The 288,358-nt window shown below is 42.3% G+C and overlaps 1 protein-coding gene across 1 annotated transcript; it reads right to left on the minus strand.

Annotated features, from left to right (window-relative positions):
• Positions 1-238: 238 nt before the first annotated feature.
• plxna2 (plexin A2) lies at positions 239-149,870 on the minus strand. The gene is given in 32 exon segments (XM_051949196.1): positions 239-4,878; positions 7,611-7,761; positions 8,066-8,278; positions 8,433-8,602; positions 8,771-8,961; positions 11,495-11,594; positions 17,116-17,219; positions 19,100-19,259; positions 20,034-20,180; positions 20,380-20,446; positions 28,967-29,235; positions 30,366-30,508; positions 32,078-32,312; positions 32,867-33,010; positions 33,470-33,709; positions 40,547-40,640; positions 42,540-42,707; positions 44,208-44,344; positions 46,384-46,501; positions 50,443-50,593; positions 57,207-57,410; positions 57,709-57,805; positions 58,886-59,086; positions 60,251-60,365; positions 62,476-62,572; positions 64,721-64,874; positions 67,467-67,590; positions 76,496-76,596; positions 100,233-100,367; positions 141,913-142,095; positions 148,542-149,371; positions 149,374-149,870. Coding segments are annotated over 32 exon segments (5,703 nt in total). The 5' UTR covers positions 149,738-149,870; the 3' UTR covers positions 239-4,782.
• Between the last annotated feature and the right edge of the window lie 138,488 nt (positions 149,871-288,358).

Below are 288,358 nucleotides of genomic sequence, written 5' to 3' on the forward strand. Positions count from 1 at the left end.
ACAATAAGAGTGTAATATTAATCGTAAAGTTAATGTTAATTCCACCACAGGAGAAACTTGATGTTACTTGTAATTAGATGAAAAAGGTACGTGCACGTATTGGTTTCAGTAAATAAGCTGGAAAATATCGACAAATTGGTATAAATCTATCCAATATCATGCATCCCCAGTCTGTTATTCCTATTTCTTCTCCCCAAAATACAACAACAACAACAAAAAAACGACATGAATACAGATGTTGGTTCTATGCAATTTTTAACCAGCAAAGTTTATTTATATATAACAACAGTACAAAGTGAATCCTTGGCTTGCAAAATAGGTGTGCTTCATATTTACAATAGGTACACAATAATATATTATCATAACAAAATCAAAGCAAATAAAAAACAAGAGAACAACCTTTTTAAATACTTTAAGTTTCTTACAATTTTCACAACACTTTTATAAAACAAGAAGAACAGACAGCCATTATTATTATTATCATCATCATCGTCGTCGTCGTCGTTGCCAATAATTACTATTTTACAGAACTCCAGTGTCTACAAAGGGTTTGTTTACAATGTGTGTAAAATGGAAGGATACTCGTTTTATACTTGGTGATATTCTGACTTGAGAGTAATACATTGATCTGGATTTCATTTCTTCTGTACGATGCCAAAAAGCAAACCAAAAAAAAAAAAAAAGCGAATTAAATGCTTTGTTTTGTAGAAGGAATGACACGTGCCAGTCAAAACCACAACACCATCTCTTCGGCAACACATTTCACCAAGAGCAAGGAAGTGCACAAAGCATCCTCAATTAGTCATCAGCTTCATCTGAAATGAGGTTGTGTTTCTGAGCATCTCTCCATATCTCACACAACTGGCAGTCAAATGGGATTCTGCGCTGCAGAAAGAGTAAACAAACGTTCCTCTTCTCAGTTCAAACTGAATTAAAAAGGTTCCCAGAAAAACGAGTGTGCGGCATGGAAACAAGCTATTATTTAGTAACAAAAGAAAAAAAAATCTCTTTCACAAAGAAAAGGTGCATTCAGCTGTGATTTAAGACATTTACAAATGGAAGAATTTGCTGTTGGACTAATGATGGCGTGGGTCGATATGGAATAACCAGGCAGAACCAAAGCATGAATTAAAATGCATGCAAAAATCTCACACAAGACAAAAAAAGAAACATCCTGATATAAATGAGCTCTGAGAGAAAAATCAAAGCCGTTCTCCACCAATTTGTGTGCCTGATTTCGTTCATCACAATTCTGTATACAGGGGAGCTCATCTAAGAGTTGGAAGGACTCTAAGAAACATACATTTCATTCCTCGGAGAAGGAAAAGGCATTTAGGTCCTGTTAAAATGTTAAAAAGCATTACTCCATACAAGCAATGTGAGGTATGAGGAGGATACAATTCTATTCGCTGAAACTGGGAAGACACCTTAATCAAAAGGAAGAAGCTTTATGTTTTGTGTATGTACTGTATAAGTGCGCCATTGTGTACCTATAGATGTTTATTAGAAGTTTAAGGAGCAAGAAGGTATGGAAGAGCATTGCATTCACAAAGGACAAAAAAAAAGAAGCTAGGAGACCTTGTTGTATCTCAGATTCTACCACCTTATAGGGATAAGAAACAGTTACAAGAGTCTCATATTTACAAGAAAACTATCTCGTGATTGAGGATAGACCTTATAATTATATGATTAGATTCTCATAGCTTCAACAACGCTGAAAAAACATGTTTACAAAATCTGGATCCCATTATTATGACAAATCATAGAATTATGAGATAACAGTCTCTTAATTATGAGACAGGAATTTGCAGAAGTACTGCCAGATTTTGTGCTACTGTTTTCTTTAATTGGGTACTTAATTTTTAATAAAACTTTGGCTTGAATGTCACTGTGTGCGATGCACAGAGGAAAAGGTGTAAGACAACGATAGTATATCAGATGAGAAGGACAGGTGCATCAAATCTGAGCAAACACAATTTTAGATTCAGTGTGACAAACTCTTTCCAAGGCTATAATTATGTCTGATGCCCACTGCAAATAAATGTTCATAAATCCGCTCGTAAACCATTAAAAAAAGCTTCAGAACTCAATGAGATAGTGAGTCATAATTATGAGATAAGGTCTCCAATTTTATTTTCTTTTGTGTGAGCAATGCGCCTCTGCACGAAGGTGCTTTTTCAGACGAGGGAACAAATTACTACTCCTCTTTCCCACTCCTGCCCCCACTGGCCAGGCACAGTAACAGCGTGTCAATCATCACCTCATCCTACATTTCTCCTTGCCTGTTAGTTTGATGTTTTTTCTTTCCATCTCCTGATCACACTGTGCACACAACTGACTCAGATCAAAGAGCAGCTTCAAAGCTGGGGCAGGAAACTAGAGCTAAAGGGGTTCTCTCTCTTTCTACCTCTCCAACGCTCCTCATTTCTCGACACTTCTCTTCAAACAGCTCAGGCGAGCCGAGTGCTGCGCTAGGCAACGTCTGCCAGAGCCAGGCCACGTCTGCCAGAGCCAGGCCGTACCCTCCTCACCTTTCCTTTCACTTTATCTCGCTAAGACAGTTCTCAGCTGAGTGCTAGGGCCAGGTATCACTAAATAAAAATAATAATAAAAAAAAAACTCACTGGGCTCTGGAGCACTAAAAAGGACGGTGCCCTACTCAAGGACTAATAAGATCAGGAACACTAAGCAGGCGGGTATCTAAGGCCACAGAGAAAAGAAGCACCTTTCACCCACCTTTATCATGCTCTCAACACACAAAATTGCAGTATACTGTACAAACCTTTAATACTACCTATTTTCAAGTACTTGATGTAAACAACAAGCAAACATATGGTATATTTTGGAAGAAAATGAAATCATCTATCCAGAGGATGGAATCTACAGTTTGTTGTCATCCAGCTAAAGTCTGGCAGGTTACATCAGCCTTTAGCTTCTGACTGTTTGGTTTAAGTCAGGAGACGCATCCACAGAACATAAAACATACGTGCTTTTTTAAAAACATGTTCTTCTCTCCTGCTTATGTTTCGTACCTTTCATGAGTTTCTACTCAGCATTCCAGTTATACGAGCTAGGACTTTAACACTCCAGTATGAGAGCTTTGCTTCCTGTGTAAAGCATTAACCGATTTTGACACATTTAGTGAACAATTTGAAACACCAGGATCTTTTGGCACTTGGTCAAACTAGGCCCATGAGGACTTCTTATCATCTGTGAGAAGACATAGGTGGTGGTTGGTTAAGATCTTCCATCAAGTTAACACCTCAACTAGCCAACTAAAGCGGGCATGACTCATTGGCACTTGATAAAAATCAAAGATGGACCCTTCAACACTTTTGATGTGTGACTGCAGGCATGCAAAGTACACATAAAGTTGGTCAAGTTCCCGAAAAGATACAAATAGTGGACATATCATGGAAGTTTTAGCGTACAAAAACCACCTGGTCTCTACTAACTGCTACTGTAGCTGGACATACTGTACTTTAGAAGCTGCAGAGTTACAGTAGTGACAGCAACAATTCAAGAACTCTCCTCTAGCAGAATGTGATTTTGGCTAAGTAATGTTTGGGAAGCAGTTGGCTGGACCGAAGCCAGCATGGACAGAATGGAGTTCTTCACATGACGAGCTACTGCAAATATCTGTGAGGCTCAGTTCAACTGAGCCGGGTTTTGCTGCAAAACTCAAACAGACAAACAAACATACAAAAAAAAATGTAAAAAAACATTTTGTACATTCACATACACCGATTGGCAAGTATCGACCGGTACATACACAGATGACTTAACTGCCGAAGAAAGCCTTTGACACCAGAGTAATGCTGATCTGAGGTCATCTCCTAAATACACTATAGACGTCATCTCCATCATCCTCAGTTTAGGTGCAAGCATGCTGGCTGAACTGTGACCACCCCAAGTGGAGCTCCTTTGACTCTTAGATGATGAGCACAAGTTCCATGATTTCCTGTACACTTCTGATTAAATAAAGAGTCGAGGCTTTGCCTGTGAAGCATCAGTCTGAGGAGGGAAGGAGTGAGAGAAGACATGGACCATGGCCTGTTTTGTTACCACGCGACCCTGATGTAGTATTACACTTTTTATATCTTTATACAATGACACTTTTGGGATCCTAGGTGGATATTTTTAAACTGCAACTGATAATATTCAAATGTACAAAGTACAAAAATAAAATCTGAGAAATCTGAATGCAATCTCAGCTGTCCAACACGAGATCTGCTCCTCTGCTTCTCGCTTTTTTTTCTCTCTCTCTTTCCATTTCACACTCAGATGTGAGTTCTGACTTAGCAGAGAATAAATCTGTTTCTCCATTTGCACTCACACTCTTGCAGGAGTCTTTCTCAATATGACACAAACGCACACTCAAGCACACACACACACACAACACATAATTTCCTGTCAAACAGAGAAAATGTCCCTTGAGAAAAAGGAAAAATAACAAAACAGAAAATAAATACAAGCCATGTTGTTGCTTTCTCTGCTCATGTCCCTTTACTTATGCTGTTTTCAGCTCCAGCTGCAGGGCCTCTGTGTCAGTCTGTGGGCCCCTAGCTGGCACCGTCATGGAAGGAGGTGGGAGAATCACAAACTAAAGCAGTTGTATGTCTGTCCGGCTGTAGATGCAGAGGTCCCAGGTCTGGTTCGTGGTTGCAGCTCCCACGATGAGAGGTAAGTAATGCGAGACCCTTTTTTCAGGGAGGTCCTTCAGAGACTGTGGTCCTCTCTCTCTTTCTCTCTCTCTCTTTCTCTCATACAGTCGAGTCACCCTCAGCTCTCGAGGGACATGGCAGAGATGAGCTGCTCCACCTTGTAGGCCAACCTCTGCTTCCTCGCCTGTTCATCGTGCTCCAGGGCCGTTGTGATCTATACAGGACGCACACACAAAAAAGCGGACAATAGCAGCCATGAAGTGTGATTTCATACTTGCTACTGATCATTCCATATGGACAATACATAAAAGAACAGAGTTACATCACTGTCTCTGACAATATTGAGACATATCTGTGGATTAGCTTTTTCCGTTTTATCTTCTGAGCCCCGTCTTTTAAATTTGGCATTTGTCAAGATGGGTTCAAAAGGCATTCAGACAAGCTCTCCTCATCGTTCTCTCATCTGGTGTCTGCCTTGTCAGAATGAATCTGTGTCAGAGTGACACCAACATACATAGCACGGGCCTTTCATATGAACGTAAAACTGCAGAACCACTACAATAAGGGAAACACATTTATCAACACGGATGCCTGCATCTAAATGCTGCGGTGCATCTCAACACACGGTCTCTGGTTCGTTACCGTCTGTTTGCTACTGTAGATGACACTGCAGTGCTTAATAATTGACAATTCAAACAAAATAATTCATTGACTCATCTTATGCAATATGCAATTTAAACTATTCTGAGGTAAGAGGTAAATAAGGAATGAATATGGGAGAAAAAGAGTCAACCATGATGTACCATTTATCCATGTCAACTCTCATTTGAGATCACAAAAGAAAAAGTAGCTTTCCTTCGCCCAGTCATTGTTTTTGGCCACTTACTCATATTAAGGCTCACTCAAAACCTAGTACTGCTTGTCTACATCATACAAGCAGCACATAAGCATATAGTAACAAGATCTGATGTATTAAATACATGCTTTGTCTGATTATTTTTCTAATTCTCAAGTAACTCATAGCTCCAAAAACTGTTTATTTTTATGTTTTTCGTTCACACTATAGAATCTATTAAGCATCCAGTGATCTTAATGCCATTTTGGTACCAAAGTCAAGATGATGTCCTCACTCCACCACCTTTCCAGTAAAGGTTGCCTGAAAAACATATCAGCACCATTGTTTTTTTCACATAGCATGGCAGACCTTTATTTGCTGCCTGCTTTGCTGCAGAACACAGTATCTGTCTGCCCACCTACCATCTTCCACTCATCTGCTTAAGTGCTCTTAAAAGCTGGCAGCTACAGGCATAACGTTTCCTCCTCCTCATTGGACCCCGATAGCAATCTATTATTAATCTGCAGCCCTGTATGCAGGTGCAGCTCCCACTGCCGTCTCCCAAATCCATTTAAGTAGGCTGCTGCTCTGGCCTGGTTAGCCTGACACACAGGCCTTTGTGAAGGGGCTGAGTAAGAATGAACAACCGCTAATGGTGCAAGATGAGTTTTTACGCGCCGCACTCGACCAGATACGGCAGGAGTGATGGCGTACATGTGCAGAGTGCATGTGTGCAAAGTGAATGTGTTTGCATATGTCTCCATGCATGCGTGCGTCAGACGACGACAACTGCAGAGCCAGCAAAAGCGAGCGGATGAGATTCATGGAGAGCAAAGGGGAAGCTGACTGGATAATGGGCAAAAAGAGAAAGGACGTACAGGAAAGAGGGCGAGAGACGAGAAGAACCAGAGAGAGAAAGAGAGAGAGAGAGATACTCTGGTCCAACATAAAGGTCAGGATAAAGCTTCCCAGAGGAGGAGCTGACATTAGAACCAGAATGTCTCCATAAATGCTCTCTTTCTTCCCTCCCTTCCTCCCTTCTTTTTTATGCCTCCTGTGATCTGAGAGTGTGTGTGTATTGCCTATGATTCTGCTCATGAGAGCCCTATATAACAGATAGCCCACTCTAACTCAGCACAGGCGAAAAGGACAGCGCAGCATGCTGAGAGCTTGTAGACATCCACTTTCTTCTCTGCAGATCAGACACACTGCCTTGTTAAGCTCAGGTCTCACTAGACCTCTGGGCTTTGGGGAAGTCTACTGAAGACTCTGAGCTGACCTCACTAACCTTTGCCAGTTTATGAACAGTGGAGCACCAAGGGCAAGATATACGTACTTCTAAAGTGTGGGGCAAATTTGAGGCACGCCTTTTCATTCAAATTACGCACGCAATCTGCCCGTAATTAGCGGCTGATTTGCGAAGGCAGCCGCTCATTATGCAATCAGCGCCTGGGACTGCCCTGCAGGTAGAATCTGCAAGTGAAGGAGCTCAGTATGAGGTTCAGAGGAGGGATTAGAAATTATACTGCACAGAAATACTTAGTAATGAGGTGAGACCATTCCAAAATATTTAATAAGGCTGCAGTTCAACTCCAACTGGGAAAAAATAATAATACAATAGGTTGTACATATCATAAAATCTAGCTGAAGGAAGTTATACAATTAAAGAAATAGAAATAAACACAAAAGGGAGCGAATGAGAGGAACAGAGAGAAAGAGAAATAAATCGGTATTGTTTATATGGCTGGTATTTTCTTTCTTTCTCTCTTTTAGTTGTGTCTTTGATTCCTTTACCTAGTTGCAGCTACTAAAATGCTCCCATGTTTCTTTTCCATCACTAACTTTATTTCAATACACCTGCGCTATTTGTGAAAGCTTAGGACTTTTTTCTTTGTACAAAACTGCAGAATTTGAAATCAACAACACTTATTTCACTTGCTTCTGCTGTTTCTGGGATGCTCCTACAAATGTACATCAATCTGACACATGGATTTCTCTTCAAATGTCAAGAAAACTGTGATTGATTAAAGAAACAACAACAATACAAACACAAAAATTCCAGACACATAATGCATAACCATGTCAGGATTCTGTGTGCGGGTATCACTAACCTCCTCACTGTATTTGCTGACATAAGAGTAGATCTCATTGAGAGCGCTGAGCATGTTGAACTCTGTGGAGTGGAGTCTGGCCTGTTCTGCCAAATAGGCATTCATGTCCTGGTCACTAATGGCTGGCAGCCGGTTGATGTCAGCGTAGTACCTGGGCATGCAGACAAGAGGCAACACTTGGCATCACTTTCAGAGACTCACTGAGTCAATGTAACAGTTTAACTGAGGACTACATTCTTTTATAGTCACATTTCTGAGCTATAATATCACTTTCACGAACAATGGATGCCTGCTAACACAAAATGCTTTTACAGACTCTCGCTGGGAAGTGTGTGAAAGAGAATTATGAATCAATTTTCTAAAAGATCTTTTTTTATTGTAAGAGGATACACACAAAAAAAGGATGTCAAAGAGGGGATTAGGACGGTGTGTAAAGTGTGCACATCAGCTCCTACCTCTCTACCCAGCTCTTATAATTGGGGATATCTTTCGCATAGAGCAGCTTATTTGACGGGGAATCTTTGCCCAGGCGATGCTCTGAAGTGGAGCAGGAATCCATAAAGGTCTGAGCTACTACAGACAGACAGGCGTCCGTGATGCTGCTCTTATGGATGTCAAACACAAACTGCGGGTTCTTGATCACGTTCACCCAGAAACGCAGTGGAAGGCTGGAAGACAAAGAGAATGAGGAAAAGACAGAAAGAGGTTATTGGCCATGGCCAGTGATTTCTCTGAGATGAAACGAGATTCCTTTATTTCACCAGACCAAGAACAGCTGCAGTGTATAGACCTATCATATGAGATATTACTTTAATGTCTTACCAATTGCTTTTCCATGTGTGACGTACGTCTGTGTCATGAATGCCATGTTTATCCGCCTGCTCATCCAGGAAGTCAAACATGTATTTGATGGCCAAGGGAAGAGTACTCCCTCGGTGGACCGTACTAAACAACGTCTCAAATAGATCGTCGACAAATTTTTGTAGTGTACCCTGGTAGGAGAATGAGAGTACACTGAGATTAGCTATGCACGGGCAACAAGAGAAAACACTCGACCCAAAAACACAGCTTTGGTGCAGTAATATCGTAAAAAATGTAAGATAACTGAACAGAGCACGTGCTAATGCCTAAATGTACGGACACTTAAGACGATGATTTACCTTGGTAGCCAGCAGCCGGGTCAGGTAAATCTCAGACACCATCTTGCTACCGCGATCTCCCTCCTTTTGGTCTCCGTGTTCGTGGTTTTTCACCAGGTGCCAAACTTTCACACCACTTTCTAGATCTGGAGTGATCATGGGAGCGCGCGAACGGAGGCTGTCTGGACTCCCTGTGTAGCGGAATGAAGAGTCTGTCCAGGAAGGAGAGGCAGAATTATCAGTGAGCCTAAATGAATGTGATTACAAAAGCTTCCCTTAGGTGCAGCATCGTGTAAATTTAGCATGCGCTTATACCCAGTGTACACAGTACACTCACACGGGCAAACACACAGGCCCTCTCTCGTTTCCATCTCCTCTTTGTAACTCATTACAAAGCTGCTCCTCCTGCTCTGAGCCCTGCTGTAGAGAAATTTTCAGTAATGGATCATTTTTTTAGAACTGAGAAGAAATCAAAGGGAGGTGAAGCTGTGTTCTCTGGCATTGCACTGATTAAAAGTAGCCCTCTTGAAACTGGAATCCTTTCCTGACACAAGATGGGTGGAAACAGGCTTCCGACACTTTTTACTTTTTCCCTCTCTGTCATGAATTATTTGATAATTATTTGCTTTTTTTAAAAATCTCGCTCATCATTCATCCTCTCTTTCTTATATAATCCCTGTCTCATGGTTGTGCCTGGCTCCACTTAAAAGAGCTCATAATTGGCTCTTCGCTGTTGTGACAGCGCCACGTTGAAAACATCCCTGTCACACTCTAATCAATGCATCAAAAGATCCCTAATTTGTTAAGCACTGTAGCCACCATCCCTCATCCATACATGTCACTCGTCGCTGCACTTCTCGCTCTTCACTCACTCACTGGTTTCCCTAATTAGTCAGCATCTCCTCATGGCAGCTGGCTCCTGGGAGATTCAGGATCCAAGGATCCCAATGAGGATCTCTCTCACCTGGCTTCAAAGGCCGAGCCGAACAACAAAGCATTTGCTGCCAATAAAGCCACTTATACCTTTCAAATAAGACCAAACTGCACCTCTGGAGGGGCCACTGGGGACAGGAAGGGTTGAATATATGCGCCTGTGTGCAGGGTGGATTGAGATCCCAAATCCCATCTTAATCCAGTCACTGGTTTTTCCTGCTCTACTAGTCCCTCGTTCCCTCCATCCTCTCTGCACCTCCAGCCTTTCCCTAATCCCCCCTAACACTAAGCAGCAACCCACAGTCCTTCCCTCTTTTTTGCCGCAGTCCCCAGCTCCTGGACACAACCAGTCGGTGGGGGAGTGTGTTCAGGCTGATTTTAAAGCTAGAGGGGGGTGCCGGTGGTGTAAATTGAGTCAAGATGCTAAGTGTTGAACATGAAATTGGTATGAATCCATCAGCAGGTGTCGAGGTGCAGCTGTGCCTGCTGTGCCAGCCCATGATTGATGAGGGCTAGGCTCATGCCAGCAGAGGCTCTGCTTTCTATGCCATGCACATCCAATTCCAGCGCCTGAGCACCCACAAGAAAGTAAGAGAACACATCCTCTGCAGAGCAATTTAATTACTATTAACTCCATAGTTTCAAATCACCGAAAAGCTGCCAAAGGAAGAGTTCAAATTTGGATTTACTTAGAAAATAGCCCCGTAATACAAAGAAAGCTTCTCATCCTTTCTTGTGCTGGTAGTTATACTTGTTTATGTTACTTTGGTCATCCATCATCTTGCCGTCTCTCCTTGCAACCTTTATGATGTTCTGTTTAAAAGAAAGCAATGACTGAGTGCTCAGCAATCTTCTAAAAGGTCACCATAGATAATCTTGATCAGTTCTGTTGAAAATGCCACTCCACTTTATTATAAGTACATACACTGAAGATAAAGGTCTTCTTTTTGACAGAGCCGACTATCCACAGGTACCCGCGGTTCCCAACAGTTGTAAATAAGCATAATTGCTTGGAGGGATAAGTATGCTGTTAGCTCTTTCTCTGTGTTAGGCGGTTTAAAGGCAGCGTTCACCTTCTCTCCCCGATCCTGATAATTGGCCATGCTCACTTATCTTTTTCTGTTTGTGTGAAGTATCATTCACACAGAATAATTAGCAATCACAAGTTGCCTGGTGCTGCTCTGTGTGTCTGGCATAGGACCAAATTTGGCACCCAGCAGCACAAACTACAAGCGCATCTGACGACAGTGTGTGCATGTGTGTGTGGGCTCTGCATGCACTGTGTGTGCACGTGTGGGCGCAAGTATGCACGCAGCCAGCAGCCCGAAGTGTCCCGCACAGAATGCGACTTATTATAAAAATATTATGGCCCTAAAAACAAACGCTGACTATATCTCTCATCCTCCACTTCTTCTTCTTCTTTTTTTTTTGCATCTGTTTCTCTCTCTCAGTTCTTTCCTCTCTTGTGCCATTCAATTGAGTTTGGACCTGAACTGGAAGGCAAACTGCATCACACAAAGTAGGAAAGAGAAAAAAAGGCTGTGAAAAAAACTCCTTCCACAGCAGAAATAAAGAAGGAGAAAACCATTGCTTTGGCGAGAGTGGATTTGTCTTTTTCATATTTGAAACATCTCATATAAAAATCACTTTGATGTGTGTGTGTGGCAACAAGATCTACACAGAATTAACCATTGAATAAGCCTGCAATTACATCTATAATTGCCTGATATGTATGCTGTATGGCATTTTGCAATCAGTGTACTCAAAGCCACAACATGGGTGTATAAAGAGCAATATGGGCCACAGACTCACCATATCTGCTGATGGAGGTGCGCGATATGCTGGCTGAGGAGGGGATGTTGTACGATGAGGTCTGTTTGGGCACCAAAGCCACCACGCAGCGATCTGACACCTGTGTGAAGAGGCACATATTACACAAATTTAGGCATCCTAATGTTTTGGACAATTTTATGGCTCCTTTACTGGTCGCAGAAGTAATGTTTCAGCATTTAAAGAAGTGTTTATCTCTCACCATCACAAACTACCAGATGTATTTATGTATTACATGCTCGTCTCTCAAATATTTTATACCAAGGAAGAGACCACATGAGGCCCTGAGTGAATACTCCCATGAGTAAAACATATCTAAAACCCCTGCATCCCTTCCCCTCATATCTGAGCTCCCTGCTGTTTCCTACCACAGCCCTGTGGCTTTTTTTTTTTTTTCTTTCTTTTACAGCAGAGCAGAGTGCTGTGGCTGCATGATGGCTGTACTCAACATGACTGTCATTGTCATCTCCTTCACAAACCTCAGAGACATGATGTACGCTTTGGAACTGGGATAAGATGTTAAGAGAGAGAGACAGAGACTAGAATGCTGAATGTCTCATCCTGTGTACACTTCACAACCTGAAAAAAAATGGGGTACGCAGGTATAATAATAGCAATAGAGCAGCATGGAGTCAGAGTCGAAGTGAAAGACAAAGAAAAGGGGCTGAGTAAAAGATGTTGTGTCATGAATAAGAGACAGACACTGAGGTTTATCACTTTCTCTCTCTGTGGTTGATATTTACAAAGGGCTCTTGGCCCTGTATGTTCTGCTGAAGTCATTACAGTTAAGCTGGGAAAAACTGATGCAACCAAGATGAGAACGGACATCCTGAAATTTAGCTTGATAAGACGCATCCTAACACAGATCTTTCATTAATTTAACAGTGGTATTAATGAATCATGAAATGGCAATTTAATTACAATATATCTTTTAAATGCTACCACTGTTGGTTCGCCCAGACATCCCTACAAAACGGCAAACAAAACTTGCAGTTCTTTTCTGAAAACAACAAACAGCTTGTTGGCTGGCATTTACAGCTCACCCTGAGGTGGGATTTCTTTTTCAGACCCGGCAAAGAAAAACTGATGAGCCTCCAGTGGAGAAATGAACAAAAGGCAAATGCCAGGCTCCAAAAGGAATACCTCAAAGAATCTATAGAAAAACAGAAAATTCTTCTTCTCTTTTCTTTTAGCAGGCACAGGCTCTTTTCTATCCCTTACTAGAGAATAAGCCACTGGATGCCAGGATGGGCATTTACTGAGTTTGTCCTTGTTCTCGAGAGCCAACCTCATCTCATCCTCCCTGATTCTTGTCCTCACTCTATTCTCTCGCTCTTTACAAACTAATCTCAGCTGTGGTATTAGTTTGAGTTGCCGTCTAGCCGCAACTGGCTGTACTGGAGAGACCCTTGAAGCTGGGGATGAAATTGGGAGAAATACTCTTAAAGACGCAGCTCATGCCTCTTTGAAGCAAATGAAAAATGTTGCTCCTAACCCCCACCTATGACCAGCATCTCTGACCTCTCCTCTCACCTCACCTCTTTCTCATTTGTCTCTGCTTTCCTCGACCTAATTTTTATGGCCTCTCCATCTTATAGCCTCCACTTGGCTGACGATGCATGAACCAACTCTAATACACCAACAGCGTGGACTTCCGTGAAGTTTCCACCGCTATTCCTGTGATACATTTTCTCTTGGGAGCATGAAATAGCTTCTCAGGCCCCCTTCCCTTTACGTCTCCCTCCATCTCTCTCTCTCTCTCTCTCTCCCTCTTTCTCTCTGCTCTTTATGGCTGACAGAGAGGCTAGAGCAGAGATGGGTCCTTGTGATAGTAGTAAATGATTGAAGGCGTGCAGATTCGCCCTTCAGGGATAATCCAGTGTGGGGCTGATAGTGGGCAGGTGTGATAAGGGCTGTGGGCCCCGCCTGTGATAAGACCTTCCATTAGGAGGAGCAGGCTTGACCAGACGGAAGAGTGTGGCCATCCTCTATCTCTCTTTTCTCAGCGCCTCCCCACACAACCCGCTGCTCTGGTCCGAACCCGTTTCCCCTTGGTGTCCCATCTCTCATGGACTCATGCCCTCAGATCATGATGCTTATCAAACCTCCTGAGTCTGTCCAGTAGTTTGGAAACACACAATCTGTGCATAAGTGCAATTTTCGTCAGAAACAACGAAATGCAAAATGGACCATGACACATCAATACAATGCTCTTGGGCATCACAGGGGATCTTTTGAAGACTGTAACACCAACTTGCTGGATTTTATAAAGGAATTAAGGAGGATTTGAATCAGTGAAATGAATCATTGTGAATTCTTACAAATATTATGACTGTGACCGTTGGAGATATGACTCAGGTTGCAGCAGCAGTGCAGGATTAATCAAATATGCTTTTTTATTTTAATGCTATCCACTGTACATTTGCACAGACAATATTCTTCCTGTTGCTAGACTTCATATTCTACTAGATGCATATGTAGATTTACAGTGGAAACCAGTGAGTCAAGACAGCCACAGGATTAGATTAATGAACACACAGCAGTGGCGTAGTATCCTTTGTGTCTGAGGTTGTTGAAAACATCCCAAAATGTCACAAGTGTTGCCTGCAAGGTGGGTAACAGGATCCAGCTGGCACACTCTCCTGGTGTGGTCATCAGAGTCTGCTCTCCCTGTTCCTTCATCGCAAAGAGGACACACAGAGGTCACCAGCCAGGGGAGGAAAGTTTCCAAACTGACTTCACTTTTGGCTTCGATGCCTGATGATTACCGTCACTTAGCTGCATTTTATAAATAATATTCCAGAAGAGACACACACACAGCTCATGTGCCCCCTCAGATGTAAGCATACAAATACTAGCATACTGGGAAGGCCAACTCTAATTTGATTTAGTCAAACATTATGTGTGAGAGTCTGTTTGTTTTTTTAAATCAATTTTAAAAAAACCCAAACCTACTAATATACGAACATCCTATTCACAACAATTGTTAACGCAGTCTGTCCAGATCTTAAATCTGTGGGCCTTCTTGGGATCACTGCTTACTGCCCAGACACTATCCAGCAGCCCTGCTAATACTAACATGTCTCAAAATGACACAGACAGAGGGGGAAGTGGAGAAGAAAGAAAGTGCGATGAAAAGCTTTGCTTTGACAGGGAAGAAGATTAATCAACAAAGAAAGATCCAAATCAGCAATCAGCCAAAAACTCTCCAATCTCATAAATCTTTTATCTCAGCTCCTGTGTTTATCTAAGTATAAGCATGCGCAATGAGGGTATATCCTGCATGTGTGTACACACTGAGCCTGATTCTATACTCTTCTATCTTGATCTATGCAAGAAACAGAATTAAAAAATTCAGAAACAGAAAGGAAGTGGTGGGAGGAGGGGAGTTTAGTCCCCTGACTATGAATGCAAAGGTGGTGAATAAAGATTCTGAACTCATTTTCAATGTGTGCATTTATGTTTTTAATTTTAGTGTAGTGGGGAGCTAGAAAGGTGTGAATTTCCATATCCAGGTTGTGTAAACCATTATTTCCCATGTGGCAGGGTAAATAGCCAATGGGGTTTCTTGGGTTGCTGTGAGCCCTATGAATTTTAATACCTGTGTCTAGTCCCTGTGTCTCTGCAAAGGGAGAATTAGCAAATACTCAAGGTGATGCTCAGACTCGCTCTGCATATTGCAGATCCCTTTTCACTCTTTCCTCTTTACCCCTTCCCCATTTTTTTTCCTTCAAGCTTTTCCCTCACTCAGGGGCCTAATGAGCTGCGCTTCCTTGTTATGCTATGCTAGCCAGATGTGTTGTCACAGCTGCCAATGCCGTGCCACGGTGTGTGACACAAATCCACACAAGCTCACACATAGGGGCCACTGCCAGCTCGTCAAAACTGTAATGATGCAAAAAGTGTCTGTGTTGTTCCATCCTGCTCTGATCTCTCCCACCACCAACTGCCCCGTTCCATCACACTCTTTCTCCCTCACTTGAAGCACAGCTTGCCGGTATGTCCTCTGAAGTTCCACATTGTTGGGCTCACGTTCTATGCAGGGACCCTCAGATCCACGATCAATAGCATTCCACAGGTCTGCTATTGAGCGAATGAATCAGTGAAGTGGCTACACGCATGTTGTTGCCTGAACTGTAACGTCTCCCTTGGCTAACGAAGGCAAACAGACTGTGGTGCAAAAAATTGTAAAGAAAAAAAAAACATCAACAGAAGAGCCCATTGTGGTGCGGAAGCACACATACTGAACTGCTTCATCTAGAATCAAAGTAATACAGAGACCAAGAAGTGATGCTCAGAGCAAGAGAGAGAGAAAAAAAACAGGAGAAAGAAAAAGATGAAGACAAAAGAAGAATTCTTATTGCCCATGAGTGGGTGAGAAGAGGGGAAATGGGTGAGGAACAAAATGTAAACAGAGCAGAAATGTCCAAAATAAAAAGTGCGAGAGTGAAGAGAAAGGTGAGAACAGAAAGGAGGGGGACAAGGGAGGAAAGACAAAGGGGAAACAAGCTGCATGGTGCCAAGTCCTGTGTGAAGGACACTGTGATGTGTCCCTTCTTCTAATGACTCCTACATCTGTTAAATTATTCTGCTTGTTCTTCTGGGGTAGGAGTTCAGGATGACCCCCTGTTGTGAGGGCTTGAGCCTTGCCACCTCACCCCAATTTTCTGCATCCAGATGGAGCTGCATCTCTTGATCTCCAGCTCCAGCCAAAGCTGCATCTCAACCCCAGCCCTCTGCTCTTAAAGCAGGTAGCCCAGAATCAAACCTCATGCAGTCTTTAAGCAGATGGTCCCCCTTGGCTGACTAATGAGAGCTGGCTGCATATGCATTGCAAAAGATTCATGGCCTGTGGAGATGGCTGTTTTCTCAGTCTCCCTTGCCTGTTTCTTTCTTTATTCCGTATATCCCTCTTTAGAATTTCTCTCTGGCTTCCACTTACTGGCTCCTTTTTTCTTCATTTACAACTTCAACAGCCATAAATTTGCTTGAAAAATGCCGATCTACTCTTGTCCTCACGTTCCCTCCTCTGTAGCGCTCTGCTTTTCTCTCTGTTGAACAGGGGGCAACAGGTGAATTAAAACTGTGGAGTGTGAATGAGGGTTCTACATGTGAGGAGATGGAAGCAGGCAGTCACAGCGGGACTAATTGTTGCCGATGCAGAAGTCAACGGGCCAGAGAGAGAGAGAGAGAAAAGGAGGAAGAAGGAGAGGGAGAGAGAGAAGGAGAGAGGGAGAGAGATGCCGTCCTCCTGATTGGAGCAGCTTCATCTCTCCGGGGATGGAGGGAGAAGTGTTGGCTGAGATGCTGAGAGTTCATCTCTCCTGCCACCTGTACAGTAATTGTCCTCTATTCTGTGAGTCACTTGGATTACACCAGGCATGGGCATGCAAATGAGGAGCTGAAAATTGGCTGCCTAAAAGTCAAGAGCAGGAAACATCAAAGTTTGCCAAGGTATGTGGTACAATTACCATAATAAAAGCCACAGCAGAAAACTGAACTGAAATGAGAGTTTTCTTGGTTAAAAAAAAAAAAAAAACTGCAGTTGGAGAATTAATTAAGGAAAACATTACACTAAAATGTTTGTGTGTGTGTGTGTTTACCTGGTAATGCATGAGAGTGTTGAGCCTCTTCCAGTCGTTTTCGATCTTAGTGGTGATGTCTTCATCCTGCAGCACCACACGAGCCATTCGCCCCTGACGCCACTCTGACAACACAAACGCACACAATAAACCATAAACAACAGCCTCCTGCAATGACTATCATATGTACTGATTTCTCTGTAGAGGTTTGATGCCATGTATTAAACAAACGCATATAGCAAATGCACTTTTATCGCTCCTTTTAATCACAGTTTGGTTCTACGAACCATTTTCTCATTCACACATAAATTTTGGCAGAGGCGCCATGCAAGGAGCAACTTGGGGTTCAGTAACTTGACCATGGACACTTCGGCACACAGAAGGTCTGAGATATCGACCACTAAAGCATGTCTTCAATGAACACACTGGTTATTGGTTTTTGCAACGCCTTCAGAACCAGCTACCTTGCAGAAATAACTGAATTCTTACAACACAAACCAAACTGTCTCAAACCCCAGTGGAATGCCACCTTACAAGGCTCACGAAGACAGCCCTCCACACTCATAAAATGAATAGATATCAGCAGCTGGTGCTCTTGTACGGCTCTCGGCATGTGTACTCATCTCCCAGACTTGGATTGACACGCATCTTAATTAAACATTACACACGAACAATTGCCAGATGTATATGCAGGAAGCCTGCGCGCTTTAATTGTTACTTGTGTCACATACGCAGCAGTTGGCCCATCAGGGTCAGAAAGAAAAGAGAAGTGGAGCAGACAAGACAGGATAAAAGAGCAAGCTATGAGAAAATCACCTCTTTTAAATGTGAAAAAAAAGGGAAGCAGGGGTAGAGATTATAAGCAGTGCTGGTGGAGGGCCGGGGCTGATGGGTCATCGTGGGCTAATGAAATGATAATAAGGATGCTGACAGGGAAGTGGATAATAGCCATTGTGGGCCTCATGCTGGGAGTGATCATTGATTTTCTCCTTGTTGACTGGGTTTTATTACTTTTTGCATCTGCCAGGTGACCACATGATATGCACAAACCCATCCAACCTCACTCAGAAAAAAATGAGAAAAACACAGAAGCTGTGACACATGCACTAGTCTTGCACGGCCAGACCATTCTGCAGGACAGAATGAGCATCCTCACGGGACAAAAATGCTTTGTCTTGTTTGACAACTAGCAGAGATGCAAACTGCACGGTTCAAATTAGCCGCAAAACATCAAATTTCCAGTGTGGTAAGTTGGTGGCTTAGTGGTTGTTGTTTCATAACATAGCAAGCAGAAGCGGAGTAGAGAGCTGTGCAAAAAGGGTGATCAATGGCATGCTTATACCTGCAATCTACATCCGGTAAGTCAGACTACACTTGTACGTATACAGACTTGCAGACACTCTCACGCCGATGCAATTATTGCAAGTGGGGAGACAGTAGATGGACGGACATATTGTAAGGGGATAGATGTCATGCTGATTTGCAGCAGGCAGAGGGGGGCTTTTGTTCTCTTCGCCTATCTGAAGTGAGAGAAAATTAGAGGAAAGGGGGAAATGGGAGGTAAGGTATGGGCAGGCGAGGATTGAAGTGGCAGACTGCGTGGGAGGGGAGCTTGGCATGAGGCTGGTGGGCCAGTCTGTCAGCTCTTACCTACGTCAGACGCAAAAACGCACACATAAAGACAAGCCCACTTTTCTATCTTGATCTACTGTGTCTCATTGGCACTACCAGGCAGTGAAAGCAGCCAGACGGAGGGATGCGCCACACACTGTCAGTCAGATTGATAGAAGGCCTGGCAGCAGCACACTGAGTCCGGTTCGCTGGCTGGGCTGCCGGAACACAGCTTTTATCACACTAATGCACTGATAATCTGTACACATGGCTAGGTTTTCTCTCACTGATACATTAATCTGTGGGTGTGAAGGACTTTACACCTGCCAGCTGCATCTGCGAGTGTCTGGATTGTGTGTGTTTGTGTGTGCGTGAGTGTGTGTTTATGTCATACCGAGGTCCATGTCGACGGCGCGTGGCCGCTGAGAATAGGGCATGTTCTTGTAAACAGCGTCGAGAATCTTCTCCTTCACTTGGGTGATGGTGTCACAGTTCAGCACCTTGACCGGGATCTCTGGGCTGTTTTCATTGTCCGGGTTCACACAGTTTAGGATCTGGAGTGTGAAGATGGGGAGAAGAGGAGAGGAAGGAGAAAGAGTGAAATATCGCAGAAGGAAATGAGGGAGTGGAGGAAGAAGCTTGTGGAGTCCTGTTACTGCATGGACCTGGGTCCAGCTTGAGGCTTTGCCCTCATTAGAGTCTCCTTGGAGCATGGCAGGAGCTTTGAGAAACCATTTCCGCTCTTGCTGGCATCCTGAAATCTAATTTCACACCTTCGGCGGGACACCAATTTCCAGCTCTGCCGGGGTATTAGCACGTAATGAGCCAAATTCCCAGTCAGAGCAATCAGAGCATTGTCATGTCACATGCTGGCAGTGTGAGTCCTGCTTGCTCTGTGTGCGGAGAGGGGTTTGTTTGGTGTGCTCCTATCTCCACGGCCACCTACCCTGATGTTGGACCAACACTGGAGCCTGTGGGATCATTAGGTAATTTTCCTCCCATAATGGAAGAAAGAAACCCAACGCAGCACTCACAGCTATGCCATCTTGAAATTGGTTTACGATGAAAAAATAAGAAAGGAAAGTTAAGAAACTCTGTGTGCATGTTGTAATTTTCTCTGTTCTACTATTTTATAAAGTGCCTGTGTGTGTGTGTGTGTGTGTGTGTGTGTGTGTGTGTGTGTGTGTGTGTGTGTGTGTGTGTGTGTGTGTGTGTGTGTGTCTCAGCTTGGCAGCGCTTTAACTGAAGGGCAGCCATTTTGAGTCAACCTGTGTATGACTTCGAGCCTATTTGCAAGCTTCTTGTGTGCCTGGCGGAGTGTGACGTACCAGGGTTTTGTACTCGATCTGCTGGCGGATGAGCTTGTCTTCACTCAGGGAGTAACGGGCCTCTCCGGTGATGGCGTCGATGGGCCCCTTTTCCATCTGCTGCTTGATGGCGCAGTACAGCATGAACAGAGGCTCCCCAGCACACTCCTGCGAACACACAGACAAACCCACAGACTCACACATGAGAGAGCATCACAGCACAAACAAAAAAAAACCCCAACAGACTGAGAACAAGCCCACATACTGTCAAGTCACACTTTTAATTTAGAAACTTCTTAAGACACAAAAGACGCGTTTATTTTTGCAAACACACACTCGCACCGCATGTGTTGCTTGGTGCACTAACCTTGAGGAATTTGTGAAGGAGGAAGGCGAACCAGTTCGTGAGCATCTTCTCTGCAACCGACTCAGTTCTGAAATTACATTAAAAAAACAGGAGGGGAAAAAAGTCATTTTATGTTTTCTCTTGATAGTCCGCAACATTTATATAATAAGACTGTTCCATATTTCATGAGGCTATTGGAATGACTTCAGGGAGGTTATCTTGACATCCTGGGGGTGTGCACTCTGCGTTTGGTTTTGCTTGTGTAGCGCCTGCAACACCGTGGTCACAGTGAGTGAACAGAGCGAAGAGGGGGCATCTGTGTGTGCACGGCTCGCACATGTGTGTGTGATTGAGTATGCATGGACGTCGGTGTGAGCAAACGTGTGTGCGTGGTTGATTATTCACGTGTGGTTCAACACCGCGGGACATCAGCAGCTGTGACAAGCCTCAGCTGTTGAGAGAGACGAGTGCTGTCACAGCCAGGTAACGCCTGATCACAGCCAAAACGATCTCCTCTCCTCTCATTTCCCCTCCTCTTCCCCCTCGCTTCCCCCACCGCCTTTCCCTTCCCAGTCAATCGCACACGGAGGTGCAGCTTGCTGCTGGGCTTGATTGGGCATGAAAAAACACAAGTGTGCAATGACCTCTCGACTATTTCTACCGCAGAGCGCATGAGAGGCCTGTGTGCGCCTCTTTCATGATTTCTGCTCGCGTCTCTCTCAGAATGCCAGACAAGCATCCTCCGTCTGCCTCATTAGCACCATCATGGAACACTAGAAAAAACAGAAGTTAAGCTTCAAAAAAACAAAAAAAAACACATAATACCAAACAGCCAGGTGGGAATGGTTAACGAGCAGGAGGCATAGATGAAAGGGTTAGTGCTGTGCGGACAAGCACCTGAGGTGAATAGCAAAAACAAGCCTCTGCCTCATCTGGTGAAAACGCTTCTGCTTTGCTCTTCTCGGTTTAACTGCTGCACGAGCCTGTACGTGTGGACTTAAATTAAAAATGCTACCTGAAAAACACCAATTCCAAGCTGCTTTGGATCAGAAAATGGGTTTCTTACCAGCTAGTTTCTCACCCACAACATGATTACTCTCGCCAGCTCTTACATAGCCGCTCTACACATTAATCATAACTTAACACACCACGGTAAAGTGCTCCATAGTCTGCACTGCTGTTTGCAAGAGTGTGACAGCTTGTGATTGTCACCTGGCCGTCAGTGATCACCACTTGTGTACGAGCGCTGCCGATTTAATGGCAATGCATTGAAAAAAATGACCCTCTTAATGTAGCAGGAAATTACTGTGATTACTCTGGTGGATATGATGAAGGGGCCGTACAACACACTGTGCTGAACCGAGGATTAGCAGGAATCGAAGCAGCCAGGTATTAAAGACAAGCTGGAAGGCTTCCGTCTCTTCAATAGGGCTCCGGATGATTATACCTATTCAGGCTCTGAATGGACCTGAAGGGAGATTATGACTATTATGGAGATAATTGTGTTAAGTCGTGTTTGAGGGCTATAAGCAAGAGCGTAGGACTGAAGCAGAAGTCCCAGAAGGATTGTTTGAGCCAGGGAGGTTACAACAGCTAACATTTTAGTCACTGAGACAAGAAAAAGTGCCAGTCATTCTTCCTATCTCATTAAAATGAGATAGTGTGAAGCGTCTCTCTCTTTCTCTTCCCCCCCACTTGCAGGTAGAGAACTTTCCTGCAGCTGCAGGACAGTGGAGCAGAGGTTCTATTTTGTTTTGAATGATGTGCGGCTGAGTTGTGAAGTTGTCTCCCACGCCTGGAGGCTATTCCCCAGCGAACGAGACTGCTGGCCAGTCTATTGGCAGCTCGTTGAGAGGATGGAGAGCTGGGTGACAGCCTATTTCAAGTGTGATGTGCCAGCAGGGAGGAGAAGCATGTAGATTAGCTCACCCAGTTTCAGCTCCAGGATGAGAGAGTAAACACTGCTGAAAAGCTGAAAGCTGCGAAAGTGCACGCTCCTGTACATGTATACGTGAGTGACTGCATCCTCTTTGGTGGCACAGACACAGACTCAGTGCTTCTCTCCTCTTTGTTATTCCGACATATATATAAATACACAGGTGAGGGTATACATACATAATAAAAGAAAGACACACATACAGTATTCACAAGCTCAACATTGCAATGCTGCACAGTAAAAAGTCTTCCTTTGAAAACATAATAAGCAGTCACGAGAGCCTGGGGCTGTATTTTCACGCTGAATAAACCTAAATATATTGTGGATTTTTTTTGGACAATACCCCAAATCCCTCTGTAATTGCCCTTCTTCCTCTACAAGAATTCACCATTCTTCACCCCCCCTCCATGCTTACCATGTGCCCCTCCCTGCTGTATGAGACTTGAGTGTGTTAGAAGTTAATGGAACCTATTAAGCATTTTAATAAGCTCAGCAAGTCCCGAAGAAGGAAGTCAAATAAAGCCTTTTGTGCGGGGGCTGCGCTGACTCCCCCTTAATATCTCTCCTCTTGAATGTCAGGAAGGAGGGAGGAATTCTTTGTTCTCCTCCTTCTCCTTTCCTTCTTGTCCTCCTCCTCATCTGCCTCCTCTTCCGTCTTTCTATTAATTGAGTTTCATTAATGAACATCAGGATTTCATTATCCCACATAGCGTTTGAGAGGAGCCCCATCGCTGGTCTCCTAATGGCAGCTCGGGTGGAGCGGTGGAGGGGGTGGAGGCTATATTAGCAGCCAGTGGAATGTCTTTCAATGAAACTAATGCCAAACACAATACTCGCTCTCTTAATAATGCTGTACTCCATTGCTCTGCATGGGCGGAAATCTCATTACAAAAACGCTGAGGAGAAAAATAATACAAGATTGAAAAGTCTCAAGGTGATAGAAGCAATGTTCTGTGATTCCATTAAAAGAACATTATAAAGAAGAGAAAAGAAACTGGGTGAAGTGAGTGGCTGTGGCAAAACTTAAAAAGGAGACAGAGAAAACGGCGAATAGATTTAAACAAAAAAAAAGAAGTGGCTAATCTGGGATGTTTTGATGGGGGTCATCTAACACCACAAGAGTGTGAGTAATAATGGACGGGCGGAAGGAGAGGCCAATGACAACAGACATGATGAGAGAGGGAGGCCTGGGATGAGCACTGGAGAGGCAGAGCACGGAGAGAGAGTGAATGCAAGAACATGTTTTACTAATGGCGCTGAATACAGTCCAAACATTATGGGGTGCTGCATCAATTCCACTTAGCGCGCTGAAGAGTGAGGAAATCAAACACAGAGCTTAGATATTGCTTTCAAAAAGCTTTTAGGGAGAATGAAAGTGTCTGCAAGCTAAAAAACTTCCCCTATCAAGACAAAGAAACCAGAAGGCATCTGAAATCTTTAAATACCAAAGAGACGAGAGATTCTCTGAAAAACATGCCTCAGAGGAGCACAAGTGCACCCTTCAATCATGATTCCAGGAAGATGAACTGACTGGGGATATTATATCCCTGTTACATAAATGCAAGATAATGCACATGCTACAATTTGTTTTCACTGGTCCGTTATGATGGCTGGTAAAATGGGATGCAGCACTGAGCTGAGCCTAATAGGAAAAAGAGCATGCAGGGCATAATGTCTGGTATGAGTTGTGTGGTACAGTAGAACATTTACAAATTACCCTTTGGCACTGAAACACATCTAACCAACCATCATACTCAACCACTGACATGAGCCATGTTGTATTCTTTGTAACTATTACGCAAATAGCTTCTTCCTCAAATAAACGGCAATGATTTGTTTTCCGTCCCGCTTCCTCTGCCAAGAGGCTTGTCATATGCATTCATTTTAGCTCAGCGATATACTGCTTCAGCCCATCCAACTTCTTAAAGCAACGGAGCAGAAAGTTGCAATTAATTAAATATTCATGATGCATTTTTGTTATGTATTTACTGATTTGCTGTGAGCATGCTAGGTGCTATAAAATCAAAACTAACGTCAGCAAATGCATCTGTCAGATCTCAGCCCACTTAACGTGACTGAAGAAGAGGGATGTTGTTTTAACGGCAATTTTATTTAACTTACTTGTAGCCCTGCAGACTACTCAAGAGAGCCTCTTTCCTCATTGATTTTTTTTATCAAAAATCACATCAGATTTATCAAAAATTATTATGGTTATATCTATAGTTAGAACTTTGTAGTAAGAATAAATGTAGTGACTGTAGACGGATATCAATTAATTTAATATTATGACTCTCAATAAAGTACAGATAGTGCATCAGCAATTAAATGCTCAAATATGAAAAACGCACTATCAGAAGATTATCTGTCCATGTGAGAGGCAGAGAATGTGTGAGAGGAATGCAGAAAAAAAGGTAGATCGGAGGCAGAGCTGCTGAGAGCCAAGCAGAGATGCAGAGTTAATGTTAATCAGAGGGAGAGTCTACATGCAGCATCTTTAACGTGCTGCCCACGTAACTTGGAAATTAATCTGTGGAAAGCATTTAGAACCTCCATTTAATCTGCTGAATTAATATGTTTATTAGTTGTCTAACTGTTGAATCCCGCGCGTCCTCCTCCTCATTTTTCCTCTCATCTTCCCTCCTGTCCTCCCCTCTCTCTTGTGTGCGGTGGCGAGTGATGGCGTTGCACTCCATCTTCTCGCCACAAAGAAAGGGGCTCAATAATTAAGTCTCTGCCTTTGCTGGAGAAGTAACATAACTCTGCTGCTGTGGCATAGCCTCCCTATGCGTCTTGTGCACATACTGTATTCATGCTCTCTTACAGTGTACATATACACTACAGTGTTTTAGCACTCAGACTCTGAATATATCTGATTGTACAACTTTAAATGTACCCCGCAGAGTTTGCATTGTTAATTAAAACGCCTTAGTTGCTGTCTTGTGTCAGTTCTTCTATTAAATTGTCTGTCAATCAACAGCAGACAATAATCCTTTGTTTTTCACTCGTTTGTTTACAGTTAAGCCCTTTTCAGACATGCAGTTCTTTACAATAATCTGATGGCAACAGAATGTCCCAGCTTCACATCTGAATGAGCATTCTGCTCACTTTTCTGTAAAAGTTGCAATCTTGCTCGGTCAGATCTGGCAACTTTTACATATCGCTTTCATCACTTTGAACTGCATGCCATCACATTAACAGACAGACACGCACAAGCAACGCACTTACAGTTGCGTGAAACGATTTTGGGGAAATATGTTTCCACATTTCAGCACGCAGTTTGCTGCCAAAATCCAAAAACAGATTTTCTCAATCACTTTGCATTACAATTTCACATCTGTTGAAGACACTAAAATGTCCATAGAAATGAAACTTGAAACTTCACTGCCATAAAGACAGAACATGTCAAATTCATGTGACTCACCAATAAGGAATGCAATGTAGGTATTCGTTCAACATTAACATTCGCTGAAACTCATTTGTTGCTTACGTCTGTTCTGTAGGAGTCTTTTCCCTTAATTTATAAAATACCTTCAGTATCAGAAAGCAGCAGCATCCATATGCATTTATGCAACTACAATAACAGCAGTAACTTCATTATTTATATAATTAAAAATGACTTGGAGGCAGCATAGGTCGGGATCTAAAAATAAATGACAATGCGTACGTTTCGCTTCAGACAGCATACCAGAATTTTAAGTGTTTACGAAACCAAAAATAATCTAGATTAGTTAGTTACTTGCCCATCTTGATATGCTGTTATTAGTTTTGATTTAGTCTTTTGCTCATCAGTGCATTATTATTCATTACACATCACTTGATTTGCCATTCTCTTTTGTATGTATGGCAAATATTGCATGCACACTGCAGCTCTCTCTATCACGTCATGTGGCTACGTTTGAAAAAAGACATAAGGAAGATTAATGTAAGAGTAACCTTCCTGTGTCTGGAAAACCAGCCATGTTACACATTCAGATATGACGTGTCTTTAAAGGATAAATCTGGTGATATTCTGCATGTTTCTTCCCAGAAAAAGGTCAAAACCAACAAATACATTTCCCTGGTTTGGAAAAGCTTTATACCCTTAAGTGCTATAGAGCCACATAGCAAAAATATATAAAACACACACACAGGCACACACAAATGAACCACAATCTTGCATGAGGTGACATGTGCCATCATTGTGATGAACGTGGTCACAGTAATGTCTTTAGAGTGGCTGCTCCTGCACACTGTGCTGCTGCACCAAAACTATGCTTTATTTCATCTTCTAAAAATGAAAGAAATGATCTGCAACCTATTTTTAGACACAACTTTTGTAACAAATGGCTTTGGGGCCAGGAGTGACAGACTACAGAGCTCGGAACGTACTGAGAGACAGGCTACCGCTGTGTTGGTTTTGGTCTTCATGGCTGTAGGTACCATAAATATGCATATAGACTATAAGCAACCATATTCTTTAATAATGTAGATACACTGTGCATATTAAACTTTGATTACTGTTGCCAGTCACATGGGATGAGGCTAACCTCCTAAAGGACATGATAGATAGAACTATTTTTGTATCTTTGTTTGTAATGTTTCTGTGATTATGGGTTGAGCATGCTAGCCTGTGGACGTGTTCCCCTCTGGAGGAAAGTATTCAATGGCAGCTGAGCGGGAAAAGCGTGTCTTGGGATGCACTTTCAACCTACTGTAATATAAATGGGAAAAGGACGTGGGCTGGCTGACCCGCAGGTCCTTCCTCTATGTTGGCACTCTTAGGTTGCCATGTAAACTTAAACCTACAACTGAAAGTTCACCAATATTTTATTGAGAACAACATTCAGAGTGGCCGCTGCTTCTATTTATGCACGCAGACCACTGGGCTCCAGTTTAGCCTGCACAGCTGTATTCATAGCTTCAGTATACTAGTGGAATACATCCTAACCTAACACACACAGACGCATCGCAAAAAGCACAGAGATTTATTTACAAGCTGCTAATTTATTGCAACCAGAAAACAGAAAGGGGTCCTAGCCGAAATAATAGCAAGTATTTCAGTACGTTGTTATATCCAATAAGAGACTGAGGAGAGCAAAGACAAAGGACAACCTCACACTATGGTCCTGCACAAACATAAATACTGCTTAGAGACATGTTCAGCTTGACTATCATCACAGTTGTGTGTGCGTGTGTTACTGAGTGAGTGAGCGTGAGTCAGCTCGCTGGCTTGGCTGTCGGCTTTTCTCTAAATAGGCGATGAAGGCGACAACAACAGCAAAGAGCCATGTCAAATCGATAATCCCTTAAATTCTTCACAAAAATAGGGAGTGAAATGTAAAAACTATAGGACATTTAGCCCTCCAGGCACTAGCGGTGGGACCTGAGGATTATGCATCCCTGTGTTCCTAATAAGAGAGGATAATGAAAACGTAGAGGCGATGTGGGACCCGGCTGTCATGTGAAATAACAGCTTAATCCAGGTCCATTTGATGCTGCGCCGCTTTAGTCCACTCCTCTGTCTGTAAGTGTGGTCTTTTCTGTCTGGCAGTTATTTACTCGGACTATTAATGCGGGTTTTTCAAACAGAGACACTACAAGGGAACATTAACATCCAAATGAAGCTGTTGTTTGAAAGTATTGCAGCTGCCTGCTCTCACCGTCTCAGCTTATTTGTCTTGTAAACATATTCAAAATCATGCACAGAGCTGTCAGACTTTCAAAGGACTGCGCACATGCACTTTGAGAAAACTATTGTTAGCCAGTCCTTTAACCGGTTTTTGTACCCACCAGTGTCACCAGCAGCAGCAGCTGAGGACACTTGGGCAAGGACTTAGTAGGTGTTCAAAGTTTAAACACATCATCCCAAATCCCCAGAAAAACAATGTACACTGGATACACACAGAGGGAAAAAAGTTAAGTTGAACCACTTCTGAATGTTTTATAAGGAGCCTGAGCCCGGAGGATAAGTGAGACTGACATTGGCATTAAGAAAGAGCAGTGGGAGAGAATGTGGAATTATGCAGGGAATTCAGATGTTTCTACTGATGTGAATAGTGCATGCCGTTTACCTCATGTACTGTAGCACTCATTGCAAGACTTGTTCTGTAAAGCGTCTGCATGCAAGCAGGGGGAGTGGGAAAAGTCACGACGCATTCACCCATCACAGAAAGGGCTTTAAATCAATCCCCATCCATCTGCCTATATGCAACAACATCCTGCTGCAGCGCTGGACTTCATATGTTTTTAAATGATGAATGTGTTTTCAGTACCAACATAATTATCTTCAAAGAGCAGCATCACATGTAAATATACACAGTACTGCTGTGCATTCTGTTAGACTGATTAATTAAATGAAACATCAGAAACATTCCTGAAAAACAAACTTATTTCTAAGGATTAAGGCATTTTCTCTATATGATTGTGTTTAATATTAAAGAAGCGTTTTGCTGGTTTATATTAGTCTATGCTCATTTAATTGTCTTCAATCGTTCTCACAACTTAAAAGCCAATTAAGCGTATTAACAAAACTAATTTGTTAATGGTAAATTTTTGTTTGTTGACTTTCTTGTATGCGCCTTTGGATGTGATATTTAATGTAAATATATTTCACAAAGTGCAATAACATTCACATTAGTAGAAAACAACTGAAGATAGCTCTTACTTCACTGAAGGACATTATCGTAATGTTACCTGCGCAGCAGCAGTTTGGGGTGGTTCTTGCTCTCCAGGTTGCGGTCAATCAGGTCCGACAGCAGGTGTTTAAGGACATCAGTGGCGTACTCCAGTCGCCCCTGCAGGGCAGTCATGATAAGTGAGGCCACGTTGCCACGGTCCCTCATGGAGAAAGAGCGCTGCATTTCTAGTGTTCGGATGAAGGTGAGCAGGAACACTTTGTTGTTGATGAGCTGGCCAAACAGCTTCAGGGCCTTCTCCACATTCTGCTGGCCATTACCTGACACCTGGGCAGAAGAGAGAGGAAGAACAATGTGCGTGTTCAGGCTAATGAGGATCCAGCGCTAATTTGTCCGGTAATAATTTGAATAATAATGAGCTGAGTTGTTTCTTGAAAAGGTTTGTTGCTCTTCAACTTTCACTGTGACCTTGTCTCCCACAAAATAAAGATTTTTCCACAGGCACCGAAACCCTCACTCATGTTTCACTTCAGGCACACAGAAGCTCCCACTCATGATGAGTAACTGAGAAGATCTTAATCAATTATTGACCCAAAAAGCATTGTACTCCGAGTTAGCCGCCATTTCACTTTCAAGACAAATGTCAAATAACTTTCCAGGGTAAGACGATCCAAGTAACACGACTCACTTTGTGTTTGTTTGAGTGCTGTTTTTCCAAAGTGTGGATAACTAATTTAGCTCTTTTTGGCAAGAAAGCCTGTCATAGATAAAGTCAAGGTTATGCAACTTTCTAAGAAGGGAATTCACTTCTTAGAAGGCTGTCATTGATCTCTAGCATGCATGTCTAGTCTTATCTGAACTAGCACCAATCTAATTAACCAAACCTGGTAAAACAGCTTCATCCTACCTCCCATCTTAATCCCTGATAGTTTCATCCTCTGGACACCGCTGTCTGGATTCCACATGAAATAAACTCATTCCCCTGCACTTGTCTGGCCTCACGAAGAGGAGCAAAAAGTGTTAACAAGCCATTTTTTTTCCCCCTATGGAGGAACCCCAAGACCTGCCTGAGGATTTGGAATTACTCACTTCATTACCCCTCATACTGCAGCCACTGGTGGATGAAATAGCCATGTGCTGGGACCCTGTTTTCCATGAGGGAGCTTGCATGTGAGGTGTTTATATGTGTGTGTATGCTACCCAGCATGACCGACTATGTATGAAAGTCAGACCAGACTGTACTGTAGTAAGGGTAAGTGGCACCCTGGCATCCTTTCCCCCTCGAGCAATTCCTTGTGTGTGGAGGTTACCCTACATTGGGAGATGGTATGGACAGACACACTCTTCAGCTCTGTTTTTCTCAACCTCGGTTTGACTTTTGTTTGCCTTCTCTTAAGGAATCCTCTTTTTATATTCACTTTCTTTGCCTCTCTTTTTTGCATTCTGTCTCAAGTTACCTCCAGTTCTCTGAGGACGGGATGATCCTCTATGCCAGGGAAGAGGACCCTCATGGCGTACGTCCTGTAGTCCAGATGGGGGATACCGGCCCTGTCGAGGTCGCTGGTCAGTTCATTGATGTCAGTCTGCAACTCGGCAAAAGCTGCGAGAAAAAAAAAAACAGACAGGACAGAGAAATCGGTTAGAGGGCATACTTGAGAAATGCATCATAAAAAAAAATCCTTAATCCCCCAAGGACCAAATAAGTGACTTCCTCTTATCTTCATAGTGTTTACTGCCGTTATGATGAAGATGACAGACGGCTCAAGATAGCCTTCATGTCAGAGAAACTCAATATTTCACAACTCTCTCTTAAAAATACGCAGCTCTCTCTCACACACACACATCCACCTCCTTTTCTCACTCATTTTTATCTACCAGCCAGTAAATTGGCTGGAGCAAAGGCCCCAAAGAGTGTGTCATCTCAGTGTGAGGCTGCAGGTGAGCACTAGTTAATTGGCTCCATCCTGACTGACTCTCGTTCAGGCCCATGGCTCTGTTGCTCTGCTTTGGCGCCCTTGGGGAGGCTCCCTGTCTGCAGCCTATCACAGGAGCAGCAGCAGTCCCCTAACACCGTCCTCAAAACCCCGCCATGTCCAACCAGTCTTAGCCCTCACCTCCTGGCCCCCACAGCCCCCTGCGACTCATGGCTTTACACACCAGCACATGGGCTCACAGTGTATATACCCATAAGGAGGAACCCAGGTACCTTCCTAAATCCAACCCGCAGGGCAGCACTCTCCCGGCCACTGCTAATGGTGAAAACATTAATCTTTTCCTTTCCCAAGGCTGCCAGCGTGATTCCCCCCGTTTGCTTACTCTGTCTATCTGCCTGTCTGTCTGTAATTTCACCATTGTTTGCTGCAGTAGGATGTTTTATTTTTGAAGGCATAATAACACCAGGGGAGCCTATAAGAAGCAGCTGGAGGGGATAAGTAATAAGGTCCTCTCCGGCTGATGAAATCCCTGAACACTGTCAAAACACAAACTCACTTCTGCTGTCTCAGTGATTGGCTATAACGACCCCGATGATGACATCAGGGGCCAATCAGCAGTGTTTAGTTGAAAGCATGGACATGGAACTGAACGTTGCAACACTGAGCGGATGTTTTAAGTGGTAGCTGCAGGTTAGCTTGAGGTTAAATATTGTCCCCATCGACTGGGTAGAATGTCAAAGGTCAGATTAACTGCTGTGCCTTCTCTGTACCCGGAATCACAAGGGAGAAAGGAGTGCGTTTCCAAGCATTGTGACATTAACAATTTGTAAAAACACTTAAGGGCGGTTATCGCCCCAGGGCACTCTTACATTGAAAGACATCATTACAATTGTACAGAGACACACCTTGTATGAAAAACACTGAATTTAAGACGTAAATAAAATGTAATGTGGCTCAGCTGAGTCAGGATGGCTCACTGACCCATATTTGGAGAACATTTCACTGAATTATTAAATGTACACAGACCACCAATAATGTACTTACTGTAATATGTACACAAACACATGCTTGTTACATGACTACAGTCTCCTCATGCATTCACCAGACCAATCCAGTGATAGAGAAGCCTCTCGAATTATTGGAAGTAAATGGATAATCTGAGCAGAGTGGACCCATAATCGCCCTCGCTCGAAGATCTGCAGTTTAGCAGTCAGGCCTACATTTCTGACACCAACCTTCTTTGCACTCTAGGGCAACTCGTGACTCCAGGTTGTCCATTTGCATCTGCAAGCGCTTCAGGGTAAGGTCATTCTCACGTGACTTTCGCTTGTAGGCGATGAGGACGAGGATGACGATGATGAGGAGAAGACCTCCACCTGCTGCGATGCTGACAATGGCAGGGAGGGTCAGCAGGCTGTCAGACATGATGTGCACCACACCCGGGGAGACGTGAAGGCCGCCCACTTGAACCTGCCAAGAAATGCACACAATGTGTAGCATGAGAAGTTATTTACTTGACTTGTCTCGACAGCTCAGTGTATCTCAGGGATCCTCAAAGGTATAAGACTGAACCTGAATTCTAGCATGTTTCAGCAAAATTCGATGGTTGATTTTGAGATCTGTAAAAATGATAATCGGTACACAGCAAAGCCTCACCAAAGTCCCATAAATACTGCCGAAATATCATCTACTGAAAGAGATACCGAGTGCAAACTCATGGCCACCTATGTGGTGATGTTGAGAGGGAAGGAGTCCAGGGCTTGCACTCAATAAGCGAGCAGGCAACTAAAAATAATTGCAGTGAATTCTGGCAGAACCTTTTGACAGCTAGAGCATGCTCATGTTGCTCTTCCTTTGACCCCTTTCCTTCAGCTGAATGAACAATGATGAGAGCGCAGATAATAGAGTTTAGAGGCCAACTATTATGAAGAGGAAATCGCAAATCCAGGGATAGATGGAAAGTAAGTGAGAAAGACAGTTAGGAACAATAACAGACGCTCAAACAGCAGCAGATGGGTACTGACCATGACTTTGTATTGTCCAGTGAGGTTGGGTGGCTCGCACAGCAGCTGGCTCTCAGACACAGTGACAGAGCAGGGAGTCTCTCCTATCAGCACCGTGTAGTTAAGCTTCACCCCTCCTGATGCCGGGGGAACCAGGTTTCTGCCCTGTGGGCATCCAGCGATGAACAGAAGGGTGTGAAATTAGGAGATAAATTCAGACGCTCAAACATACCGCTCAATGAAAAACAGACACTTAAAAATGCAATGCAAGACAATATGCTACCTAGATATACTGTAAATTACATCCCTAGGTTTGGACACAGCTGCCACCAAATATGATTCTATACTAAGATGAGGAGGGTGATATATTCACGGTGGTGATAAGTGGGAACAGCTGGTAATCAGGAGAAAATAATATAATATCTCTCTCATTGAATCTGCTATTTACAAGAACTCTTACAATGACAGAAAAACATCACAGAAATAAGCTGGGAAAAGGTTTTCTACCCTACAAATAGCCCTCCACACTTCATTTAGAGGCCGAGGTGATCACTATCCTTCAATGCCAAGTGGTAGGACCATGTTCTGCAGGTTTACTTGCATACTAATCTGTATTTTCTGTACCTTGAGAATGATAGGTGATCCTGGTTTTTGCTCAAGGACACCATTAGTGCTGAGCGGCTCAAAGTAAGGGTTCGGGTAGTAGAGGAGGTTGGTGTTGTTGTAGACCAGCAGTGCCTGGACGTTGTTGAAGATGAACCCAAACTCATCCGCATGCTTCACCGTGTCCAAACCTGGAAGGTACTCTGCCATCAGGGAGGGAGCCAAGCAGCTCATACTGGTGGTGTTCAATACTTTGCACACCTAGGGAGAAGGAACAAGCACAGGAGGAAAAAATGTTTGGGTGAAAATCCATGTTTTGTGATGCACCGGGGAATGTGTTGCACTGAAACAGTCTACAATTCATGCTATGATAGCTTGAGCATCTTGAAACGAAACAAGAAATGCAGCTCAGTCAGCCAGGATGAACTTCGACAGCTCCGTACAGCTAAGATTTTTCTTTTTCTCTGGCTTCAAAATAAGACACTGAGTTTCAAGCAGATCCTTTGTAAATTCCTCTGTTTGTTATAACCTAAACCGTGATCTTAAGTGAAACACATTGGTATCAACATGAACCCTGCGGCGAGCTCACCAACCAAATAATTGACACATAAAATCCCAATTCTTTTCGAAGAAAAGGATTTATTTTCTGTCATTAAATCCATCTTTATTGTAGAGGAGGCCTCTATAAAATTGAAAATAAATTGCTGTGACTGGCTCACTGAAAAACACTGGAGGACAACAACCACAAAGGATGGAGGCATTGCTCCTCTGTCTCCTCTGGTAGAGGTTGAGCTATGGCTCTTTTATTACTTCTCTCCAGTTTGCCCTGATGAGAGACCTGTCTTCCATCCATCCTGCCTGGCTCAGCTCTAGAGGAAAGAGGAGAGAGGATTGATTGCTGCACAGCACTCTGCTCAGAGAGGTTTTTATCTTCTTTCACTCCCTCCCAGCTCTCTCTCAGGGGAAGAAACTTAATTAGAGGTAAATATCATCAAAGGTGGTGAACGCTAGCAACTACCACGCCTTCTACCTGTTGTCTGCTGCGCCGGTGAAAGCCAGGGAGATCAATCCAAACTCATTCTGTGTAGTGTACGCCAATTGGATTTTACCAGTGTGGTGCACGGCGAGTTGCAGGAGCATGATTGTAGAGGTGGAAGAAAGGACTGGAATCTTTACTTAGTTTGTTCTAAGATATAGACTATAGACTGTTTCCACCATGCAGGGCACTGACTCTTAATTCAGTTCTGATTTAAGAACTTGTGATTGTTGTCTTCTCAATTAATGGCCTATTTAAAGTGAGATAATGCCGTTATCTTCTTGAAGCCAAGGGTGACATTTTTGAATGTCTTGTTTTGTTTACAGTTTGAATCAAAGATATTTGGGTTACAGTGATTTAAAACAGAAAAAACAGCAAATCCTCACTATTTGGAAAGCTGAAGCAAAAAATGTTTTGTTCTTTTGCCTGAGAAAAGACTTAATGATTGTCAATCAATGTTACATCACTCAACTAAATGATTAAATGACTTAACTGCGCTTATTGGTGAAAGCAACTGTCTCAGCAACATATACAACATTACAGCTTTACCAGTCTGTAGCTAACTAAATTACAGGCTCTGGATGCTCAGAAGCAGCTTTTCTTGGTCTTCATATTTTCCTTTAGAGTTCCAACTTTACAAACTTCAGTAACAGTGCATGACGAGAGCGAGAAGATAAGCTCTTATATAGATAACACAACCAGATAAGATGCCTGACATACTTTCACCAAGTTTAGGTTCTTTGAAATCACATTAACAACTGAAAAGTTATGAGAAGATCAGAGTTAATTACATTTGTACAGAAGCATGTATCATGTACACAGTACCATGCACTGATGCCACTTTACAGTGAACCAGATGTAACCAATAAAATTGTTCCAGACCCACAAAAAGCTGTATATATTTACAGTGCCTTAAAAAGCAACCCTTCTTGAAGTGTTCCCTTTTAATTGCTTTTCAACAATAATTCTTGGTCAATATAATTTGCCTTTTTTTGTCAGTTAAGTAATGTCAATTTATTAAAAATATAAAATGCTAAACAAATACATAAGTATTTGCTCCCTTTAAAGTAACCCAACACTGGAGCAGCCAATTGATGCTTCACACTAAGAGTCACAAGCTTCAGCAGCTGAGATGGAAGAAGCTATGCATACCACATCTGTTGTCTGTTCTTCATCAGTTAAAGTTTAATGGGAGAGTGGCAAAGATAAAGCCACTGTTGGAAAAAAAAGGTCACAAGAAATATAGAGCAAAGTTCACCAGAGCTGATGCAGAAGACTCTTCAGTCAGCTGGAAGAAGGTTCTTTGGTCTGAAGTAACTAAAACCGAGCTTTTTTGGTCATCAGACTAAATATTAAGTTTGGCACCAAACGCCGCACACCACCACAAACACGCCATCCTCATCATGAAGCATGGTGGTGGAAGCATCATAGTGTGGGGGTGCTTCTCTGAAGCAGGCAATGGAGTGTAAACTAAATGCAGCAAAGTATAGGTACAAACTGAAGGACAACCTGATACAATCTGCATTATAACCACAACTTAAGAAAAGATTTGTTTTCCAGCAAATCAATGACAACAGGGCGAATGTTCTGGAGGGGCTGAGCCCAAATTTCAATCCAATTGAGAATTTGTGGCTGGACTTGAAAAGGGGTATTTACCCACATTTCCAATGGAATCTATCATTTTAGCAAAGAGGAGTGGGATAAAATAACAGTGTACAGATGTGCAAGGCCGATGGAGACCAATCCACACAGGCTCGATGCAACAACTGCAACCAAAGGTGCACCTATCAAACTTGAAGGGGGTGAATACTTATGCAAGCATTTATTTAACATTTTGCATTTTTAATTTCACCAAAATCGGTTTTCACTTTGCCATAATATTGTTATTTTCTTTAAAGTGGAAACTTTCTCAGGGAGGTGAAGACTGTATAATGAGCTAACTGGTAGGACAATGTGTGATAACAGCGCTGTTCAAATTGCAACAATGACTCACTACCGTGTAGAAAGATTGCAGCTGATTGTAAATAAATATTCTTCTGTTTTTCATATTGTAAATGCACCATCATGGAATAGATCTTTTAAGTAAATGCTTTCCATTCATATAGCATAATTTGCGAACTGCATACAGTGATTTCCATGTGCCTATTCTGGTTGTTGTTGCTGTCAAGTGTCTAAGCCCATATGGTCGTAGCTCCGCGTGGCACAGGGCACTCAAACAGGACTAATGATCAGTATATGGGTACTAAAGGTTTGATGGATAAAACAGTTCAAGCCAAGTTTGATATGGGCTGTTTTCTTACTGTTGGCATGGTGACATGTTATATAGACAGGCCCAGATGCTCCGGCAGCATCCTCGGGACTGTCACGTTGGAACAGCAATGCATTTGCAAGTCAACTAAAGCTCTGACTACCATCTGCTCTGCCGGAGATGGATACTGTAGGGGTTTTTTTTCTGCACTGTCCTCACTTCCTCTCTTCTCTCCCTCTCTCCCTGTCTCTCTGTCTTAAATAAATCCTTTCTTTTGCTGAATGCTGTCAGGACAGAAAACTGCTGCTATCATGTGGGATGTTTTTCAGGCTGTGTGGCAGTGAGCGAAAACGTGGGCAAATCCAAAGCAATGAGTGAGTAAATAGAGATGGGTAAATGGGGCATTGTAGGATTTGATAAAGAAAGTGGGATATTTGGGTTTCTCTCTGGGTGGAGCAGTAATGGCTCTGTTTCAAAACAGCGCAACACCTCTGCATGACTTCTGCGTTTCAACAGATAGATATTAAGTATGTTTTATTAGTGTATAGAGCATTCTGTTTACACTACAGAAGGATTACTGGATTTCCAAATACTCTACTGAATTACATGATTATTTTCTGCCCCTCCGTCTACTTCTCTGCAGAATGCAACAATATGCGGTCATGTACATGTACGTGTGCGGATTCCAAACAACCCCATGTATTTTCACTCTATCTCCATCATGTCAAAATTAAAAACAAAAGAGTATATTGTCAAATGCAGAGTATGCAATAGTACATCTTTTCCTTTAGGCTATGTGGCGAAAGAAGCTACACATTGTACAGCATTGATAAAGTGAATTGAGGTCAACAGAAAGAGAAAATAATTGGAATCTTGGCCTCATCTGTCTTCTTTCTCCAGTGTTGGATAGAGCCAGGGTGTTTTAAGGCAGTAACACTCCAACCCCTCTGGCTGAATACATTACCATGATCTACTGTGCGGCTACAGCCCACTCAATCATTCAAAGGTCTCTGGCCAGAGTAGCGGTGAGAGAGACTGAGGGAGAGAGTGAGCCGATAAGATGGACTAGCTATGGAGAGGTGCGTAGGAAAAATGTGAGGGGTTCACAGAGTCAAAGGTCATCTGGAGGCTACCATTTGATAGCTAGTCACTGACTGCTCTGCTGTTCCTATACTTGGTTACTCCTACACTGTGTCTATTTTCCTGCCCGCCTGCTGTTCCAACCAAATGCTAATACTGGCATTAAGTCTAACTTCAGCTCTGATCCATCCATCCATCCAAGTTCTGCGTGGTATTTGAGCTAGTGTAGAGCCAGAGCTGGGAGTTTAATGTTACTCTCAGATGTGAGTTTCTATGAAAGGGGGAAAAGCTATTTCTTTTAGACGATAAGGGTGTGACAAATTGCAAATATCATCAATAACCACTGCTTCATGTGCTGACAAGAGGCGTTTTGTCTTTTAAAATTAATAACAGCATGAAAAAGAAAAGATGTCACAGAAGAACAGCACGAGCCCTCCAGGCTGTGGACTCTCAAGATGCCATGATCAATCAATGAACCACTCATGACATTGAAAACTGATGAGGGGAGATTTATGGCGCATTTGTACAGCTTTGAATACAAAAAACATTGCAAGCATGCAAATTGTAAGTTTTGAGCACCCATTATCATTTCTTATGGCATTGATTGGCACTCTCCCATAGTGATCAGACAGCCTGATTGGACTAGAAGTGATAGGTACACCCATGCTCAACACAGTCTATGATCAGCAGCGGTTGTAAATGCACCCAATGTGCCAAGCCTGACACTCAGTCCAGGCATCTTAAGTGTGGCAAATGTGGTAGATGAAATCTTTCTGGGACAGGGAAATGTTCTGGGGCTGCAAAATAACCCTTTTAGCTTTAATCAAGATCATGATAAATGTTTCAATTGTGAATCCGGTGACAGATACAGAGCATTTCACAAAGAAAATTGTCTTTTTTTCTCTCTCCTGGCTTCTTTGTGAATCTGTGCAAGTGACACAAGGGAGGGAGAGAAGAGAAGCAATTTAGTGGGAGACAGGTGATCATTTGAAGGCTGGCTGACAGACAGCAGCTCTTATTGCTATAGGCTGCTCTGCTGTTTGCCTTCCTCCAGTGACAAAAAGGGAAAGGAGTAGAGGGGGCTGCAGGGTGGGATGAAGGATGGGTAATTGTAACCTTAGCATTTAATAGAAATTCATTCTCTGTGGCTGTGGGGGCAATCAAGACGGTGACACAGTCGTCTTTTGCAAGGCGCTAGGTGGGGAGTTGGAGACAAGGCAGGGTGGAGATGAACAACTCTCTTTCAAAGCGTCGGAAGCTGACAAATCAGACAGCACAGCACCCACACAAGTCAAATCCCATTTCGCCAGGTCTCTCTCTCTCTCCCTTTCTCTCATCAACTGTTCCTTTCTCTTCTTTAAATTTGAAACAGAACGGCTCCGTCTTCTGCTTGTAATTACGACTTTCATGACTCATAATGGTTTTTTAGGGAAATGGTGCTTTTAAATGGGGAAACACTGTTGCACAAACCCCCCAGGCAGAGTTATGATTTATATTAAGAAAACATTCCCTAAGCTAAACAGACACCTAAGGCCAATTTTAGACTACCAACATCAGGGATAGAAAGGTAGAGATGCAGAGAGAGAGAGAGAGGAGGCATGTTGGGACAACTCTGTGTAGAATTCTGCACACGAGGCATCGTTTTGATGATGTTGTGTTGTATGCATGCCTGTGTGTACACCAACATGTTCTGAAATTCTATAAATAATGCATGACATTTAGGTAGCTATATGCTGGAGTTTGAGACCGCTTCCAGTATGTTTCTCAATTTTCTATGCTACTACAGACACGTCTATGTAGCAAGTGAACTCATATGGTTCACAATTGGAAGTCAGGTTGTGTTTTTTCTGAGATCATGTTGTGTTAGTGCAGTGTGTGTGTGTGTGTGTGTGTGTGTGTGTGTGTATGCTGAAAACATCTTACACAAGATGCTCAGATATCAACGAGACACACAGAACTGGTTGCGTAGCACTTTTTGCGGCTGATCTAATTTCCCATCGTCCTCGCTCTTCATCCGTCATACTCCCCTTTAGTCCATTCGTCTGCCCTCCCCACACCTTACCCCAGACCACATGGAGGAAATCCCATCCTCTTAATTAAACAAAGACCCTCAGGACAGGGGCTCAAATGTAATTTGTAACGATTTCCTGCAGCCAAGACTTTGATTATACAAGGGCTCTTTATGCTGACCAAAGACTTCTGACTGCAGTTAATCTTCCGTTGAAAGCCATTAGTAGTCTCCTTGCCCTCCAATCATGCACACCTCCAACATTCTCCCCACTGTCCCGCCTACGGCCCTCCCCAAGTTCGACTGTCTTCCATCTATCTCCGTCGGCGCAGAAATATGTGTATATAGCTTGAAAATCTTTCCTCAAACAAGTGAAAATGTTGTTCAGGAGTCAGGAGGCTCATGTAAATAAAACACAGCCTTAGTAGGTGGGAGTTGGAATGCGAGGAAAATTTAGAGTAAACTCTTCATTAACTGCTCTCTGCCAGCTGTATTATTTACACACTCGATGGTCAAGCAGACAGGGTTCAAGCACAAGTCAGAGAAGCATCGAGAGCTGGAGGGGCTGTGAAGAGATGGCACTTTTTTACCCAAGCTCAACATCACTTAGCTTACTTGTAGCGTGTCAAGCTGGACCTACCGGTAGTTAGTGTGGATTATTCCAGATGTGTATGTATTCATGTGCAACTGAACTCATAGAGCGCGGTGAAGTATAGTGGTTCTTACATTGACAGACTCTCGGCCAGCGTATTTCACCCGGATCCTGGGCTCTTGAACCACATCCAGATTGGTTCCTGTCACCATCAGAGGCGTATGACCGCTGTGGGGAAAAGACAAGCAAGCAGAATTTATTTTACAAATTTGAATAATCATGTTTGTCAAATGCCTTCTTTTCATTGGAGAGAAGACAACAAAGAAAAAAAGTCATCCAAAGGCGATTGTCTGCGAAACTTTCTAACCCCCGATGTACTTCTTCAAAATGTTCACCATCAGTTGAAAACAAACGCATCAAATCAAACTGCGTGCTCAGTTTCTTCTGGGAGGTAATAGCCTCTGGAGTGGAGGATGATTAGAGATGCATTTTAAGTGATTTCACTTGTGTTTTAAATACCAAGACAGCTCAGGCTTATTTAGGATGCGGTGGTGGTCCTGGTCCTCGGGACACAGCAGCACAAACAAAGCACACAAACAAAGCATGCAAACAAAGCAGGAGGAAAACTGCTGGATGTCCATCTCTTTCTGCAGCTGGTTGCAGTTGTTGAGGATTTGTTTGTGTTGCTGAAGCTCTCTGTGTGGCACACGGAATAAAGAATCAGGAGCTGTTGCAGGATTTAGGTAGATGCTCTCAGGCTAGACTCAATGTACTGTATCACTATGGATAGATTATAAGGTGTTGTAGACAGATTCTGTGCCATCTATAGGCTCAATAAATTAGACACTCAGCTAGCCTGTCTCTCTGTAGAGGGCATTGTTGTTGCACTGTGTTGATTGAAAGAGAAATACTTGGATATTCAGTTTATTCTCTCTTCATATAAACAAAGAGTACATAAAAAAAGCAAAAACAGATGACATGGTGTCCTTCCCTATCTGTGTCTCCCTTCATTTCTCCCCTCTATTCCCTTTGCTCCATCATGTTTTTGCTGCAGCCTACCCTGCACTCCATCTCTAAGCCCATGCCATCTGTTGTGGACTCACACCTCTGATAGCACGTTGTTTTGGTAAGCCACCATTTAATCTTCATCCCTCTCTTCCTTTTAATTAGTGGTGTACAGTGTACGTGTATCTATCTGCCAACGATGCTCAACAGATGGATCAACGCTGCATTCGATCGGAGAATTGCGGTCTCAACAGTGTCCATCATCCCCAATCTGTGAGCTGTGGCTGTTCTATCAGATCCAGACTAATTGAAAGAGAACTGAACAGCAATTGAAAGTGCAACATTGACTCATGTCTGTTTGTTGTCGCTGGCCTGGACTGGTTGACTGTAAAGCTCAGGATGAGGCTTGTCTGGGTGTCAGAATGCTGTGACTTAGTCTGTCTGCTAAGGGCCAGTGATGATCAGGCAGCTTTGTCATACACATAGTGAAAAATCAATTCTGGATCAAAACTTGGAGTGTTCAAAAATTTAAAAAAAAAGTTTTCAAGCAGTCTTCAGAGTCTGATGCGAATAATGTTTATTCAATACAGAGGCTGTAAGAACAAACATGAGCAAAATCTTGAGATTTTAGTTGACTACATAAAGCGCTACATCATCTCTTATTCCTATAAAAAATTCCCTCTAACACACTTCTTCTGTTCTGGAAAGCCACAACCCATCGTCTGAAAACCCAATCAGACTACACATGAAGTAATCGTATCAAAAGTTAGACCACCTCCTCTTTTTTATTTCTGCTAGGTTGGCATTATTTCTCCTTGGCTCAGTGTGCCCTAGGTTTCAACTCACGAGAGCAGACATATAGAGGGCATGAACTTCCTGATCCATGCCTTATATGGGCTCCACAGGCTTCAGTCGGGTTGCTGCTTTCCACAGGATTATTTAGTGTACTCTTAACTTCAGTTGACATATTAGGTCTTCCGATCTAATCTTTGTTAGCTCTTAAATTTGCTTCACACATCCTATTTGTCTAATTTGATTATTTGTTCAATCTTGAAATGCCACAACAAGAAGCTCAAGGTTTGCTGATGAGGATGAGGTTCAATTAACAGAAGATGTGGCTACCTAGCGATGCTCCAGTCAGGTTCGATGCGCTGGACAGTAGGATCTTCTATGTACTCGAAGGTGAGGCTCTCCCTGATTTGGGCGTGATCCACGCTCACGCTGATCTGAACTGGGCCGACCCCAGACACAGAAGGGGCAGAGTAGCACACTATCTCCGTCATTGTCCGTCTGCAAGTGAAGAAGATTGACATAAATCTGAATGAACATGGAAGAAAAGGCATCAGAAGCTACGTGAGTGAAGAAAACAGATGCATGTTTTGAAAGATCAAAATAAAGATACTGTTTTGAATGCAAGACGATAATGATTCTGGAACACAGCAAAAACCACCACCTACAGCAACAGATTGCATTGTACAGTTTGTTCTACCTGCACTGTAATCATCCGACCCAGAACACAGCATAAACACAGGTGCAGATGGTGCGCACAAACTAATAGGACCTCCACCACTTGTATGAGCTTTCACAGTGTGCTTTCTCCTCCCTCTACAAGACTCCATGATCTACCTGCACACGCCCCGAATTTGTCCCAATTCATTAGCTGAGGAGAGTTCGCAGCAGAACAGCCGGCCGTCCTCCTCTTCCTCCCATGCCAGGAGTACAGCGGAGAAGCGCAAACTAGCAATTACCCCCATATCTCATTAAAGCTGGCTTGGCTTCTCAACCTTACAACATTACAGTCAGACTACTGTGACAGGGCTTAAAATAGGTGCCTTCAGGAGTGGAAAGTACAGAGAGGACATGTGGGAGCAACTAAGAGACAGAGGGGGGGATGGGTGGAGAGAGACGGAAGCAAGCCGCCAGAGTGAGAGAATAAAAATTAGGGGTTTGTGGGGGGGTGGGGGCCGGGGTAGAATAGATAAACAGAGATGGAAGGAGAATCAGATGCATGGGACTGAATGAAGAGGAAGAAAGGTTTTTCTTGAAGCCATTGTTCTGAGGTTTGATGCAGCAGGTCATCAAAACCTTATTAAGATTTACACAAGTTTCTGATAGAGGGAGAAAGAGAGGTTTTCCCTTGGGGGACTTCGCAGTAATATCAAGGGGGAAAAAAAAGAGAAAGCGATGAAATATAGCAGCTCATTTAATGGGAATAATGCACATCATCTCTAGAACAAGAACTCTGTGGGGCTTTGTTTTTCATTTGCTCACAGCATGTCATATATCTAACAACATCTGACAGTGATGTATGCTGAAGGGCCAGGAGTTAAAGAAACTCTCAGTCAAACCATTTTTAAACTATCAGTATATATTAAAGGCTTAAATGTAGATGCTGCAAAATTAAAATGCAAAAAGAATTGAATACATATAAAAAAAGTGCAAGCATGACAGAAAAAGGCATGGATCGTGAATTCTTTCAATTGATTTTAGACTTTTTACTTGATGTAGGTGACAACTGTCAGCATTCGTATTGAGTAGATTAGTTTAAATCCTTAATATATATCTTATATTATAATGCTGAAACTGTATAACTCTGCATTTCATTTGCACTGCATTGAAAGTGTACACTCCCACCTCATCACAATGCGCAAGTACATAAAAAAAACATTCCGTTTGAATAATGTGTGTTAAACAGAAACCTGATAATTCAGGCTGTCGTAGCACATTAAATTACTTTTGCTTATAACAGAATGTCTACATTATAAATGAATGCAAAGAGGAAAGCCTCACCCAAAGAACTCGCATGTCTGATTCCCAAACTGAACGTTGACGCTGCTGCCGGCACCGAGGTTTTCTCCCATTATGGTTACTTTGGTGCCACCAGACTCAGGACCTCTGCTCGGGGAAAGACCTGTGACTGTTGGAGTCTACAAAAAAAGACAGATGCAGAGATGAGGTGAGACAGACTGTGAGTGTGGTATAAAAAGAAAAGGAAGGAATAGAAGGAAAAGTAAATGCAAGAGATCAAAAGGCAAACTAAAAGATGTATATTTTCCACAGTAAACGGGGAAACACGTCTGCGATAACGCCTGAAAATTTCACGTATCATCACAGATCCCCAGCAAACTACAGTTGTTCGCATTGCCAGGCCGATGGCTGCAGAGTACAGTGCTGGTGGGAGAAAAGAGGATCTCTCAGAGCCCCGAGAGATCCTACTACTGCATGTTGTGCATTGCTGGTTTGTGTTTGAGTGAAGCTTTTTAAAGACAGTCTGAAAATAACTAGTGTTTACAGCGGCAGGCAACTAGGCTGCCGTCACACAGACAGATGGAGAAATATCCAAGTAGACGGCCCGTCATATGGAGAAACACACATGCAGAACTGCACACACACACACACCTCTATCTGCACGACTATAAAACAACAATTTAAAAACAGCTAATAACACAAATATGATGCCACTTAAGCTGCCCCTTTGCCTACATGGTCACATAGGGAGCAGGTTGTGTTGGGAAACTGAAGAACGCTTCTGTGTTTGTGTATCCTTTTTTTAGGTGGCCTGCAATCCAGGGGAACTGCAAGTGGTGCCAATTCTAGGCTCTGTGAAGTAATCTCCGAGGAATTCCACGGCTTCCCAGAGTAGCGGTTGTATCATTGGTGAGAAAAAGTAGATGAGGACATACTACAGAGCCAAGAGCATCACGCTGACAAAACTCAAAAGCGCCAGCTAGGTGTGACTTCCAGCATGCAAGATAAAGCAGGTACTATGAAAACAGGAGTAGTAATTAGTGACTGCTGTTAATTGTTCAGGGAGTGCTAACAGTGAAGATGTGAGAAAGCGCAAATAGGAAAGTAGATTATCTATCAGCTACAGGTTGGCAAGACGGTTGATGACAGAGACAAGGAAATATGTGTGGGATAATGAGTGCATTATTTTTACCTCCATTTTAGCAAGTTGTTTCTTCATTTGCCTTTCTGTCTTTCAGTCTCATGATCACGTGCTCTAAAAATGGCCTTCCTGTCCAAATGAACTGCATTTTCAATTACAATTTGAAAGAAACATAGTTTTGCCACCAATTCTATGTTACGGTTGATGGTGGCCAAATACAGAAGTTTCCAACGGACGACTGATGTCCTCGAGTCACGTGGCAGCATTATTTTTGGATTTCAGTTATGTTTCGCTTGCTGTTTTAGTTAGTTTTAGTAAAGCTGACCAAGATATAAAGTTTTGGGTGCACCGTTCCAAAAAATGTTTGAAGCTTCTTCTCCATTCTTTGGGTCACCAGGCCGACACCTCCTCCCAGTCTAATCTGTGATTGGTTGGTCGAAAAAGAGTGGAAAACAATACTGCAAATAATGGAGATACCTTGATCAGAAATCTATTTATGATACGTCGCAAAAAAAAAGTAATCTGGGAAAAAAACACAAACATAGCTGGGCATTTTAGTGGTATAGAAACCTAATTTGTGAGAGGAAATGTCTCTTCTCTTATAACCCTGCCTGACTGTTCTATCATATTTTAATCTACCTTAAATTGTTCAACACTTATTATTGTACCAAAATACAGCCACAAGAAAAACTCACATAAAATCAGCATATAAAGTAATACGAACTTCATGACCTTATGATAATTAAAAGACAAACAGCATCTACAACCAGAGTCCTGCAAAGATCACTAATGCAGACCCCTTCAAATGTTAGGAAGAATATTATGTCTAAAACACCAATTAAGCATGTGTAGAGCTGCCTCATTGCGCTGTTGGTAGGCATGGCAACGCGAACATCATTATGTGTCCTTGGGCCCATGAACAATTAATTCACAAGAACAAATCATTTTTTATTCAACTATCTATAGGTTTCCTGTTGTACGCAGGTCTTTTGTTTGCCTTATATTGACTACAGGGTGTATTATAAAATGTTGTTTCATATCAGAAAACACAACAATGTGGTGTAATTGCAGCCATACCACAAAGGAGTACAGCTGTGAGGAGCGAGCTCTGAGTTCTGGTCTGCACTCGCCAACACACAGCTGGACCGGACCAGGTCTGCTGTCTGCAAGAGCTGCATCCATCTCACATACTATCCTGCAAAAGACAGAAATGAGTCAGTTATAGTCAGTGTGTTTAAAAAAAAAAAAAAGGAAAATAATTAAAAAATTAAAGTCTAATCACTGAAAAGATAATTACTTGAAGCTGTTTGTAAAATGCCATCATGGACAAGAGATAATTCTTTCTTTCTTCAACATAACTTCCAACTCAGAAGTTATCGTCACGTTTGAATGCTTGAGTGAAGTTGTGGAAAAGTAATCAAAACACTTCTCAGCTTGATATTGATTTATCCTCCACTCTAATTGCAATCTTCTTTTGTTGTTTCACTCATTTCATTACGGGACACATCCAGACATCGACCAGAACCCCCTCGATGACAGTCTTTAAATGAGTCTAATGCTCCTCCTCCCTTGGCACTCCAGCACTCCCAACCTGAGTGTAGTAAATTTCCCACCAACAACCCGGGCCCCCGACAGCGCTGGTGCTGTGCCAGTGCGGCAAGTCTGATGTAATTCATGCGGCACGATCAATATCGTTCTATCATACCATGTGATCAGGTGTCACCCAGCTCTGCAGGTGACTAGATCAAATGACATAATAAAATGAGAACGCCTATTGATCGCCGGTGCCAGGCGAGTGCAATAAAGTACAAGAAGCAATCACAGCGCGGAGAGTGAGACAGAATATGAGGCAGATGGCAGGGGCAGGTAGGAGTGGAGCTGATGAAGCAAAGCAGATGTATTGTTTCTCCAGCGCTGATCATCTGAATTACAACAAATGACTCTGGGAGGTTTGTTGGATGAACTATGTGGTAGAGAGTAGCTAAAGGAGGGTTTACTCAATGACAGAGGTGATGCTATCCTCTCACTCGGCCTCAGAGAAACAGAAATTCACTTTTGCCTGGGGACCAGACAGCCTTTATATTGTGTATTACAAATACACATAAAGTCAGTCTGGAACTGCTCCATTGAACCAAATCTAGCCCAGAGGCGGGACTACCGATCACAGCTTGAATTGAAGAGAGCCAATCAGCGTAACACATGTGTGATGCAATCACTAAGCGACCTAACAATTGCCTTTCCGCCATGATGTTTTGTAGTTTTAACAGCTTCCTTCGCCGTACAGGGGTCCTGAGGAAATCTAAGCTCTCCCTTTCAACAGTGGAGGGCAGCATTACGCATTCTATCGTACAGCCTGCCGGAATTAAAAATATATCCTTTTTAAAAAGAAAAGCTTTAAGAGCTGCTTCTTGTTGAGGTTTTAAGGACAAATTCAGCCCGTGCAAAAAAGAGGAAAGCGCACGAGAGAAACCTCGCTCTGTTGCGGTCGCATCATTAACTCCCGCCTCTGGTGCTCTGATTGGTTCGGTCTGATCTGCTCGGAGCTTGAAAACCTGTCAAAATGTGTCAATGGAGGAGGGCTAGACCGTATTCCCGTATATCCCTTATAACGGGAATACAGTCTAGCTAAGCCAGGCTAGATTCACTTCACTTGAAGGCCTGCTGCCCTTTGTGAAGCTGCAGATTTATGGAAATATGTTTGGCTTTTCAAAACTGAACCTTCAATTGGATCTTAGATAGCAGATCTCTGTAGAAAACCCTACCCACCTGCTCTTCTGTAAAATCTGAGGGTAACTTTTAAGCTGAATTCTTACTAATGAGGACTCAATTTGGCAGCGGGATAGAAAAATGCAGCAGTATCAATGCTTGGGAAAAATGCACTTTCTGACTGCTGAAAAACGCAAAAGTTGAGACTTTTCTTCAAAGCGGGAGTGGTTTTCACACATTCCTCTGAAGTACTAACATAAAAGACACATAAATATGTATTTTTTTTCCCTTTTCTGTCCGGTCCAGTCCATCATAGGAGGCCCGGTGACTGAATTAAGATTGGAAACAAACACCAACAGTAAGATAAGGACACGCACGCAATGAACCAATATGACCTCGAGGTGTGAAATAAAATTCCAGCTCTGAACACCATCATGGAAACTCCTCCAAAGTTAGACGAAAGAGGTCATAGGTTAGTTTTTTAATTTTGCTCAGTCGATTTTTTTTCTTATGCCACATAAATGGATTTCCGAGCTTGTCCCCAATTGGATTAAAGTGCTGTCAGATCAGTGTGCTGCTGACAAATTGTCCCCTACAGCCAAGTGGCACAGAGTGAATTTTAATTACAACTGCCCAGTACAGGGCTAGAAGACTTACTGTATGGCATTTGCACTACACATCAGCTGATGTTATATCTATAGCCCTTTACCACAGAATCATTCTGATACGGGCATCAAAATAACCTGTAGGGTAGTAGCAATAGGGCAAGCATGTGTATGTGACATAGACATTGTAAGTGCAGCATTAGACTAAAAGTGTGTGAGTTACAGTAATGGTGCAATGCTTAGCTGTTCTCTTTCCGAGGGCAGAAGTAGGCCAAAGAAAGAATTAGGGTTAAAGGCTCCTCTGAGAGCCATGACTGTGATAGCCTGTGTGTGTGCATGTGTGTCATCTATGACTTAGTGCCACCGCTTTACATTTTAAATTTAAAGTCTTAAAGTCAGTGAAGAGAGAATTTTAAACTACCTGCAAGAAAGGCCAATTATTCTGAGCTTTGCCCTAACTAAAAAAAAAAAAAAAAAAAGCTCTAAAAGTATTGCTATAATATTTCTAGGGAGGGCGGTGGTTCTCAGTAATGAGTTTGCAATGGCGTAGTTGTAATACTTTTTTTTCCTCATAATGTATTGATTTTCCAAGGTTTAATTATTAACCTATTGTAGCTGGATAATGAGTATTTTTGCGCCTTCTGTACAGCATCCTTCAAAAACTCTAATAGGATTAGTTTTTGTATAGAATTGCATTTCCTCCTCCAACAAAGCCCAATACCCAAAGGCAATCCAACCTCATCTCAGTCCCAATATGTTAATATAAGGTTCGTGTAAATGAACGCGGTATGTGTACATCCTTGTCTATCTCGGATGAGGCCCGCACCACCTGAGGAGGGTAAACAGCCACCAGGCATTGAGGTTTCTAAGTCTACACACATCTGCATGTCTAGCCCGAGGAGGGGGTAGATGGGCGAGTTGTGAAGCATGGGCCACGTTTCATTAGTTCAGGGTGAGTGGGGCAGACTTTACCGTGATGTACACACAGCATGGGACAATTAGGGAGGTAAACACAAGTAAACACACACAGCTGTTATGGGATTGTTGCTGACTAGATGAGCTGCAGAGAGAGAACTGGGCTAGTGTGCTGCAGGGGGAGAACAGCAATGTCAGGACCAGGCTGTCTGGACCTGCTCCAGTCTTCATTAAAGCAGGGATGGTGGGGAGGGCAACGTTTTGTCGCAATACACATATCCTGATTAGAGTTTCTTAGCTGTGTTATGTCTTGTAAATATACAAACCCCAGGCTTGATGCACAGTAGTACTAACAATGGATTTAGTTCATTGCTACGTATTATGGAATTACGCACAGTTTAATGCTCCAGAAATAAGAAGACGTGTGAAATCAACCATCACATCAATAAATGAGCCATTAATTTGTAAAGTAACTGAAGAAATTCTTCAGTCATTACTCTAAAATGTGGTCATTTATTGTCACAATAACAGAATTTTCTTGGATATCTTCTTTTTATTCAGCACAGCACTAGTCAGATTGACAGGCGCTAACTGGTTAATTCTGGTAGCTTGTCAAGACACTCGTTCACCAAGTCCTGCAAATCTCTTTTACTATTAAAATAACAAGGATGACATAACATTCTATAATAGAATTTCCTAAATGAGTTCAAAAATTATTAATTTATATATTTCTGTGCAAATCATCTAATTATATCATATGGCGCACTCCTATCAGGACAGCTGCCCAAGAAATTAGTTGTTTGCTAATTGGAATGTTTGGCTCATGCAACACTGAGAACAATGTTTAAGGAAGTTTGAAATCACCAAGTTAACACTAATAATAATCATTTATCTTGTTTGCATGACTTACTGTTCAGCGATGATGTAGCCATCCTCTACAGGCGTACACCTCACCCCTGCCACCTCCACGTTGCCCACCATATCAGAGAAAGCCAGACCGAGGTTGGTGCCGTGGATGGTCACCCGAGTGCCTCCCTCTGGGGGTCCAGCTACAGGGTCACCTGCAGGGTTGAAAAAGTCAGGGAGAAGGTTGATGCGCCCGTTCTTATAGAAACTTATAAATGAGCACAGGTTTCTGTAGATGCTCAAGGGTAAATATGCTCTTTTGGTCCAGGTGGCTGTAAAAGCAATTAAGAACACTCCCCGCTCCTGCACCCGCAGAATGTCAGAGCATGCCATGAGTCACTGTGCCAAGAGCATGTTCTAATCACAACTGCAGCTACCGGCACATGCTTCGTAGCTCTTTCTGTCTAAATATGATATTACATCCACACACACACACACACACAATCACATGTGAAGACGACACATTTAACCGTCTTTTCTCTTCAACGATTGCCTACTCTTGGACTGTGCAATCAGTAAATCCAATAAAAGGAAGTTCACAATAAAAATAAGAGGGATTATTACGTCTGGATAGCCGCCTGCTCAGAATCTGCTGCTGTTGCCATGGATGGTAAATCTAACAAGGGGCTGCATTAATACTTAGTGGAGACCACCTACTCATAAATGCAATATGGCTGCCCAGCATGACCTTGGCACAGGGTGGCACAGCGCCTTCTGTGCTGCAGAGCCCTGTTGAGGATCCAACCTGGCCATTATCCAGCCCTTTAAACAAGAGAGGAGAAGACAAGGAGGAGGAAACCGGAGGGAGAAAAAAGGAGCAGGAAGATAAAGAAAGATCAAGAGGGCGGACAGTACTGTTTGTTGGACAGGGAGGCAAAAGGAAATAGGTGGACTACGAAAGAGGAGGGCAGCAGGGAGGAGGTGACTGTCACTTTGCAGTGTGGAGCTGCTAGTGCTATGTAAACAATCAATATGCTATTACTGGCCATGCAAGCAGAAGGGGGGAAACAAAGCAACAGTCAGTTGTACCCGCTCACCGAGCTGTAAAGTGCCACGTGACGGCGACCCTTTAAGAGGTGCCGTACACCCTCCCTCGCTACCCCCGACTCCCACCAGGGCATTGCAGCTTCCCTGTGGGATGCCGGCATTGTAATCTAGATTCAGTGGACATTAATTGCTCTGGATGTAAAGTAAGTGTGTCACTGCACCGCCTGAGGGGTCTGAATACATGAATCTTTAGCACTGCTTGGGCATGCAGGGTAATATAGAGAGGGGGAAACATAATGGCTAAATATATCCATGTCAGGCGATGGCAGCAGCTATTCGAGAAGACTTAGTGATGGTTACATAAGCAATGCAAGGGCCTGAGAGAGAACAAGAGAGAGAAAAGGAAGGGAAGAGAGGGAGAGGGAGAAATAGAGAGCATGCAAAAAGAGAAGGGGACTGACAGTAAGAAGAGGAGTAAAAAGAAAATGGAATGAGCAGCGAGGGGAAAGTGGATGCCACTCTGTTCAGCCCCATCAGCCAAGATGGGTGACAGGTGAGGCAGGGATGGTGACAGGACAGCAGTGCTGTATCACAGATGGGCATGCTAAAAGCTTGGAGACCTCCTCCTTCTACCCTTGGGGCTGAAATGGAGCCTTTCCAATGGTGACCAAGCACAGGAAGACAGTCTAATCCATGCATGAAACCCATTTGACTGAGCTCCCCATTGGCAGATAGAGCCTTGATTCAACAGATCACAGAAAAATCGCCACTTCAAAGACGCACACCGCCGATGTCTCCAGCTGCGAGGCGTGAGAGAAGTGCTGCTCTTTGTCTCTGTGTCTGTACTTCTTACACACATACAAAGGGGCTAAAGCTAATGTGGATCCTCTTTGTGCACGGGCTGTGCTTTGATTGCCCTAAATGGATTCTAATGACCTTTACAGAGTGACCGTCATCACATAGTGTCACATACTGTAGATGATCTTTAGAAAGGCAGAATTTGTCTTCATATATGACTGAAAAATAGTCTGTTTGCATTTCTTTTTCTTCTTTTGCTTTATGTCTTTCATCATCTCGTCTCCCTCAGGCCGGATGACACATCTTCCTCCTCTAAGCACCAGCTTTCTTGTTTGTTTTTACCATTCAGTTTGTCTTTCATGGGGAAGAGGATGCCTCATTGGTCATGCACGCACACCCTGCTGTCCTTCCTCCCCCTTCTCCCACCCAGTGCCGCCATGCCATGCTCCCTGTGTAATCCCTTTAGCGGCAGTGCTGCTTGCTGCCCGCCTGGCATTGTCACACTGTCAATAGAGGGTAATTCCCAGCAAACAGCCAGTCAACTTGCACGCCGCTCTCCCTGTTCCCACTCGTGCACTCTCTCGAGCATAATCTATCTCTCTCCAGCTCAGGGGATCAGAGTATTGCCCACTTGCCACTACTTCCTGAGACATTCCCTCGGATTTGACTACAACCGTACAGTAGCAAGAGCCATGCAGCAGAAACACGAAACAGGGGATGGGGTGAAAGAGAGACATTCTAATTGACAAAAAAAGGAACTTGCAAAACATAAAGGTTGTCTTGTGAGTGAACGATCTGTTATTTTGAGGAAAATACCAACTATGCCGATGGAGAGAATGGCCTTCAGCGCAAACAACCTGGAGTTGTCTGTCAGCGTGGTGTTGACATATTCAGCTGAAGTAATGGTGGGGAAAGATGTGCTGATGCAGCCAAGGCTAAACTCATACAGCAGAGAGCAACACACCGACCCAGCTGCCTTCAGGCTATGCAAGCCTAGCATGTCGCTGTAACTACAGCAGCTGACCGAGCCCAAAGGAACTCTGCAAGGCAATTCAGCAATAACGATATTTAATTACCCCATCTACCATTAAAATACACAATATCAGCAATTCTACAGTATATTCTTCACCATCAGTCTTTAACATTGTCTACAGATTTATTACACCAGGATTTTATCTCCTTGGAGCTCCAGGGAGATTCTCCCACCCGACCCAACAGTTGACGTATTTCCATCATGGCAGTATATTTGCTTTTGACATGAAATAACCCTTGATACAATTTAGAAGCTTGCAGCTAATCTCTTTGTCTTTGGACTCTGCTCAGACTAATTCGAGGCTGTCACATTTAATTGTGAGTAGCATTTAATGGGCTTGATAAAACCCCACTGATCACTTGTACCCGAACAAACTACATCCTAAATACTTTATGGGGCCTTAAATGTCTTGTAGTCAGCCACGAGATATGGCCTGTGATGAAAAGGAGCTTTTAGTGCGTAAAAAGGAGAAAACAAGAGACAAGAGGATCAGATAAGAGGTGTATTTGTAAATGAGGTTTTATCCGCGACTATACTGATGGGAGTTTTAACCTATTGTAGGGTTTGCGTGCGGATGTGTGGGCCGAACACTTGTTTCACCGTGTAATATTTGTTCTTCAGCTAGAGATTAATGAAGGGTAGTGCCCATACAGTACAGAAGCACTCTCAGCAGTGAGGAGAGTTCAGTTGCAATCTGATTCTGACTGACAGACCCATTATCCCTGTGGTGTTCAAAATATCAACAATCAACAAGCGTGCATACACTCGGTGAGCAACACAGAGAAAGAGAGGAATCCCATGTTTATCTTCCTTCCCTAAAGTTTATTTTCACTGTCACTGGGAGGCAAGGGAGCCTCTGCACTATACTGTAAACTCATACAGAAGCCACGGCCAAAGCCTATTGAGGAGACGCCTTTCATATGCCCATCCAACTCCCAGCTTCATTTGATGTTGTTCCCTCTGCTGTTAGCAGGGGCTTACATCTCTTCAATATTAATGGCCCATGGTGGGAGGCACCGTGGCACTTAATAGAAGCATTAATTATTCAAAAGGCCTATCTTGTGGTAGGCACATCTACTAATGTGCTAGTATGTATACAAATCAGCTCATGATGGGGGCTTTGGTGCATACAATCAAAACCAAATTTATTAATAAATTCAGCCCACCAGGGGGATGTCTGCTTCTTAAAGAAACTGTAATCACTGAGAGACGAGGGGGGTAGGGCGGAGCACAAACGAACGCCGACTCCGCTGCCAACAAAGAGGAGAATAGGTGTGTCGGTGTGTATCTGGAAGCACATGCTCACGGAGAATTGGTTTTGCCACCTCCAGACGTAAACAGATCAGAGTGCTGATAGACCACAGGTGACCCCACTACCCCTCTTTTATACTTCCCACCCCTTCATGGCTCAATTTCCCTGCTTTATCTTCTGTTCTTTCACACTCATAAACCCTTAGTACGTTCACAGTTTTAACGTCACCCATCTCCTGTACTTAAAGGAGAGACTGACCCTGTAATATGTTGTTAGTTGCTGCTGATTGAGGCCCTGTTTGAAGAATAATAATTACATTTACACTTCAATCTGCTTCAAAAGTAGTGTTTGATGTTTTGTAATTCTTAAATGCCTTTTGACATTGTCACTGCAGCACTTCATCAATCTTTAGATGGCGTGCTGCGTATGAAGCCAACATCTAAAGGTCAGAAAACAGCATCTTATTGAGATCACATGGAGAAATTAGTATCTCTTTGCCCTTGATGTGTAATGGATTTCTGAATGACTGTTGACATTGAGAGCGTCCATAAGCTCCTATGTGATTCCTGCAAACTGACAAGTAAATGGGATGTTCACTGCAGATATTTGAGATACAGTTTTAAGAAAATGTTTACTGGTATTGTAAACATTTTCTGGAAATATCTTAAGGTGATATCTCTTCAGCTCAAACAGGCTGTAATCAATACACCACTGGACAACAGATGGATACAACAAATCAAAGGTTTAAAAGTAAGTTTAAGCCGTGTTTTCTTTTCATTGCTTATCTAATATTTCTGATGTACCTTTCAATATGATTTATAGGTAAACCATGAACATTTTCCTAACTTTGGAAGCTTTTAACATTTAGCATTTCCCGCTCAAGAAAAAACCCTCAAATACTGTATAGTTGATGTTAACATTGAAGGATTTTCATGAATATTTGTAAGTACTTTTTGTCATGCAGCTCTCTCAGAGTGACAGACGAAGGTGTTGAGACCACATACCATCATCATAACACTCATGAAAACAGAGAGCTGAATGAGGTATGTCCCTGTGGGTGGCTATGAGCATGCGCCATAGAATGACAAACTGAAGGCATAATGGACATAATAACCAGGATGAGTCAGAGGTAGTGATACACAGGGAGGAAAAATGAGTGGGGGTTAGAAGACAGAAAAAGAGACAGAAATAGATAGAGAGAGAAAGAATGGAGGAACTGAATTAAAAAAAGAAACAGGGAAGGGCTTCTTTCCTTGCTTGTCTCTTTTCCTGGGTTATCTGAGTGTAGTATAGCGAATCAATTTACCAAGTTGTTAACTTTAGTTTTTAATTGGCTCGAGTACGATGTGAGTATGTGGTGGAGGAATGAGAAGTCAAATGGATCAATGTGGAGGCAGAGAGGTCTGCTGGGTTAACCACAATGCACTGGTGTGTTACCAAGCCTAATTAAATAATATGTCCCTCCTGGGCTGACTCCTGTATGACAGCAAACCCACCAGGCTGGAGGAGAAGGCAGCCTGAGCAAGCAAAGGCCCACTTATGGAAAACAAATACAGACTTCCAGGTCATGACCCTTGTGCTGCTGATGCAGAAGATATCAAGCTACTATGTGGGGTTTTTGCTACACTGGTAAGGCTGAGAGAGTGAGGGGGGAAAAAAACAAAAGCTGCAGCACACATTCATTTGCTTGTTAGCTGCATGAATAGCTAAAGATATGTAAGACAACTAACTGTAGGCTAGCTGTATTAGAAACTGCGAGTTATTCAAAGCTTGCTTGTGAAGCTCACTTTTTAACATTGGTTGGTGCCAAAGTTACTTTCAAAGGGATGGAATAACCTTGTATGAAGACAAAAATACATTAAAATCTATGAGCAGGCATCTGTGCAAACTGCGCAAAGAGAAGGCAGATGTCAAAAGACAGCCCCTTTAAAATTGAATACCTCTGCCCCCGTGTGTGCATGTGTGCGTGTGCCCTTGGATAAGTCCTAAGGAGAAAAGAACCCTCACATGAATGAGCACCCGTGAGCATAACACATACAGTCATTCAGGTACATCAGCAATCGTACAAAAAATAAGCAAGGTCTACATCTTTTTTCTTAATTAGAGAAAAGACACAGAAAGGAATAGACCAGATAAAAGGCTGCAAGAAAGACACCAAATGCTGAAAGCAGGCATTAGTTGGGGTAAGCACCCCAGGGAGCTTTGTGGAAGGTTTAATCTCATTTCTCCTGGATCCAGAAAAAAAAGCGAGTAGAGTAGAGAAGCTACTTCTCATGCAATGCCTCTCAAATCAGACATTTTACTGTCAAGAGTGCTACCCATCTCTTAAGAACTCTGCTGTTATCAGCTCAACTTTTGCATAAATGTTTAAAAAAAAGAGCGGGCATGCCAGAATCAAGTGTAGTCTGGGCGTACTGCACTTTACTGGTCATGACGTGCTTTGGAGGATACAAAGAAGGGCTTTAACTATGTAACAGCATTGCCGCTGTCACCAATGGCAGTGTCTCATCAAGCTGTTACAAGCTGTTAGGGCTGTTAACTAGAATTTGAAATGCAGTCCAGCAGTATGAGCTGAGTGCCTCGCGATCTTCTGCGGAGAACTGTGACGAGATTGAAAACACATTCTGCAACGGTGGCTGATTATTGCACATTGATCTACGTGGGCAGGTGGAAAGGACGGACAGGGGATTATGGGTACTGACCTCAGTGATGCGTGGGTTGGTACATTTCACATTCTTGCTGGACAGGTTAAGCCAGCGGGTGGTGTAAGGGTTGATGGGGGGACAGTGGTGCCGCAGCGTGCACCTTCCTTCTCCACTGCACCAGCCACACTGGAACTTCCGCTCTGCCTTCAGACACATGCCGCAGCTGTCCCGCTGGGCTGCACACTTGTACAAGTGCACTGTGGGATGAAGAACGCAGTGCAGTGAACACAGAGCAACTGAGCATTTTTTTTTTTTAAGGGAAACTGACAGTGGGTCTGCTCAGTTGAAGTATCTCTTTTTTGATGTGTTAACAAATGTCTTAAGATACCGTACACATGTGATTTACAAACAACATCAGGAAATACACACATACTGTCTTGTGCTGTGGTCAGAAAAGATACATTCGAGCACAGCGAGAGATCACGGAAATGATGGAGAGCTTGTCCATCTTCATCCTGTTTGCTAGCACATGTTGACAGCATCTTCCGTTCTTACCTTGAATATTCTCGGGGTTATCAATAATGAAGTTGCCATTCCACACCACTGAGAAATCCACAGGCAGCTCACTGATTTTCATCCCCTCGTACAAATACTAGAGGCGAACGGACAGCGGGGGGAAATAAGAGACGGAGATGGAGATGAAGGTGGAAAAGAGACAAAAAAAGAAGGATTTCAATGAGAGGTCTGAGAATTTCAATCCCCATGAGTCTTGGTAGATGCAGCACTATGTCCTTCCAATGTTACCCCAAACTTACATCATCTCAGTATCTGAGAGCTGACAAAGTGAAAACCCACAAGAAATGGGACAGCTGGGCAGAAGATTGAGCCTCCCTTCTGGCCTTTATAGGTTCTGTCCTTAACTGCCTCCTGTGCCCTTAATGCCAGCCTGACTTTCATTGTGCATGTGTGTGTGACAGAAAGAGAGAGAGAGGAGAGTAAAATGTGTATGTCTGTGCTTCCTCTGGGAATATATACTGCAGGAGTCAGAACGTGCTTGACTGGAGGGCAGAGCCATGCTGCAGTCATCTCCAGTGTAATTACCTGGGTTAAAACTACTATATCTCCACTGAATAAATGGCACACATACACAGACGTAAACACACTATGTGGCAAAATGATCTGGCACCCATTTTGTACAGAGAGTAATATAACCAATGCAATTACCTATTTGTGTGTACTCTGCATGATGTGCACCCAAATAAATAGTTTAAAAAAAAACCCCACAAAATCATGCATGACCAGTTTTACTCATCTTAGCTCAGTTTGGATAAGTTTCACCCTCGTTTCAGTCAACTGCACATTATGGGGTAATGATGTGTGTTCACTAATTGCTTTAGGATTTGAAACTCTAGTAAAATCAGATTTCATAGAAAATGAGCTAAATGTAAGATTCATATAGTCCCATCACTGATGATTAAATAAAGTTTTTCATTGATATATATTACCAGTTGTGATTCATGTTTATGCCTTGAAAGCAAAGCTGTGCTGTCCAGAGATGTATTCATGTCGCATATCAATTTAACTATATGTAGAGATCTAAGGAGAAGCTCCTCGTTGCTTGGAGCTTGTTTCCTGTAATAAGGGGAATTCTGAAAATGATAACACACAGAAAGCAGAAAAGGGGAAAAAGCAGCCTGAAATAAGCAGCCAGTAGCTGAAACCTGCAACCTACCGAGCTGTTCTGGCATTGTACGCTGGAGCTGTTGAAGCGGAGGGCGGTGACTCTGTGGCTGACTCCCTGGATGTGGAGGACACACTCATAGCCCCGCTGGCCAGATTGAGGCTGTGGCAGGTTCTTGGCCTTCAGGGTTATAGGCTTCACCTCACCTGCTGGGATCAGAATCTCCTCAGAACGCACCAGCTGGGGGCAGTCCTGGAGGGAACAAGCGCAGGCCAGAGAGCACAAGAGTGTCAATAAAAAAAGAAAAAAAAATGAGAATGGTGCATTTTGTCGTTTAGGTCACGAGCAAGATGAGAGGAGTCACAATTCCACAGGAGAGGGATGAATAGAAGATGTAAAAAACACAGTAAGATGAAGTAGAAATCCATTCCGAGTTAGAATTTAAAAGTGACTAATTTGACCTTTGAAAGCGTCTGAGCTGATACTGGAGTGTTGAAGGACACATTATCAAGACAGGAATTGTACAACTGCTCAGTGAGAATGGTATTAGTGCTTAGTGATTTACAGTACAATTCAGCAATTAGAGGTCAATTCTGTCCGCAGTATGATGTTGAAGAAACATTCGCGCGATCAAGATCAAAATCACAGCTTTTAACACTAAAGCTGTGACCTTTAGCTTTGCACATCCTTCGAACTAGAGTCCTCTTAGATCATATAGATTCAACTACGGCTTTAGAATGGGATCAGCTGTGTTAAACAGCTGCTATTTCTGCCAGGCAGAAAGAAGCTGGCCTCTATTCATAACACTGCCACAGATTAAAGCATCTGATCTAATTAATACAACTGAGAGACTCACACAGCAAAATACATAAGAGCTGAAACGCTGCTAGAGGGGTGTCCACTGTGACGTCGGCAGGAGATCCATATACAATGTAGCTTAACACCCAAGAGAGCAGTTACCAATGCACATCTTGCTCCTCTGCCAATGGGTTTAGATCAGTAAAAACAAATATTTAACAGCATCCACAAGCAGATAATAAAGTAGTGCATGTAGACATAACATATGCGCACACGCATATTTGAAGCAGTTTGTTCCCATCTCAAATGATTGACATGGTCAGAGTGATCTTATGTCATTGTTGAGACATGCTAAGCTCAACAACTGCAGGGATAATAGACTGTTAATTGCTGCTGCAGAGAACAAGAGCTCTGAATGAGAAGCACCATTTCGGAAATAGAAGAGCTTAGATGGCTGTCTTTCTGAAGACATGCCCCGAGGCTGACACAAAGCTGGAACACAGAGCAAGATGCAGGCAGAAGGAAACTGAGAGAAGAAATGCGCATGAGAGAGGGAGAAAGAGGACGACAGAGGAGACGATAGGTTAACTCATACATGCACGTGTGTGTTCCACCAACCTCAGAAGCGTTGACTCGTCCCTCCTGGAAGGAACAGCTGGAGGGGTCATGGGTGCACAAGTTGCGGTATTTGCACCAGTGGCAGCGGAAGGCGCTGTTCACACATGACAGACACCTGCAAACACACACGTGCACACACACTGAGTGAGGGATTCTGGGAAAAAATTAAAAAAATAAATCGGCGCAGTCAAGGAGGGACAGCGAGTGAGCCAAAGTTGGGGAAATGCCACATAGGAAATGAGTTCAGATCCCAAGTGGGCACCTGCTGTTGTCGTGCCCTTGTGGTTGGCACGGTACCTAATAGCTGCTGGGCCAAGTTCTCCCTGCATACATTTTCGACTGCCATACATTAATACCGTGTGTCAAGTGTGAACGGGAGGTGGAATATTAACCCCTGCAACCACAATCAGATGGAGAAAGAGTGAGAGAGAGAGGGGGAGAGAGAGGGCTGAGTAATGAGGACAAATAAGACACTGGCACAGCTTGATCCTGCAATTACCATTAGCCCTGAATTGTTAAAGTGTTGCTGTAATTACTAGCTTTTAGGTGTGTGCGTGTTTGCATGTGAGCACTTTTGCATGTATAATATGCAAGTGTGTGCGCGCTTGTGTCATTATAAGGATACATATTGTACAGCCAGTGACTAAAGCCAATTTCAGGGTCTTTGCTACTGTAGAAGTTTCAGCGCAATGATGCAAAAATACTCCATTGCAAATCCTGCATTCATAAAGAACCCACCTCTCTATGTGCCATCATTATTAGTCACATTATTGGATTGTTATTACTAATGTATTAATGCACGAGCCGCATTTTAACATCATGAGTTGATAATGTGGAGCTACAGTTCATCTTACTTTACTGTAAAACCACACATATTATATTAGATGGTCACTGCAGGATTTTACAATGATTTACTTCATGTAATCCAAAAAGTAGGGATATCTCATGATCATTATATTCTATGTATATTAATTGCATTACAGTACTTAAGCGAATGCACTTTCCTTTACGGTGCATGTTATACGGGTGAATGGATGCGAGATGAGCAAATACAAGAAAGGACAAGACAATGGGAGGAAGTGCAAATATGGCGCTACGAGTACTGTTACTCTCTGCATGTTGCCATAGCAAAGAGCACTCACATTTAATTGATTGTGATGGAATTTACTGCACTATGTATTCAAGAACAGTTGTTCAGAGAGCGCGCGTTAGTCTCAGCTGGCCCTCCTCCCTTCCCTCTGTCTGAGATAAGGTGCACACTTGCTGATTGTGAAATATTCATTGGTGCAAAAGCATGGTCGGTATATCTGGAAAGCACACTAATTAAAAAAATATGGCTGATTTACCTTCAGGCAAACTAAGTGTACAGTTTGTGTGCGAGAGTGTGCTGGAACTGGCATCGGAGCATGCAAGGAAGAGTGTATGCCCTTTTCAAGCGTGCGCATTTTTCTTTGTGTGTTTGAGGGCGCGCGTGCGCGTGCAAGCATGTTTGTCGTTGCCGATTAACTGAGCTGATGTGAGAGCTGGTAATTGCATCCTGTGCTACTCAGACAGGGTTCTCAGACAGCAGACAGCCATATGAAGCTGGGGAAGAAGAGAGAGAAATTGCCACCTTTCATGTGGAAAGGAGACAGTGGCTAAAACATTTTGTTTTGATGTCGAGGGGGTAGTCAAAGGATAATGTGACACGCTATGATTCCTGCACCCCCGCTAGTATCGCTGCTGTAATACCCTGATTCTGCTGCTCTCCACTCAGTGATACTCCCGAGTCAGCGAGGCCTTTGGATCTCGCACAAACAGAATCTGCCACAGTGGAATGAGGCGAGCAATTGCACAGGCGACGCACACACGCCGAGATCTCCAATCCAGGGATTCAGTTCAACATCACTCAATCAGGGACAGACATGGCATGAAAATGGGCATGAAATCCCTACTGAAGACCTGCTCAGCAGAAAGGATAGTGTGTTGTAGTGCAGCATGTTGGAGGATAAGGCTTCATTAGCACAACAGCACAGAAATGTCCTGTTGTGGGGCACAGGAAGCAGCCAGATCAGATTGCATTAGTTTTTACAGAGGATATTTTTAGGGGGACTGGGGCAGGCTAAGGTTAAGGACAAATTGTAACTAATTCCCAGAGCATTGATTCAGCGGTATTGGACAGCAGGTTTTGGGCACTGTTTCTGTAAAGGAAGAGAGAAAGAATGGATTCAGAGAGTGATACTCACAGTTGGTGGACGCTGCAGTTGTAAAACTTGACCTCTGTGCTGATGAGCATCTGACCAGTCTCCTTAGAATTGAGCCTGAGCTCAACGCCTGACCAGTCTGAAAGAGAAGAGACAGGAGATCAACACTTATTGAGCACCTGAATTCCAACCTAATGAACATGTAAAATCTTTAAATTATTTTGCATAGCTGTGATCAGCAGACTTAATTAAATCTTATGCTCATTAGTTTCCACAGTATGTCTCAATCCATGGTTCTTGGCACAGACTTACACAGGGTATTTAGAAAGGCAGGATTTCTTGTGAGAAGTTGCGTATACGTATATATATATATTCAAGTTGAAGGAACACTACTTGTGAATATATACAGTATATGTAAATGAAGTGTGCAAATCTCACTCTCTCACAGAATGATTTCATCAGACGGAAGTTTGTTTACCTGCGTTTCGCCGAACAAAGCTGTGACTGTGCAAAAACAGCCTCTTATCTCTCCCCATGAGAATACAGACTCCTAAATATGTGCGTGTGCGTGTTTGTACATGTGCATGTGCAGAGCAGCCTGAATTTTCAGATGACATTCAGTGTGTAGGCGGCTTGACTGACCCTCAGCGCTCTGTTCTCTCCACAGCACCTGTTGGGAATCAGGGTTTGTTGCACACGAGTCTGTGCAGCAGGCTCACAACACACTTCTACGACTGCACATTTGTCTCACAGGATCTGAAAAAGCAGTGCAGAGGTCCTGTCCACACACAACCTCCTCTAGGATCTTTTTCCTTGGTGGGAAAGAGTGCCGTCTATTTTCTTTAATGAGTTAAGTGTCCTCGCAGTTTCATCCTTAACTCTCCTTCCGCCCCCTCGCAGAATTTCGTTTTAATTTCTCCTCCATCATTTTATTCTCCTCTATTATCTCCCGCTCTTCTCCACGTTTCATCTAATTTCCTGCTCTCCCCTCCTCCTCCTCCTCCCATCTTCTTCTCTTCTTCCCTCTTTTCTCCTCGGGTCATCGGCACTGCATGATCTGTGTTGATGTGCAACAGATAGAAAAGCTTGCTAGGGGGACCGGCGATGGAGGAGAAGGATAGCAGGGAGGTCAGGAGGCCCCGGGGGAATGAATGTGAAGTAAAACAGGTGGATGGATAGCTAGATGGATGGAGGGAGGGCTTACAGGGAGGATTGGCTGACATTTACCTGGGGGAGAACATTCATATTAGGGCCTGATGCACCACTCCTCATGGGAGCTCTGGGCAAACAGGGCTGTCATTTACTCACAGGGAGTAGGATTACCAAACCCCCAAAACACACAGTGATTTCCACACGCTGCACATGATATATTATTCAGGGTGTTTAGTTTTGACACCCTGCAGCCATCTTGGCTTGCAAACAAGAGGCATTTATTGTCAAACAACAGATGTTAATATTCATAATGGTATATATGTTTGCAAATAAATGGATGCCAGAACCGCTGTGATGTATTTATTTTGTATATTTACCATGCTGGAGGAATGCCTGAAAGGTCACGAGATTTCTATGAATAGTATAATAGAGGTGATTAGCATATCTTTATTCGTGGACCTAAAAGCTGTCTTTGTGTCTGTACACCTCAGATAGCTCTGTGTTACATCCTTGATTTTGTGAGTTGAGGTAAAAATTGTTGATTGGCTCTTTTGACCTCTGCTGGAATAAAATTCCTTACTATCAGGAAATAGAATGATTGCTTGTTATATGCTTGTGATTTGCATATTTATCACGTAAGCAAAGGACCAGCTGTCTGTGTCTCAGCTATGCTAAGACAGAAATCACTGTCATCCCCTCTAATTGCCCCCTGGCTGATTGAACTTGCATGTCAGATCGTCTCCTATTATCCGAATCAGAGGGAAGTAATTTAGTGCGCTGCAGCTGGACCACGGGCCAGAGAACCTCCGTCTGAACCTCCATCGCATCTAATGTGGCCCAGGCTTGTGTGTAGCACACTTCACAACAAGACAATTCATCTTGAATCAGTGGGTGCTTGTTATGTAGACGGCCACTGGTTAAACTAGCTTTGGATCGCTAAAGATGTTTCAGTGAGTCTCCAGTTGGCTCAGTCCGGCATAAACAACAGGGAGTGGCAAATCGAAGTCCAACAGTAATGCTGTCTAGATGTGTAAAAAGTCTTGTCTAATTGCCGTGAGCTGACTACACACATACAAACCACTCATTGTCTTGCAGTGAATACATTGGAACAACAGTGTCTGTTTGCTGTATGTACCTTGGTCAGTGGGGATGAGGGGGACATCCTTGGCAGCAGGAGACACGCAGAGTATCTGATTGCCATTGACCTGCCCTTCCACCTCCGTCAAGTTGCCAAAGGAGCAGGTGATGCCTGCAGAAAGGTCTGGAACATCGCTCACCTTCACCAGAAGCTGCATACGGAGGAAGCGCAAGACAAAGGTTTTGATAAATGCTTGCTGTGAAGAACATTTTCAGCATCAATCCGAATGGGAAAATTTCAAATTTGTCAGATGTGAAATGTTCCTACGCTACTCGATGCAACAGGCTGATGTGCGATGTGTCATATTAGGAAAGAAACTTGTGAAAATTGTATTGCACTACGCTAACGGACATTAATACTTGCATCTTTGGTAAAGAGAGACACGACAGGCTGTGAAGAAATTGTGAAAAAACACAGTGGCTTGAACACAGCAGTGTAATAAGCTCCAAACAGAATGCAAAAAGAACACACTGCTGTTGGCAAAGCTGAGCATCCACTTTGCCAAGAATTGTTTCTGCGCCATAAAAACCGGCATAATATGGGAAATAAGACTGTATTTAGATCTTAATCTTCCATTTGTCCATAGAAGATATTATTCCAGAAGCAGAGACAGAAATTGTGATCCATTCTGTGGTCAATACACTCAGCTGCATGAAGAAAACTGACAACAACAACAAAAAACAGCCAAAAAGCAAATATTATTTGTTCTTTCCTCTTTCACTAGAACTCACAAGGAGAGACAGATACAGGAAAGAGTAGCAACAAAAACTACACACATAGACGCATACAATGGAGTATGCGGAGTACATATGCGATAGAGCACGCACATGCAGATGCACATAAAGGCGTTTGAAGTCCTTCTCTGGAGAGCAGTGACACTGGGGCGAGAGCGTTCAGCTGCTCTGCCTATAAATAAATGTATTCTGCACAGGGTGTGTGATCTGGCTCTCCAGCCAAGAGAGGCAGTCTGGATAATTATCACCATGGCATTTCACAGCCTTGTTCCATTAGCTGTTATTTTTGGGCCATACCGTTTGAAGTTTCTCTTTGTTTTATCTGCCTCTCACTAAACACCGCAGGGCTACTGGGACAGGCGAGGCAGCTGAGCAGCTTAACTGTAGGTCTTTCAAGATCTGCTGACTGTTTCAGTAGCTGACTATACACTGCCTCCCTCGTTAGCTGGCTTACGTTGGTACCCATTGAGAGGACGGATGATTTCTTCCTCTCCCCCCCCCCCCTTCTGCTGAGGACCTCTCGTCTTCCCCCTGTTTTACTTTCACCGTGTTTGTGTTGCCTCACTCGGAGGTGGCAGAGAGATCCTTGATTACAGCAATCACAGCAATCAATGTCTTTTGTTCAATGCAGAATTCCCTGAGTAACCTCTCACATTAATTAGCTCTCATCATTCTCAAACACACATATACAGATAAACACTCAAAATTTGCTCGCATTCTCACACACACAAACTTAGACACAGCAAGACCGCTACAAAAAAATAAGCCTATCTCTGAGTTGTACATTTTTGCTCTTTTGGTTCCTCTGCCTTCCCAGATGATGATGGTGGTGGGTGTTTTAGTAGCTTGGCAGCAACCAACCTAATTGGTGGCAGATTTTTAGTAAAGCTAATTTCATTGACTTCTCTATCCGTCTACTATCTGTCTAGGTGCCCACACGAAGAAGACGCGTTGTCATGGAGATGGCTGTCTGAACCTGCCAGGTCTGTGTGAACGTTTTGTGAATGGCTCGGTGAGATGACCCTGTTGCTGATACGGACGAAAGAAACACGGTAACGTGCTGCTAGCATGTAACGCAACAGCTTCTAGCAAAGTGGACAACAGAGTAAAGGTCTGCTGAGGAGGCGATATCAGTGTGGGGTGAGGTACTGCCAGAGCGATTGGCACATTAAGCAGAATTTTTTGTGCCTAACAAAAATACATGGAAAAAGTCTGTGCAGCCTATTAGTCCATTTGCTGTTGGGAATTTTGAAGAGGTCTGGAGATGTCTGCTGTAGAGACATCTCAGAAGAGCCTAGTACCACTTGGGTTGTTACTTGGATTAAAGCGTTGAGAAATCATGTGAAAATCTGTAACACAGAAAGTCTTGGCAGAATGTTTCATATTTTAGTCCAAATAAGCTGCTTTTGAGCAGTACAGAAGGACAACAAAAAAAAAATCTTGTGGTGCCTGTAAGTAGATCGATATAAATCTGACATCTTATACTAATCTGAATAGATTGTTTGCTTATGTGGATGAAATGACCCCTCATCAGAGAGGGTGTCTAAAGCCAAAGTAGGTGTCAGTGAGTGCAGATGTACAGCTATCACCAGAACTTGGACAGACGAAGCCTTTCACTGATGATCTCTGCCTGTTTTGACTCAGTCCATGTGGAAATACTGTACTGTACTCGGCTGCACTCGGACAACTTTAACACCCACACACCCACCCACACAAACACGTCTTGGCACACATATTGACTGCTCTGTAACAAGTGAGCATATGCATGCTGAAACGCCCACGTGAAGCTCTCACGAAGCTTCCCATCTAATGTTTATGCATCACCCACAATCAGGACTAGGTGAACTGCTATGTGGGATCATTTAAAATGCTCTGCCTCTGGTACGTGGGTAGAAAATATGTAGATAGGAGCTAATTTTTCATTGTCGAGTTGCAAGCGGTGGATGGGATTGGGGGTATTTTGTGTACTGTGTGTAGGGATATGCGTGTGTCTGCGTGTGTGAACTTACAGGTACACTGGGTTCTGACACTGCAATGCTGTCTGGGTACACGGTGGCCTTCACACACTGGTTGAGAGAGGCGGCGAAACGGTACGGCTCATCTGCACGCTCACAACGATTCCTCTGGGAGCATCTGAACAGAGAAGAGGATAAGGGGACAGAGATAGGAGGGAGTTACTGATATTTGCTTTTCAAACATGTTAGTTACATTAGGAAAAAAAGTTATGAATGAATACATGGAAGGGACAAAAAGGTGCTGTCAAAGTTTCAATAAAACAAAAAACACAGACAATGAAAAATAAAAGGAAGGTATGATAACAATGGCAACAACAGTGATAGAAATTAATGCGGATGTTACATTAAATATTACAATAAAAACACTGTTTGACAGTTTAAGTTGGAAGTGAGGAAGACAAATGGTGACAGAAATTAAAACTCTATCCAAAAAAGAGAAGGAAGGGGATAGAAAAAGGAGGATTAAATGTCAAAAGCACGAACAGTAAACATTGTCTGAGAAATTGAAAATCAAACAGTGTTGTAGTTGGAATAACAAATATCCAGCAGCAGTGCTGTAGGGAGGAAATAACACTGTCACTGTCTCCTCAACATGATGTTATTAGCTCATGTTTGTGACAGGAATGACTACCCATGTCTGAATGCTGTAGTTTATAAGACACTGTGTGGGCATTTATAATTAAAAGAAATGCATGCCATGCACTGTTTGACTTCAGGTCTGGCCAACAACAGTTTGAAAATGACAACAGATGCTGCTTTGGGCTTCTTATTCTGTATTTGTCATGTAGATTTGTTTATTTGGTGTTGATCAGGAATGTGGATGTGAAATGCTCTAGAGTCTGACTGCAAGTCATGTTGTTGTTACCAGACTGCTTTTTTTCCTCCCTCTCTCGCTTTGCAAAACAGATGGCATATTGAAATATAATTTGAAACGTTTTTGCTATTTTGTTGGATTGCTTAAAAACATCACTTACATCTGTTTGCATTCCTCCTCCCCCCAAAAAATAAATAACCAATAAAACACTGCAGAATCAAGTCGAAGGGCACAGCGGTAGAGCCACTTCCACTAGTGGGTAATTTAGCATGAACAAACTATGAAGCCACAGTACAAAGCGCTACACACCCATATTATATCCTTCAATCACCGCAGATGTAACTAGTGCAAATTACAAGGCGCTTACTCATAAGAGATCTTAATGGTCAGGCAGTGTATCGAGTACAACGCGGCACCGCCACATCCCTCATTAAAACTCGACCGCCTCCCACTTCTTATTAGAGCTGTGTGTTCCCTCCACCCCATTACTGAAAAGGTTCTCCATCCTCATCCAACCAGCAGTCTCAGTGTCTGGCTAACTGGCTGACTGGTCACAGCAGCTCTAATTGGACTCTGATGGGTCAGCCGCTGTCCGTGGTGCTGATGTGCCACTACAAGCTCTGCCTATCCTCCGCTGGCTGCTCAATGAGTGTGTGTGTGTGTGGCGGTGTGTGTTAGGGCCCATATCATGCTTCTTAACCACATACTCTCACATATACTGACGCTAAGCTACATCTTCATCCACAGCCTCTGTGTGTAATTATGTTGTCAGAAGTTCAAGCCATATCCAGCAGACTCACATGAACAAGAACAAGCACACACACACACACACACACACACACACACACACACACACACACACACACACACACACACACACACACACACACACACACACACACACACACTCTCATATTCAGAGTACTCTCTAGGGATTTTAGAGAGCAGAAAAGTGTAGAATTAGTGTAGTAGTGTGAATCTTCCACTGGGAAATGGAGCGCCACATCAGCAGGATTTTTCTTCCCCCCCTAAAATGATTACCTGGTTTTTGCCTTTACTACTTTGGTAACTGTATTTCTTCACTTTAAATGTGGCATTTTTGATTCTCATACCTCTTTATGCTATACATTTACCTTCATCACTACGAAATCTGCCACATTTTCTCTCCCTCCACTACCTGTGCACATCTCTCCCCTTTGTCTCACTTTGTCACAAGTTGAAATTAGCACACCTTTCTTAGGCAAGGTGTTACCCTGTCTGCAATTTGGTGCTTCTTTTACATCCACAATGGCAGCCGAAAATGATACTTAATGTGCTTTCAGGTGTGGGCTGCGGCACAATGTTTTATGCATGTCTCCGAGCTGTATGGGTAGAGATGCAAAAACCTGGGCAGTCATTAACTGACAAAAAGCTCTGCATTGATTTTCCTCGGCGTGATTTTTAAAAAAAAATAAAATTCATTTCGGTGGGGTGAAGTAAGATGAGAGCACGGCAAGGGGGTGAAGCAGCGGGGGTGGAAGGCATGCAGGATGGTTGCTGTTGCCATGGTTTCGGGAGATGGCCATTATCTCTGTGTAGTTAGAAGCTGACCCCTTGCCTCTCTCATTAGCTGAAGTACATGCCACTGAGTGTTGACTACAGTCCTGCCTTCCTCATATTCCCCCTCCTGACCCCTCCTCTGTGGACCCCCCTTGTCCCCATGTCTAGCCATAGCATGTCACTCAGTGGCCCCATCACTCTCTTCCACACGAGTGTGTGTGTGTGTGTGTGTGTGTGTGTGTGTGTGTGTGTGTGTGTGTGTGTGTGTGTGTGTGTGTGTGTGTGTGTGTGTGTGTGTGTGTGTGTGTGTGTGCATACCTCCATGTACGTACAAATGGACAGTACAAATACATGCAGTAATTTCAGTCCATCTCCTGTAATAAGCTCCTCATAACAATTTTTTTCCTTCCGCAGAAGCTCGAGGCAGTCGACCCGGGTGTTATTCTCTCAAAGCCCTGTCCATGGTGCTGAAGTAGCTGCTTGCACCTCCATTATTACTGCTCTCTGGCATCTACAACTCCTCTGCAGTACGAAAGCAGTTCAGAGCCATGTAAGGTGAGCTGCTACACGAAAAAACACACACACATAAAAAACAAAGTCGAGCATATTGTTTACTCCTGTGGCAATTTGTGTGGGCTGCACTGTTGCAGCTGGAAGGTGTACATGAAGCCTAGACATGATCTGTTTAATCTAACTCTGTAACCTATATAAAATGTACGGTGTAGTTTGTAATGTTGTGTGTCTGCAGAAATGCTTTCCACAGTAAGGACGGGTGAGGGTAGCAGAGGCCAGACAGTGGGGTCCATTCCACCGCTGCCTGTGTCTTATTCTATTGCCCTTGACAGGAAATTACACCGTCGTCTCGTCTCGGCCGAGGTTTGATTGACACGCAGACATATGAGTACACACAGCCATTCACACACATACAGACACACAACCTCCAGAAGGGACCATTGCCACATACAAATAATATATATACACTCACTCTGACACTCACATCAGCATGAACACGTGCAATCCCCTGCATTTAATCCTTCACACTTTTATACACACCTCTACATACACACACATCCCAGCCTTGAGAGCAGAGCAGGAGAGGCAGGCGACGGGGAAGGATTTCTGTTCTTCCAGCCCTCCTCCCCTTCCCTTACGACATCTAAGGACTTCAGTGAAAGTGCGAAGGCCTGTCTGATTGCAGCTCTCGCTGTGAGCACCGTGTTTAAAAACAGGAGGAGAGAACAGAGGGGGAGCCATTTTAAAATCACCTTCCTTCCCTCACAAGACCACAGAACGCCACACCGACAGGAAAAGAGAGCACGACAGAGATGCTTTGGTGGCGGGGTGGGGGAGGATTGGTGGAAGGGGTAAGATGTGGAGGATGAACTAGATGTATATTGAATATTTGATGTGCCTAACAAAGCTTTACTAGTTTTAAGTGGTAACCCATTATGTTGGAGAATCACTGGCATGATTTGATTTGCCCAAATGGAGCTCTTGTCTGCAGATGCTGAACCTCTTCAGAAATGCGTGTTAATGTAAACATGTATGAAGGCTGACTGCACTGGGACCTGGACTCCCCACACACGAAAAGTGGAAGCATTAGTCGAGCAGTGATGTGCTGCACCGGGCTGCTTACACGCTTCACACACGTGAACACACATGGCGCTTCCTTCCTTCAGTGTTTTATCCTCATCCTGAGTGATTCAAGGCATTTGTTTCTCTAAAGTGTGACAATATCCATTTAAATGCAGGACACAAGAGGAACACAGGGAAGTGAAGGAGGCATAATAAAAAAATAAAAGCAGGATTTGAAACCACTACAGAGATGGTAAACTCCTAAAGTTGCTCTGTGGGATTTGGCTGACATGTGAGGGTTCAGTTTGAAACCCAGAGTTCATGTCAGGGGTCAAACTCAACCCCAGCCAGCTCATAGTGTGTCTCCTGTGGTGACTGATAATGCCACTGCAGGACAGGACCCGCAGGGACGCAGAACAGAGCAGAAGCACAACCCATTCACTTCATCTTCAGACTTCTGTAGTGTAAAGTGAGTCAACTTGTATAAGCCCAAATAGTAAAACGCTCACACATATAAGGTTTATGCAAAACCCAGAGTGCCAGTCTGTTAAAGATACTGTGCGAGGGTTGGAGAGGGGAGAGAGAGAGAGAAAGAAGATTTACAAAGACACCATTGCTCAGTGCTCTGCATCAAACTATAGCTTTACTTGTGTGGGCTGAACACAGAGAGAGAAAAACAGGGAAAAAAAGCCAGAGGAAGCAGGGCAGGGATGGAAGAATCTCAAAAAGAAAATCAAGCGAGAAATACAGACACAGTAGGTTTTTAGAATCATTAGCTGTATTATATGTTGCCTGCCCACACATACAGCACACACTGCAGTATTTCAGCATGTAGCCGACATGTACCAGCCCTGTGTGCTAGGAATCTATGGAAATATTGACAGGCCCTGCATGTTCGTGATCGATATCTCATTAGGCACAATTGGGAAGATGGATGCTGCTTCCTTCTGACTGCTAACTGATGATAGCTGATGAGTTGGCCATTAGACACACAGTCTGACATCCACAGTGGTCTGAAGCAGCTATTTTCATTGTGAGGCTAATTGTTGATGTCGTTGGTGAATTAGAGGAGATTTTACGGTGGTTGTCGGACATCATTTCCAGCACAGTGAAGAACGTGCCGCATAAACAAACAGTCTAAAGGAACAAGTTGTAGTTATAAGAAAAAGACTGGTGTCTGGTTGAAATACAACAACAAAAACTGTAGATTTCACGACAACGAAACTGACTGCTTCCAGTTACCCGACTATAGAATTGTGCCAAACCCTGACTGTTCCTGTTGACAACATGCACCTATCCAGTGTGCTTCAACGGGACGCTGCACCAATCATGTGACAGCATTTTAGGTTTGTGGCACTGATTTACAAAAAGTGGACCGCTATGCCAATCAGACTGCGGTGTGGGCTGTTACTGAAACAGATCTGAGCAGTTGAGCCACATGCAGCCTGACAGTATTACACAATACGATATCAGAGTGTAGTGGTGATATACTATTCTGCTCAGAGCAGCGATCAAATGCTGACTCACTCTCTGCTGGGGCCTACTACACCAATAGCCCTAAGCTGTCATCCTCACAACAAACTAGCATTAATTTCGACACATACCGAAAAGAATTTTTAGGCGCTTATTACATCATAATAACCAATTGTCATTCACTGTGGGAGTCAATTGGTGAAGCTTGTAAAAAATGTTCTAACTCCGAGAAACTTGCTATATTGGTTAACTGCTGACCTTGGCACCGGATTGCTCTTGGACAGAAGTCAGACTTCCTGCTAATCCTGACAAATCTCAACAAAACCGCTCGGCCTCTCCCAGAATGTGGGAGCGGGTTGAGAGGATGGAGGGAGAGCGGAGTGATGTGGGACATTTTGAGATGGAAAAGCCTCTTTTGGGCATGATTAGACAGCTAATCTAACAGCGATGAGATGCCGGCTAAGGGAGGGAAAGAGAGAGAGAGAGAGAGAGAGAGAGAGGGTAAGCATCACCGTAACTCCATGTTTTTGGATTGTGGTCAGACGAAGGCTGAACTACCCATTCACATGGCTGCGACTGAAGAGCGCTCGAGATGATGAGCTCCCTTTGAGCTGCAATCAAAATGCTGCTCGGTTTTGTGGGCCGATGAGTGTGCAGCATCAAACACTCTCCGTCCCCGCCCCCCAACTCATTCTTATCCTCACTCGTTTTTTTTCCTTGCATTCAGTGGATGCCTAACAGCTGCTGGTAATTAAAGGACTTTAGAGTCTCACACCACACTGATTCAGAGGAAGAAGAAAGAAAGTAGAAAGACAGGGAAGACACAGACGCCACTCCTGGTCAGCTCACTGCCTCATTCTGCCGCTGCAACACTCTCTCCTCCTCCTCATCGCAAACCAAACTAATGTCCTTCCATGTTCCTAATTAGCCACCTTCGAACGCTGGGCTTCAATAAGCTTGCATGCACAAACATAAAGAAAAACATAGAGGGACACAGGGTTCGGAGGAGAAGAAAAGAGGATGGATATTGTGGATGGCAGCTGCAGAAGGAAGGAGGAGGGTGATCAAAGCAAGGGGTGTTTATATGTGGCAAGCCAACCATCTCTGGAGTGTGGAAGAGCTGATTCCAGAGGGGAGAGCGTCTAAATGGGAGACAGCGGAGTAGTGAGAGGAGATGAGATGAGTGGCATAGCTTAGATGCTAGCTTTACTGTGAGGGGAGTGAGGGAGGTGCAAACATGGGAAAGGGGGGGGGGGGGGGGGGGGGGGGCACAATTTTACAAAATCAACACTGGCTTAGGGATGGATGACAGAGAATTGGGGAGATGGAGGGAAAAAGGGGGCTGAAGGAAACTGTAGTGAGCACAGCTGTGGATGGCACAGCGGCTGGCAAGAAATGTAATTTTGGGCGTGTGAGATGAGGGGAGCTCTTCACCACAAGGGCGCAGCTGCATTTCACCAGCAGTATTTGACAGATACTTCCTTCTATTCTCGGGTATATATTGCATTCATGCAGCTAACAAGACTGATGTCACAAATCCAGTTAATAAGAGTGTGTTTCCATCAACTAGTCAGAGAGGACTTGACAAGATTATGTAATTAACTGCACACTCTGATCTCTGCATTTCAGTGCAGCTTCCAACATAAGATGGCATTGTGTTTGTATCAGCCATTATGGCTAATTGTGATAGACAGCTCAGCATTGTAAACGCTTTGTCTGAGTCAGACACTGTTGCATTCAGAAAATCTCTTCTCCCCCCCCCCCCCCCCCACACACACACACACACACACACACACACACACTGTTTATTGCATCTTTTTCATCTTTACCAAATGTAGAAACTTTTTAAAATGATATTTCCATTATTTTTCTGGTATTTTCCACTCTGTTTGTTACGCACAAGTTGAAAATGCATCTCAAAACAGATACTTGAGTTCAGAGCTGCGAGAAGAAATGGCAGCTCTTTCAAATGTTTGTGGGCGGACCCATATGGTTCCACAAGAGCAGCAGAGAGAAGAGCAAACTATTCTTTCGCTAACTTCTTTCTGCTCTCTGGAGTAACTCAGCCATAGCTGACAGGGGTCCTGCCACATTCATCTCGGGGTCAGAATGGAGAAAGGGGGATTAGGATCAGAGACAGGTGGCACAAGGGTTCACAGTGTCGAGAGAACAGATGGCTCAGCTAACCAAAATCAGGGTGCTGACCTTCTCTCCCCACATACAGTACAGCGGTCTACACAAGTGTTTGTCCCAAAAAAAAAAAACAAAAAAAAAAAACGACCCAGTGTGCACCCACGCAGGCGCACACGCATTCAAACGTGAGCCCTCACACACGTACTCAAGGGGGGTATTTACGCACCAAACAGCTGTTTCCTCGTCACAGTTGCCTTTTACGATAACAGCTCCAAAACCCACTCACCTTTTAGCATTAACACCTCTTACATGCTGCGGATTCGAATTGCAGCCGACCTGAATTATTCCATTCCCTACCACACCTACACAAAAGCATATGATTAACAGTCTAGCAAGGAGGCTTATGTTGTGGTAAATGATCCCTGTGTGAAGGCATGCAAACTGCAGAGAATACTGAGCTTTCGTCAGCCCCTCCCGATCCTTTGCAAGCACATGCTGAATTACCTTGTCGCTAGGCAATTATTTGTCCTGTCCCAGCTTTGGAGTGATGTAAATTACTTTAAGTGCACTTTGCAGGGGCCGCCATCACGATAATGATGATTGCAGCGGCGCTTTGACACACACAAATATTCAGCTATACCTTTAGAGAGAGGGTCTGCATTTCGGAGGGGTGGTGAGTGGGGAATTCAAGACGTAGCAGCGAAGAAAAAGCTCAGACTGATGACAGAATGTGTGTGCTTAAGAAACAAAGAGGGAGACGGAGCAGAATATCTTTCAGCGTATTTAGCATTGTGTTGTATTCATCTTCTATCCCCAGTACACCCTCGCTTTCATTCCATTTAAATACAACCACACCAGGTCCATTTAAAGATAAACATCGCAATGAATAACTCAGGTGCAATATATAATAAATATATGTGTTTTCAAGTGTGTGCTGCCATTTTTCTATGAGTTTTTCCCTCCTGTCTGGCTTTCCAGAAGTTAGTTCTGCTGCAGTAATTATTCAGCTCCAGCAGGTGTCACTCATGGCTTCTGTGCTTGCTCTTGGGGTGAGAAGTAAATATCCCTGAACTTTCTCACAGTTCAGCGTCAACTCATCTAAACCATGTCCATTATGAATACATAGGCACATCAAAATGCATATATGACTCTTCTAGGCAGGGCAAGCTGTCAAAAAACGAGTCTTTTTGTGTTTTTTTGTCGGTCTTTTTAGATCCCAACAAACCATGCATAGGCTGAATGATATCACGTCATGTCAAAACAGGGCAGCAAACGTTTTGACTACAACAACAAAAAAAACCTCTGTATATCTGAGGCAGAATTATTCATTTCCAGTCAGACGCTGCCACCTCTCCTCAAACTCTATTTCATATGAGATATACGTTTGAAAAAAATAACCTGCCTGCCATTGTGTGGGCAATTTATTGGAGATGTCGATATGAAAAAAAAGGTCTATAAACAGACCTGATGGTGACTGAGGGATACTCACATATTATGCAGAACACACCAGCCACAGTGTGGATCTCCAGAGCTCAGACACTCTCCACAGGTCCCGTACTGCTCGCATGACTCGATGGGAACTTGGGTGACCTGAAAGCACATTAAAGGGTCACTGTCAGAGGGCAGCCAGACAGACACCACAACATGCAAAAAAAGACAAGCATAAATGTGTTTATGTGTGTGAATTTCGGAGGCTTGTTCACTCATATAGTCACATTCTGACAGATGAATAATAGAGCGCTTGCTTTCCCAAAAGCAGTTACAAAAGCTAAGAAAAAAAGAAATCATCATTCGGACTCCTTCAAAATAAAACAATGTTAATTATTTTTGTTGGCCTGACACACATAATGCTGTATGTTGCCCCACATGTTGATGTGCGAGGTGTCAACTGCTCAGCCAACTGTTGCATTTAGCCACACAAACAGCTGTGAGCAGCTGGGATCAGTTGGCCAGAGAAAGCTGTTTCTCTGCCATCAATGGGCTTTTGTGTCCAGCAGGGCATCTGTCCACCTAGGTAGAGCCTGAGCAAACACACTTACACGAGGAGGCGCGTTCAGAAGAGAACGTTCCAGCTTGATCGCAAAAATGCATAACCTGTCAGGTTCGAGTTTAACAACAAAAAAATCTTAATCCTAACAACTACTTTATCTGCTGACTGCTGCATCAGCGTAAAAATGGAAAGTAATTACCACAGTTGTAATGTAATATATGAACGAATGGAGAGTAAAATTGGTGTTTCAAAGTAAAACCTGTTTCAATTGTCAGCAGCAATAAATTTGAATAAGCACTTTCAGCACAAAGTAAACACACTTCACACCTTCATGTCACTCCAATCCATGCCGGCAGAATCATGTAAATCAGGAATGAACATCCTTGTGCCTGCTGTAGGAATATAAACGACTGATGCTGTACCTAAACAAACACGGGGCTGAGAATTTACATACTGTACATGAACACAGCACTCCAGAGAAGTGCAAGCTTCAAACACATCTCCTCAGCTCGCCAAATACTGAGAGTATGAGTCAGCTGAGTTGTTGTGCGATCCACAGGCCTATTTTCAGCTGCTACATAACATGTACTCATCCCTAGGTCGATTTATACACATATATCAATGTGTGTGTGTGAATGTAGTTGTGTCTTTGTCTGTATCTCTTTGTCTGCCAGATAACGTTCTGCTCACTCACATGGCAATAAGTCTGTTTGTTCTGCAGAGAGGTCTGTAGAAGCAGAGGTCAGTGTGTGTGTTTGTGTGTGTACGTGTGTGTGTTTGTCTGCCTTTAAGTGTCTCATGGGGCCGCCTTACTCACACCTGCATCTCACTGTGTCAGCAGGGGAGTAAATGCGCACACACAGACACATAAAGCATCAAAAACACCACCACTGTACAACACATGAACACAGCCACAAAGAAAAAAGCCAGGGCCGAAAAAGTGAATTGTAGAGTCTGACGTAGATCCAGTTATTTTATTATTTTATTATTTTTTTAGTTCTGTATGTCTTTCAATTTCCTGGCAATTACCTTGTTGGATAATGACAGCAGACACTGACAGTGTGCGCCCTGTTCAGCTCTGGCTCAGATCAATGCCTAATGAGTGGCTCCTCCGTAAAATGTGGGGGAGTGAATGAAGGGTGCAAATAACACCTATTAAGTGTTTTTCTGACCCCGCGCATATCGCCCACAATTGGGTGATATTAATTGCTGTTAGCACCACGGGCTGGAATTAATTGTCAGCTTGGAAGAAATGACAGCAGGGGTGTCCATCAAAAGCTTGTCCGTATTGTAAGTAAAGCATCAAATTTCAAAACAGCTGACAGCAAAATTCGTAACATGTGTCTGCTATTGCATGGCCTACTGAAAAGGTGCAGTCAGCAGACCTGTCAGCTGCTGTGAAAACTCCGAGCTATATGTGTTGCAGCCTATATATGCTCTCTTTGTTTTGTCTGTGCCCCTCAAAAGCTCAATAACCGTCCACCTGTCTGCCTGGTCCCAAACCCTGCGGCAACAGAAAAGACGGGCCCGCAGGACAAAGAGAGCCATTGACACGGTGGGACGTTAACAGTCCGTGTGGCAGTTCCACCATGGACACTCCTGTTATATTAACCCCCTGTCACCTCAACAAACTCTATTTGTGTGTATGTGTGTGTCTTGTCTAGCTTCGGGACAAACAGGTGGCATGCTGTAATGAGCTGCAGACGGGGTCACATCAGCAGCAGAAGCTGCAACTGATGACAAACAAGCCCACCAGGAACGGGACTTGGCGCAGGAAGCAGCAACACACAGCCTGTGTGTGTATCCCAAAGCCTCTGAATCTCTCTTCACCCAAAAAACGTCTTCAGATCCTTCTCAAAACATGCGTGAGGCTGGTGAAACTTTAGAGTGTAACTTTCACAGAGGCCCAGGATCATGAAAGGGTTACAGTATGGAGACAGCTGTCAGTGGGGGAAAGTCAGAGAGTAGTTGGGGGGGGGAGCTTGGGGTGTTCCTTATGAAGCAGATAGAAAAACACAGAAAATTGTCAGCTGATACAGTAAAGACTTAACAGTGACAAAAAACAAGCTCGGGATGGGGGGGTATTGTGGAAGAAGGAGAGCAAGGTAAACAGGTAAACAAAAAAATGTGAACTGAAAAAAAGCACAGATTAAGAGAGAAAGTGTGCTTCTGTGTGATGTGCATTTATAAACACACATATGTGTGTGTGTGTGTGTGTGTGTGTGTGTGTGTGTGTCCCTGTGAGTGTATTGATGTTTAGAGCAGCATGGGCCAGTAGTGGAGGTGAGGAGAGAGTGTGTGTGTGTGTGTGTGTGTGTGTGTGTGTGTGTGGGGGGGGGGGGGGGTAGACGGGGTGAGGGGGGGATCACAGCAGCTGTTGCCCAGCACACGCAATAGTCACTCAACACAGCAGGGCTGCACAGTGAAGCCCCTTCTCCCACTGCGCGTATGTGTGCGTATGTGTGCATGTGTGTGTGTGTGTGTGTGTGTGTGTGTGTGTGTGTGTGTGTGTGTGTGTTTGCATGCACACACGCACAGTGCCATAACGGATGTGCAGATTGTTGTTCCTGTGTTTTCAAGAAAGACAAAGAAGCTCGGCATGTGATCCGGGCAACGTCTCCAACTTTCTCTGCCTCTGTTTGCATTCACACCCACAGCTGACCTGAGGTAGACTGAGCACTGTCAGGGAGCAGCACTGTGCTCCATCCACTTAAGTGAATGCAAATCAAATTCCAGCTTAAGATGACCTTAGCAGGGGGTTATTCAACCAGAGAGGCTACAGCGGAATCGCATACTGGAGCAAACCTGGGTGACTGACTGACAGTCGAGGGTTAAAACAGCTTCCTCTCTTTCAAAGTCTCCTGCTGAATAGGCCGCAGCTTTCATGATTACGGCCAAGCCCTCACTAACGCAGCCCTATTCTTTCTTTTACTGAAATGTATAGCAGGGGATTTAGGCAGCAGTATTAACACATAACAGCCTTAACAACACCTCAATACAAACAGTCACATTTTCTATCAACCAAAATCACAAAATCAAACAGCAACAGTGGGAGCACAGAGAATTCTTTTTTAATATCATCTAATATTATTTTTTGTGTAATGAAGTAATGTAGCATTAACCTGGCAGCCTCTTGCTGCCATTTGGGGCCACCAGCAGCAGAATTTTCATTCTGTGGCATTATAAAAAAATATATACTCAGCCCCTTTTAGTTGCAGTTGTGTATAAAGAAAAAGGAAAACAGTGACGTGACAGTATTACAAAGGTGGGAAGATTAAATGGGTTGCCTCATTTCTAGTATTTCAAGATAAGAAAGGGCAAAAATCCCACTGCACATTGTGATTGAACATTTCATTTTACCCTGCATCATGTATTTATCTTTCCCCTGCACATACAAGAGCAGTCACACTTACCGAACCACAAAGCCAACCCAAACCAGAACCATGTTCAAGCACCACAGATCTAATTCTTGCTTTTCGGAAGGCAAAGTTTCTATGTCTGGTCATGTATGCCACTTACATACAGGTATGAACATATCCGGTTTTCTTCTGCTGGTCCTCAGGCAGTTTTGAAAGCTGCTCTGATCCATGCTCAAGTGTGATTCTGCATCTGCTCTCAAACTTTTATTAAATACTTAAAGGCAAATCTTCGTTCTTTTGTTTCCCTTCTCACCAAGTTTATCTGCACCACACACAGTGTCGGGTCCCTGTTTCTTAATTTCATTCTGAGTGGAGATGAACACAGCAGAGGATAGAGGCATTTGGCTGTGGCACCCAAGAGGGGCTGACAATGTATGTGCATTAGAGAGCAGCAGGAACGCTTTCATCTGTTCCACTGTCTCCGTGGCCTGAGAATGAATGGTGGCTCCATTTCAGCTCCTCTGCCCTGCCGCCCTGAGACCCAGCCATGCTCGCTGCACCTCTGTGATGGATGGGGGCACAGGGACAGAGTCGGTAGAGAAGACAGAAAAAGAAGGACTAAAAAAGAAAAACAAAATGGATAAAGCAGGACGGAACAGAGAGGAAACAGCCCACTGCTCTGTGTTCTGATGGGAGCTGGTCTCTGTGTTGCCAGATGTGCCTCACCATGTTGAGCGACAGAGGAAGCAACAGAAAGAGAAAAATCCCACCGTCACCAGTAATGGAGAGGAAGCTATTTTGCAAGCTGTTGTCAAGGCAACAGCCCTGGCTCTGACCTCAGGAACACCCCCACATCTACCACCACCACTGCCTCCTCCAACCTGGGAAACCTCGAGCAGTGCACGGTAAACAGCTGGCACCTCTGGGACTTCCTGCCATCTACACCTACTTTTAAGCATGTATAGAGCAGACACATGCACACTGACGGCTCCCCTACACCCTATCCATTTTTAATGAGAGTTAGCCAGGCTACCACGTCACTGGAATGAGGCACATCGATCATGAACACAATACCCATTCCAGCAGAGAGAAAGAGGGAAAGCATAGGAGGGGTGTATCTGAGTGTGTGTGTGTTTGAGCGGGCCTAATGACAAAGGCACAAAAGCAGAGCAAATACTTGCTGCTGAATGAATGAAAACCAATGAAATCTACAGGCTCCTGAGTCTCTCACTCCCACAGTGACCCTGCAGCCAGTGTTTCTTGCATTCAGGCAACCTACACAAGGACATCTGAGCCTTTTCCCTGACAGGCCACCCTTTAATCTGCTCTAGTAATCCTACTGAGGCTCTTCCTCAGGACAGCCGCTACATCTCCCTTGTCCCTTTCTCACTCTCTCCTCCTCCTCCTCCTCCTCCTGCTGGTCCCTCTATTCCTCAAACTCACAAAATCCATCCACTGTACTCTCTAAGACCCAAACAAATCCCCACTGTAGTGTTGCGGCAGAGCCATTTCCTCCAGCTTGTTGACATCTGCCCGCAAGGACTGGCATTCTCTCACAGTAACAGCGACGACAAAAATCAACTCTGCATCTAAAGCGAGGGCCGCCAATCCCTACTGACTCTGTTAAACTTTGTAGTTCGAGACGGAGGTCAGTCTGTGGTTCAACCCAATCATCAGTATCCGTCCTAAGCCTTGGCGGTCCCTGAGAAAAGAGGTGAGGGGTTCTGTTGAAGTGTTGTGGCTGGTCCAAGGATAATCGGGCCTCAACACTCAGACCAATTACGCCCAGCTTGATTAAGGACAGAACAGGGGCATGTTCGTGGTTGTTGGGGTGGGTGCGGGTGCTGATCCTTTGGAGGCTTTGAGTTGAATGTGCAAAGATACCACAACAGCTGGGAGCTTTGAAGATGGCTTAAAACCCACATTCCAAAAGCAAATGTTTAAAAGTAATTAATTACAGCTACATGTGCACATAATGGCAGCGCATAAAAACACTCCCCATCATGTACACAAAAAACTACAACTGCTTTTTCCCCTGGAGACATACTGTAGCTATCTGCCGCTGTGCTCCGCGCTGAAACAAACTGCTTTTAAAAATGCTTGTTTCTGCTGCTGTTCTTGTTACAGATGTCAGAGGGCTCCTTGACAAGCCATTTGAGAGAAACAAGTTTTGTGCAGAAATGCACAATATTGATTTTTGCAACTGTATAACATTCATTAAAGAACTGTCTACAGCACTAATGCCGGATAGGTTCCAGATACATGGAAGTAAAGTAAATTCAATGGGAGATACGGAACGGTTGTGCATTAGTGCTTTTTCTGAAGGTCAGACCCTTTTATAGTGGGTGATTTTTAGAATAACTGATTTTGAAGTGGAGGAGATAGCATTCACCGAAAATATTACCCATTGATTTTAAGAGGCTAAACGCGAGAGAGGAAAAGCGGACGCAAAATGAAAAGATACAGCTCGCCTCATCTACAAACAGCCATCTCCTACACTCCAAACATGATTAGGTGTAAAAATGGGAGCTTTTAACCTTTATTGTCACAGCCCGGTCTCTTAGTGCATCTATTTCCTTATTTCTCTCTGTGTATTCACCCACTCAAAGGCAAAACACTTGCTCATACACATGCGCAAACGTTCATTTTGTTTATTGGATTTGGCCTGAGCTCCTAGATTTGGGTCAATTGAAAACATCAAGACACTGTAGCATCATAAGTCTGGGTTTAAAGATAGAACAAAAGGGTGAAAGGAGCTCGTCAGAAGGAGATATCAAAATGCAAACACAATAACCGAGACAGCCACACTGACTGACGCTAGGCTAAAGTGGACATCAAGGAGAAATTGTTCAATTTTTTTTCCCCCAAATCCCCATAACAAGCACCATCGATTGCCCACAGACAACCCCACCTCCACCCCATTTTAGGGCTCTGAGCCCCCCACTCCCACTCTCCCAACACCCCTCAGTCCCTGGCAGCTCATCAGAAGTAACAGACTGGTAGGAGACAAACTGCCAGGCAGTAAAAAAAAAAAAAAAGGGGGGGGGGGGGAGGGGGGGGGGAGGAACAGGTCAAGCATGTGCCTTCTGACCGCAGTTTGAACTCTGAAACCAAGTGGTCATTAAGTGATAATGCAGATCCAGGAACAATAACTGTTTGTTTAAAGCGGTAATGATACAGTTCAGTGTTTTCTTCCTGACATGTCTTGTAATGTATAATAATTGCTGTAGTGGTTGCAGTGGAAAACATAAACTGAGATCTCTTTCGAAGGATTTTCTGTGGACGGAGGTGTCTCCAAGGGTCATAAAGCATACAATAGTGCAGTGGTTGTATGTAAAAAAGGGAGCTCTAAGTATTAACATGTGTGAGACAAAGAGTAGCAAAATCACATTTTTGCTAGATAAAATAAATACCTGCCTAAGAATACTGAAATATTCATCCTGAGATATGAAACTAAATTATAGGTTTTGAACACTGTTACTCTTGCTGACAGCAGCTAATGCAGTACAAACTTAAGAAAGCCAAATTTCTTTTAAAAAATCTTTAAATCTACATTGCAAAGCCTTCAAAAGCAGTGCACTGGTCCGCTCAGCTCTGGGTATTAAGTTCCTCATTCCCTCCCATACTGTTGGCCAAATATATGGATTAAAGACAAAATGGGGCGGTGGGCAGTAATGAAGGTGGAGGAGGGAGATGGGCCTGTCTCCTAATCTCTGTTTATGTCAGTTTGTGAGTGTGTGTTTAGGTATTACAGACTGGAGGGAGGAGTCGTGGGGGGTGGGGGGCAGCGAGGCAGCGGAGGGAGTGCGAGTGTAGAAATAATAGAGTGAGGGAATCGACCAGAGTGGAGGATGAAAAATCCAACCAGTCAATACAGCTAGGAGTGTATCAATTATGTATGGCTTCAATCCCCTTTTTGGGCAAGGAGAGGAGGGGAATAGGCTGGACTGAAAAGTGGGTGTGTTTTGATTGAACTTCAACTGTGTTTTTCTTTATGCTGCAGATCACTAAAGGCCTTGATGCCAACATCTTTAAAATGCCCATAACACCGTTCAATAACTTGTATCAAAAACAATGCTTATAAAAAAACGCAGAGAGAAACATCAGATTTTTACCCATTTCTGGCTTTCTTTTAGTCTGTCCATCATGACGTTTCTTACTGTAAATAACCAACCTTAAATGGAACGCTGTGCTAGGTAATAACCTGAGCATTAAAAAAACACGTCCATTTACTCATGCATGACTTAGCAGCTTCACTTAAAAGCACAATGTCAAGTGCTGCTAATGATCCCTCCACAGCCTTTACTGCTTTCCAGATACCGTGTGCACCTCCTTATACATAGCAAAGATGTGGAGATGGATACTGATGATATGATCGGAGAGTCGCTGGCTCTTTTCCTGACCCTTTCTCGCCTTTCTTTTCCACTTATCTCCCCATCTCTTCCCCTACTCCTTTTCCCCTCCTGAACCCGCTCTTCCACGCTCCCGTGTTCGCTCTCCTTTGCGGCTCCCAGTCGAGGTGGCCTCTTTGCTCAGTAATTCAGTCAGGAGGCTAAAAGGAGGAAATTACATCCATGCTGCCCGACCACTTTGAACTCTCGGCCCCCCTGCACCATGCTCGCTCACTGGCAACTTGTTTAAAGGCCCACACTGACATTTAAGAGATAGAAACAGGGAGCTGTGAAAGTGCCTAAGAGTGTTTGTGACTGTGTATGTGCACTCATGCAAAAACGGACATAAAAAGTGACACACTGCCATGCCATGATGATGCATCCCAGTTTAGTATACTTAATTACATTCAAAATTAGCTTAGTAAATCAACTCATTTGGATGCTAACACTATGAATGCTTCTTTTTTTTGGTACTTCAGAGCAGATTAAAACAATGCATGTACACATTTTTACATCACGCGTGGGCTCAAGTGCTTCTGCAACATACCTCAAACAAAAGCTACGAATTAGGCGCAGTCTATTTTTCTGCTATGCTTCAGTCATAAATGGCAACATTCCACCACTTAGCCACCATCAGACATCACTAATGCTAACTGTATAGTTTATGTGGAAAAGCAGCCACTTCAGCTCTGAATATGATGTGAAATTAGCAGGGGATTGGAAAATCTTTAGCCCGTTCGGTAAAACTGGTGACGCTGTAAAACAATGGAGGTCAAGTATGCTTAACCTGCAGTAGAAGGAAATTAATGTGAATACTGTTAGCGAGCTTGTTTCCATGGGTGATGCTCCCACATTTGAAGCCTGCCTTCTCTTGCATCCCTGTTTTTCTGTACCTCTAGGCCAGCCCATATCTACGACGGTGAAATCCACAATGTCTGTCTACATACCTGCCCCTCCTCATTATTAGCTTTGTTTGTGTCTTTTCTTTTCCTGCCCTCATTCAATTGAGCCTTTTCCACTGATTTTCTTATCTGTCAATCTCCCTGTCGTAACCTATTTTTGCCCACCTGTCTGGACAGCTTGTCTTTGTGACATTCGTCATGTTTGTCGCTTCACTGTACCTCTTTGTCTTCCGATCCATCTCCGGCCTGTCTGTCTCAGTCCAACTTGCCTGAGTATCTCTCAGTGGGATCCCAGACTGTCAATGCAGCCAGTAATGAGGTGTATGCTCCAGTCAGCATGTGAGGAGTTAATAAGGAAGCAGCAGAGGCCATCACACATCAACAGGCATGAGTGTGTGTGTGTGTGTGTGTGTGTGTGTGTCTGTGGAAGGGGAGGGTGTGAAGGCTATGGAGCCTCCCTGGCACACTTATGGCTGTCTGTCGACCAACGGGGGTATTGATTTGGAGGGTAAAAGCAGACAGAAATGAATTCTGATCCACACAGGGACTCCACAGTGCATGTCTGAGTGTGTTAGTTTTTTTTTATTATTGTAAGCCAATGTGCGTATGTGTGTAACATTGTGTGTACGTGCGGGTGTGCAAGCATGTTTGTTCTCTTTGTCTCAGCATCTCTCCCGGAGTACATGATGTACATACAAATGAAGGGCTTGGTTACACCCCGCTGCTGTCAGGGCTGTGCATAAGCGCAAGCATGTGTGTTTGTACCTTGATGAATGTTTGTCTGCAAAAAGTGAGGAAGACAGACAGGGAGGGTGGCACTGATTACTAGGCTCAGGTGCTAAGGGACACTTCTCGTAATCCAAAACTGTGTGTTCTGTTCATGTTTGCATGGACAAAACACTCCACAGCTGGACTTCTGTGCTGATATGCTAATGAGCATCGGCTATTACTGAGGCTGGAAGACCTCTTCAGACCCCGAAACAGAGTCCGTGATTGGACCCAATTTGACTCCATAAGAAAAATACAGAGACAAAGGTTAAAACAATCCTCTGCAGAAGAAAGAAAATGATTAGATTGTCTTATAAGGGATTTCTGTGGGGTGAGAGGGAGAAAGAAAGCTGTGAGTGATCTTCACTGGTGTGTCTAAAAGTGCCTGGGTGTCTTTGTTTGGCAGGAGAGGAAAAATCAACATAATGAGCCCAAACTGCCTTTGTGTCTCACTCTCTTCGTCTCCCTTCTCTCTCCACCCTCTGTCTCTTTCTCCCTCTCATCCCACAATTCTCAGACAGCTGCTTCTGTGCAGCCAAATTAACTGCTCCCCGGTCGCTTTTGGAAAGCGCGAAATAAATAAATGCTTTGTCTCTGAGGTGTGCACTGTTTTTGGTTACACATATGAACTTTAAACCGCCTCCATTCAAAGTGTAGGTAACAGTGTTTGTCCACTACAAATCTGTCGTGTAGTTTTTCTGTCCAAGAAGCCCCATCCGTCACTCTGTGGCCCTATCTGTTGCCACCATGTGATCCTTATGGCTCGAAATATCTGATTTACAAGTCGGCAAGATGGGTAATATTTCAACAGGATGTCAGCAGACACACTGTTTAAATCACTGGTCTTATCTAGCCTGTGCTCTTTCTAATATTTTTCCTCAAATATTGCATTAGAGATATGTTATCCATCCGTGCACATTCATCTTCCACCTTTGGCTGAATGCGTGTCTGCATATGTACGAGCAGACACAGATAAATCTTCAGCTGTAAGAGTGTGCGTCCGTGTGTTCTAACAAACATCACATCTCACATTTGTGACAGTGAGTATTTTCTCTAATATTTGCCACATACAGTATTCCTATGTGAGTGTTATCATTTACTTCTCTGCCAAAAACACAGACCTAGGCCCACACAGGGGTAAATACAGTACAAAGTCTATGGTACATACATCTGTAAATGGTATCCATGGTCTGATTTATTGTTCTCCCTGCATATAGTGGTTACTCTTCTGCCCAGTAGCAGTCTAAAATGAGGTACTGGACCTATTTTAACACCATAAAACACACACATTTTGCAGCAACATTTAAACACTCACATACACAGCCCCAGACCCACACTTACACACATTGTACAATACTACATCCATCACCGGGGCTCGGCCTGACAGTTTTGTCAAAGTGAGCCGCAGGGGATAGGAGAATGGCATTGTGGGATTGAGTCCTCCCATCGGACGCTGCTCTGACAGGAGAGAAGAAAGGGGGCGAAGAGAAGAGAAAGGGGGGAAAGACGTGAGGAAAATTGGGGAATGTGCTGTTCAACCCCAGCAAATGGAGAGAAGCAGACAAGAAAGGGCTGAACTGCCATGGGTAGCCCATCAAAACCAGAAGCTCTCCTGCTGTAGCCTGTTTACGAAGACCGGCCTTGTGAAGGACAGACAAAGAGCATATTGCAGTCCTGGCAGCATGACCACATCGCACAGTAAAACGTACACATACACACAAACACAAAGACCTCCTGAGTTTCTGCCAAACTGCGGCACATGAACCTAGGCCTTGGATAGAAGGCACACAACGACAAACATACTCAGTGACAAATACATGTAAGATGCATGCACACACACACACACACACACACACACTTTTTGCCCCTTGAGAAGGGAGCTGGCGATGTGGTAAAATTAGCCGCCAGTCCCTCTAAAACAAGAAAGATCGGTCCACAGTCAGCCTGAGATCTCTAATAAACACCTTTACCATGGTGCTGTGGACTGAGCCTGCTGCCATCCAGCCATGTGTGGGCTCCGATTTAAAACTGTCCACACTACACTTCATGTGGCGATAGCAGTCCCATCTCAGTGCTCCGAAAGAAGGCAACCAGCAGATGCAAAAAGGGACTGTGAAAGTGAGAGTGAAAGAGGCAGAGACACTTGGAGACACGGCTCCCCCAATTATAGACCAAACATTGCCACTACATTCGCTTTACTCTTTGCCTGGCTCCTGACAAACCCTGTCGTGATTCCTTCAACTGGCACTCGTGTCTCTCCCTGACACTCTCTAGGCTCTAATTAGGCATGTAAATAATTATTGCAATTAAAGCCTACAATTAGGAGGACTGAAGCACTGCCATTAGTTTCACAATAAATGTCATGAGCATTCTGCATAGGCACAGGGAGGAAACAGACAAATGCTGTGCCATTATAGAGGCAGACAGACAGTGAGAGTGAAAGAGACAGAAAGGGAGGTGGGGAGGTGGAGGGGGGCTGTATGAAGGCAGTTGACATACTCACAGCTCTTAATTATAGAGCTGATTATTCTGGAAGGATGGCTCCTGGACTGTTCCTTTGGCTCACATTCACAAAGTGACAAAAGTGCGCATGCACATATGCACGCACATACACATTTACCAGCATACACAGCCGCTCATACGAAAGCATAAACTGCACATGAACCAACAGTGAGACTTAAATTTCTCTGAATTCAGCACATAAACCCAGCGACACAATATCAGGCAAAGGCTTACAATTGGAACTTATTCAGAGATAAACAGGATGTTTCTCGATAATGAGGGTCTTTAAGCAAGTTCAAGGGCAGGTTGGCAACATTATGTGATTTTTGGGATGATTTCTTGCTTAAAATTGGCCACATCTCTTCAGTGTTTACTTCTATATGTAATTAGCTGCCTTTGTAGAACATTATTTCACTCCCCAACTTAAACATGCATTTGTCTTGTGGAGAATTTTGGAAGAACTCCTCACAGCTCCAGAACACAGCAAAACAGAAGATTGCATGCGTAAATTTTAAGCATATTTATTTTTTTGTTCAGGAGCATCACTTATGCATGCAACAGTCAGTAGGCTAATGGCAAACTCTGGGAGACAGCAGGCAGACAGAAACAGAGGTGTCAGAGTCTCTAAGGATCAGACATCCCCATTATCTCATATTATGTCAGAGGGCCAGTGGAAAATGCCTGCAGGGGGGTTGGGGTGGAGACACCTATGAGGTTTGAGCTGGTGCTGAGAGATGTGCAGACACACATGATCATAAAGACACAAACCTGCCATGGGGTCTCTCATATGGGGCTTGAAATTCATTAATTGGGAGACAATTTCACCTGAATCAGAGGTCAAGTGATGCAGCACTTGTTTAATGACAGCTGCATGGACTGGTAACACAGTCTGCTGACCGAGTCACCAAATTTACAGCTTGTGCAGGGGGCTACTCTGTAGAGAGCTCTGCTGCTATAACAGAGAGGGGCCTCGATGTGAGAGTGGGAGAGGGGGAAATGAGGGGGACGGATGGGGAAATGGGAGGTATGAGGGGGTTCAGGCCGGGGCACTGGTGTGCACTGGCTTCTATTAATTAACAGCTTGATGGGGGCTGGCAGGACGTGTGCTGCTATCAAATAATGAGGTTAGGATTGGCCAATGCTTCCAGGGCACAAAACCTGATTAACACTAATCCTGGCTTAAGTCAATTAACAATGCCTGCTCAGGGACTAATGCAAATGAGGTGCTTTTGTTAGGTGGGCTAGTGCACTGGGAGCAAACAGAGCTCGACATTCAGGCATGTCAAACATAGCTAGGACATATCTAAAAGGTGGAAGGACAGATATCGGTCATCCGGAGGACAAAATAGCTGACTCTCAGTAGTTACATAGATGGATGATACAAAAACAAGTTCAATGTAGGGGCGTCCCTAAGTGCCCTGTTGAGTGACCTTTTCAGTTTGATGAACTGACTCATTCAACCTCTGAACTCCCAATGCTGAGAGACAGCACATACAGATCCAAATAAAGTGCACATGCATTAAACCAAACACATGGAGCATGTATGTCAATAGTCATGGATAAAAACCTAACATATCTCATGAAAGAAAGTACATCTGGAAAAAAGTAACTTGAATCACACAACTTTCCATTTTATGGAAAATAATTTAACTGAAAAACAAATCAGTAATCAACAGGCGTTGAGATTATTGCAGAATAGAGACAGAGTGAGTACATATGTGGTCAAAATTAATATCACGTCACTGGTTTAAGTATCTTGCCACAGGATAGCAGCTGAAAATTAGCCATCTGGCAAACTGTGGCACATTTTCAGAAACGCTGATTAATGTGCATTTTTCTTGTAAGAAATAAAATGAAAACACTGAATCAAATCTTAAGAAGCAAGCAGGCAGTTACATACATCAAACAGACAGTTAAAAAAATAAATGCACACTAAAAATAAATACGAAACTGAAAGCATAAAACGACCACTAAACTGAAACAACTTCAGTCTTAAACTTAAAACTTCAGTCACACACAAACACACACACACATCTACAGCTACGTACACAAACACCTGCGATTAAGGAGGCTTGACAAGTGGGACAGGGTTGAAAGTGGTCTCTTCAGAATGAAAAGCTAAATGGCATCATCAATAACATTGGATGCGTGTATTGACAGGGGAATTTATCCTAATTTGTCCAGGTGTCAATATCAAGTGCAGCTGTCAAGAAAGTAGCAAAGAATCTAAACCCAAGGTTCTCAGCTGCAGCTCCGGGCTCCTCTCACCAACTGCAGAGCACCTGAGTAAGGAAGCGGCCATGCGACTGATTTGCTGGCCCTCACCACAACAGCTGCCAAACTGACCCTGCTGCACTTACATCCCAGATAAAACATGATGGCAGATCTATCAAGCCCAGTGTCTGCTGTCTGACTGATAGCAGAATGCCCTGGAGATGTTTGTCTGTTGTTGGAGTTTGTCAAAAAAAACAGACGCTAGTAAGCTATGACCACAGTTCCACTCTTATGATCAGCCCCACTGAGGGCGGAATTGGATGCAGATGTGTGGTCCATATGTTGGCACATGGCATCACAGTTTTCTCATGCATGACAGGAAACATTTGCTCAGGTTGCTCCTTTTATATAAACAGTGGTATAGAATTTATGGTTGCGGTATATATATGGCACCTCAGGTTTTCTCAGTTGTACTATATATAACAATCCTCATTTGACCCCAGTTAAAGACCTACACTGGGTGCACTATATCTTTTAAACTCACATTCAAAACGTAACCACAAATGCAACTGGGGATATTGGAAACACTCAGAAACCTATGAGAAAAAGATATTTTTACACCCTGTGGGATGCAGAAAAGTACTTAACATTCAGGGAAAGCAGATGAGTATTCAGTACTGTGGTTTTGAACTTCAGTTGTGCTTTGAAAAAATGGGATCGCGGGAAAAGACATGAGAAAGACTGAGATGACTGTGGGACTTCATAGAGTTGCTAACTGAAATCAGTGCATTTCACTGATCGCTTGCCTTCTGGAAGACTGCCGCCTGATTGTTCTCCATGCTGTAATGGTGGGTAGTCAAGTTATTGGGACTCTTTGTCTAAGTGCCATTGACAGACAGATTGGTGAAAACGCAGAGATAAGGGTCAATGGTCAAACCCATGGTTCACTTCTGGCAGCTGCAAGCTAAGCAGACTGCCCTTAGGGCCGGCACAGGGTCATGGGACAGCAAGACAACACTTGTTGGGACAGTGGACTGACACCCTTTTGTTATTTAGTCTTGAGAATAAGCTGACAGTGGAAAGTACATACAAAGTGCTAAGAGTTTCACCCTATGCTCTTTTTACCCTGCTGTGGTGTCCATTATTTTGGCCAGACTGTTTTCCTCCACATCAGATTATTGTTTCTCTGCCAAAAAGCAGTGGATTGCTTTGATTGAGTTGGGGGTGAGTAGTTGCCTCAAGTGAAGAGGTTGAAGAACTTTGGGAACTTGTTCATGAGTGATGGCACAAAGGCACATGAGATGAACAGATGGATTGGTGCAGCGTCAGCAGTAATGAGGGCAATGTACCGGACAGCCAGGGTGAACAGTGAGTGACTGAAAGAATGAGATCAGTGATACAAGTAGGCAAAATAAGGTTCCTCTGTAGATTGGCTGAACTCAGCCTTAGAGATAAGGTAAGGAAGCTTGAAATAGAGTCATTGCTTCTTTGCTTTGAAAGAATATAGCAACAGCAGAGGTAATTTGGGGCATCTGAATCGCCTTCTAGGGCTGCACAGTGGTGTAGTGCTTAGCACGTTTGCCTTGCAGCAAGGAGATCCCCGGTTCGATTCCCAGGGTGGGCCTGGGATCTTTCTGCATGGAGTTTGCATGTTCTCCCTGTGCATGCGTGGGTTTTCTCTAGGTACTCCGGCTTCTTCCCACAGTCCAAAAATATGCTGAGGTTAATTGGATACTCTGGATTGCCCGTAGGTGTGAATGCGAGTGTGACTGTTCGTCTATATGTGTGGCCCTGCGACGGACTGGCGACCTGTCCAGGGTGTCCCCTGCCTTCGCCCGAGTCAGCTGGGATAGGCTCCAGCACCCCCCCCCCCGCGACCCCAGTGAGGATAAAGCGGTGTATAGAGAATGGATGGATGGATGGATGGATGAATCGCCTTCTAGGTGCTTTCCTATGGAGGTTTTCCAGGCATATCCAACAGGGAGAAGACCCTGGAGTAGATTTAGAACTTCCTGATGGGATTACAGATCTCATCTGGCTTTGGGGATCCCACAGAAGAAACTGAAAAAACGTTATTAGGGACACAAATGTGTAGGACGTCCTGCATAGTCTGCTGTCATTGCAACCATCCATCCATCTACTATGATGGATGGATGGATGGATGGATTATTGTGACTATTGTGGCTCTAAGGGTCATGCTACTTTTGCACTCTCCACCTTTGTAGAGACTGTGGGAGAGAGGAGTCGTGTACATTGAGACAATATTTTCCATTCAGCCTTCCAAAAAACATAGTTTTTACATAAACTATTTTATGTCTGTGTTTGAGTTTGACAAAAAATAAACACTGTGGTATTGGGAAACAAAAGGCATTCTGCCAGCATTGCTGCTAGTCTCTTTTTCATGTCTGCACACACCTACGATGCACAGTGGAAAGCCTGGCTGTAAGCCATCATGTGTTCCATGCCCATTAACACGTGAAATCAGAGTGTCATACATACCAAAGTCCCTCATAATAATGAGCCAGTAGCATGTCAGCTAATCTAAGGTTGGATGAGGTGTGAATGAATCCTATTTCCTCCTGTCTTGATAACCACTGAACCCATTTCCTCCCAATTTAACCCTACCAGCCAAACAAATGTTCTGGGGGATAAGGTGAAGGGAGAAGGAGAAACAGAAAACTCTGAGGGTGGGAGGTGAGTGTTTTTGGAGGGAGAACAGGCTGTGAGTAGACCTCATACAAAAAAAGAAGTTTAAAAAAAAAGAAAAACGAAGAAATAATTCATGCATGGATTTCAAATTTCACAGCTGAGCACCTGGAAGAAATTGCCAGGCTTGATAATCTGTGAGCTGTAATGTTGCTGTTCCATACATGACACTGGCTAAGGGAGGAAGGATGGCATACAAGGATTGGAGGCTGAGAGGGTTTAATGTTTGCTAAAGAGCCAAAAGTGTAGTGGAGAGTGACAGCAGCACATGGCTGAGCGCCTCTATAGGGGGAGGACTGTGTGTCTGTCCATGAAAGACGAGTCTGTTTTATAAGCCAGCTCAGTATCCCTCAGTTGGTCATGCTAGCAGGAATTTCACACTTATCCTTATAAAGAGCTGGCAATTAGAGGGCCACTATTTCACTGGGAACACTATTAAGTCTGTTAAGGTCTATTATGTCCTGTGTGCCACTGCCATAAAACATTGCAAAAACCATTGAGCTCCATTACAAAGTCAACACCTGCCTCTTTTCTTGGGATTTAATTACGACATGATAAAATGTAACCACTTGTATTCTTTTTCTGAGCATTTTCAGAGTTTTTTTCTCTTTCTTTATGAAGGTGTGTTTTCAAAAACCTTTTCAGGCAGAACTAAGGCCACGCCACAGGTATCACTTCAAAACGCTTTCAGATGTTAAATCTTGATTGTTCCCCATGAATAATACATCATGGTCTGGTCTCTGTGTACTGGCCGCTGACCAAAGCAACCGCAATAATGCAGTCGCTGATTCTCAGCTGTGTGTGATGAGTGCTCGCCCTGCTGCTGAGCGGCAACGGCCATAACAGCACAATGCACCACAAAGGAAATGAAAAGGACTCATACAAATGTTGATAATCCAGGCCCCATAAGACCCCATTCGATACTGGAGTAGTTGTCACCATTTATCCTTGGATGCTGCATTGGGTTGATAAACCAACAACAAAAAGAATGAATGCTGCTTAGGGTCTCTATGGGCCACAGTGTCAGGCGTGCTTCAATGTCCCTCTTGGCTTGAACTCCCCAAATGCTGTACAGTAAACACAAATATATACAGACATGGTCACTGTGTTTAAAAAACCAGCTTAGGCTTATTTGCATTCTCAGGCCTACACATCCCGATAAAATAAACACGGGGAAGAGAAAGAAACAGAGGGGTGAGTAATGAATGAGAGGAAGACAGGGAAAGAGTGAAACAGGCTGCAGGCGTTGGGGACGAGTCCAGGCCAAACGCTCATGCAGATGCAACACGCTGAATTTGCATGAGCTGGCAAAAGCACAAGTGGATTAGCTCTGCTCCAGCTGCCATTCATACATGAATACTCTTTCTACCTGTTTGATTAGAGCATCTGTTGGAATTGTTGTGGCACCGGAGTATTACTGTAGACACAGTTTATCTGGCTGTACGTAAGGTATGACCAAATAAATAAAGCATAAAGCATCCTCCACGTGAAACTTGCAGGCCTTAGTAATACATACCCTTGTGTGCTTTGTTACAGCACTGAAAGATGTGGTATGCAGTTTGAAATCTACAGCGTTTGATGCAATATTAAATGCAGCGAGGTGTTTCAGGAATGTAAGACATTTCAGGGGGCATTTCATATGACGCAGTCGCAGGAAAAGACAGAAAAAGAGGTGAGGGAAAAAGTCGAAGATGTGTCTGGGAGGCAGCTCAGCCGAATCTCCCAAAACAGCTATGACCTTTTTCGCTTCATCACTGTGTTTGCCGGTGGCACTGCTACCCAGCCGAGTACCAAAATCGCTGGATTATCGGTCTAAATATAGAGGCAGCACAGCACACACACACACACACACATACGGAGGCAACATGACTCAAACATGTGATCTGGCAGGAATCCATAGAATAGATCTGCACAATCACAGGATGCACAGGGACAGTGGGAAGACGCAAAGCTCAAAGCGTGAGTCCTGTGAAAATCCAAAATGATGCAACCAGCACGTCTAGAGGTTTTTCAAAAGATGCACTATAGTGGATATACGTAGATTCCTAAGGATAAATCTCGAGATGAAAACCTGCTGTTATGCATTTCAAGACTGTCAGTAATGATACAGCACCCTACAGAAGGGCACACACACACACACACACACACACACTGCTCGTGGAGAAGAGAGAGTCAGTGAGCCAGGTCTTTTCATCAGTTCCACTGCACTGCCTCGCATTGGGCCAATCTCACCACATCATTAATATGGTGAATGCTATTGTCATTACACCTACAAAACAAAAGCACAGTTTAACATGGCAGCACCATGGATCAAATATGAAAGAGGGAGCTATTAAATAGGCCTGGAGGTGAATGAATGATGGTGTGTTGTGCGAGAAAGAAACAAATGAGAACAATGCAAAGCAGAGAGTTCACCGAGAAAGTACTTGAGAAAGTTTGTGAATATGTAAGTCAGCCTCGGGACGATCCCTACATATGCAATAGGTGTCATCTATCTATATATATCCATATGTGAATGAGAGAAAAGGGCTAGATTAAAAGCCTCCAAAAGCCTTCTAGAGTCCATTAGAGTACTGAATGCAAGACTGGAGCCTGCACACGTCTGTAATTCTTCTTTGCGAGAGTCGGTGCATCATGTCCGTAGCTATGCAAATGAATACTAAAGGAAGCCTGTGCTTTGTGTTTCCCTGTGGGTGCGTGTATGACTGTTTGTGTTGACAAAGGCATTGCACATCCCACAATTCTCCGCCACAACACACACAGACAGGTGTGAGGACAGGAGAGAGTCAGAGCCCAGATTCTGGAGCACGGCCTCGCTGAGCAAATACGACTCTCTCTCCCAATTTCTGTCTGTCGTACCCCCCTCTCATTCAATGTCTGCCTCTCTCTCGCTCTCTCTGTTCTCTCTCTTTCCCACTGTGCCAAACACAGAGGACTGCTTTGTTATTCAGAGTAGGAAATGCAACTGGAGCCAAATCTGCCTTGGTTTCTGTTTGATATCATCCCTCCTTTGTTCTTGCCGTCTCCCCATCACCGAGTGCTTGGCCTCAGACGGCAGCGTCAGACACAAGGGAGCAAGTAGAGCTTAGGCAAGATATATCTCCCCATGTCCTGGATGTGTGACTTCAAGTGTGGCTCGAGGTGACATTTAAGCTTATGATGAGATAAAGGTCAAGTAGATTGTTTTCCACCGAATGCTAGCGCGAAGGAGCTGCCTTTGAAGGTGGCTGCTGTGTGTTGTACAGTGGAGAGCTCATAGATTCTTGGAAAGTACATTCTGTTATCCAGTATCATACAATGTTAATACATTCCTCTGAGCAGAAAGAGGTTAGGCTAGAATACACTGAATATGAAGCGCATTAGAAAGTGAATTTAACATTATTAAAACGGGGGAATTTGCGAATACACATTTTTTGGAATACAGCTTTGATAGAACATTAATCACGTGACACAACTAAATGTTTTAACTACCCAGAATCACATAACAAAAAACAGTTTCTTTGACTGAAGCTAACAAATTTCTGGAAAAAAACAAAAAAAAAGGCTGACTGAGTATGTGGCCACACTGACTTCCAGTCCAGATGCTCTCTCAGGTGTGACTATCACGTGGTATCCTTGAACATGCAGAGGCAACATCCCCAAAGTGGCTGAACACGTCTCACCATGTGTGTGTCTGTCTGCTTCAATCCTCCCCAATCCCCGGAGAGAAAGACTCAAGAGTCTACGTGCTGAATACTAATAATATTCACCAACATCACTTCTCATTCAGATGACTAGCAGTTATGAGCTCGACATCAAAAGCTCGTTTCATCTGTGGAATAAGTGGGAATAAAGGATTTAGTAAATATGGGAAAGAGACTTTAGACTCAGTACAAACTCTTACTTGTGGATTCTGTGCCATGCCATGCTACAGAGTAGTCAGTTCACCATCAATGGCATGCACTTATATTGTGTTTGTGCATGAAATTAACATATTTCTATTCGTATCCTGGAGACATCCAGAAAGATACAATTAAACTGAGGTGGTGCAATAAAATATTTCAGAGCATGTACTGAATAAATATTAATAAAGAGGGATTTGAAACTGTAAATAATTCGGCCTTCACTGTAGTAAGCCTGAGAATCTCAGCGGTAATACTGGTTGAAGTTAGGGAATGCACAATATTGGATTTTTGCAAATATTTGATATGCCAATATTTTCCAACTCAATTCAACAATTGCTGATACAGATACATGCACATATTTTTTCCACTTAATTGCAAAGAGCAGCAGGTCTCTTCTGCAATAGAATTTAAACATTATTGTGCCTAAAGACATAAAAAATACACTTTCCAACTGCACATAGTCCCTCAACAAATAAGAAAACTATTTCAACTTGGATGTAAAACATAACACATTTAAAGTGATGACACATTTTCAAACAAAATTGTCAATCATTAGCTTGACAAGCAATTATTTGCGTGTCAAAGTTCATTTTGAGTCATTTGTGAATTCCATATGTAACTCTCTGAACCACAAAATCCACCTACAGGCTTGAAAGGTGTATTATATTTTAAGAAACTGCCAACATTCCACCATCTATCAGAGCCAGAAGCTGTAAAAACAATAAGAGTTCTTGTGAACTAATACTCTGTAATGCGATGTGCCAAATCTAAGCATAAACTCATGATTATTAATTGTTTGAAAGAATCACTGAAATAGACCATTTGGTTTCTTTAGAAAATATAACAAAATCTGTGCTCCTTAAAGCAACCGCGAAGCCACTAATGGCTCAACTGTGATTAACAGCTACTTGAGAAAAAAATTGGAATTGTTTGGTTGAATTGGGCTTAAGTGCAGACTGTGTTGTTGTTTACACTGAGCAGGTTAAAAAAAAATGAATACATTTTTTAAATGATGTAGTAAAACATCTTCAGTATTTAGTCAACTTTGTTGATGAGTATTAGCAACAGTTGTGGGCACTTGTACATGAATACTTGCTCATAAATATGGAATATTTATTTGCAAAATCAATAATCAAAGAAATGAAACTATTTTTTCTTTTCTATGATTTATGGCACCATAACTTTCTTATAATAAAAGATAATTTTGAGTTCTCTCTACTTTTAGCCAAGGCTGCGCTGTTTTAATAGTGGTGCTGGACTTCATATTGCAGTGAAAAATGAGACCACAGTAAGTAAAAATGAGACAGAGTGGAGTTCAGAGGGTGAAAGCCTTTCTCAGGCGTTACTAATGGCGACGCCAGTATCATTGTGAATAAGTGAAGTCTTGAGCTACTACTTGTGAAGGGATTTGACATAGTTTTATTTTTATCCTCACAGCAAGTCACTGTTTGACTAAAACTCAGCAACTTCACAAATGTTTATTTGTTCTGCTTTTCAGAAGGGAATAAAACAACTCACATAGGCGGTGCGGGGATTGTGTTAGTCATGTGCTGAAAGGGAAAAAACAAGCAACTGTATGTTGTAGTAAACCTGTTTCCTCCCTTTGCAATGGACACTGCTGTCTAAATAACTCCTTCACACCACATCCACCCACCACGGTTCCTAAACCTGTGAGCTCTGGCTAGCCAGTTGTTGAGTGTGTTAAAAGAAAAGATAAGAAGAGAGGACGGCAATCTATCACTTCACACTGACAGCCTCGCACGTTGTCTGTCTCTGGGGCTGCTGCGCTGCCACGCTCCCCTGCAGCTGCTCCTCCTCTCCTGTCACTTCTCCTCCTCTTGTCAACTCTTTTCTATCTTCCTCTCCCTTCATCTCCTCACCTCCTCTCCGTCCTTGCGTCCCCTTCCACCCTCGTCTGCCCTCACCTCCTCTGCCTGCTTAGTATGTCGGTTGCATTGATGGCGTTTGCTTCCCACCCGCCTCGCAATGCTGTGTCACTTCATTAGGAGTGCAAAAGGATGACCTTGCACTCCGTGTCTTCCTTTTTTTTTTCCTCCCAGTGTCTCGCGTTACACTGTCTAAGTCATGCACTCCTCCAGCTGTCCCTCCTGCCCTCATCACTCTTCCTCTCATGCTCAGACAGTCAGACAACCAGCCAGCAAGTGCCCTTCATTTCTTTCTCATTCTATCTTATCTTTTCCTCGTCTCTCCATTTCTTTCTTCGTCCCTGCCCTCATTGTTCTCCTTCATTATCAAACGCTGTCACGCTGTCCCCCGCTGTGCCACCCAGGTTATTTATAGCTAACAGTAGGTGGTGGATGTGCTGATGTTGAGAGGTGGGCCATCTCATGCCCTGCTGGAGCACACACAAGTCTACACAGCTTTCCCTGACATTTAAACTTATACGTATACACTCACAGCGGCACACATGAACCATCCATTCTCCTGTATGGGCTCTTGTATAATTAGGGAACCACGGCTTTGCGAGCACGCGTCTCTCCAGCACCTACCTGTCTCTCAGACATGACGTAGAGGTAGTTGCGGTCGAGAGAGAAGGCCATATCTCGTAGGATGGGGCTGCCGTCCTTGATAACCGATATTGTTTCGTACTGGACACCGCCGTGAGGAGGCCCATCGACACGAATCTGAGAAAAAAAAGTGCAAGACAAACAGGTCTGTGGGTGCTATTTATAGAAGTACGACTGGAAAACAGATAAAAATGACTGACAGGAATGACAGACAGGGTCAAATAACATTTGCAAACGCTCAGCTACATAGAGATTCAGATAGATGGAGATTCTTCATTAGGACTGTGCGGATTGTAAATGACAGAAGAGTGATTAAACAAATTTCAGCAAGCGAAAAACAAGTGGCAGGCTGTAAATTACATGGTATGAGGTAAATGTCAGTCCTCTGTGATTATTTGCAGGATGGGGTTGCAAAAACTGTGAGGAATTATTCACCGATATTATTAGACCTTTGTGAAACCTTAGCTCTGTTTTCCTTTCCTCTTTCTCCTGATGAATGATATATTCCCTCAGTACAGCTTAGAACTGGAGGCCAAGACCACCTAACTGCAAAAACACTGGAAAAGCATTCTAATGACTTACATGAGACACGTGACCCCGCTTGACACAAATAGGCCAAATTCTAGCTCTCTTTCTTCCTCATTTATCAGATACTGTCTGCCAAATACATAAACAGGACAGCAAGTCTTGAGGAGCAGCGTGGGTTTCCTAAAGGCGAGGGATGTCACATGTCACGAAGCCCTCCTCCAACCATGAAAGCTGATGGCTCTATCATCTGTCCATTCCCATCTGACTCTCTCCACCCAAACATTCATCTATCTATTCAGACAGTGACAGCACCAAAGAGCAGCCAGGCTCTCTATAAAACATCACAGAGGGGAAAGTCAAGGTCATATGTCTGTCAAAAGAGAATCTACAGGGAGGGTGGGAGGGTATGTCGGCAAATGTGCACACATGAGGCGTTTATGTGTGTGCATGTGAATGTGTGTCAAACTGTTGGATGGTCAAGGAAGAGAAACATGATATAAGTTCACACAAAGCCCCTTGAGCTTTCCCTTCAAAGCTTGAGGGTTAGCTGGGTACACGACAGCAGGCACCGCACAGCTCAAAGAGGATGGGCCGTCCACGGCTGACCTACATCTGACCTTGGCAGACTAATCCAAACAGTGAAAACAGGACATATGTGAAAACCATATGTAGGAGGAGAAAGGCAGGATGTGGGGGCCGTGCCAGTCTTCATCTGGTTACTGACACTGCAGTGTGGAGGGAGACCTCAGCAAATATGCTCATCCATAAAGCATGTCGGCGCATGGCCAGACCAGCGCTGTTCTGCTCACTGCTGTGTCAGTGTGGGTGTTGCGCGCGAGTGCGTTTGCGCGCGCGCGTGTGTGTGTGTGTGTGTGTGCACCCGTAGGAGAAGTCTGTCATGCTGTGATATGTGTCCTAGCAGGCTGCCACTAGGGATCACAAGATAACCTGACCTTCCCACTGCAGGCCTGCAGTTCATCTGAATTAGATCGCTATCACACAGTGTCTCACCACTGTCCAGGGGCCTCTAAATTCACATTTGGCCAGAGACACACTCACACATCCAGCTGTCTTTGAGTGAGTCAGGAACAAAACCTCTACTCTCCTGTCATGGATATAACACTTTGCGATATAACCACTATCATACCAGGCGTAGCAATTACTACACTTCCTGTCCTGTTAAGCAAATATATTGAAAGAGGAATGCAGGAATGTGTACAGAGAGATAAATAATAAATGCCCTTCTCTTTTATCCACCAATACTCTGTTTTTGCTTCTTTTGTATATACTTTTTTTCTCCCAACAGCTTAGGTTTATGGCTCATACAAAGAAAACAGAATCAACATTACTGACACTCAAACCCTCTTACTGCCCCACTGTGTACACACACCCACACCCACATCCACTTGCTTTACACATTAAAAAGCAGTTTTGCTATAGTAGCTGTAAATCTTGCGACGAGTGTTACATTCACACATATGGAGACGCACACACCCACACCCACAGCATTGTAAGAAAGTGGAAAAAATGAGTGCATTTGTGTGAAGTGGGTTAGGTAAATGTGAAGTACTTCACAGGGCAGGCTCAACTCTGGGTGGGCGAATGAGACAAAAAATATAAAAAAAACCCTGGGCAAATAAATGGAGGCACCAGTGCTTAGTGGACCAAAAATAATTCTGTCAAAAACTCCCGCTCTTTACACACACCCACACTACTTTTCTACCAGTCTACAGTATCTAGCACCTGAGTAAGCGACTCTCAAGCCCAAAACATCCATTTCCTTGGCATCACTTTACTTCAACATTTAGCCTCCTCTCTCAGGTACTTAAACCTATCCCATCTTTGCCCCTTTTGACCCTGCATTATTTATCAGCCTGGGTAAGAAGACTGCAAACTGGTCGGATTCATACCCTCAAGGCCCTCTGACAATATTACTGCCCCTCTATTTTAGGAGAACCCATCCACTGAAACAACCCCCAGTGCCCTAGAGATCTGTCCTTTGGTATGGCCTGGTCTAACACAGTCCCCGGTTTCAACACCACGGCCATTAGCGAGACTCTCTCTATCACCGACGTCGGAGAGCTGCAACTGAGTAAAGTGAGGAAGGGGAAAAAAGGTGAAGATGGATGACAGCATTGAAAAACAGTCTACATGGACCTCAGGGGCACCGTGGGCTGTAGTTAATATTTGTTAAAAAAAGAAAAAGAAAAAAAAGGAAAACCAGAGCTCTCTTGAATGGCAAAAAATTATGATCAGTAACTGGTGTTCACGCGTTTCATAATACTCACGAGGCATTTAATGTCCTTCACGTACAAACATAAATCTAAACATACAAACACAGAGGGATGAAGAAAGATGCCTGGATAACTAAACATATAAATAACTGTCCCCTGGCATCACAGAGTAGGAGGACTTCGCAGCAAATCCTGGAGCACACCCAGGGCTGCCGTATTTGGTTTTCAAAATCCAAACTGCTTTCATCGGGGTTTAAAATAACATTTGACTGCATTTTCATGACTGTGGGTCTCTAGTAGAATATAAAATTCAGTTTTTCAAAAGCAAATGCCGTTACAAAGTGGTTGAAACCACACCATGTACAAAACAGAGGAAAGTACTGCTAGTGCTTATTAATTATAAATTTGATGGCTATGTTTCTTGAACTAAATGCTATGCTTCTTTGTTCAAACAACCAAACTATGACAAGTTCAACCTTTATCACAGTGAGCGTGACATCACCTTTGATTGTTGTAAAGTCTAATGTTTGATTTTTGGTCACCTCCATCTTGTGCTTCTGAAACCAGATGCAACAAGTCAGGGGTGGACCAGACTGGGAATCTTGTGTAACCTGGTAATCACTAGGCAGCCATGCTCTAAAACACAATTGCTTAAATGTCTATTTTACTTTAAATGGCACCACAATTTAGAAAATTAACACCATGCTCTAATGAAAGAGAAGTCCAACTAATGATTAAGACCACGAACTAATTGGAAAAATGTTTATTGAGGTAACAAATCAAGTAAGAAGTATGGTCATTTTCTTATAGATCAGTGGTCGGCAACTGGCGGCCCGTGGGCCAAAACTGGCCTGTCAGGAATAATATCTGGCTCGCCAGATGATTTTGAAAATTTGATTTGGCACGGAGCCAAACCAGTCCGTCACCGCAACATGAAACTCATGTGGTCGGCTGCTGCCAGGCATTTCCGCGTTTGCACTACTGGTCGGACACGGTTGAACCAGCCAGATTTCACTGAGCAACAGTGTGTGCAAAACATGTGTGTGTCTCGGGAGTCATTTTTAATACATCTGTGATCAGAATTGAGACGTGTGTCCCAAGCAGCGGCGATTAGCTGTAGAAGCTCCGGTGCTCGCGGTATCCCCCCCCCCCCGCTCGCGGAATCGGAGCGCACCCCCCCGCAGGTTGGCCCGCTGTGCGATTGTTTCCAAACATTTTGGCCCGAAGCCACATCTACTTGCCGACCCCTGTTATAGACCACTATAAAATGTGACTTATTTTCGCCCCCTGTTGGATGTAAGAGGGAATGTAGGTTCAAGGAACTTTTGCATTAGCTTTACTTTTCAGACCTGGAGGTTGGAGACCTGGAGGAATTTGCTTTGCCTTTGGTATTTTCTTGACTATAAAGTCTTTTTGACGTGATTGGTTTTCTTGGCACGTTGCAGAGAGATATTAAGTCTCGTTTCTACTAATGTTTACCTGTACAACTACAGTTTGCCCTGACCTGGTTTAGATGTGAGCAAAGAAACACCCCTGAGATAAAAGGATAAGACTGGAGGACAAAAGAGGGAGTCTGTGTGTCTGTGAATCTATGTGAACACGAGGCTGCCTTTCTTTTATACTGTGTGCACAATAGTTGCACAGTGTAATGTGTTTGTTGTTTTTTTTCCCATTTATAGTGTCTCAATCTGCCTACTTTTTTGACACTCAGACTTTAACCAGGCTACTGCACAGATACTCTGTTTTACTGTAGAATGCAATGTGTTGTATGACAATGAAATTCATGTGTTGTTATAAACAGAGTAAACATGTTATGTTTTCCATTGTTGACCTGAATACTTCTTGGTGCATTTTGCACTTTTGAACTCAGTGGGTAGCTATAGCAACCAAATGTTGGAGCTTTTGATGTAACACCTTATTGTTGAGAACAGTGCAAGTGGAGTCCCAAAGCTCAAAATAAGATGTTTGTTGTATTTTTTTTTTAAATTTTCATATGAATAAATTTCACATTATGCTAAGCATTCATTTATAGATACACATTTTAAAACATCACTGAAGCTTTTTTATTTTGAAGATATAAGGATTTTTAAAACCCATGAGAGAGGCAAAAGTTCCCAATATACCACATCCTGCAAAAACAAAGGGATTAAAAACATTCCTTTGTTTTTTTATGTGCAAACTTGTTGTTGCAGCACCTAGTCAGGCTTAAGCGGGTGTGAGGTTGGTGGTGTTTGGCCAGCAGCAAAACCATGGCAGAGGCATCAGAGGCCTCCCCTTGTGGCTGCAAGGGCCAGTGCCAGTAGGGTGCGTTTGATCAGACCATGTAAGCACTCTGGAAAAACGTTTGAAGACTGACCAAACTCCAATTCAAATTGCCCTTCTCCATCTTTTTTTTTCTACCTCTCACTCTCTCTCCCTTGGTCTCACTCTGCCAGACACCGGATCCCCAACCGTGAGAGTTTGTGTGAAGCAATTTGCTTTAGTGAAAAGTGCTGAATAAATCCTGGGTAAAAGTGCTTCAAATGTGTGTTTGCAGTGCATTGTGGACGCTGCTGCTCAGAGATAGAAGGAAAAGGAAAGGCCAAATCTGCATTTTCCTCTATAGACTACATTATGCAACCTATGCAGAATGCCAAAATGACTGGATTCTAAACGAGTGTAATGTATAATCCTGCACGGTGTAAGATTTAGCGATTTGGTCTCTGTTTTACAGCTTGTTTCCAAGTGTTTGTCCAACATTAGATGGCCAATTTTAAAGAATGTTTCTCCTTTAATGGCACAGCTGCTAACTATTACCAGAGAGCTGTTTTCTTTTCAGATTTGTATAGAAATCCTATTTTCAAACCTTAGCCTTGAGGGAGGTTAGTGTTCTGAAACAGGACATGCATGTGTACAGGTGGCTGCCAAGACCAATACAGATCTATCTGAGGGTGTACATTATTTTACCACCACATTTCAGCTGGCAGCGCAGACTGCAACCCACGCATGGGAACCTTAACCAAACCACAGTGTACGGCACACTCCACACGCACACCTTGTTTCAGAATAGGATTAAGAGAAATTATAGGTCTTCCACCTACACCGTGTTCCAGAATAGTATAATAAAAGTTGATTTCAGGGAGATTATGCTCTTATGGCTGAAACTCAGCTGTGCTCTGAGAGCGGTAGAGAGGAAGAAAGTGAAGAGTGAAAGTTGAACACCCTAAGTAACCTATCTGGCAGCTATCTTCTGCATCTGCGCTAATCCAGTTCAGCAGTCTTCAGCGCTCAAGTGATAGGCATTGCCTTTATCTGCCTTATCCCACACACTGGATTAGATTCTGCAAAAGTACACCAAAACCACAACCTTTCACGCTCTGTCTCAATGCGCTGACCCCTCTCTGAGACGCTGCAGTGGAGGCTCCGCTTCGGAAAAAGGGGAGCTTTGTCGTAAAGTAGGGTCATACCGATTGAAAAGAGTCACAGCGATCTGACATAGACCATGATAAACCTTATCCAATCAAATCCAATTCATCTGATGGAACCATTCTCGGCCTCAGTAAATAGCCTTGAATTTGATGTTGAGATTGCTCGGTACCTTGGACCAAATGACAGGTGACAGACTGCTGACAGCATTTGAAGAGCCACTGAAGCTTGTCAGGAGGCATCCGTGATTTGAAAGGCTTTTGTGACAGCCAGGTGCTCTCACCACATCAGGTATTGCATTATAAGCACAACTTTGAAAAAGAAAAAGACATTTTTCTACACACTTGTAGGGTGCGTTTTACTTTTTAACCCTTCCAAAGTGAACATGTGAAATGCAAAGGCAGAAGAATGACCACAGTGAGGTTTTTAAAGTCGAAAAAAAATGAGTGTAACTAAAGGAAACCTGTGAATTAATTACAGCACTAGGAAGACGTAAACTCAATACACTCCGACAGGCTTTATTTCAACGCAAGATGTTCTTGTTGAAAGCATAGCGAAAGTATTTGTGTACGTAACAGCCTTTTTTTTCATGCACGCAAGTGTGAGTATGCCGAGTTACATCAAAGTGTGAAACAAGGGCGGCACTGAGGTGTGAGGTGTGCTGACAGGCCATTGTCCAGCCCCCTGGATGTGTCACACCCTTTAGGCATGACTTAAGGGTGCATCAGTGCTGACTGTTTTTATGAGTCATACTGAGGGAAAATTCATCACCAACGAAACATAAATTCACCCCTATTTTCTCTATTTAACAAAAAATGTACAAGAACGCACATGAAAGTAAAATCTACACAGTCCACAGCTCTTGAAGGGAGCTAAATCAGAATCCTTACACAAACACAGATAAAAATCCACTGGTCACATTCAACAGCTCGCAGAACACCGTGTACCGGCGAGGCTCACTACATCTGCTCGCGTGTCTGTCCTGGAAACCTGGCTTGAAATGTAGCAGACTGCTATTGTATTGGCGAATTGGGTACAGGCTATTCAGCTGCCTGCGTGTGCATGTCTCTCTCTCCTGCTTCTTTCTCTGCACACTGGAAGAAAACACGGAGCCTCTCTCCGCCTCGATAACGCATCTAATCCATCACCGGTGTCAAGCTGAAGAATTCTGGTGTCAGTAGCGAGCGGCATGTAGAAATGTGCTGTGTATATGTGTGTGAGATGGCTCCCACCAGCCCAGCATGCCGCCTCTTTTGTTCCTGTTCCTGTTGTACAATATAAGCTCCCATAAGGCTTCTGTTAGCCCGCTTGCCTATATGCACTGTCACTTCCCATTGGACACTCTAACGCTGCGCTGTGGTGATGGAAGAGAGGAACATGAAGGCAGACAGGAAAAAATGGACAGAGTTGGGAGGAAAGGTAAGTGAGAAGAAAGGAAAGCAGGTTATATATGGATGTAGTGAGAGGGGGAGACACAGGCATTCACAGAGAGATGCCACTCTTTATATAGGTGTAATTCGCTCCCTAACCTGCTCATATGGTGGCACTATATCTGCTCAAATGACCTGAGCGTTTAGTCAATACAAGGGGCAATTACTTCATATTTTTGGCTGGGCACCATAAAGCCTATTGATTCACCTCTCCACTCCATGAACAAAGCAGTTAACCCTCTCCTCTATGACATCTTTCCTCATTCACCTGAACAGAAATACACCCCACTGCACCCAACGAATCACACATGATCACCATTCAAGTGACCAGTTTTTTTACTATTAGTGATTGTCGGTGAATATCGAAAGCAAGCGATCTATTGAATTGATTTCCAGCAAGTCCTAACATCCAATCCTCCAAACCCTGTCTCTGTAATAGCTAAATCCAAAACTCATTCAATTCCATTTTGGCTCGGTAATACTGCCATCTCTCTCCCTCTCTCTCTCTCTCTCTCCCTCGGTCAAATAACATACAACCCTAAACATGATTATATCAGCATTTTCCCCTGTTTGCCCCTGAGTCCAAATAGAAACCAGAGACCGCGGCATGCATTAGGGGTCTGTGGTGGGATGAGATCAGGCCTCAAGTCTAATCAGCCCAAACACACATATTAAGCGCAGCAGCACAATGTGAGGCCTATATTTAGCTCCACATTAAAACTCTGAACAGAGACCAGCCTGCTGCTGATGGACGCAGGCCAAGAAGGTTCAGAGAGAGCAAAAACAGAGGGATGTGGAGGGAGGGAGCTCTGTTGAGAGGAAAATGGGGTTCGCTGTTACGAAGAAGCCACTTCTCAAACTCAAATGACAGAAACGGCAGAAAAATAGCTTGTTTACCCAAACTAATTAGCTGACAGTTAATCCTTTCTTTATGACCAGATGTGATCTGAAATAGGGATTAAATAAAGAAACATGGAAAAGAAAGGCACTTCAATAAGCAAGGATGAAAACTGTACAAGTGTAAAGGTCACCATTTTTGCTCGAGCCAGCAGAGACACTTCAGCATTCACACTTCAACCCAGGTGACGACAACTCCTCAGCTCTGCAGCTTAAATTTAAAGTATAGACATCATCTTCATGTTCAATTAAGATAAAACACGTGTTCCCACGATTATACACAAGCCCACACACTTACACACATGCTCCCGTGGTTATATTTAACAATCCCATGTTAGAAGAACAAAATAACAAATACCTCTTCACAGAAGCCTGACTTCAAATAAAGGAGCCTTCTCTCCAGGGAAAATTATGTTTCAAAGGTGGAGCTCCGACTGCTATGATGTGCGGGTTGGAGGAAGACAGATGCTTATTCTAAGAGAGTAAATAAGCTGCGGATAAAACAACCACACGACTATTACATGCAGTACACACGGCCATTGATGGTTAGATAAAAGTTATTACAGGAATGTCAAACAGCCTGAACCAGAAGAAAATATCACACCTTCTGTTTTCTCTCTTGGTAGACTTCAAAGTAGATCACAAAGAGATGTGAATCAAAAAGTAGCTCAGAGAAGGTTCAGGTGAGGGGCAAATTAGCTGAAATTGTTTCAATTTCTCCCACCGGATCTGTGAGATTTAAATGTGGGACAAGATTGGCAGGTAGAAGTGAGATACTAGGAAATTATAGCCAGCGGGATCCGCACAGCAAATGAGAATATAAAAGCACTTCAATCAAGCCTACCTTTTACACCTGTAATGTGTGTGAGCTTGAATAATCTCCCTAAATGTTTCATGCTGTGGTTGATATTACTGAGATGTATTTGCCAGTGGTAAGTGAGCGTGCTTTTGATGAATGTACTATATTGCTGTAAGGCTTTGACATTCAATGAAGTCTTCATCAAGGCCACGGTAATGTGAGCCCTCTCTGACATGTGCTGGACATATTATGGATAGGCATGTGGCATGTAATGAGGCATGAGTATGAAGGGGCCTGGGGAAAAGCAAAGAACATGAAATAGGAGAGAAATGGCAAAGCAGAGATAAGGAGAGTTGGAAGCATATAAAAGGCAGAAAGACTGATACACCGAGAAGACAGAAGATTAGACCTCGGAGCAGGCTAATGTTGACATAGCGATCAGCAAGATCCATATTTTGTTTATTTTTGGCACCATCCTTGATCAGTCAATAAGTCATTCCTGTGGTATTTTTGCACCGCGCTTGCATGCAGCCTGTACTGTCTGTTATTTTTCTTTGGATCTGCTGTTCAATTCAGTCTCTATAAAAGTGTATTTTATTATAAGTTATAATTACAAAAAAATGTGGCAGCAAAGGTAATAGAAAAAACATGCAAAAAAAATAGAATACTTTAAAATCTGCTTGTTTAAAACAGTAAAAATAAATTAAGCATAACTTTACTGTCTACTTTGAGGAACAGATTACTATTTGCAAATTGACAGATTTCTGATGTGGACAATATGTTCAGCTTCAGTCATTTTTCACTTCTTTATAGTCAACTTGTAAATTAATCCTTTTTTGGTGATTTTAGTAGATATTATCTGTAATTTAACAAAACAGACAAAATCTGTGAACAACAGTTTAGAAAATGACTTGTCATTTTTCAATCTGTAAAACAAGATTTTTTTTGCTGGTTCAAGTAAAGCCAAAAACAGTGTCATTTGATGTGAAAGTTATTTACGGTTCTGTCTTTTGGTAAACTAATGCTGTTCTCTGTGATTTAGCGAGATATTATCTGGAATTTAACAAAACAGGGGAAATCTATCGGGGGGCAAAATAATAAATTGTTCCTTTAATTTTTTACAGTCTGTCTAATCATATACACATGATAATATGTGTAACACATGATTTTGATCACAAAAATAGCTGCTTATTTAATTATAACATGAACATAAAATCAAGTTAGTTAACAGAATAAAAGCTGAAAATATACAATATACTGATTTAAAGTCATACAGGAATAAGAATCACGCACACAGACGGCTAGATGGTCATGTGAAAAGATCTATCGCTCTTTTGCACATTCTGGCACCCTTAAGCCATCCCATACCACAAATAACTCCATAGAGATGGACATCACAACCTTTAACCCTTCACCTCCAAAGTTCCCAGCAGCGCCTGGATAATTAGAGCTCCTCCTGAGAGAGGAGAGGGAGGCGACAGGGCTAAGATGGACACCACACTGTGAACCTTTAACCTTTGCTGGCCACACAGAGACAAAGTAAGAGGGGGGGAGGGATAAGAAAGTGGGTTGAACTATGAGGGACAAGGGTTATCCAATCAGTCCATTGCAGGGGCACAGCGATGCTACTGATGAGTCGAGGGGGGTTGGATTGTCTGACCCCATTCAAAATGCTCACGAGAAAAGCAGGCCAAAGCCCCGATGCCGGACAAGGGTTGCCATGGTAACCTCTCTCCCCTTGGGCACGAGATCAGCGGGGAATCAACTGAAAGCGTGTGTGCGTGCGGATATGTGTGCGTGTGCGATATGCTTGGAGATACAAAAAAAAAAAACCTGTTATGTCATCGTTATTGTTTCGGACATGTTTGGCTCAGGTTGATCAGATTAAGAGCGAGAGATCATCTTTAGTCCCCGACCTTCCAGGGACTTTCGGCTGTTTCGGAGTTGCTTTTCCCCGGTGAGAGCACGCGGTAACTTCAGCAGCAAACACGGCCAGGAAACAACGGCGTTCCAGCAAAAACACTCTCTGAGGCTGAAAACAGGATATGTCGGGTCATGACTCCACTTAAACGTGACTTTTTGTTCAGTAGGTTAATAACTTTTTTGTGCGCTTACAACGTCTGGTATCATCTCCCTTTTCTATCAGTCTGCTCATTTTTATATCTTTTACTGAAATACACCGTGTCAAAATGTTTGCATATTTCACATTATTTACGCTTCATTCATTCCTGAAATACTTTGTCAGACCTTCATTATCTGAACAGAAGAGTGACATCAGAAGAACTACTTTAGGGTGATGAAACCGTCGACTACATAATGCAACCTGTGCAACACAATATTGGTATTCCATTGTTTGAAATGAAATACACACACACAAATCAGCCTCTATTAGATTTATTTTATTTCTGCATTACTCAAGCTGATATTGTACTACACACATCAAAGACAATGTGTTTGTGTATGTGCGTGTCTGTGTGGCCTAATTATCCGACCAATGAGATCGATATACTTAGCATTAAATGTCTGTGAGGGCGATGCACATCACTAATTGAATTAAAAAATGGCTTTGCCGTGCATAAATAATACAACTGAGCCTGGAGTCGAGATGACATTTATACTTCCACTCTGTAAAGTATGTTCAAGCAAGCATGTGTAATGCTGTCCGCACATAAAACAAGCTAATGACTTTCAGGCATATTTGTTCTATGTGAGAGCAGCAAACATGGCCTTGATTCATTAGTCTGCTAATTAGAGAACACCGTGGAGAATGACTTATGGTCTCGCGTTCCCCACATTTCTATGCGCATTTATGACGTTTACTGCGAGCAACGCAAGCACACCATCAGACAAGCACATGCTCCGTGCGATGCGCGTCTCTATTTGTACGCTGAACATGCAACAGGAGTCCTCCTGTAGACCAGGGGATCACAGATACTCATCACTAGAGGCACGTGCTGGTGACAGAGTATCTTCTTTAATCCCCCAAACACTCACACAAACACAGCCACCTCCGCTCCCCCATCCTCTCTCATCCCCCTCATAACTCATACACATGCTCTGAAATGGCAGCAGGGGAAAATGCTGTGTACGCAGAAAAGAGAGCAGCATATACTCAGGTCAGAGTAAGTTGAGGGGGGGGGGGAGAAAAAAGAAGAAGAGACAGAGACAGAGGAGGCGGTGTGGTACGTGTGTGCGCGCATGTGTGTTTGTGTGTGATGGCAGCACATTTTGTAGTCTATGAATCTTCGCTAAAGCTCTTTAAAAATGCCCACCAATCTTGCGTCAGGATTTAATGCCTGCCTCTACTCCAGAAGGAATAGAACAGCCAGTTAAAGTATGCTAATTCAGTGGCACTAAATACAGTGCTTTAAATGTCAACCTTCCATTATTACACACATTCCTTGTGCGCCTGCCTTCAGAACACCACGGAATCGTGAACGCACACAGACACACAAACATGCACACACACACCAATCAGGCCTCTGCAAGGACGGGAGGAAAATACAGACTTATAGATCACAACCACTTTATTTAATCAATAAGTGAATGAACAAAGGACGTTTGCGATAAACATTATTAAAGCAGCTTTTATCCATTTGAGAGGAGAATGAGCGAGAAATAGAGAAATAGAAAAACAGAGTGCAGGGAAAGAGGAGACAGACAAAGACGCATAGAGACTGAAGATAACAATAAGAAACAGAATAAAAAAAGTCTAAACCGGAGTACAGCTACAACAAGCAGAAAGCAATCAGCTTGCAAAGAGCCAGCGAGAAGCTTGACACTCCTCCACAACCAAGGGTGACAGCACCATTAATTCTATTAACCCTATTAGTATTCCATCCTCATCGCCTCGCTGGGTCAATACACACCTCCATCACACTGCAAAGCTTCTGCCTCTCTGCCATATGCAAAAGGAGTGGGGACGGATAATGGAGGGTTCAGGGATGGATGGATAAACAGGAGCTCAGACAGTGGCCCTTCCCCTTGCTCAGGACTGTGGTAACCGGCCAGCTCTGTCACACCATCACCGTCTAGTGTGCCCCAGACAGTGGTGGTCTCAATCAGGGAAGGGATGAAGGGAAAGCAAAGCTGGCTACAAGCCCTCCAATTTGTCTGTAGGTCACATTTGGGAAAGCTTTATTAATCAAAGTGAGAATGCTTCATTGAATAGACTCGGGGTCACAGCTTTACTTGTTCCGATACAGTGTAGTGAAGCTGTTCTACACTGTAAGCAATCCAGGCAGCACACAGAGGATGGATAATTACAGCAACTCATTACTCTTTTCGCTGTGTATGAGGCTTGAAGAAATCCAAACCTATCCTTTAAACCGAGACACCCATGACATTCTTGGGAGACGTACCACAGAAATTCAATATGCCATTATCGCGTAATTGCAGAAACAGTGTTGTCCGCTCACAGACAACACATCCAGTGAAAATTCTGATGAATGGAATAAATAAGTAACACAGAAGGACAGCAGGCAATTAAACGGAGCGCAGTTAGACTTGGTGGTTTTAATTTTAACAAGGGACATACAGACCAACAAAACTTCAACTGCTGAAAAAGATTTTCTTTGTAATTTCTGTCTAATAGTTGCGCCGAAGAATTGCTGGCTCTTACAAATTAAGGCAGTTTATTTGAAGATTTTCAGGAATAAAGAAATATGAAAAGGAATCAAATCAGCCTCTCCTTTCTGGAAACATAACGGCCTCGCCTTAAAGCTGCTTCAGTGGCGGGCTATAGGAGCAAAGCTCGGGAAATGAGTGGAGGTGAATGTGACAGCCTAAAGACAGCCCTCTCCTCCCATCTTGTTACCCTCTCCTCCCCATCCGCCTCCAGCTCTGGGTGGGTGAGTGAAGTTGCCAACAGACACTAGCGTAGCGAGTATGTAGGACAGCGCCATTAGGGCATTAGTGCCGGTCAGCAGCCAGCCAGTTTGTGTGTGTGTGCCGGGAAGAAATTGGGGATGTGCAGTAACACCCTGGGGGAGGAGACACAATCTGATGTTGTGCTTGATTGGTACATATTCAAAGGATCTCAGAATTAGACAGGAAGCAGCCAGGTGCGTCCACCTTCAGTTGCTGTACCTTCAGCTGTATTTGCGGGAATCTATAAGACATTTAGATGTGTGTGTGTGAGTCCCACACACGTCTTTATTCATCATTATATATCGAGAAATGCAGCTGCAAGGACCCAAACCAACACTATGGGCAGAAATATATGCCACTAGAAATTGAAATTGAATTATTTATATTTGAATTTGACTTGCTTGACTTGAAATAAAATATTCAAAATTGGATTTCTAAGCTGGAATTTGTATTCCAATACATTTAAACCAGATGTAATATTTTGAAAGAGAATTCATTTTGTCTAAAATTGTATTGGCTAAGAGGAGTTCCTGTGGATCTGAACATAATTGCTCTCTATGGGGAGAAATGCGAGCCACTACAAACTGAATATGAATTTATACTGGAACTGCTCAGCTTGAATAATTGCTATAAAAATTAAAATTTAAATCTCATAATTTCAATTCCTCAACTTGAATGATTGTAGTAAAAAATTGGAATTCGTTAAGTCCAATCTGTATTCCACTAAAGTTAAAACTGAAAGCAATATTTTGAAAGTGTATTGGCCAAAAAGGAGTACTACGAATGTGCACACAATTGGTCTTTCTCAGATGACCTGAATGTGTGGTGCACTGCGAAAGATTCTCAATCTGAATTTGAAAAAAACAAATTTGAATTGTAACAACTGAATGTAGGGGGGCTTCAATTTTTCAACTGAATTCAATTTCAAAATGTTATGTTCAATTTCAGGCTCATTTTAATACCGTTTCGGTCCAATAAATTCAAATTCATGTTCTAACATTCTAATTCAAATGCACGTCTCAATTGAGAAATTCAGATTCAAACTACAAGAGTCAACTGTAAATGACTGAAGCTGAGTGAAATTCAATTATGAATGCTTCACGTTTAGTTTCTAGTGGCGCAAATTTCTGTCTATACAACACCCCCCGACTCACACACATGCACGTACATAACTCATATTCCTCCCTGCTCAAACATCACTACTACTACACTCACACACATGCACTACTCCAGCCTTGAGCTACAGTGAGGGTGAAAGTCTAAAGGGTTGTGACAGCTCTTCCTCTCTCTCTCCTCCACATACTGTATACAGTGCAGCTACAGCACAACGGGGCTATCTCTGCTGTGTCTGGAGCCGAGAGAACGAGCGAGCACGATCTTTCCTGCTGTCTGGCCTGACTGATTCATGCCCATATTACCTGAGGGATTAGCTGTTTCCTCTGTATAAATCCACTTTTGTGAGGTAATGTCTAGCATTAGCAGCGGGGGCCGTAGAGGGTTTTGTTACACGAAAAGTCTTCTGCCAAAAAGCATGCAAGACCGGCATGAAATCCAAAAAGGAAGCGTGCTACAGTATGCTGTCATTTTCTTTTGCTCTTGCTCTATCAGGACTCAGCCAGATTTGAGATGAGATCATTCTCAGAGGAAAAGTATACCTACTTTGCTGCATTTAAATTCAAATTCCTAAACAGAATGCGGCTGATACCTTGGCTCAATTGCACCATTCGGATAGGAGCTAAGCTGGCATATTTTGTGTAATGTTTTTCTCTTTAGTAAGCTAAAGAAACCGAGCCACATCAAACAATACCCTTCTCTTTTTTCTGTTTTTCACGAGTTGACCACAGACTCCGGCCAGACGGCTCCATGTTTGGCTACCTCGGTCCAGATCCCCCCATAACTCTCTGGCTTCCTGTTATCCCACAACTGGGCTTTCTGTCTCTTTCTGGAAAAATACAACTTTTCTTCTCCCTTTTCTCTTCATGTCTCCCTTTCTTGTTCTTAGTGCACAAAAAAAAACGGACCAATGTTTGGGTCAATACAAAACTTGTGGACTGGTTTTCCTGAGGGGACAGTGGAAGAGTAGAGGCCCTGTGGGAAGGGTTTATAGCACAATGATATAAAGCGTCTATATTTCTCCACCCCCCCTTCCCTCTGTCCCGACCGCTGTTTACACTCTCTTTGTTCCTCTAAAACAAGAGGCTAAATAACTGTGTCCATATGTGGGAGGTAAGTATGAGGAGAAAGAGGAAGAGGGAGGAGGAGGGGTGTTTGGTTGGTTAACGGTTTCTGGCACACCGAGGGAGGGATTTTCTATGTCTTCGAGGGGACAGACAGTGGCAACCCCCTTGAGAAACACACACACACACAGACGTACACCCTCCCTGCAGGAATTGTTTAAAAGGAAAGGTCAAAGTGCACTCAAAACCAGCCACGAGGACAACCGCTACGCACATGATTCACTGTCCCTCCACGCTTGGAGTGCGAGGGAAGACAGAGAGACAGAAAAGTGCAGATGGAATAGTGTACTCATCACACACTGTTGTGGCACAATGTAAGGGCTGGAATAAACAATGTTAGGATCAGTTTCCGCTGGGTACAGAATGTCCGACTGTATCTGAGAGGGGTAAAGAAAACAATCTGGCTTCTGCGGCGGTCGGAACATCAGACACGTTCAGCGCAGAGTACATAAACTCTTTAAAGTCAGTTTGGTTATTTTACACAACAAGGAAAAAATGCTTTGTTAATGGGCTTTTTATGGTTTGTATGGTGTCCCAGGAGGATCATTTGTATGTATGGAAAGCACTAAGTGTTATTGCAAAGCCGCATATGTCATATGTTCCTTCATGCAGGTGTAAATCCACCAGGGGTAGCGGAGGGGCTTACTTGAGGTCAGAGGTCACTAAATCCCTTTATAAGCCATCTCATGTGAAAAAGGAATGGCGTTTGTTGGGAGGGGTCCAGAGGAAACATAAATGGGCACAGCCATGGTATCATAAACTATTTCCTGGTGGATATGAAGTTAATCCCTCAGATTTAGCCAACAGTGTGTCTTTAACCAGATTACCTCACAATAATCGGCTAAGCATCACTGCAAAGAATTCAATGTGGTGTCTAGCCATAATAGTTTCATGACATCAACCAATCCTGTGATTCAATATAAATTACAGTGTCTAATCTACTGTATATACGTAGGTCCCAGACATCAGCAAAGCCAGGATCACCTTCTGTAATCCTCTGGGAGCAGCACAATAAGGAATCATAATCTCAATTCCTTACAAAGGCATGGAGCCGGTGCTGAGCAGATGACAAGTGTGTGTGGGCGTGTGTGTGTGTGTGTGTGTGGGCGTGCATGCAAGCGTGTGTGTTTTCACGTTCATACATGCATAAATGGTTTTCGGTCTCTTGGGTGTCTCTCGGTCTGTGCCCCTCCACTGAACACATGTGTGAGGGCTGAGGGGTGTTGAGGCCAGACGGGAGTATGGGGAGGGGTTTCAGGGATGGGTGTAAGGAATGCAGAGTCCTGAGGGCAATGACAGGGATGGACTGGGGTGAACAGACAGGCAGCGGCATGGAAAGACTGGAACCCCCCTACATAGAGCTTTTCCCATATGACCCCATTCATACACCTCATCCGTCTGCCTCACACTTTCCATTTATTTATTCTCCCTTTCTCTTAATGCTTGGGTAATGCCAGCCAAGAGGCAAATGACTATAAATGGTGCATTCCTTTGCCATCTGAATGTGTGTGCGCGAGAGCGTGTATACCTGCACGTGTCTGCGCTTATGTCTGTGCACATGTAAGGGATCCAAATGGTGTGTATGCTGAGGCTGGCTGAAGCTATGAGGCTGGAGGAGAACTGGAGGAGGAGCAGGAGGGTATAGTGGGTGAGCAGGGTGGGAAAGAGGGTCACACATCAGCAGTTGTGTGAAGGCCTCCTGTCCCTACTTCCTGTCAGAGATTGGTCTGAAGGGAGGCCCTCCATAATTCAATAACAATAATCCCCAATGAAGGCCCAATAAAGACGGCTGCTGTTGGGTGGAACTAACTGGCCGTACACCTCCTCCTTCTCCAAACTATCCGCCCATCACTGATTGGAGAGAGACACTGTGAGGGCGAAATGGGGTAACAGAGTGGGGGTCTGGGGAACAAGCCCAGCTGACACGCTGCCTGCAGCCTGTAGCCAGAGATCCCGTCTTTTCCTCCCTTACTCTCTAACCTACACACCCTCCCTCCTGTCGATCCCCAGCTCACCTCACCCCAGTCCTCCCCCTGCTGAGCAGGAGACAGAGCAGAGGAGTGCAGCTGCCTCCCATAGTTCCCTGGATGAGTGAGCGGCCGTGACCGTGAGCTTGGCCTGCAACCCCACACAAAGACACACAAAATCACACGTGCACACAACAGGCACCTAAGCAGACATGCATATAGAGGAGCGTGTCTCAGTGGGGGTCACCTATCGATCATGTTTTAGTCAAATCAATCACCTGCTTTTTAATGTGGGGAGACGGCTGATTGACCTCTGGAATCCATAACATTATTATTTATGACGGCCATTTTCCAAACATCCGTGACCCTTCCCCCAATAGTCCTGCGATACGTCACCTTGGCGATAAACTCATGGTGGAAAGAGAAGAAAGATATTCTTAAGAGCACACTCTGAATCATTGTGTTATGAGGTCACAAAATGTGGTGGTATAGTGTAACAGTGGAGTGAATTAGTGCCTAAATGCATGATGTGGGGTTGTGTGTTAAGACTGTCTGCCTGTGTCTGAGAATGACGATGACTTCATTAAAAGCTTATCTTGATTCATGCTTGCATTAAGATGATCAGGACTGTTGCTGTCAGTGTGCACTGTATTGTTCGGCAGTGCATTTGGTTGCTCGGTCAACAAGTGTCTGTTCAAGCCCTTTAGAGTTACTTAAATTTAATGACACAAACAATAGAGTAAGTGACTTAGATGAGGCAAAATGGTCTCTAATACCTTCATGAAGCCTAGAGATGTAATACAGCAGACAACAAACAGCAACTAAGGAGTAAGGATGTACTAATTAAAGGTAATTAAAGCATGGGACGGTCTCATGTGTGTTGTGCCTTTGATCTTTCACAGAGCAAACGTGTTGTTTCAAGCACAGTGTGTGAGGAAAGACAGCCTACCTGTGGAATCCCCAATGCTCAATAAATGTGTTTTGTCATAATAAAGCTGAAAATGAGGACAAATGCGTGTCTCTTGGACATAGTTCACTTTAATGGGTAATTTCATGAGAATAAAGCATATTAAGTTCAATAAATGTCAGACTATGGACAGCTGTGTTTCATAAATTAAATAAGAACTTTGGTATTTCCTTCTGTCAGACTGTGGTTTAGTCTTAGTTGGTCAATCAGAGGGAGGGAAGGAATCATTTTAATGTCCCACGTGTTTGAAAAAATTCATGCGATGAAACAAAGACTTCACATACAGTCCCTGAGGCCACATCAGTTGGTGTAATATGTGACTGTTATTTTTTTTGGTTATTTTTTTCTGTGTGTGTCTGCAGTGTGTAGTGACACATCTGCATGAATGTGTTTGTGCATGCACATGCACGCCTTTGTTAACTTGTGTGTCAGTCGGCCTGTTGACAGATGAGAGCTGAGCTGAGAGGGGTCCCCGAGAGGCCTGACAGATCTGTGACAGAGTGTGCCTGAGGAGCGAGGCCTCCATGTTAATCCTCATACATGTTAACTACACTCGGATAGTCCCATGCTGAGCTGCTTTAAAACAGCCTGGTACACTTCGACACGGCCCCCAAACATTCACGAGAGCCCCAAAAGTGAGCCTGCCCAAGTTGCAGGACCTCTTCATCACATGACGCCACAAAAATCTCCAAACACCGACATGCACGCAAGCTCGCAAACACACACACACCCACAGTCACTTATACACAGTGGAAGTCAAAGCAAGGCTGTTATTAAGCAAGCCGACTGAAAATACAAGCAGACACAGAGCTAACAAAGTATTTGGGGGAAAAAAAGAAGACAGCTTACTTAAGCCGTCTGAAATAAGCAGTTGTTTTAATGATGGGGAGGCTATAAGCTAAAGCGATGTGAAAAAGTGACACAAAGTGCAGTCACTTTGTTTTTGTTTTGACTTGAAAGATCGTAAAAAAGTACTACTATTCTGGCCGACACTAATCCAGACATCCAGACCAGTTAAATTAGTAAATAGTTGCTGTGAATGGAGAGAGCTATGGGGGGAGCTCTGTGATTGGTCACAGCTGGCATACTTGCTTGCTGAGGACACTTCCCCTCTACTCGGTTTTAGTCAGAGAATGGAGTAGAGTATTAAGTACTGGCCAAATGGGCACCTCATTTGGCACCAAAACCAACTCTGTTCAAACATATTCTCATGCCAGAAGTTAAAAGGAAGGCAAAACATCTTCATTCAAGGGTCCCGACATGGGGTTTTAGCGTTGCTTTATTACTTTAGTGTTGCTTCATAAATATTGAAAACAGGAGAGCTAATAAGGATTCTGCAGTGCAGGGTTAAAAGCAGAACACAGACTGGAACACGTCTTAAACAAAACTGACAGCCCATAAGATTTTAAAGTAGCAGCCATCCAGAGTGCTTCATATTCCCACTGATCCCGAACAAAAGGCTGAACCAGAGCACGCCGGACTGATGTTGACATGGATAGAAGGGGAAGGTGTGTTTACTTTGAGGAGATGAGTATGTGCTGTCTAATCCAGTTCTTGTGGGAACCTGTAATGCTGTCTGATACCTGTTAAGAGTGCAGACACACAGAGGCCTCTGCGCTTTGCCCACGGTCATGCCTCCGAACGGCTCTTGCAAAAGCGTTACAATAACTCATTATGAGTCACAGGCAGTCGAACGTCTCACCCGCCGCATTAACGCCGTGAACAACAGAACACGGTCATTCTGGTGTAGCACTACAAAGACAACAGCGTGAACACACTCGCGCACAGTCAATTAGCGGAAGGAAGACAAACGGGGATCAGACTGCAAGAACAGGCCTTGGGCTGTTTTTAGTCAGGCAGGGAGCGCTGACCAACACTAGAGCCACTAGATAATTGACTGAATGAAACGGACGGAAGACCATGAACCAGAGGGCAGTGCACACATAGCTGTGCAATGCAATCTTTTTAGTAAGCTTTTGTGTAGTTTGGCAATACACTGTGGTGTGTGGTCTCATCGTGCAGTATTTTACGTCTGTAAGTCACTACAGACCTTATCAATCAATAAAAAACACTAGAACAAATGCCTTAGGATGTGCCTGGGCCTGGGGCATTCCTGCATATTGGTCATTGTTTTGAGTGGATGCAAGTGTGTGTGTGTCACTGTAAAGCCACTGTACACACACGCCTACTAAACAAACACATCTCGATGTGCTGGTGCTCATGTCAGTCATTGGGAGCAGAAAGCTGAATGCTTCCACAGAAAAGGAGGCCCGGCTTGTGGGCTCCATGTTGATGTTTTAATTACATCTTTGCATATCTTTTCACTGCCATTACTTTGTGTGCCTCATTCCTTCAGTCCCTCCATCCCTAATGAAGAACAGAGAAATGTCAGGCTGCAAGAGAGAAGAGGAAGGATTATACTGAGACTGTCCCACATCAACATCAGACAACAACCCTCCAATCAACCGAAGAAGTGGCATAATGAAGACATGAGTTTGTGTGCGCACAGGCGTGTGTACGTGTCTCCGCCTGCATGCGTTAATACACATGTGTGTTTGTCTGTTTCAGAGGAATGAAAGGCAGATCTCAATGGCCTGTACACTGAACAATAGGGCCAATCAGTCTCCTGGATCAGGTCTGATTAAAAGATGAGCTCACTGGAGGTGAGAATGTAGCAGCGATATCTCACCAGGAGTACAATGAAACACAATCCTATAAAGATTCGGCAATATCATCAATTGTTTCTTGGGATAAAATGTGAGTGAACCCTTGTGCTAAAACAGCATAGAGAGCTCGAGAATAAGGAGCCACTTTCCAAAACAATCTGAGTGTTCCATCTTGATAGCCTTCAAAGGCATGAGCGGAATAACAACTGGCAGTGTAAAATAGTACTATACTCTGTAACCCTCTGTGGAGTGAATAGAGAGAAAGACTATGAAGCGGGCTAATGAGCTAGTTAAGGTGGCAGTAAATGTCACTCCTCCTCTGGCAGGCCCCGGGCTGCAGTACTGCTACAGGCCATTACCTGGACAGGGACGCTTAAAGCTTGCATCAGCACTTACTGTACTGCCTCAAATTCACACACACACACACACACAAGAAAAAAGAACGGAATGAAAGGACAAAAGAGAGAACTGTATACATACTATAACACCACAGCTCTGATATATAACATGCATGACATTAAAAGCTTAAGTGGATCATGTTGAGGAAAAAGAGCGTGCGATGAGGGGGACACAGTCTTTAGTCGTTTTTAATCTTCTTTCCATCGACAGAAACTGTAATGAGTAAAGAGCTTTTCTGGCTGCTTTCCACTCAGGTGTTGACTGTGGTCTGCGGGCTTGTTAGCTGCTTTGCCAGTTAGCGTGACCTTTCGTAATTTATTCTCAGGTCCATCTAGAGGGATTAGATTTCCAAATTGGATCACTCTGAGTTTACTGCACAGTGAACAAGGACAAAGTCTAAAGGTGTTTAAAGTTTTGACATAAGTGCAGAGTGGACAGTTAAATCATATGAAGTATTTCGCAGAAAAAAAAAGGTTTTTAATGACAACACAAACTTTGCATGATCAGTGGTTAGATATAAAAAAAATACCCTCCAGGCATGTTTAAAGTTTTATAAAAATACTCAGTTTGAATCGTAATTTGGGTCTGATATGATCTTTCAATAAGAACGTTTAATTACCTGGTTAGGTACGTTGTCAAAATGCCACTTTCGCCATCCTCGAATTATCCAGAATCCATGCAAATGTTTTTCATTTCAAAAAGGTTAATGACTGGATACAAGATGTCTCCTACCACACTCGTGCAATCCATTATCAGTGTATGTGCAAAACAAGCTTCAAGTTCCTGCATCACTCTTGTGTAAAGTGCCTATTGGCCTCGAGTGGCTTTCAAACTAGTTGTGGTGTCACAAATCATGCTGGCAGGTACACTTCTTAAACTCAGATTTTATTTGAGCATGGAGAGATGGATGAATTTGAAAACAGGCCTTTAGAGCCAAACTCTTAACATGCATCATTCTGTAGAGTGAAGGTGCAAGAGACATAACAATTACCAAAACATATTTTTGGAGTGGAAGGGAACCAAGTGAGTAATTCTCCTCCTGTGGGCACAGACGTCCACGGTGAGCGAATAAACTCTATCTACTTCTAAATTTACTGGAGGCATATCTATCCAAACAGACAGCAGATACTAAACCTACAACATAGACACTTTCTTTTTGGGAGACTTGAATATAAATGTAATATGTAAAAATAAATCCTTGTGGGTTGAAATGCGCCAGCACTGTTAGCATGTCAGGTGTCATATTTATTTTGCTCTGCTGATCCTTCAGATCAAACTGTGAGATAAGTCAGCCATGGTGGTGGTCTCTTGACTTTGTTTCAAAAGTAACTACATGAAAGTTTCATATTCATCTTGGCTGGAGCGCTAAGTCACAGATAAGTCTGTATTTGCAGGCAGATGATGAAAAATAAACTGCGCGCGCGCACACACACACACACACACACACACACACATTTACACATTTTGCACACGTTCACACCTTGAACACAAGTGGACAATAAATCCCGCTCGGCTAAAAGAAAAAGAGCCCTCCTGCACTCTCTCCAATCTCTAAGGCCCTTGAACAAATAAACTTTCCTTGGTTTTAAATAAAGCCCTGAGCTCCTCTAGATTTAAATACTCCAGCTCTGCTTCCCCACTGGTTTCAATACACCTCTGGGTCCAGCGTATGGAGTCGGGCTGCAGCCCATATGGTCCCCACTGGATTAGGCTAAGAAGCCCGGCCACATAATGGTGAGGCCCGAGGAACCATTAAAAATCCATTAATTGTGAAGTCTGAACTTCCTTACGGCAATGATATGCTAATATTTCTCAGCACTGGAGATGGACTGAATGAGAAACAGCCAGACGCAATAGAAGAGACATACACTGAGTAAAGAGGAGGGTAGGGAGGGGAGTAAGATGTGAAAATGGTGAAAAGAGAATCTACAGACTGTTCCAGGTCACTGTAACTCCCTAACATCCACTTGTCTGCCAGACACACACACACACATACACACACATCAGTGGGTGAGAGGGAGTAGTGTAGAATAAAGAAAAGGGGAGTGTAGAGGACAGAGAAACTGCAGGCAGCAGAAGACAAAGAGGTCAGTGTTGTGGAAAACATGGGGTGTGACATTAAAGTGATGCAGTTCAAATATACATGCTGCTGCACCAGAAATGCATGGCTGTGAGATCTACGTGCACAGCGAGAAAAGCAGAAAAACAGAGAGCAGGACAGATGGGAGAGGAAAAAAAAGTGAGAAAGGGAGAAACAGGAAGTCCAGAAAATTAAACAAAGATACACCCTTCCATCTGCAAATCTATTCATCTCCCATTACAATAAAAGCAATTGATCAAATTTGTTTTGTATTGTGGCCAGGTGGCTCGGTGTGGGGGAATTCTGCTTATCTTTGCAATCCTCTGTATTGCAGACTGGATGGGAGGAACATTAGAAAGGCTAAGTCCCCACCAAGCAGATTAACCAGAGCCAGCCATGAGACCAGAACAGAGATTTAGGATGCATTGCCCAAATAAGATTTAGGCTTTTCACTGGCAATTACTTGCGGTATACATTTCAATGCGTAACCCAGAATGCAGCTGATGCTGCCCTGGCTGTGAAAAGGAGTCGGGCTAATCTGAGAATTGCCACTGTACCAGGAGCTTACAGTCTCTTTCTAGCTGAACAGAGCAGCTGTGTGTCAGGGCTGAAGCCGTCTCTTTGTGCTGTTTACGTTCAGTCCTCCTCTGGTTTCCTTTAAAGCGTGAAGCAGTGCTACTTGTTATTCACTTGTTGGAGAGCCACTTGTATATCATGTGGATTTCCTTATTTCAATGTGTAGTATACATGTCACATTACAGTACAGCTCACATGACAGAGAAATCACCACGTCATCATCATCAATAACCGCTGCAGCCGCAGTAGAAAAACACCACAAAAACACAGAGACCAGGCGATATTGCCTGTGAGGATGTTCTGAGTAATGAGCCCTTTACCTATGTGTGTCTAGGATGCCGATGAAGGGAAAGGAGACTGGACTTGTCATCTCCCTGTTGGGCCCTCGGGAACCAGGTGTCTCTCTTTAATGGAGGCATGTGGAGACTAACGTAGGTTAATGAGCTATACAGGCCCCAGAGGAGACGAGCATTATAGGCTATATGAGATCCCCTCTCATCCCGACATCCCTCCATTTGTGTCAGACCCTGGGAGAGAACTGAGGAACAAAGGGAAACTGTGGTGGAATGGAAGCAGAGATGCAAGAGAGGTAGAGGAGAGAGAACAGAGACCGAAGAGGATAGAGAGACACAACAGAGAGAGCCAGGTCTGCCAGCCTTTTAAAACAATTAAGGCCTGGACCAGATTCACTGTAAAGGTTCCACTGCCAAGGAAGGCCCAAATGTGGCAGTGAAGGGAAAGCTTAGTGGGAGCCGGCCTAATCAGAAACAGACTCTCTACGACAACAAACCAAACCACACACACACACAGGAAAGTCGACACTTTACATATTAAAGCTCGACAGGGAGGGGAAAAAAGCCTGTGGTAACATCAAATTGTAATGAGGAACAGGCTCAGGGAGTGCATAAGGCACATGATAGAAAGGAAGACACAGAAAGACAAAGAGTTGCAATGATGACGAAGGAAAGAGAGCTTTTAAATATAATCGACGAGTAAGCCCAAACCCCAGATGTCCTATGAGTCTGTTTTAGGAATGTTTGTTGTGGAGTTGTTCTGTGTGGCGTTACTGCATTCCTCTTTTTGTCTCACTCTCAGATGTGGCTTAGATTCTTGTTGAGCTGTCTGCGGCTCCATTGCAGTATAAGCTGTGAACTTAGAGCAGGCAACCATCTGAGCATGCTGTTGTGTTTCTGTCCCCAAACGTGAATGTGTACTTTGCTAAGATGCTGCCAAGAGACAAGAGAAGTGTCAGCGTAGCTGTGTGCGTCTGGTGTTAAAGTGGTGGGAAATAGAGGGCGGTGACAGATGAGAGAGATGCAGCTGAGAAGGGAAGGAAGGAAAGAAGGAATAGAGAAAAAAGAAAGGATAAAGAAGAGAAGATGAGGATATGAGTTGAGGAGAGATGTTGGGAAATAGAGGTGAGAGGAGATAAAGCTGCGAGGAGAGAGGGAGGAGGAGGAGGTTTGACCAGGTTGTGTTCGGGAGCAGAGAGCATAGCAGAGTCTATGGCACAGCTGATGGGGAGGCAGCCTCACATTCCAGGCTTGATCCTGTAAACCCTGTCTGTTACTGCAGATCTGATATGGAAATAAGAGGCCAGATGGGGGCTTCCATTGGCCTTATAAGGGATTGTGGCTTGGCCTGGATGGATCAAGGGGAAAAAGCCACAGAGAATGAAAAATACCGAGAAGGGCAGAGGCAGGAACATGGACTGGGCATTTGAGAAAAACAACAATAGACAAACAGAGACAAAGATGCTGATAAGTGGATACACAGGAAGGGAGAAGGGATATAGAGACTTGCTGCACATCATCAGCATGAGACAAAAGAACGAAAAGAAGTGAAGAACAAAACACACCCTTAGACCACTTCTGTGTGATAATCTTACTTCTCTCACCTTCTGGTGTTGTTTCAATGATCTTTGATGGGGGGATTCATCAGGGCCCAAAAACAGAAACAATTTCCTCCTTGTCACACAGCAGCACAACTTAACAATAGACCCTGGCACAACTCAAATGGCATAATTCATCCTGCTACCATTGTTTCAGACTGACTCCCATAGGTCCACTTCATTGTAGAATTTTTCTCTGCTGTCAGAAAGAATAACTTTGCCCTTGAGAAAGACTGCAGATGCAGAAAAGCAAAGCCCAGTGAACAAAGGGATAGATTTTTACCATGTTAACAGCCTCGGCTGTAGCGATCACACATGAATTTCCGACTGAATCTTAACAACCGTTGTTACATCCTCTTCACTCTAAGCCTTTTGTTCTTCAGTGTGTGTCGTATTAACAGCATCTCTTAGTCAAGATGTTCAGACAGTGGGAGCCAACAACCTGCTGAGAAACCTGATCAGCCACGCTAATCTGATCAGCTGCACTTTGTTCGAGTGTGTCTTATTTAAAGAGGACAGCACTCCCAGCATGGCGTAACCCAAACAACGTCCTATCTCCTTTCAGCTGAGGATCCTGGGGAGTCAAGAGAGTCATCTGATCTAGCACATCTCCAACCCGACCGCCTACGAACCTCCAATCCAGCTCGCAGCCTAAACACTGCATACCTGCACCCGAATGTTCGCTCAACCGCAACAATCTGGGCTTATTAGGATGAAAACTCATGACACATGTGTTTCCCGTTTCCTAATCAGTTAGAAGGCATAAGAACTCCCCACCCCCCCATTCCCAAGAGTGTGAGTGTGTGTGTATGCATTTGTGTGTGATGAAACACTCTTGAAATAGAGTGAAACACGAAGTGTCTTTTGAATGTATGATCAAGGGAGTTTTCACACACCTCCCACATACAAATAAGTGTGTAAAATTTCCATGTGCACCACGCCATAGAATATTATCCCCGCGTGTGCCTGTAATAAAACACAAAGTACACACACCTTGAGCCGCATATACTGAGTGCATATATGTCGGAGTTTAAAAGGTTCACTACAGGCCAAAGGCACAATACCTTAGAGAGACAACATGTAAATGATGCAGACAAGATGTTTGCCTTCCAAACCCTAAATTTGACATAAGGCAAACCTAAAACCGGTTTATCCGTTTTCTGTTAATTCAGTACCACAGTCAGCTAATATAGGCCAAACACACATGCACACAAACACACCGCCTCTATCCATACACCCCACTGAGCAAACAGCTGCTTGCGACAGCACCAAACTGTGGCTGCCAAATACACCAAAACACTCAAGTATGACTGACAGCAACAAGTTATTCCTCACAAAAACCGTTTAACTGCCCTTTTAAACAGTGAAACAAGGAATGCTGATGGTTTGCTGGTGCGCTGTGATTCCATCAAATTATCATGTCCGCGCCCTGAGTGATAATCCGGTCTGACACACCGGGCCCACGTCACTAAGCATGGGGACATCTCACCCCCGGTTCTGGCCCTGACCCTTACTTTTAGTCGAGTTACCAGAGGCCCAGATAATGTTTTCCCAACCGCTAACCATTAGCGTTTAATGAATAACAGCGGCGGCTGAGCTGACCTGTGGAAGAGGCCTCTGGCTTCTGCTCTGTTCTTTGATATCATGGCCTTGTTTGTGCTCTCCCAGTGGCCTGGCATGAGTTTTCTGGTGATGCAGGTGCTTTTTAAAATCGCACACATGACCTTGCTGTTTTCGCTGGACCTCAGTTCTTCAAACAGAACTCTGCACTTTTCCTCCATTTTATCACACAGGATCTACACCCACACATTCTGGCATATCACATTTAGTTTTTACATGAACCCTAGCTTCTCAGAATTCTACAGTAATAATAAATTACTATAAAAATACAGCCATAGTCTGAACATAGTGTACTGAGATTCTCCAAAATATGGTTTAAAAACTGGTAAAATGGGATGTTTTTTCAAAGCCAAATATAAGGATGACCACTACCAGCAGGATACTGTAAAAAATTGACAGTAAGAATTGAATTAAAAATATTGACACAACAGTTCCCAAAGCAGTGTTCAGGGTAGTGACCTAATTTTAGCAGCAGAGAACATTGTTGAGACTTTACACTGATGTCCTGACAAAGGGTATTTTTACGTTTTCTACATTGACTTAAACTATCATTCCTTGGTTTCCAAAATATTTTTTAAAAATTACATTTTTTTTCTGTATTTGGCCGCGTTTCAATAAATGTTTTCAATCCATAAAAATGTAACATGCCTAGGGTTGCAAAATTCTGGGAATTTTCAAAGTTGGAAACTTTCCATGGGAATTAACGGGAATTAATGGGAATTAATGGGAATATATGGGAATAAACGGGAATAAATAAGAAATTTACAAAATTGAAGGTTGGCCCTTAACAGGGAACTTAAATATAGTTGGGGGGAATATATTGTAGCACAGTCTTGGCTAAAACAACCAGATTTAAAGCAAGTACACTCCTCAATCACATGCACACAGCACACTGCTTACTGCAGGGCTATTGAGGCCACGCCCCCTACATGCACTGTGCATTCCTCCATCACATGCACAGGTGATTTCTTGAAGCCTGGAGGCCACACTTTTGTTGAGCTCAAAGCACAAGACTATTGAAGCCACACATTTGAGCCCGCGGACTATATAAAGTCAAGTAAGTTTTGATAATATCATGGGGTAAAAACCCAAGCCCTGTTAACTTGCAAATATTAAATAAAAATGTATTAATACAGTAGCTAACTAGCTGGTTAGTTAGGTGCTAAATGAAAGCTATTTAAGAGGCTAGCTAATTATGGTGGTAGCTACCTCAAATTTGATGCTGTTTCTTCTGACTCCTGCAAGACGGTTTCCTTTCCTTTCATTTAACATTTTGAATGGAACTTTTTTTTTGGGGGGGGGGGGGGGGGGGTCATTTTACTTTTTGATTGGGTGGGGGAGGGGGTGAGTATTTACTCAACATTCATGTTTTGGTTGTTCATTAAAATAATTGTTCATACAAGAATAAAAACTAAAGTTCTACTGAAATAAATCTATTGAAATGTCATGTTTTTGTATTATTTTACATGGATGTCTGCTTATGACAAAAAATATTTACATTTGTTTGGATATGATACAGTTTGTTTAAATTACCCCCAATTTCCAGTTAATTCCCATAAATTCCCAATAATTCCCATAATTCCCATGGAAAGTTTCTAATTTGGAATATTTCCAAAATTCCCCAGCTTAACTTCCCATGGAAAGTTTCTGGAAATTTACCGGAAATTTTCCGCCCCTTTGCAACCCTAAACATGCCTCATCCTTGATGCTTTATTGTTGTTTTAGATGTTTCAGTGCTATATGCAGTTTTAAATGCTAAATGGCATCAAAATAAATTCTGGATCATTATGATTAAAGATACATTGATGGTATATGTCAGCAATTTAATGTTGCGTTTATATATTTCAAAAGAAGAAAATATAATTTATAGGCAACACTATAATACAGTATATGAAACCTCACATTCTACTGTGGAATTCTGCTATCATTTATACATTAATTAACTGTTTAAATAGTAACACTGTAAAAAAAATACTTCAAAATACTACTACAGCTGCCAGTATTTCAGTGTAATTTTACAGAATATTTGCTTCGGTGTCTATCTGTCCTTATTTTAATCAAATCATGAAAAATTACATTATAGGACCCTGACATTGTGCTTTATATCAGTGCTCTAGGAGTGACATAGTGGTCTGCTCTCTGGAAAGAACATATTAGTCATGTTTCCATAGAACTTACAATCAAATTTAAAGTGAACCTTAAAAAAAAGAAAGAAAATGCAAATTAGGCTTGCTTCCAGTTACAATCGAAGACAATAGCCTGCATTGTCAGTGGTGGCACAAGCTACATGACACATGGCTGTAGTTTAAAAAAAAAAAAAAAAAAAAGAAGTCACAAATACAAAACAAAACCAGTTGTTGCCAACCACCAAAAAACCTTGATGAGAACAAGAAGAAACAAACAAAACTGCTTGCTGTGGCTATCTAAGACAGACAAATAGAGTTCTACAGGAATTTTGTTAAACTCGGCAAGTTGTAATTATTCTTTCATGTCAGCTACTACTGGACATGTTCATGCTGCCTGGAGTCTTTTGAAGCGGAAACAGCTGATCAGTCATGTGAATTAAATGTTCACTATTTGGAAAACATGGTTCCATCTCGCACCAAATGCATTTTTGGAAAAGTCAAAAACCACTTCAACTGAGCATTGCAACTGTAGCAACGGAAATACGCCTATTGAAAAGTGAGGGGATATGGCATGAATAATGATCATTTGACTGTTCCTGCTTTGTTTTTGTTAAAACATGAGTGGAGCAATATGAATAGAGGCAAATGAATAATCTGGTCTTTAGACAGACAAACAAATGAGACACTGAGGCTGAAGTGGATGCTGTGATCAGTGAACATAGAACACTGCACAACGTGTTACGAGCTATGCAGAAGGAACTGTCTGGTCCCATTAAGACTGTAGCTGTCTCCGCTGGACAGCTGGACTATTAAGAGGGAGTCGAGGCTGACAGCTCTGTTTCATGGCAGCAGGAGGCCAAGACCTGACATACAGCCGTCAAGAGTAAGAGATGCCCCACGTGTGTGCATTAAAGGAGCAGAAGTGACGAGCAGGTAAAGGCTGAGTGAGCCGAAATTACCAGTGGCTTGAAATATTATCACATGCTATTAGCACTGTATCACTGTTCATTAGGCTGATGGCTAGCTGGAGTTACTTGACAGCCCTGCGGTAAGGAAGAGAGATGTTGAGAGTGAGAGCGGGAGTGAGAAAAGAGAGAGAAACGGGGAGATAGACTGAGCACAGAACAAATGTAGAAAGGAAATTGGAGCAAGAGGGAAAATCAGGGAGAATGATAACGGCCCGCTTGCCTCGATCTTTCACTGTCAAGAGATTCAACACCAAGGCTTCCTGAGGTAAGCAGGAATCTCAAAGGGAAGCAGGACGGCTCTGGTATTTAGCATCGCTACAAGAAGGAACAAGGCAGGATTCCCACAATCGCTAATTCTTATTGTCATAACATCCATAATAAATGATAACCAGATGACTGTATGATGACAAAAAGCATATATCAAAGAAGTGATTTGTGTAGAGCTCATAAAAGCTTCCTGTAAACAATGTGTGATCATAGAAATACATTAAACAACGCTGTCACCGAGACAAGCTTAACTCTAAAGGAACTGATAGCTGCCGCTGTCTCATATGAAGTAGGAGACAGAGGAGCAGTAAAGCTGTCTCACTATCAGACAGAAACATTAGTCGCTGTCACACTCAGTTTGCCTTGGCATAGACAACAGCTTAGTGTGTCATCAAAGAAAAAAAACATTCTCATTTCTGAGATCTGGTGGCGCTGTGCAACTTGAAGAGACACTTGAAATGGAGGCCCACATTTGCAAAGTAGATGAGAGGACTGCTGTTTTGGTCGCTCCAGTAATCTAGAATCATTATGCATGCAATCAAACACATAAACAATGCATGTTTTTCTTGTTTCGTTTCGTAACTGCTTCTAATGAGGACGATCATTACGATGCATGTAAAATATGGAAAATTCATCAAGGACTTCAAAAAGATTCCCTCTATTGTGAGCTGCTGCTGGAGTTTCTGTACAAGTTTACAGAGTAATAGTTTGCTCTCGCTCCCTCTCTGTCCTTCCTAGTCCCCCTTTTATCTAATTTTGGACCACTCTAAGAGCCAGCAGTAATGAATTGGCTAATCACAGTTATCTGGCCCATTCAAGTGCTTTGTAAAGCAAATCAATAAAGCCTGGCACTGAGCCAGCCATCCACTTTGACAGATGTTGCTCGCTAATCTATTTTTTTTTTCTCGCTCTGTCCTAAAGATGTTTACTCTTTCCCTGTCTGTTCCTTCTCTCTCTCTGTATTTCAGCAAGGTCAGCTGAGACACTGAAGAAGGAAAAAAAACTCATATTCCATGCCAGCTGGCAACTCAGAGGACAAAAGTCAAGCACTGAGTACTTAGAGTTCATTTGACAGAGAGAGAAATTTTCTCTTTGATTGGTAGAACTGTTGGAAGTCATTGGTGCTCTGAGACTTATACCTCGGGCAAGAAAAAATAACAAGGCCTACACTGGTACTATGCTGTTTCCACAGTAACAGATCAATAACAGCGACACAACAACTGATAAGAATTTCTATGAATTTCAAATGTTCTCCCCGTGGTGCCTACATTGGCTGCAGACGAAACAGGAATATTGATAAGCTGTGAGACCCTTCCTCCCAACACAGCTCCCTTGCATAATATTTTGGACACACAGTGTTTCTGTTGTGTTTTTTATCGCACGTAAAGCATTTGATTGCCAGGATGTGTGGGCTAGAAATACCATATTCATAAGAACGAAAGAGGCCACTTCTTACTGAGAGAAACATTTGGAAATGTTCAGCCTTGTTTTCACTTGTTTAATCTTTCTGCATTCATCCCGGAAGACATGGATCTGGGTAGCGGTGGAGTCTGATGTGGCTTCCCAATCCTAATGACTACTGCTCCCAACATTGGTAAAAACCACACAATCCTCTGCCACTGACTTAGTATGAATCGTGAGCTCTGTGTGGGAGCCAAAGTGTAAAAGCAGATACTTCTTTCGTTTGCTTTAAGGCCGCAAGTACTTTTAGAAGTGATAAAATGGCCATGGCCAAGGTAAATAATGTAAATAATGCTGCAATCAGCTTAATGTGTAGGCCTATCAACAAGAAAATATGCTGAGGAAACTGGGCTACAGCAAAGCTCCTTCTACAGGCAGTCTCTAGTGAAAAGGCGCTCTAATCAACAATGGGTTAATTAATCTCACTCATGAAGTTAAGTCCAATTATGGGACGCACTCAACAGGGTAATTTGTTTCCTCAAAAAAAATAGAAAGCATTGCCCATAACAAATCTAATAAATAAAATCAAGTGCTCTGCTCAGACAAAAAAAAAGTGATCTCTGTGATAAATTAATGAATACGCAGCGAACAGCATATTTACGGACATATGCGATTCAGTCTCCATGTCTTTTGGGACTTAACTACTTTGGTGCAGATGCATCCCACTGCATATCTTCCAGCTAAATTAAGCCTACATGTATAAAATCCATCTGTAATAAAATGTATGCACTGCGTGAGTATTTGTCTCTTGTTGTTAGATAATGAAAAACGCTTCCTTCGAGACACTGGCAGAGAAAAGAGCAAGCAATTAGAGGAAGTGAAAGGAGAGGGAGACACGCAGAAGGAGAGAAAGCAACAGAGAGCTGTTTGAATGTGATTAATGAGATCACTGCAGGGTAGGCTGTGTCATTGTAATAGTCTGAGCAGGGAAGAGGAGGAAAAATAGACTGGCAGAAAGAGAGAGAGACCGAGACAGAGAAAGGGAAAGTAAGAAAGAGAGAAATGAGAGAAGAGAAGAAAAGCCGAACTAAACGAGAGAGGACGCCTATCTGACCGACCAGGCTACATCTACCTCGCTGCTATGAAATAAAAGGGGGAATGAGACAGAGCAAGAGACAGAAAGAGAGTGAATCGGGGAGGCTGAGAGGAAAATGCAGATATAAAGCTTGGATGAATGGAACGGCGGGGGCTCTCAGTCTTAGGCTGGCCTTTTAACAGAGAAGTGCTTGGAGAAGCCTGGACCAGGTCTGGCAGATAAAGGGGTTTGTATGCTTAAGACAGTCATGAAAGGCACAGCCTGCTCCTGCAGCCCGGGGCGGCCGCTGGCCACCTCTTTATCTGGCTCAGGGTTCAGAACCGAGCTGGAGGGGGTCAAGCAGAGGCTAGGTTCCAAAAGTTCATACAGACATCCTGCCAGTCCACAACTCCATGAACAAGCTAGTCATTAGCGAGACTAGAGAGATGGTTATGGTAATTAAACATCTACCTCCACATGCAAAGACCCAAAATCCCCCCATATATATGCATTCAGGTGACTGCAAGGCACACACACTGCCATTCTTGAAGATTTAAAATGCCACACAAGTGCAAAAAGCCCCCCTTTCTTTTGAAAATAACAGAAACTCTGAAAAATTGTTTCTACAGATACAACAGAGGCCCTAAATCTTCAGGCTCTGTTGTAGTTCCTTGCAGATGTTGAGCAGCAGTTATAGACCCCCTGCTGATCAGAGGGTATCAACCACAAAGCAGGCCTTCACACAGCTCTTCACAATATTTACTGGCCATCCAATCTTTCTCAAGAGGTTAGAAAGAAGCTTGACAGTCTCTCCGTGAGCTGCTATCCCCAGATGTCCATGGTCCAGATAGTGCCAAAATAAAATTTACCTCTATTTACAGTCTTTCAAATGGTGTCGGTTTGATTCAGGCTCTCTGTTGAAGTTTACCAGCAAAAGCAATTTCTGCAGGCTATGCCGAGCTCCCAGCTGTTGCTGGTGGGCAAGCGGAGGCTGCACTGGTAGTTTAAAATGATTAAAAAGACTGCCGGCAATCAGGGAGGGAGAGTCCTGAAGATGGCTGTAATAGATACAGATCGGCAGCTGCTATTTCAGCTGAAATGATCCTTATGTCTTCATGCCACTTGCCATTTTGCCATTCGTCTTCCTGCTTCCTAACCAGGTGCATAGAATATGTTGTTTTTCATTTAATTTTAAACAAGACAGACAAAACAAAGACAATGCATTAACAATGGAATGCAATTATTTGTTCCATGTGGGATTAATTACACCACACCATTCAGTCTGAAACAAAGTGGTGCAAGAAGTTATTACAGAAAGCATTCAGTGAGAAACAATTTGTGGCATGATGATTGGAAACAAATTCTACCTGGTGGCAATAGTGACAGTTCTTTTCACTTGTAATTGTATTTCTTTTCATGTCAGCTCAAGGTTAATGCAAGTCATGCGGTGACAATGGAGATGTTTAATAAAGTCATTAAAATGATTAATTCTTTGTGGTTTTAGGTTGTTTATTGCAATCACATGAGAAAAAAAAACTGAGAGCTCTTTACAAAGTGAAGGGAACAGAATTCATTTCCATATTATATTTTATGTATCAAGATATTGAGTGTGTGTGAGTGTATGTGTGTTATGGAGGATGCAGGTGGCAGGACCTCTCAGTTTTGTTCTCAGAGTAATTTGTGCCCCTGGGGGAACAGGATAGCCTTCCATTCAGTTGTTGCCATGGGCCTCAGCTGTTGCTAGGGGCATCATCCTCAATGCTAGTTAGATCCTGTCTCCATCTCTCCCTATAGTGGTCGATTTGCATGTCTGTCTATCATTTTATTCCACCACTTCTGACCTTTCACACCTGTTCTCCTGTCTCCATCATTTCTATCCCAAAAATTCCCCCTCCAATTACCAGGTAGACAACCCAGCTTGGCTATAGCAAACACAGAACTCAAGGACTGGAGAACACAGCGACAATAATTCTGCTCAGCTGATCTCTCGCTTCCACATGAAAAACCAGGCCAGGCAAAGCCAGGCCACACCAAAGCAGGTGAGCAGCCTCTGGGCTGGCAGACCAGACAGGCAAGACACTCAGATCACATTCCCTCTGAGGGCGACCAATCCAAGGTCTAATTCTCTGAGGCTCATTGCGGGGTGAACAGAGCATGGTGAGAGAGGGTTCAGAGGGGGGGGGGGTTGACCATTTGTCCACCAGGGCCCTTTAGTAGCAGCTGTCTGCATTTACAAGCCTTTCAAGTCCGCAACACTTTATGCCCTATGATCAGCTGCTAACCCTCAGTGACACCGCAGTGCTGTCTGCACAACACACACAAGCCTGCTGATACTCAGACCAGTGTGGGAGCCATGTGAGGCAGCCATGCACCCGCTGCTATGTTAACCGGTTCTACAGGACATTTGTGCAGTTAAACACCTGAACCACCCTTTTAAGTAGTCCCTTTCAGCTACAAGGCACATCATCCAAACCAATTCCTGATTATTCACCAGGGCATGATGAGAAGAAAAGCAGCACATCATGTGCTGGAACACATTTTTTTTTATTTTCCATCTGTGGTTCACTGCTAATATGATCCAAAACTAATCAAAATACTGCAGGAAATACTAGCCTGAAATTACTGAAATAATTGGTGTTTTTATAGGACAGATATATTTTCATGGCAACCCTTCATGACTCAATTACATATTACAGAATTTAATAAATAAACCTATACAAACCTTAATAGCTTTGTTGAATGTAGGAAGCAAGAGAGAATTCCATCTGGGAATGTATCCCTTTGGTCCCAGGTTCAAGAGCTCTTAACCCCTGCTGTTCTCGAGCGAGAACTGGGAGGGAGGATGTGCATTCTCACTGTCTGTGAACTGACTCTGATGAACGGGGGAATCCTGAATCTGCCTCTGCTGAGCTTGCTTTAACCTCGCCATTCATCTATTGCTGCGGTGTCTTTCAACATCCGATTTTACATGTGCAGCCGTGCCCTCCATCTCCATCTATATCAAAGCCAATGCTCCCCACAGCTCCTCTCCTCCGTAACGCCGTCGCTTATTCCCACCAATCCCAGTCCCCATGTGGGATATGTCTGCGCTCAAGCGCAAAGTGAACCACACACAGGCAATTCCAATTCAGATGATGCAATTCTTGAGTAATGTGTATCCAGAATAAACTGCATAGCAGATTGCCTATCTTTATAATTTGACCCACAGAGCCCTGTAGCAGTCTTTTGGTCTCTGGGTACATGAGCATGATAACTTGATGATGGAGTCTTATAATCTGCAGTCTGGTGAGTAGGAATGCAAATATATCTTTAGAATTTAAATAAGACTCACGAGCCAGATCTTCTAACGTTAGCTTAAAGTGGGCTAAAGTTCTAGTTTTGGTTGTGTGCGGACCTGGTTTCATTGTAGCAAGAGAAAGTTCACAAAAGCCTGGAATATTGACAGTCCCCTATAGCAGCTTTCTGCTGGGGTGAACATCTGCTGCCCTCTACCATCAATCACTACCTCCAAGGGAGCCACCCAGAAGTCCACAACCAATTTCTGAAAGCCTCATGGCACTGAGGCTGAACATTTAACACAAAACTGCTGTACGATACTGCTATAATTCAGTGTATGTTTGGATTGAGAATACTCCCCCTTCACAAAATATAGATTTGTGCATTTGATCCAACCTCATGCAGAAAAATGTAATCACTTAATGCCCTGCACACAGCCTCAGAGAACACTATATCTGCGCCACAGATGTAGTGTTGTTTCCTGCAGTCTATCACACTATATATGCATTCTCCTCACCTTAGTGTCTGCTTACTCCCCCACCCTCTTAACCCCTCTTCCTCAATCAATCCTCTACAAAAGCCTGCCACAGGCAGCGATATCCGCCAACACCATCCCTCATGCTTTGCCATGCTCCAGCAAAGCCCAGGAAACAGCAGCATATACAGGAGCCGGTCTGCAGGGAGAGCAAGAGGGAGATGGAGGGAGGGAGGGAGGGAGGGAGGAGCGCGATTGAATGGGGAAGCGGTAAATGGAGGGATGGGGAGGGGGGGCGACTCTTTGGGAAGGGAGCCAATCCAATTACAAGCAGCGGTGCAGTCCTGGTTTCTTTGGCGGCACTAAATTCACATTTCAACGGTCTCTTCCTCCCTCCCCCAGTACCTTATTCCTTCTCCTTCTATCTCTGCTACTCTGCTTTCTTATTTTCTTCTCATCATGGCTCACACTCACACCCTGCGCACCACAGCCCTCCCTTTCCACATCTGTCTGTCTCTCTTGGCTGCTTGAAACAGGTGAGAGCACAGAACTGTATCACCAGCAAAGCATCAAATCTTGTCACCCTAGCTGTGTCATGCTCAGATCTGCAGGAAGCTTGCAGCATCTTACTCCATCTACGTGCCTCACACAGCTCTGTGGGAGCTTATCGTGTCTCTGCAGAGGAGCTGCAGCGGGGGCTCATCAGGTCGCCCTATGCCTCTGCCCTCCCTGTGACACCTGAGGGAGTGAATGGATAACTCTCTCAGTGTAAACAATAAATATTTCAGGCATACTAAAACACATACACACACCTTAATGTCACAGACACTGCTGGTATGCCACATTATTGATTATTCATTCGCGATTGAACCCTTTGAAACCCAAAACCTGCTGGTGGGAGACAAAAACAGGAAAAATAAGTATTTTTATCATTTCTGACTGTCCTTGAACTACTCATCTGTAATGCAAATTTAAAAAGATATGTATTTATAAAAATTGTTTTCAAGTACTGGGAACCCTTGTGGGCTCATAGAAAAACTCTGTACATGTAGGTTCTCTGTGTGCGTGTGTGTGTGTGTGTGTGTGTGTGTGTGTGTGTGTGTGTGTGTGTGTGTGTGTGTGTGTGTGTGTGTGTGTGTGTGTGTGTAAAATAAATAACCAAAAAATTCAACTTTAGTTTTTTTCTTTATCATAATTTATAGCATTATCTTATAGCATTATCATTGTGTCACACTAAACAAATGACATGTTTGAGTTTTGGCTACTTCTAGTCATTGCTGTACTGTTTCTATAAAGGTTTAGGAAACTATATTTTTTTAAAAAAAGTAGCCCACAGTGAAGGAAAATGGGAACAGAACAATGAATGCTTGGAAACAGCTTGGGGTTTAGAGGGTTAAAAAGTAATGTTTTCTTTTTCCGCGCTGCTGCAGACTGCAACAGTGGATAGGCTAATTGTGGTCATTCTCTCTTTCATGCACATTAGGTGAACAGACAGAGCTTATTGAGTCATGTGCTTCATGCAAACCACGGCTTCTCCTTGCCCAACAACGTACCTGCATGCAATTTTTTTGCGGTGGTCTTTCTGTCACGTGAGCTCAAACAAATTGGGTTCAAATAAAGTCCAGCAAACTCTCGCTTCAGCAAGCAACGCAACATTAAATTGCACCTTCCAAATACAGACACAACAAACCGCAATCAACAGTACAAATGCAGAGTCAGTTTGGAGAATCTCACTGAAAAATTGTCAACATTTGACTGCAGTTCACCATCAGTTTCCTTTCCTACACCTTCTAAATGCATACTTTTGATGCCTACTGTTAATGTCATCTAAGGCATTTAGAATATTCCCACAAGGTCAAAACTTTATTCATTTTCTAATCTAAGCTACCTCACAGTGATGACTAATTATGATGACAATAAATCAAATGATCAGAATAGTCATTACTGGAAAATTGACTAAATTTAGAGAAAGTGGCATTACTGCTTTATTCTGCCTGTCAAGGGATCACTCTCCGTGGGTGAGTGCTCGACGAGTTTTTTTCTGTTCTGGCCACTGGACCGTGGTACCTTTTCTCTAGGTGCTCCTCTCATATCCTGGTTAAATCCTCCCCCGTGTTAGCGTTACTGTGGTTACAGCCATGGCCCTGTGAGGAGCCAGTCTGAGTACACAGCAGCACGCAAGGCTATTCTGCATGGACTCTCAAACAGAGGGCAGAAGACAGGCGAGAATGGAATGGGGGAAGGCAAGCGGCAGCAGCAGAGAGGAGTGTGGAAGGAAGCGAGGAGACAAAAACAATATGCAAGCAACGGCAACACAGTGGGGAAAACACTCTTTTCTGTCTCATCTAATTTACCCAAGTAGAAAAAGCCGCTGAATTATTAAACAGCTCAAACAGGGGATTACATCAAATAAATATTCTCTCCACTATAGCCTGATTGGTGAATTGATTTAATAATGAATAGATGGAGACATAAATAACTCAGACCAACACCATTTGTGTCGCATTGCCAGACTTGAAATAACAAAGAACTTGCCAAACGAGGTATCAAAATGGTTTAGCAACTCTCTTTCTGTTTATGTCTCCTTCTCAGAGCTTTGTGCAGCTGCTGTTAGTCGGGTAGGGGGGCTGCATGAGCCAGTTATGGCCCTGTGACACACTCTCGCTGTCACTCAAACAGTCAGCCCCCCCCGTGGGAGGTGGAGCCAGGTGAACACTGACACCCTTCAAACGCTCGTCTAAATGCAGTCTAGAAAGCAACGCAAACAGCTGTTGTAAAAAAAAAAACATCTCCACACAACCACATTTTATGGTCAAACAAACATGCTATAAACATTCTAGCATACGACCGTCTAAGTATGAGCCGTATGGGATGCCACGACAGTGCAACAGCTGTGCCAAATTAATCGGCAAAGCATAGACTTTTTTGATTGACACTCAGACTCCTCATCCCTGAACTTGGAGTACAGCACTGACTTTTCTCACTGTTTAATCCTGTCAGTGAGCAGTCTCATCTAATACCTTGTTTCCTGTGGCTGGGGTGTGAAATCTATCATTATTAACTGGCCAGGAGCCCTTAACCCTCTGTGGCGTCTGTATTCTCTCGCCAAGACTCAGAGGTTTAGTGTATGGGCCAGCTCTCTCTTTTTGCTCTCAGTGAGCCACAGGCAGAGAGGTGCCTATTAAAATTAATGGGTCAGCGCAGGTTATTCAACACTGTAACACTGGAGCTCACTTAACAAGTAACTGGTAATGACCACTACAGTGAGCTAACCACTGCCATCACCCCCTCCTGAAACTCTGACAGCCGACATTAAATATTGAGGAGATAAGTTTCCTTGTGACCATGATCCATGCGCACGGAAATGGGACCACTTGACAGGGCCTATACCCCAAGGACCACTGGACAGCCTGAGCCCCAATGTATCACAGTAATGAAGTGAGCAGAAATCTCCTACAAGAGGCCTCCAACTGCTGGATGCGAAGAGGATGATGGAGGGTGGTACTCACCTTCTTCAGGCGTCCGCTCTTGGTGCCCACAAAGGCTACACAGTAGCCATTGTAGACGTAGGAGGTCACAGAGGTCATGCGATCTCGAGTCTCAGTGTAAAGAGTGTGGCCGGTCACCAGCTGAGAACCGCCAAGTGGCTGGTTGATGTCCAGACCACAGAAAGAGTCGTCAATGGGCACCGGCTACAGAGAGAAGAAGAACAGATGATACAGAATTAAATAAAGGAATGACAAAATGGACACTGGGTGATCATGACTCTAAGACAGACGTGTCACATCAAATGCATACACCCATGAAGCGTACTTTAGGAACAGGGAGTGACAAAAATATGTCACAGAGTGACAGACTTAGAGAATAAGACTTTAGTAGAGAGGAGAGGCAGAGATGCGGAGCATTATAAAAGAAGACAGCTCAGTAAGGAGCAAAAGATGAAGGTGACAGAGTGAGACACAAGGAGAGAGTGATGGCCGAAGTTGTGGAAATAGTGGCAGTGTCAAAGGGTGTCAGAGATGGAAATGAGGGGGCGAGAGAGGTGAGCCTCACAGAGAGAGGAAGGACAGGACAGGGTGGAGGAGCGCAAGTGAGTCTCCCAGCCAGGCAAACGTTTGTCTTTCTGTTACGCTTGACAGATATGTATCAGCTCCACCTGACTGAGCTCCACCTTGCTCTCACTGTGGTTCATTACCCTGGCCTATCATCACACCACTGCAAGAAGACACACACTGCATTATAACTATGTGTACTGGCAACAACGCTGCGTGATTACCATGCAACATTGAAATATGGCTACAACTGAAGAGGCTGCAATGAACTGTATTTACCCATTCATTAGGAAATAATCACTACCATAAAGTCTCATTAAATTTAACTTCAGTTCTTAAGGTAATTTGGCCATGATTATATATCTCATGACAGCTACTAGAAGTGGAGACTGTCCAGTAGTGTTTTCCAGGATAAGTATAAGATACAGAGGAAGATAACAGAGGAAGATAGGAAGAGGTGTAAGAGACGCAAGATAGGGATCTTTCTGGTGTTGAATCAGGTCAGCTGACACTGTCAGTGGCCTCAATGTGCCATGTGGAGTAAAGTGAGATGACCAGGATGCATCCCATGTATACATCCCATATAGTCCCCTGAACACAGACTTTGTCTTATTCACCCTATGAATACACATCCCCTTTATCTGACCCCAACTCATTAGTTTTCTTTCTGTCACTTTATCTGCCTCTCATCTGGCTCCTCTCTTTGTCCCTGTCAGAATGGAGCAAGCAGGCTATGCTGAGTGACACTTCCGACTCTGGGAGGGAGGCAGCTCAGTCTCACTACACATCGTGGCCATAAAACCTTTCTACACAGACCTTCATGAGCAGAGCAAAAGCAATAATGCTGACGGGGAATAATCGCCTCCGCTCGTATAGTCACGCCCCCCACTTTATGGCATTTCCTTTTATTTCCTTTACTCAAAATAGCACAGAGTGCTATGGGGTACTGTACTGCAGTATTTAAACTAGAAAAAAAAATCTGGTGCAATTGCATTATTTTTCTCTCTCCTATAATTACAAAATCAAATGTAGCTGTTCAGAGCTTGTTTTCAACATACGCTGATCAGACGCATAATGAATCAGATGGGAAAGCTAGCAGCTATCGTGAGGAACAGTCATGCGCTCCAGACTTTGGCTTATCAATAGCTACATCCTCAGAATCATGCAGCTACTCCACATATGGTCTGTTGGGCTTCGCACCATTTGGTTCTGATTATATCTAGATTGTTCAGATGATGTACGCTTAGCAGACTTGGCAGACAACTGAAAGTCCCCCAGGGCTCCATGTGGTTGAGCTTTACTGTTCACCTTCTTGCTGATTTTGTTTGCCTTTTTTCCCTCTGCCTTATCGTGAATTTCACAAGTTGTGAAGAAATGGAGAGCTAAATTACATTAACTCCCTTCTCCTGAGCTGAGCTGTGGTGAGACTAAATATAGACTGTAACCTTGCGTGATTAATCCTTATTGAACAACTCACAATATGGTGTTATATTAAATCTACACTGAGAAAAATGTTGCTCCGTTTCACTACAAGGACTTTCTTACATAGATAGATTGTTCCATTTGCTGTGGAATTTGAATGAAGGGTGAACTTGATGTCATCGGATATCTGCTCTCAGAGTTTCTACTTCAGGGTATATCAGTGTTATCAATACTAGCTCCCCTTTGCTCTCATGACTGGTTAATTAGTTGGTAGGGCATGAGCAAAAGGCAAGACAGGAAGATAGTGTTAGGGAAGAGCCAGACACACAGACAGGCTGATACAGAGAGAATCCCATCATGGCTCTCCTCCATCGGATTGACTACAGAGATGGTGTGAATCTCCAGATGGCAGAAGGCTGGATGGCTGGGTGATAAATCTTTGATTGGCTGCTGTGTCTGAATCCCCTGGCTCAGCCTCACTTCCATTCCCAGCCTCAGCCTTGGCCTGCATGTAAGCGTACACACAGCAAAATGTCTGCAAGAATGAGAGCTGGGGGTATAATTAAGGTTCTCTGCTTTGAGCTCACCGGCTACCTGCTGTTCGCAACAGACCAGAGGAAAGGCACTGGGGCTGCATGTGTAATTTACTCAGAAACCAAGCGAGGTGCAGTTAACAGTTAACAAAAAATAAAGTCTCTAGAGTTGGTCCAACCTTGAGTCACCTCATATTTTGACAGAGCACAAACATGAACTCTCTAAAAATACCACGCAGAGAGGAACATACAGAGGGGTGATAAATTAAAGGAAAAAGCAACATAAAGCGTTTTAGTAAGGTGTTAGGCGATTAATAGAACAACTTCAATATGCCTTGACACTGATTCTGCAAGTCTCTGAGTTTAACATTCCAAAAGATATTCCCTCATTTGGTGTTTTGATGATGGTGGTGAAAATCACTATCTAACACGTCAGTCCAAAATCTACAATAGGTGTAGGGATCTGTGGGAGGCACTACGAACTAATTCCACAAAGCCTAAAACCCCAGTCAGAGATGAAGGGCATCACCAAGCTGGTTATCAACTTTCTGTGTTAACCAAGGATTTCTTCTTCAAACTTGGGTTGTTTAACGCATCATGTGAGTCTTCTTCTGCACGAAATGGATCGATAGTGTGTCATCTACTTTAATATAGAAGAATGGGTTGTTTTAAGAGAGAGCTATGAAGAATTTTTTAAAAAGCACTTAAATATTAGTTTCAAAATCCACGGTTGTAAATGATACCAAAAATGAATGCTGGTAAAAACAAACAAACAAACAAACAAACAAACTGTTAACCGTGTAAATTAATGTATTTGTTTTACCACTCAGTCACTCTCAGTGGAGCCACTTATTTCTAACATGACAGTTGCACGTTCTAACGCTTAATCTTTAAACATCGTTCATTTAAACACGATAATGAAGAAATGCATTTTGGTCTGAGCATGTCCTATGGTGAAGGAGACGTGGAAATCACTTTTTGTGGCCAAATGAAAGTGAAATTCATGTCATTGATCGACTATTCTCTGCGATAAATATTAACTTTCTTGTCCAAATTCTAATACCACTCTTCTAATCTGTGTTCTCTTAGCTGCAACACCAGCAGTGTTAGGCCAACTTGGAAGCAAATCAGAGCTAAGCATTTGGGTTTTTTTTTTGCATGACCATTAAAGTACAGTAGGTTCCCTAGCAGTGGAACACATACGATGTGCAATAGTGTAACAGCAGGGATTCAATCGCAGGAATTGCTAATGTACAGCTCAACAGGTTTGCAGGTATAAGATTTTCCCTCAGCTTAGAATGTATTGCATTCAGTGAGAATCATCAGAAGAAAAACTGGCGCGTCTTAGAGCAGATTTAAATCAGAAACTCTAAACCTATTTGGAGCAGTTTTGCTGTGTGGCATCAGTTACCATGGTGATCTAGTAATTTTAAAGGCCATAGCATTTGATCCACATCATTCATATTCATTAAACCATTCGCTGACCTCTTTGTGCCATATGGATGGACGCCTTGTCATCCTGGAAGACACCACTCCTATCAGTACAGAAATGTTTCATCAGCAGATAAAGGTTATCTCTCAGAACATCTTTGTATTGATTTGCAGCAATCCTTCCCTTTAAGGGGACGAGAGGACCCAAACCATGGCAGCAAAATGCCATCTTCAGCATAACAGCCACCAGATCCCCTCACTGTAGGGGTCAAACATTTAGGTCTGTACTGTTCTCTTAGTGTACACCACACAGGCACTTTTCTTCCCATCTCTGTAGACCAGAAACTATGGTTTTTGCACCACTGAACTCTCAAATGTGCATTCATGTTTTGTAATGAGGGGTTTATACATTGCAACCCTACTATAATATCCCTCTCTATGTAATTGTCAATGGACTGTTCTTGCTGACACAGTCTGACGAAGAGATATCCGGCTGTTTCTCCTTGAATATCGCATGAATGCACGAGCAACAGCCATCAAATGTGCATTGTTGACCACAATTTCTGGCCATATTTATTGATGTCTTTTCCAGATCTAAACCCAGACGTCTGTTGCTAGTGAAACACTAGCCAGCTGAGCAGTCTGTGACTGAAGCTCCTGCCATTTGTGCTAGAAACCCACCTTTTAAAGTCACCTAAGTCTTTTCCTTTTGCCTTCTTGATACAAAATCACAATCGGCGGGGCCTGCTCAGCATTTTTATCCATGCCACAGAGCATGATTGGATGTTAATTGCTTAATTATACCATGTAATGCAGCTGCGTAGAAGCGTCAGCATTTGTTGTTTTTCTCCACTGATTTTATCCAGATTTTTTTCTTAATTTGTTACAATCATCGGTATTTATGTAGGATTGACAACACGTGAAACATTTGACCTCGAAAGCAACCGCACTGCTTGAGTTGGGAAATTACCATCAAGCAGACAACGTCGGCTTAGTTGGCATATCTGGGTGCCAAATGTAATTTGTACAGGTTTCAAGAGTTATTCATCCACTGGCATGTATTTGCATATTCCGAGTTATAGTATGGATTTATTGGCTACCCACTAAGCATGGGCACATGGTCTTAAAACTGCATTTACACCTTATCTGTGTGGCTAAACAGCTTGTGTGTCCTTGGTGTATAAATGTGAACAGAGAGCAGAATTCTGTTGGCACTGCATACCTAAAGAATGAAGTGGGAGGTGCAGTTCTGCAGGTAACAGCTGGCAACCTTCAGTGCACACTGAGATGATAGGGGATTTTTCTAGGAAACTGGAAAAAAGGCTCCTAATTTGGGTCCCCACAGTGAAAAAGGCTCCCAATCTCAGCAATGTCATCACTATATACCATCCTTTCACCTTTCTCTGCCTGCTCTGCTTCTTACAACATCTTACCCCGCCTTCTCAGTGGCGCTAATGAAACCCAATAGCCGGTTCCAGATAATGTCTCCCTCCTCCTGACAATCACCTCTGACATTGTGCTAATGGGGAATTTACTGATTTTAATAAGAGTGGTCAATTGAGCTCCCTGAGGGGATTAGCAACAAAAGAAGCTAATCAGTGGTTCTCATCATAGTGCGGGATGGGCACATCATTATACGCTACACATATGTAAGCCTTTCCTATGTACATGTAGACATACAGCGCACACACATGCACAGCAACTCACTAGTCATACACTTAGCTAGTCATTAATTCTTAATATTCTTAAATTCCTATTAGCAATTACAGAATGAAAGCACAGAGGACTGTAGCCTCTTGTGAATGAGGGAAAATCAAGAAACTTAATTCTACTTGACAACATGTAACAGATACATGGCCTTGTATTATAGGATAATTGGGGATTTCAGAAGAAAAAGACTGGTGTGTGATCTATGCCAACATCAGAAGCGCAGTAACTTTAGTAACATCCCCCCCACACACAATTTTTTACTCTAGAAGGGGAGAGTGTTTATTTGTATTGTGCTCGAGGAGAATGTTATCACTTTGATGGTTGCCAAGGGGAAAAAAAAATCACTAATTTATGAATATCTCTCATTGAAATATACTTGAAAGTGGATGTTCTCTCATATCAGAGCTACAAAAAAAAATTGACATAATTACTTGTAGTGAGACTCATTTGATAACAGGGAGTGTGCTATGCTAGGCAGTCAATAGCATTTCAGGATGACTGCTGTATTTATTTTCAGTGTGAACTCAAAACTTGCTGTGGTTTCTTGGCACGTTGAGAAGCGTTAGTCACTCCCTTACTGTGTAAAATCATATTTAAGGAAAAGAAACTAGATACTGATGTTGTTGGACCACTAAAGAATTCTGAATATATTAATATGTAGATTAATAGTTCTTTATCTCTTTGTTGGTTGTGGGCTAATTAAACTAAGAGAGAGAAGAAATGAAATAGTGGCGCGTGATCCTGCTTCATCTTTAAGTAGCTACAGATGTGCAAGAAAGAACTGTGGAAATAATAATTTACCAATTCTCCCCTTTTTACATTTCCCAGTGAGAGCGATTCTGGACTGTTGATGATTAATGTGTCTTCAGTAGCAGCACTGTAGCCACATCATAATTATTTCCACACTGTAGATGAGTGGTAAGTGCACACAGAATGTACAGCACAGTATGAAAATGTTTTTTAATAAGCATTTACTGAGCAACTACTCACCGCTTTGGTGCACTGCACATCCTTCCCAAGGAGCCAGTTGAGTTCCAGGTTTCCTTCTCCCTGGTAGCAGGACTGCAGGCGCTCCTTAATTCGTGCATTGATGTCACGAATGGTGAAGACGCAGAGCGCTGAGTCATCTGGCGGGCGATGGAACTGCTTCTGGCCCTTAGAGAAGATGGTAAAGAGCACGTCGTCCTGGGCACTGATGTTGAGCGAGGCAGCGAGAACGCGACCCGGCTTACCAAGGTAGGCAGCCTGCAGTAACCGGTACTCAACGCCGTTCTTCACACAGCCAACAGGCAGAGAGACATAGGAATGAAACTTGCGGTCGTCTTTGCAGAGGCGGACGATGCGGGAAGTGTAGAAGAGATCACTGCCGGATCCGCTGGATGACATGCTGTTCTCAGGCGTCTCAGGTTGAACAGTCAGGAAGTAAACAAAACTGCCGCTGGCAAAGCCGTAAACATAGTAGATGTCAAAGTGGGAGACCAGTGCCAGTGTGTCTGATGGTATCTTGATGAGGGAGGACACAAAATCAGTGTGTAATTCATAGTCGAGCATAGCAGAAGATTCAGGGTCACGGGGCAACTTTCGACTGGAGATAGTGGGAAAGTAGTCCTGTTTGCCGTCTACTGCTGTGCCAATGAACAGGGTCCCATCCTGGCCCTGCGAAGGCACAATGACCCCATACATGGTCCCAGTCTGGTTGACACTGGAGAGGTAGTGCTCTTTCTTATGGGAGGGCTCCACTAAGATAAACAGGTCATCCAATCTGAGGAGCTTACAGACACCCTGGTAGAGGCTGCCACAGGCCAGCAACCGATTCTGGAATAATCAATAAGCAGAAGCTTGTTGACATTGTTGGTTGAGACAAGAGGCTCAGAACAAGGCTGGACAATCAGAGGGGGGTAGCAGGCCTTGTTGTCGTCCTCTGGGCCTGTGTCATGGGAAACAAGGAGGGTCAGGTTGCCTGAGAGCTTGTACACACGGTTGACCGCTCCGATATACAATGCGCCTGTGGTTTGGTGAACTGTCAGGTGGTTGAACACCCATTCCCGACGCTCAGGGTGGAAACTAGTGAAAGTCTGCCCGTTGCACAAGGCAGGAATTGCTAACAGCCAGAAGTGTAGAGTAGCTATTGCTCCTATTCTAGGGTTAGGTGTTAAAGTTCTGCGTGTTGCCTGCCGGCCCTCCATCTTTAACGGGCCTATGAGGAAGCTGCTGAGGGAGCAGAGAGAATGGATGACAGGAAGAAGGGAGGAGACCTTGGCCTTTTTGTTGTTGAAGGCTTGCTTGCAGGTCAAAGGTTCACAAGGGTTTTCACATGTTTCTGGAAAAAGAGAAAAGGAGATCAAAGATGTTAGACATCCCAGTATGACTCACATATCACACAAAGGAAAGACACATTACTAAATGGAAAAGGCTGTTGCTAAGCAAAAAGGTGCAAAAGGGTCAACTTGAGTGAGGTGAGGAGCTGTGGAGAAGGGGAGTGGAGATTTAAAGAGACAATGGGCGGAAACCATTATGGTGCACATTCCAAAAGAGTTACTGGACATGGCAAGACAATGCAGGAAAGAGAGGCAGGTTACAGCAAAGGAAATTAGCTTGACCTGACTCATACTAACACTGCTGCTGTCACACACTGAGCAAGCGGTTTCTAAGAACAGAACAGCTGCCGATGCAGACATTGCCCGCAGAAAACCTTGGACACTCGGCAATGACTCATTGCATCTTAAGTCAATTTAAATAGGGCTTAAAACTTCTAACACTGTTCTATATCAGATGTATAAAATCCATCTTTTGAGGATTTTTATTTTATTAGTATATAATGTGCCTTTTTTCTGTCTTTAATCTATAGCTAGGAGGCACCAATCGAAATTTTGCTGTGTGGAAACACGGTGACAATAAAGATTCTTGATTACAGAAACGTTATATTAGCATAGAGCAGGATGTTAAATAAGGGATTTCATTATTTTTTCATACACTCATCTATAAAAAAAAAGGTTGTAATAAATTCAATGAATTTATTGACAATAATATTAGTGGCTATACCATAACCATAAATGTGACTTTTGATTAAAAATCCAACAATAAATGTCAGACCAGAGGCATTAGTGCAGAGCTGAACTGTGTGTGCTCTCCTATTCTTAATGACATCAGCCACCTCATTTAATTTCTACAGTTACCCCATTCCTCACATTTTTACACTGACTACAGCCCATCAGCTGACACCCCCATCAATTGTCCCCTTTCCATATATATCAGTAAAAACATACATCAGGAAAAAGCCGGCAATTTATGCAACCATGCTGCAGAGATATCTCTCTATGTGCTATCAACCAAAAGATGGAGCTCTGTGCAGTCTGTCCCCAGGAGTCAATTATCTCGTCCAATGTAAAAGAAGGCCTGGATCTTATTACTGGAACAAACTGAGAACAAATTGGAAGCCACTTCAACACACCCCTTCCCTGGCTCCCCTGCTCTTTAAGGGGCCCATTTTACAGAATGAGAATCTCTTAATTATTTTTTTCTAAACATTGTAGTTGTTTTTTTAATTTTGTTCTTTTTTATTCCGGTTATCTCCTGCCGGCATGATCAGATCATAAAAGGATTAATCACTGGCGTCACAACAATCATCTTTAAATGAATCAGCCACCGTATTAGATCTGTACAGAACTGCCTCATAAAAACACCAGCCAACAGAATATACAGTATGTGTGTTTGTGTGGAAGTGTGTGTGAGCGTATGTGTGTGTGTGTGTGCCTCATTCCCTCAGTATTATCAGTGTACTCAATCAGAACCAAGCAGTGTGAGGGGCTAACAAGTGGAGAGAATGGCAGTGCATCCCAAAATCAAGTATGATTAGGCGTAGCGATCCAACAAGGGTAATTACTGTGGAGCTGGAGGAGGTAAGCTGGGGAGCGACATGGGGACGCCAGGGGCTTGAACGTGTCAGAGACGGCCCTACATCGTTTGTCACGCTCCGGATTTGCATTTCCAGCAGTGAGGGCACAGAGAATCAAGGGTGAAAGATGTGGCTGGAATAATCAGCGACTGCGCCTTGAATTAACAAGTACTTGCGACTGAAGATAGGAAACGACAGTTATACGGTGAGATACTGAGCATCCACTTATTATTACTACTACGGCAACTGTGTTCAAGGCAGGTTTGATTTGCAGAGCTGATTTGGGTTTCCCCTCTGAACCGTGTCAGCTCTCTCAGGGACCTCTCTCCAAATCTGGTAAGGGCTATCTCGGGGTCCCTCCCTTCACCCTCTGATCAACGGATATGCTACACAGCTCGGTCCTCCACATACACCCCAAGGGGGTGTATTGATCCATGTGTCCATAAACACAGGTCCTAAGGCCCAGTCAAGCTGTTCATGGTGTGTATAGGCGGAGGTGTGGGAGGTGCTCTGTCCCAGAAGCACTTTATTAGCATGGTCATAAAAGTGCCACAGCCTCTAAAAAAGCAGCGGAGGGCCGGACCCCTCCCTCACTTTCAGCTGCCTGCGTGCTGCCATGCTCCTTTGTTTGAGTTTGTACATGCTAGATGTGCAAAGTGGATCCCTTTGGTGGCATAATCAGCGTCTTGCTGAGCTGGCTTTTTGCTCAAGCCCCACAGCCTTTTGCCCTTTAGAGCTTTTGCTACACCCCGCCCCTTAATCGTATACGTGTACACAACATTTACTCCCATCCATCTTTTCTTCCTCTCCTTTTTATTTTCTCTCCTCTTCCCCAGTCATTGGGACAAATATATGCATCAGTCCCTCATGTTGTGGCAACAGCTGCACAGGCAGAGAAAGAAAGAGTGACTGAATGGTGTAAATACAAGGCACCAAAAGGGTATCCATTCATATTGCTTTCGGTAACGTGGGGAATTAAGTCTTTGTTTAAGCTGATTGCATGACCAACTCTTTGTTGCACTTGACATACACTTCTCAGTATTATCCAGCTGAGGAGTAGACTTGAAAAGAATAAGAACAACACCAGATCAGCCCTTCTGTTCTTTAGTTCAAAGCCATGTCTGTCTTTTGTTTATGAGGAGTCAGAATTACAGACACCAAAATTAACATATAAATGCAACCAGGAGTGATTCATACTTAAACATAGTCACCTACTGACCTAGAAAAAGCAGAGGGCATGGCTGAATGAGCAGAGAATAGAACTGCGGGTAAGGTAGAGCAACAGCTGCATTTTAAGCTATTTGCTGCATATATAAGTCATTGTGTTTATTTGATTTTTTTTTGCCACTATTCACAGGTGTTCATTATTTTTTGACACTACTGCTGTGACTCTAACAATAACTGAACCTTGGTAGTTTTTCACCACATGATAAAGAGTTGTCTCTCTGCCTGTGATAACACCAAATACAACAAGTCCTAGTTCTGAAATAAGCTCAGTGTGTTGACGTATCGCAACTGTGGCCTTGGCGCTGAGGCAGAAAGACCGATTGACCTGATGACAAACTGTCAGCTGCCCAGTGTGTAACGTCACATCAGAATATGAAATGTCTAAAATGATATCCTTAACATTTCATGGACATACTCAGTAGATTTCCATTCTAACACTCATCTGACAATCTTCATGGCAGACATGCAAGGCAAAGAAAGAAGAGCATCAAGTCAAGAGAGACAGGAAAGAATTCTCCTTCCAACGCACACGCAAGCTGTGATCATGGCTTGGAGAAAGACAGCTTTCGCAAAACTTCCCTTCATAATGAACAGTCAGGCACACAAAACACTGTGTTGGCACACTCAGCCAGGCTGCTTCTGAGTGCTTGTTAAACAAACTGGTCCCACTGGCTGCATGTGTGCTGTCACTGTGTCTGGTTGTGGGTCCCTTGCTCAAGAGCTGGTGATTTCCCCAGCCACTGGGCATGATGCAGTGACAGTGCCAGCCGTGGTCAAAGGAACTGTATTGTGGCGAATTTGAAAGATGCTAAGCAGCATAAGGGATACGCATGGAATGAAGAAATGAGAAACGGCAAACGATAAGCTACGCAAAGCATCACTGAGGGTTGCCGACACAACAGCCTGAGGGCAGTCCAGCAGCCAGCGGACTGACACAGGAGAGGATGAGGTTTAGGAAGTGGCCTCTGGAGCGGGACCAGCACTAAACCTCTATCACCCTAGAATAGGCAGCAGGTCTTCTGCTTTTGTGCTTTTTTTTCTCTCTCTTTTTTCTCCACATACTAGCTTCTTAACAATGCAGCCAAATTTGCTTGATCTCCTAAATTCATATTTACAGCAATTGTACTGCACAAGATAAAGAACATAAACCAAATCCGTTCACGGAGCTAAATCCATTGTTGCTGGATCAAAAAAGGAAACGGGAGATTGTAATTTCATGCTATGGATTAATGTGTTATTCCCTGAACGATTAATGTAAAGCGTGAAATCTAAATGCTTAAGTTAAAGTGATACGCTGCAAATCAAAGAGACAATTTGGAATGAAACACAACAAACTAGCTAGTCAAGAGAAGTGAAAGGTTTAAACTGTTTCACATTTTGCTCATTGCCTGGCAAGCTTTTCTGTGGATGCGACCAATTGCACAGTAAAAATAGAAAGTTTAATCTTCCCTAAAGGGAGATCTTCTTCTATAGGAGCCTATAAAAAGCATTAGCGGCAGAGGTTAGTCCATTAGTCTTCTCTCTTTGCTGCTATCAGAGCAGAGATAATGAGAGGACTCACTGGCATGTTGTGTTGTTGAGCTGGAGTTATATTTATACATTCTTTGTCTCAGTAGGAAATGGATTTCTCTGCTCCAGTGCCAGTACTATCTGTCAGCTTCCAAGAAAACTATTCTGCATCCATCCATCCTTCCAGCCACCACAAGGAAATGACACAATAGCAAAGCAGCAGAATAACACCCTCAGAAACCACAAGCCCTCCAGTAACTACTATCATTTCACTGTCTGGTTTAGTGTGCTGTGATGTCAGAGGTACTTGATTATACATAATATTTCCTTCATTCCAAATTCCATCACATTGATGGACTCTAATAATCAGCAAGGAGGAAACTGCTGTGACACTGCTATCACAATGGCTTGCTCACAACATCACAGCAGTGCAGGCAGTGACTTTGATCATTTAAATCCATCATGGCGCAAATTTTAAACTCAACCTTTTCATGAACTGTGTTGTTTTGTTTCTCTTTTGACATGATAAGCGTGAAGCTCTGAGCTATGGCTAAAAGCTGCAACTTAGTGGTGCATAGTAAATGAATGCGCACTTGTCCACAATTAAGCATGTGCTCTAAGGGCACTCTAACCGAGCACTTTGCATTCAGTGTTTAACAGCACTATCTTTGTTAGTGACCCATATCAGTGTACTTGCTCATGACCATCTGAGTTTAGATGCCTGCAGCGAAGCCTTCAATCGCATTTCACTGAACTGCACCCACCGAAAGCAGTCACAGAACTTAATTCTCCCTCAGCTTCTCAGTTATTACTCCAATGAAAGCGTATAAAAGATTAATTAAAAAAACCACTCCACCAAACATACGCCTTTAGATGCTCCATGTCACCATGACGCAAGAAAAATCGAGTCTCGGCATAGCTGCTTATCCGTGAACACAAACATGGGCACGCGTGCTTAATCTTTCCCTTTAACCCTGTCTATGCTGAGCCCCCCTCCCACCTCACAAACTCTGTTTGAGAGAACACATGCCGCTATTACACCTTGAACCAATATCATCCACTGAGAAAGATTACAGTGTCATTGTTATTCTAATGATTTTTGTTTCCCCTCCACAGCTGCCACCTTCTCCAAAAACACAAGCGTGCTCACGTTCAGAGTTACGCAAACGCAGACATGCACATTTCCACACCCACAATCAAGGCATGTGCACATATAGACAGACACATATTCAGCATAGACGAACATAAATAATCCCTTCCTCTTTTTTTCCTCAATACTTGCTTCCGCTGACACAACTACCAGCCTCTGTGCTCTTTTACTATTTAATTGGAGGTTGAATTCTGAGGCGTGATCTTCTTAGTCAGTCCCACCACCAGCAGCTACGCACTGTACAACTCATCATTGCTGTCTGTCATCTGGTGAAAGCAGATTTCTATTAGGCGGCATTTCCATAAATCTGAACTGTAAAGGGATCTGTGAGAGAAGAAGGAATCCTCGACGGGCGAAGAAAACAAACACAGCGAGTTGTCAGTGGAGACCACAGGATCAGATATCTCACCTCAGCTCATATACAGAGTGGAACTGAACCAGGTTCTTTGACTGACATCATACACATTTTATCAAATCGCAAGGCCTTAACTATTCTTGACGCACGTTACCAAGGCTGCACCGTGCTGTCACTTTGAAAGTCAATATAGTGGTGTAATGAAAGCTGCATGTGGTGGGAAGGAGTCGCAAAACATGAAAGATAAAGTAGATGTGGTGTATCTGGAAAATGAATGATGTCTGTATGAATTATTTAAGACAGGAAGTATACAGACACATAGCACTGCCACCACCTGTGTGCTTTGTTGCATTGTGTACGTATGACACATGCAATACAATAAATAAATAATAATAATAATAATAATAAATAACTGATTTTTGCAAATGGCCTGATACATTTCCAGCTGTTGAGGCAAGCCACTCTTTTAAACTGTGAATTGAAGTTTCCACGTGCACTTCCCATATAAGAGGCTACTTTGTGGCCAAATCCTATAGCACATTTAAGAGTTGGTGGAGCAGACAAATGGACTTGGCAAGTGAAGAACTTGGCTGATGCACCAGGTAGCAGGTGCAAAGGACAGCCAGAGGGGCATTGGTCTGAATGAGCAGGCAATTGGGCGTCCTGTGTGGAGTAGACTGGAATGAAATGATGAATGGCTCAGTTCATCTGGCCTTGCTGCAATCAGATTACATAAACACTAAGTCATTAATGCACTGTAGAGCCGGACATAATGAGAGAGGACTGACTATGTTGAGGGCAGCCGGTCCAGGAAGATACAGATGACATCAACCCAAACAAGGTCAGGCCGCAGCACAACTTGTCTGTGCTGGTGGTTGTGTGGGTGCACGCAAGAGCTAGCACTATCATAGCATGTGTCCGCCTATGTGCACTGGTTTGTGTTGGTGTATTTGTTTCTTTATCAACAGACTCTCCCGCAGAGGTGTTATCTGCCTGTAGCCGCAGTCTGCTAAACAAAGCCCGGACTCTGACCTTTGGTGTACAGCTGCCCAATCGGAATAAAGCACCAACGGACTGAACCTTCTGTCAAATAATCATGCCAAATCCGCAGTTAAGCACCACCAAACTGCTCTGCAAGTGAGCTGAAATGTGTGAGATTAAGTACTCGTTCCATGGAGTGTGTGTGAAACACTGCAACCAGACTAATGAAGATGGCGTTAAAAAATGGCTCCGTTTCAGTAGCCGCATGCAGCATAACCTCATGTGTTCGCTCGCTCCCCGGTCCTGCGCTTCATCATTTGTTCATCGAGATCATAATGCTGAAGCAGGGCTCAGTGGCCAAGGCGACTACTGCCGGAGGGATTAAGGAAAGAGGGAAGAGTAGGGAGGGAATGGGAAAGGAGGGGAAGGCGAGCAATAAAATACAGCAAGACAGGAATTAGATAAGGGGACAGAAACTGTGAATGATGGCCTGTGAAAACGAGCAAGAATGACAAAAGAAAAGAAAAAAACTGCCCCGGTTAGTGTGAGAGGAGAGATGGAAAGAAGGACAAGGAGAGGAGGGTGTTCAGAGGAGAAGAGGAGAAAGGAAGGAAGGAAGGAAGGTAGGAAGGAGAAGGAGCATGCAGTCATTACTCCAGCTGGGTAACAAGCCGTTACAGCCACAGCGTCAGCCACAACTCCAGAAGCTGGCATGGTGCGTCCACTATTATCTGGAGCAAATTTGCACAGCCTGGCTGGCACACTCGAGTGAGAGGGGGGCCGAGAGGATTGAGCAGAGCAGGAACATGTCGAGAGGGAGGTGAACAAAAATCTAGAGAGGACTATTCTTTTGGTCTAAATGTACACTACATCCAGTCATTAGACAATGAGACCTGTTATTTCACTCAGCAGACGCCAGCCAAAAATCCGGAATGGTTATATAAGAGTTTTCTGGGGGAGGAAAAAAATGATGGGAATCCTGTCAGTCAAAGTAATCCCTTCAATTTCTGCTGCTACTGTTTCATCTAAGGGCTGTATGATATTGCCTTCAGCTCTTTAATCACACGCTGGCTGAAAGGATGAGGCTACTCTGGGCTGGCTAACAACCAGGCACTAGAAACTCTGCAGGAAACACACTCTTCTGCTGAACTCCTCCATCAGAAACATGACAAAGATCACCATGGCTTGCTATAAGGTTTAGAGATAAGATACTATGCAGGCAAGGTTGTATAGAGGTTATTTAATTCTGTGCGTTCATATATCAGACAGGGACGGTGCTCACTGAATAACAGAAAAATAACTGTAAATGAGCCAGAGTTAGCTCCATATGCTTATTTCCCTCTGTTGTCCCTGGCCAGTTCTTAAAAAGGGAATCCTAATTTTGAGCCTGGTGACATACATTATCCATGGAGCAGGGCTATGATCTAACTGAGAACAGTACGAATAGGAACTGTGACGCAAGAGAAACATGCGACTGAACACTTACTGGCCAGCTGTGGGTCTATCCAAGCTGAAATCAATTATCTGTCAATGCATTAACATGACAGTAGAATATGTGTAACCTCTGCTTCCCTCACTGCACTGAGCTCTGGAACAGTTTGCTGGCAGCATGCATGGCACTGGCATGGAAAGGAAAAAAACGGTACACTCTGCTGAGCCATCGCCCCTTCATGAACCTTGTCTGTCAGTTTTCAGTCTAATGACAAAGCAGGAGTTAGTCAGTTGCTCATGTCAGCTGTCATGTCGTTGACTTAAGGTGACTACAGCTGCAGTTAGTGTGTATGCATTGACACAAGTTGCTGCTCTGGCTGTCAGTGCGCACATCCAGGATAGCTGTCTTTGGAACCTGCTCTGCCGGGTTAATAATGTTTACAGCTAGCCATGCTCCTTGACGGAAATTTTAGCAAACACAGCAAGACTGTTAAAACAAATACTTATCCTCAGATGTGATCCATTTCCTACTGCTGCACTAGAAACCTGACCTGCCCCTATTCCTCCAGTCCAGCTTCAGTGCAGGTCGTAGTCCTCTCACAGTCCCGCTCTGCTCGGGGTCAGCAGCAGCGCCATGCACAGACACTTGGCTACCTTATCTCACACACATGGCTGTGACTTATTGCAATGAAAGCACTTGCGAGGAGTTAAACCGCCTAACCCCAATGACCCGCTCTTCTTCCCTCCAGACTGAGTGCAAAAGTACAACCATCATGCCTTGTCCTCACACTGTCTGTTCCTCTGTCTTCTCTCCAAACTCGATTAGACGTCAAAGAGGGCCGAACATTAGAGTCCGACCAGAGCCAGACAGCCTCAGCGAAAGAATAGCACAGATAAGACGTCATGCAAAAAAAATGAAGAATGAAGTGCTTATGATGTCTGTTCACAGTAGCTACGGTAACACTTGAAAACCGACAGCCTGAGCAATGAAAGATAGACTGTAAAAACATTTCACTCGTCATTTGATAAAATATCTTATCATTAAAGTACATTTTGGTTATTATAGTGGTTATGTAAACCTCTCCAGGAGGAAGGAAACCTTTACTCATTGTGTTCAAGACCTGCTCTGACCCCGGGCATAATGTTGCCTGCCTCTCAAATCCACGCTACTGTCTGAGGAACATTAAAGCCTATTCGCAGGGCCTCTCTACTGAGACACATGTAACAGATGCATTATCTCACAGTCGCAAAGGGTTCAGCCTCTCTCCTGCTCCCTCAGTCTGTTTCTCTCTCTCTACTTCATCCCGGTAGAGGCCCCTCTAATTTCATCAGAGGTGATAAAACACCACAAAATCAAGTCTGCGGCTAGTTACTTAGCCCAATCTCCCTTTGGATGAGAAGCAATAACAGCATGTGGTGAGGAAATTGGGTGCTTACTCACACAGAAGGATACATGCCTAGCAAGCAGAATATAGTGGTTACTGTGAAGACTCTGTGCAACGCAGACCACAAAAGAGAACAATGGTACTCATCTCTCTGTGTGCGTACAATCAACTTTACAGTTACTTCAGCAGGCGGTAAGGGGATGAATGGGACCTGTATGTGCCACATTTCCACAGCAAAAAGAAACCTTGACTTCCACATTAATATATCTAGGAAATCTGTGGGGTTTATAGAGCAAAGAAGTGAGACATAAGTCATGTATTGGCTACATGTTCTCTGAAAGGCCAATTCATGAGCAGTATGGCGAGAAAGAGTGAAATAGCGCTTAACCTCAACAGTTCTCAGTGAGTGGTTTAGAATGCTTTTTGAAAACATCTAGAAGTGGTTTAAGTCGAGCACATAGGAAAGCAAAGTTACAAACTGCTGCCACAGACCACAGCGCAGAGAAAAGCTTACACTACATTTGTATGCAAGTCCAACTAGGACTGGCAATGAATATGAATAATAAAACAGTAGTGAGCGCTGCAGTAAGCATTAACTCAGTCTTGCGCATGCTGGGTGTATAAAAATCCACCTTATTGTCCTCTGGAGCACAGCAGCTGCTGCCAGGCTATGCCAGGACAGGACTGATGGGATGGAACTCAGAGAGCAAGTTGGCTGGCTGGCTGACTGAGTGACTGGCTGGATCAGTGCTGAAGTGTGCACGCATGCCTTCCGGCCTGTTCTGTGTGAACCCCGTACAGGACGCAGTGCTGGCTGGGATACGGTGGAAAATCAGCACTGGCTGGTTTCCTGTGACTCAGTGTCCTGAGAGTCCAGCAGCACAGCAAGCACTTTTTTCTTTCTTTTTTTTTTTAATCAATGCACACAAATGTTTTAGGAAGACTGCTAGAAATGGTGCCACCTATAAATGCACAAGTACATTATGAAAAAGAACAAGGACAAACAAATTTCAGTTAGAGACACTTTACAGGTAGAGTAAGCAATACTAATTCAATTAAATTTTGTCAAATTCAGTGAATATCTCCATAAGCTGTCTGGTTTACGTGTCAAAAAAAATCTGCTGCTTGTACACAGGAATAGCTGTGCACATGTGAAACAAAGAAAGAGTCTCAGAGCGACCCTCAACACTATGTCAGTGTGTCCTGAGCATGAGGACGAACATGTAAGGGGAAAGGGACGGTAGAGGAGACGGAGGGAAAGGGGGCAGTGGATGTGAAAGAGGCGGTAAATCTGGCACATGCTAACCATCTAATATGCGAAATAGCTAAATATCATCAATCTCTCTCCAGAATCACAGACTCTACCCTTAAATGGCCTGCATTTTATCTTTATATATGAAAAAGCAGAGGGGACGTTTTTGAAACTCAGCAAAAAAGAACAGAAAGGCTAGCGTTCACAGCGGTGACATATAGCTTATGCCCTGGAGTACAGGTATGCACAGAATACAGTGAAGCACATTTATTACACATGTGGCACGACTGTTCCACAGCTGCTTCCATTAAGATGGGTGAGCAGCAGGGAGGTGGAAGGTGGAAGGAAGGAACGTCACGGTGACCTAGAAGGCCTTTGATGAAAATAGTATGCTGGCAAAGCAATAGCAAGTCACGGTATTATCCACTACTGCTGTGAAGGTTGACTATTGTGCTGCTTTGTACACAAGAGATGGATGCAAAAAAAAAGAAAAAGAGATGGATGCATCCTTCGTATGAGCATCATCATCCCCAACCAAGATGATCTACAGAGAATAGTAAAGAATCCGAATGGGAAGAGATCCAACAGTCATTACGTTCAAAGTCACAGGGGCAGAAGGGACAAGAAAAATAGCCCTATGGACTTAAGCAGGCAGCCAACACTGAAAAACCTTGCGCACCGACTATTACTTGCATCCAACCTCCACTTTCCTTCCCTTCTTTCCTTTAGTCATTACACCTCTATGTGAGGGATCTGCCCTTGTTGGTGAACCAAGGAAAGACAAACAGCCTGAACTGAGATAGAGGTGACCGAGGCAACAGTGACAAGGTGCATATGTGTGAAGCTTATACTGTAGATGCTTCCTGATTGACGGAGCTGCTCCAGTGCATCAGCTGTATGAAGAGCTACGACAACCAGGCAACAACATCAGTGAACCTGGGAATAAGTGCTTCACACTCATTTTCACAGACCAGAGATTCCTGAGTCTGTCCCTGCCCCGCTGTAGATACAACACAGAGACAGCCAGGCCATCTATATTCTTCTGACAGACACCGGAGAGCATCTTTTATATGTGGCCGCTGAGCCTCACACAACTGTCTGTCAGAATTGTCCTCATGCTACGTCTTGTTGTAGTCACGCAGTGAGGAGGCTTGGATCTCTGGAAAGCATATCACTGATGTAATCGCACACTCTTGCATGTGCATAAGTAGGTCTTCAGAGAGAATAAAAACATTGAGATTCATAGCAGGAATTGTCTAAATTCAGTTCTACTACGAAACTGATTGTAATTCTTACAGTGCTTTAACTGCATGTAAAATGTTGGACAGGAGAAACACTTGCATAAAGGGCTTAAGTGCAGCAACTCTGTGGTGGAGTAAGCTGCCTTGCTTTATTCTCCAAATCACATTTACAAGCACAGCCTCTGTCGCCTTTCCAAGCTGAATGCAGCAGTTGCGTTGTGGGCATTAAGTTTGATCAAAGACTAATCTCAGCTCGTAAGATGATTAAAATTAGCATCAATTCTTTGTTAAGGAAGTGAGGCAGGCTGGGACCAAATCCCACAGTGCAAGACGGAGAGAGACAAAAAAGACAGATACTCAAAAAGAGAAGGGTGAGAAATGGAGCATTGAAGAGGGGAGAGAAGGAAATAGGAAAAGGAAGAGGGGGAAAAAGTCAGCACTAAAGAACACGAACAGACAGAGCAATAATAACTGAAAATAAATCGAAGAAAGGAGCATTCCCATGCTTGGTCAGTGTGACCAATGCCAAACCCAGGCAATCTGAATTCCTCTGTAGCAGCTTCTACCTCACATTAACTTTTTCCTTAGACCGCACACATAGAAGATGAAGCTGAGAGGGACGCTGTGGCTTGACTGCTTTAAAAGCGATCATAGTGGGCCACGTGTTTAGTGAAGCAGAAAAATGAGGCTTTGACAAGCAAGCCAGGCCCTCTACATCCAACGGAGAGATGTAACTGAAATCTTTCAATGATTAGTATTTTATGGCAGAGGATATGATGAAACTGACGCTCCCATTAAGAGTCAGCATAAACACAGCAGTGGGTTGCCTGAGTATTTCCTTCTCATACCAAATTCTGCCATTTCCTAGTTGTGGGAAATGGGGAGGCAAAACACGGGGTAGGGTACTTGGCAGTCACCCTTTTAGGCCAAACAATACAACCCTGCTGCTGCTGCTCCCCATAAACTGCATCAGCAGTAGGGAAACATATAATCATACTCCAGTGAAAAATTGCAATAACAGGAAAGAGAAAAACGATAGAAATCGACTGTTTGCTACCCTCGAGAAAATGTAACCAAGGGGAAAAAAAAGAGCCCCATTCAGCATTTCATCAGTAACATAAATAGGAGCAGCTGGGGCAGACTAACATGCTGAAGTGGGCTAATTAGGACACTTGGCGGTTGGTTCACGGCTGTTTCAGTCTGGCTAAGACCAACTAGGGGTGAATAAGAGAGTTTTCCCCATTAGTCTGGAGTAATTCGCTTCCACACACACCTACATCATCTACCTGCCTCTGCTGCAAACCCTGTGAAGTCACTGAAGCACAGCGAGATTGTCAGATATTTCCAAGTCCTCTGTTTTCTTCAACTAACCCGTTGCAAATTGTGTCACTTAGTCATACCTCAGTCTAGCACACAGTGCCCTCCACTTCTGCGAAAACAGTTTTGCCTTCCTGTTCCGTCCCTCCTTTCCAGCTTCCTCTCCACTTCCTGTCTGACACAGTATCAAAACGTAAAAATCCCAGACCTCCCTGGTTATTCTTTGTTTTGTTCCAGAGGCTTGGAATGCTGTGGGAATGCAATGAGTACTAAGAGTGACCCCTCTGTATCAGCCAGCTAGGCCAAGGTGCCAGTTTGTCCTTTACACGTTATTTACTGTGGCTATCTTTTTAAAGGTTGGTCATATACATCCATCATGTACAGTACCAACAAAAAGTGGAAGTTTTCTCTTTCTTCTGGTTTTCAACAATGAATCATGGTCAATTTATTTAGGCTTTTTTTTTTTACAAGAATTTACAAAAAAAGACTCTTCTCCATCACCCTCTTCAAGTCTGTATTTAGTACATGCACCTTTGGCCTCGATAATAGCATTACACCTGTGTGGATGGGTCTCATCTGGAAGACAAATTTTTCCACATCGCAGTTCTCCTGTAGACTGCACGAGGTCTCCAAAATTTCTCTATACTATGTTGCATTTACTTTACCCTCTGCCTTTACAAAGTCACCAGGTAATACTACTGAGAAGCATCCCAACATCATGATGATGCCACCACCATGCTTCGCGGTGGAGATGGTACGTTTGGAATGATGTGCGGTGTTTGGTGCCCATCAAACATAACATCTAGTCTGATGGATAAAAGCTCAACTTTGGTCTCACCACAAAAATCAATTTCCAGTTGACTTCAGATTTAATATAATAGTATAACAGTGTCCTTTTCTTTGTCACTTTCCCATAAAACTTTGACTGGTGAAGACTAGGCAACAGTTGTTGTATACAGTCTCTCAAAGCAACTGACGCTTTTAAGTCATAGGTGTCATGGTGGCCTCCCTCACTAGTCCCGATTTAGACCAATTTATGTATTTTCCTCTTTCTCTGACATTACTTCATAAAAATCTGTTTTCATTTTGTCATGTTTTTTGATAGATTCTTGACAAAAAATTCAAATGAAACTGACCATGATTCAACGTTAGTAGGCAAATGGAAGAGAAGTCAGAGTAATTTTTACAGGCACAGTACATTCTGATCATTTGAATCAGAAAATCCCTCTCTTATGTACACAGGCCATCTCATTGATATGAATTATCAATGATAGTATCTCTTTCAAGGGCAGAGCAAGCTTGTAAATGACTCCTCTCAGTGTTGCTCGGTGTTTCAGTTAAATTAAGTCATACATCTGAGCCACTAGTGCTTTTTAGATTGTGCAGTAATTCTGTAACTAACTCCTTTCCATTCCCCTTCATTTAAAGACTTTCCTTGTAAACACCTTTTATTGCCAAATGTTACAAGCAGCTCAGATATCATGTTATGTTAGAAATGGGTTTCTTTGTTGCTTCTGTGAAGTTTTTTTTTAAGGAATTGCACTAAAATAACATAACAATGACTCCTGCAGTTAAATCAGTCTGGCTATCCTTCTGTCACACTTCTACCCTGTTTTCTTTGCTTTCCCTTTTCTGATTGGTAGCAGTAGTGTACAAAGACAGGAGGGGTTGTTTACCTTGACACAAAGCTACTGTACATGTTCGGCGCCTCAGGGAGTCGGGCGAGCAGACACACTACATTTCAGCTTTTCAGACCTTAAGCCATTGAAGCTACTAGCGCTTTGTACAACACAACCCGCAAATACTGTAGCCTTGGCAAAATAAACAAAGACAAGTTGTCCTTTATCAGGCTTGTCAATGTCAGCACACAAGGAATCCATGACAGATTTACATTGTGGGAAGAATGTGTGTTTATGTGCACTCAAATGGCTGCGAATATGCTTATGTGTACTTTGGATCTATTCACCAGTGAAATGTTGCCCAGCAGCCCCTCCTTGTTTCAAAAGTCTATCTTCTAATTTTCTTAGCCGTTTGAGGATTCATAGCAGAACGCAAGCTTTGCTCCCAAAACATAGGTGAATTCAGAAATATGCTGACATTTCCCAGCATCTAAGCCACATGCCAGTCCCCTCTGGCATGCCTCCACCCAGCACACTGTTTGTCTCGCTTCCACCCCCCAAATAGACAGGAAAAAATGAAGAGCGCAGGCAGAGGAGAGGGTGGAGGGCGGACGCAGAGGAGATGACACCGTATACTGCTAATCACCAGCTTTGGAAAAAACTAAACCGAGATTACTGCTCAGTTGTACCGCTCAAAGCCTCCTCTTCTGCGATTTGTAAATAAATTGTGGATAAAAATATTCACTGAGGGACTTAAAATCGTGCAAGAGCAAACTGTTTACATCCAACACTATGTTCACAAAAAACAATGCAGGAAACATAGTGCATGCTTTGTAATAAAATGCAAATTCGCCTCACCTATTCACCCCTGTCAGGTTGAACATGTTCTCTGAGAAATGTGGGGGAGGGCGTGCTGCAGCAAAGGCAATGAGGCTTGTGCGAAGTATTTAACAGCAAACATTGTACCTACAAGCTCAGAGATGCCTTCTGCGATGAGAAAAATATTCCTAATTCCCAGCATTACTTATGATTTTTGAGTGCGATGAATGAGAAAATAAAGGAGTCTGGTAAAGTTGAGGCAGCAACACGTCAAATAGCCTTTGAATGCACCCTCTGTGTCCATAATGCTTAACAGCATTAGCTCCCATAGTGTAAATCCCTAACTGTTGCAGATTAAGACAAGAAAGGATGCTCATTCATTGCTTTCAAGTACAAACCTGCCCCGTCCCCTGCTTTTTTCACTCCCCCACTCCCCTCCCTTCTTTTACCTCTGCCTCCCTCAGGCAGGCAAATGTTTCAGAGCAGTCATATTTAATCAACATCTTCACGGACAACACAGGGATTTCAAGTCATCCGCTGCAAAAAGGCTTGGCTGTCACACTCAGAATAATTGTCTTAGATACCCTGATCCTTAAGCACTACAGAGAGGACAATGTTTCTGACTTACAACGCAGCTGATGTGTGAAAATGTACTGAATTTTGATTATCTGTTTTGCATGGCATGATACCGCATCATGTCGTCTATTCGGCGTTAATAGTTTTCTTTGTAGGTTACATGAAGATGCTGCTGTCATGTTTCACATTTCATTGGTTATGACAGAGGAAGAATAATGTGTCTGTCTGGGCGAGCTCCCGCTGTTCCACTGAGTACATGCAGTGTTTCCCTTTGATAGCAAAGGGCACTAGGAAGCAAGAGTGTTGAAACAACAACATCCAACTTCCCCTACGATAGATTCACTTTGATAATACAATATAAATATTGTACAGCATGATTCACACTGGCCATTTTGTTGATTTCATTTGATAAGACGGGCTCACAGAAAAGCATAAAAGGGAAAGCGGGATTTATTTCTCCTTGGAATCCCACACATTCTCCGAAGCCCTATGCTTATGATGTACAAAGCTATAATCTTTAAGGTTGGGCTGAGGTCAAAATCAACAACAAAAGCAATTACGTTCATAAAGTGTTATTAACTGTTTTGCCCCGAGCAAGCCAGGAAAGTAACTACACGTCCTCACAGACTATGTTTGGGCTTTATGACAAGCTGTCTCCCTTTTTAAGTACCTTTCATCCCTTTTCTCCCACTGGCTTCAGTGTGTGGATCAGAGACGTGTATTCATGCATAAACATAAATGTTTTCCCAGAGGGGAAACTCATTTCCCCTGGCCTGGACACTATAAATCACCTTGGGCCAAAGTAAAGAGTCTGGAGTTGTACGACTGGCGGCAGCAGCTTTAGTCCAAACTTTTTTCTTGAAACATTTAAATCTGTTTTCCTAGTACCTCTACAACCTGATCAAGCATTTGAAGTCAAAAGAAATACAGACCCTTCATGTTTTTCACTCACATATGTCGTTTTGAAAGCAGAGGCAGACTTGTTCTGTATGACTGTTTGCCTCTATCAACACTGCAGGGAAATAAGACGCCACAGTGGGCCACATTCTATGTTTTGAAGTTGTGGGAGTTTCAAGGTCTTTCATCATCAATTTAGCACAATTTACTTTGGTCTACAACGGTGGAAAAAGTTAATCAAGAGGATGTGAGGAGGACGTGTGTACGCGTGAGAGAAGAAACAAGATAGCAGAGGAAGGGGTAGGACTTTTCCATACAGAGTTTTTCTGTTCGCTATCTGACTCAGGAATGAATTTGGAAGGCCTTATTTCCCCTCTTCCTTTTCTTCTCCCCTCTGCAGAGGGCTGACGAAAACCTAAGGCTCCTGCCTCACACTGAGAGAAGCTATCCACCCAGATAAGGCCACGGCTGACTGCAAAATAGTAACAATGAAGAGAGCACAAGTGCAGGTATCTACATGTCACTGAGCCAGAGAGGAAATAGCTGTGGTGTTTTGCCTCTAAACTCAGAAGAAGAAAATTTAGTACAATAGACACACACAGAATCAAATTCATGTAAAAAAGAGTGACCTACTGGATTTTGTAGTGCAGGCCAAATACTGACATGAGTCAATCTTGTAAGAAAATTACACATTGCTTTGAAATAGCAGGGAGAGGTAATGGGGATAATAGGCCTCTTTGAGTTGAAAGTGGTTCTATTTGTAATTGGGCAGCAGTTTATATAGTAGAGGGACAAAGCTGCCGTTGGCTGGGCTCCCCTATGGCACATGAGCAGACTAGACAAGCAATGTCTGCGCCCCTTCTCCTGCGGTAACCATGGCGACAGTGGCAGGCAGGGGCATCCTCATCACCAGGGGGCAGTGTGGGCAGCGCCGCATGATGTTGCCCTCGCTGCCTACCCTGGTGTCTCATCTCCAGCACACACAGAGGCACCGTACACCCACGCAAATGGCACATGTGCCACGCAGTCAAACAAAAATAAATTAAAATGGACACAAACACACGCAGCCAAACACAAATTACACACAGATAAACACACACACACACACACACACACACACACACACACTGTCATCTGCTCCTGACAGCTGCCCCTTGGCGTCTAAACACAGCCCCCCCCTCCCACTCTGCTTCTTTCTCCGGCTCCCTTTTGTTGCTCACTTATTGTTGAGTTTCCACCAAACAAAAACGCACATCCTCCCATGACACCAGCTAATTGATTATTGATGGTGCCAGGCTAAACTGACTGATATTCAAATGGATGTGAAAAGAGAAAATGGTAGAGACAATACATGCAGTGGCTTTCATGAGAATGAAGTCAAGGTATTTGTATGTAAAGCCTGAGGTCTTTCTTGTCTCTCTTTTATATTGCTGTTGTTGTTTGATAAAGCTTCTCAGGCTGCACTGGTCAACCTTGGGAGCAGTTTGAGGACCGAAGCGACTGAGGGGATGGGATGTAGGTACCGGTTTGGAAGCGAAAAACCAGCTGACAGTAAAGAGGGGAAAAAAAATCATAAGAGCCTTTACATGGCTTGCTGAGGTGACAGCCTGACTTCCAGCCGGTGTGAAGATCAGTGACAAACAAACAGCCAGACTTGTTATTCTACGGGTCCCTGTGCCAGGATTCCTGCCCTTATCACGGGCATCGCGTAATTTTGTTGCACATAGGATGGCTTGTGACAGCGGAGATCAGATAAAGAGTGAGAGCGCCTGGGCAGGGGAATGTGGAGATGGGACTGAATGCCTAAACAGGCTGTTGTGTGAAGGAGAGAGACTGATGATCGTGGCAGGCTGACTGAGGCACTAAAGAATGGTAGAGGCGAGGGATCCTGTCCCATGGAAATGTGTCGTGAAGGCAGTTCTATTAACATCTTAATAAAGGCTTCCCAGGCCCTGGAGAGCCCTCGTGAGCAGCCTGACTTCTACGCTCACATAGGGGCCCAAAAGCCGCTCTTGCAGCATGTCAACGAGAGAACATTTAAGTTCTGCCAGTATTGCATTGTGAGGGTGTTAGGCTTCCCAAAGGAGCAGCCTAAATGCCTACCCGCAAACATGCTCCACTAAATTCCTTTATTCCCCTTTCCCTCTACTTTCATTTACTGTCCATTTCTCCATCTGTTGGATTTAGTGGCCCTACAAAAGGCTTTGTTTCAGCAAGCTGGCAAGCCTTTGGGACAGCAGAGTGCACACTGGGGTTCATTGCTAACTTGCTGCCATCAATAGAGAGAGAGCAGGATCTGGACTGGCCACGGCTGCACCAGGCAGAGGGACGACTGTTAGCGTTCCCTGTTGGTCCTCTGATGAGACTGGCTGGAGTCTGTCTGGGAGCTTGTGGACACACACCCGGCCTCTTCTTGTAAGCAAAGAAAAAAAAAAAAAAAAAAACAGCCAGCAGCCTGACGGGAATGGAGGGAAACAAACTCTCTCAACAGGCCCATCACAGGGAAAAAAATCCCAGCATGACAACCACTACAGCAGAAAAGGTGGCCTTTTTTCTTTCAAGTACTCACAGTGTTTAAAAAAAAAAAAAAGGTACAGTCTCACTGTGTACCATGAAAAATGAAATGCAGAGTGGCATTGATTTTTGCACTCTGTGCTATGTGTTGCTCATACTGGGCAAGCTGCTACTTAACAATGTAGTGGCCTGTAGTCATCAATTTAAAATGGTTTCAACGATTCAATAAGTCACTGAAGGCTACACGCACAACTACTCAAGATGATGAAAACAGCTACAGCAGCATGACTACACCATTAAATGTAGCCCTGTGGTGTTTTCGAACATCTGCTATTGTGTGGGAAATTTCAGAAGAATGCTGTTTGTATGTAAGACGTATGGCATCTATATGTTTAAAGTATGTGTTTGCTTTAAATCTTAACAAGAGGATATGTGTGAATGAGACATGGTTGGGATGGAGCCAATTTACTCACACTTGAATGCACTGTTTGGCACAAAGCAGAAGGACAGATTGAGTGTTGAATGATCAAGGCAGCATTTTAACCAAATGTATTTGAATACAGCCACAGGGTATTAACTAGGACTTTTTGGACGAAGCAAAAGAAAAATCGGATTTTTCTAAGAGAGAGATCCAACATTTATTTATGCACTGAAGAGAGTCTGAAAATCAATTCGCTTTGCCTTCTAACATATGTTCTATTGCTATCATGCTGTAACATTGTGAAAACTCTCCAATGTCAGTTCCCAAATTTAGCTTGACACCTGCCCAGTATCCAAGTATCACAACTACTGCATTGAAGCGTAGTGTCATCTTATTCCACGTGCAGAGTGCCAGGATTTTTAGTTCCTACACTCCTGAATCAACACACAACAGCCTTAAAAGAGCGTTTGTTAGAATAATCATCGCCTAGAGAAACCGATCTCTGCCGCGGAATCCGCTGCTTGAAGCATCAGAGACAGGTAGAAAACCCATGTTGTTTACAATTATTATCCAGAGGAGCGACAGCGAGCGCAGAAGATGTAAATTGAGCAGCCCGCCTGAGTGGATGAAGAGAAAAAGAGGTGGCTGTGATCTTCTGCTTTTTTCACAGAAGCCAAACCAACCCCTTCTCAGACGAAATGTTCTCCCTGGCTGCACTCCACTTGATCACTGTCACCACAGATCCAGATCTCTGCTGTGTCAATTCTCGCGCGCGCACACTCTCGCCATAAATACGGACTCCAGACACAAACATGTGCATAACAAGGCTGAGTGAGTGGAGCGTGTGTGGGTCAAGGAGATTGAGATCTCTGTTGTGACAGCTGGACAGTTGAGAGGTTCAGATAAACAGCCCACAGTGAGGGAAGACAGGAGGCCAATTGCATTAAAACAAACACTCCCTATTTGTGCACTTCAGGAGATAGGAAAGGGAGGACCTATATCTTTGGGAGAATGTGTCGGTGAACTCACAAAAGCACCATTATCTGCATGTGTCCGTGCGTTTGTGTGTGCGTGGAGACGAAAGACAGTTGGGATGGCGGGGGTTGCTGAAGTGTGTGTGTGTGTGTGGGGGGGGGGGGTTCAGAATACACAGCCGCTGAGCACATTTGCAGTATTCACTCATTAAGAAATAGGTCAAGGATTCTGCCTGCATGCGTAGCGACTTGTCAAAATCTCTCAAGCTAAACTGTGGTGAGCCTGGCTGCCTTAAGGGGGGAATCCATAGAGGAGCGAGCAGCGTGCTGTGTGAATGCTGGTGGTGACACAGCACACAGAAAAGCAGTAAGAACTCATTCAGTAGCAAACCATGCAGTGCAAAAAAAGAAACTTAATGATGTCACCGTAGTCGTTGAGCGGAGAAGGCCCTCAGTGGAGAGAGGCCGTGCGAGCACACTGTGGCCCGATTAATTAACTCGGCTCCTTGTTTGGGCTCTTTGCTCTTCATCAACAGAGGACGCTCTTGAGCCGGCAGAGTTTGTCGGAGAATCTGATAGGTGCTGATGGTGGCAGTGGTCGCTGTGGTGACGGACGAGCTCGCACGGAACATTATGATGCTTTAGACGCTCTTCAAACAACCGACAGAGGACACTAGAGGACCAGCTCCTCTTAAGGACATGAGAGACGACACTCAAGACAAACAAAGCAACTGTAATTCCAAAAAGTCAAGATGAATGTTTGGGGTTGAGATGAAAACAGTTCTGACTAAAATGAATCTACGATGTACTTCAGCTCAGGTAAACGGAACCAAAACTGAATATTTCCCCTCGGGGAATCTGGAAGTGCTTGCACAAATCACTCGAGCATTGAAAATAAAAACTATGGAATACCTTGCTGACCACATAGCGTCACCGTAAATCCAATCATAATATTGCAGTCCCCTACAGAGAGGTGAAGTGGAGAAGCCGTGGCGAAGAAACATCAACAAAGCTCGATCTAACTTTGCCCAGGCGAAGCAATTTCTCTCCAGCTCGGTGAGGTTAACCTTATTGATTGGATGAATGTGTGATGTTGGGGTACTCAAAAGGCTTTCTTGGACGGCGCATCTTCAAAGGCATTACTTGAAAGTGATTCATTGAGCAGAATTCTTAACATCTCTGCTTATATCCTCTATTATTTTTTTTTAAAGACTGCAATTTATTGCTCACAGAATTGATTGAGAACATCAACAGCAGGAATACTTTCAACAACAATTCTCCTTTATGATCTTCAAAGTAACCAGTTAGCAGCAATAAAATTGAGTCATAGCAGGTAACAATAGGCCCATAAATTGCCAAAAAAAAGGAGAAAGAGATGTGAGTCAAAGTGTAATAATAGATCTCTGCAACAGCTGCTGACAAGCCGACTGGTCAGAGGGACGGTGGCAGCTCCGCACTATCAGAGAATGTTTTTCTTTCTTCATTAGATTGGAGTTAATTAGGTGAATATAATCAGCATGTGATAATCAAACCAATGCTGAGTGCTGGTTTGTTCTTTCAAAGGCAGCAATTTCCACCCTGGTGGTTGCTTTGGGGTCAAACTGCTGTTTCACTTTGAGATGGATATTAAAATAATTATGTGAGAGGGTCACGCTTCAGATGCACCAAAAATGTGATTTCACCAAGAAGGAACGGGTTTTGATTGCACGGCCAGAAGGATTAATATGCTACCCGTCAGCCGTGGCAGATGTAAGTTATTTTCATGCAAATGTAAGGCAATTTTCCACTTAGGACAACATTTATTTTCTTTAGAGTTATTGTCACGGGTGCTTGCGCTGGCAGTCTGACAGAGAATGAAGATTTGTAGGTGCATCTGCTGAATTGGACAGATGATGTCTCGAGTCGATTTGGAAACCGAAATTGATGGCAGTTGGCAACATTATATCAATTTTTTTTTGGTTTGTTTGCTACATAATGTTCAAATTTAGGTTTTTAGCTGGACTTCTTCAGACGACAACAAACGGTACAGAAAATAGGAAAACAGGATTTAAACAATTTGAACCAGAGGAATGACTTCACGAGACTGATTCACAGTTTATCCGCTTTGGTGGGAATAAAAAGTGAGATCTTCAACGGTGTAAAATCACCCAGACTACAGACTCATGGTTCACTTGTTGCAGTGACACACAGGTCCAGTTCCGCACCGGCTACCAGTCAGCATATTACATCTAAAAATGGTTTAATTCGGAGTATTCTTTAAAAATAAATGCAGACTCTGTGTAGAAGAGCACCCTTGTGTCATTATCGAGCTCACAGTCAAGGTCAACAAATCTAGATCACCCCAACAGTCCAGCACTGTGGTGACTGCAAGAAACAGGACATAAAAACAACTCATCTGGTCAACAAACTTAATTAAATACTGAAGGACAAAATCTTACCTACACAAACCAGAAGAAGCAAGAAGAATGGCGCAAAACCTGAAGCCTCTTCTCTGCAGATCAGGTTAAAACTCAATTATTGTGGTGTATTGAGAGGCAGCTAAATCCTAATGAATGAAAATACAGCACAAACGGTAGTGATGTAAAGTATCCAGCAGCAGCAAGTGTGTGTGAAGTCTGCTGGAGGTGGAGGACACCTCTAATGCACAAACACTGCATATTATGTATAATCACACCTCAGCATCAAGTGTGAGCAACGATACAATGAACCACAGAAACAGGCAGCTACCTTATCAGAGGCTGCAGCCCGAAATGAAAAATGTCTCTTCAGTTGTCTCTCCGCAGTGTCGGAAATGAGCCCTTTTACAGAACAGAGTCTGCATTTTTTGGTTTGTAGCACGTCTGACAGTCACTAAAAGCAAATATTTGCACCCTATGAAGCAGATTGAGCCCAAACGAGCAGTTTTCATCACCACTCACTCACCTCCTCATTTAAACTGGATCTGCCGGTGCTCCTGATGCCTCCAGCGCTGTCTTCTGGCTTTTAAGTGATGCGCTAAGACTCACATCCACAGTCAGAATGTTTCCAAAAAAAACACATACACAGGTCTATCGGGACAAAGTCTGCCTGCTCGGAGAATTTTACATTCAATTCTTCTTCCAGCCCCTGATCAAACAGCCTTTCTGCTTGCGGAACCTGTTAAGCGGCGGCGTCATCCATTCAAGTATTCATTACGGCGAGTAATTGCGAATTCAGCGCGTAAACTTCGCAGCAGCGGCTCCACCATCCGATCTGACCTCCTAATGTTACTTTGCTACACCGTGTCAGTGAAATGGCACATTCCTTCAGTTCGGCATTCAGCGTCCTTCCGTGCTGCTCATGAAGGTTACGGAGAAGCTGTGGCCGGGTTTGCCATCATCCGCCAGTTTGGTAATTTCGCAGCCTCGGCTCAGACCCGCAGCGTGGCTCTCTCGCAGGGCTCTGCCGGACTCTCAGAGACTGGCGGCTCCATCAATGTACAGTAGTGTGTGTACACTGCCACTGGCACACTGCGCGTTTAAACCCAGCCCCCTCACACTCCGGCTCATTACGGTGTTAACTGTTTCCGCCCAAAAGAGAAACAGTCAGAATAAATAAAAGAACGGCGCTTTTACGCACGACCCACCAGAATAATATTTTGTGTGATAAATATGAAAAAAAATATTCAAACGCCAGTGACTTTTCCCCCAACATACTGCTGTGGTCAAGTTCCTCAAGTATAACCTTCCTGAAAATTTTAATTTTTCCAAAATAAAAGGAGGCAATAAATCCAATTTGAGTTATGATGGTGCCAACTTTACTAACTTAAGCTACTATGTATGATTTACAGTTTGGGAAATCATCTATATAAAATGGCTATTTTATACCAATTAATCTTTTGTCAGCCTCTTTAGAAATCTCTGTCACAGACCAAACTGATAAAGCATTGAAAGAAAAGATGCATCACATCATAAAAAGAATTTTTTTCTTACCTAACGCAGAATTTTGTCTTCGCAGCACACACTGAAGCCAGCCAGTGGCATACTGTCATCCAGACCGTTTCTGTTAGAACACTGCCATCTATAGACCAAAATGTGACCCTGCTTCTGTCCAGATGCACCCCTCTCTCTCTCTCTCTCTCTCTCCCTCTCTTTCTCTCTCTTAAACCTGTATGATTTCCTCATTTCTTCCTTTGTGCTCCTCTGTTTTCACCAACTTTAGATTTTCTTTTGGATTTATTCTCCCTCCATCTCTATTTTCATTGCATCACTGACCAGCATTGCTGAGTAGCTCAGGAATGTTCCAACTTTGGAGACAGTAATCACACAAACAAAGACTTTGCCTTAAATCCTTGAAGCTTTTCCTTTAAAAACTGCACCACAGCTTTAATGGAAAGGTACCTTCCAGCTGGAGCTAAAAACTTCAATCAGCAACTTAGTATATTTGAAGTAATTGTGCATGTAAGGCACATATAACTAGTTCTCTCACTTTCAAAATTATGCAGCGTAACATTCCTTGGGCTTCTTCACATCAATATGAAGGCTCCTGACAAGTACTCAGCTATCATATTGCAATTATTATTATTCATAAATGATACATTTTTGATTACACCTCAACATTGGCTGCCAAGTATCCACTTTAATCTTTTTTCAATGACATTGTCAACTAGATTCGCTTAAACAACACAATACGTTTATTTTTTTCTATCATAATAACATAATTCATTTGAAATGTTTATACGAGATTAAAACACAAACCTCTTAACTTCTTGGATATGCACAGATAGTGGGTTATGACCAAAAGTAGGCTATCCACGTTCTCTGATGCATCAATAATGCAGAGTAGAGGAAAGGGAGCCAGTGTCTGCTATCAAAAGTATTGCAAAACTGCCAGGAGGAAGAAGATGTGGAACAACCAGTGTAAGTACACTAAAAGCACAGTGCCCACTTAAAGACAGGGTCAATAGCTGGAGGGTGTCCATATTGGAATTCCACTGCACTGCCTCTCAAATGGATCTTAGTCAACCCTGGGCGGCAGGGGTAATCAAATACAGACTTTTTCAATCCATTACTCATGGCCCTGTTTGGAACAAGCCGTGATTTGTTTGATTGGAACATAACTCAATTCATATCGAAAGAACAGGTCGCACAGAACTGTCTGGAAGAGGTTTTGCCTGTTTAGTGCAGGGAAAATGATAGATTAACCCATTTTGAAATGTGAAACTTGGTTATTACATACAGTGTGATTCTATCAGTCATGTTTCACTTTAGGACACCTATCGACTGAGTGAGGCTTGTTGCAGATTCAGGAACAGGGAAAAGAAAAAGACAAGAAAAGAGAAGAATGCTTGGCTCAAATTTATAACATTGAAAAATAAATGAGAAATACTGCAGGTACTCTGAGTCATTATATCGAACATATAAATTTATGTAAAATCTTAAAATTGTTTAGATTCAATTTTATTATCAAGCAGATTTAAAACATTTTTACAGCAAAAGTGAAGCATTGGCTGAAAGAAAACCAAGAATGTACCTACCTATGAAATCTACAAGGTCTGACTGTCTGTGATTGTCATTGTGAGTGTTTGTGTGTGCGTGGGTGGGTGGGGGTTATAGGTTTTTAATGTTGTCTGTGCTGTTTTTATTTGTGTTGTTGGTCCTTTGACCACTTTTACTTAAAAGCCCAACCAGAGACGAGAGTTGTAAATTAGCTCTATGCTATACACTCCTAGCCTAGCTTAGCTAGACTGTATTCCCGTTATAAGGGATATGTGTATTTATAATACACAATATAAAGGCTGTCTGGTCCCCAGGCAAATACACTCCATATGTAATGCATTGGTTCTGTGTCCCATGATAATTGTATGGTCCCTGATTAAATAGATTAATAAAATAAAATAAATAACATGCGCAAACATGATGTGGCAGGCAATCCAACAGGTTCATATCAATATGTGCTCATCTGAGCATCATGCCAGGGTCCGTGCTTTCCTTCTTCTAATTACCTTAAATCAATACAAAGACACAACAAATGCTTGTCAGTGCACTCATAACTCACAGATGTCGTTGTCACAGTCTAGAGTTGAATGGCAGAAGGCTGCGTCAAGATGATCCTGCCTCTTAGTTGAATCAGCTGTTTGCAGTCTTGGCACCTTTCCACCTCAGATCTGAAATCAAAGCAGACATCATTGGTCATTAGGGTGCAGCTGGAGAGGCAAACCACTGGTCACTTTATATTTATGTTTACATTTGGAATCCGGCTTGAGTAGCCAGAGGTGAACTGAGAAACCCACGGGAGTCACAGCCCACACTGGGTGAGAAGGTTAATTGCTGAAAATATAAATGTGCGATATGTAGCATCCACTGTTTATATCTGGATGTAAGCGGCAGACGACTGCATGCAAAGAGGAGGAGTGATGCTTCCGGGCACGTGTGATGGGAGATGCAGAGGGGTCAGTTGTTGCAACGCACGAAGCTTAACTGTAGGAAGATTAGTTTAGTGAGCAAACGAAATTCTGGTCAGGTGGAGGGGTTTGCACGTTGCTAGGAATGAGGCGCCTGGTGGTTCTGTGGAGAGATGGCCGACGGTAGGGCCTCTGCTTGGCTGTCTGCTGATCAAAGTGCTCACATGCAATGATTTTATACTTAGTTAGAAGGTTTCAAAGGGGCCTCTTGTGATGCCTTTAATTCTCTCTCCCTCTAGCCATATTTGAAGATATCACGAGGGAATGTGGCATCCTGTCGACTCCACTGAAACTCCATTCCCTCTCTTCTCTCACCCATGTAAGCAATCTGTCTGACCGGAGATAAAAACAACTACAAGGAAACAATTAGATGAAAAACAGAACTGTCAGTCTTGTGCATATGATGCCTGCTAATTGTGTTCCAAGGTTAAATGTCAGGTTTTATATTTTCTGTTGTTAGGGTTTTTCACATTTAATTCAATATTCAGCTGTATTTAATGCATGTTGACAATGAGAAAACAATGGTTTAGATGGAACATTACCACACATGCACACACTTAGTGTACATACTCCATATATGCAAACATGCATCATTTCCCATTTTCTCCTGCAGGTATGGACCAGATATTTACTGTTACTTATCACTGCAGTAGAGAAAGAAGGAATTCACAATATGTCAATATGTGGCATATGTCTTGGGAGTCCATTATGGAAGTCCACCTCCGCTACTTACTTCCTACCATCCACCTGTTAGGGGGTACCAGATACATACTCAAGAGGCTCTAGGGACTGCTGCAAAGCAATAAGCAAATGCACACATACACACTCTTGCATACAGAAACCACATGCGTACAGGTGGTCGATTACATCAGTAATGGCTCTCTGATGGAGCCCCGGCTACCATGTGGTGTTGATGGGTCCGTTTTTCTGCTCTGCGCTGAGGAGCAATATTTCAAACGGGAACTTACCAAAAGAGAAGAAGCAGCAAAATGAAAATGAAATGTAACACCATCGTATTCAGTTCAAGTTTTAGTTAACAAATTGCAGTTATTTGGAGACTATGAGAGCGATGCTCTCAGTGCGCATAGTCTGAAGAGGTTTCATTGCTGTGATTATGTTTTGTGTCCCCTTTTCAGAGAAAACAATCCATCCTGAAGTTCAGCTGGAGATAATGCACGCAGTCTGTAGCCCAACCGTACGTCTTTCATTGGAGGATTTGCTTAAGCTTGTCAGGATTTGTCAATGGAAAAACAAAATTAAAACAGCAATTAATTTCCACAGAGATGCAATCACAGGAGACGTGGTAATTGCGAGCTGCTCTGATGTGTTTGCTGAGTGAGGCATTGTATAAAAATGTTTTTTTATTATAATTATTTTGTCCTTGCTCGAAGGCATTCCATGAGCCGCTGCCTTGTGCTGTAATCTCACAAATCTGATTTCAACAAATCACAGACTCAGATGCCATCAGTATGAAAACATGGCTCTTCAAAAATAGCAATAGAGAAAGCGAGAGAGAGAGAGAGAGAGAGAGTGGCAAAAGTACAGATGGCCCATCTTTCAACACATCAGTGCCACAATTGAGCTGTCAGAGAAGATGAATAATGATGATATAAAAAAACAATTAAGTACCTTGTGCCCACAGCACTAAGTAATTTACACTCCTACTTAAGTGCAAGGTGAGCAAAATCCAAAATGGCCAACAAAAAGGCAGCCTTCCAGTTTTGCACTGTTTATTTCTCATGCATTACCAGGACACACGGCTGATCGTGACTACATGTGCACACACACAATAGGGGCCGGGAAGAACGAGAAGAGGCGGAAAAAGAGAGAAAGTGAGTTCTCTCACGGTGCAAACATAGTGGACTGTTTTAATAAGATGCCTATCAGAATTTGAATCTCAGGAAATTGCTGGCTATTTATTTTACTGGGGCTGCTCACTTTGCCTCGGCTCTTGATAAAGCATTTTGTTTTAATTAGACACATTTCCACACTCCACCAGGAATGACCTCTTATTATTGTGAAGTGGGCCTGCTTAGTGGAGCAAGCAGTCAGCAACAAGCTCCTCTATGCATCTCAATCATTCCTCATCCATGCTCATCTCAGGGACCTGGGGCCAAATCAAAGGAGTCACTATTAAGCAGAACCAAATTGTTTAACGCAGTAATCTCCTGCATATTTTTCATTCCTTCCCCATTTGCAATTGGAAATGAGACATGGTGGAAAAATATGATGCATTGTTTTGCATACTAACAAGGGACCTTGGATATCCTTATCCTTCACGGTTATGGAGGGTAGGATATGTTCTGCAACAACGAGAAACACATTTTCTGACTCGTGAGTGTGAGACAATCACTTCATCTGTAGTATCTCTAAAGGAGTGGAGGAAAATCCTGATAACTGGCTGTGTTGGTTTGAATTACTGCTCCACCTTAGCTCTCTGTTTGATACTGTTTGATGCAGTCCTGAAGTGCAAGATTATTAGCCTAGCCACACTAGACCCATGTTTCTGAAGGCACAAGGGTCTAGGGCCGCTCGACAGGGAGGGAGGCGGGCTAAAAGGTTGTCTTTCAAATCACTCTGCAGCAATTGGGTAGGTATACAACCAATCAGTGCAACGAATAGGCTGACGAAGTTCCTAGAGCGCCGGCAGATTGTGGCTAAGTCCCATTAGCTTCCCAACCAGTGGAGCCAACTGGTATATTAAGGATTTACCATATCCCGTCGGCATAAATCCAAATACGTCTTTCTTCTCAATGAAACACTTCAGTCCCGTCCTTTATTTATCTTTCAAGTTTAATTTTAGCTTCAAATCTTTAAGGGCAGTCGAAAGATAACTGTTTATTGTGCGCCGGTTGTTTCTGTCAGAATTGTCGCGCCTCTGTCGTCACTTAGTTACGCCCGCCTTCTGACTCTACACTTCATGGTGATTCGTCCAGCCAGTTTTAGGAGCATCCAACCTCGAGCCTTATGGAGGGTAACTAGACCCACCCTGGCAGAGAATTAAATTTGTTGCCGTGAGTTGTCTAGCGCGGCTAGGCTACAAGATTGTAGAAAGTAAGCATGATTTAAGGGTTTACAAGTCCTGTGAAACAGAGAGGAAACAACATACTCAGTCAGCAGTATCTACTACTTCCTGCTTTGCATCAATATAAAAACAGTTGAGTTAAACTAAGCTACCAGATGTATGTGGCCGAGAGAGAAACACTGCCAGACATGCTAAAAAAAAAAATTGTCAGATTACACCCATATCTGACATTTGCTTCTAGACGTGAGGCAGAAATCATCCGACTCTTTGACAGAAAGAGCTCACGCTGTCCTCGAGTGTCACATAATTTCATTTGGTTACTTCAAGCTAAAATAGGAGTACAGGGGAAAAGACAGATAGAGGACAAAGCAATTATATTCACCAGTACATGCGATCTCCTTGGTACGAAAGAGCAGAGGCATGAGGTAGAGGATGAGACTGATGAGAGCTTACCAGCAGCTTGAGACCTGCTCTGCTCCAGACAGGGATTTAGGTCTGCCTGCCTGTCCGTAACGTATCATGCAATCACAAAGACACCTTAATCCAACCTGGCCTTTCACAAGGGACCCCAACCACTGACTCATTCAGATATGAAATGTAAATGGGGGATTGAAGATGTCAATGGGGAAAATGTCAGCATCGCAATCTGTCAGAGTCATTAACTCCTTCTTCTTTGTTCTTAGTGCCACAAGCAGAAAAATTAAAGGCATGGACTCAGGGAACATGTGTCACATTCAGAAGTCACATGCTCATGTGTGTTCACGTATCAAACAGTCACAAACAAATGCACAGGCTAAACAAATCCGTGCGATGGGGATCGTTTGTTTTTCCGCATGGTCTATATGGTGTATATTCATCATCAGTAATTACATGAGATATTTGCTTACACAGCTGGACTTCAGGTGTTGCAGAGTATATTGAAGGTTGTTAATGGGCTATGCTGAGCTTCATCTTCTTGCAGGCAGCATGGATATCCTACAGCAACATCAAACATAGCATCTGAATGCTTACAACAGGTCCTTCAATACATCTTTGCTTTGTCATATTAGAATTCAAATCAGATTAATTCAAAGTTTCATTTCTTAATCATGAATTATTCACCAATGAAATAACTCTGAAGCACCATCAAATGTATCCTGTAGGAGTTCTGGGCTATCATTATCCATAAAAACGATATTAAAAATGTACGTCTTGCCCGAGGACTGCCTTTAAAATTCCACATCTGTTCCCCACAAGACATTCTTGAGACACATCACATTTGCAACAACTTCTTATTGAACGTATGCAAAGCATAAACACACTGTGATAACTTGAAAAGGAATGGATTCTGTGAATACAGAGAAAGCCTGTCTCAAAGTATTCAAGCCAAAAGTGAGGCTTTGAGCACATTGTAAGGAAGAATGGAAATGAACTTGAAGGTTGCTCTGGAGCTTGAAAGAAAAACAAGAAGACTTTAGATTTTAATCGAGAGTTCTGACTCTTTAAACATCCGTAAAAACAAAAGCATAAAATGTAGATTCTTTGATAAAGTGACCAGTGATCTGAGCTTGTGAAAGGAGAATGTTTGGCAATACCATTCTTTATCCGATGTGTCATTGTGCGTTTGCTTCACATTTTACTCCAATTTAAGGCAATGTCACTATTTTTTTTATTGTGACCACTACTTGCAGAGTCATACTGATCGGAAATACACATCAAGCTGATGTTTCTGAAGCTTCACCTCAAATATCTCTCATCATGTGCAACAATAAAGATGATAACCAATTGTGGATCTCACCTATGCCTGGTCTTTACTTGTCTCTTACAGCCTGTCTTTTGCTCTGTCAGTGCTGATTCTCGAAACCATGGCACAGAAAACATTATTTATCCAGTATCATTTCTTTTTTCCCCATTCTATGCTTTGTCATTTGGTTTTCTCTTTTTGCATGTGTTTGTATGTGCATGTAGGTGTGTGAGAGACAGCGAGAGAGCACATCAGGATTTCTTCCCCGGGGAGCGTGACCAACCAAACACCCCTAAGATCCTTAGTAATGCTACTATTTTTGTGCAGTCTGCCCTAGCATGTGCCCTGTGCTGCACACCAAACATCGCTGATGGCAGGGACTCTCCAGCATGATTTCCAAAGACAACTCTGGGAGCACAGATCCTTGTTTTCAGCCTTTTTCTGCTCCCTTCTTTTTTCTGTGAGGCAAACATGTTGTTGTAAGATTTCTGTGGTCACAAGAAATGTCAAAGAGAAAAAAATTTTTTTTAGCTGTCGCAGACACTTTCTGGAGAATGCAGGAGAACTGCAGAAAACAGGCTTTGTTTTGTGTGACTTTGCCTAAAAATGGAACCAATTGTTAGTGTTGTTAAATCTAAATGATAGAGAAGAAATGTCTGAATTGCATGACAGTGAGTCTTTTATTCCAGGGTGTATTTTTCATTTTTTTCACTCTGTATGTCACCTCCAGATGTATTTTAATTTTCACACAGCTGAAGAACAACTTTGAATGCTTGGTTTTGACTTTGGCTGCTTCTCTTGTCTTTAGTGTGGTAGAAATGGAAGAAAAAAATGGCATATCCAACCATCCATCATCTATACACTGATTTATCCTCTAGAGTCGCAGGGAGGTAGAGCCTATCCCAGCTGACTTAGGCTGAAGACAGGCTTCACCACGAACAGCTTGTCAGTCCATCACAGGCCCACTCAGACAGGCATGAAATATTAAAATTAATTACTTCCCCCCCCCCAAAAAAAGTACATATAATAAGGATGAGTTCCCTCAGTTACTAACATCATAACCCAATACTGTATGTTGCTGCAAGGCAACTGGTGCAAAATCTCAGTGTTCCCGGTGTGTGCACTGATTTCCTGCATTGATATGACATATATTCATGCCATGTATGCAGTAATGGTTAATATCTCAGATTTCGAGGCCATGAAAGCTAGTGCAACATAACTCGTCAAGCCCCCCCTTTCCCAGCCATGTGTTCATGTGAGGGATGGCCAAACCCAGCTATGTTCAATCACAGCTGGACTTCTGCTACTGCCATCATGCACCTCTGTACCCAGAGGGCTAATGAAAGTTTGAATGAGGCGTGCAGCATGAGAATGAAATATAACTCATATTCATTTGAACGATGTGTACAAAGGTAGCCTGTGAAGCATTTAGGAGGGTGGGCATTACAACCCAAAATATGCGTGCTGGTCAGAAACGAACAACTTAATAGTCTATCTCTGTGCATGCGTTGCTGCTTTTGTGTTGTCTTTTTCTTATTTTGCTGATGCTTGTGGCTAATTAACAGCTGCATTCTCAGCGGTAAATTACAAAGTCAGTAATTTTTTAAAAAAGAGGGTTGTTAGGGACACCCAGTGTGCCTCTGCGTGGCTTGTTACAGCTCTATAAAAAGGTAGTTAAATGTTTATGAGCACGTCAACACAGGGGCTGGATCCGCAGCAGCATGCGAGACAATAGCCAAGTTCAGCGGGATGGCAGCTGAACCCTCCAAAGCTCCAACGGCACATATTATTTAGCGCCATTACCAGGAAACCAGGAGAATGGGCATTTAAGTGGTCTTTTAATAACAGTGTAAATCCACATGCCGATTCTGACCATCAAAGTACAATTTTCCACTGAACTGGGGTTGATCTATGGCACCAGTGAGTTCAAATAATTCTCTGCATGGAGCAGATGGAGAACAATTTTGGAGCTGATCCTGTGCTTTAATGCGCCCCCCCCCCCGAAAAAGAAAAAAAAGGCAAGTCCATAAAAAAGTGAAACCATTGTCTGCTGACCAAAATTTTGGCACTTCACCTTCTTTTTACCTTCATCTTCTTTTACACCAGCTATGAAATAAATGCTCTTCTTTAAATAGTTTTTAACTATAATTTGTTTTTAACAATTTAGTAATACTTTACATATTTTCCCTGTTTTGGTAAACAACAGGAAAAAATAGTAAAACAGTAGAGAAAAATATAAAATTATATGGTTATATGTAGGTCAAAACCACAAATAAAGTACAAAACAAAATTCTGTTTTTTTTTTTTACAAATATTCAATTATTTTACAGTGTCTGACTGTATAATTATACTGTGTTTACTGTAATTACATCAGCATTATATTTGACATTAAATGAAAACAAATTATGATTTTTTAAGGCTTGAAAATGTTTTATTAAAAAAATGATTTTCCATGTTTTGTTAAATTACACATCACATCTAGACTGTAAAAAAAAAAAAACAGGTCAAAAATGTAAATACTGTCCACATCAAAAGTCTGTATTTTAGTAAAAAAAAAAAAAAAAAAGTAATCTGTTCATCAACAATGCCTGACTGTGAAATTAATTTTTTTCTGCATTTAAATCAATTAAAAATGTCCAGATATTTGCCACTGTTTATTTGCCATTTTCTTTTTACACTTTTTGAACATCAGAGTTTTTAAACAGCTTCCTTTCTGGCATTCTCTCTTATATTTTTCTCTTTGTTTTTTTACAGCTTGTTTTTTTACAGTGTTGGTGGTGATCGCTTTATTGTCTGGTAAAACGACGCATCATGTTTAAAGTATACTAAAATACAAATGATTGTTTTGCTACTATGACAGACATAGAGGGAGATGAAGCCCTTTCAGTACGATGAATTCATGTGTGCATGTGTGTATTTTTGGCAATGGGAAATCATTCTGAAAAAGCAATACAATCTCTGCGTGATAGTTTTGCGGCAAGGCAGAGTTCGATTTCTCTTCAATTCTCTGTTGACAGACAGAATAAGCTGCCAGTCAGCCAGTCCATCCTGTCCACCTGCAGAAGTGTTGATTTGCCTGTAAGTCGCCCAAGGCTGATTGATTCCTGAGTGAAAGCTTCAGGCACATGATTGACACCACATGATTACTGTTCACACATGAGTGCATTTTGCCAGACTGCAGGCCTCATCATGTTATGACCATAGATAGTGAAGCAGCATATATTAAGATACTGTACAGCCCTTAGGAATGTGGCACAACTGCATTTGCTCAAGACGTTTTGCAACTCGTGCATTTTCAAATGTCTGTGTGGTTTGTTGGACTCCTAAATGAGCTAACTTTGAGATTCACAAAAAAAAGGCAATGTAATGTAGCATGAAGCTAGCTTCCCTTTGAGAGTTGTAGAGTTAATAGAGCCACGACCCAATGAGACGTCACAGAAGGAAAAAAAGAAAAGAAAAGGAAAACAGACATTTCCCTGTAGCTTGAGACCTAAATCTGTATCCATATGTTTGGTGTTTCCACTGTGTTCAAACCATCATGTGTGTTTTGTCACGGATAAAAGACGGAGCAGTGTACATCTCTTGACAGTGAAGTAAATTATCCGTTTCTAATGTCCCATTGCACCTCCTGCCCCCTGTGGAGTAGACAGAATTGGATAATAATTGAATCACTCGCAGCAATTATGATGGCATGCCCTTGGCTATACAGTAGAACATTGTCATGATGACACAGTGTATCACACACTACCACAAATGTACACTCAACAAGCCACACACACACACACACACACACACACACACACACACACACACACACACACACACACACACACACACACACACACACACACACACACACACACACACACAGAAATATTATCCTTGCTAGCACCTGTGCATCTTGACTCCACTCTTCAATTGCGAAGTCAAACCATCACTATGATTTAATGATGGCGGCACTTTGCAAGAGCCTTGAATAAATGTTCTTGACATTTTTGATTATAAATAGCTATCTGTGGCCTAACAGCAGAAAATGCTCTACCTACATATTCACTACTTGATAGCGCAGATAATGTCAAGGCAGCAGCATAAAAAAGCAAGGCTACTTCATCTCAGATGAATGCAGCCATTTTAGCTCAAATTCGCCACCTCTTCATTTAACCCTACCCGTCAACCAGGCAGCTAGACATCCCCAATCACCAAGAGTTTTAACGTTGCCAAGCAACAACTGCTCATGAGTGCTGTACACAGGCTGAACGGCTGTGCCTGTTCTGCTTGTTCACACAGATGTGACCAGCTGGGAAGAGCAGAGGCCAGAGGCAAATACATTTCTCAGAGAGGGGAAACTGTGTGTGGCCCAGCCTTTTTGTACTCCAAAGATCCAAAGAGAGTAAACATATGATTTTGTAGTTCTACTCAGAAATATTTTTAATAGCTTAAATGGCACAGAGGACAATGTCTGGTCTTGCTATAGCTGAAAATCTGATCTCAAAACAATTCCAGGACACAAATACTTACAGTCAGAGGTAAAAAGGAGAATCTAAGCCTTTTATCTGAAATGAAGGAACCTTCCCCTTCAAATTAGCATAGGATTTTGGTTAAGAACAAACACGCATTGCATTAAGTACAGAACCTCTGAATTAACATAATTGTTTGGGCAATTACGCTAAAAGTGCGGAGTGAGCCTTTTCTAAGTGCACATGATCTTGTTTTAGAAGATTGAATTTGCTAATTCAGTTATGGCCCACTATCTTCAGTGGTGGCATTGGCCCTCACTGGAGAAAAAGGGGCAGGATGGGGTGTCATGAACACTCAGCCGTTATTCACCACACTTCCTGACATTCAGGGCCCATTAGACTCTGACACATGTCACACAATGACGAGCAGCTTTGTTAAACGACAGCTTAAGGCACATTAGATGCTAAAATTTAAATAATGTAACCTCTGTTTTTTATTCTACAGCAAGCCTAGAGCACACACTGTACTGTTCAAAATGCATAAATGTGGATGTTGTTTGTTCAAGAATTATTAAATTCCAAGTTTTACTGAAGCTTACACAACATATAGGGCAATCAGGTTTAATTTAATTCCGATATAAATACTAATAATAAATGTGTTGCTATGTGATTTCATCTGTGTGGGAGTGTTTGTGACTGTAGGCAAAGAAAAAATGCGTTCCTGACTTAAAGTACAGTGAGATCCGAGGCCACTTGAGGTGTGTCTGTGAGCGTGTGTGTGTGAGTGTAAATGTGCATGAGTCCATGGGTGAGAGAGCAATTTGTTTGTCTTGGCCCTTGGCTGTGACCTTGGCTTCCTCTTTGGTTTGTTCAGCGTAATTCCAAATCTCTTAATCAATCCTTTAAACTGCCCTCACCTTTTCGACTATTAAAGTAATTACACTTTAGTGGCCATCAGGTTTTCAGACCTGATTGAAACAGTGTTTATGCTGTGGGCCTCTGGATCCAACACTGAAGGACCCTGTGTAGTAAAGTATAAATGAGAATACACATTGAAAGTCTTAAAATCTGTTTAAGTTTGATTTTCTGCCAGCCATACAAGAACAACATTTATTTCAATTTAGAGCAAAGCATTTTCTTTGGATTTCATCCTATAATTGTAAATAGTCAAATGACTGCAGCAGACTGTTCATTCTGTCTTTTCTCTGGACAGCTTTTTTTTTTTTTCCTGCAGTAAAATCCACAAAAGGAGCAACTATTGATCACAACTAAGACTGGTGCTGAAATAAGAGATCGTATTTCTCAAAGTCCCCAGACTGGCAGCAAAACATATCCCTGACTTGCTGGGATATTGCTGAGTTTTGCTTTGACTTTAATGTTGCAAGTGTAAGTTTTAGAGAAGCAAAGAGGAACAGACAACTACATAAAAAAGTGACTTTATCCTCATGTTGTAATCATGGCTCAAACATGCAGTTCTGCCTCAGCTGTCTCTTCTCTTTCTCAGATCATATAATACAGATGAAAACTGCTTATATGGCACCATATCACAGAAACACATGTGGAATTGTCCATGCTTTAAACGTATTCATTTCACATATTCAAAGATACCTTTTCCCATTTAGCCTGTTGCAATCTTATTTTCCTTCGTAGCTGGTGTGCACGGGAGCAACTAACCTCTGCTGACCTTTGCCCTTCACGGTTCATGTGAATTATATCGACTCCGAGGATGACTGCCCCCGCTAACTGCACATCAGTGTGTCTGCTCACACAAAGGCCGACTTGCCTGTTATCAAAAGTCAGATCGAGCTCCGACTACAATCCATTTCCTTCCTTACTCTGTGTCTCCTTTGCCACCTCATGACAGCAGCTTTTCCAGCTCATTTCACTTGAGATAGCCACGTCACACCGAAGATGGGGATATCTCTGCAGTGACCCGGCCTCAATCAGCAGTGCTTTATTTGATTGAGTTCTGCAGCACAGCAAACAAGGAGGACCAGATGACATGCTGTGTCCTTACAAACAGAGGCTGAGGAGACACAACTCTCAGGCACTGAGGTCTAAAGGGCATGCCAAGGATAAGTGTTTTGCTTGATGAGCTCTTAAAAGTCAGTCTGGGTCCAAATCTCTTGAAAGGCTCATTTAACCCTGGTCCTCCTCCTAAAATGGCAATTTGATTTGTCCGGTGGTTAATGTACTAGAGCACCCTTAATGTAATTTGAAGGCAGCTGGGGGTGTTGGTGGGGAGACGCAGGCAGAAATTATTTTAAGGAAAACTCCAGAAGACTCAAAGACGGGAGTGCTTCACTGTTCACTCCCAGCTGACCCAAGGAGGATCAAGGGCTGATCAGTAGAGCCTCTGATGGAACCAACAAAAGGCAGCAGCCTTTGGCTTTATGTGGCCAAGTAGCAGGACTGTCACTGGCTGATGTGATTTACTGTCGGATGTAGGTCATGTATGCGAAAGCATAGAAACACAGCTGACATCAGATAGAACCACAGAATATATATGAGTCAACGGGCAGAACTCTTCAGAATTGGAAATGTAGTACTCTCAGAATATACACTTTGAGTATATACATACATCTAGCTTATTGTGTAGGTTTGTAACATTTTTTTGTTCTTTTAAGTGAATTGCTACTACAACATTGCAATTTCCAATTCCTAGCTTTATGTTAAGAATAATGACTAAAGGTATTATTTTTGGTTGGTCCGATGTTCCTCCAGTTGCGATGTGCTGACATCATCTGTGAACTTGTTCCATTTATAGTGTATGTCCCCAGACTGTGAGGAGGTGGTCCATGCTTTTACATAATCCAGTACCAGTGACGAACCTTAAGGTGCCATAAACCACTTACGCATGCATGACTCACATCAGGTAGTGATGAAGACTTTGTTAGTCGCCCCATAATAAACTGAAAGCAGGGAGACACTGGCCTCTAATTGAATTTCCTGGCTTGGTAACTAAGCTGCTCACCTGCTACCACGCCGTTATTACTCATCAGAGTGCACCTTCACTGGCCGAGATACTGCTGCCAGGATCTTAATTTCCAGTCTACCAGAGTGGCTGAAAGCAATGACATCTGAACAGAAGTGGGCAATAATACACTGCTTGGTGAATGGTTACAGTATGTGATATCACACATTTGCGTACAGCATGAAATTGTCTCCAATTGGGGACTGATGAATATCTAAACTCTCAAAGATGACTTTGCAACCCTTTCCTGTATATAAATCAACAACTCTGGATTTCCTCTTCTCTTTTGCCAGGCGGGGTTCATTTCACCAGATGCTTCTGGCAAATAGAAAACTCAAATGTTTTAGTATTTTTTATTATTATTATTATTATTATTATTATTATAAGCAAATGTACCTCTAACATAGACCTCCAGTCTTGTTTTGTTGACTGGGTTTCAGATTTGCTCAGTCCTGACATCTATTAGCTTTTGCAGGTGTCATTACCCCAGGGGTTTGCATATTTTGTCCAAACTACACTGTCAACATTTGAAAGGTGGATGCAGTGTGACTGCTGTGGAGCGACAGACAGAGCGGCAGACAAAGTGACAGACAGAGTGACAGACAGACAGACAGACAGACAGATGAACAAGCCCCTCCCTCAGAGAAAAGTAAAAACTCTTGTGAAGAGCACTTGACCTTCAGAGAACCAAGGTTGCAATCCTGAGCACAGCTGGTGAGACAGGCTGACAGTTTACTCCCTGAATTAATGATACAAGTCAAGGTCAAGTGCTAACTGATTATGCACCCCATATGCAGCCAGGGGAAAAAAACATGCTGCAAATTCCTTTACACCTGGAGATGTGATTATGCAGCGATCCTTAAGTCACATTTAGTTTCTCTTTCTCCCAGCAGACTGAAAAAGCAGCAGTGGGAACCAATGGAAAAGGTACTTAAGGCACGTACACTTTCAGTGCATGTCTCAGCAACCTTTGCTTCCTGTTGGCAGTTTGGAGCCCAGCAGAGTGTGAGGAGATCGGTCACAGAGGCAGAGCAACATCCTGAAAACATGTAATCAGTATCTGGCTGCTGTTAATTGAAGATGTTAGTGCAACGGAGTGGGAAATGACACAGGAACCTTCTTGTTCTGCCACAGATGGACTCCAGACCCACACACATACAAACTATAGCACACACATATATCCATTCCTTTATGCACTTTTAACCAAAATTACACGACAAGGGAGGATGCACTACTTCATTCTCAAACAGCTATGACAGCTGTGCTACAGAGAGAGCAAGACCAAAAGGCAAAGATAACATGCCTGATCAACATATTCATCAAAGCTTTAGGAAACATATTTTGATTTGGAAATGTTCTTACTTAACACAAATTCATTCAAGTTTTGGAAATCCACTAATGCAGTGTGTATTCTTAAACCTGAACTGGATGAAAGGGCATGTTTCATGCAGATATGAAATTAGTACTGCCATTTGTCTGACACTTCTCAAACTCCCACACTGCCCCCTAGAGGTCAGCATAAGTATTAAGTGTATGAAGGGAGTAGAAAGAAGCAGCACTGCAAATGAAGCACGGAGAATCTCTTGGTGCTCTCTAAAACCCTATAAATACAGTTTTTAAAAAACATTGTTCTAAATATGCGGTATCAACCAGCACTTTTATCACTTTTTCAAGTCATATTTTTGAATCTTATCTCCCTTGACAGGAATTCCAGAAAGAAAAAGTCTCTGTGCATTCATCCTGAGAGTGCAAATCTCCATCACTGATACGTCAGTGTTAGATTTTCCCACAGAGCGCCTCGGTCGCCTTCACTCAGACCCAGTAACTTGTCATACACCCGTCTGAGCTCCTCTGCTCAGTGAAGAAGTTCATCCTGATTGCCAAAGCTTTTCAAAGGGTGAATATAGCAACTGTGACTCATGCGGTATCTCAAAAGAAAATCACTTGATGAAAGCCGTAATTCAATCATCAGCTATGCTTCATCTATGTCACCCCTAGCAGCAGCAACAGCCTCCCGCCAGGCATGGCATGCGTGGTGTTTGTATGGCAGGGATGGGGTACTAAGGATTCCAGCAAACAAACCTGCCTGATCCTCATCTGAATAGAGGCTGATTATCTCCACATGCAGGCCCAGCATGTTGTCAATACATGGCCAGTGGAAGTCTACCAGAGTCCCGAAGCTCCGCAGCAAAGAACAGACAGACGTCACCATCACCCGACCATTAGCACCAAATTCACCAAGAGCTTTAATTAGAAACATCCTTCACTCTCTCCTCCTCCCTCTAAGACTCTCTTGCTTGATTTGCTTGGATCTCTTACAGGCAGGTGACTTTTGTTTCCGCTGATAAGAGCTCTGGGGGGTCTTGTGAGATTACTGAAATAGTTCCATCTACCAAATAAGACACACGAATACATGCACATGCCACATGAGTCCATCATGCCTGCTGTGCTACACTGGGTGTCCTGTGAGAGGGAGAGAGGGAGAGAGGGGGGAAACACTAATGCACAGCCGTCAGCGGTGATGACAGCCCATCTTTAGGCTGTAATGAAGCGGAGAAGAGAGTAATGAACTCTGCGCACAGGCCAAACGCACAAGAGAAGCAGAACAGGATGCGCAGACACACAGAAAGGCAGTGAAAGATAGAAGACAGAGGGAGGAAGTAAACAACAAGGCTGAGGTGTGACAAAAAAGAGTGTGTTAACCACAAGGCTGATGGCTGAGACCTTATCCAGGGAGTGACAGAGGAGCACACCCCCTGTTAATGCCTTCTCAACAATAGCCTCCCCTTCATTTCAGGCCATTCTGCTCCCTTTCCTCTGAGACGTGGATTCATATCGTCTGAGTGCAAACCTAAATGAAGCTGGCGGAGGCGAGCTCCAATTGGAGTGTTGGAAGGATAAATAGCTGCCACCAAGCCATCTCATTTTAAATAACAATGTACACAGATGCATAAATGTCAAACAGAAGTGCTTGTTCTTGGCTTGCTGCTTGGACAGACCGGGCTGGAGGAGGATGTTTGGCCACAGCAGCTGCTTAATGCTGTCTATGTACCCAGGCAGGCGTAGCCATGTGGCACAAGAGAAATTGCTCCATCTCAAGACTTTTTTCTTCCCCCCCCTCCAGCGGATTTTCATTCTTAATCAAAAAGCTCATTACAGCACACACAGGTTGACTTGTCCTTTATACCCTGCAAAAATGTGATCTGGCCACCTCCAGAAGTTAATGCAATTATTGACAAGCAAGACAGAAAAAAAATGACAGTTTTAACACATTTCCATCAGTTGTGTAACCTTAAACGTTTGCTCCTATTTTTTTTGGTAGTTTTCTCTTCCATTTGATTTCTCATTACTACAAGAGCAGCAGAGTGAGCGCCACAGATGATAATGAAGCCTCTTTGTTCTGGCCTGAAGCTCTGATGGCCATTTTCTGCAGCTCCTAAAGAAAGTCATTCCATATTGGGTCCCATTCAGCAAAATGGCCCATCATCATGATGCAACGCGTAACCCGTGCCCCAAATTTATCTTTGAGCCCCCCTAGAAACCTGGATGCTATGTTTTGTGATCAGAAAACCCCTGGAGGCAGTGATAATGCGCCTAATGTATAGCATTGTTGCAGCCGAACCACTGTGGAAAGCAAGGAAAATAGACCAGAAAGCTGAACAACGATGTTTGTAGAAAATTACTTTCTAATTGAGGCATATGCCATGGACATGACAGATAAATTAGCCATTGTCAAGGCATTCAGCTGTGGTGCGTCACTTGCAGCTCGTGTGTTATTTGTCTGAGCATTCCAGCTGAATGTTTTGTTTGTGGTTCTGTCTGTCTTTATGCTGATGTTTATCCTGTGCTCACGTCAAACCCAGAAACTATGACTAATACTAACCGCAGTTTACTTCTTCAGCATAACTGAGTGCACTTTTAACATTTGACAGAAAAAAAGGGTCCCAAAGGTTCATTTCATGCCTGAGTTGCAAACAGATTCTTTGAACAGCTCAATAAGTCGGCCAGATAAGCAGATGCTGTCACGTGTCAGTATCTTGTCATGCAGTACACGCTGAACCCAAACATGAAACCAGAAAATAAACCTGAAGCCAGTGAAGTCATTAACACAACAGTGACCAGAGGACTTTGATTTGTAATTACAGATTACACAAAGCAAATTCAGACAAGAATTTAATACAGATAGATACTAGAGTGACTCTTGCCACTTTGTCAAAGGAGTTTACAGCGCACCAAGGAAGTTTAAAACTGGAAAAGGAAAAAGAAAAGGCTGTTATTGACCTCTTTCACATATATTGATGCTGCATTCCAAAACTCCTAAAGATCTAAAGCTCTGCCTTATGTATTAGTGCCTGTCTCCTCCCATTGTGCCATTTTATTCACATCCAGCATGGAATGTAACTACTTGTACGTTACTTGAGTATTTTTATGTTGCTCTACTTTCTACTTCTACTGTACTCAAATTTTGGAGGCAAACATTGTATTTTTTACATCACTACATTTATTCTAAACATACTCTCCAATTAACCGCCTTAAAAAAAATCATGTTTGTGTATCTAGAAGTCTTTTCCTAGGCCATTCTCCACTGAGTGCAACATTGCTTCTTCGACCATTTGCAGATCTATGAAGAAGCCCTCTTTCTCTCCCTCTGCAACCTGAGCACACCAGCTCACCTACAGCGCTGCTCAGAACACTGTAAAACAACTTTACATCACATAATGATAAGCTGTTTTATTGTAAGTCATACAAGTTGGAGGCAGAAACTGATCTTGAAGAAAAATAACGACACATAAATCTGTAAGTTGGCATGATTGGTTCCTTTGGTTTGTTACACATGAAACTGTCAACAAATTCATTTCTGGTTTTGAGTTACCGTTACACTACAGTTTCCACGTTGAAATGCACGGCCATTGTGCTCTACTGTTTACTTCTGTCATCACGGGTCTTCTTGTTTATGAAAAAAAAAAACACTGTATGGAAACGTTAAGATGGTAAGAAAGTTTACTATCACTGTAGGAAGGTCTTTAAAGCTTTAATCATTTAAATTAACATTGATCACCTAATAAATGATGCCATATTTATATAGATAAAGCTACCCAGCAATCTATAAAGTAAATAAAAGCAGCCCTAGCTGTAGCATTAAAGTGATGCACAAAAATGAATCAATAATTGTGTAATAGTAATGCATGATTCAGAAATAGGCCATTCAGCATGAGCACATTTTCTTTGGCTCTTTAAGTATATGTTGATGCTATTATTGATGCTAGTATTTAGCATTTTGAATTCAGGCCTTTACTAGTACAGCAAAACATCCTTAACTTCCTCTTAAAAAGTGTCTAAACATTAATTCCATCACTGTTTACATAATGTAGGCGTTTTGAGCAGACGCCCTCCAACTAGCAAATGTTGAAAACAAATGTGACAGTGTAGAGTAGAAAAGCTGCCAAATGTGTTTTCCTTTAACATTTTGCCTATTAGCAACTGTCGAGTAAACAGTAGCATTAATTGAGTTAGAAAGTTGTAAATGTTGAATCTAGGCAGTGAATCTCATGCATAATTTAATCCATACATCAGATTCTTGCACTTAAAATCTGAAGTCAGTATTAGGAAATATAGATAAAATTGTGAACAGATGTAACATTCAGTGAACCGTCTGCACTCCGAAACAACTGGAAAACAAGGCGACTTTTAATATTATGCTGATGTGTACACTTTATGTTCCATTCATTATGGAGAGACAGCAAACTGGTGCATAGGAGTGTTTCATGTTTCTTTCCCTAAACAGATGGCGACCATTGTGCCATGTCTACCCAACTAACTTCTAAACAACAGGGCTGGGTTTACACAAGTACAGACTGTTTTGGTGGAACTTGCAGAACAAACAGAACTGGGCACAACAGAAGCTTTGTGAAAGCGAGCCAACCTTGTGAAGTGATGCAGCTGCGAGGGTGGACCCGCTGTGGGATCTCAGGGCTTTGTTTGGAAGAGGTGAGCACCATCACACATGCCATGGCTGCTCTATTGTTACATTCCAGTCGTCTAATGGGCAATTTTGAGGCTTTTGTTCAACAGTTAGAAAATCATGGTCGCACTCTTGCTAGAAAATTAATAAATAAAAACTATTTGGCTCTTTGAACACTCATAGAAAGCACTAATACATAATAGGCTCATCGCAAAGCAAGGTCTTACATATAGCGTGACAAAATGAGACATCTGTGCTGAAAAGAGAGGATGACAAGATCAGTCATGTGTAGTCTCATTGTTAAATAAATACTGAGGAGGCAGAATAGCACCTCATCTAGTACCCACTAGCTGAACCCTTGTTGCTACCTTACCCAGAGTCCCTCGGTGGGAGCTGCCATGTCCCAGTCAGAGCTTCTGGGGATGTGTCTCTAAATGGAAGTAAGTGTAATTACAGGATGACGAAGGCAGGTAGCAGCCAGCCAGGCAATCATTTTCCCTGATTGAGACAGAAAGTTAAGGTCTGAAAGGCCATCGGAGTGTGAGCCCACGGCAGGTGCAATCTGATGCCTCAATAAACTGGGCTGAAATTAGAAACTTCTCATTCTGTTCGGCACGGCTCTCGGACGTGGGAGTGATGCTTTCATTGATGGGCAGAATCCGAGCTTGTATGATGATATCTTCTTTAATGTCAATAAGGCTCTCCCGTGTTTCTGTTACCGCTCCCCACTGCAACATTAATCACTTTGAAATAGGCAAAGCTGAGCCAAGTTATTCGATGCATAGGAAGGTAATTGAATTTATTTATTTATCCACAGCAATAACGGAATGTATTTCCCAGGCGAGATGTGAGGGTTGCATTTCACTGAACAGAGCGGGAGATTTACTGTGCATGAGCACAATTACAAGCACACCACCAAAATTCATACATCAGAGTGAGCAGATATTCCAAATTAAATTTGTTTTTTTCTGCACCTTCTGAGTCACTGAAATAAAGCAATGTTTTGTAACTAATTAATCATGACTTGTCTTTGTCTCAGAAGAATAAGTACACCTTAGGCAATATAAATCATTTCAGCCGGAGATTGACACTGATCGTACTAATCCCTTTATGTATTCCGCATCTAATCCAAGCACTTGCAATTGCATACCCAACAGACATGGTGCACTGCATTACAGTGATGTCAAAAATAACAAAAACACACATTATAAATTACAAAGAGGAGGTTAAATGTAATGCTTTACAATATAAAAGGAATACAACGAAAAAAGAAGAAAAAAAGCAGCAGAGAGAGGAGTGAGTGGGCTTTAGTACAACTGGCCAGCTCCAAAAACAACATGAAGCATTTTCAGAAACACTCAACAAAACTGCAGACATGTCTTACATGCTTTACTGTGCCAGGTCAATTCATCCAAATGTGTCTGTCTCTGATACAGTGGCTTTAAAAGTATGCAAGATTTGAGGGAGCGTGCAATTGGCATGCTGGCAGCAGGAATGTCAACCAGAGCTGTTGCTCGTGTATTGAATGTTCATTTCTCTACCATAAGCCGTCTCCAAAGTCATTTCAGAGAATTTTGCAGTACATCCAACCAGCCTCACAACCGCACACCACGTGTAACCACACCAGCCCAGGACCTCCACATCCAGCATGTTCACCTCCAAGATCGTCTGAGACCAGCCACTCGGACAGCTGCTGAAACAATCGGTTTGCATAACCAAAGAATTTTTGCACAAACTGTCAGAAACCGTCTCAGGGAAGCTCATCTGCATGCTCGTCGTCCTCATCGAGGTCTCAACCTGACTCCAGTTCATCATCGTAACCGACTTGAGTGGGCAAATGCTCACATTGGATGGCGTCTGGCACGTTGGAGAGGTGTTGTCTTCACGGATGAATCCCGGTTTACACTGTTCAGGGCAGATGGTAGACAGCGTGTGTGGCGCCCTCAATAAAACAAAACTGCACCTTTCAGAGTGGCCTTTTATTGTGGCAGTCTAAGGCACACCTGTGCACTAATCATGGTGTCTAATCAGCATCTTGATATGGCACACCTGTGAGGTGGGATGGATTATTTAAGCAAAGGAGAAGTGCTCACTATCACAGATTTAGACAGATTGGTGAACAATATTTGAGAAAAATGGTGATATTGTGTATGTGGAAAAAGTTTTAGATCTTTGAGTTCATCTCCTAAAAAATGGGACCAAAAATAAAAGTGTTGCATTTATATTTTTGTTGAGTATATGGGTCATTCCTACTATTCGGTGCCATTTCGGCCTTGTTTGATCTATTAAAAAAAAATGTTAAAATTTCCAATTTTTTCATCTTTTATCTGAAGGATTACTTATCAAACTATAAGAAAACTATATTGGTCCAGCTTAGGATATCAATAATCTATTATTTTTACCAAATTCTTTGCATGTGACAGACAGCAAATGTCCACCCTGTTACGGGACATTCTCACATCTATTACACTATGTTTCCAAACCACTCAAGCTATAATAATTACATTTAGTAAGAGCTAAAATGTCCCTTAATTTACCCTTGAAATATCTATTTTGAGAAATATTAACAAAGAAGTATATGTACAAAAAATGTGCTCTATTGTAAGGCACAACACAATTTGAACACATTTCTTTTCAATTTTAAGATAATTTCAATGGAATCTGCCTTTATCTTTTTTGTGATTTCATTATACTAATTAGAAACTGCAAGTAAACACAAAGACATGCTAAATATTTCAGACTTTTTATCTAATTCTCATCAAAAAATAATAAGGTGACAGGGTGGACAAGACGTCACAGAATGGACCTAATATTTGTGAACAAAATTTTATTTAAAAAAGTAAATTTATTTAACCTTTACATGAACATTAAAATTATTTTTTTTTAAAAATACTTCCAAAAAGTAAATAAAAATATCATTAACTAGTCATATGAAAAACATCAAAAACTTCATTAGCATCAGCTTTACATACGAATTCACTGAACAATATAATTCATTAACAATTAGAAATTCATTCAATAATTTAAAATAGGAAATTCATTCAATAACTAAAAATTAAAATAAAATAATCAATTTATAACCAAAAATAATAATAGAAGACAACATATGCTGAAGAAAGGTGTTTATCCACCTCTGTTATGTCCACCCTGTTACTGTGTGTCCACCCTGTTACTCTACAAAATGGTAACAGGGTGGACGGTAACAGGGGGAACATTTAATGCTAAAGCTGTCCCTTACTGCTAATGCGATGAAAAACAAGATAGCACTTAGTGACAACCAAGGAAGATTTTTAACATATTTATTAACCATATTTTTGAAATTACCAAAAAATATAATTTTCTGCCATAAAACAGGGTAACAGGGTGGACATCTTATGCTTTACCACGTCAGTCAAGCATTCTAAAATACTTTAAAAAAAAAGGTTGTTTAAAGAGAGGTACTTACTTTGCTTCCATTAGTTTGATTTTCCCTCCAAAAGTGTAAGCTACTTCCTGTATCATGTGACTAGATGATGTATTGGGGGGCGTGGGCAGAGGTCTTTGTATCAAAGTAACGGGGTGGACAGTTGACTCAGGGACACAACATATGTTGAATATTTTAAGCAGTAAAAATGTATAAATAACAAAAAATAACATTTGGGGAGGTAGATTATAAACGAAGCTGTGCAACAATAGTGAAAAGTGTTGGGTTTATTTTATTACTATTACTTTTATATGTATTTCTGACTGAGCAAACATTATTTGGGACATGGGAATTTGGCCTACTTATCCAAAAATAAGGGTAATTGTTTAAAATTTAAATATCCCTGCATACATATCATTGTATATTATGGTAGAGAACTGTTAACCATATAAGCCAGGCTTTTGAAAATTAGTATTAGGACATTTTACCAAAAATATGCAATACTCTGTCATGGGGACTCAAATGGCATCGAATAGTAGGAATGACCCATATGTAGCTTTGGCTGTAAGCTTTGCATCAGTTTCTTGATGGGAAACAAATATTCTTCCAAGTCGCAGTTCTCTTGCAGACTGCATCAGATTGTCCTACAGGATTTCTTATTCTTATTGCATTCATTTTACCCTCTACCTCAAAAGCATGCCAGGGAATGCTGCTAAGAAGCAACTCCACACCGTGATGCTACCACCACCATGCTTCACGGCAGGGATGGCGTGTTTGTAATGATGTGCAGTGTTTGGTGCCCACCAAACATAGTACTAGTCTGATGGATAAACAGCTCAAATTTAGTCTCATCAAACCAAACAGCTATCTTCCTGTTGATTTGTGAGTCTCCTACATGACTTCAAACTAACACTTTTCAAGAAGCTTTTCACAGAGTCGCTTGGAATGTTCATTAGTCTCCTTTATGTTGCTATAACCAGGAGTACTGATTCACCAGTGACTGAACCTTCCACATGCAGATGTCGTCATACTACAATGATTTGAGAGACATTCATTGTTCTAAGATTATCTGTATTTCACTAACTGTATGGAATCTAGCACTAATTGACCCCTGTGTTGAAATATGTAGGTCCCTTTAAAGGGATTGCATATGTTACATTTAATATTTGTTAATAGCTGTCATCATTTTGTACAAATCTGTCGATACATTGACAGGAAAGCATCTTTTTTTTTTGGGAAACTCTTGTTCAAAAACTTAATTTATATTGACCATGATTCAGAGTTGAAAAGCAGCAAATGGAGAAAACGTCCAAGGGGGGTAAATAGTTTTTATAGGCACTGTATTTCTGCCCAATACACAACACAGTAAAGGTGAGCAGTATTTTATTTTTTATAGGGGCTGTTTTTTGGCATAAAGCAGCCAGAATGGAAACATAGAGTCTGAAGCTTACCTGAAGTACCTGGAACATTGTTGTTGAAGAGAGACATGGCAAAAGATTATTTTACAGACTAAATGTTATAAATGATATTCCATTCACTTTTAATGTATTGCATGCATGTGTGAGAATGTTTCTGTGTAATTTCAATGAACTGAGCTTTAAAGGCACAAAAAAGGCTGGATCCTGCTATCACCCTCAAATTGTCAGATCCTTTAGGCCTCCCTGTACACAAAGCCACATACAAACAAAACAAAAGCCACAAATCTGGTAGTCTTTAGGTGTTGACTTGAATGCAAAAAGGGAACAAAAAAATCCAATCATAATGCTTTCTTCCTGTCAGCAGGAATCAAACACAAGAACAGAGCCAAACCGTGTCAGCCGTTTGACTTCAGCAGGTAAATTAAATTTTCATGGAAATATGCCCAATGTTTAGGAAAGTTCTGTAAGCAGATTAAAAGGTGCACTTAGCCACACATGGGTAGCAAGTGCGGATGTGGGCGACAAAGTAGTATGCGAGAGGTGTGGAGAACTCGCTGGCATTAGGCATCAGCCTCCCCTGGCGACATATCCTCTTCTACATTAACCCCGTGCTGTGAGGCGCGCTGCCGATGCTGAGCCTGTAATTAATGAAGAGTGAAAGAGGCAGAGAGGCAGAGAAAAATAAAAAGAGACAATGGGAGAGCTGTGTGTCTTTTTGTGTAACTTTCAAAATTGGGTAAACATAACAAATATTACGTCATACTTGGAGGGAGAGCACATGATTAGTCCATGATTTGTCGAACAGAACAGCGCTGAACGAATTAAAAAGCATCTTTTCAAAAGACAGCATCCTCAAGGTTTTCTCTTCTCTCAGTTTAAGCAGGAAAGCAAGCAAGAGTACCAAAATATGTCCTGCTGATGCCTCTGTCACGCAAGTCATACCTTGCAGGATATACTGTAGTAGTTTGCTGAGAGCTGGCAAAGAAGTCTTACTTAAATTTCCAAATTAACAATGGATGGATGGAAATAAATTTATTCTCAGTTGGTTCTGATTTTGAAACTATAGCTTTGGGAATATTAGTGCAAGTATTGTTAAGTCTGCTCCCCATAACAAACATTCTGGCATACCGTTGAGGAAGGTTGCTTACTAAGAGTCTTGTTTCTTTCTTTCATAGTCATCGTTCTCAAATTTTTGGATCTGAAGTTAGTGGTAGATTTCTTATCAACTTGTAACTTATAGAAAAGTTGCAATGTTAGGTTCTCATGTGAACAGAGCAGGAGATTTACTGTGCATGAGCGTATTACCAAAATTCATACTTCAGTGATGTGCATGATGGCAAAACTGTCCCAATGCGAGTCTTTAAAGCGATGCTTCGAAATGGCAACAAAAAATCTCGCAAAAATCACAACCTTTGACATCCTTGGAAAATTACAGCTTCGGAGCGTGAAAACAAAGTAGCTTTTAAAACATAGATAAAACGGCAATGAGGCTAATGTTCTGGCAAGACTTTCTGAAATAGCTGTCATTCCCAAGGGCAGAAAGGCCTCATGAGCCACGATAATAACGGGCTATGGAGGACGATGAAGTTTTAAAGCACCAACTGGGTTTAGAAGAGCCCCGCTTTCATAAAATCAATCTAGCCTGAGGATGAGAGAGGAAATGGGTGCCAAGCTTTGGAATGTCTTGATTGCTGTCTGGAGAGGAGCGCACTCCCGTTGACTCCGCAGATCAATACTACCGACTTTTTTATTTATTTTTTTTAAACGAGCCGTCAAATGCATTTCATGCTTTTCCTGGATAAAAAAGAAAACATTACAGATACATGTAATAATAACTTCAATAATCATTTACAGGAGTGCACATTCATTTGATTGTCTGTTTGTATGAACTACCATCACCCTCGCACAGTCAAGTAGCTCCTAACCTGTGCTAAAAGTCTCCAGATGAATGAATGGGGTTTTTTTTCCAGGTGATTACCTGTAATTGCGTAGCTGTGCGACACTGACAGGCTTTACACTCTTGGCCTCGCAGGAACATTGTGCTGATGACGTCCCAAGAGACGGCAGGTGTGGGAAATGTTAAATATTGGTCGAGTTGTATATGAGTCAAGGTCAAAAGGACTAAAAAACATCATTATTCACAGCTTAAGTTGCAGGGGCATGCTATCAAAGAGCAATGAGTTGAGTGCAGCCATGTGAAAAGTAGGACTTGATGGTTTTTCATTTTTACCTCCCCATTTTCCAGCGCCAATGAGGAATTCATGCCCTGTGAGCAATTGAACATATCTATACAAATGTGAAGAGACAGATTTGCTATGCACTACCAGCAAGGTTATGTAAAAAACAGAGGGTGGGCAATGCAGACACAATTTGTCACTGATGTGGCACATTTCCAAGCAAACTACTTTTCAAGTCAAGATAATGTAGAAGCTTCCCCATCGCCGAAGACACACATACACACACATACTTTGTCTAATACAGTACATCAACTCTCCTCGAGCTGTCATGATTGGAGACACCCAGGCACTGGCATCTATTCACAATCAATTCAGAATGGTCCCTGCCACTTTTATTGAATTTCACATCAACAGAAGGGACAATTAAGATGATGAGTTTTGGTGGGCGGACATTTGAAGAAAACCATGCCCACCAGGCAAACTGTCCCTGCGTGGCATGCACTGCCTGACGGGAAGGACTGTGTGGGATTGTACATGTTGGTGGCAAACACAGCAGAGATGTTCATGTTGCTGCCTCACTGTGGAACAGTGGGCAGGCAAGGCGGGGCATCAAAATGTGTAGCCATCATTTTGTAGGAGGCTAGCCCTGTGTGGTGAAGAAGGAGTTCTGTGAGCGTTTTTATACCAAGGTCTGTGGGCAGCATTGTTAATAAAATCAGTTGCCAGTTTAGGAAACAGTTATTATAAAGATGTGTTTTTCGTCGCATCATCACACAGAAAATGAGAAGCAAATTCACCACTGATTCCTTCTCAGCCTGCACCTTTATAATTGATGCTGAAATGCTTCGTAAATTCAAACATATCACGGGGACTAAGATTGCAAAAACATTAGCATTACAGTTTACATGCATTCTGTTGCATATCTAAGAAAGAAGCATCCAAAGCAAAGTGTTTAAAAAAGGACTACATGTGCTGAAAAGGAGAGCTGCATAAAATCTCTGGCAGCGCGTATAAAAGACATCTGTCTGCATCCAGAGAAATGAAAAAAGTTAACTTTGATCATAACTACACACAAAAACAAGTGAATTACAACAGCAACAACAAGCCCACAGTGTGTTCCACCAACCTTTCATGCAAAGTTATTATTGGATAAAAAGAACATTAATCTTTTGCAAAAAAAAAAGCTTGGCTTTTGCAAATATCTGTTCAATACTTGAATAAAAGATGATCCATTTATGACCTACAATAAAGGCTCTCAAATAGCTGCACTACAGTAATATCATGTTTCAACTGGTTGTTACATCAGCGCCAGAAATGGAGAACACTCTGCGAGGTAGCCACAAATGCAGTGACACAAACATAAAATGCCAGCCTTGCTTTAATGGTATGCCCATGAATAGCCAGAGAAAATGGCAATATAAGAGGCAGTTAAGTGACATCTCTCTCTGCGAGCCGGGAGCAGAGACACGGGAGCAGAATTGTGAAAAACAAAGAAAGTCTTTGTCCTGAAACATGGATGTTTGTGTCCAGAGGACAACTACGGGCCTCGGGGGTCTTAATTTTATTCCATTAGGTGAAGTGACCTGGACGAGATTGGGGCAAACATGTTGAAAGGACGCACTGAGAAAGACAGAGTGGAGAAAAAGAACATGTCTTTACTTTGTATGGTGGAACATCAGTCACTTCACAATAGCTGCTGTCTGATGGGTTGGCCTGAAGGGAAAACTTTTTGTATGTGTGTAACATGCATGAGCGTCTGTGATTATTTCTTGCATGCATGTGTGTGCTGCTGATGTATCAGCCTCTTGAGGGTCGTTCTCAGAGATGTGTGACACAGCTCGGTTTGTCCCCCAAAAGCAATAGCCATGGTGGACATGACAAACGGAGATGGAAAAACTCTCAGAGGAACAAAGCCCTTGTCCCCGTGGCTCATTGCAGAGATCACTGTTGTTTCTTTATAGCATGTAATGGTGCTGTGTTTTTGCCATCCATGTGGAAGACATGGGCGTCTGCAAATAGATTCTAATTATTTTTGCGTCCTTCTGCACTCCGGTTGAGTGGCCGACTGTGACAAACACAGCTGCAAGGGTGTCAGTGGGAGTCTTGGATTGGTGGGAGGGAAGAGTACAAGTCAGCTAAAGGGCTCTGCTTGACACGCAGCGCTGTGCCGGCATCCAGGCCTCTAGCCTTTTCAGCTTGCTCTGATTAATGGGTCTCGTCAGGTACCGTCCGTTGCCACTCACACCAATTAAGACATTAGGCCTTTCCACATGGCTTCCTGCTCTTAAACAAACAGCAGGACCGCTGGGTCCTTCCTCTCTCTCACTCTCGGCAGGCGCTGAGTCTCTCATCCAATCAGTGTCCCGCTGCGGGAGCTCTATGCTTGTCCTCACTGCGGAGGACAGACAGAGAGACGGTCTTGAACTGAACCCGTTAGCCTCCTGCAGCGAAACTCAGCACAGAAAAATAGAGCAATCAAAGCCGAGTGTCAAACAATCCCTGTGTAACAGACAGCCCTCCACAGAGATCCCCTCCTGCTCTGTGTGCTCCCTGCAGGACGTCGCTGCAGGACAATGCCAGGCCAGGTCTGAACCAAAGTCTTAATTGGATCGACCACTAACTGGCTTTAACGGTGCAAGAAGAAAGAAAGAGAATTACTAGCTTGACTTGATTGGATGCTTTTAACCCTGATTCTCACCAGACCCTTGAAAGTTAATTGTCTCTGACCCTCTGCTGCCCATGTCAAGAAACTCTCCAAACCCTGATTGAATATATTATCCTCCTTCTGAAGTGGACAATAAAACATCCTTGTCCATGATGGAGAGTCTTGTGCTTGTGTAATCAACAGTAATACGTAGCTCGTGGCGCTTCAGTTGCAACCTGTCCCCTGCTCTGTGACAGACCATAATGAGATTAGCCATGGATACCAGCTAGTCCCACTGTTTAGTACAGGAGAGAGGGAGAGAGATGAGCTCTTAATGTGCAGCGATTTGTTCTGTGTGTCCAAGCATGTTTCTGTGTGTCGAGGACGGAGTGGGTGGGTGGGGGGGGAGCTGCTTGCCGCCGGTCTTTATGTCTCTGCGCCTGTGGTGTTCGTAGCCATCGTGTCGCGTTAGTATGCCAGTCAATCAAGTGGCGGGGGCCTGTCTCTCATCAAGGTGCTATGCGTGATTGCCAACGCTTGGATGCGCAGAAATTTGCACCTCCCCGGAGAGAGTCCCTGCTGAGAAGGAAGGACTCATCTGTCACACAGACCAGCGTACCGATCCACAGTGACAGATGTGCAGTCTGACTCAAACGGATGACAGCACTGTACAGGAGGCTAAACAGTAAATACATGTGCAGACACTGACATACCGCTGGAGCTAAGCGTTGGTCCACATGTACAGTGATGATATACAATGTACATGAAGTGGAATATTGGGTAGGAGTATTGGAGGTATTTGATGCCTTAAAAATTAGACTGACTTTTTTAGAAATCAGACCAGAGTACTAATATTAGCTTTAATTTCATCTAGTCACCGATTAGTGGGAAACAGTGAGTTGCAGAAGAAGTATTCAGATTTTTACGTAAGCAAAAATACCAACATAACAATGTAAAAAAAGATTCCTGCTTGAACTGACTTAAGCAAAAGTACATACGGTGGCTAATAGCAGCAAAATGTAATTAAAGTATTAAGTAGCTGTTTGGTTCCTCTGACTAATATTATTATATATGACATTAATAGATTATTCTATTATACTGAAGAACTGGGCTATTTGAAGTCACCAAAGTTTTTAAGGTGCACAACAACAACAAAAAAAACACAAATCACTAAAGGTGGCATTGCAGAGTGCTTTGAAAAAAGAATGAAATGACTCTTTTGGAGGTAAAATTGTGCAAACCTTTTTCTCATCTATACTGGATTATTTGAACTTTTATTAAATTTGAAACCATGTGAGAAGTTTGGAGGGAAAACTGCTCTTCGATGGTGCCGTGATCAATTTAAACATCTTAAATGTGAACCTGACTGCTTTTCCTCATATGTCAGAGGTCAAAAAAAAAATTAGGAGCTCCCAATTGCTGTATTTGGAAAGCTTGTTCAATTATCCATTGTGTAACATATTCATCCGAAAAGTAGCTAAAGCTGTCAAATAAATGTAGTGGGGTAGAAAGCAGGATAAAATGAAAATACTCAAGTGAAGCACAAAAGAGTACTTGAATAAATGTACTAATCTGAACTCCAAATCTGTGAATATTCTTGAATCTTTTATAAAAGGCTCAAAATATGGTTTGCAACAGAGCTGTCTCTTTTTTAAACTGCCCTTTCTGAATCCTTATGTTTATATCACACACACACACACAACAGCTACACCTTTCACAAAAAATTTTCAAACAACTCTGCCGTTGCTGTGTATCTATCCTGTCAGTAATCATTTTCCTTTGTTGAACCCAGTCACATTTTCATCCATTTTGCTCCCCGGTGCAGTGCCACCAGGCTTTTGGAACTTTGTCAAGTCTTCTGACCTGTAACAGAACGAAAAGGCTGCAGCACTCAGGAGCTGGGAAATTAGCAGAGAGAGTGAGCGAGAGAGAAACAGAAGAAAGGATGGAGGGAAGGAAGAGAGGCGAGGGGCCACGGAACTGCAGCGTGTCGGGGAGGGGGGTGTTTTCTATGTCACTGCAGTCCCATATTGTCCCCAGAAAATGTCACTCTGCCCTTGGGAGGCAGCGCTCCGAGGCGAGACTCATCTGTCTGACCGCATTTACCGAGATGTTCTGTGGCCAGATCCCGAGGAGCCTGGGAGGCGTCCCACTGCACTTTGTCTCCCCACCAACACTCCTCACGCTGATTGTTTCCCACAAAAGCTACAGCTGACTTGATCTTTCAGCCACACAATGGTGTTTCTTTTGAATAGCCAATATATTCACATATTCATGCATATAAGCAGGTAGCAGAGAAGCCTGATGTACACTGATTGGAAAAGTCAAAAAATTGCTTTCACGTCATCTAAATTGTTGACAGTATTAAAAAAAATAGCCAAGTCTAAATAAGGTACAGTTTATGCTTTTTAAAGATTATTCTCTGAACTTCTTAATCACATCCCACAATTGAACAACAATGCAGGATGGAAACACATTTTTACAAGTATTCTCCACAGTTGGCTAGTATGTTTAAACCCTGTATTTATGCCAATATATTGTGAATATCGGAAAATTAATGTGGAAAACATGTGAAAACACTGAATTAACTGGTTCTGAATTGTGGAGTTATGTCGTGGCTACACTTAACATGCAGCGTATGCAGACTGCCACAGAATGAATGTGTTTGGTAGCTGCACCTGCAGGACAAGCACAGCATCAGGTTGATGGCAGAAGAACAGAGCGAGCTTTTATTTTGGAATTGTTGGGTCGTCAGATTCTGGATCCAGCACAGTGCTCTAAAACTATTTTTTTCACTGAGTTTGCATAATACTGGTCAGTTGACATCTACAGACTACAGCAGATTCTATAAAGGATAAAGTCACAAAGCGACTGTGAGCTGGGACTGGCAAATAATCAGAGACGGAGTGATTAAGACTCAGAAGGGGATACAAAATCATCCTTTACCAAATACTGGTAGTTTATAAAAATATACATGTTGACACTTTATGACCCGTTTCTGTGTAAAAGGTAGCGTACACTTCATGTAAAGTCACAAACAGAAAACTGCCCTATTTTTATTTATTTCATTTGCAGGACAGATCTTTGTGGTGCATGCGTATCACTCACAGGCCGCTGACACCACTGATGTAGCCACTTTCAGATATTAAAATTTAAGTGTAGTGTTGCAGAATCCATCCATCCATTCTCTATACACCGCTTTATCCTCACTCGGGTCACGGGGGGTGCTGGAGCCTATCCCAGCTGACTCGGGCGAAGGCAGGGGACACCCTGGACAGGTCACCAGTCTGTTGCAGGGCTACATATACAGACACACAATCACACTCACATTCACACCTATGGACAAGAATAGTCAATTAACCTCAGCATATTCTTGGACTGTGGGAGGAAACCGGAGTGCCCGGAGAAAACCCACGCATGCACAGGGAGAACATGCAAACTCCATGCAGAAAGATCCCAGGCCCACCCCAGGATTTGAACCGGGGATCTTCTTGCTGCAAGGCAAAAGTACTAAGAAAGTAAGAAAGTAATGGGGGCGGCATGGCTCGTCAAGCTCATGTCGAGGTGTCCCTGAGCAAGACACCTAACCCCTAATTGCTCCTGGTGGGTTGTGGTTAGCGCCTTGCATGGCAGCTTCCGCCACCTGTGTGTGAATGTGTGTGAATGTGTGAATGGGTGAATGTGACATATCACGTAAAGCGCTTTGGATTTGGATTTACTAACCACTATTCCACTGTGCAGCCCGTGTTGCAAATCCGCTCAGCGTATAGTCCTATGTGTTATGTATGCAGTGTAGCCATGGGGTTCTTCATAATATTAATGTCCAGGATTTTTGGGCGAGCCCAAAACCACGGTTTGATGAAACCCTGGGGCTTTACATGACCCCTTCCCTAGCACTATCACATTATATAACCTGGAGCGAATTAGCATCAGTGGTTCATGCAAGTTAATACATTTACTACAGTTTGCCAGTGAGTCGTGTCTTCGTTCAGCAAAAGCATCTTCCCCAGTGCCAGAATTTCCAGAACAGTACCGTCTCATTTAAATTTCCTAAGAATGATGAAGAAAAGGGCTGCACAGTGACGTGGTGGTTAGCACTTTCTCCCTGTGCGGGGTACTCCGGCTTCCTCCCACAGTCTAAAAACATGCTGAGGTTAACTGGTTACTCTAAATTGCCCATTGAGTGTGCTTGTTTGTCTGTGTATGTAGCCCTCTGACAGACTGGCAACCTGTCCAGGGTGTCCTTGCCTTCACCCCAAGTCAGCTACGATAGGCTCCAGCCCCTCTGCGACCCTAATGAGGATTAAGCCCTGTATACATAATGGATGGATGGAAGATGAAGGAAATTTGGAATGATTTAGTTCAGCTCCGATTTGATAAAGAGCTGAAGCTAACCACTAAACCCCGCCTCCGCAGTGACCATTTTACAGCAGGTAGTTTTGCAAACATTCACTAGAAACAACTACAATTGCCTGATTATCTGCTGTTCCTCCTCTTCGACTTTCATCCTTTCATCCCACAAACACCTGATGCCATCACACATGCCCACCAATCAGTGCAAGTCACCTTGAGTGCTCAGTTTATGTTAGCAGGTAACTTAGTCCACAGCTGCAAAGTGATTAAAATACTCCATCTACAATGTGCATTTATGATTTCACATCTAACCTGTTTAGTTCAGTTGAAATGAATTCAGGTCTATTTGCATAGTTAGCACGGTTCATTTGGACTGGTGTGAAAGCTGTCAATCAGCCCCTTTAGCAGACAAGCCTTTCAAATCAAGTTTCAGAGCAGAGATCAGTGCTTATTTTGATTTACTATTGAAGCTAATTTTATATAGTATGATTCTTTTAATCAATCAAATTTGGCTCAGTGGTTACTAACAGTTTTTTGTGGTGCACTACAGTTTTATTCAATGCTTTACACAGACTTTACAAAAAAATGGAATTGTTGAATGAGCATCCTTAATTCCGTTTTATTTAATTGTGGTGGAAGATGAATAAGTGTCAGATAATAAGAAATGATCTTTTTCTAATGTCACTTGTCTGATCACAAGACAGAAACTCATCCCAAATAGTTCCAACAGTAAATGAGAAATTCTTTAATTCAAACACAAACAGATACATATAGCTGCTAATAATCTCAGAGGGATGAATCTCCCATATTAGTAATGCCAGTCTTTTTGATTTTTTTTTCTTTTTTTAAAAAAAATAGCATAGAATGGCTTGTTTTCAAAAATTAGTACATGAATGCAAAAATGTGAGTAATCCTCTAATCTAGTACATTTTTGTCATGCCGAAAGGCGAGCTGCGTTCACTGCTAAGGATTAAAGTAGCTCATTAAAGAGAGGCACCCATGACTGAAATAGGCCAAGAGCTCTATTCTCTGAACCAAATGGAAGACAAAGGAGCTCAAGGAAATGAATGGTTTATCAGGTCTGGGCAGAACCCTCTTCTTGTCTACCATAAGCCCCGGACACGACATCAGCTGCATCGACTCGGCTGAGCACCAAGATTAAATGGCTTATTGACTGTGAGAGGACACAGGCATCAAAAATGTAGACTTGTAGCGGGAGTCACCTTCAGATGTCATCCAACCAAGGAAGTCTTTGAGACACAAAAAGGATGCATGAAAGGGTTTGCATGCCAACATTTGAGTTTGTTTCCAGTGCGAAAAGAGAGTTCAAACAGAGCTGCCACGAGTCTCGTCATGCACTTTGATTTGTCATCTTCTTCCAAATGTACCTCTAGGTGACTAGGGTTTTCAAAAAGCAAGAGAGACCTTATTTAAAATGTCAGTCTGCAGCATAACATATAGGACCAGCATTACACTTGAGGAATGACACTTTATTAAATGTTAAAATGCCATCTTCTCCCTCTCCTCCTCTGAAAGATTCATAAAGGCCAGTTAGTGACTGTGTCACCTCTGAGAACAGATGGACTTGGCTGGAAATGTGATGTGGGAATAGTGGTTTGTCTGTGCAACAACTGATCACCCACCCCAATCCCTGAAATCACTGACATTAGCTCTTTAACTATAAGTTTCTTCCCATACTTTATTGGGGGACAAGCTTTAATAATTTATAGGGGCTCAGGGGCATCCATGAACGCAAGATTGGATTTTTCAAATGCAGTTTATCTGGCACTTGCAGCTGGGGGCCTCTTGAAGGTGCATTTTGTAGCTTGTCAATATGCTTTGCCCGTATAGGCTGTGACATTAAATTAAATAGGTTATTGACTGGCAGGTGAGTTGGCAATAGGGCTGCTAGAATGCGCGCTCACTAGCTCACTAATCCAACTGGCTATGAATCAGTGGTCCATAAATCAGAGCATAATAGATCCAGATTTTTTTTGTCTTCCGTTTCTCTCCGCATCCTTTTATTTGTTTTTAATTTGCACTGATGCTAATCCCATGGCTCTGCTCAGATTTACAGAAGCAATAACAATGGAAATGCCACTGCATCTCCCAAAACGCCTGTCAGCTGCTCACTGTGCGTGTCTGTTCACAGTGTAAAGTGGACAATGTTAGTGGACAACACCTAAGCTAGTAATGCGTCTGCCGATTGCACCGTGATGTCGCTAGGTTACAAGATAGTTTGTGAATTCACTCGTACACACATGTAATCTCACATCTGCACAAGTCAATTTAAAGATAAGGTGGAAAATATATATGAAAAAAATTTAAATTTCATGGTCCATTTGGAACAGTCACCGCCACTGACGTTACTAACACACTGCTAAATTCAGCTAAGTTTATCAGATTGTCCAATGGTGTCCACAGTCAAGCCATTGGTCCTGTTTCACCAAAACTGCCGTATCATTTATTTTGGTACGAGCAATTAAAGTTACATTTGTGTCATGTCAGGTTTGATTATTTCTAAGAGACAGGTTTGGTTAAAAAAGGAAGGAATGTGAGGACTGGAGAAGTTAAACATTAAGGTTAGGGAAGGGTTTTACTTGGGTTATTAAAAATGCAAACATTACTTGGAGGTGAGATGGAGGAGGTGATCTCTAGTCACTTGAACAAAAGTCAGAGATGACACAAGCTCATTCACTATGCCCTTACAATCCTTGCTAATTACTTGCAGGGCACTACTGCTACTTCTTGGTTTCCGCATTTTGATACTAATTAGAAACTGTGAGATTCCAATTAATCAAATACAGATACAGCTCTGAGGAATGCTGGGTTGTGAATATGTTACATGATCAGGGTGGCAAAAACATCAATGTATTGTGTCCTGGCCTCACTTCCTCTTCCCTGACCCAAAAATCCAGGTCAACGGTGCTTCCAGGTACTAGAGATGCACAATACCGGATTTTCTTGTATCCGGTATGCCGACGTTTAGAATTCATTTTGACCGAGTACCAATACCAAGGTATTTTTTTCTATGTAATTACAGAAAACATCAGGTCTTTGCTGTGGTGGAACTAACATATTATTATGCCTACTGTGAACATGATGGCCCACTGGCAGGTGTAGATATAAAATACAACGCTGTTCAAATGTACACATTCACTGAACAAAATAAGAACGCTACTTCAATATATCTGTAAAACGCACCAAATATATTTAATATAGCATTTCCAGTGCTTAACAGCACTTTGAAATATTGGATTTGCTCAAGTCCTGTTGTATAAATGGGATAGTATGTCAGTAAACCGTGAGATTATTATCATCATTGGTCTACTAAAAAATTCTGAAAAAAGGAGAGAGAGATAATCACATCCTGGATGATAAAAGCTGCGCGATAGTAATATTTACGATAACCACAGGTTTTAATAAGAATGTATGTTAACAATACACATACAATAATACTGTTCAACATCAATGGCTGTAACTATCCGGTTGTCGCTCCAACACAGAAACAAGAGTCATGGTTACTCTCTCTCCGCCTCCTTTCTGTTTTATTTTAATTGGAATCAATTTGCCAAAAAGAGAAAAAGCACACAATAAGTAAAAGTCACAATGAATTTGTCCAAAAGCAATTTTTTTAAGTCAATAAATACTGGGATAATATTGTTATTGGTAAGTCTTTTGACCATTATAATGGTGCAGTGATTTGACATTACAACAGAACTTTCTTCAACATTTTCTGTCTGTCCAAAGATGCGTACTTTCTCTGAAGCCGAGTTTTTTTTTTTTAGCTTTATCCTGCAGGTAACGGCTGCATATACAGTATGTTTTTTCCTGCATAAACAAATTCTACAGCTACTTCAGTGTTTGTGCAGATTTTACATTTTTATGCCCTCTTTCAGTGTCTTACTGTTTTACCTCCACATTTACACCCACAGAAGCCGTAACCAAAGTGTAGGTGTTAAAATAAACAGTGCATCTTCATTTTCTCAATATTCCTGCACCCCTGTGGATAGGTGCAATATCATCAGGGCCGTTCCTATGGAAATGCAGTACTGTTAGAGAAACAGAATAGCGGGAAGACAAACACAATTACTGTGAACTGCCATTTTCCTCATTCTGCCGACCGATCCTGGCAGCGCTGTGTTTGATCGATGAAAGGCCACCTGCCACGCCGTGAGGTGTGCTTAGACGCTGGAACATGTTGCCAGCCAGATGTAATCTGCTTAATGTTGTGTAGATATTGCTGCTATAATGACAGAATATCACATTGCAGGCTTCCTTAAATGCAGCAGAGGAGTGGAGAGAAGATGCCAGTAGACCGGAGTGAAATGGTGAAAGTGGAATGTCCAGCTGGAAAACAGAAGGAAGGATGCTGCAATAAATCAAGACTGGGAGCTAAAACGGTAACACTGTGGCTCATTGCACATAGGGAAACATCGAAACAAAGCGTGTAAAAACACGCAACGTTTCTCCAGCATGCAGCACGCCGACCACGCAGCTGGGACCCCAGTTAAACAAGTCCAGATGAGATATAACATCACAGTTTACTAGTGACACCAGCTGCTGCCTGATGACTGATGTAAGGTTGGAACTTAGACGAGGAAGCATCACGGTTTAGAATTCAGTTCACGTTCAAATGCAAGAATTCAAATAAATTCACTTAAAAAGTAATTACTGTAAAAAGATAATGAAAAACTTTTTAACTTTCTAATTCTCTCTGCATTCTTTCCTGCCACCTTTTTAACAAACAAAGCATTATAGCTGAAAGAAGCCAGACAAACCAAACGGATTTCCAAACATGTATCTCCTCTTTCTTCATTGCCCTTTTCTGTATTTACTTTTAATTTGTATTGATCTTTCACCTGCACCTCAATTTTGCTGATGTCAGAAAGGTGAGGGAGCATTACAATATACAATACTTTTTCTCTTCTCTTATCGCGGAGGAAATGAAAAGCAAATGGCACCTTTGTCCAGGACGTGAGATCGTCCAGGCGGAAGGGCTTTGAAGCGCGGGGTGAAATTGAAAAGGTTGCAGGTTCACATCCCTGGACAATGACAGCCCCTCTGCCTCCACTCCTGCAGCTCACAGGAGATTAGAAGAGGGAGAGAGATAAGCAGCAGCATTGGCTAAATGTTTTTTTTTTCCCTGGGCTGGACAGATCGAAAAAGCCGAAGTGCTCCAGTTAGCCAGAAGACAGACAAATAGACAGAGACAGACAGGCAGAGCGAGGACACAAAGTGAATCATTCAGAACTGACCTTGACTTGATTGTGCGCAGACTGGTCTGCTGGTTCAAAGATAAAATCAAAGAAATTTAAAAATTTGGGTACAAAAGATAAAAAAAAAATACAACAACAAAGAGCAGATTAAAAATCAAGTAATATACAGTCTGAAGTAGTGACAATGTTTTCATTTTTACAACAAATGTTCAAGATTTAACTGGACTTATGCGTTTCTTATGCAAAGCTTACATACGTCAGGAACCTACACACACACACACACACACACACACACACACACACACACACACACACACACACACACACACACACACACACACACACACACACACACACACACACACACACACACACACACACACACACACACAGTGCACACAGTGCACACAAATTCTCTTGAGCAGTGCAACTTCTTTGTGCTTTTTCATGACCCACATAAAATATGATAATGCATGCAGTCAGCCCGCAAAATAGGTGAGGCTTTAGGGAAATGATGAAGGACCACAGTGCAGCGAAGGCCACCACGCACACTGCTGCTCAGCAGACATCCTGCTGCTCCCCAGAGATACCCGCTGTCTTCCTCACTCACTCTGCGGGCCACTCAGCCTCCAAATTAAAAACTAAATGAGCCGCTATCATCGTCGCATCTATAATTTGGTGGTATATTCGCAGGTTTAGCTTCAATCGTTGGCCTTCCCTCAACTGAAAGGCTTAGCAATGTGAAATAAATATTGCTCAGTTTATGTAGACTGACAAAACCTTCAGAAAACAAATTTTCCAGGATAAACAGTAGTTTATACTTAAATATTTCTGAGTTATTCGAACTGAAGCTGCTTGGTGCGCACACTGTAGATTCCACCTATCCAAGGCTACAGTCTGGCGCCACATTACCATATTTCCTGTCAGGAAAAGCTTCAACGCAGATCTCATCACTCTCCCATCCAGACTTACACTTCATAATATAGCAGGATGAAAAATGTCCACACACCTCCTATCTCACAAGCAGCCAATCAATTTTACTAAGGGCTTGCAGAGAGAGAGAGAGAGAGAGAGAGAGAGAGAGAGAGAGAGAGAGAGAGAGAGAATGCAGGACTGAGTAAGTGAGGGATAAAGGGAGCAGAGAGGCAATGAGGGAGAAGCTGAATTAAACATGTCTGTATTTATATTTGCATTAAAAGAGAATTATTTAAATTCAGCTTTTGGCATGAGTGTGTCCTGTCCAGCAGGCATTGATCTCTCCTCTCCTGTGTCTTCTGTGGGCTTGGACCCACCTGATGTTTGAATTAGCGGGTTTAAATGACAGGGCCTCCTCGGAGAGACGCCCACAGGCCCTGCTCTCCCAGGGTTTCAAAGGCCCGGCGACCTGGTTGCTGTCGGCTGTCAGGGAGTGGATGGAACGTGTGGTGGCGAGATAACCTGTACGGGACACAGCCCAGAGTCGTGTGCCTCTTTGACAGGCTTATTAACGGGAAACCGCCGAGGAAAAAGCTCGTATCGGCAGAGGGATCAGGGGAGAAGAAACCTTCCCTTATCACCAGGACACCAGGGATTAAAGCCTGGCCTGCTCTGATAAATTAATTATTCTCTCTTATCTGTCATGTTTAAAGACTGTCAGACAAACCCACCTAGAGCCACAGTGCTGGACAACCTATGCTACAATGAGAGAAAGGAACATGAAGTCTGTGCCGTATTTGCTCATCTTGCTCTCTCTGAATTCTATTTTGCCCAGAAATCTGAAAGCAAAGACAAAAAAGGCTTTGAAGTAAACAACATATTGGCCGGTAAGGTTTCAAATCAAAAAGGGTCACACGAAAACCTCTGTATCTCATAGTAGTCTTGTGATATTTGTATCCAGATGTGTTTCCTTTACTTGGATTATATGGCTTTGTTTTGATAGGACGTGTTTTTCTTTGAAACACGCTGATTCTGCATTTTTATTGTTACATTTAGACACTTACAGCATTTGTTTAGGGACAGGATGGGAGTCCAGATTGGAACCATATTCTCTGGTGCGAGTACTGTCTGCTTTATATGCCTACAGTCCATCCCAGCCACCTCTAAAGCAGTTCTTAAATTTGGATTTAAAAAAAAGAAAAGACTACATCACACTTAAACATATTCAGAAAACAATTTGACACAAATAGGTCTGTTATTTGAATAGCTTAGATGGAGTATCTAATTTAAAACATGATAGTGACAATATATCTCTTACAACTTGACAAGTGACAGTTTACAATCAAGTCTCAACAGACTTATATCTAGCTAAGAATATCGAAGAATTTCATAAAAAACGTATTAAGAGTATTTGGGGGTACTATGTTGACATGCATGACTCCAGTGAATTACTTAAAGTGAGAAACATCGTTTTCACTGAAAATACCCAGGCATTTCAATAACAGGTGATGGGATGATGCTGCAAAGAGGCCACAAGCTGTAAAACACAAATGCCTCACACACACCTTCAATGCAGCAGCACCAAAGATCCACACACAACAGAATACAAGGTGGGGGGGTGGGGGGGGTGGGGGGAGGTGTTTTGTAATGCCACAGTGACCTTTGACCACCAAAATCCCATCAGTTCACTGTTGAGTCCAAATGAACATCGTTGGCTAATTTGAAGAAATTCCTTCATGGCGTTCCTGAGATTCTGTTAGAATGAGAGGAACGGATGGGCAACCGGAAAACAACACAATGAGTTCAGCCATCGCTGTCATGGTGCAGATGTATAATAAAATCCAGAAATTCCACCCACTATAACACTTCTAGGATGGTGGTTATCATTATAGAACAAACGATGTTGTTGGTCAAAAATTTTAAAAATGTCACATTTCAAACAGAAGTCATCAAAGACAAAAAATACCTCCCATTTTTCTGAAAATGGCTTAGATTAACACAAGGAGGTCCTGAATGCAGAGGCATGTGCTGTCTGTGTCATAACATGCCCTTTAATGTCCTTGAGGGAGTTGCTTGAAGTCTGCCAGCGGTGCTCACCTCCAGCCTGACTGGGGCAGAGAGGCAACAGTGTACCTGGAGGGTGATTGACAGGCTGGTTGAGTCAGGGGCTACACCAGCCCCTCTGCAATAATAGCAAAATGTGAATGCTGGGAATATTAATGTCCTTCATATTTTATTAATTCTAAATCCATGGGATATCAGCTTGGTGCTTTATGAAAAGAAAACATCAATCCTGCAGAAGTAATGAGCGCAGGAGCAATTTGGGGGCAATGGAGGTAGGGAAGGAGGCGGAGGGAACCTGAACCCCTCTAGTTATGTACTGAGTGAGATGGAGAAAACTAATATTTGGCTGTCCGCTGTTCGGTATCGTTCGTTAAATGACTGCGCCGCAGGGAGGAAACGCTGCACACCGGCTATTGCTGAGGTGTCTCATCAGGCTAAATGTGAAGATTTGTATATTCAGTGTGTCTGCGAGCGTGTGTATTTGTTTCCTGTATGTGCATGTCTGCCGTTCCGCATGTGTGCATTTTATTTCCTTGATTGAAGTGTGGGGGCTTTGTTGTTCTCAAAGCTTGTCACATATTTTAAAGCTTCAAACTGACACAGCAGCACACCAACTGCATTAAGAGTGACATGTGGTTTCATAAAAGCATGCATATGGAACAGAAAATGCTGTCAAGGTCACGACAAATAAAACAGGGATGCAGCCTGTTGGAGTGTTACAAAGTCACGGACAGGTGCCGAGGTGTTTCAGACCAGCTGGCTGAAAAGATCCCATAAGTCAAAGTGCAGGTTTAATGAACTACAAAGGACTTGTCATTATTTGTTTGCATCTCAATGGAACATCACCTAAAAGCGGATAAGTGCTGTGATGGCTTTGCCCTGTGGAATTACGCTGGTGGTTGATTCAGAAACGACGACGGCACGCCTGTCTTCAAGGCCAACTGTAAAACTTTATCCTGATGTCTCTCCCAGCAGATGTCTATAGAGTTACTGTGAGCAGGTGGTTGTCTGTGCGATATTGTTAAAGGAACGGGCAATTGGTGTGATTATGTGGTGTGAACAGATGGAATAATGACAACTGCCATTTACCATTACCATTCACTGTCATTTTGTTACATTCGCGATTTGAGAAAGGCTTTATCTTACATATGGTGTGCAGGCCCTCTAATTACGTGATAGATGTTTAGGATTCTCTGGGGCGGTACATTGTTCGCAAATGGGTGAAAATAGACAGTTTAATAGTTCCTGGCTACAGCTCCAGTTGCTTTTTCAAGAAGGTCATTACGTCTAATCATAAAACATCTGGAACATATCGGAATCTGCCTCTCTGCGGTCGTTAAGGGTCCAGCGTATCGAGCTTCCTCCTCTATGTTTGTTTGGATGGCTGCAGGCTGAATAGCGAATCAAATACTTGAGGCTAATAAACGTGATTAATGATTTCTTGGCGATTCAATGAAAGTTTCTTTTTCTCAGCAACAATAAATCACGTTCTGAGATGACGCCATTTGCTCATTCACAATCCACATCAGTCAGTCACGGAACCATACCAGTGACATTCATCTTTTTTCATCCTAATAAAATGTCCCACTTATTATGAGCTGTGCACTCCTTGTATCTCAAAATTTTTATCATCGTCTTTTCATATTACTGCCTACTCATATGAATCATCGAAAATGCTTTCACAAATTCATACCAGTGAGGGCAGAGGAAATTCAAACAATTTTTTTCTGCACACATTGTACATGATAGAAAATAACTGCTGAAAGCCTGTTAAGAGACTAGGGATTTTAATGATTATCAGTTAATTACCGTTAATAAATTTGAACTGATTAAAAATATAATAACCAAAAATGCAGAAAAGAAAGACATGCATGTTAGAAAATATACTGTACATTAGCTGCAGCACCATGTTGCTCCAACACGATATCTTACTGTAAGAACACTGTAGCAACCTGAGGAAGACGCCAGTTCCATGTTGGCAATTGAGTTTAATTTGTAAAGGGGCACTATGACAAAGTCTTCTGTGACACTTCCTGCCCACCAGGCAGAGCTCTAGTTATGTGAACTGAAACCATCACTGTAGCATAATGGCAGAAAATGTATATCATTTAAACAGCCATGTCAACTTAAGTGTCTGTGCCAGGACACACAATTATGTTCACCGAGTAAATTTTGTGTTCATGTACATAATGGAGTTAGACCTATTAACTGCTTTTCATGTAAATCATAGCTCAACGACAAACTGGAGCCACTCTTGGCATGGCTCTTCCCAATAATGGGAATACATTAACTACACACAATACATTAGTTGTACCACTCAATCACGAGTTACTACGCCTACTGCAGTCTACACTTTGCTATACAGCCAAGCCTTCATTCAAACAATACATCTCCGTTACATGCCAGAATTTACAGAACAGTTTTATGTCCTTATTCAAATTTCTTAAGATAGATGAGATGGAAAAAAGGTAGATTGATTTTGTGAAGAGCCGCATTGAAAGTCTGAGGATCACCACCAAGATATGCTTCTGCAGTGACCATTTTACATTGGGTGGCTTTACAAACTTAAATTGGAGACAAGGCTAATTAGCTGTTGGTGAATGGGGTTGAACTGATTCTCTCCCTCCCCCGACATCTGGCACCACAATCAGCGGTGCATGCCCACCCATGATTGTAAGTTGCCTTGTGTATTTATGTTTTAAGCAGGTTTCAGTCCACAGCACCTCATATGTTACTTTGGACTAGTTTGCTGAGCAAAAGAAAATGTATGCTATTTCACAAGAAATCTCAAAAAGTGCATCAATATAAGTATGACAAGAAATTATCGAGATTGGGATTTCATGATTGAAGGTAGAATTAACCCTTTACGCTTCAGTGCATAGTAGGTGTACCGTCGGCGGTACACCTACTAATTTGCATAGGAATTTCAAGAATGTCCGACGGCTGCAAACACGATTATACAAACACTATACGCCGATGGAAAGCTTAGATTCTCATGAATCCGCCGGTATAAACCACTTTCAGATGTGATTACCACAGCGGGTGAGAAAAACACATTTGTCCGACAAAAACGAATATTCATCCATCCGTTCTCTATACACGGCGACTCACATTTCCGGGTTTATTATTACACACAGAAAAAAAGACTCCACAAAAAACAGCCATAATCCAACCTTTTACATCCAGACGACACAAGCCAGTAAACTATTTTGTCCAAAACATGTCCTGAAGTCGGTATAAAATCCACGAATCGGTCGTTTTCAAGGAAATGCACCTCGTGATGTGCGTCCAATATTCCCTGTATTTTTCGTCATTTTTTTATTTAAAAATAGAATATTAGCGATTTTTTGTACTGAAAACGGCTGGAATTGACTGAAGCTTAAAGGGTGAACTGAATCTTCCAGCCCTGTTGTAGTTTTTAATGAGGTTCCATTAAGAACACCGGGGCAACAACTACAAAAATATCTCATGTCTACAGTGCAGCTTATGTGATTTCACACAATATCTGTTTTGTTCAGTTCAAACAAACTCAGACTTATATGCCACGTTGATGTGAAAGTTGTCAGTTTGGTTCCGGTTTCTGGCTAAATAACTAAACCGAGACAATTGAAAATGGGTTGCGATTATTAGAGATGTTAAAGCAAACTATGTATTGTATTAGTACAATAATGCTGCTAAGAGGGAGCATTTGTTTCTCTGGTTGCCGTGGTATTGGACACATGAAAGAGGCTCAACCTTTATTACAATTAGATGGGGTTTTGGTGACGTCAGATGACACGGACCCAACATTGCAGAGATGAAGTATTCTTATTTTTTCACAACATGCTTGATGAAATAATAATCATTCAAATTTTGTTTGGTGGTTAATAATACTTTACTTTTTCAAACTTAGAATACATATTTCTTATTTCCTTACATGGCGCTTGTTGACGTCTATTGACGAGTTGTGGGAAATGTCCCAGTGCAATAAATCAAGCACACCTACTTGCTATTGGCTGCTATTGGTCATAGCAGTCGCTGTGCTTCCGAAAGTAGACACACATGCGCACTCACGTACTGCTGAGTGAACGGTCGATAGCAGGCAGCCGGGCGGCATACCCATAGATACCGGTGGAAGAGCGGCGTACCGCCACCAGATCTTTTGACGGTACGCAGTACCGGACTGTTCCGGCTTACTTTCACCCCTGGACCTGAAGCATAAAGCCAAAGATATACATAAATGCTTAAAGACCAAAATGTGAATGTTCTGGAGCGACTAGGTCAGAGCCTAGACCTTAATCCAAATGAGAATCTGTGGTTGGACTTGTAAGAGGGCTTTTCAATCACATTCCTCCCAGAACTCAAGCAGTTTTGCAAAGAATAATGAGGTAAATTTGCAAATGTACAAGGCTGATGGAGACATCCACACAAGCTCAATTTTGTAATTGCAGCCAAAAGGTGCATCTACTAAATATTGACTTAAACAAGGTAAATACTTATGCAGTTATTTATGTTACATTGCATTGTCTATTTCTAATTAACTGACATTAGTTAAATCAGATTTTACTTAGACGTGAAAGAGTCATTTCTCCTCCAAATGGCTGATTAAAACTGACCACGATTCAAAGCTGAAAAGCAATAAAAGGAGAAAACTTACAAATGTGGTAAATACTTTTTAAAGGCACTGAATCTGCTCCGTTCTCCGCAGGCCAAAGGAAACACTTCACAACATGGGCTACTACAGAGAAATACATGAGAGGTTTACTTACTGCACTAGAATAACAGGAATTCATATGAATGCAAACGCAAGTTCTGCATTTTATTATCAACAAGTATGGTCCTCTTTATTAATACTGCACGGCAAAATAACATACTTTTCCTGAAGGATAAGAGAACACACAAAATCAGAAGAAACAAGAAGATGGAAAAAAACACACAATCAAAGCATTAATGTGGGAGCGTTAATGGTCAGAAATCCAGCGGGAGTGGGATTAAGAGAACAGTCCCACACAGGGCTCTACTCAGCTTCGACAAGCATGCCAAACTCCAACCAGCATCTCTCCTTCTGTCACTACCACTGAAACTACTATTTATTTTAATTCATTATTTTTTATTTATTTATTTATTATTATTGGTTGGCTACTTACCATCTGAAAATGCACTGGCATTTGAATGCGTCCTTTAGCAAAAATCCCTACCATTGAACACACCTTGGACTTAAGCCAGACCCTTAATTCTCCATCATATATTTATATGGGAGAGTCATTTGGAGCCAGGGAATAGGTCAAATGGGCTAAACTACATGGTGAATAATTTAAGATTCTATTAACATTTAAATTTGACATTGATTTGACACAGTCAGGCCTGTGCTTAAATGACAAGAAATAGCAAGGATGTGACAGAAAAGAAGCTGCACCATGGTAATTGTCCAGATGGCTTTTTTTAAATTTAATTATTCATTTTAGTTAATTTTACTAAAATCTGTAAGTGTAAGGAGTCATTTCTGCTTAATTTATGTGGATATTGGGTTTAAAGTCTGTTTTTTTTCCCTTCTCTGTAACCCACATGAGCCGGCCAAAAATAACCTTTTAGAAGGCCAAAGAAAGAGTGACACTGAGCCAAACAGAGTGCGTGTGTGTGTTCATATGAGGGATCACAAATCAATAGCTTGGGGTCATTTTCTCCAGACGATTGTAACTTTAGATAAAGCAGCACAGGCCAGGCAACCTCATCGCCTTTTAAAGATCTGTTTACACAGAGACAAAGACAGGGAGGAGAGACCTTTTAATAGGACAGACCTGCCACTTGCATTGAGGTCATTGAATTTAGAACTTATATTTACTGGGCAGATGCCTGGTTAGCTCAAGACTGCTCAGTTTTTGTACTTAGATGTTAACCAGCTCTGTTATGCCTGGATATCATAATGGAAAAAAAATTTACTACAGCGCACCAAGTCATTTCAGATCGTGGACTTGAGTTATGATTAAAACATTAAAATCTGCCGTCATTAGCATACAGGCAGCCACAGTGGCATTTACCTTGCAGAATACAAAAGAAACTTTTTCAGGAAACAGAGTCTGCACCAGAACTCTGGTTTTGTAGATACCATCCATACAAACAAACCATATTAAAATCATAAACTAATTCAACTCAAAAAGAAACAGTTAAGAAATGTAAACAGAAAAAATAACCAAGAGCAACAAAGTACACAAACACTATACACCACTGACCTATCCGTATCCTGCAGAGTAGTACCATTTAGAAGGATAAAGCTGTTGGAGCTTTATGTTTCTAATACATGGAGTCATTCTGCTTATTTTGTGTTGCTTTAAATCAGAAGGAAAGTTGGATTGCTGTAAAGAGTCTGCAGGACTATCAAAAGCAGATAAAATTACTTTTTCCTGGGTTGTGAACAATGTTTGTCCAGCTTGATCAACATGTCAGACCACAGAGTCTCAACTTTATTTTTTTTTAAGTAAAAGGAAACAGCACTGGCCACATTAAAAGAATCCAAATCTGGAAATATAAATCAATCAATCAAACATCCTGCAAGAAACCGAGGAGTGAATCCATATGTTCTGATAAGTGACTGACTGACAAACTAAGCCGATCTCTAACCTCTACAGTTGCAGTTTGAGAAGAAAAATATATCATTCTAGTCATACAGCACAGTTTTTGGCCTGTGCTCTACATGCTGAGCTGCACTTACAGGGCATGAATATCACAATGAAAGGATCAACATCCTAAAAGTATGCTGTCAGCTGCAGATGATATCGAAAGTCTGTTTTAGACTGTGATATAATTTAAATCATGTGATGAATAATTTTGTGAACTCACAAGTATTAAAAACACATCTGCTTTAAAAGTACCATATTTCTCCTTCATCTCAATCTCAAACTCACTCCAGGCAGTTTCGGGGTGATTAGCTGCAGTCATTTTTTACTCACTTTGGACACATTTTTCACTGCAATATAAAGTCCTGCACCTTTATGGTAACGGCAATGACAAGAAGTAAAGAGAAGCCAAAAATATCCTGTGTGCTTTATGACACAGTTATGTTATAAACCAAAAAAAAACTAATAAAGAAAACTGTAATTCTTTGATAATTTCCACTGGTGTTACCAATACTTAAAAAAACGCAACTATAGATACTGTATATGTTTTACTACTTTTAGTTTGTCTCAGTGCTTTGCTCTTATCTGCTCTACAATGTAAACAAATGCAGTTCAGCTGAAAAAGCCTTCAGTTTTTGTAAGATGGCTTCTGTTGCAGTTGAGTCATAAATGTCTTCATGGTTAAACACATGAGTGCAAAGTCTTTGTTATCAGGGTATGTTTATAGCAAATTAGGTGAGGCATGTAAAATAAAGTGATTTTGATTAGATTTAATAAAGTTAAACTTAGGTTTGGTTCATTACTTCACCAAGGAACACGGTGGAGTTATGCAATGATCGGCATGCAGTTGTCTGTGTGTCTGTTAGCAACATTATCTAAAAAAAAGCAGACTAATGGATTTGGATGAAATTTTCATGGACGGTCACAAATGACACAAGGATCAAGTGATTGCAGCTTATAGTCTGGATCCACAAATTTGTTAAAGATTTCTGTATCACTGCAAGATAGCGGCACAGTGTCACTGTAACTATGACAACAAGTGAACACTACATCAGCTTCCTGCTGACGATCACATGATTGCAATCCTACTACAAATCAACCATTGCGGAGTTGTACGTCTGAAATGATACAAGGAACAATTGATTAAATTGGAGGGGTGTTTCCAAGTTTCATCAATTCCTGCCGCTATATATTGAGATCACATGATTCGGTATCCGTACATAACATGCACATGCATAACACACGCCTGTGCTCACCACAAGGCCATTTTTATTAAAGATTTCATCCACTGGAAACGATATAAGGACTGCGCAGCCTTTGCAGAGTACTGTGCTCTCTGAGTGTTTTTCTTCTTTTCATGATGGAACCGTTCATCACACGTGATCAGCTCAAGGACTATTGAAAATGTTACCAATCCCTTGATTCTCTCTCGATCTATAGTTTCTGGCTCTGCTAAATTCTTTCATTTTGGTGATTCATTAAAGATAGCATGCCTGTCAAACTTGCCAATGGGCTTAGGGGTTAAGAAGGTTAATAAGCAGTTGATTAGAAGGGTCAAACTTCAAGTTCAGCTTTGCGGTTTAACAGTAAGTTTTAGCAGTAAACATCAAGTTACACTGTGGAGGGAAGCACTGGTTCAGGCAGCACTGTGAGTTACTGCTTCTTCTTATGAATGTGCAGCTGTTAGGTTTATATAGTCTGTAAAGATGTACATAAGAGGCAAGAGAAACACGAAACACTGTTCTGTGGTGAATTATCTGATGTTACATTTCATCCAACTAACCACCCATACCTTTGTTCTCAACTAATCCATCTCTTTCCTAATTATTCTCATTCCACTGCTCTAACAAGTACTTCACTTCACAAAGTCGTTTAAAAAGCACCATTAACTGCAGTCATTCACTGCCTATGCAGAAAAGAGCACAACTAAATGACATCATAGCCAATGTTACACAGTCCTCTATTATACATCCTCAGACTTGTAATGACCAGTAATCCAACAATTAAAATAGCTATTACATGCACCTCAGGTTACAACCACGGTGCTCTGCTGTAGATGGTGCTGACATGTTCCTGTAATTATATTTGATTCTGCAGCAATAAGTTATCAGAGGGGTGTGGAGACTCAACAGAAGATCTGCTATCTCTCTGAGGGCCTGAGTGGCGAGGCAAAGCTCATTACAGTGAATCACACAGGCTGAAGGAAGAGCAACTAGAAATACCTTCACCCTCCTGAGGTGGGTCCCAGGTGGGAGTCGGCAGCTGTCATTTACCATCAACTCCAGCCGTGTTAATTCCATATAAACCCTTGACTGCAGAAGACTGCAGTGTCTCCTGAGGACCTGGGATATGACAACCATCAGTCAGGCCTTAAAATGGGGTATATTACAGATAGGGTTAATCCACCATAGCCCAAGGAAGCGCCAAGATCCCCGTTGTCATAGATACTGCGGGGCCCTGCAGCACAGGGTTCCCACACAGTGTTGAACTACACGGCAAAAACAGGCTTTAGGAATCCGCATACTCCAGTTTGTAGATGTAGCCCAATTAGAATAAAGTTGAAAGTTCTCATATATCAAATCTAATGTTCAGTTGAGGAAAGGTTTAGCTAGCTTATCTAGACTATGCAATTATGTTACTACAAAAAATTATTTTCCCTTCGAAATGTTAAAAAAAAGAAATGAATGACAGTTCTCAAAAAAGGCCTTACTTATTTCGAAGTGTCTCAGAATAAGTGAGAACAGAATGCAATGAGAGAGAGCTGTGCAAGTGAACAGTCTCGTGCAATGACCTCTGTCGCACTGGAGCGCTACAATGTCACGGCACCTGTGCATTTAATCAATCAAACATCCGCTTTACTCGCAAAGCCTCGATCATGACATGGCCGGCGTAGCTCATCATAATGTACCCGAAAATGAAGGTGACAATACAGAAGAAATAGCAGAATGAACTGTATACATCCATGTGAAATGAGATGAAAGTGTTTCTCAGTGCTTGGCATCAAACCGCAATGTAGCCAACATATGTTAACAGGAAAATATGGTCGACACTGTGAAACTCAACCATGAATACATTATGAGGTGACAACCAAATAAAATCACACTTTGCCCCCCCGTCACTTTTATGAGGTTACCTTGCAGTCATCCAGCAGATGGAAGTCGTTTCAAGCATTTATGTCCAGAAATGACTTCCATCTGCAGGTTTCTACTCAGGTCTAAAAATAGTCAGATATACAGCATCTCGGGATGCCGTTATGGGCATAGGGAGCATGGGAAGCAAAAACAACAGTAAATTTCATTGCACTGTGGTGGGAGAATACTGTCTCCTGAATTAGATTTGTCAATTCACGTATTACAATCACTTAGTCAGAGCAAGCGAGCGGGAGCAAAATAAATAAAAAGATGGATGGCCTGACGCATCGTGGAGCTGGCTCTATTTAGTAAAAATATCACAGTTATCATTTGGCATTTGTGCCCAAATGAAACTTTTAGTGCATTCTTTCACAGTGAGAAATCCATCATTGATGCAGCTTTTTGCATTACTTAAAATTGCATTTCTATATATATTCCAAGGATGCACAGCAAGCGGCAGTGTGTGTGCATGTACACGTGTCTCACATAGGATGGTGTTTTTCAGAATCCAGCAGATGGGACCTGGCCTCACCTACCAGAGCTGACTATTAGACAGGTGACGGGGTGTCTGTAAGCGCCACCACAGCAAAGTTCAGACAGACTATTACCCACAGCCTCACACATGCACCCCTTTATAATCAGTGTCACTGGGCAGACTTTCCTCATCAGTACCTCAGGAGACAGGAGATAGAAAAATCCCACCAATACCACATCTTCCTGCTCTGGTGGATGACTAATAGTAGAAATATTGTGAATTTTTTTTTGCCCCGTTCTGCACAAGGTTGGAAACCTACATTGCACTCCATCACTGTTAGTTACCCCCATCACCCCAACAACCCATCCTGAGGGTGAATAATTTTGCATATGAGGTAGCAGAAATGATCACTGTAAAGTGAGTGTCATTTGTCACTGTACAGATACCAAGACTAGCCAGCGTGATGGATGAAACACAGAGGGTCAAATCTGTGACAGAAAAGAAAGCAAGAGCAGAATGGAAGGGCATGGAGGAGCGGGGGCGTAGAGAACGGATGGAAGTCTGTGTTAATGATATGGTCATATGTACACAGTGGAGCTCAGATGTGATTAAGGCAATGATATGATGGGTGGTGTCAGTGCCGGGCTTAATGACTAATGCAATGAGATGGAATTGGAAGAGACACTGGTGTCAGGCTGAAGTGGAATAATGCCTGGAGCCTCTGCAGCAGCAGACACATGGAACTGCCACAATGAGCAGCCTCATAAGCACAAATCGTTACGGTAGCTGGAGACTTAGACATGCATAATTAGCCTTACTGCAGAACAATACAAAATTGAAATTCAGTGCTTTTGACATTCTGTCAGGCAAATGATAAATAACCAGAAAAAAATAATGATGATGATTATTTCACTTACAGTATTTGTCACGAATCAGTATCCAAGTGCTCTAAATAGATGCACGCTGAAAAAAAAAAGACCAAAAAAAAGGAAAAAGAAAAATGTTTCAATAATAGGACAATGACTCGAGGGAATAACGAGAGTCCCAACCACCACTTATAAAAATATTCTCAATGCTGTGAACTTAAGCTGCATCTCTGGTGAAAATGAGTAGTCTTAGCTTTAAAAACATCTGCCATTTGGATTCTGATGCCACTGACGAACCATGTTACATTGGAACAAAGTGTGTGTATATCTCAATAGGTCTCATTTAGACTAAAACACTGAAAATATGAGCAAAATCCAGATCAGTCAAATTGGACGCATAGACGAAAAACGAGGTTAAAGGATGTCAGGATGACCAGGAACATGGCCTCATTCCACTTTATCGCTGCGTGGCCTTTCAGGCAACAGAACTGCTTGCCACTGCACATCTCCAATAATATCTCTGTGCATACATAAAGAGGAGGATGGTGAGGCTCACAGGAAAGCCTGGATTGTTTATGGTTGCAATATAGATTTTATACAGCTCCCAGGAAAAGGGAATTACGTCTTAAATTACAAAGATGTCTCTGTGAGTTGTCAGCAGTAGGAGTTATAGAGCCTGGCGGCTAGTGCGGCTGTTTGGCTGTGAGGGACACTGGGGAGCTGAAGGCTCCAGAATGGGGCTCAACAAAGACAGCGTACCTACAGTAAGCAGAGTCAGCTCAAAATAACAAAGTTACTCAAAGTCCCAGATGAAACAATGGCCCAGATGAGGCCAAGGCGTGAAGTACAACAAAACAGAGGAAAGAACTAAACTAGACAAAAGCACTAGACACACGCAGCATGAACACACACATGCACAGCTGTATTCAGATGTACGTTATATACTAAGCCAATTGCAAATCTTCGATGTCTTTCCATGCTTCTGCCGATTGCATCTTACTACAACAAAGTACAGGAAATCACACACACAAAACTGAAAACAATAAATTATTTTACCTACAAATGTGTTATTTTTATCCAACTACGAAAAACACTAAAAATAACAGACACTAGTTATAGGCCCACAGATTTTATGTTCTGATTAAATGCCATTTTGAGATAACCGGCGTCAGCTAATTACCTGTTCAGTAGGCTGGAAAACAAAATGTGTCTACAGAGGCATTAGCAGAGTTGAAACAGCACATTAAGTTCAGTCTTAAATTAGCAAGGAACTTTGCAAAACGGGCTTGAGAAGAGCAAGAGAAAGTTACAATTCGAAATTAGCCGCTGCACAGAGACACTTAGCGTTATCAGATGAGCTCAGTTAAACCTGTAAACAGCAGCACACCACATCAGACATAAGTGCATTTACTAGACCAGTAGTAGAAGATGCTGTTTTGTGCTAATAAATAAGTGTTATGTGCACGAAAACTGTATTTTTCATAAGGATTGTTTTGTTGACAGTTTTCAGTGATGGTAATATCAGTAAATAAATGTTGACGCTCATTTAAATTCAGCAATACTTTGTCTTATACATATACACACTATATTTCTATTTATTATAAGAGATCTTAATGATTAACAGTTGATCAGTTTGTTGCCAATAATAACTGACTCTTAAATAATACATTAACCGATAAGGCATAAGACGAAGGACAGGCATACCAGAAAATATCCTGTACATTAGCTGTATTACCTGGTAGTGCTCCCGACTGTTTAAAACTGTAGCAATGGCCTATGATGGCAAGCAGAGAGCATGGCGGGACTATAGCTAGCAGCGGGGCACCATGACAAAGGCTTGAGTGGTGGTTAATGGCTTGGTTGAAACAAGTCTTGATCTAAGAGGTCAGCCATCCTTACACCCAAGTAACAAATGAGGCCAAGGTGCTATTGCAGAAGATATGTGACCAAAATCACACTAACAGCATGGGGTCTAATGTGCACCATACTCAGTCTGTGTTACTGATTAGTCAGTCAGTCATTAAGATGTCAATAATCTATTTAAAAAATGGTTTGAAAATTAGGATCTGTAGTTACTGTTCTTAAATTGTTGTATTATATCAGTCATAAAACATTTTTGAAAGACCTGAATAAAAAACAGGATGTTGACATTATATATTGGTCATTACAATTCTACATCAGCATTTGACTACTATTAAAAATAACAATGGGATGTTGGTGCAAACAGTAAGCACTATTGGTACTATCCATTTATTATTAAAGTGTAATAGTCACGAACAGGTCTTTTACAATGTTTGACAACGTATTGAACACGATAACAAATGCAATTCAGTGAAGCACTGAACACTCAAGATGTCAGATATGGAAAAATCCTCAAATCTGAATCCATTTAAAGAAACTCTTCAAATATCCAAAATGCAATGCAGCATAATTGAATCCCTCACATTAATAATGTATGCTCTCAAATTACCTTAATCACTCTCTTCAATGAAACATTTGTGCTAAACGTAATGTATCATTACCTGTTCAATAATTAATGGCTTTTAAATGAGCTAATATTGTTAAAGTACTACTGAGAACTGAAGCTACACAAAGCTGCTAAGACCATGTCGGGTGGAGCAGAAATCATTAGGTTTCAGAAACTGAACACATTCTCAGGGTACTTGGTAGACCGCTACCACTGCCTCCTGTGCTCCAAATTTGCATGTGCTACGTTCAGATTGAAAAAGTTTGACCCCAAATGAAAACGGTCATGTGTTACAATGCAGGGAATCACTGGGGTGACCCTACTGGGGGAAAGTTGTATAAACAACACGTATAGACAAAAACCATGAATACACCATTTTCAACACATTAACTAGTATGCGTTAAAGAATAATGTGTCATGAGAACTTGAACTCATGCATACTTCAGTCAATGCATACACAGCTTCATAGAGCCAGCTGCAGGCGAAATGATATGGAGGAGATGAAGTATCAGATGTGAGATGTAATCTTACACTAAAACTATCCCTTCACTTCTCATTGACAGGACTAATGAGCGTTGAAGTGGGCACAGGTCTTGATTGCAAATGGATACTTAAGGGCATTTCTATATCCATTTATGACTAACTGTGGAGGTGGAAATTAATATGCATCCAGTTCCACAAAGACTGAGATTTGCTAAACATCATCACTCATACTTTTGGCTGTATAAATGTGATTTTAAAAAAAAACCAATGCGTTTGCATATTCTTGTCACCCCAGCTTTAGATGTGAATCTAGGGATAGTTTTATGTATGTGTGTTAAATATGGTTGGGAAGTTTCTTTACAGCTACTGTGCATGACTCCTTGCTTTCTCTATGAATAGCCTTATCCCATTGCATTATAGTGTCAGGGTCCTGATCCTAAGACAGGGGAACATTTATCACGGAGGCGGCCCATTTATAAAATGACATTCCTAACTGGCCTGGTTCCAGCTAGAAGAACCAAACTCTGGCTTTCCTGAACACTGTATAACCGGATCTAAGCTGAAATAGAAAACAGCGTGTCAAGAGGTGAAACACATCCTTCCATATCCTTGAGATCTTTGCTTAAAGGCTACAGGGGAATTTCGCCGACGCACAGCTCCCTGGGACAAGAAGGAAAGTTCACCATGAAAACTGGTCAATAACAATCGAATTTCCTCCCCCCCTCAGCGCACGGTAACGTCTCTTCACTGATGTCTTTATGCACAGGATGCTACATCAAACACAGATCAAATAAGTCATTCAAATGCACAAAAAAGTGTGACATTTACACTGTCACTTACAGAGAGAGTAGAAAATCATTATTCATTTAAAGCACGTTGAATTATTCAGCAGAGAATGCTGTGAGATTATTGCACTGAAAAGTGCGAACATCTACGGCTGAATCAACAAATAAATCCGATTTTCTTCAGTGCTTAGATCGGCGTGCAGGTGGAGAAAGAGGAAAATGCATACATAAATGCATGATTTCTTGTTCTCCTGCTGTAACATCTGCACAAAATGAGAGTCGAGTCTCTAAATGTAAGCACTAATTATATCTGCACGCTCATTACCTGAAATTGCGCTGGACCTGCTACAAGAGGGTGCCATGTAAACCAAAAAATTGCATTTTGAGAGAGAACGCAATTTGTGTAATAAGACAAAATCATGTACAGGTCTTCTTACAGGGCAGGGGGACTTGCATAAGACTTGCGGACACATCAGACTGAACGGTCCAACATTGTGTCTGTAATAAGGTTAATGATTCACAGGGGAATTAGGGTACTAGTGAAATGTTCCCGTTTGGGGGATGGGGATGCGGAACCGATGTGATGATTAGAGCCTCCCTCCCCACCCACACCCCCTCATGCCCTTGATCTCGAGGTCCAGAGATCGACAACTTGACAGTGACATTAACAAGCCTCTGCCAAGGGGGCCAACTTAGTGGCCCTTAACAGCCTCTTGTTAGATTTGTTATAGAACATATGGTTCAAATCACAGTTGCAGGAGACTGATTACTCCTTTCTTTTTTTGTCAACAGATCTCCTGTGCCTCAAAACAAACAAGGTTCAAATGTCTAGGCATGATTCAGGATCCAACACAATTCACACACTTAGCACCAGATACACAAATCTGCAACACATGAAATACTTATTTTGAGGTGTCAGCCGGAGACAGATCAACAGCCACTTTACTTTGAAGGACAAGATGGAAAGAAAACATTTTGATTCATTTTGTTAAAATTCTGCTATGTAGATAGCTGATAGTATTTTCATTTCATCTCTGTTCTTTCATCTACAGATATCTGCCTCAGTGATAAGCTCTCTCTTGTTGTGCTATTGGGGCTGTCATCGGATGCATTATTTTTGCCTCTGGTAATACAAACTACGCTTCCTGCTGCGCCACATTAAAAATATTGAAAGTGATCAGTTACTTACTATTTGCTTACTACTATTTGCTAACTCCTTACAATAAGACTTGCAGTCTCCAGCAATGCTATCAGCTCTGTTGGGCTGTGCTTTGGCACAGTGGTGGTTTGGACCAAATTCAAACATCAACATCCAGGCTGGCAAGGACAATGCCAACACACTAATATTTACCATGTAATGTATTCCATATTGAGATAATTCATTGACCTGAAAGACATAGCATCAATTCTTTACCTGACATTCAAGCAGAAAAGTTCAGTTTTAACAAAGCTTAACTTTACAACTGCTGAAAATGTTTTAAAAAGTAGGGATGGTCCAATCCTGATTGTAGAATCAGATCAGGGCTGATTCAGCCAGTTTTTAATTGCCTGTCGACGCAAACCTAAGCTTAATCCTTTGTTTACTTAGGCTGTCACACTAGTGTCATACATCTGAAGAATTTTTTTCATATATGCAGCACTATCACTCAATCTTTGTTTGCTCATAAAACAAACTGAGCCCACTGGACACTTGTCCGGTGTCGATATTGCTGTTTTAAGCCAAGGACACATCTTACAGCTGTAGACTCAGCTGTTACATATGTCACTGGAATACAAGAATGCTATCCTAGTTCATCTCAATTTGATATACCATACGTGCACTGTGTGGGATCATTAGATGTCACAGAAGACTTTGTCATGGTGTCCATTTACTAGCTAAGCACCTCAATGCCCTTTGATTACCAACACAGAACTGCCCACCTACTCTGATCACTACAGTATAAAGCAGAACAAGCTCCAAATGCAACCAGATCCTACAGCTAATATATAATACTTGAAGCGGGTATTATCTAGGAGAATGGTATATTTAATGACTCAGATCGGATCAGAATGAAAAACTTGATTGGCACATCCTTTATGAAAATATGCTCCTGTAGTAAAACATCAGTGTGTATCTTGGTTTATGCTTCTTTGTTCTAAAGAAAAATGCAAAACAAAAGGCAAAAAAGATATATAACCCAATGAAAACAGAATTATGTATACGGTACTATATTCCATTTCAGCACTTAAAATGGACACATTGGACCTCTATCTTAATATACTAGCATGACAAAATAAGTGGTCAGCAACTCCTAATCTCAGCATCACACTGTATTCCTAGGTTATCACACAGTTTTAGGTGGCAATACACAACTTCTTAAATCAAGCCTTCACTTTCCCAGGAGATTTCCTACCCGGTGGCAGACGGAATTGCATAGTGAAAGTGAGACTTAACCAATCTAAACATCGATTGTGTCATTATCCTACAGCCACTACATTGAGCAAATGAGCATTTACTTCATAATGAGAAGTCAAAGCACAATACTTGTAGCAATCAAATATAGGGCAGGCAGAAGATGAAAAACTAGAACCAGTGTTTTAGAGGACAGACTACTTCAGGGCAGTCAGAAAAAGGGTGCAGCAGAGTTCACCTCTTGTCCACTTCATGCAACACTGAATAGCAAGGAAACTTCTGTCCTAATTTATTCTCCAACATGTGCATTCCAGACAAAGCTATTTACAGACATGGGGACTTAAAGGAGAAAAACAACAAGCTTTAGAGCAGAGGAGGCCAGACAAGCTGAGTCATCACATCTGTCTTCAACTGTTCCAAACAAAACTACTAGATGCTGATCTAAGCCTGAGTGTTGCTCAGATTTGAGTGTGGGCACCAAGAGGGTTTAGCTAATGGTATACAGTTCCCATAATACTATAAACGCTACTTCTCCATACTTGGAAAGAAGTGCAAAACACAATCCCACTTTACTCTCATAGGTTTTAATCTATTTTCACATTAACCCTTTGCTCCGATACTTGACCTGCGAGGTTTCCAACATCGCACTGTGGTGTCCACAGACAGATTCACGTGTCAGCTGGCATCAGTGAAGCGGAGCAGAGCAATATTGTGCTGTTGTTCGATGTGATGTGACTGCATGGTGTGACTCCTGTGGCCTGAGGAGATGGCCACAGCTAGGCCACAGGGCCCCTAGCTGGGTAATAAATCACCGGGATGACAGGAATAGTGGCCTTTACATTATGACACGGACTCGCACAACACATGAGAGTGTATGTGCAGACAACTCAACAACCACTAATATAGTCTATTACACAAACACATCTTCTTCTAATAACAGATGTGCCACACTGGGATACAGGTTATTTTATTGATATTTTTATTTTTTATTCTGTATGATTCACTTGCATTGTAAATTAAAAGACAATAGCCTGCTAGTTCATAAGAATTTCATCACCCAGAATGTTGCAATATGTAGTTAGTGTCACGATTAATATCACACACAAGACAAATCAATAAGCCTAAGCACTGCATTCCCTAAGATACACTATGTAATCAAAACTATCAATCCTGCATGTCTAGCTCGGTCTGTAGTCATTACCGGCCCGCAGAGCCTTCAGCTATTAGTGCTGCAGCTACCTAGTGAGCTGAGCAGAGTACCTTGAACATTAGTGTGGTCAAACACTCCCAGCGCAGCAGGATGAATGAATGGCGGGGCTGTGGAGCCAGCAAAGTATGATCTTACTAATGGGCCATGGTAAATGGACCAGCTATGGGTAGTATGGGCTCACTGGCCTGCTCTGTGATCCAGAGCCATGCCCATTTCACGGTGTCTGCCTGGGACCTGGCCGCACTTACTCACAGAGATGGAGAGCTCCATGCAGGTACTGAATTTCAAGAAGGGTTTGTTTGAGGTCCGGGAACAATCACTGGAAGCAAAAAGGGAGCTGTCTGAAGTTGTTAAGTTATGGGACAAGTGATGCAGCTTTGTAAGCTAAAAATCTGTCCTCAATTAGCCTTGAACACTTTGACCCATCTCACATCGCATCAAGGTCCAAAACCATTTCATCCAGTGTTTGATCAATTTCATGTGCACAAAATCTCTTAAGACATAAAAAACAACATCCAATAATTACTATCCAACATTTATATAGCTTTATGTTTTTATTGTATATGTGACCATTAAGTCGATTTACTTCATACTTATTCTTTTAATTCTATTCATGTTGTCTTTTTATATTGCCTTGTATTTTATCTCTTGGCTCAGAACATTTATCTCTCAAACAAAGCACTTTGAACTGCTTTGTTGTTGAAAAGTGCTACACAAATACATTTACCTTGCCTTGGCACAGAGGCTCTGCCAGGCTGAGGCTGTACAGACAATTGCATCCAACATCTATTAGCAGGACAAAATCCTTGTTCACAACCATTATCCTCAGTCTTTTTGTTATGCTGGAATGAATGACAAGTCTTAAATTCAAAATCTAAAGAAATTATTTTATTTACGAGGAATACAAATCAAGGAGAAAACGCTAAGGAATCAGCAAGTTATTAAAATGATTTTTTAATGAGCAAAGCTGTAATTGATCAATTTCCTCTTCAACTTATTTAACTGATATATTAATTTAGTATTGCTATAAACACAACACTATTTTCAGATAGGCTTTATTTTTACTGTAACAATAAATGCACAAATTCTCTGGGGGAAAAAAAGTGTCTTTCATGACATTTACTTTCAAGGTCTTCGAGCTATTTCGTGCAGCTTGACTTGTTTTTTCTTCCATCAAATCCCCGTGGAAAATATGAGGAAATAATGCATGTTGATCAAGCAATGTCTTATTGTCGCCTGAAGCGATGCCCCTGAACCTAACAAACTCATAACACTAACCACGACTGACGAGCGCAGAAAGCTGAGCAAGCCCTGTTCTCCTGTTAATGGCCGACAGAAACATTCAGCGGAAGCTATGAGAGGTCAGACGAAAGAAAAGAGGAGCTCACCAGAAGAGTTCTTTGACTCTTTATCTTCAGATAAAAAAAAAACAAAAAACTCGTCATCTGGCATCATGTAATGACACAGAACAAGACAGTTTTCTTTTAGGGGCTTCCTTGTGCTAATGTCACTCCAATTGAAATTTATAATGTAAAAGTAAACTGGAACTTCTGCACCACAGAGAAAAGAAATGACAGAAGTCTGTTATTAAATAACTGACTCACAGTTTAATGATCTCTTCTGATGAACTGTAGCACATTTTTGAAAAACAGAACAGCATATTGCACGATCGCTCTTCTAAATGCTTGTTATTATGTATCACACCCCATCTTTGATGATGAGAACAGCTTTCTGACAGTATGGCAAGCAGATGAGACATTTAATCTAAACTGCTCTCAATGGAAAAAGTTTGAAGTCTCGCCATCTGATCTTCCCCGTGCGACTACAGTAAAACAGCACTCTAACAATATGGCAAAGTCTCTCCTGAACTGATCCCCAAATGTACTCGTGGGTTGCTTACGCTTTGAAAACAAAAGCATGAACTTGCACCAGCATATCTGAGAGCAAACCGAAATGTTCTCTTTTGAAATTTTCAGGGCTGAAAGACACAGCCGAGCTCTGTTCAAAACTGCAGCCAAATCAATTTCACATCCACTTCAGGTGTGGCAATCGAAAACCACAGATGCGTTATATGTTTTGTATCAATTCAGAAGGAGAAAACGTTTTTTTAAAAGGGGCATTTTGGGTAAACTTTCAAGGGTCATATCACCCTGTGGGATAGGTGGTTAGTCAAAATGACACCTGGAATCGATGTAAAATTGATTTGGTTGCAGTTTTTAACAGAGCTTGGATGCGCTTTTCGGTCCTGAAAAATGTTGTGGCTGTCTCCTGTACTTATGAAATCATCAGGGTTTAAAAATGTTGCAAAAAATAATAATGTAAATAAAAAGAGTAGAATTTTGACCCATCTCTATATACTTTGCAGGCCTGTTACTGAGAAAATATTCTTATTCAGTTGTTTTTTTGTCCTTGTTGGTATTAAGGAATGGTGTAAATTGACAACAGTAATAGTTTGCCATAATTTCAACCAACCCTTTAAAAATCATTTGCCAGTCCAAACAAATGCTCTTAGAATTCTCAACCTCCATCCTCCACATGACTATGAAACATGTCTAGTCTCTGGCACAATTACTAGTGTCTTTCTAGGTCCTTCCAGGCCCCAGGAAATTGGCTCTCTGGGAATAAGTCACCATCATTATTATTATCTTATTGTCATAATTTATTTATTTGATTGTGATTTACTGTTATCATTACTGTTGCCACTGTTTGCATGTAATCCCAATTTATACTGAGCTGTCTTGAAATACTATACCATAGAATATTATGTTCCTAAGGATAAAGGACATAAAGAAGTGGCTCAGTTCTAATACAGTGGTCTAAGTGCACCTTTTGTTGTCCATTGTCTATGTCTGGTTTAAGTGTTATATAACTCTGTAATTGGCAAACCCTCTCAAGCACTGTGTGTTTTCGTTTTTTAAGTAAATACGACTCTTCATTTCAGCTGACTCTGACTAGCTCGCTTTAACTCTAGCAATCATCTTTCTCAACAGGAATTAGGTCACCTTCCAGGTTTGTAGTTTCCATTAACGTAATGGAACCATGTCTCTTGAAGCAGGTAAATTTGCATCGCTGTGGAAACTTTAGCGCTCATATATCATCCTGCTTCACATTTACAGTAAAAGGCTCAGACTCTTCAGATTTAAAGAGACAGAGACCATTTTGTAGGCTTTTATCTCCTCACGCCTGGATTACTGCAACAGTTTGAATCAAATATCAATTAACAGACTCCAGGGCAGAACTCAGAATTCAATGTTATAGGATCAATTTAATCGATTAATTCAAGGAACTATTTTTTCCAGCTATATTTCCAACTTTTAGTACCTTAGGTGCCAACACACACCTTGAGATCCTCCAGTAGAAGTCTTTTGTCTCTTCCAGGGACCCGACTGAAAGTCAGGGCCCCAAAGCTCCCCCAAACAATGAGGACATCAGGTCAGCCAAGTCAGTAATGTCTTTTAAATCCCTCTGAAAATATATTTGTACCTTTATAACAGTTTTACATAACTTAGAATTTTATTAAATTGCATTTTATTTATTTCATTTTTTACTGCTCCTACCCTGGAAATGTATTTTACAGGTTTTTCATTTACTGTGTCTTTTTAGCTTTAGTAATAACCTCCGATGCTTTTTATATAAATCAATTTTTATAAATTTGATGATTCATGTGCTGCTGATGTGAAGCACTTTGTAAAAGGCTTTGAAAAGTGCTATATAAATAAAAGTTATTACTATTTTTTATTATTATCATCATCATTGCTACATTATTGTTATGCCATGAAGAAGTAGACATACAGAGGGCAGCCAGTGTCACACTTTCACCATCTTTGAATACTAAAGGGTCCTGGTCCACTTGCATCTTGGATAAATTCCATCATCTCACCAAGTCTGTGAGAGCCACTGGAGATCCTTCCATGGATGCCATGTGTAGCCCAAAATTTTTGTCCGCAGGTAAACTACACTGCAATGGCGATAGCACACATGTTGAGCAGTACTGTCCATGCATGGTATATGTAGATGTTGATGTGCTGCACAAGTATGGAACAGAGTCTTCAAGACAGACTCAGAGCAGAGTAGAAATGAGTAAATCTCCTACAACTACTCATTGTCGCAAGGTGCCCATTTGTCCAAGTAGTACAATCACAGCTTAATGAGCACACAGTGAGCGAGACTCTTTGGCAAGAAAAAGTATTAGGATACCCACAGGTCACAATTAATTCAAATCAGCTAAAGCAAATCTTATTTTCCTGCATTAAAATTACAATAAGCTAATCTTTTTGAGTCTCTCACCTAATAAACTCACACAATATGAAATTGAAGTTGCATTAAAAAGTCAGAAAACAAACAATGCTGTAGATTGTCATAGCTCACCTGGCTAATTCATTTTCCTCTGGCACAGGAACTACTAAACTACACCTCACCCCTATCTGTACACAGCAGCCCTCATTTCTGCTCAACTTGCTGACGTCTCTAAAGGGTGGAATTCATTTTGTGAATACATATGAACAGCTGTAACTGTTGACAATTGACTTATAATTATTTTTTCATTCTGCATTTCATTCATGACTGATTTGTCGCAAAATGATTTGTCTCATACTCTGTCTTATAGTAAAGGGCCCACACTGGAACATGCATGCATTGCAGCTCATTGAAAGGAAAGAATGCACTCCTCAGCTGTTGCTTGGGTTTGTGTGGCCTAAAATTTACTGTACAACAAGCTTGAATTGAAAGTGCAGGCTGTATAGGCTGGTACTCACAAGTCCTTGGAGAGGCTTATCACCTGGAGCATGGGCAAGGAAGCTGAAGGAAGCTGGAGGCTGCAACAGGCCAATATGGGGCCCTGACCGGTGGCAGCATTTAAACACAAAGCTGTAATCATCAGCAGATCTCAGCTCCTCATAAGATCCAAAGAAGTTTACTGGTTCTGTCTGTCAAAAGAAAATAAATGTTGTTCATCTCAGTCAATTAAAGCGTTCATGTTTGATCTCATAATGCATTAACTTAGAGGTACCAAACTGAGAACTTTATATCACTAATTGTTAATACATGTCGCGACTTTCAACATATATTTTAATGGTGCCCTGGTAAAAATACTTACATGTATTGGGGCTCCAAACATTTTGCTCACATGTGCGATCAAACATATTCCAGGTGAAACTAAAAATCGGTGACGAGCCTTGTCAAAATCCTCCCCACCTCCCTACCGTTCAAGGAACGCTCCAGCAAAGTTCGGGCGGTGTGACCGGGCCAGGTCTACCGGTGTCTGGCAAAGCATGTGAGGCGTTCAGAGAACACCCGAAAATTGTGTTGTCTCTGCGGCAGGCGTTCAGTTCAGGAGTCGCAGATAAATTGGTGCCCTGCTGATAGCCTGCATGTGAGGCGTTTTCAAGGACGGTATGAGGCGTTTAGAATACATCAGCAAATTGTGATAGTTTGCATGTGCAGAGAAACTGGTACACTATTGCGTCTGAATGTGAGGCATTTAGGGAACATTGGTAAATTGGTGCACCTCCCCATGGTCTGTGGTTGAGGCATTTAGGGAACGTCAGCAGATTGTTGCCTCCATCCATAGTCCATGTGAGGTGTTTAGGGGACATTGGTAAATTGCTTCATCTACAGATAACCTGCATGTGAAGCCTTTAGAGGATATTAGTAAATTGTTTAATCTGAATGTAAGGCATTAGGGGTTACTTCTACAGATAGTCTACATGCAAGGCGTTCAGGGAACATCTGTAAATTAGTACATTTGAGTGTTAGACATTTAGGAGACATCAGTAAACTGTTGCATCTATCCATAGTCTGCATGTGAGGTGTTTAGGAGACAGTGGTAAATAATTTCATGTATATCTGAGGTGATTAGGGAAAATCGGTAAAGTGTTTATATGTACGTGAAGCATTCAGGGGATATCTCTAAATTGTTGTGTCTACCAGTAGTCTGTATGTGAAGCATTTCGGGAGCATCTGTAAATTGTTATGTGTATATACAGTCTTTATGTGAAGCATCTCTGGAGACAATAGCAAAAGACTGCATCTAGTAGATTGCATGTGAGATGTTCAGGGAACCTCATTTACTGATAGTGTGTTTAGGTGACATTGGTGGGGGGGAAAAAAGCATTTGCATGTGAGGCATTAGGGGACATTGGTAAATTGTTGCATCTGCCGAGGCATTTGGGGGACAGTCAGAGCCCTACCTGAAAGGGACTTTGTAGATTCAGAAAGGAACCTTGTTTACTCTGGTTTTGTTCCAGTGATCATACGAACATACTGTACATCTTTGGAAATGATTATTAGAACACAGTGACCACTGCGTTCTGTCTCTTCTTTTGTAGTTTTTGTTGGAGCCTGTCTGTTCTAAAAGTTAAAATGAACACTGTTTTGTTGATTTCAAGCTGGCTAGTGATTTACCTCTGACTGTTTCCATCTTTGTTGAGCACCAGTATGTGGACGCCTTCTCATCAAGAGGGAAAACTGAGCTTGGATTATCTGTTCACATATACAGCTTAGAACTTCTTTCATGTCTTATAGAAGATAAAAACATAACAAAATTATTAATATTAAAAGTGTGTTTTGTGAAATTTGTAAAGAAAGCAGCAGGTAGTCTTGTGACTGTTTCCAAAGTCAGAAAAAGGTATTCGATGTTCCAAAATATCCGTATGTCTTCCTACATCTGGTTGCTTTTGGCAATATGTACAGTATGTTGTCTGGAATCCTGGAAGATATGACACATGCATCATGATCTTATACAAGAGTATACACAGACTTGAGCTGCAGAAAGCTCACAGACAGTCGCTATGATAAAGTAGTAAGTCCGTTTGTTTGCAAATTGCATTCAGCAGTCAGTGCTTTGTAAAGGCAGCTGCAGTATGTTGTGTAATTTAAAAGACAAAGGATGTGATTTGGGAAGCAGCCAGTGTCCCAGTCTAAACAGTCTGCATACACATCCGGCACACTGCATCACACCCGCCCATCGAAACAAGTAATTTCTCAAACTTTTGTAAATACTATGATGTGCTAAAACAGCCAGCATTATTTTTTTCATTTATGTCAAAGAGTGCAAACATGGCTGGGAACATAGACTGTATATAGAGATGGACGTAGCATCTGGCTCCAGAATTGAAGCCAACCCGGAAATGTCAAAAACTTGCAATATCACGCCGTCCGCTAGGGTTGGCTCCAAAAAGCTTTTTCTCCATAGACCCCAATTCATTTTTGGAAAAAAATAAAATTTGATAGACTGATTTTCTACAGCTCAGGATTTTTTCCCGTTAGTTTTCATGGTCAAAATGAGAGATCAGGTGGCCGATCTTAAAATAAATCAATACTGAATTTTAAATAAATCGTTAAAGTTGGCGGAGCCAGGGGGCGTGGTTATACTTGATAGACAGCAACAGAAGCCTCTGCGGTAAAATGTGGGCAGGATAAGAGACTCCTCAGCCAATCCTGCCCCTAGTTGATCTCCGGTCCAGTCTGTTTGATGACGCTTTTTACGTCACTGGCTCCAAAAAATTCAAAACGGCGACCAGGAAGTAGCAAAATCAAAAGCTTCATTTTCTCGGCGTTGAAACCAACGGGTGACGTCACGGTTAGTTTACGCCTGGCTGGGGACGATGCTTTTGCCATCGGAGTTTGGACGTTCTGAATTGAGATGTTGAAAAAAAAGTGCAATGTATCTAAGAAACTCGACCTGAGCCTTGTCAGGTGTGTGTTCAGCAGAGCAACCCCTCATTCCCTCAGTGTTTCAACCAAACCAGTGAGGATTCAGAAATGATAATAAAACGTATCACTGCCTATACTGTAGTAAAGGCAAAGAAAAGTTAACTGTAAGTCCCGGATCATCCATATGAAAAATGATAGGGTAGATGTGCAGGACACTTATCTGCACCCTTAGTCCTGTTTACTGTCTGTTATATAATGAAATTCCAATGTGTCGAGAACTGGCCACCAACCCCGGTGATACGGTGATACATTTTAGATACACATCTAAATGGAAAAGTATGGTGCACAAGTGCAACCAATGTAAAAATTTAGTCTGGAGCCCTGTGGCCATATGTCAACTTCAGAAAGTCTTCAAAAAGCTGCTATAACTCTGTGCTCTCACTGCAGTTACGGAAACATCCACTTTATGCCTTCATTTAACATAACTATCAGGGCTGTAGTGCAGATTGACAATCTTAAACACCGTGACATCGTTATTGATAATAGCAACCTGTCACATGAAGGACCACAGAGTAAAGTAGTAAATTATGAGCCAGGAAGAGAAGAGTGGAGTCGGAAGAGAGAGGAAAAGCAAAGCTGAATCCAGACAAATTAAAATCACAAGAATGAACTGACAGATTTCTAATATTTGGACAGCTGTATTCCTTTATTGTCTTCTCATGCTGTTTAACAATTTACAACATTAAACTGTTCATTTACAACAAACTTCTACAGTCAGCATTAAAATGAGTCAGAAAAAAAATGTGAGTCGAACCGATATTCGGTTATATTACAAAACATTCATCTACAGACTTGATCCAAAGACCACAGAGAGCCTGTCTGATTCTGTTTTTGGAGATAGAGACTGATAGGTCCATCTTTCCAGCATCACAGTCCTTGTAGGTTCCATAAAGTAGCTGATGTAAGATAATACATTCACCCATCTGCCTTTATTAATCACTACAGCCCTGTTTCCTGTTTTTACATACTGAGTGTGATTATACCATGAGTTCCCTATGCAGCATGACTTCTGCAATCGCTGAGCTTAATGCTTCCTGTACCAGAAATAATGAATAAATATTGATCAGAGCAGTTACCTGATGCAGAGTGTGAGAGCAGTGGTACAGTTTGTTGTTTGGCATGATAATGTACTAAATATGGTGATAAAGCACATTCGAATGATAACTTCTGCATTTACAAGCACATTGCTGACACATCTCTGTTGACCAAATGAGCACATTAAGATAGTCAGGCAAATTTGTCACTCATTAAATACATATTCCCTGGAATAAAATAGTTTTTTTTTGTATTCTAGGATCACCATTAAAACACAACGACATACAAGGAACAGTCAATAGCTGTCTTTCACCTTCTCCCATTCTTGGTTTATCATCTTTTATGGACTGGAGATGACTTGTTGTAGTTGTTTGGTTTGGTTTGGTTTTAAGTGTTGCCTGTGTTTTTGTATATTCTAAGTTTTTACTTTTATTCCTTAAACTTTTAATTCGTACCTTTTCCAGTGATTTTAAGCATATTTCATCCCTGATTGCTAATGAACTCCACAGTGTGCCTACTGAATGATTGTTTCCTCTCTCTCCCCTGTGCAGTGAAAGAAATTGCTTATTCACATTATTTTTTCCCCTTTGGGTTTTTGTTTCAGGTTTTGTGCCCTGTTCTGGGCAGAGCTCTAGCATCTCTCAAAAAAGAAATGTAGATTTAGTGCTTTCTGTCTTTTGTTGCACTGAGTTTCTGTAGCCTCTGTATTTAATATAGTAAATCTAAACTGTTCATTTTCATTTTAACCAAGAGCAAGCATGCTGCTGTTTAGCTTAGAGGTAATGCAATTATCTAAAGGTGATACAATTTGAAATCATTTGATATTTAAGCCATATTGCATATTGCATATATTTCCTGAATTAACTGATTCCTACTTAACACTTCGAAAATACTGAAACTGAAAAATATTATTTATTCTTTCATAGCTATTTGCTAAATGCTGCCTCCAGATGAATACATGGATAAGTAGATTGTCAAAACAATAACCAAGGACACCGACACCTCAACAAAATCGATTTTAATTGTAGTTTGACTTTCAAAGTCTTTGAATATCTGAAAATATCATCTCCTCCTACTACATACTGCCGTAGAGATTCAAGAGATTTTTTTTTTTTTGCTTTTTTGCTCATACGCTATGTTCAGAGAAATGCAAAGTGATTGTTTCTCAAAGCTGTGCAATGACAATAAGACAGGACCTACTGTACAATGTGTACTGTTTTCGTTACACAAGTCATAAATTATGCTGTGGACTAAAATGGTGAATCCAAGGAGGCCCCAGGATATACACTATAATTACATTTGTGTGTTTTCGCTGCGTGAAAGCACCGATCTCATAATGTCAGCATGTGGTGAGGCAAAAGAAAGTCTGCAAAATGTCTAGAGCTTCATTACTTTCTGCACTATAATACTTGATAAAAACTAAGTAAGCGATTAACCTGAGCTGATGCACCACTATAGAGTGACAGTATGTAAGTATACGTATCGGTGAATTAGGTACATCTATGGAGATGACATCAGACCACACTTCCCACACACAAGCCCGAGGACTGTGGGTCAATCAACTCTGGAGGCAGACAATTCATGTAGGAGGGACTGGGTCAAAAACTGAACCTTGTAAATGACAAATATCATTGTAGGGGAATGAATGCACAAGGAAACATTAAGCTATTGTACCATGAACTCCATTAATCAATCAGAAAGGTCAGGGGGCCTTTAGGTGACATTAATCACGCTGAGAGGCAGATAAAAACACCTGGAACAGGATGACAGTGAAAATAGCTTTCTCTGCTCTCTCTGTCTGTGCCGTGTGACTGAAATTGCACACATCTGTCCCTGTTACTCCCAAAAATACTTTTCAGAGGGTTGTCTTTCACAGAGATGTAGCTCTTGCTCACACGGTAAATCAAGGTGTTATTTTCCATTTTCTGTGTGGGAGCTTTGATTACTTTTCCCCGGTCGACTCTGTTTCTTGTTTGTGGCCAGTTTTTGTTGTTTGCTTCGATGACATGTAGCCCATTAAAGTGAAATTTAACTTGCTTTCTGTGTCTCCGTCTCATACAACTTTGCCTCTAATGTAGTTCCTTAAATAATTCTATATTATAGGGTTTATGTTCATTGTTGGCTTTAACCATAAGAACCCAGACCCATTTTTCCTTAAAGGACTTAATGAGTTAAGGTCAGACATAAAGCTTTAATAGGAAGAGACTGGGGCACTCAAAAGGGTTGTTACACTGGTGTCACCGTGGGTTCTTATGGGTTAAAGTTGGTGAAGATATTCTTCATACTGTTAAAACAGTATGAACAAAAGAGCCTTTTTCTGCCTAAACTGTAAACACACTCAAGGATATCTTGCCAAATGCTTCAGTCAATAAAGTTCTTGCTGAGTGCTGTTCTTAACGAGCAACCCTCTAATGACCTAGAATAAGTCTCTAACAGAACCCATCATTACCCAATTTCCAGACTGTTTTAATACAGGCACCCAAGCATAACACAGACGTGGTTTTTGCACAGAACAAGATTAGATTATAACAGTTCTCTAGATCCTGAAATGGGTGTTGGTCGAGGGTGAAGCAGGGGTCAAGAGGGAGCTTGTGGCTGGAGGCAAGGGCTGAGCTGAGGGATCTGGGGAGGAGAGCATTGCAGGAGCTGACTGACAGGTGGAGCAGAGTGGAGAGCAAACAGGGCAGTCTGAGTGTGGAGCTTGCGGGTGGATGGCAGCGGAATTGGAACAGGATGGCACCAAGCTGGGTCTGAGCGTGCTGGCAGCCAGAGGTTGGTTGTGATCCCCATACGTGAGGGAGAACAGAGTTAGATTAGAGACGAGCTTCAACACACACACACAAACAAGAAACTGTGAATGCACAATCAGAAACCTGGCTAAAGAAAGCATGTAGCAAACAAACTGGCGAAGAGTAGATGCACTGCAGAAGCTGATGAGTGATTGGACATGAGGTGTGCAGCCTGACTATGAGAAGAAAGCGCATACACAGAGGCAACTAGAAAAACACAAGAAACACATAGAATGAGGGAGCTATACAATCAGGTTCTATAGTTAATGCCTTTTTTTGGATAACTTTTACCCAAGTTTGGAGGAGAGTTGAGTTTGTGTATTTGTCTTTGGTGCAGCCGTGTGTGCGGCTGAAAGTGCTGCCGGCTCCGATTGGCACTTACGGAGGTGTAAAAGACAAGCTGATTACAGCAACACAAGTGTTACAATTTGAGAACAGAGGGGGAGATCAGGAAGATACTAAGACTGAACAGAAAATCTGAGAGGTCAAAAAAGTTAAAACCATGAAAAAAGTGAACATTTGCAGCAAATTGCTTTTCTTCCACATCCACAGTTGTCCCTCTTATAATAATCCATTAGTATTGTGGATAAGGCAAAGGAGGAATATAGCAGTATAAGGGCATAGGAAGTCAGCACGTGCAGGTAAAGGCCATGGTCTTCTGTCAGAAACCTTATCCATAATTTATCAGCTAAACAAATGATGCACCTTGTCTCTCTCATTGCTCCGGTGCCCTTGTCTTTCTGTGGCTGTAAGGGGGTGGAACACAATAGCTTGAAAACAAAGCAAGCAGAGACAGAGGCCTAAGAGGTCAGATGATGATAACCCAGCCAGCTATCAGAGCTGCAGGTTGCATACTCAGAACTACTTACAAATAATTATATTCTCAATCAGAGGATTTCTGATATTTTATTGAAAACTACAAAATATCAACATATGAATGCGTATGAAAAAAATGCACCACGCTGCCAGCTGTATGTGACAGGCACCCAGTGCTTCTCATGACATAGAAAATGTACCAGAAGGCTAGGATCCATCTTGTGTTCCATTTAGCCCGGAGCAAATCTCTATCCCAGCATGCATTTTCTATTATTACATATGGAGCAGTATTTATCTCTTCTTGTTGCAAAGACTGGCCTGTCTCATTTGTACATTTAAAGCCTATGTGATGTGTATGTGCTGCTGCTTTTGAATGTTCTTATCATATTGCCAATGTGAATTGAGCATGTCACATCTCTTTTTCAATACATGAAGACCTTTATGAGTTATTTGATTTAAGAAAGAATCAGGTTGCCAAAGCATGACATCTCAGTTAGCACCACTGATGGAAATTCACAGAGCCGCTAGAATGAAACCAAAACCAGACCTAATATATACAGATGTAACCTTTAAAAAATATTCAGTATTTTTCTATTAATTACGGCCCTCCTTCACAATTCAGTACAGCTGAACAGTGAAGAGGACAGGCTGTAACTAGACTCTTTGTCCAACAGTTATTTGCAATAGCTAAATAAGATAAATAATTTAGCATCCTCGTGTTGGGCATTGTAATAAAGCTGATGTCTTAATACAGCGGGGATCTGGCTAGCTGTGCAGTTTCTAAGTGAGATGGATGAGGCAAAGCCTAAACTGCTGAGGGGTGAAGTGAATTAGGCTCACATTAGGGCTTACATTCACCATTACAATCAAAATGGAGGGGAGTGGGCAAACCTTATTCCCCCGCTGAAGGAGCCCACACTGTATAGCACAGACTCAGCGTAATGAACAGGATTAAAAGTTTGAATGAAACTAAGAGCAATTAAAAAATTAGATAAGAAAGTCAGGGGTTATCTAAAATATATGACTCCTGAAATATATGTCAGTCTTTGTATGCTCACATTGTGTAGTGTAATCTGGTATGAAACGTAGAAATGGCTAATTATGATGTGTAACGTGCTTACTGTACATATTTGACGATTCTGTTATCAACCTTAAGGTAAATTAAACATTGTGTGAACATGGGAATTAATTTTCTAGCCTGCTGAAAATGGCATTGTCTCCCCAGGTGTAATTATCTCTAAAATAGAGCACAGCCATTTAGATTAACATCTATTAAAGCTGTCTCTAATTATGGGAATTTAAAAAAAATTATAGCACCACAATACAAACAGAAGCTGAATCAGCATCAAGACTCTTCTTTCTTATTACTAAAACACCACAAATACCCCAAAAAGCTTGTGAATTTATTCAGAATAATCAAACACGGATATGACACTATGAGAGACAAAGGACAGAGAGCGATAAAGGCTTCTGACAGGCTTTCACCTTGGTTGTAAAATGTCAGAATGTCAAGGCATTTTACTTGGCACCACTTGCAGGAGCCTCATTTGATACCCAATAAATGTATGACAACATTTCAGTGGAGCAGTCAGGCAAAGACCTGGGTCGCATTTTAAAAACATCTCCTGACCTTTCCACAGTGGCGGTAATTGCTAATGCTGGACAAGGAAAGATTGTAAGTCTCTCATGAGCCACATAGCATCAAGAATGGACCCGGTGACTTTAACAAGGAAATAGGCAGCAAGTCACAATTTTAGAGGAAGAAAAATCTACCAGCAGACTTTACTGGGCCAATAAGCGCAACCTAATCACCTCCTGACTCTCATAGCTAATAATGAAAATATACTGTGTATTGTGCCTTTTAAAAAGATGCTGCAGGATCCTTTCAGATCTCAGATGGAGCCAGGTTTCATTTTCTTTACCTTACTCATGATGTCAAGGAGCTTAAAGTTGATGGCAGAGTGACAACAAATCCTTTCCTCCTATTTCATCCCTCCCTTCCTTATTTCAAGCCTATACGGCAACGCTGTGGCAGAGACAGATCAGAGATGAAATTAGAGAGACATAAAGATGTCTCGAGGAGTTGGAAAAAAAAATCCCCACTTGAACAGAAGAAACGGCTACACTCCGGAGCGCAGGCAGGAAACTTCTTCCACCACTGAGCGTGTCAGGAGGAATTCATCACTGGGAATAAAAATAAAGCTCCTTTCATATCAAGTTATTAAGTCACCGTCTTCCCTCCAGCAGCCATTCTTGTAGATAAAATATAGTATCCAGATCATATTATATCTAAATAAGTAGAACTCTTTTGGAAAATAAAGCTGTTTTTGATGTGATGGAAACTCTTCAGTTTACAGGTGGAGTCTCTCCATCACTCATAAGCGCTGCGCTGAAGGTTTGAAAATGAGAAAAAAGGAGAGTTTTTGAACTTCCAATTTCACCAGCTGTGTCAGTCAATAAGAGATAAATTAGAGATAAACAGCTGCACATTTAACAAACAGTGCTTGCTGAAGGTATAATGGTGCCTCTAATTGTAAGATCCCACTCACGACTGCCTCCAGTCTCGGGTTCCCACCAGCCCCTCTGGCCAACAAAGCGAGGGCGTTAATCTCATCACCTGGGCCCACTGTTGATCACACTAATCACAACCGGAGAAGACGGAAATATATGTGTTTATGGGGCCTGGAACGGGACTTAGGCAGGTGTTTGGTTTCTGTGCCATCTCTGGTGCCAGTGCTCACTCACTGCCCATTCGTATTATAGCCCTCAGCCAAAGAGACAGCTTGCGAGGCACTGGCCCCTGATCCCAGCACATTAGTTTAATGCCTAGATCTGTGGAACTGTTCCTGACTCCCTCTCCAGTCTGGCTCAGCAGCCTGCCAGACAGACAGACAGACAGACAGATAGACAGACAGACAGACAAGCACACACAGACACACACAGCCTGGCGCCGTCACACTGCAGTTCAGAAATACAAAGTAGCATCTTTAGAAAGCTGCTTGCTTCGAGTTTCTATAGAGTCGAACTGGCATCAGCTGCGAACATCTGTGTCATGTGGCAAAGACGTAAGCATTCCGGTAAGCTGCAAAAATAAAACACTAAAATGGCCAAATGAATACCTTTGTGTATTTGCACTGCCGACTTCTTCTTCACTCATTCATGTGAAGCCGTGCACAATCAGGATTTATTTATTTGGCTCTTACCATAAGCGCGCCATGTGCTCGGAATTAGTTATTCACCAAGAGTAAACAAGGCCTATGCAAGTAGATCACTGAGTAAATACACAGCAGGTTGTGTGATGACCAATTGTATCTTAAAAATAAGCCCATCCATCCTCGTAGACGCCATCAGAAGGAGACCAAGGGGGCAGCTAGCAGCCCATCTGTCTATGTGTCAGCACCTAAGTGTCAGCGCTAAGGAGACACAAGCTGTTCAAGAGAACCTGCCAGAGAAAGAGAGAAAATAAACATCTGCATGTATATTTACAGTATATCCATGCCTCCAGCCTAATGAGTGCGAGGCGCACTGGTGGAGAATGTGGATCTTGATTCTGAGCCAGCATTAAAGCGCATCATCTGCTGAGAGCTTCTCGTCTGTCTTTTTCTTGGTTTCACCTGGACTTCAAGATGTGCCAACAGCTGCAGAAGCCCCTGGAGTGGAGATCTAGCAGTGAAAATACGGGAAGCCGGCAGAATGGAAGAGACAAACTCTTGTCAGAAATGTTTTCAACTTTCCCGACAGTTGGTGAGGATAGAGTAATTTTTTTTAGAAAGTTAATGCAATGGTGAAAAGAATCTTTCTTGAGTATTGTAATAAGCAAAGTGTAAACGAGGACCAAATCTTTGCAAAATGGCCAAGTCCCTCATGAGTGCATTTTTAACACAAGGGAGAAATGCTCTTTTTGTAAGATCACAAAGAAACCATTTGGCGGAGGGAAAATAAAATTGGTGTCTAAATACTCAAATATCCTCGGGGAAAAATACATATTGGGTTCTTATTGAGACTCAGCAATTAAAGAGATCGCAATTTCAGTGAGACGAACAGAAAATAAAAATAAATGCTGAAAACAGGCTTAAATAAAATAGATTTTTGCAGTGCACCCACATGCTCCGCAAAAACACCTGTCACCTGAGGCCCGTCAACAGTGGCCTCTACCAGAGTCCCAGTTTGAGATGTGTAATGTGGCAAGAACATCAGCACGTTCACATAAATTAGAAGCTGCAAATGTTTGCACAGTTGAATCTTGTGTGGGCGAGGGCTGATTGAGGAATACAGAACTAGAGTGAGTGTGTGCAGGAGGGACAACATGTCTATAACGTCCCTTCTGCCCCTCTACGGCCTCCAGCTTTCTTCAGCACTATTTTCTTCAGTGGTTTCAACTCGGTGCTCCCTTCGGTCATTATGATTTCTCACCTTTAGATTCCCTTTAACACTCAGTCGTGTGCTTTTTGTAAAGGACAGTTGGTAGTTCTTGCGCACATTTTTTTTAACAAAGTGAAAATAAAAAAGTGTGAAAACTTCACTTTTGCTAGTTTATTTCAGCTGTAACTCTGTTGGTACAAGTTGTTTTCTGTGCTTTCATAGCAGCTGCTGCTTACTGAAGGGTGCAATCCTGAGATCCACCCATGCAAATTTAAAGGAAGGGATTGTAAAACACTGAATGCGGTGGCAAAACAGCTTATGGTTTCAAAACCTTAATTTTTACCATTTGTTTCTGTTGCATTTGCATTGGTATGTATGCAGTGTTGTAGCAAAACACAAAATAACCCGAACTGTCTGTTCTTCAGTTGAATTATAATACACTATCCTGAGCAAATGTACATGTGACACATATTCAAATCTATTTCTTAAAGCATTTTTATTTGACACGCTCATGATACAGTTTAAAGCAGCCATCGACCATGGAGTCAGAATACTTTCTGATGTAGCTCTTAACTATACAAATATTCTGAATCAATATCTATAGATTCACTGATTTCAGAACATAAGGTTTAGCTTTCTACAGCATTTTATATTACTGTGTTATTTTTTTAAACCAGAAATATCTCCCCCTTGATCCATCCATCATGGCATCCCTACTTCTGGTTGAAAAGAAGTTGACAGGGTTTCTGAGCTTTCAGTTTAGTTTGAAAAGTTGCCTTTAGGGTCCCAACAAGGACAACTGGCTTCACGCACCACCTGCCAATAATGTTAACAAGGACCCACAGTCCCACACTAATGTGACCTGTTCCAGGACCAGAGGGAACGCTGGCAGTAATGGCCGTATCTTTTCCACATGGTGTCCAGCTCTCAGGAATCCTCCCTGCAGGTTGCAATGCAACTCAGTCTCCACACAGCCGCAGGAAACAGCACACATGTCCGGCATGGCAGCAACTTTCCAGTATTACCAAAGCACCCTCACATACTCTGGATACATCTCTCACTATATTTACAGTGATAAGGTGACCTTTTGGACTGATTTCATCCAGCTTTATGACAGAGAAATACAGAGTAAACAAGATGGTTTCAAGGAATAAAACTATTGTTTTAATCAGAATTCTATATAATGAATGTATAAAATCTGAGCCATCAGTATTATGGCTCCACAACCTTTCTGCCTGATTATTCACATTTAGAGATTGGTGAAGAGGGGAAAACAAATCACGCAACATGCTTGAGCAGAACATTTTTGAACCAGAACAACTGGCTTGTTGTGTGTTAGTCATATCATTTCACGGTGCTCAGGCAATTTAAGTCACTTCTCTCCCCCAACTGTTATGGCATGCATAATAAAGAGGTGGTGGAATCATTTGTCAAGCTTTGATGTAAGTTGTTTAGTACCCGCGGGATGGGTTTTTCACTTCCACAAGCCGTGATGAGGCACAGGCTGTGTTTGTTCACTTGACTCAAAAGGCCCCAACATTTAATACTAAGAACAAAATTATTATCAAAGCATTCTGTGGACATAGGCGTCCCCTCACATGAGAGCTAATCAGTTTTAATGGCTGTCTGTGGCTGTAATCGTGGTGCCACACAGTCCAAGGCTTGGGGCCTATTACACTCTTGTAAATATTAATGAACTCTCCAGTAAAAGCCATTTAAAGGCAACTCCCAGAAGACATGGGAACCCTAAACATCTTCCCTCTAGCTGTTGCACATGTAGACAGCTGAGCTCTCCAATGTGCTTTACTGCCTCAGCTCTAAGGGTGGGCCACTGGTGATCTGAAAACACCGGCACTGAACAATAAAGCTAAGCTACAACCTATTTAAGAGAATAAAGCCTGAAGAAGTTTAGGACATTACATTTTATAAGGTCTCTTAATACTGACTATTCTTTAAGTGCAAAATTTGCAACATTTGGGGGATGAATGGACTTCCACATTATCTCTCCAGTCTATTCAGTTTCCATTCAGCTTGTGACGGATCCTCATGGTGTTCAGCTGAGAGAATCCACACAACTATTCTGGGGTCTGTGGTGGACGGTTAGCTTGGGCTATAGCCCAGACATTGTGTTAAGATCCACTTTGCCCTTAAATACACACGGGGAAATGAGTGTGATATCTTTCCACTGGTGTCATTATAAATCATCATGGCACAGCAGCCAATCCATTAGCGCATTTACTGGCTTTGTGGAACTGCAGTCTTATGAAAAACAGCCAGACAAGTGAACAAATAACAGGCTTGAGAAGGATAATAACTCCATGGCTGAAGGTTGGAATGACTGAGTCGGAAGGAGATGAGCTGTCGAAAGCTCATTTATAGCGAAAAGAAACATCAGGAAGAATCATCTTGATAACCTAAAAGATGGATTATTTTTACATTTCTTGGAATTATAAATCCCACATCAGCAGTAACTGAACTGAAAACAAACAAGCAGATGATGCCAGTGAAAGCTGATGCCTCAGAAACAGCGCCTGGACTCTGCTGAGATCATAAAAACAGTTTTGATGTCCTTTTATCATTAAGAACACTTGAGGGTAGACAGTTATTGTTCAGACAAGTGTACTGTATGTGCACCGTAATGAGCCATAAACATATCACAAGGGCACAGTCTTCAATATGGCAGTGGTAATAACCCGTAACATAGGTTAGGAAGAAGTAAAGGATGACCTGCTAATAGGACTATTATGTGAGAAACATCAGGCTCTCACGGTGTCCTACACGGTGCAGAGAGAATATCTTCACACACAATATTCACGTGTGGATGACTGCAGAGAATTAGGTTAAATTCTCCATACAGGCATTCAAGTTAGGACCTGTGAGGGACTTTAAACCATGTTGTAGTTGCAAATTATTTTTTCTCATTAATTTGGGGCTTCGTGCTCAGTAAGTTTGTGGTGATGCAGGTTGCAGCAAACTGGAAATGTTATTAAGCTAATAATGTTTGCTTTGTCTTGTGTGAGTTGAACCCGATGCATAACCTTCCTTCCTTTGCTTTCATTCCCAGGAGCTGTTTGCTTATTGTAATTGAAGATGGGAGAGGGGTTTTTTCCTTCGCTCCAGGGCCACTTCAGTCCCATAATCCATATTGACATGGTGTCTCCAGGAGATGGGCAGCGTGTTAACCTGCAGTGCTGCTCTGTCCCCTCATTATAGTGTGACAGGGACCAATGGACGCAGACTGGCCAAGTGAAGGCCTCCTCCCACCTCAAACAACCATGTGACCATTCATCTTCACTCAATATCACTGTCTGAGCACTCCAGAGGAACTGTTTATCCATGTGTTAAAAACCCGACGCATACATACAGGCGTGCTCTGTGGCAATGCCTCCGAAACATTATGACACATTTTAGGCGACAAGTGTTTGAACTGAGCTTCACTTGCTTGGAGATTAATGCTGTTGTTTTACTTGCTTTATTGTTATCACATGACAAATGAATAAAATCGTGTTTACTTCTTGCATTACAGTTTGAAATGTGGCACGATAGTCAGAAAATATGCATCAGACAAAGTGCCGGTTTCATTTTTCCCTTTCTTTGCCGATGTTTATTAGTCAGTCTAATATAGCATGAAACCCTGTACTCAGTCTAATTTTCTGCTAATATCGCTTTGTCTAACTTCATCAGGTTTCAGCCCTATCACATAGCAATAATTACTGAAGGAGGGTGTAACCATTTAAACCAGCCATTTACACGGCCAGACATTTTTTTTAATGTTTGCAATCAAAAGGATGCACGGTGAACCTAAATTGGTGCTTAAGAGTCAGAGAAAGGTTCACTCTGTGCTTCCTCAGAAGCTGCTGTTAGCAGGAAAAAAATTATTGGATGTTCAAAAATAGACATTACAGTGTTGTTTGCCTGTTTTAACGCTGCAGGACTCATTATCTGAAATTTTCACAGCAACACAAATGCCTTGTCATGTAAATACATGTGCAATAATGTTTTACATTAAAAAAAATGTACTGTCCTTGCTTTAAAAAATATAATTTTGAATTACCATGTAAGCATTCAAAAACTATTTTACTACACACAATGTTCATACACTATTTGCCACAACATCTTTGTGAGGAGCTAAAAAATGTGTGTTTGCTTGAACCAATTCGGCTCATTATAAAATATTCCGACTGATGGTGAAATTTTTGGGCCATGTCAATTAATTGGTGAGTCTGAGCTCTATCTGATAGCGTGAAAGGAGAACTTCCAAGAGCCTTGAAGTGACAAAGAGACAAACAGCAAGCACAATGACTAACATTTGCTAATTTTAGCATCACAGGAACCTTGGACATCCTTGTTAAAACTATTATTTCTCCATTTGGCTTCCGCCCAAGACAGCTGCACAAATGTCTTGTGAGCAGTGACACGTTAATTGTTTGGTTCACTCTGCTTCACATTCAAATACTGGGATAATATTAGTCTCCAACCTTTGCTCACAATGCAAGTAATTCTGCTTTGAGACAAAAGCTGTTGCTATTTACAGAATCGTTCAACAAAGGATATACGGATGTCTACTTGCAGAAGGCAAAATTGCTCGAGACAAGGAAATTAATGTTCATTTTTATTTTACTGTGGAGGATGGCGACAATGGTAAAATCTTTAAAATGCTCTGACTCCACTGCAGATGAACTTTTTAATCCTGTACTAGAGTCAACGAGCATCACAGCCACAGCAACGAAATTGGCAACTATCCACCTCACACATAGCGAGGTAACATAACCATGTAAGCACTACACCGTCATGTCCTATGCCTCTGTTTTCAATTTGGAACCGACAGCAACAGGGTGCAGCACCATCCCCAGTGGTGTCTAGTTTCCTCCAATTCTACCTGCTTGTACACTGCTTCTGTAGCCTAGAGACAACCCACGGCAACGAATTTAATTCTCTGCCAGGGTGGGTCTAGTTACCCTCCATAAGGCTCGAGGCTGGATGCTCCTAAAACTGGCCGGACCAATCACCATGAAGTGTAGAGTCAGAAGTGGCATAACTAAGTGACGACAGAGCGCGACGATTCTGACAGAAACAACCGAAACGAACTAGCCTAGCTGCGCTAGACAACACGGCAATGAATTTAATTCTCTGCCAGGGTCTAAAACAAAACGACAACAGTCGTTGAGCTCCATTAGCACGACTCTGAATAATCTTTCTGTTAACATGTCTGTAATATACTTGAGCTTCACCCATTGACTGTATAAATAAGGCTTCACCGAACTACCGCATCCTCTGATTTCCGGCGCTCTAGGAGCCTACTCGTTGCGCTGATTGGTTGTATACCTACCCAATTGCTGCAGAGGGATTTGAAAGACAACCTTTTAGCCCAGCGTGCCTAGACCCTTGCGTCTTCAGAGCATGGGTCTAGCGCGGCTAGGCTACTGCTTCTGTCCACTATTCACCAAATATATTCCTATTGAAAAATAGATTGGGTGATAATTGACAAAATAGGGGAAAGCTAAGCATAAATGTCACAATTACTTAATATGGAAAGTTTTCCTAACTAGTCACTATCATTGCTCCTTTCCCAAAAATGCTGATCTTCCCATACTTCTTTTCTTTATTGATCTGGTTGTTCTCTGCTAGTCAACAACCATTTAAGTGACCCAGTCTCTGTAAAATGCCCTCTTATACCCTCACATAACTTCTGCAAGCTCCAACCACAAGAATCGAACTTGTACAACATCTTTCAGAGCTATTTTGATATAGAATAAAGTGCCTAGTCCAGGTTACGTATTTCTAAATGACCCTGGAAAACCACTGTGCAGATTTCAACACTGATTGGTCAAAGTCAGAGAGGGAAACAACAATAAGAACAATTTTTCTGCCATCTCCTTGTCAGACATTGGCATCAACAATGACAAATTTGTCATACAAGCTGACATATGAAATCATCCATCATTCTATTTCCCACATGAATTGGAGTTATGTCCAGTTAGTACTATTTGTCATGGCATGTCATAGCTGCAATGGAAACAGAAAGGGTAAAAGAGCAGATTATGAGGCAGTTGTTGTAAATGTTCACGTCACCTCACACCTGCAGTCACCTATGGAACACAGCAAGCTTCAGTGGAAGGTTTAAAAGTCTAACCACTGCAAGCTCAAATAGCAGCGGCAGACAGCTGTATGCACTCAGAAGAGCAACAGCAACCTTCTTTCTCTTTGCTATTGATTATGAGGTGTTAAAACAGACAGGGAAAAAAATGCAAAAGGACAGAAATGTACACATAAGATTGCTAAAGGAAAACTGCTAGACAGAGGAATGAATTTTCCACAGCATTGCCACATTTTAAATTTCAGGCTTTCACAGGTTTTCCTTTTCCAAGTTCACACCAGTTGATTGATACCAACCTTTGCCTTTAAACTGCCTGCCCAGGCTACTTAACCTTTCTGTGTTCTCACCTTGTTCCTGCCTTTTCAACAGCTTCACTGTGGAGTGGAGGGAGCCCGTTTCCCATCAGCCTGTTAAAGCTAGATTTGCATTAATGAGGCCTGCAGTGTTAAGCCTGAGGGGTGGCTTTTGGTCAATTCACCAGCTGCTGCAAAGTACGCGACAAACTTTTACTGACACAAGCATTTAGCCAGTCTGAATGCTCAGGAGGATCTGAGGTAGAGGACGTTTGAAGGAGATTATCCTGATGACAGCCATTTATCCTTTGAAATTTTGCTATGGGGAAGAAAGCATGTAGAGCATATTTTAAGTGTGTTTTTTAAAAAGGAAATCAAGTGAAACTGAACACTCTCTCTTTCCCTCTTTTTACCAAAACTGTTTTTGATTTGTACAATAGACATCTATTTACCCAAATCTTTTCCAAACCCAGTCCAAAGCGCTTTTGTTGCCTAAACTGAACCACAAGTGGAATTCTGGATGCAACCCCAATGCCTTACATGAGAGCTGTGTGAACCATCCACCTCCTGCCGATGCAGTTCATAAATATGTCGTAATCAAAAACACCTTTGGCCTCTAAACATATAGCCGAGCAATCGATCAATGTACGTACAATCAAAAATAAAGTAATTGTACAGGAAATCATTTTTAGAAAAGATTTTTCTAGAAACTCTTACAGTGTATCAACACAACAACAATTCCAACCATCTCTTTCCCTCTGTTTGTGCCTTCTCCATAAACATGAGCTGAACCTTGTTGGAGTACAAGCAAAAGGGCATGATCTGTTTTGCAAGCTTTGCTGATGCTTCTCATATGTATTTTGAAATATAATACTGGCTTGAGGGGGCAATAGACTACTGCATTTTGGTTCCAATTCTAAATCTGCAGATTTTTTTTAGATGTCTTTGAGGAGAATTTAGAGTCAAAGAGCAAAACTCATTTCAGAAACAAAGACGTGTAAAAGAAAAATAAAAGGCATTTTAGGGGTTAGACTCTGATGAGAAACAATATCATAGATTGAAGTAGGAGATTAGGACCGGAGCTTCAAGTCTAAATACTGGTGGCAGTAGAGCAAAGTTAGCAATCGGCTGATGACGAATTTGACTGAGAACAACTCGGAGGAGGTGGAGATGAGGAGGGTTGCAGAATAGACAATCTGAAAGGCAGTGTGACAGAATTACAATGAATTTATAGAATTGAGGCGAAGTGTTAATTGGCTTGGAGGACACAGGCAGAGAGATGGACAGAAGAAGCTGAAGTTGAGAATGAAGTGAGTTCGACAACGTGCAGAAAAAGTCCTTATTCTCCACAGAGACAGAACTTAAAGGAACAGATCCTGAACTTATCAATAACCTTCATTTATATAACTGACTGTCATGAAATCTAAGAATCTGGACCCGAGTAGAAAGCCACACGACCAGAGCTGGGTGGAATAAGGCAGTTTTTATTGCTGGGTGAACGAGTTGTGGAGACGGGTGAGTTCCAGATAGCTGGTGGCAGGCGAAGGAGGGAATCCAGTGGGGAGACAGACGCAGGGGAAGCGGAGCCGGGAGCCGAATGACTTACAGATGAGTTCCAAGGAGACTGAGCAGGCGAGAACCCGGACAGCTGGAATCTGGACCAAGCAGAAACACAGAGATGTTAGAACCTCCAATACTGCAACGTACCTTTAGGTTGGCTAGAACGTACTGACAGGTAGTCAAGTTCAACGATCTGGCAGGGTGTGGAAGGCTGAGCCGGTACTTATTGCAGGAGGAGTAATCAATGAGATGTCTTCCAGCTGTCCGAGACCCGTGGATGAGGTTGATTACCTGAGTGGAGTCAGCTGAGAAGCCGAACTCCACTCAGGTGCCATGCTGCAGGGGAAGAGAGAGGTAGAGGAGCAGATGGGAGACCAGGAGGGAGACAGAGAGACGGAGAAGAGAAAGGAGGGAGAAAAAGGAGGGAGACGGATAGGATATTTGGAATGTCAGGTAAGAATAGGGTGAGGAGAGGATCCTGACACTGACGACATCTCAGAGTTCTTATTAATGTTAGTTTTTAGGATTTTAGTTGAGTCTGTATGTTTAACTACTACTCAATTATACAAATAGTATGTTTAAGCTGATTACTGTCACTTGTAACATTATTGCACAATCCATCGACCAAAAAGATAAGTGAGGGAAGTTCAAACTATTCCTATTATGCTGTATTTTAAAGTTAGAGAATGTCCTGTTCTTCGTTCATTGTCACAAGATATCAAAGAACTTCTGTGCAAAAGTTGATAGACACTATGGTTTAAGATGTGTGAAAAAAGAAAGCATTTTCACAAATTCAGTTTCCCTTGAAACCAGGTCTTTGGACCCAGACACCACAGAGAGATCTTGCAAAGGCTGGAGATGTTACCAGATGGCTTGTATTACTTGTTTTTAATTTATAGCAGGCTGTTTCCATCCCAAGTGTGCTATATTGTCCGCAGGGAGCTTCAACTTAATGCTGAAGGCCCAGATAGCTCTCAGCAGTCGTTCTCACCTCAAACAAAAAATGCGCTTCACGCACACAGTGTGAGTAAGACTTGTGCTTTATGGTTGCCATCAAGCTGTTTCACATTGATGGAAAAACATAATTGATTTGGAACAATTTTGAAATGGTTCTGAATCCTGAATTTGTATAAAATGCTTTTGTTGAGGGCTATCCACACAGAGCATCATTATTCCTCACCACATGCATTTCCCTTCAGAGCCTTCCAGTGATCAATCCGCAATCATGTTATTATTATGGACCTATTTCCCACAATGGAAGTGAGATTGAAGCTCCAGTGACTTGTTGAATGAAACCCTAATGGATAGCTGTGGGAAACTGCCACAGAGATGGATTAATTAGTCCGTCAGTATGAGCTCCAAAGCCCCTCCTTTCCATCTCATTAGAACAAAAGCCCTCCACATCTTGGCTACAATAATTATTATCCTTTCAGAGTAGAAAACTGATATTCTTTGCATGTACAATTGCCTGATGATAAGGCTTAAGTGTACCGTGTTACTGGCATGGACTGGGATTACATTTTGTTTTACCTCCCGCTGCACATCCCACAACTCTCAGTCTTAGTCCCCTTTGATCAATGATGATCTGATATTGTAGCGGTGAGTGCTGGACTGGAGGCTGACCAGGTGTGACAGGCCAGTGGCTCTCAACAGCAGGAGGCGATAATGATGACGGTCCAGTGGATTTCGGTTTGTGTGGACGCAAATGTTGTCACAAACGCCAGCGCTCACATACACTGATACCAAGGAATAACTCTACCGTGTAGCATCTAGCATGATAAAGAAAAAAAACTCCGATTAGGGACTGGACATACTAAAGCATGCCTGCACGACAAATGAAATCTGTGAACACATGACACCTGAATTTGTCTCCAATACAAATGAGCATGATTGCAGTTCACGCATTGCAGAGAAAAATGAGCACCTGATTTGTAATTTGGTGCCGAAACCCAAAACAGAAATCAGGGTCAAAACCTCGTCCTGCCATGCTCACATATTCACAATTCAACTGACCATTTTAAAGCATGAGTTTCTTGGTGGATCGCACATCTCCCTGACATGCTCCTGCACAAATTGCACAATAAATCTACCCTATATGTAGTTACTTCTCTCCCTCCGCTCTCCTGAGGATCAAAAATACATCACCTTCTTCCATTCTGTGTCAATGAGCATTTAATGGGATGCGGTTAGGCAGGCCGTGGCAGTAAAATACTATGCTGGCGAAGTGGCAAGACGCCAGACTGGACCAGAAACATCTGTTCACATTATTAATGAATCAATTATATGTCACACATGTGCCAGGCCTGCAGGGGTGGGGGTGGGGGCGGTGGGAGAGAAATGGAGTCTAAATATGCAGAGGGTTTGGGCTCCCCACAGGGGCCTGGCCTTCACTTACTGCTGCTGCTCCCGTATCTCTCACAGACGACTCATATACAACCTGTCAGGACAACATGTCAGTCAGCATAAAAACCAAAGAAAAGAAAACTTTGGAATCAGTGGCAACTTTGTGGAAAAACAGTGCAGTAAAGAAAAGAAAGGAGAATTATAAAAGCATGAACAAAATCTCATTTTCATAGTGTAAAGTTTCAAGTGTGGGAAGAATTTTAAACCCCCCCCCACAAAGTTCTCATAAAAAAATACCACAAACAACATTATGCTGTTATTTTCTGCAGTTGGAAAAATAGAGGCTGTTAGAAAGTTAGGCTGTCATGTCCGCAGGCGCACACATACATGTAATTGTACCTCAACAGTGAGACAGGTAATACTTACTGTTTACCGGCTCCGTGTGATTCATCATGCTAGCTGCATGCAGGGGGGCTGTCAGTAGGCATTTACATCATTAGAGAGGAGGTGAGGCCGCATTCTCGGTGCTTAACATGGTGGCCACTGATTCTTAATGGGCTCCAGCATGTTTCAACCCCCCCCCCCCAGAGAAAGCTGCTTGCCAGGGCAGATGAACTGTGCATGTCTGTGCTCTCGAGGGCAGCAGTGGAGGAGAACAAATATGCATAGAATCTGCTTTAGTGGTAGAAAATAGCATTTTAGTGAGGGATGGGACCTAATATTTTAGATTCCAACCCAGTAATTTTACATTTCTGCTGTTAATGAGAAAGATCTTTTTCAGTTATTCTGTATTTCGAGTTGACTGTGGAGTTGTTTGTCCGCTCGAAGCAGCTGTGGTTCTGGGGCAGCTGTTCAAAACTGTCAGAAGTGTTAAGTTAACTCTGATGGGAATAAGCTTACATAAACATTGGCAAGATGTTGATTTTAGCACTCTCGCACTTACGTTAACACTGGCAGTCTACCATCTGAATTCTAAAACAAAATGCCAGTTATGATGAAAAGATTTCATAAGATGTAGGCTGCAAAAATAAAGAAAAATGAGTCAACATTCAGACAAGTAGGCGGAAGACTGCAATGTCATCAGCACGTAAGAGACAACCGTCTCTTAGACCTCAGCAGTCTCTCCGGATCCAATTTCTCTGATTTTGTTACAGTTTCAAATGCTGCTCTTTCACAACTGTCAGAAGTAGTTATCTACAACAGCAGACAGACACTTTATTAAAACTGGTCTTATCCGCAAGTCTGAAACTATCAGTATTAGTAGCTGCAGCAGTAACCATCATTTTAGTTTTTAGTCATAAAATATGCAACATTTTTAGAAATATTCCTCCACTGACAGCTGATCAATTTGAGAAATACCTCTGCTGCCTAACTTCTAAAACGCCTTTGTCCCTGCACAACTGGAAAAAAAAAAAATCTAATTGAATAAAGTTCAGGTCTTTCAAACCATTTTTACCTCGCCTGAGTTCTGGATCGCTCAGCGCTTTTTCACAAAAGACCTGTCCTTTTACATTAAAATGAGTGACCCTCCTCGGTCATACAAAGCTCCACACAGACCTATATTTTTGTTGATGCGGTTAGCGGTGCTTTAGGCAAAATGACAACTTGCTTTTGACCAGAGCTGATGGCTTTTTTTCCCCTGTTTTTGTTGAGACACAAGGGGGAAAAAAATTACTTCCAATTCAGTGCCCATTTGTTGCCCTTCCAGTGATGTGTGACCCTGTTTTATTTGATTTCATTTGTTCACTTTCAGCACTGTTATTCACTTTGATTTACTGGAATGGCCATGTAGAGGAGTTAGACATCTATTTGAAACGGCATTGAGAAACCACTGTCATCATCTCTCACCAGTGCTTGTGTAGCTACTCCCTGTAAGTCTCAGATATAGAGATTAGAAAGAAAAATCTCTCAGTACAATGGAGAAAATCTGTCATTTTATTTGACAAACACTGTTTTAATGGCTTAAAATTTGCAGAGGAACAAGATCAAAGCGAGTGACAGTTTGACAGTTTCCTCTATTTGTAGATTTTATGTAGCATATTTATGTATTATGAATGAATTCACCTTTGTAAAGACTTATAAAGATTTCATTAAATTGTACGCCATTTGGTAATCCTTCAATATATAAACTTTAGTGGAGTTCTGACAAGCAATCCGTCTCTGTGACATTGTGATTAACAGCTGATGTAGTTTGGGGGCAGAGGGCAGGACAGCTGGCATGGTCCACTGACCTTCCAGCTAACAAGCACAGGGAATAATTAGTAATTTAAGTCACCTTATAGGTTCTGTCTGTGCCCTTCACACTAGGATCGCTCTGAAAACAAGGTGGAATTGAAGCTCATGTTCCCCGACTGCTCATCAAGCAATTACTGTCCAGCTCATCACCAAAGGAAAGGGGATTAGACATGGAGGTAGAGCGAAGCAGAGGAGAAGGGCAAATAGAAACAGAAAGGCAGAATATCAGTGTATCTAATTTTTGCCTTTGAGAAGACGTGTAGCTCTCATTGTAGTTTGATTTTTCATCCCCCAAATTAATCCTTGGAGAGCTGTCATATAATAATTACAAATCCCAGCGATAATTATGATAGCCACACTAATCCAGCTGGTATAAAGGTTGGAAAAGAAAGCTGTAAAATGGAAATATTTCACCAATTCTGGAGTTGGTAACTTGAACCGTATCAACTTGTGACCAAAGAGAGCTATCACTCTGTTCAGCTGGCTTAAATTTGCTGGAAAAAGAATATATTTTCCAGCTGGACGGTGATCTAAACATACATCAAAGCTTGACTAGGACCGTTTGAAGTCCAGAGAAGAGCAAGGAACTCTGCCCGGTATGGCTTTTAACTCGACAGTCATTAGATTCTAAATAACACTGAAATATCACAAGATAGTCTGTGCTCCAAGAGATCCATCCGATATATATATATATATATATATATATATATATATATATATAGTTTTCTCAAATTCAATGAAAATAACTAAAAATAAAATAATTGCACCCTGTGATCACAAGGACACATGTTGATGTTTAGTAAATACTTTTGTGCCTCTGCATCCCCTGTATTTATCATTTAGTGAGGGATGATGTTATCAAGTCAGAAAGGCATGACTCAAATGCTTTTCTTTCAATTCTCTATGAACAGCCCGATCTCACGAGGATTCGTGAAACTGTCACGTAAGTTTTAGTTTCGGTTTCGTGCGCACTATGAAAGGGAGGAGTTTGTACTAATGCACAGAATACTTTAAGTGTATAAACTTAATAATTATTCAAAGCTGAATGTATGTTTTCTACAGGAAAAAGATACATACCATCCATTATCTCCAAAAGTGGGCGGCAGAATTTTCCTGAGATGCACTGTTTGCAGAATATTAGTGCAGTCTGTGTAGGTGCAAAAGCTTACAGGACAAAAGACAACACAATCAGACAGAGGAGTAGTTGATATTAAAAAACAAAACAAAACACCACAGCCATACTGTTCATGAACAAATACTTTGTGACCGGTGTAACAAGCAGAGTCTTTAAGTTACCAGGTGTAAAGATTGCAATTCATACAAATGCAAAGAACGTATTCAATGTCTATAAGAAGTACTCACTTTGCTTGGGAGTTTTACCTTTTTATTGTTTTTTCAGTATAATTTGGCTTTTAAGATGAGAATTTAAGAAAAAATAAAGACCATTTTATGTCCAAGTCAAAACAGTTTTTTTTGGAAAGCAACGTCAATAAATTAAAAAAAAATACAAGAATTCTGTTTTCATTTTGACATAGAGTCTTTTCTTGTAAATTGTTGTCAAACTACATTGGAAAAACTTCCCGAAGGGTTGGTTACTTTTTCTAGGCACTGTGTATAATATAAAGTTAGTATGAAATTCAATTCAGATCCAAGTTAGTGGAAAAAAGCAAAACCCTGTGACTTGCTTTTAAATGCGTTTTGATGAAGAAAAAAAAAGAAATGCTCAAGTGACTGAAATGAGTGGAGCCATGGGTTCATCATCCCATTGGACCAGCTCAGTATTGTGATGTCAAAAAAAGTACCCGAAAAGCAAAGTATTTGTCCCATTTCTATCAAGCACAGAAAACTGGCTATCCCTAGTGGATAGAGTGTCATCACCAGCAGAGCAGTGTTGTCACTGATGCAGAGGGACACATGACCCCCTACACCCCCATCTCAGACCACGCTGATCCAACTGCACCAGATGGGAGTGACTTTTCCCCTCCCCTCACTCCAGGCCCTGTCACACACTGCTGCAGGGACAAAGCAGTGGGGAGAGTTGGGGGCAAGCCGGTCAGCCCACAGGACATTCAGACATGGGGAGATGAGCCACCAAAGAGCGAAGTAAGACTCTGACCCCTACTGTTTATCTCCATCACCCGTCTCTTCTCTGTTCCTTCCTCTATGCTCCATAAATGATTTGAATGTTTGGGTGGAACTCCGCTCAGAGTACCGGTGGTGTCTGGCAGCTCTCAGGTGGTCCATAGGTCGCCTACGTGACCTTCTACCCCTCGCCAAGGTCGTGGAAGTCATGCTCACACCCTCAGAGACATTTTCATTCTGTTTCCACTGACTCTCTTTTGCTCTCTGAATTCCACGGTAGCACACGAAGTACCGGGCAGCGGTTGAGGTCGCGCTTCGACTGCCTCTAAAGCAAGACAGTTCATTTATGGACTCAAGAGTTGCCTGTGCCCTGAAAGGCAGCACAAGTGCTTTCAGCTCTGAGCTTAATAACATTTCTGCTCTTCCAAGTCATTTTTCATAGCCCACCCCCCTTCCTGACCCATTCTGATAAATATTAACATGAATGAATCAGAGTTAATGTTTTAAATTAAGTGCCTGTGACCAGTCATCATTAATAAGTTCTATGGGGTTTCTCTCTTGCAAGCTCATTACAGTATTGTTCATAATTTATGACTGTTGACTCCCTAATGGTTTCTTAAAGGACTATTACACTTGCTATTTTTTTCTGTAATAGCCACAAGTCAATCCACTTAAGAGGCTGGAGGACCAAATATAAAACATTCTTAGGAGCCCATTTAGGAGTAAGATTGTATAAAGACAAAGATAAAATACCAGAAAAATCACAATAGCTGGACGAAACACAATACACAGACTAAAAATATTATGCATATAGAGCCAAAAAGAGAGAGGAGGGGAATTAGTACTGGAAATATGTGTATATCTTGACATTTAATTGCTTTTAGGGATGCCCCCTGTATAGCACATATTCTGTAGTACTCTATGTGTTTGTTAAAGCTGCTGCAGGACTAAATTCTGCAATCATCAATGTCTCAGATTCAGCTTGTGACAAATGCCTAACTACTATCAATTTAAACATTTCTTCTCCAATACATCTAGACCATGCAACTGCATCTTAAAACTGAGTCCAAACTGCAGAAAAATCTCAGTCTCAATGTCAAACTGAATCAAAAACTGAATTCCAGGTTGAATATGCAGCCAAGAAGTCACTCAAATCAGGATAAGATTTCAGAGAAACATAAAAGATAGAACCTGCGGTCCCAGCTTTTCAAAGAGTCAGATCATCCTGGATGTTTCAAAGTGGGATTATAAAGAAATGCTGCAGAGAAAATCCAGTCTGTCCTGCTTCAGCAATCTCTATCAACCTAAAAGAAGAACTAGATCAAGCAGAGAAGCGAAGGTGAGCGTTTGTCCTTGCCTTCCCTGTCAGTGAAAGAGGATGCCTTAGATAATGAGAGGGGATAAATGGCTTACTGGAGCCAACCCCAACTGAACAAATGACTACTCGGTTTGTTTGCAGAGAGCTCTTTACATAATAAAGCACAGAGAGGAGATGTGTGTCCTTTTGTGGATGTGATAGAGTCTGAATGGCATCACTAACCCCGCTAATGTGTTTTCAGAATACCCCAAACCTTGATCATATATTTCTTTGCTGTGCAGCTTCAAATGTTTTCCTGGTTTTCCCATAAATTGGAGGGGGACAGGTTTCACTGTGGGTACTGGAAACAGTCTAACAAGCCATTTTGGAGGCGATACAAACAGTCTCCAGCCATACTAGTGGCCCTGTGAGGCCATTAGCGGCACTTTTTAGCACATCACTAACACACACATACTGAGCAGTGATGTAGTGGTGCCTGAAGAAGGGTGTATACTCTTAATTTATGCCTCCAATTCTATTTTAAGTGGCATCCAGCAATGGATAAATGCCCTGCGTTATAAACAGTGACATAAGACTGCTCCTGCACATTCAGTTCAGCCAAGAAATGGGCTGGTAGTATTTGAACATTGTCACTTCACTTCTGCTGCTTGACTTCAGGGAGTAAGGAATCATTATGAAATTAAATTAAATTGGCCACAGAAGAGGTGCAGATTTTGCAATCAATACTGGCCTACAGACTCAGGCAACTGCATAATTATGCATTTTGAGTGAACTATTCCTTGTTCCTTAGTCCATCAACGCAGGAAAATTGCACAAAAATTCTCTCACCTTGCAAGTCTGTGGGAAAGTACTGTCGATTGAGACAGCTGATTTGCAGCAGAGAGTGTTTTTCCAGAGTTTGCCACTGTTTTTTGAAGGGGTGTTTGCAAATATTACCGAACCTACACAAGTCTAATGCAGGGAGACAGATTGAAAATGAGACAGGCATGGTGTTTCACATAGAGACAAATTACTTTTAAAAAATCTTTGAGAGTGACACAGATGGTTTTTAAATTAAGACCAAGCCTCCGCCATAACAGGAAGAAACAAAAGACTTGCAGTCCAATGGTGAATGACGTACAAGAGAAGGGATTTACAACTAAATATTCACAGTTCCAGCTTAAAAATAGGTAGGTACACTCTGTATATTTCCATGAACGCTACACAACACAACTGACGCTAATTCACTTACAATGGCAATGCTAACATGCTCATGTTAAGCAGGTACAATCTTTACCATGTAATCAGTTGAATTGTGTTATAAATTTCTCCTCTGGGGAACATGAATGTCCGAACAAAATTCCAGGGCTATTTATCTAGTAGCTGTGAGCTGACCACCAGGCCGGCATTACCACTCATGAGCATGATAAAAATAAAATCCTAGACCACTAATGAAAACAAATTTTTCATGAATGTGTCTGTAAAATAGTTAGGGGTGTGTTTTTCTCAGAAGCTGAAGGCATAATATTTTCAGCAATCTGTACATTAATCCAATATATCCCATAGGATCGTTATTTAGTGTGAGACAGTCAGCATCTGTGTGGTACATGTGAGTCTATTCAGATATCCAACACAGCCCTCCATCAGTCATCTTCAAGGATCTCTACCGTCGTCGCCAAGAGGCAGGAAAAATGGTTCGGGCTGAAAAAAAAATGACTGCAGTCAGCACTACCCATGAAATCCCATAACATATTACATTAAAATACACAATGAAGCAGATGAATAGCATAGATTACGGCTAGCCAATGCAGCTTTCATTTTTCACACAGCTGTTTGTCAAAGAGCTCCCACCGTACAGCCACACTGTGTTGTTGGGCTTCCATGCATCAGAACCTGGACGTGTCAATACATTATCTGGCGATGCCCCAGGATGTTGTTATATATAATATATAATTAACCAGTTCTGCCCATACCATACCACAAGGTAGACTGTGTGTAGGGTAAACAATGATGTGAGTGGAGGCAGCAGTGATTTAAGAGAGAATCTGACAACATAACTGATGACCAGCAGGCCGGTAGACACAGAATAGTTTGTCATGAATAGCATCTTCATTTTGCCCTCGATTCCTTAAAGAATAATGGTGATGCCCTTAACTAAGACATCTGAAGCGCCGCTCAAGCATGCCAGCTCATCTCTGATTCCACGGCTTACTCTATCCTGTAAGCTTCAGGCCTGAATTAGAAAATGACTCCACATGGGTCTCACAGGGGAGGGGCAGATACACAGGTCTGTCTTTGTTTAGAGACTTCCCATCCACATAATGACTTTACATTATTATTTTCATCTTTCTCGCTGCCAAGGAAGGGACTCTGATTGAATCCAAATCAATCTGTCGGATGGCTACGCTAGAAAAGCCGATTGTATTTCAGCAACACACAGAGGAGAGCTGCATTCACTTACCAGGCAAATCGGAACCTTGAGGAGATTATAAATTGGAGAGAGCAATTGAGTCTGGAGCAAGATTTCCATTCAATTCCAGTTTAATTAGATCTCCAGCCTCTAACTGACTTTCTAATTTTTCAATTAGCAATCAACATTAAATTTTTCTGCTTTTTTTTTGAGACCACATCACATTCAGACTCGCTAATCTGCTCGAATGAGAGAGGAAACAGCCTTAACTGTAATGAGCGAAAGAGGAAAACATTTTAGAATCCTTTCAAAATGTTTCACTGGGTGATCTTTGCGGTAATTATCCGACACTTTTGACAGGGCGACATGATTTATTAAATGTACATTTTTAAGGAGCGCCGGGCCATGCAGCAGCAGCAGCCAGCCATACATCAGTCAGGAGCTCTTTTCGTCTGCCTGAACGCATTGCTTATTGTGGTGTAAACACTGGCTCTCAATTAGCATCTCAAAATTCATTAACACATGTTAATTAACTCGTAATTATGGAACAAAAAGATTTCAATCATTATCTTTGCAAGTAGACTATAAATATGGGCAACTCTAAAGTATCTGTTAAAAACCTGTCTAATTCAACAATACATGGAACCATTCAAGTAAGAATCTGATGGGCTTTCTGACATGGAGATAAATGGAACAGCTGCTGGGATAAGGATGGATAAAGTCAGACCTCAGCTGTACAAAAGCCTACACCTGGGCCAGAGGAGCCTCCTCCAGTTGGACCAGCTGGAGCAGGGCACCTCCTATGGGACTGGAGGGCCAATTACACCGCATAATAATTCATAGCAAGCCGTTAATGAAGTCCCTGTCCTCATCAGCTCCAATTAGACAGAATGGATCTCTGAAAAGTGAAAAATCAGGAGGGAGGGAAAGAGAAACACAGAAAATGGGAGTGGATAAAGAGCCCAAAGATATTTAGGATGATTGTGGAGAGAATTCCTCATCCCCTCTCAGGATGCCCATATGGGCTTTCCATTAAAGACTGTAATTGATGTTTTCTTGAAAAATTAACTGCGACTGCAAAATTCCTTGGGATGGTGACAGAAATGTAAGCTACAAGAAGAACATGTCACAGTGAGTAATTTGGGTGTCTGGCCCCAGCAAAAAGATTGTTTCTGCCAAACCAAAAGTATTCCTCTTACTGGCTGTGGAGCATGTTATTGGTCCAGAGGGTAATGAAGGCACAGTATAATATTTCTTATGATGGGGTGTTGCTGTCTCTTTGTGGCAAACCACCCACAGTGAGTAATACATGCTTAACAACCCTCCTGCATCGCTGATCGGATGGCAGCACTAAGGGAAGGAAGACTGATTTTAATTGGATTACTGAACACTGGGGTGATTTCAGGGCTGTTGACAGAAAAGACTTTACTGTTATCCTGTGCTACATTCAAGGACATACAAATGGATTATGATCTCACTGTGGACAAAAACTATGCTAATACAGGGCAGGAGTGGAGCTGGGATGTACGAGTCAAAAGGAGGGAAGCAGATAAATCCCTCATTAGTCTGTTTGCATTTTGCTGGCCTGTGTTTGGAGAAGGCTTCAGCCCACAGGGGATTGAGGCAATGAGGAGCAGACACAGGTGGTGTTCTCTCCTCGGGGAGTAGCAAATTCTAAAAAAACCACACAGTTTAAATATTTTGGCTGGAATAGTAATGCCAATAATTATCCCAAAGTCACCATTAGGCCAGTCTAGTCAGTCCCCGGGGATACTGTGCCTGAGCTCGTAGGTTAAATGCAGGTCTTTCTGTACATTCTCCGAAGATAAAGCTGAGACTTTCACATTATTTTGAGATGATAAGATGAGCTACCTTCTTTAATAACTCGGGCGTACAGAACAGAGTCTATCTGATTTAAGAATGGCCCCAGACCACACAAACTTTTGCTAACTTCTTGGCTCGATTTCTTTCAGCTTCAGCCAAGACACCGGCGCATCTCATCTCTCTTATTTCATTTCTCCTTTGTCCCCGTCCTCCACTTGTCCTGGAAATCAATCTCCACCGCCATCATTAAGGACATCTCAATTCTCCTAATGCTGTTCAGAGGAGAAAGTAAGAGTACAAGGGTACAGAGACGACAATTAAGAGAAATGAAACACGATGCATCTGCTATCGCCAACGGTAATGGGTACAAATGACTGAAGAGGAAAATCGAGTCTAAAAATACCATTCAAATGTGTGATGAACCTTCATAATACAGGCATTGATTATTTTTAATCAGATTTTGCTGGCTTACAGTGCTCACAGTCAGCTGGCTGCACACACAATACAGTACTAGGATCTGGACTGAATTGTTGCAAAGTAGCACACACTGAGGAAACTGAATTTGCAAGTAGAAATAATATAAAACTTAGACCAGTTCATCAAATACTTTCTCAATTTGAACAACTTAGATTTCCTTCAGGGGCCAATTTAAGGCCTGCTTCGTTTAGAGAGAGATATTGCACAGCATTATTCATATACAGTAATTATATTGGAGCACTATAACATGACAGTAATTTGGGTAGGAGTGATGGTGATGTGTCCCGGTCTTATCATTCTCAACAAACATATTCCCAGTTGGTCTAGTTAGATGCAGGAAAATTGCCTTGAAATTGTTACCTCATTGCAAATAACAGTAATAAGGTGGTGGAGATGAATAACTGTAGTGGCACTAAGGGTTCTAACTGTAAACAAAGCCATATATTACAGTAATGTTACTATATGGGATTGCCACACAGGCACTGAAAATGCCTGAGCTGAGGTTATTAAAGGGTGAATTTTTCTGCCTCCAACTCTGAAACTTGGTCAGCAGTGGATGAACAGTTATTTGCCGCATGTGGTTCTAATGTTGCATATTTAATTCCAACTATAAAATCAATAATTATGTGCAGTGTGTGGGATGTTACACTTAATTGTTTGTTTGTCTTTGATGTCTGTTTATTCTAAATATGTGCATTTCAAGAATTGGCCCAGACTGTGGTGCTGAAAAAACAAAAGTGGAAGAATCTTTATCGATACATCAAACTGACTTTATTTGGACTTGTTCATTTCAGCTTTGTTGTGTGTCGAGGAATTTATGCTTTTATTTGATGTTGAACCGGGCTGAGTTAATGCCCGTAAAGCTAAGAGAGATGGCATAAACACTTCACTGACAGCCGTGTAAAAGTTACGACAGTATGCAGCCTTTCTGTTCATTTATATGAAACACTTAACTCTGCTATGAAAGAGGCCATAATCTTGATACAGAGAGCTGCACGGTCAATTTGCTAAATTCATGGTTTCGGTGACTTTTACAGTCACTTTTACTTCATCTACCAGATATGTCTGGAGCGACAGCGGGAGGCGAGGAAGCGCAATGAGCATAACTGCCTCCACAATGCCACACTGCAGCAGCTTCTTTCTTTTGTCACCTATAGAAACTGCTGATGCACCGACTTCTGTTGCTGCAAACATGAAAATGAGGAAGTAGCAGTATTACACGTGACACACTGTTTGGCTGTAATGAACATTCCATCTTCCTATTTAATGGCAGTGTAAGTCAAATTGCAACAATAGAAATCAGGATTAATTAATATAAATAAAATGTGAACGGATCAGAAATGGCAACATAAGTTCTATTAATGTAATTTCAATGAAGAACTACACAACTCCAGGATGGTGCTATTTGTGTTCATTCGTGTGACATTGGAGGGTTTACACTGTAAAAAAAGGAATGTTTTTAACTGTAATGTTTTGAACTGTTTTTTAACAGATTTTCACTGTTTTGTTAAATTACAGATAAAAATAATAGTAAGATCTCAGAAAAAGTATTCATTTAAATGTCAACACCAAAAAAAACGAGCTACACACGTGGACAAAATTGTTGGTACCCCTCAGTTAAAGAAGGAAAAACCCACAATTCTCACTGAAATCACTTGAAACTCACAAAAGTAACAATAAATAAAAATTTATTGAAAATTAAATAATCAAAAACAGCCATTACTTTTGAATTGTTGATTAACATAATTATTTAAAAAAACAAACTCATGAAACAGGCCTGGACAAAATGATGGTACCTCTATAAAAGATTGAAAACTATTTGACCAGAGTGACATGATTAACTCAGGTGTGTCATTTAATTGACATCACAGGTGTTTCCAAACTCATAATCAGTCAGTCTGCCTATTTAAAGGGAGACAAGTAGTCACCCTGCTGTTTGGTGAAAAGGTGTGTACCACACTGAACATGGACAACAGAAAGCGAAGGAGAGAATTGTCCCAGGACATCTGAAAAAAAATGATAGACAAACATCTTAAAGGTAAAGGCTATAAGACCATCTCTAAACAGCTTGAAGTTCCTGTGACAACAGTGGCTCATATTATTCAGAAGTTCAAGACCCACGGGACAGTAGCCAACCTCCCTGGACGTGGCCGCAAGAGGAAAATTGATGACAAATTGAAGAGACGGATCGTTGGAATTGTATCCAAAGAGCCCAGAGCAACCTCCAAAGAAATTAAAGGTGAACTCCAAGGCCAAGGTACATCAGTGTCAGATCCCACCATTCGTCGTTGTTTGAGCCAAAGTGGACTTCATGGGAGACGACCAAGGAGGACACCACTGCTGAAAAAAACTCATAAAAAAGCGAGACTGGAATTTGCAAAAATGCATGTTGACAAGCCACAAAGCTTCTGGGAGAATGTCCTTTGGACAGATGAGACCAAACTGGAGCTTTTTGGTAAGGCACATCAACTCTATGTTCATAGACTCAAAAACCAAGCATACGAAGAAAAGAACACTGTCCCTACGGTGAAACATGGAGGAGGCTCAGTAATGTTTTGGGGCTGCTTTGCTGCATCTGGCACAGGGTGTCTTGAAAGTGTGCAAGGTACGAAGAAATCTGAAGACTATCAAGGCATTCTGGAGAGAAATGTGCTGCCGAGTGTCAGAAAGCTTAGTCTCAGTCGCAGGTCATGGGTCTTCCAACAGGACAACGATCCAAAACACACAGCCAAAAACACCCAAGAATGGCTGAGAGAAAAGCGTTGGACTATTCTAAAGTGGCCTTCTATGAGCCCAGATCTGAATCCCATTGAACATATGTGGAAGGAGCTGAAACATGCCATTTGGAGAAGACACCCATCAAACCTGAGACAACTGGAGCTGTTTGCTCATGAGGAGTGGGCCAAAATACCTGTTGACAGCTGCAGAACGCTCATTGACAAATACAGAAATCGTTTAATTGCAGTGATTGCCTCAAAAGGTTGTGCAACAAAATATTAAGTTATGGGTACCATCATTTTTGTCCAGCCCTATTTCATTAGTTTGTTTTTTTAAATAATTATGTTAATCAACAATTCAAAAGTGATGGCTGATTTTGATTATTTAATTTTCAATAAATTTTTATTTATTGTTACTTTTGTGAGTTTCAAGTGATTTCAGTGAGAATTGTGGGTTTTTCCTTCTTTAACTGAGGGGTACCAACAATTTTGTCCACGTGTGTAAACTGAAAAGTGTCCACATTATGAAGCTAAAATTACTGTTTACCTCTATCTAAGTTATGTCTGTTATGGATTTAGAAAATGGCAATTAACTTTACAGACTTAACAGACTTTTCCTGTATTTTTTAAATTACAGATGGTATCTCGTAAAATCACAGAAAAAAATATTTTATATGTTGAAATAATGTTCACATCAAAAATCTGTTTGAACAAATAGTACCTTATTCTTTTACAGTGAGTTGCCAAAAAATATTTGCACAAACAATGTCATTGATTTACAGTTTTTTAAAAGCTAGGATAGTCCATTGTTTTCAGCATACGTTTTCTAGCACCCTTGCTGCCAGAATGTCATCTATTTTTCAAGGATTTAATAATCCTAATATCCCTAAATAATAATTTTGAATTCAAAGATACCAGGAATCTACTTTCAGTCCAATATCCACATTTTTGCCAGTGAACATTTTACTGTTTTTTTTTTTGTTTGTTTGTTTAAATAAATCTCCTGGACTGAAAAGCGAGAATTGAGAGGGAAAGGTAGTGTTGATCCTCCACAAAACACATGCATGGGTTTAAAAAGTTGATTTCAAAGCTGGAGCGAAGAACACAGTAAGTAGTATCTTGGCTCAGACAAAATGAGGCTGAATTAACCCCAGAAAGGAAGAATTTTAATTTCCTCACATAGAACTGCATGAAATGTTCATGTTTTGTACATGATGAACATTAAAAGATGTTGCTTATCATTAAAATATTGAACTCAGATCAGGTATATATGGTTTAGAGAACAAATCTTTAGAAAATCCTCCTTGTGTGCTTGTAATGCAGGTGAGTGCAGCGTTTTCAATGATTAAATTGATTCTCGCCTCAGCAGGAGTTAAAGCAAACACAGATCTTTGCTTTAATTGCTGAAGGTGACAAAAGTGAGCAGAGTGCATCCATCAGCTCAACTGAGCAGCACATTGCCAAGACAAAACATTCACACAGCCTGCTCAGCTGGTTTTATCCTATTTGACATGACTGACAAGATAGCGGGACAATGTTTGCCTCTGCAGCACTTCAGGTCTAAAATGTTTCCACAGACTGCGACAACCGCAGGTCACAACAAACCCAACAAGGACCTGAGCAGTTAAAGGTTACAGTGAGATGCTGCAGTTTCTGCCCACAGCTTTGAATAGATCACACCTCGCTCTCAGCCATCTGACCTTTAAATACTCGGCAAAGTTTCAGGCATGCGACAGAGGCGCCTAAATCTACTTTATGATCTTCAGAAATGTTTCACTTTTCCGAGTTGCCGTGCTCTTGTCGAGGTGTGTCTGTAATTTGAATGCTGAACAGGAAACATCTGCCTGGAGTCAGGAAGATTCATCTCTCTGTCATTTTCTATCCCGCGCAGCATCCCATCCAGCCCTCATCCTCACAAAGTGGGAGGGAGGTGGAGAGGGGAAAAAAATTAAAAACAACAAATATTAATGAGGTGTTGCGCTGAGAAATAACGATGTGTGCACTCCCTGATAGCATCTGTACTTCCTTAATGGCATGTGCAATTATGTGGGCTTCCATTAATATCAAGGCTGGAAGTGTCACCACTAAGGGCTTCACTTCAATCACTGCTGTGCCTCGACTGCTTGCCTCTATAAGCACACTGGAAAGAAATATATGTGAAATATAGCTACTGTGCTTGGCTATTAAGCCACATAAATAGCTGCTGGGGGACCAAAGCCAACAGTGGCCCCACCAGATATTTGTAACGGAAAAAATAAAAATGATTTAAATATACTGTAATGTTCCGAAACATCTTGGGGCACATCTTTTATTGGGTCTGGTGATTTCTGCACAAAACTCCACTGCAAAATTTCAGCTGTAATGAGGACCCTGGGGACCACACAGCTTTAGGCTTTGGATATTCTAATGTCATTTATAACTTCAATCCTATTTGGGATTAAAGAAATAAAAGGGACCAAAAAACAACAACAATAAAACAAATGCAGAGATCTATTATGATAACTCAGTAGCATCAGTTTGAAGGTGTTAAAAACACTGGAGGCCACATGTGACAGCAAGAAAGCAGTCAGGGAGCGCAGTACTCCGCCAAGGCTGCTCAGTCCTTGTATTATTTCTGACTGATGAAATGTTTAATAAAAAAAAATGGCCTTGCGCTGAACATAGGCATGTGTTATGCATGTGTACGTGACCTAAATGTGTAGCGGGTGGTAGGAAAATGATGGGACTCGGAAACAACCCCACAATTTAATCAGCTGTTCCTTGTATGATTTACGATGGATAATTCCCGAGAAGTCCGCAGCGATCGATTTCTTGTAGAATCGCAATCACATGATCATCAGCAGGCAGCTAATGTAGCATTCACATGTTGTCATAGTTACAGTGACGCTGTGCCGCGATTTCGCAATGATGCAGAAATCTTTAACAAATATGTGGATCCAGACTATACGCCGCATCACTGCCAAAATCTAATCACTCGGTCCTTGTGTCTTTTCTGACCTTGCCTGAAAATTTCATCCATTAGCCCGCTTTTGAGTAATGTTGTACACAGACAAACAGACAGACAAACATACACCGATCATCATATAACTCTGCACGTTCCTCGGCGGAGTAATATTCACAAATTTTAACAATACTAGTTGGGCTTCTTTTATCACATAATGGTGCGGCATTGTAAGTACATGAAGCCACGATGTGTAGTGATGTATGTTGTTTGGATTAGCATGTTTTGTTGCACTTGGTTATGAAACAGCATTTCCAAACAGGACTCTTCAAATTTCTTTCAATTGTTGATTTAATTGGAAAGTATTATATTTGATGATAAGATTAGTGTGAACTGAATGAATCAACTGGAAGATGTGATGATGCTGGTAACATATTAAGGTATTACAGTAGCTCCCTCTGCACCAATTTTATTATCAAGCAGATTTCTGTGTTTTACTTGCACTGGGACTGAGGATAATGAGGGGAACATTGTGGTGATAAAGTAAGAGTCCACTGAGGGCTATTCACTACGACTTCTACATATTATACTGCATAACATTGTTCTTTTGATTGCAAATGCACTTTTTCCTTCTTTTTAGGAGGCTAAACACAAACAAAATCAAGAAAAATAATAGTATGACAAGTATATGTTTGGTTACTTTAAGGCTGCTATGGAAAACTGCAAAAACGGCAAAAATCTACAAAATGTTCCTGTGATTATTTCACCTCTTGAATATCTGTTCAGTTTTAAGGTCAAGAAGAATATTCGTCACAACATGATTTGGCTCCAAACCATTTGCTCTCAACTAACGGCTGCAATTACTGCTTCGTGTAAACAAAGTATTAGGATCTAATTTTTCCAAGTAATGTTTGAACTCGAGTTATTTTTAGACCCTAAATCTGTCAAAGCCTTCTTATCATCTAGAACAAATACTGAAACTGAATATAATTGTGAGCAAACACCGAGGCTTTTCTTCAATTACCCCAAAGGTTTTGGTTTTATCCTTTAAAAACCTCCACCTACTGAAGGCACCAGCATTAAATTTGAACAGTAGAATCCCAGACCTAATTTGCTTGTCTGGGAAGATGAATATTATAAAATATATTTAAAATGTATTTCTAAGCGCTCATTTGAAGGGATGAGCAACAGCTGACAGAAATGTTTGTCCACTGATAGGACTGATCATACTGGTACATGTTAATTTTCATACTCCATATAGACTTGGTGATAATTAATTCAATTATTTTAATCAAATAAGTATTATCATTAAAAAGGAGGAAATTCTTTTGATAAAAGAAGTGTATTGTGTGCACTGCAGTCAAGCCAAGGACTGCTACTCCACTCGAGCACAATATCTTTATGAGTAGCTCGACAGAACCGCATCCCTCACTATGATCTTAATTAACTTCTACTCTCCTGTGAGGACGGCAGCTGAATAAATCTCAAGGACAATAGACGGGATTAATTCATTTATTTACCAAGCAAGTGCAGCTCATCTAATTCTAATATGGGCACATCTCCTTCATGCAAATGACTCTTCACTGGAACGGTACCTCACTTTAGCCTCGAATACCATGATCCCTCTTTGGTCGTTGTTTATTTAAGAGGACTAATCGACCCGGATGAGCATGGAGAGGATTTTCTATTGTTTCAAGCTTGACATCGTAAACCTACGTTAGCAGAGCAGACAGGAAAATTGGTGAGCACGTCTCATAAAATCCTTTCTCTGTTTAAATTAATGTGCAGGATGCATCTTGTGTATTAACTGAAAAACCCGAAATTTTGTCTAAATATGTAGGACTTATACACCACATTTTTCTCATTTTCCCAAGACCAGAATCCTAAACCTGTAAGCTGCAACAAAATTACAGCACAATAACAAAAATGTATAATGTAGTACTTCTTCTGCTGCTTCCATAGTGTTTGCTATCCTCTGTAGACAGTATATGCCACTGTGTTGTAATCAAACAACCAGTTAAAAATGCTTATCAAGGACAACCACAAAGTTTTATGTGAACAAATAACTCAGGATATATGAATATGCTAATAAGCCAATCCAAGGATTTGCTGTGGCTATGATTACATACCCCAGGGGTGTAAACCAAATAAAGAGTTTAAAAAAATGTCAGCCTCCTCCGTAATTTAATACTCCCCCAATCTGTTCTACCCTCTCTGTAAGCTTCAGCAGAAGTAGAGTCACTGCCGCTCTGTGTGCAGGAACATCAGAGAAATGTGTTATTTTACTCTACATAGGAAATAGACATGGGCATGATGGAAATTGCCTCCTTCACAGACCCCTGTGAAGAGCATTTTCATATTTTCATGCCTTCATCATTTCCTTTGAAACCCATGAAGGGAGGGGGGTATGGATCCTGCATGGCACGCAGCGTTTGATGCGCTCACCACCGTGTGTTAAAATGGATCAATGGAACAAGACAAGAAAGCTGTTGGCAGAGCTGTGCTGTACCCCAGAGTGAGATGACAGTCGGGTAGGCCAATGGGACAGGAGGTGGGTAGGGGTTAACAGCAAGACGAAGTCTGTGGTGGGCCCTTTATCTCCTCCCTCTCTTCTTCTCTTTTCTCTTTGATTTCTGTTGACCAAAATTGACTTGGGGACATTTGCTCATTGATGGAGCTTTTTATTTCCACTTTGCTATAAAGTAAGATATGAGAAGTTGCCTCACAGCCATGGATTAGCTTTGATTATGTGACACAAGTTATCACCGCACGCAGCTGTCTCAGGGCCAACCTATAGCATCTAGACGACGTACGTGGGAAACGCAGATGTATTGCATGGAATGCTAATGTTATTATCTCTGAAGTCACTGATTGTACAAAAGAATAAATAAAAAGAGAAATCACAGTTTTTTAAAAACAATAGACGGATGGAGCGATATGTTGAAATGTGGCTCGGGTGTTACATTTTTTAAATATTTTAAAGGGTGAACCCAAATAGCTATTCACACAGCTATAGTAAAACTGTGTCAAGTGCTACAAAACAGGCGACAAAATCTTCAAGTGCAAAAAAACACTTGTTACTGCCATCGGGAAAAGGAGCCAACTGACCATGCTGTCGCAGCCCTCAGACGGAGGGAGCGAGCGAGGTATGGAGAGGGACAGAGAGCCTAAAGTCTCGGAGGGTGTGAATGTGATTTAGAGATGGTGTGCACTGTTTACACGGCCTGCCTGGAGGGATGCGCTTCTGTTGGCAGGAGAACATTGTTAGCATGGGAGGCACGTCGCTGCGACCCCACTTCCCTCTCTGTGTCTCACTCTCCCTCTTCCTCCAGCTGCTCAGGGGCATGCGATGGTCTGGGAAAGATTAATGCATCTTCAACGGCATGCCGTGAAATCAAATTAGTGTACTCTGATCCAGAGACGTGGAGGTCTTAGGCCAGGGCGGCAGCAGGGACAATTCCTCAATAACCTACAGCTTTTCACCCCCCGTGAAAACTACAGTCTGTTGATTATTCAAATCGCCGACATGCATTCGTTTTGACCTTGTGCTTTTTAATGTCAGACGGACTCAGTGTGTTATTGATTTACAGATTTGTCCACATAATTATCCCAACCTGTTAGACTCTGTGTTGTTGTTTTTTCTTCGACACATTGATTTCTAATTCCGCAATAGGTCATTAAATTATACCAGGAAAGAAACGTGGAAAACAATGCCGCCCATCGCAATGCCACTTTGCATTATCTCAGGCATGCATGCCCACATATTATTGCAGGTTTCCATCAAATTCAGTCAAGGATGAACGCCTATCCAGATACAGTATGCTGTTAAAATTGGATTTGCTGGGGGAAATAAGGGGATTACTACTCCTTCAGTGTGCTGTTGTCTTTCTCGTATTTGATCATGTAATCAGGCAAGGAAAGATGGAGTCATTCGCAGAGCTTAGAGACCGATAACCTGAAGATGTTTCCATTGGTGTGGATTATGAGCTGAGGATGTGGGGTGGGTGAAACAGTGGGAAAGTCTGTCCTTGGATATGGAAATTCACAATTATCCCAGGTGAGCTGCTAAAGCAAGCTAGGGCACGTCGTCCACCTTTAACCTGCACGCTCTGCACTGAATACTCTGCATTGGTTATACCGGCTCATCTGTACTGGTCATTGCCATTCCGTGTAGCTCCCACTTACAACTGTATCCAACGTTATTAGCCTTGTGATTAGTGTTGTGTGACCTGTACTCTCCCACTGAGAAACGGGTGAAACGAAGCCATTATTTAGCAAATTAGGTTTATTCTTGAGGTGCTCAGAAAATGTAATAATATCTGCAGCTCTTTGAAAAGGAAGAAATGTATGAGATGGTGTTTTTATAAGAGGGTTGACATCATGCAGTGAATCATCATACACTATGAACTTTTGACCTGTGGAATAGGATTGGATTATGTCTAATTGATTTCACAGCTCAGAGGATAATCAAGACAAGCTAAACGATAAAGACTATTGGCATCCTGATAAAGTTAACAACAAGTCAATACAGAGGTGCGTTATGTTTAAACAATGAGGGGCAGGTTTCATATGAGTCATCCAGATCTAATTGATTCATTCAATGCACGGCTTTCTCAGAACTATAAATAACACAGCATATTGCTGTTGCTTTACAACTTTGTAACTCCAGCTGTGGTGTGTTTTAAAGTTTTCTGCTTTAGAAAGACTGTCTTAATGCCTCAAGGACACGATAAAGGTAAGGTTCTTTTTCCTAGTTGTGTTTCAAAGATAAGATTTTAATTTGACAGAATGACTGTTTCCATTCCTCCACCAAGGCAAGGGCTGATGTAGAGGTGCAGTACACAGCAGAAGTGAGTAAACCCTGTGCACTATCACTTAAATGTCAAATGTAAAATCCGAATATAGCCTAATTGCATTAGCATTGTTGTAAGATTGCTTTGGAAAAGATTTGAAAGATCTGACTGTGAATGTTGGAAAAGAACACAGCAAGATCTGAGACTAAATATCCATCAAAAACGCATTTGCAGGTGTAATCAGGAGGTATGAAGTGAACTATAATGCCATTAGTCAGAGCCACAGTCAACGTCCATCTAATCTAACCCTGAAAAACAGGTGTGCAGGTTCTTTAGACTTATTACAGAGATTATTAATTGAAATCAAAGATTGTGTGACAGCAGTGACAACGTCAATTGCAATGGACAGCATCCTAAACAAATACAGCACTTTGCAGTTTGGAACAATACTGCAAACATCTTCTGCCAAAGAATATGAAACGAAGCCTGATGAATATTGGGAGCACATTATTTGTTCAAATGAGAAATTGTCTGGTTCAGATGGAGTCCAGCCTGCTTGATGTGAACCTGGCCAGGGCTGCCACAGTGAATGCATAGTCCCAGAAGTGTAGGACAGAGGTGGGAGTGGGAGGATATGAGTGCATTTGCATGAGTGCAAATGGTGGTGGGAACATGGCATTTATAGATGGCACCATAAATGCCTGTGGAAATACTAAAATACTAACTGACAAGATGACTCTCAGTCTGCAGAATTTTGGCACATGACAAGTATTTCGGCATGATATCAATCCAAAGTACGCTGCCAAAATCACACAACAGTTTCTAAAGAAGAATAAACATCATGAACATCATGACCTGACCATGTATGTCGAATGACTTGAATCCAAGAGAACACCTCTGGGGTGTTTTAAAGAGAAACACAGAGCAAAGCACAGTCTCTCTCTAAAAGGAGCTTTAAAAAATGTCAGAAATGTGGTATCCTCTAAGTCAAGGAGGATTGAGTCCGTCATCAAAAATAAAATAGTAATGAGGAAAAATAAGAGATTTGACTCTCGGTAATAAAAGGTGTACTGACCTTGTTGTATTGAGGTCCTACTCTGGGGTCTGTATTTTTAATAAAGCAAATCTGTAATAAAACTGTTTATTAGTATTACATAAGAGAGGTACCCTACTGTTCAACTTAGAAGTGATGCAAATGTTGAAAGGTGAGATACTTTAAAAATCAGTTGACATTTAAGTGATATTGCACAGGGATGTACTCGCACTGTGCATAATCTTTCTGTCAGCAAGATTAAACAAAAACTACTGAGCTAAAGTTCATGAAACTTGTTGGAGAAGTGGAGCATGAGCATAGGAAGAACCCAGTAAATTATGCTGTGGATCTGGGCCATATTAGTTAAAATTAAAATACACGACCTTGACCTTGGCAGAGGATGTGCCCCTCACAGAAAGACTGATGCACCACTGAATAACATTTTAAAATCTCAGCAAGTGCTTTTTCATTTAAATAAAAACATGCAAGTCATGAGTCAATAAAAGTTACAGTCTCACTTAGCCAGAATATTCTGTAAAAACATAATGGTCTAGTGTCCCCCACTATTATCCTGCTATGGGGGGAAAGTGCTATTCTTTAAAGCACTCACAGTTGTTGTGGGTGAGGTTAAGAGAGGGTGATCACACTATTGTGATCCTGCACAATAGTGAAGATGGGAATAGTTTTGGTGGAACATTTGCTAGCAGGGGGATGACAACTGTCATTAAAAATGGATAATCCACTGCAGGATCCAAAATTTTGTTGTTGTTTCCTAGAGTGAGGAAGAATTTATAAACAGTAACATGCAGATACTGGAATGAGCGGCCAGTGGCAGGTTTACACCCACTGCCTGCATCCGGTGAGTCAGACTAATGAAAGTAAACGAGTCATTAAGTCTTAGAAGTCTGCTTAATTTAAATACCTGTTTATTCAACACAGATTATGCAAGAACGTTTCAAATCTGCTTCATTACTTGAATTTCTGCATATTTTTTGAGGAGTGAGGGCATTACTATACACAAGGGAGAGAGTTAACGTGCCACTTGTGACTATTACAAAGTGCACACCAATTGTTATATTAGCTGTGGTTGCACATGCTGGTGAAGATGGTGGTGATCAGTCTTAGCCAAGGCAGGTGCGATAGGACACGCAGCAGGCCTAACAAAGACAGATTGGGACCTGCAGGGCACATAGCTATAACCAGCAGATCCTCTCACACACTCCTGCTTAAAGCTCTGAAATGTGACTGTGCATGGATCACTGCTGACAGGAAGGAGATACCACACACATAGATCGCAGGGGACATAAGCAAGGCAATGTATATTTTTAAAGATCAGAAATCTTACACGGCAAGGAGTTACAAGGTTGGAATGAATAAAGTTGAAGGCAGCAAGTTAATTCAGTGCAGTAGTGAACTTTTCTCGTACAGGGACTATTACGTGAAATCGAACACATCCTTTTTAACTTATTAAGGTATGATGGTGAGACTAAGTTGTTTAACTCATCAAGTCTGAATTTAAGCTAGATGAAACAGCACTGAATGGAAAGAAGTAGTAAGGGCTTATTCACAAAACATATGTCAATCCCTCCTTCAATACCCTTCATCTGAGGTGAGCCCCAGTTTAAGATTCGGAGCATGTGCGCTTTGAACCAGCCTTTGGACAAGTGCACACATCCCTCGTATGAGCTTCTCTTTACCCTATTGACTGAGGATGAGTCTGTCACTGGATCCGGATTAAAGTCTTAAGACTATCTATAAAAGTGGGCTGGGCAATGAGGGGGACTTGTCAAAGATTTGTTTGCTGTCAGAGGCTTGTTAGTGCCAGGAGAAGGTATGGCTGCAGAATAGCAAAAGCTTCAATTTCTCTCCTCGCTCCAAAGTCATTTCAAGATCAAACCTCTCTCTCGCCACAGTAATAATGAAAATCAGCCTCTTAATTAATCATTAGCAACCTGTCATTATTTCAACAAGTCAGAAACCTGGTGCCACCAGAGGCTCTCTATCAAATTTATAAAAACTCATGAGTTCTGATTGTGGCACCCGACCAGATGTTCAAAAGCCTGCCCCATGTGCCAGTTCTATGCATTTCACAACAACTCACACCGTCGCGGCCAGAGAACATTTGAGAATTATAACCAAATGAGACGTCTATGTTGTGTGGTAAACAGAGTGCTACTGCACAAACTGTGCTGCATAAACTTGCTGTGTATATGCATCCTACTGATAAGACAGACTCATGTTTGTCTCCTATTTAAACTCAAATAGGCCGAAAACTTGTGTGGGTGCAGCATGTTGAGTGATATGTGCAGCATTGAACACAAATGTTTAGCCAAAAATCTAGGATGCCCAGAAGTCATGGAATCTATTTGCCAGTCATTCCCCTCTTTATATAAGGTCGAATCTCTTTTAAAACCAATTACAAATTACATCTACTCTGTTTGCCTTGATAAGAGATCAAACGTTACCTGCGTCTCTGTGCAAACAAAATGCTAATGAAAGGCCACCCAACTGGCTGCATAGCGGGCAAGTGCGCCTCTGGAACCCACATGCAGATTACCTGCCTGTCGACCTGTTCCTAATTATTATTCATGTTTACAAACTTTCATCTCTTGGGACGGGCCACAGAAGCAGCTGCATACGAGATGAGCAAACACAGGCTGCAGAGGCTCGCAGGAGTGGACATGAATTTATTCATGGTGAAAAGAGCCCATCCACGCAAGGGCCCCCACGTCTCCTCCCTGCCTCCCAAGAGAGCAGACATTTATGAAGACATTCCCTCAAAATCATAATAATAGCATTATCATTCCAGGCAGCCAGTACCTGCGTCATGACTGCATTTGTTGCTCTGCCAACCCTGCACCCAACAACCCAAACTCCACCACACTGCTACCCCCAGTTCCTATATTCCGCGGATGTAACCAAGCAAGGTGAGGGAGAGTTCAGTGTCTGCATCTCCCATGGGATGTGTGGAGAGGCGCTTAGCAGCGGTACGTTTTACACAGTCAGAGGGCCTCCATTCACCGCCTTTCGATGGGGGAAAATTGCCAGATGAGGTGCAGCTATGGCACAGCAATCTGCAGGGAGGGGAAAGGATTAATTGCTCAAAAGACAGAGAGAAATACATGAAGTCCAAGCAGACCTCTCACACGTCAGGCACATGCTCAGGGGTGCAAAGATAAAAAATATATATATATAGATGGATGCACACTCACAAAAAGCAATGTATGTATCTTTTTTCTACATTAAACTGCAGCCTTACTGTATGAAGTT

This window comes from Acanthochromis polyacanthus, chromosome 6 (assembly GCF_021347895.1).
Source record: "Acanthochromis polyacanthus isolate Apoly-LR-REF ecotype Palm Island chromosome 6, KAUST_Apoly_ChrSc, whole genome shotgun sequence".
Taxonomy (NCBI): domain Eukaryota; kingdom Metazoa; phylum Chordata; class Actinopteri; family Pomacentridae; genus Acanthochromis; species Acanthochromis polyacanthus.